Here is a 284,536-nt window from a genome sequence, read left to right on the forward strand (position 1 = left end):
TCGTGTCTCGAACCTGGAACCCTAGGCCCACCTCTAACGTGTGTCAGTGCCCCCAGGATTCTGTCCCTGCCTCCTTCTATTCCAGACACTCTCCACGTGAGAGCTCAGACTCCAATAGCTCCAATGAGACAACTCTGCCGAAGACTCCTGACTCTGTATTTCCCACCCCATCCAGATCCTGGGCTACAGAACTGTATCAGCAGCCTTCTCTATACTTCCACCCAGTGCCCCCCACACAATACTGAAGCCACCTGCTCTCCTATGGTTCACAGCTCAGTGACCAGCACATCACTCGAGCCAGGAACTCGGCAGCCATAAGACTCCTGATTTTCCTCACCTGGGATATTCCTCCAGGACACTTCCTGACCATCTTACCTCCTTCGGTGTATCTAATGCCCATTTCTCTTTATCCTCACTCCCCATCCCTTAGTTCAGGCCTCACAAACTGAACTGCCTCAGTTATGCCACATTTGATGCTGGGAACCCCAGGAGATGTTTTGGGATTTGGGGATGGTAACTCCAGGGGACCTGGGATTGAGGTCTGGCTCTGCTACAGATTAGTCACATGACCATTGGACAAGTCTCCTGACATGGCGAATCTGTCTCATAGGTTGGACAAATGAGAGTGGGGATTAAAATGACAGGGCACAATATAATTTTCTGAAAGGACATAGAAGAATATAACTGCAATTAACACTGAGGTTAAGATAAGGAAGAAAACACAACAATGTGAATACACTTAACACTATCGAACCGTACACTTAAAAGTAAGTGAGATGGTAATTTTTTTTAACATCTTTATTGGAGTATAATTGCTTTACAATGGTGTGTTAGTTTCTGCTTTATAACAAAGTGAATCAGCTATACATATACATATATCCCCATATCTCCTCCCTCTTGTATCTCCCTCCCACCCTCCCTATCCCACCCCTCTAGGTGGTCACAAAGCACCGAGCTGATCTCCCTTTGCTATGTGATTGCTTCCCACGAGCTGTCTAGTTTACATTTGGTAGCGTATATATGTCAATGCTACTCTCTCACTTTGTCCCAGCTTACCCTTCCCACTCCCCGTGTCCTCAAGTCCATTCTCTACGTCTGCGTCTTTATTCCTGTCCTGCCCCTAGTTCCTTCGGAACCCTTTTTTTTTTTTTTTTAGATTCCATATATATGTGCTAGCATACAGTATTTGTTTTTCTTTCTGACTTACTTCACTCTGTATGACAGATTCTAGGTCCATCCACCTCACTACAAATAACTCAATTTCGTTTCTTTTTATGGCTGAGTAGTATTCCATTGTATATATGTGCCACATCTTCTTTATCCATTCATCTGTCAATGGACACTTAGGTTGCTTCTGTGTCCTGGCTATTGTAAATAGAGCTGCAATGAACATTGTGGTATGTGACTCTTTTTGAATTATGTTTTTCTCATGGTATATGCCCAGTAGTGGGATTGCTGGGTCGTATGGTAGTTATTTTAGTTTTTTAAGGAACCTCCATACTGTTCTCCATAGTGGCTGTATCAATTTACATTCCCACCAACAGTACAAGAGGGTTCCCTTTTCTCCACACCCTCTCCAGCATTTGTTATTTGTAGATTTTTTAATGATGGCCATTCAGACTGGTGTGAGGTGATACCTCATTGTAGTTTTGATTTGTATTTCTCTAATGATTAGTGATGATGAGCATCCTTTCATGTGTTTGTTGGCCGTCTGTATATCTTCTTTGGAGAAAAGTCTATTAAGTTTTCTGCCCATTTTTGGATTGGGTTGTTTGTTTTTTTGATATTGAGCTGCATGAGCTGCTTATAAATTTTGGAGATTAATCCTTTGTCAGTTGCTTCATTTGCAAATATTTTCTCCCATTCGGAGGGTTGTCTTTTTGTCCTGTTTATGTTTTCCTTTGCTGTGCAAAAGCTTTTAGGTTTCATTAGGTCTCATTTCTTTTTGTTTTTATTTCCATTTCCCTAGGAGATGGGTCAAAAAGGATCTTGCTGTAATTTATGTCACAGAGTGTTCTGCCTATGTTTTCCTCTAAGAGTTTTAAAGTGGTTGATCTTACATTTAGGTCTTTAATCCATTTTGAGTTTATTTTTGTGTATGGTTTTAGGGAGTGTTCTAAGTTCATTCTTTTACATGTAGCTCTCCAGTTTTCCCAGCACCACTTATTGAAGAGGCTGTCTTTTCTCCATTGTATATTCTTGCCTCCTTTATCAACAATAAGGTGACCATATGTGCATGGGTTTATCTCTGGGCTTTCTATCTTGGTCCATTGATCTATATTTGTTTTTGTGCCAGTACCATACTGTCTTGATTACTGTAGCTTTGTAGTATAGTCTGAAGTCTAGAAGCCTGATTCCTCCAGCTCCATTTTTCTTTCTCAAGATTGCTTTGGCTATTGGGGGTATTTTGTTTTTCCATATAAATTGTGAAATTTTTTGTTCTAGTTCTGTGGAAAATGCCATTGGTAGTTTGATAGGGATTGCATTCGATCTGTAGATTGCTTTGGGGAGTATAGGCATTTTCACAATGTTGATTCTTCCAATCCAAGAACATGGTATATCTCTCCATCTGTTGGTATCATCTTTAATTTCTTTCATCAGTGTCTTATAGTTTTCTGCATACAGGTCTTTTGTCTCCTTAGGTAGGTTTATTCCTAGGTATTTTATTGTTTTCGTTACAATGGTAAATGGGAGTGTTTCCTTAATTTCTTTTTCAGATTTTTCATCATTAGTGTATAGGAATGTAAGAGATTTCTGTTCATTAATTTTGTATCCTGCTACTTTACCAAATTCATTGATTAGCTCTAGTAGTTTTCTGGTAGCATCTTTAGGATTCTCTATGTGTAGTATCATCATGTCATCTGCAAACAGTGACAGCTTTACTTCTTCTTTTCCGATTTGGATTCCTTTTATTTCTTTTTCTTCTCTGATTGCTGTGGCTAAAACTTCCAAAACTATGTTTAATAATAGTGGTGAGAGTGGACAACCTTGTCTTATTCCTGATCTTAGAGGAAATGCTTTCAGTTTTTCACCATTGAGAACAATGTTGGCTTGAGTTTGTCATATATGGCCTTTATTATGTTGAGGTAAGTTCCCTCTATGCCTACTTTCTGGAGGGTTTTTATCATAAAAATCGGTGTTGAATTTTCTCAAAAGGTTTTTCTGCATCTATTGATACGATCATATGGTTTTTATTCTTCAATTTGTTAATATGGTTTATCACATTGATTGATTTCATATATTTAAGAATGCTTGCATTCCTGCGATAAACCCCACTTGATCATGGTGTATGATCCTTTTAATGTGCTGTAAGATTCTGTTTGCTAGTTGTTGAGGATTTTTGCATCTATGTTTATCAGTGATATTGGCCTGTAGTTTTCTTTCTTTCTTACATTCTTGTCTGGTTTTGGTATCAGGATGATGGTGACCTCATAGAATGAGTTTGGGAGTGTTCCTCCCTCTGTTATATTTTGGAAGAGTTTGAGAAGGATAGGTGTTAGCTCTTCTCTAAATGTTTGATAGAATTCACCTGTGAAGCCATCTGGTCCTGGGCTTTTGTATGTTGGAAGATTTTAAATCACAGTTTCAATTTCAGTGCTTGTGATTGATCTGTTTATATTTTCTATTTCTTCCACGTTCAGTCTCGGAAGGCTGTGCTTTTCTAAGTGTTTGTCCATTTCTTCCAGGTTGTCCATTTTATTGGCATATAGTTGCTTGTACTAGTCTCTCATGATCCTTTGTATTTCTGCAATGGCACTTGTTACTTCTTTTTCATTTCTAATTCTGTGGATTTGAGTCTTCTCCCTTTTTTCTTGAAGAGTCTGGTTAATGGTTTATCAATTTTGTTTACCTTTTCAGAGAACCAGCTTTTAGTTTTATTGATCTTTGCTATCATTTCCTTCATTTCTTTTTCATTTATTTCTGATCTGATCTTTATGATTTCTTTTCTTCTGCTAACTTTGGGGTTTTTTTGTTCTTCTTTCTCTAATTGCTTTAGGTGTAAGGTTAGGTTGTTTATTTGAGATGTTTCTTGTTTCTTGAGGTAGGATTGTATTGCTATAAACTTCCCTCTTAGAACTGCTTTTGCTGCATCCCATAGGTTTTGGGTCGTCATGTTTTCATTGTCATTTGTTTCTAGGTATTTTTTATTTCTTCAGTGATCTCTTCGTTATTTAGTAGTGTATTATTTAGCCTCCATGTGTTTGTATTTTTTACACATTTTTTCCTGTAATTGATATCTAGTCTCATAGCATTGTGGTCGGAAACGATACTTGATACGATTTCAATTTTCTTAAATCTACCAAGGCTTAATTTGTGACCCAAGATGTGATCCTGGAGAATGTTCCATGAGCACTTGAGAAGAAAGTGTATTCTGTTGTTTTTGGATGGAATGTCCTATAAATATCAATTAAGTCCATCTTGTTTAATGTACCATTTAAAGCTTGTGTTTCCTCATTTATTTTCATTCTGGATGATCTGTCCATTGGTGAAAGTGGGGTGTTAAAGTCCCCTACTATGATTGTGTTACTGTCCATTCCCCTTTTATGGCTGTTAGCATTTGCCTTATATATTGAAGTGCTCCTATGTTGGGTGCATAAATATCAATCTTCTTGGATTGATCCCTTGATCATTATGTAGTGTCCTTCTTTGTCTCTTGTAATAGTCTTTATTTTAAAGTCTACTTTGTCTGATATGAGAATTGCTACTCCAGCTTTCCTTTGATTTCCATTTGCATGGAATATCTTTTTCCATCTGCTCACTTTCAGTCTGTGTGTGTCCCTAGGTGTGAAGTGGGTCTCTTGTAGACAGCATATACACGGGCCTTGTTTTTGTATCCATTCAACCGGTCTGTGTCTTTTGGTTTGAGCATTTAATCCATTTACACCTAAGGTAGTTATCGATATGTATGTTCCTATTACAATTTTCTTAATTGTTTTGGGTTTGTTATTGTAGGTCTTTTCCTTCTCTTGTGTTTCCTACCTAGTGGAGTTCCTTTAGCATTTGTTGTAAAGCTGGTTTGGTGGTGCTGAAGTCTTGCTTGTCTGTAAAGGTTTTAATTTCTCCTTCGAATCTGAATGAGACCCCTGCTGGGTAATCTTTGTTGTAGGTTTGTCTCTTTCATCACTTTAAATATGTCCTGCCACTCTCTTCTCGCTTGCAGAGTTTCTCTGAAAGATCAGCTGTTAAGCTTATGGGGATTCCTTTGTATGTTATTTGTTGTTTTTCCTTTGCTGCTTTTAATATTTTTTGTTTGTATTTAATTTTTGATAGTTTGATTAATATGTGTATTGGCGTTTTTTTTCCATGGATTTATCCTGTATGGGACTCTCTGTGCCTCCCGGACTTGATTATTTCCTTTCCCATAGGGAATTTTTCAACTATAATCTCTTCAAATATTTCCTAGTCCCTTTCTTTTTCTCTTCTTCTTCTGGGACCCCTATAATTTGAATGTTGGTGCATTTAATGTTGTCCCAGGCGATTGTAATTTTTATGTTATGTGTATTTTTACCACAATAAAAATAAAAAATACGATTAACGGAGAAGGGAAAAACAAGGGGCATGGTGGAATGCTTTGTAAATAAACAAGGGAGGATTCACACACTAAACCTATTTATTGATGGATCCTCTTAGTCCGTTGCTGAGATAAAAGGGGAAGCAAAAGAGCGGGAATATTTTGAGCCCCCCAGTACATGCCATGCCCTGTAGGGGTCGCCATTCACGCACCACATCCTTGGATCCTTGGGGCTCCAAGTTGCCAGCTTTCCAGAAGGTAGGGGAGGATCCCAGACCCGTATCTCCAGAGGACGACTGAAATGGAGTCTGACTACCCAGACCCTCCAACCTGTTTCCATGTGCCTCTTCATTCCTCCTGGGCCCAGTGTCCCCAGACTGTCTGTCTCTGAAATACATTATGCAAATCCCAGCTAGCCCAGTATCCATAGAAACCAAAACCTCCCATCTTCCTCGGCCTGTTCCCCAGCGAAAGAAACCCACCCAAGAGACACCCACAAAAGAGGACTGACAGGGCCCATAGGAGCACTTCCCCTGTGCTGAGGAATCAGGCTTTCACAGCCAGTGATCCATCTTGCTCAGTCCACCAGTCGTGGCTGGGGAAGGAATGGGTGACACAGGCGCATGTGAGAAGATGCAGTTTCTTTTTGAAAACTGAAGTGACCTGCTTCAGTCCCCACCACGAATAATCAACAGTCATCTTCTGCCCAATCCAACAGTTCTGCCGCCACAGAGATCATATTCACAGTGCATGCGAGTCAATAAATGATATCATTTTATTTTATTATTTTTGGCTGCACAGCATGTGGGATCTTAGTTCCCCAACCAGGGATCCAACCTGTGCCCCCTGCATTGGAAGCGTGGAGTCTTAACCACTGGACTGCCAGGGAAGTCCACTGACATCATCTTTAACCTCCCACAAACAAGCACATGAGCCATCTGTGGAACATGACAGTACAATTTTATTGTGCATGATTGACTACTAATCTTAGGAACAAAGTTTCAAGACCTGCTGCTCTCTGGAATAGCTTTTCTATCCTTCACACATTACGACTCATTCGTTTTCTTTTTCTCCAGACTCAAACATGAGGCAAGCCTTCTGGTACCACTTGCAGGGTCTTGGATACTGGTTGACAGCAGCACCCTAAATCAGCAGCCCCTACTGCGTGCAGGATCCCAGCCTTCGCTAGGGACACAAATTATGAATCACAGGACATTAGAACTGGAAAAGACCTTGAAAAAATCATGCCCGCGTCTTCGTTTCCCCGTTTACAGAAGAGAAGTCGAATGGCTTTATCTGAAGCCACAGAGCTATGGAGTAGCAGAGCCAGGGGAAACAACGGTAAACTATCAACGGCAAAGTACATGCCAGACCCTATCCTAAGTGCTTTACACATTTGCTCACTTAATCTCATAACCACCTTATGAAGTAGGTTATTATCTCCATTAATCTTAAGATATCATCTCCATCCTTTCACATGATGAAACTAAGGCACTGAGAAGTTAAATAACTCTCCCAAGGTGACACAGTGGCTGAGGCAGAGTTTGAATCCAGGCTGCCCATCCCATAGCCCAGCCTCTTAACCACTAGCTATGTAGGTCACTGGACACCTTGGTGAGGATTGAGATTTTAAAAACATACGTTGAGGTCTCAAGTGTAAGTGTTGTCTTCCAATGTCAGGAGCAACTAAATTCCACTTTGTTTTTCCCTGTTTTAAAACCCTAGGGTGAAGTAAACAATGAAAAGCTGAATCCACCAGTGAACTGACTGCATGAAAACATCCGTAACAAACCTCCCCCTGGAGGGGAGGAAATTATTTGAATAACATCCTTTATTTTGAGTGTTCTCCTCTTGTTGGGTTGCTTAGAGATACAGATCTAGAGTATCTGCTTTTAAATTACAGTGTATTGGGGGAACCAGAACATACTCATAAAACAAGCGTATTGCTGTACATGGAATCTCTCTGGAAGGATTTTTCAATGGTAATGACTGCCCACAAGGAAGGGAGCTGAGTGTTTGGGCAGAAGCGGGAGACTGTTCAGAACCTTTTGTACCTTCGGATTTTACAGCCACATAAATGGATGATCTAATCAAACAACACACACCAATTAGAGACAAATTGTCTTTCTGTGTGTGTTGCATGTCTATACATATAAATCCTAGTCTTCTCGGTCATCACAACATAACCATTTTCCCATGTTACTGAAATCTGTCATAAACATAAGTTTTGTGTATACAATCTTGTTACAAGTCTCAAGAAATCTGAGCGCTCCCAATATTGGATAACTTACATTTCTCAGGTTCCTTTGGGATTTTTCATTAACATGATTCGTAAGGTCAACATTCAAAACCTCCCATTTTCTGAAGAATTAGCCAACAGGTATTACATCTATACTATGTTTAGGATATACCACATGGCATTTGTACACCGAAATCCCCACAACAGCCTGAGGTAGGTATCCTAATCCTCATTTAGATGAGGGAGCAGAGGCTCAAAAGGCTCAGGTAGCTCATGAATCATTAAGTCAACCTCCAGCCTGGATGTCACATTGAGCAGGAGAGTGAAATGGGGCCTAGTGAGAGAGGGAGGCGGCAGTAGGAGGGCTCAAGGGAAGAAGGAACGGGCTCTTGGACTAGGGCTCCTTGTCAGCAGGACAAATGCCCAAGCTGGAGCCAAAATCCAGAATCTGGAGTCTCTGAGCTTAAGGGCAGTGTCAAAGGTAAGAGATCTAGGATACACAAGCAACGAAAGGAAAAATAAACTGGACATCATCAAAATTAAAACTTTTGTGTTTCAAAGGACATCTTCCAGCAAGTGAAAAGACAGCCCACAGAGTGGCAGAAAATTTTTGCAAATCATGTATGTGATAAGGGACCTGTATCTAGAACGTATATAAAGAAGTCTTGCAACTCAACAGTAAAAAGACAAAAAGCTCAGTTAAAAATGGGCAAAGGATCTGAAGTCAGTTCTCCTAAGAAGATAAACAAATGGAGAATAAGCACATGAAAAGAGGCCATTAAGCATTAAGCATCAGGGAAATCCAAGTCAAAACTACAATGAGATACCACTTCACACCCACTAGGATGGCTAAGTTAAAATACAGACAATAACAAGTGTTGATGAGGATACAGAGCAATTGGAACCCCCATACCCTGCTGGTAAGACTATAAAATAGTGCAGCCACACTGGAAAGTCCCTGGCAGTCCCTCAGAAGGTTAAACAGAGTTACCACATGATCCAGCAAGTCTACACCTAGATACATACCCAAGAGAACGAAAAACCTATGTCCACACAAAATCTTGTACTCAAGTGTTCACAGTAGCGTTATTCATAACGGCAAAAAGTGGAAACAGTCGAAATGTTTCCACCAACTGAAGAATAAATAAAATGTAGAATATCCATATAATAGGTTATCCAATAATAAAAAAAAAGAAGGTGGAATACAAGGTGAATGAACTTTTGTTTACAACAACACTGAAAGGAAAATGTCAAAAGACAAAGTGGGCTTTAGCTCAAATATCATTTTTCATTTTGGTAAAAAGGGCCCTAGGCTATGCAAATTATCCTCTAAGAAAACCTCTTCCAACACCTAAGGTGGAAAGGAAAAACATTTTTTATAAGTTTATTACAACTAACAAAATAATTTCAGGTCAAGATTATTATGTAGAAATTATATTTGATGGGCTAGATAAATACTTTATGGTAGAAAGTGCACACAGGACTCAGATGTGTTGGCTGCAAAGTGCCTTGAGCTTTGCTGAGTCTGAGAGCCTTTAGCAGGGCCCTGCTCAGCTCACACCTGTTTGCCAACATCCTCACCCCCTCGCCCACGCCTGCTCTTCCTTCACTCAGTGGCATATCCTACCACGTCCCTCCCCATGGCTGTCAATGGTGTACACATCCCATTTATAACCAATATTTAGTTCTGAATCATCTTTTCTGCTTAAAATGTCCATTTCTGTGAACTAGGGCACACAAGCAGGAGAAAGTTTGTGAGCCCTTGGTCAGGAAAGCGCCCCATTAGAACACTGCTCCAGTGGGAAAACATTTCCTTTTACAGTACTGTCCCAGGACACAGTGAGTTGACAATTAAAAACTCTCTGCAGGCAGGTATGAGGAAGAAAAGGTGGAGGTAGGAGTCTGTAGGCATGGCAGAGGGAGAAGAAATCAGGATGAGAACACAAAAGCCAGGAGAACAAGAACGAGCAGGCTGAGGTCAGCAAAGACAAGAGCCCTGGAGCTCCCTCCCTCCTTGTACTTCCCCTGGACCACGTCCCCTTCCTTCCTTCCTAACCGAAAGGGCCCCTCTTTCCCTCCCTTCTGTACCTTTGTGAGAAGAATCAGAGGAAGATGCTCCACACAATTACAGAAGGGCACCACCTTCCAGGCCTACAATCTCATTGCAGATGAGGAAAGTGAGGCCCACAGAGGGAACCATGGTTTTTAAATTGTGTGTTTTTAAGTGCTCTGGAACCTCTGTTCACAGGAAATCATCCAAGAAGTGTAAATCAATAAATCAGAGCCGAGCTGATGGGCAGTCTTGCCCCCAACCTCACCCTGAAGGGCCCCAGGGAGGCCCCTGGAGCAGTTTTAAATACTGGTATAAAGTGACAGACAAGCCTAGCCATGGGTCCTCCCCAAAGCCATGGCAATGGTCCTGTATTAACTATATTTTCTTCTTTTCTGTAATCTTGACACTTTGGCATCTGGGGCTTCTCCGGCTAGCAAATTCCTAGATACAGCAAACAACTCCCCTATGAGCACGCCTTTCAAATGCAGCCAACCTTCTACACGCAGAGCTATACCCCCCAACCACCTCCTGTATCAGGCTCTCACAGGGCTCCTCCACTCCAGGCCAATATCCCCCTGTCCTAATCATCTCAGGGCCAGGTATCAGACAACTAGGGGCCCCTGCGCCCTAGCACTGGTCAAAAGTATTCCAACTTGCCAATCATAAACCCACTTACCCTGCCTGGCCTGTTCCTTCCCTTGAAAAGCACAATAAGTCTCCCACCCAAGCTTTCCCCTCACGCCCCCTGCCTCCTAAGGACCCTGGTGCTTCCCAAACCCCACCCCACCCCCACCATGGCAGGACTCTCCTCCCGGAGACTGTGAGTAACAAACTCTTCTCAACAGCAGTCCTCTTCCAGTCTGCTGGCCTCACCACTCTTGGAAAATGATGAAACTTACATTTTTAAACAGACCCATTCTTAGAAGCAAACATTATCCCCAGCAATCTTAGAATGTGAATCAGAAAATTCACATCCAGAGGATGCCACAACTTTGGAAAAAGCCTAATCAGGGAGGTGTCTCCTGGATAACTTTCAAAGGTGGGTAGAGAAGGGACCAAAAATGAGGGAGGAGGTACATGGCCTGGCGCCACAGAAAAGGACAGGATGGCCAGTAGGAAGATCCTGGCAAGAAGGCAGGAGGCAGAGAGGTACCAAGGCAAGTGTGCCTTTGGGAAGAGACAGAAAGAAAACGGGACTGGGGCGTGAGACCCGGCGGCATCAGGCAGGGCAGGCTTCAGCCATCCAGCTCCTCCTTGACGGTGATGCGCAGGGGGCAGATGCGCAGCGGCTCGGGGGGCCCGTCCCCCCGTGAGCCGCCCAGGTAGAAGTAGGGCCGTACCTCCCCGAAGCGGGCGTGGAAGGTGTACAGGTGGCAGTGGCGCTCCGCGTCATAGAAGGACAGCTCACCCTCCTCGCACTCCAACTCCACGCGCAGGCGGCGCGGGATGGCGGGGACCAGGGGCGATGTGGCGGGGTCCGAGGTCACGCAGTGGTCGCCGTCCACGCCCTGTGTGCGGCACACGTACCAGAAGCCCGAGCGCGTGTCGTGGTAGCAGCTGTGCGAGTGGCCCTCGGCGCCCGCGTCCTGGCGCATCCGCACCACGCCCACGCGCCAGCTCGGCAGTGCCCCCAGGTCCACCTCCCAGGCATGCGAGCCCTGCGACAAGACGCAGGAGCCCAGCAGGCAGGGTGCCGATGAGAAGCGCTCCGGATTCTCCACCTGGACCCGGTAGCCGTGGTTGGTGACACTGGTGAGGTCGTCTGACACGGACAGCCAGCCAGCCGCAGTGTTGGGATCAAAGCTGAAAGGCACTGGGTGGGCCATGGGAAGAGAGTGGGTGAAATCAGCAAACCTGACAGCCCGCCCTGCTGTCAGGCCAGCCTGATGCCTCCGGTCCCCCTAAACTGAGAGACTGTGTCCCACGGGGCCCAGTGCATGGAGGCGGCTGCCCTGGGCTGAGGGGTGGTGTTATGGGTTGAAATGTGCCCTGCCAGAAAGCTATGTTCAAGTCTTAACCCCCAGTATCTCAGGAGGTGACCTTACTTGAGAATGGGGTTGTTGCAGATGTAAGTATTTAAGATGAGCTCAGACTGGAGTAGAGGGGGCCTTTAATCCAATATGAATGTTGTCCTTATAAAAGAGAAGAGACATAGACACATAATGGGGAAAAGCCCTGTGATATTGGAGGCACAGGTCAAAGTGCTGCAGCCACCAGCCAAGGTCTGATAGCAAATACCAAAAGGTAGGAAGGGGCAGAGAAGGATCCTCCCCTGCAGGTTTCAGAGGGAGCACGGCCCTGCTGACACCTTGGCTTTGGACTTCAAGTCTCCAGAAGAATAAATTTCTGCCATTTTAAAGCATCTAGTCTTTGTCCCTTGTTCGGACAGCCACAGGAAGCCAATGAAGGCAGGGATCCTGACCCTGACACAATGCCTGTGACATCTAACAAAAGCACGTAACATGCCCCTGGGTTACTGACATTTCTCCCTGTAAAATCATGTTCAGACTGCTACTCCAAAAGTATCAAGAGACTGGGTGGCTTAAACAACAGAACTGTATTTCTCACAGTTCTGGAGGCTGGAATTCAGAGACCAGGGTACCAGCATGCTCAGTTGCTGGTGAGGGCCCTCTTTGGTTTATAGATGGCTATCTCCTTGCTGTGTCCTTACACAGGGGAGGGAGAGAGAGAGAGGAAGCCAACTCTCTTGTGTCTCTTCTTAAAAGGGCACTAACCCCATCACAGGGCCCCACCCTCATGACCTCTTCTAACCCTAATCACCTCCCAAAGGCCCTGTTTGCAAATTCCATCACATGGAGGTTAGGGCTTCAACATATGAATTTGGAGGGCGGGGGGACATATAAACATTCAGTCCACAGCACATGATATAGTGACTCATGTGGGCTGGAATCACCTTGGAGAGGCACCCCTGAACTGAGGAACTCTTTCATTATATTATATATACAATACGTTTCGGAATAGAAAGGGAAGTCAGTTGCTCTTTCTGAAGAGGTGGCCAAGAGTCAGGACCTAAAAAGGAAGGGTTCGGCCAGGAGGGGTTTGAGCAGTGGGGCAAGAAGGGGAGTAGGGCACAGGGGCTTGAATGAAAGAGGCTAGAGAAGGGACCAGTTAGGGGAGGAGGAAGAGGGGTGGGAAGCTGGAAGGAGTGAGTTCAGCTGGCTCTCTGCCTTGCATGACTTCCCTGCTCTTACACCCGCCTGGGCCCCTCTCACCAGATTCGACACACACGAGCATCTTCCTCCAGACTCGGTACTGCAGGGAGTCCAGGTACTTGCAAACGTCGATGAGCATACCAGGCTGGACAGGCTCTGGCTCCATCGTGCAGAAGAGGCTGGGAAAGGAAAATTGGGCCTGGTGTGCTGGGCCAGGGCCATGCATCCTGGGACCTAACTGGGTCAGCTGGAAATAGGATCCCTTGCCTCAGGCCTAGACTCCCTGGCCATCTTACTCAATACAAGAGGAGCCAACTGGGCAGCTCACACCCCTTCAGGACTCAGTACTTGAGCCCATCCTGCCCCCACTGGGATAAATATAAATAGGAGGTTCTCAGACACGCATGTGGGCAGAAATCACACGAACACATCAGCTCACAAGGTACATGAATTGGAAGGCAGCTTAAGGGCCCTCTAGTCCCACATTTTGAAAGTGTCACTGGCCTTTGCTTCAACATCTCCAGTGACAGGGAACTCACTACTGCCCAAAGCACTTTCTTCCATCTTTGTATAGCTCTGACAGGGACACAGTTCTTCCATATTCATCCCTGTGAACTCTACAACCATCAACACAAACCAGCATGTCCTGAGGCTCTCAGAGGCAGGGGGCCGGCCCCCAGAGAACTACAGTCCCCGCGCACGACGGCACTCTCTCCCCACACAGGGAATGGTCACGTTCCACACTCAGGAAAACAACACTGCACCAGTGCAAATCAGAAGTGGGTGCCTTGAAAGAGGGCTCTCCACCTGGTCAGTCCCCCTGCTCCCTCTGTATTGCACCCAGCCAGCCTCATTACATGCCTGGCCCTGGAGCCATGGGAGTTTGCACCCCTGGTATTTCTGCTGACTCCTCCCCTCCCCTCTACCAGCCTTGTCAACTTACCGGCGTTTTCGGCTCTTGTGTTTCTGAAAAAGAAAAAAACAGAGACACAAACAGAAACACAGAGAAAACATGAGTTTCTGACCTCAAAAGGAGCCATACATCTCATGTTCATGGATCAGAAGACTTAATATTGTTAAGATGGCAATACCCCCCCCAAACTGATCTACAGATTCAATGCAATTCCTAGCAAAATAACAGCTGGCTTCTTTGCAGAAACTGATAAGCTGATACTAAAATTGATATGAAATTCAAGGGACTCAGAAGAGCCAAAACAATCTTGGAAAAGAAGGACAAAGTTGGTGGCTCACACTTTCTGGTTTCAAAACTTATTAAAAGTTACTACTCGGCCATAAAAAAAGAATAAAATTTTGGCATTTGCAACAACAATATTATGCTAAGTGAAATAAGTCAGGGAAAGACAAATACTGTATGTTACCACTTACATGTGGACTCTAAAAAAAAAAATTAAACAAACAAATGAATATAATAAAACAGAAACAGACTCACAGATATAGAGAACAAGCTAGTGGTTATCAGTAGGGAAGGGGAAGAGGGGAGGGGCAAGATAAGGAGAGGGGATGAAGAGACACAAACTCCTATGTACAAAATAAATAGGCTACAAGGATATATTTACAGCACAGGGAATATAGCCGATATTTTATAATAACTTTAAATGGAATATAAATCTATAAAAATTTTGAATCACTATGCTGAACACCTGAAATTGATATAATATTGTAAATCAACTATACCTCAATTTAAAAAAAACCTCATTAGAAGCAACACTAAACAAGATGGTGTGGTACTAACATAAGGACATAGAGATCAATGGACACTGAAAGTCTAGAAATAAACTCTCATATTTACTGTTGGCTGGTTATCAACAAGGGTGCCAAGACCATTCAATGAGAAAAGAAAGGTCTTTAACAAATGGTGCTGGGACAATTGGGTATCCACATGCAAAAGGCTGGATTCCCACCTTGTACCATATACAAAAATTAACTCAAAATGGATCAGACTTAAATGTAGAGACAAGACTATAAAACTCATGACCTTGGATCAGGGTATGGTTTCTTAGATATGACACCAAAAGCGCAAACAGCACAAGAAAACAGATAAATAGGACTTCAGCAAAATGGAAAACTTTTGTGCTTCAAAGGATGTCATCAAGAAAGTGAAAAGATAACCTACAGAATGGAGACTTTCCATAAATCTAGAGAAGTGGCGCATAAAAAATTATTTAAAAAGTACTCTGCTGTATCAAGAAGGAGTCAAGAGAGAAGAAACAAAAAATGAGAGAGGAAGAATAAGTGCAAGAGAGGAAGGGAGAGGGAGGAGGAGGGAAGGAGAGAGGCAGAGAGGAGTGGAGAGGCCCTCAAGGTCTTGATTAAAAGCTCCTATGAAAAAAAAAAAAGCTCCTACGCCTCCTGACACAAGCCAAGCACCTCATCTGGAAGCTCCTCCAACCTGGGGTCCGGAAGCTACGGGAAGGCTGGGTCGGCCAGGGCCACTGGCCTCAGGCTCCCCGCTGGCCCCTGAACGTCTGGTCCCTGTCACTGACTCTGGACGTTGAGCTCCTCACCATGAGAAAGGAAACGTCATCCTCCTTCATCTCCATCTGCAGCCGCTCAATCTCATGGGCCAGGGCCTCCGTGTCTTCCGCCAGCCGCTTCATCTTCTCCTCGGCCAGAAGCTGCTTCTGCCTGGCCTCCTCGGCCATGGCATCCAGGATGGCCTGCTCCTCCACTCTCAAGAACTCTCGAAGCTTGTCAAACTCCTGCCGGATTCGCCCTTCCAGCCAGGAAGCCTCCACCTGCAGCAGAGGGCGGGAGGGGGCCTCAGCCACCACATCTGGCTCCCAGATGTTTAGCAAAGGAACTCCATTTTTCAGGAGAAATCACATGCAAAACCTCGAAAGACAAAATATACATGCAGCTTTCTTAGCACGAATTTATAAGTTTAAAATAAGTCAAACAGCCTAATGAGGTTGTTTTGATACATGAAAAATAAAATCAAATCACTGCTTATAGATGACAACTGTAGTCCTATAAATTCCTCAGCAATACTCTGTACCTGTATAGGTTGTGCAATAGTGAGGGAAGCCCTGAATCACAGACGTGAACTGTTGCAAACAGCAAAGATTTTAAAAAATTATTTGCCTTCCAGGGAGTTCCCTGGATGTCCAGTGGTTAAGACTCCGCACTTCCACTGCAGAGGGCAGGGGTTCAATCCCTGGTCAGGGAACTAAGATCCTGCATGCAGCACTGCATGGCCAAAATAAGTAAATAAATAAAATAAAATCCAATGTCTAATCGTTTAAAACAAATTATTTGCCTTCCAATATTAGGACCTCAAATTTGATAGAGAGGCTTACCAAAAAAATAGTAGGAAGTTTTTATTTTAAAACTGAATCATTAATAATATGCACACTCCTAATCATAACTACGAAAAGCATTTAAAATAAGTTAAAACAAAACCATAAACATACTCAAAGAAAAAGCAGAGAACTATTTCTCATCTTGGAATGAGAAAGACCTTTCTTATCATGATATGAAATTGAGAAGCCTCAAAGAAAGAATGAGATAATTGGATACATGTAAAAATAAGAAGTTTTACATGGCAAGAGACTAAATACATAAGTACAATTCCATGACAAATTCTGGAAAAACAACTCGAATTGTGAGCTCTAGCAATGGCAGGTTAGTAACCCACATCTTTGAACTGAAAATTCAATATATGTTTATGGCTCTGATAATACGATGACAAAATGATTCATTGAAAAAGGGAAAATGACCAAAAAAGGGGGGGAAATGAGTTTTTGAAAAAGGACGTACTAGGAAAAATACTTCCAACCTATATGGTAGATTATTATTATTCTTCATAATAGTGTTCTTATGAACGCGCAAGGAGAAAAGACAAACATTCCAAGAAAAAGAATGTGAACTTCACAGAAGAAATGCAAATGGCTGTTATACTTGTGAAAGGATGTACACACTTATTAATAAACAAAGAAATGCATATGAGGAGAGATGGCGCTGTTGAAATATCAGGTAAAAAGACTGATAACGTATAGAGGGAGAGAGTGAAATCCGGGATGATTCTTATCACACCAGAAGATAAAAAACAGAGTAGACAGGAAACACCAGCCAGTGTAAATTCAGCTCCAGCCACTCCCATGCTGGCAGTGGCAGCCCCTCAATAAACAGGGAAACACAAAACTTTCATTTTTCATCCACCTGGACTGACTGGCTTTAGAGGAAAAGCATTAATGAAGCTGGAATCCTGGACTTTTCACACCTGACCTCCTGAGAATTCCACAGCACCTGGGATGGACAGACAGCAGCTGTCACTTGGACACATGGACACTCCCTAGGTGTCCCCACCGCATCCTGCACCAGGCCAGCCAGGCACACGGCACAGGCAGAGCTTGGGAGGAGATGAAGCTGAGGGGCAGACGGAGGCTGGATGAGGCCCTTGGATGGTGAGGAGTCTGGACTGTGCCACGGGTGCCATGGAAACCACTGGACAGTTTTAAGCAGAGGAGTGACACAATCGATCTATCTTTAGAAAAGATCAGCCCACTCCAGGGAGCGTGGACTGCAGGACAAGAGTGGAAGTACGGGGCCCGGGTAGGAGGCCAGGGAAAAAACAATGGGGACCTGGACCAGGATGGTGGCGGTGCAGCGCGACTGTCAACGGACGGATGCATTCTGGAGACCATGGACGTGGGGAGTGAGAACGAGGGTGCCGCTGGCTTGAGCGGCCGGGCAAGCGGTGCAGCGTGGCACGTGCTGTCAGCCTGAAACCACAGGGCAGGTGGTGCAGGGGGCTGTTGAAGCTGCTCCATGGCTGCTGGCATGGTGCCTAAAGAGGCCACGCAGCCACAACCGGCATCCGAGGGCAAGGCTGTGCGAGGCCATCAGGGCTGGCAAAGGCCGACCCTGTGGGCAGCAGCATGGCCAGGGCCGGCCCACCTGCACCTCTCCCCGCAGCAACCCCGGGTGTCCCCGTCGCCCCGTTCAGCCCCAGCGTCGCTCACCTGATTGTGCTTGGCGATGGCCTCGTAGGAGCGCCGCATGGCCCAGAAGGCCTTGGCTTTCTCCCGCAGCGCGTGTTCCATGTTCCTGCACTTGGCCTGCCGTGAGGGGCGAGAAGGAGGCAAGGATGCAGGTTAGGGTGGAGGCCGGGCAGGGATGCAGCACGCCACATCACAGCGGGAGTTGCACATCACCGTGGGTACCACTCGACCACATTTACTGAACCCGGTCCGGCCACGTGCTGTGGGACACAGCTGGAAAAGCACAGCCCTGACATTGAACTGGATGGGGTACAGCATAAAGGGCCTCAGATAGCCTCTAACCCAGCCCCTTCGTTTATACCTGATACAGATGGAGAGACAGGGTGAGGAGGTAAAGGGACCTGTTCCCTCCCACACTGGTCACGGGACAGCACAGAAGGCATCCCGCTTGGCCTAAAGCTGGTGAAGGCTGGGCCATGAACCCGAGCTGTGGGCCTGACGGTAAAGACAATGTACTCCCAGGCTCCCTTGGTGACTTTCTGAACTGGACTGGTCTGTAGTCACGAAAGAATAGGCCTGATAGTGGGGATGACCCAGTTCTTCCCACAGGGCCTTATCTAAACTGCAGTCTTCCCTTGGTATCCATAGGGGATTGGTTCCAGGATCCCCACGGATACTGAAATCCAAGGGTGTTCAAGTCCCTTATATAAAAATGGTGCCGTATTTGTATAAAATGCTATGTAAGTAGTTGTAAGTACAATGTAAATGCTATGTAAATAGTTGACAGAGAGGCAAATTCAAGTTGTTTTTTGGAACTTTCTGGATTTTCCCCCCCGAATATCTTTGATCTCCCATTGGTTGAATCCACAGATGTGGAACCTGTAACTACAGAGGGGCTACTGTACACGTCTCCCCGCATCCCTGCCTTATCCTGATATTCTAGTAGTGCTTGGATCGTGTGAAAGACTTTAATCAGCAGATTCAAATACTTCTTGCTTAGTTTTTGTTTTATAAATTTAACCTCTGCTCTGATCTCCCTGGGCTCCTAGAGGAACCACTGCTGGTTTTAGGTTGGATTCTGACCTTTTGTATCCCAGGCCTAGCATTTTCTCTCCATCTTTATCCTTTTCCCTCTACATTCTGAAAAAGCCTCACAAGTTTTCTCTTTGGAAAAATAACAATTCTAACAACATTAATTATAAATGACTACCATTTATTGAACTTTGCTAATTACTTTACACATTACGTCACTTAATCATCACATTATTCCTATTAGTAATTTTATCAGCCCGCTTTTACCGATGAAAAAACTGAAGCACAGAAAGGGGAAGTGACTAGCCCAAGGGCACACGGCTAGTTCATGGCAGAGCAAGGATGAGAACCTAAACAGTGGTGGCAGGCAGCCTCTAAGATCGTTCCCAGTGATCCCTCCTGTGAGATAAGAAAGTTTGTTGTTTTAAGATGCCAAATTTGAGGCTAATTTGTTATGAGTGATAAATACAGATTTGTCCTCGAAAGCCTCATCCCCACCTGGGCCTGATGTAGATGGCGAGATTCTGGACTTCAAGCTGATGCTGTAATGGGACAAGATGCTTGGGAATCTTGGGAGGGGGTGAACATACTCTGCATGTGGGAGGGACATCCATCATTGGAGCCAGAGCACAGATTGAAGGAGACAGCCTCTAAAATGGCCCCAATGATCCCACCTCCCTGTACTCATGCCCTGGTGGAATCCCCTCCCTGTGGGCTGGATCTAGTGACTTGCTTCTAACCAACAGAATATGGCAAAAGTGATGGGACATGAACTGAGGTGACAAAAAGTCTGCACACACACCCCTTTCTTGCCCTCCCGTGCTTGCTCCCTTGCATGGAAGTGATCCACCCTCTGGAGCAGCCCATGGGGCTAGGAACTGAGGGTATCCAACCAACAGCCGCAAGGACCCGAATCCTGCCACCAACCACACAAGTGAGCCTGAGTGGGGATCCTGGCTTTCTTGGGCCTTCAGATGAGATTGTAGCCCCGACCAACACTGCAGCATCATGAGACCCTGAGGTAGAAACAACCAGTCAGGTCATGTCAGATTCCTGACCTACAGAAACCATGACATAATAGACATTTTTGTTTTAAGCCACTATGATTGGGGTAATTTGTTACACAGCACTAGATAACTAGCCCATCTGTCCTGCTCCACAGTCCATTCTTTTAACCACTCTTCTACAGAAAATAAACAATGATTTCTTTTTCTGCAGCTTTTGTTTTCTATTCATTCTAGTCATGTTTATGTTCTTCTTGACAATATTGAACAGATTTTTTAAAAATACTGCTTTCCGTAGTATATCACCTCTAAGGTGTGTCTCGTCAACAGCAAAATAACATTAGCATGAGCGTCCCACAAAACCACTGAAATATCATCCCAATGTGTTATTTTGTGGGACGAGATGTATTGTTGCAAAGTTATGTAATAGGGTCCCCAAAGACAATTCCACGATTTGCCAAAGAAGTGTGAATGACAGGAGTGAAGAAAGTCACATTACCCAGGGGCATGCTGGCCCCAAACAACATGGCCCAACCTTCTGCCCTTCAACCTTCAGTCCGGGATTTACGGGGTAATGAAGATGGGAAGGGGGTGACAGTCCCTTGTCCTTCCCAAACTTTTCAATCACTTGGAGAGTTTTGCTTTAATTCAGCAAATCCCAACCCTAAATAAAATGTGCCCTTCTCTGAGATGCTAGCTGGTGAGACCCACCAATGATTATATTACCACCAGCAAGCAGTTATTATTGAGCATGTACTATGCACAAGGCACTAAATTAGGTACTTTACAAACATCATTCTATTGAATTCTTACATTTCTGCAAGGTAGGCGCTCTATTGCTAATATATAGAAGAGAAAAGAAGGCCCAGGAAAGTTAAGTACATTGCCAAAATTATAGTTAGCAGCAGAACCACGATCTGTCTGCAGAACTGACCAAGAATAAAGGCCACAGTCTTAACCACAAGACTACCCACCCTATTTCATCCAGGGAGCTACTACTATGTTGTCTAGTTGTCTTTTGTGTTTCCAAATGTGTCATCTTATTTCCAAATCTGTTGACATCAAACATGTCAATTTCTTTAGTTCTGGAGAATAAAAGCTTATAGTCCTGGCCATACTTTGCCCAATTCCTTAAACAACCTAGCATGTGAATGAAATTTTCCTCCCATAAATGTCAAATTAAACAACGCATCTTTAAAACTTATGGAAAATCAAAAACTGGAAATGACCCAAATGTCCATCAGCAAGAGATGGGTGAGTAAATTATGGTATATTCATACAATGGAAAGCTACTTAGCAGTAAAAAAAGGAGCAAACTACTGATACACATAACATAGGTGAACCAAAAGGTATATGTATATACTACTCTGGAGGAGAGTACACAGTATCATTCCATTTATGTGAAGTTGAAGATCAGGCAACACTAATCCAAGGTGATAAATCAGAAAGTGGTTGCCTCTTGGTGGAAGACTGACTGGGAAGGAGGAGGGACCCCTCCACGGTGATGGAGATGTTCTCTACTTCGTTTGCAGTGGTAGGTATAGGGTGTGTGTAATAGAACTCATCCAACTGAACATTTAAGATCTATGCATCTAACTGTATATAAGTTATACCTCAAATTTTTAAAAGCCTATAAAATGAAAACTTTAGAAGTTTTAACTTTTTCTTATAAATTACCAAGAGCTTAACGAGAGGAAATTCCTTCCTTTTCACTCCAATTTTTTTTTTTTTTTTTGGCCCTGCTGTGTAGCTTGCGGGATCTTAGTTCCCCTACCAGGGATGGAACCCTGACCCACAGCAGTGAAAGCGCCGAGTCCTAACCCCTGGACTGCCAGGGAATTAAGTCCCTTTTCTCTCCAATTTAATGAGTTACTTTGTACCTTTCAATCTCCTTTGTTGTTGTCACCAATTTATTTTCTTTGCATAAGACATAAACGTGCTATCTCTTAAATAATTATAAACTGAACACCCCTGTAACCACCACCCAGGACATGTCCCTTCTGAACCTTAATCCCTTTTTTCTGTCAGAGGAAACTCCTAATTTCTATGGTACTTCCTTGCTTTTCTTTAGAGTTATAGCTGCTATGTATGATCCCTAACCTAAATTACACACTTTAGTTTTGCCTGGTTTTGAGCTTTATATTAATGGAATAAAACTACATATATTCTTTTGTGTCTTGCTTCCTCTACATAACATAAAGTTTGTAGGATTCAAATACATAATTGTATGTAAGTTTACCCGTTCATCGTTGCATTGTAATTTATTTTATGAATACAACCACAATCAGGTATCCATTCTGTTGTCAATGGATAGCTGGGTCATTTACAACTTCGAGTAATACAAATAGGATGAACATTCTTGTATAGGTCTCCTAGGGCACAGGTACACTGGTTCTTCTACAGAATATTTCCTGGGGGTAGAACTGCTGGGCCACTGGTACGTGTATCTTCAACTTTCGTAGATAAATGCTAAACGTTTTTCCAAAGCAGGTGTACCAATTTATACCACATGAGCAATGTGAATGAAAAACGTTTATTAACCATTTGGATCTTTATTTTTAAATAACTGTTATTAAAATCTTTGACCCTTTTTCTATTGAGTTGCCTGCCATTTTCCTACTGGCATGTAAGAATTTATTATAAATACACAGTGTATGTCTTTTATGGGTTAAATGCATAACTAGTATCTCCTATTGTACCACTTATATTTCTTAATTTCAGTGTGATCCAATGTATCAGTGTTTTCCTCTGGAATTACTGCTCGTTGGTTTTAAGAAATACCTCCCTACTCTGAGGTCATAAAGATAATCTCCTATATTATTTAAAGTTATAGCGTTCCTTTCACATTTGGGTCTAATGTGGATACCTCAAGTTTATTTTGTGAATGGTGTGACCCAGTAGCTTGTTTGCTCCAAAAGCATTATTTAAGAATAAACTGGAAGCTAATACAACATTGTAAATCAACTATATTTCAATAAATTTTTTTTTTTATTTAAAAAAGAATACTACCATTCCCCTACTGGTCTGAAGGCCACCTCTGTCACACACCACACACAGATCTGTTTCTAGGTTCCCCAGTCTGTTTCCCTGGCCATCTGTTTATCCTTGCGCCAGTACCACAATCTTAACTTCTACAGCTACAATATAAACTGACATCTAATAAATATTTCCTAAGAATGCTTTGGCAATTCTTGGCCCTTTGAGCTTGCATGTGAATTTTAAAATCAGCTTGTCAAAATCCACAAAATAATCATGTTGGGATTTTGATTGGGATAGAATTGGCTCTACAGATCAGTTTGAGAATAACTGACATCTTTAAATACTGTCTTCTAATCTATGAATATGGTATATCTTCCCACTTAGCCTTCTTTGATGTCCCTCAACAAAGTTTTCTGTTTTTCCCTGCCAGAGTTCTGCACACTTCTCGTTACATTTATTCCCAGATATCTGATTTTTTTTAAATACTACTGTAAATGGTTTTTAAAATTTTCTATTTGCTACTGATATAAATACAACTGTTAATCTTTATTTTACAAACCAGCATTCTGTCTAAACTCATTTACATATTTATAATTTATCTATAGCACCTTTTTATTTTCTATGCAACAGAAATTTCTATGCAGATTCAATCATATTATCTGCATATAATGCCAGTGTTGTTTCCCTCTTTCCAAACTTTATGCCTTTATTCCTGACTTTATTTGCTAGGCTCTCCAATACAAACTTGGATAAAATTGGTCATAATAGGCATTCCTGCCTTCTTCTTGTTCTCAGTAAGAAAACTCTAAGTGTTTCACCATTAAATATGATATTTGCTATAAGTTTTTTGGTATTCTTAAGCAGTTTAATAAAGTTCCTTCTATTCCTAGTTTGCTAATTTTTTTTCAATCACAAAAGGATACTGAATTTAAGCAAATGCAATTTTTTCATTTAATGACTTCATCATATTTAAGTGGCCCAGAATTGGATTTTGTTTTCTTATCCAGTCAGACAGCTTTTGTCATTTAACTGGAGTACTTAACATAATTACCAATATAATTGCATTTAAGTCCTGACTTCTCGTTCTGTGCTATCTGTCCTGCTTGCTCGATACGTCTTTTTCTTCTCTTCCTTGTCTTTTTTTAGACGGTAGATTTTTTATTCCACTTTTTTCCCCTATATACATTTAGTGGTTAACCTACAAAATACTACAGGGAGAAAGTGAGATTTCAAATGAATCTAAACAATACACTTTTCATGTTTGCTTCTGATATTCTGATTTTAACACTAAACACACTTGGATCACAACTGGACCCACCATTCAGGGACCCGCATGTAGTCCAAGGAGTGCCTGAAATGACAGAGACTAGTGGGGGCTCTGGTGCAAAGGCTGGTCAGGACCAATAAGGGTCATCACTGCCCTGCGTGGAGTTAAGTGGCCCATGACACATCTGGAACATCACCCAGGGCCCAAGCCCAGCAAAAGCTCTGATTTTGGCTTCAATTATAACATTCAAGATGACTTAAATTATAAATACACACAAAATAGGAAGGTTTTATTTACACTAAAGGATTCAGAATGTGATTATATAGTCTACAAGGTGTTTTTAAAAATTACAATTTGATACCTTAAGCAGCAAATTTCAACTGCATATTTAATATCCTAAGGATTTTACAATATTGTTTTACCCAAAATATCCATTAACACAGGTGCTGTGTGATAGAAAAGAAAAGGGGAAGGGTGCCAGTAAGAGAATATTATTTCCTGTCACAGCACCCTTTCAAGTACTTATCAAAGTGCTAGAGCTATGTGTGCAGCCAGCGTTGTCCAGCACAAGCCAGGTTCTCTGTCCTCTGAGGCCCTACATATACTGCTGCTTCTGACCGATTCCCACCTGCTTCACCCAACTATCCCAACGTGGCCTTGAAAACTAAGCTCAGGCCCTCTTCATTTCCTCCAGAAAGCCACCTTGGCCTCCCCAGTAGAGTTTAGTTGCCTCTCTGTGGACACCTCTGCCACTGAACTTCCTATTCAGCATCACCACTTCACTTTCCTGTAAAGGCTGCAGGCTTCCTGGGGGCAGGTCCTCTTGCCTGGTCCTCTCACCGAGCACAGTAGCGCTCCATAAACTGCAGACGGAAAATGAAGGCTTGCTCTGAAAAGGTAGAGACTGTTTCAACCACTGCACATCTCCAGGTCTCAGCACAAACTAGATGCTCAACTAACCACTTGCCCAGTTGACAAATACACTCGGCATTGACGTTCTCTCCACTACACCCCATGGCCTCCTGGATCGAGAGCTCAGAGGCCTGATCTGTACCTTGTCCTTTTCACTGACCACTGGTGAGAACTTTGGCAAAAGCTCTTTCTCGGGCAGTCAGGCTCCAACGCTGAAAGATAAAGGCAAGAAAGTGCCCATGGTCTCTCAAATGCCACCATAAAAATGAAGAATGCAGTTTTCTCTGTACATGCTCACCTAGCCCATCACCAGGATTTTCTGGCATCTGTCTCCAGGTAGTGTCATTTTTCCTATGTATTTCAAACATTTGTTTTTCAGGCAGATTGAAATAGCAGCTAAGAGCTCTGGCCCTTGGCCACCCAGGTTCAAATCCCAGCTCCTCCACTTAGTAGCGGGTGATCTTCAGCACGTTCCTTAACTTCTCGGCGCCTCAGTTTCCTCATCCGGATAGGAGGGATGAGAACACTACCTAGCTCAGAGGATGGCTGTGAGGATCCACGTTCAGTACTTATAAGAGTGCACCAGGCATGTGTTAGCTCGTTACTACTGAGTGTCACTTGGTCCCAGGTAACTTAACTCTCCTCCTGGTTTATTTTCCGGGTTTCTTAAATGGACTGCAGAGATGCATCTGGGACAACTTGATCTCATTCAGATGCCCTTCTTCTCCAACTCCAATCCAGGCTCCCATTCTTCCTTTCCCCTTGGTGGTCAGTCCTCCTGAAGAAGCAGGTGTCTACCATGGCAACTAGAGCTAGGCCCCCTAACTCAGGAGCCTCAATGGGCGGTGCTCAGTAAGACCCCATCCTGCCCCTGGTCACAGGCCTTGCCAGGAGGCAATTAAACATCCTCCAGTACAACCTGGATCTGGGAAGGCCTGGCCCATAAGGAGAGATCCAGGATGAGGCTGAGCAGTTGGGAAAAGGGGAAAGGATTGGAAGGGGGAAGACTTAAGAGGTGCCTGGAATAAACCTCGATTAGGCTTGGCTAGACTGATTCTAAGACGGTAACCCCAGAAGGGGAAGAGGCTGGGTCTGGGGCAGGAAGAAGCTGGAGGGCAGAGAATGGCCGTCATATCAGTCCGGTGAGATGGAGAAGAAAGGGGTCTAGACAAGGAAGTTCTGAGGCCTGGGACCTGGTGGAGGTTCAGGGCTGGTTTGCTCTGAAGATGCAAGCCGGGCCAAACGTCAGACTGGGAGTCAGGAGACCTGCGTCCTAATGCTAGAGGTACCGCTTTCACTGCCCGTGACTGACCATTGGTGTGATTAGTATTCGATCATGCCCACCTGACTCCAAGAAGGCAGGGGCTTGAACCACCCTGTCCTTTCCTGCACACACTGTGCCTGGCACAGAGCAGGCACTCAGTCCACACCTGTCGGCCCACTGACGATGGTTCTCATCCACACAAGCCTCTAAGGACCCACAACACAGAGGCAGCTGCCCTCACGGCTCCGGAACAGAGGGCCAGCAGGGACCAGAGAAGCTTCTATCAAAGTCCATGACCAGGGCTTCCCTGGTGGCGCAGTGGTTGAGAGTCCGCCTGCCGATGCAGGGGACGCGGGTTCGTGCCCCGGTCCGGGAAGATCCCACATGCCGCGGAGCGGCTGGGCCCGTGAGCCGTGGCCGCTGAGCCTGCGCGTCCGGAGCCTGTGCTCCGCAACGGGAGAGGCCACAACAGTGAGAGGCCCACGTACCGCAAAAAAAAAAAAAAGTCCATGACCAGAGTAAGAGCAGAGCAAGGCCCCAGGTGAACTGTACAGTAAATGCTCTAACTCTGGCCAAGTTGCTTAACCTCTGTGAGACTCAGTGTCATTGCCTGTAAAATGGGGAGAACAGTACCCACCTGTAGTAAGCTGAATAACAGCCCCTCCAAAGATGTCCACATCCTAATCCCCAGAACCTGGGAACGTGTTACCTTACACGGCAAAAGGGATTCCACAGAAGTGATTAAAATATGGATTTTAAGATGGGGAGATTATCCTGGATTGTCTGCGGGGGCCCCCTGTAATCACAAGAGTCCTTATGATAGGGTGGCAGGGGGGTTAGAGAAGACAATGGGACAACAGAAGCAAAAGTTGGAATGAGGCACTTCAGAGATGAAGGAAGGGGCCTCCAAAAGCTGGACAAGGTAATGAAATAAATCCTCTCCCAGCCTCCAAAAGGCATGGAGCCAACACCTTGATGTCGGGACTTCTGACCTCCAGAGCCGTAAGCTAATAAATCTGTGCTGTGTTAAACCACAAAGTATGAGGCAGTTTATTACAACAGCGAGAGGAAACTAATACACAACCTCATGGGGTTTTTGTGAGGATTAAGTGTGTTGACAAGTAAACACTTAAGAGCACATGGTACCTAGTTTAGTGGTCAAAAAGTGTTGGCTGGTATGATTATTTTTGCTGGAGTCCCTCATACGGTTGCCAAGTAATCTTTCGAATGTACACATCTCATCGCAAAGCCCCTGTGCAACAGCTTTCAGGGCTCCCCATCAGCCCCTTCTCACCTGTCCAGCCTTCCCACGCTGTCCCCACCACCACCGCCTATCCACCCATGCAGAACGACAACTTGTCTATTTGCTGGCTGACGTCCCCACACTACAGTGCGAGCTCCATGGGGCAGGGGCTCTGGCTTACTGACTTCTGCAGCCTCAGCACCCAGGATAGGTCCTGGCGCACAGCTGTCTAACGCATGAGTGATGCCACCCAGCACCAGGCTGAGCACACTCCTCAGATCTTTCCGGACAGGACTCCTCACCCCTTCAGACATAGCCCTGAGTGCCCACCGGTCTGTCAGCATCATTCCTCTGTTTAAAACCCTCCAACTGCTCCCTACAGCCTTTAGAACAAAGGCCAAGACTGGGGCCTCCTGGCTCCTTCTGCAACTCCATCCTCATTCTCTCAGTGTCTGGAAAGTCACTGCTTCTGGACCCTTACACATGCTGCTGCCTCTGCCTGAAATACCCTCCCTGACCCCCCTTCACCTGGCTAACACTTCCTAACCCCTCAGTCTCTGCTTGAAGCTCCTTGAAGGTATGAATTACTGTTTAGCTCGTGTCCTGCAGTATCCCCAGGGCCTAGCAGTACGAGGCATCTGCTGAATAAACAGAAAGATGTCATTAGACCATATGCACTTTGGGGCACCTGGCTCACTGATCTTGAATCCTGGCTTAGCTCAGCCCTGGGTTCTGCCTTAGTGCTCTTGGCCTTGACCCCTGCCCATCTTCCTGATCTATACTTCTGGCGGTCCCATGGTGATTCGTCATGACTCGATCCCTGGTGGCCCCCTACCTCAACCCCAGCCCCCAGAATGCCCAGCACTTACTTCAGCTATCCCAAATCAGGACCTGGCACTTCTACCAAGGGAAATGAAGGAGAAAAAGCACTGCTGTGGACCACTGTGACAGCAGTTACAGGCTTATCCCATTGCCGAGCTAGTGTAGGGTTCAAACAAGCATATTGATGACATTCCCCTTCACTTGAACTTTGTCAAAATGTGTATGGAACTGTCAACTTTTGATATTTCTTAAGAAAGGCATTAAAGCAAACAAACTAAAACAGTGTCTGGAGACAGGCATTCTTATAGTGCCTCCTTTTCAATACACTCAGCTTCAGACTAGCAGAGCTGGGTTCTCCAAACTGTGGGTCTGACCTATGTATTAGTAGGTTTTAGTTGGTGATGAAATAAATTAATATTTTACACCCTGTGCAGTTTTTAAAATAAAACGACAGAAAATACCTGAGTACAATAGACATTTTCACAGAACTTTTGTTTCAGCTGATACAGACACCATACATGCATGTGGCAGTTCTGGGTCTCAATGGAAAAAACATGTCTTACCATGTGCTAGCTGAGGTCAAAAAATCTGAAAACCCCTGAGATGGCTACTCCTTATTTCCTGATCATTCTTCCTTCCTCTGCCAAAAACTTCTCCATGTTAGTTTGCCCTAAAGTTGTTCCTTACCTTATTTATAGCCACTGGAACTCTAGGGGGATGCTGAGAGAGTGATCCAGAAGGGACCAGGTGGCCAGGGCCAGGGCCAGAGGCCTCCCCACAGCTACACAATACAGGGATCCAGCCCGGGAAGGAGGGGAAAGATGTGGGGAGATCTAAAAGGTTCCACATCTTTGGCCAGGTCTTGGGGTCCTGCACCTCCACTTTGAGTGTGCCAAGTTCCAGGGTTGTGGGCTTACCCACACCTGTGCTTCTAAAAGTGGCATGGGCCACACACCTGTGGTAGAAAGGGTGCACGGCCTCAGCCCTTCAGAGGTGGTGGGGCAGGGGAGCTGTCTTGAGAACATCCTGTAACCCTAGTTCTCACACTTCCTGTTGACATTCTCTCTCCTTCCATCTCAGGCCCCTGGGCCGGCCTTGATGAAGAAGGCAGCCTCTGTATGTTACCAGCGGCAGGGAGTGGAGGTCCCGAGGAGGCACCAGCAAGCTGGCAGGGGGAAGAGGGGCGGGACCGGGCACACCAGCTCTGGCAGGCTGGAGTGCAGGAGCAGCGGGGTCAGGGTGCTGGGTTCCAGTCCACGTGCGCGCTCAGCCACCTCCAGCACGCGGCCGCGCTTACCCGAAAGTCGTGGGCAGTGTCCTTCACCGGCTGCACGCGGTGCCCCTGGTGCCGGGGGTCGGTCTGGCACGAGCAGCACAGCAGCTCCTTGTCGTCGAGACAGAAGAGGTTGAACTGGCCGCGGTGCAGGCGGCAGAGGCGCGGAGAGCGGTGGCCGGTCCAGCGCGCGCCCTCGGCCTCCTCGCGCAGCAGCTTCTCCACGAGGTTATTGAGGGTGTGGTTGGTGCGCAGGTCGGCGGGGGCCGCGCGGTCCTTGCACACCGGGCAGGTGGGTGCCACCTGCACCTCCCAGCAGCGGGTCACGCACCCGCGGCAGAAGTTGTGGCCGCAGCGCAGAGTCACGGCGTCACGGAAGGGGTCGTAGCAGACGGCGCAGAGCAGCTCCTCCTTGAAGGAGCGGGAAGGCCCGGGGGACAAGGCGGGCCCCGCTTCCATTGCCCCGGATCCCGGATCCCGCGCCCGCAACTTTCGCTCCAGCCCCTCCCATCCGCCGCGCGGCTCCCGCGACCCTGCGGAGGCCGGCGGTCAGCCCCTTCCACTCGGAGCACTGAGCGACAGCGGTGCCGGCCAATCGCGCTGGGCGCGCTCGGGAGGCTCCGCCCAAGTTCCGGTCGGCTCGGGAAACCCCGGAAGAGCGAGGTGGGCCCCGTATGCTCCGCAATCCCGGTCAGTCCTAGGCGAGCAAGTTTAGCCGGGAAAAAACACCCCAGCAGTGTTCTAGGGCTTCCGTGTCACTGCAACCTACTTCCGATTTCAAATGGGAAATGAAGTCTAGGAGCCTCTTCCTTAAGTGGTCCCCGGAAATATCAGGCCCGTGAGGTGGGAGAAGCCAGAGCTCCTTACTTCGTGGTTCCGAAGTGAAGTCTGATCTTAACGGCGTCGTTAGCTTTTTCACCGCTTAAGAGTTTGCAGTGCCCTTTCAAAGATCTGTGCCCGCTCTTGCATTAGTTGCTTACTTATTTTGGGCAGTCTTGTGCCTGCCCCCTGGGGTAAGGCGGGAACAAATGAGAGAAAGGGGCAGTGGAAGACCTCTGAGAAGATCCGATTCTTGTCCCGTGGTTGAATAGGCGGGCAAGTCACCATCTTTCCAGAATCTATTTCCTCGTGAGTGAAACAGAGATCAAGGACGTCTGCAAAGTTAGCTGTGGGAACTGAAATCCAGGCTAAATTCCTGCCAGGTACAGCAGGCCTGAGTCTCTCCAACCTGCGTCACGTTGATCACTTTACAACGTTCAGATGTGGGATTCCTTTCCCCTGGAACACTTTCATTTCCGGCTTCCGTTGGAAGACAAGTCTCCACAGGTCTCATGTTTCTGTATGCCACCCAGAGACACTGCCTTTTTGGTACTGTCTTTTCAAGGACGTTTCTATGATGAACAGCCTCAGAAGGCAGAGATAATGTCTCCCTCCAGGCAAAGATCTGGCAATCTTACTCTTCATTATAAAAGATTTGGGTTCCCTAAGCTTCCTCCTGTGGCCCACATCATGTAGGCTTTTGGGAATTAAGGCTCAGGAAACTGGCCCAAATGACTATAATCTGACTATTGCCATTGCTGTTAGTAATAAACTGTCCGTTGACTCAAGAGTTTCATCTACCAGCATTCCTGAAACTGTGGCATGCTAACATGTGTTGACTAGAGAAAAAAAAAAAAAAAAGCACAACTTAAAAGTTGAGAATTACATCTTACTTGGCGGACAAAACAGAGGACTTAAGCCCTGAGGGACTGCTTGCTCCAAAGAGGTAGGAGAGGATCCAGGATACATAGTTTTTGCAACAAAGACCAGGTAGTCGGAACTTGAAAAGATTACTGTTAATTAAAGAAAACCAGATATCTCAAGTTAGGGAATTTAGCACTTTTCTATGTATGGGAAGATGCAAGAGTCTGGGCTCACTAATTGATGTGCACCTCGGCTATCTGAGGTCAGTATCCTGTGCTTTCTCATCCTGAGTCTCTTCGGGGTGCATCACTGGGGGGAAGGGGGCAGTGGCTGCAGCAGTTGACTGCTAGGTGGGGGTAGCGTTAATGTGATGGCTTGATGGCCGCAACATCCTTTGTTTACCGATACGGCAGGCAGCATTTTTCCATTGATACTTGTTAGCTTGCAAGTAGGCTAAAATCTAGACAATTTCCTTCCAAACTTTTACTCAGAATAGGCCTTTCCCCACAATGCCAAGCCGATGGATGCCACTAGAGTGTTATTGCTTTCTGGAGTGTTTCTTATACATGATCAGTGGTCCTCCTGCAGTTACCGGGGGAGCTTTCTAAATAAAAGCACAGATTCTTGAGTCCAGATTCTTTGATCTACTTGCCTCTTTGGGAGGAAAGGCCCAGGAATCTGCGTTTTTCACACGCTCTCCAGGTGATTCTCAGGTACAGTAAAGTTTGAGGCCCATTGTGCTAGGTCTACTCACCCAGCAAGTAGGTCTCCAGTTAGGCTTACTGGTTCAAAAATTAACCTTCGAGACAATATCTGAAAAGGCCACAAGATGGGGCTAATAACCCCACATGCCAGGCACCTCCCTGGAAAATCTTGTCTCTTCTAGTCTCACTTTCTTTCACTGTTATATCTATGTGTCCCAGTTGCCCTGCGAATCTGTTTTGCTGTATGGGTGTTTCATTCTGTTCTTATGATGTCCCGTGTTTGTTTTGTTGTTGGTTCTTTTCTCAACTCTCTGAGTAGGGCCGCAAATCAAAACAAGGGTAAAGAGTAGAAATTAACAGATGGATCTTTTTTTTCCTTTAAGGAGAATACAAAGGTTAACATTAAACCAGTAAGGTCCTCCAGTCTTTCTGGAAATCTGGAAAGGACTTGGTCCTATTCCAAGCACCACCATTAGCCAGGGGCAAGACCTGGGGCATAATATTTCACTTTCCTTACTTCCTTTTTCTCAACTGTAAAAGGAAAGATTGGACTAATTGTTCCAAATTCTTACCAGCTCAGACACTCTGAACTTTTTTTATTCTTTGCATAATTTCAGGAAAGAGGGTGATTAAGATACAGAGACCAGGAAAGAGAAGTCTTGGTGATTGTAACTAATGTGTCACCAGCTCCTGTTTCTTCTTCCAGTAGAAAGGACCTTCTTCAGAGGCCCTGAAGTTCAGGTCCTCTGTATACCAGCTAAACTATTACAAAACTCAACTGGCTGTTCTCACTACTATAACTTGCCCCATCCCATCCCATCCCCAGGCATCTTTGCCAGGCACTGCCACATTTCCAACCCCCCTGCTATCACCATGTACATTTATGTAAGGAATGACAACTCTTTATTAAATGTCGTGTTAGGAAAAAAACTATTCCTAGGTGCAGAAAGAAGAACAGCTTTTTTTTTCCTTTTTAAAGCAGATGACTAGAAAGTGACTACTGCAAATAAAAAGCAGAGATTGTTAGATTAGATAAAAAAGCAAGACCCAACTATATGCAACCTAAAAGGAACCCACTTAAATATAAGCCTACAAGTAAGTTAAAAGTAAAAGGATGGAAAAAGATATGCCATGCTAACACGAATCAAAGAAAGTTGGTGTGGCCCTATTAATATCAGAAAAAGCAGATTTAATATCAAAGAATATTATAGGGAGAAGGAGGATGACTACTGTATTTGACAGTCACAGGACTGGCAGTAGCAAGAACCATTTTCAGAAACGGGCAACCAGAGATGCAGATGTACTTGAACTTGTTCAGCAACGTTACCAAGGACATCTTAGAGGAAATCACTGTAGTCTGATGCTTGATATTGGACACAGTGATGGCTTAGGCCTTCTCTGAGGCCTCTGCCATAGAGAAAGGAGGGTAGGGGCTCTGAGTTTGACTTGCAGGGGGAACTCCCATAAGAATTAGTGCTTAATGCAAGTGACTAGGGAAACACCTGGGGTAGTAAATCGCCTGCCTCTGGATCAGATTCAGTCTCAGACTTCTTTTATTTGATCCATATGCTTTTTTTCCTCTGTATCACTTATGGTCTTCTAAGCTGCAACTTGTAAATTGCAACTCACAATGATTAAACAATAAGGGCATGGAAGATCTCACATAACAGAAAGTCCGGAGGCAAGAAGGCTGTGTCCAGCCCTGTGACACTGAGACCCCAGATTCTTTCCATCTTTCTGGTCTGCCTATGGCTGCCTTTGGGTTAGAAAATTACCGCAACTGCTCCAGATATCTTATGCTGATGTAAATCAATGTCCAGAAATGGAATAGGACCATTTCTCCCTAGTATGCTTCATTTTCAGAGCCACGAAACCTTTCCTACAAACCTCCAGAAGATTTCCCCTCACACCTTATCAGTCAGAACTGGGTCACATGCCCACCTCTAATTCCATCACCAGCAAGGAGGATGAGACTGCTATGACTGACTTAAACCAATTAGGCTTTACCTGAGTCATGTGCTGGAGGGCTGGTCACTGAGATACCTTTGGGGCTCAGCTATTTGTTAGAAAGATGGGGAAATCGCCATAAGATAGGCAACTACAGGATCAAAACAGTTGCCAACATATGCAAATTGGGAGATTTACCATAAAAAATTTTTTTTTACCTCTGCTTTTTTGTTGTTTAAAAAAAATTAATTGTGCTAAAATGAGCATAAAACTGACCATCCTAGGCGTTTTTAAGTGTACAGTTCAGTAGTATTGAGCATATTCCCATTATTGTGCAACAAATATGCAGAACTTTTGATCTTGTAGAACTGACACTCTGAACCCTTTAAACAAATGCCCTCTTCCTCCTTTCCCCAGGCCCTAGCAACCACCCGTCTACTTTATGTCTCTAAGAGTTTGACTATGCTAGGTACCACAAATAAGTGGAATCACTTGTTTGTGACTGTCTTATTTCACTAAGCATAATGTCCTCAAAGTTCATCCATGTTGTAGCATATTTTAGAGTTTCCTTCCTTTTTTTTAAAGCTGAGTAATATTCCGTTGTGTGTGTATACCACATTTTTGTTTACCGATTCATCCATTGATGGACATTTGGATTGCTCCCACCCCATGGCTATCGTGAATGATGCTGCTGTGAACATGAGTGTACAAATATCTCTTCGGGACCCTGCTTTCAATTCTTTCGAGTATTGAATATATGCCCAGAAGTGGAATCTCTGGATTTATTTTTACTTTTTTGAGGAACTGGCATACTGTTTTCTACAACAGATCCACCATCTTACATTCCCACCAACAGTGCACAAGGATTCCAATTTCTTCACATCCTGACCAACATTCATTATTTTCTTTCTTTTCTTTAATAGTAGGCATCCTAAGGGATATGAGGTGATATCTCCATGTGGTTTTGATCTGCATTTCCCTAATGATTAGTGATGTTGAATATCGTCTCATGCTTTTTGGCCATCTGGATATCATCTTTAGAGAAATGTCTATTTAAGTCCTTTGCCCCGTTTTTAATCGGGTTATTTTTTGTTGTTGTTGAGTTGTACGAGTTCTTTATATATTCTGGATATTAGCCCCTTACCAGATATATAATTTGCAAATATTTTCTCCCACTCTGTAGGTTGCATTTTCATTTTGTTGCCATTCATTTTCATTTTGCTGCACAAAATTTTTTTTATTTTAATGTAGTCCTTCTCTCTTTTTACTTTTGTTGCCTGTGTTTTGATGTCATATCCAAGAAATTATTGCCAATGTCATGGTTTTAGGTCATATGTGTAGGTCTTCAGTCTATTTTGAATTAATTTTTATATATGGTGCAATGGAAGGATCCAACTTCATCCTTTGCATGTGGATATCCAGTTTTCCCACCACCATTTGTTGGAGAAACTGTCCTTTCCCCATTGAGTGGTCTCAGCACCCTTGTTGAAGATCAAATAACAAGAGTTCATTTCTGGATGCTCTATTGCATTGCTCTATATGTCTGTCTTTATGCCAGTACCACACTGTTTTGATTACTGCAGCTTTGTAATAAGTTTTGAAATCTGGAAGTGTGAGACCTTCAACTCTGTTTTTCTTTTTAAAGATTATTTTGACCGTTGGGATTTGTTGAGATTCCATATCAATTTTAGGATGGGTTTTTTTTCTATTTCTGCATTAAATGGTGTTCGGATTTTCATAGGGATTGCATTAAATCTGTAGATCGCTCGGATTTTCATAGGGATTGCATTAAATCTGTAGATTTAATGGGGTAGTACTGCCATTTTAACAATACTGTCTTCCAATCCATGAATGCAGGCTAGCTTTCCATTTATTTGTGTCCTATTATCTCTTTCAGCAATGTTTTACAGTTTTCGGTGTACAAGTCTTTCACCTCCATTTTATTCTTTTTGATACTATTGTAAATGGAAATATTTTCTTAATTTCCTTTTCAGATAGTCATTGTCTGCCTTTGCTTTTTTTTTTAAGATTTTTTTTTGATGTGGACAAATTTTAAAGTCTTTATTGAAATTGTTACAACATTGCTTCTCTTTTATGTTTTGGTTTTTTGGCCCTGAGGCATGTGGGATCTTAGCTCCTTGACCAGGGATCAAACCCGCACCCTCTGCATTGGAAGGCAAAGTCCAAACCACTGGACCGCCATGGAAGTTGCTGTCTGCCTTTGCTTTTTTTTTTTTTTTTTTTTTTGCGGTACGTGGGCCTCTCACTGTTGTGGCCTCTCCCATTGCGGAGCACAGGCTCCGGACGCGCAGGCTCAGCGGCCATGGATCATGGGCCCAGCTGCTCCGGGGCATGTGGGATCCTCCTGGACCGGGGCACGAACCCGCATCCCCTGCATCAACCACTGCGCCACCAGGGAAGCCCTGCCTTTGCTTTTAAAGAAAGAAAGATCTGCCTACATTGCTACATTAAGCTCCCTCTCCTGTGTGGCAAGAGACTTGAGCTGAATAGCAGCTGCTCCCTGTAGGAGGGACATTTGTTCCTGTTTGCCACAGTCCCTATCCAGCCAGCTTCCCTCACACTCTCTACCCTGTCTCTGTCAGCATTTGGGGTTTTGACCCCTTGTTCGGAGGTCCCCAGTGAAGCCTACACACTGCTGCTACTCATTGTGAAGGATCGAGGGTGGTAAAGTACTCTGGTACAGACTGGCAGCTTGACCACTTGACAAAATGAAATCTAAACTGCTGTTCCATGTTCCTGAAATGTAAGCCCCCAATTATTTGATGGCAAACATTTTTAACAGAAAAATTTCTGAAATACATCGTGTGCTTTTTTCTCTCTAAAATAGAGGATGCAGAACAGAATTTAAGCTTTTCTTCACGACTTACCAAAATAGACAATAATTACTGGGCTGGGCTGGGTAATAACGGGGTGCCCTCAGGAGTTAATGAAGTGTGTGGGGTTCTTTGTCTCTGTCCGTTAAATGGCCACAGATGCCTGTGATCTGTGGGTTCTTGCATTGGCTAGGCATTTGTTCTTTCTTGCTTAGAGGTTCTTCTTGCTACTAACAATGAATCTGCCTGCAGCAACCTGCTCTCCCTTCCTAGTTGATGCTTCTAGCATAGTGTGGGCTGGGACCTGATAGCCACGTGTGTTAGAATCGCTGGCATCAACAATGGCAAGAGTCATGCAGTCACTCTGTTGCTTCAGAGGTTTTCCATAGGCAGTGGGGGACCTGGTGAGCTCACTCACAGGTGGCGGTAAAGGTCTGAGAACCAAGAAGGTCAAAGTCACAGGAGTCATGGAGCTGACCCGGAGTGAGCAGGGCGGGCTGGGCTCCATCCGCTTCCATGCAGTCACTTTCCAAGAACGTCCCACAGCCCACTGTCCTGCGGCCACTTTGGGGAGCTACAGAAGGGCTGGCAGCAGTGCCCTGGGCTGTGGAAACTGCTGAAAATGAAAACACTCTTCGGCCTGATCCATCCGCCCTCCCTCTTGGGTACCCAAATTAATTTCTCACTACATTTAATATGGTTTCATTTTTCCCAAGGAGACACTTTGGATTATGTCCAGGAATTCCTTTTCTTTTCTCTGTAGAATGATTTTATTTATTTTAACCTTTTCACTATGAATATTTTCAAACACAGTATTAGAGAGAACAGTGTAATTAACCCCCACATACCCATCTTTCATCTTACATCAGTTCTCAATTTTGTTGTTTTTGTTCCTCCTCTCCCCTACACTATTGGGGGGGTGGCGTGTGTGGAATATTTTAAAGCAACCATGACTTTTATTTCAGGAATGCATCTTTTAAAGTTACAACAGGTTATAATATTGTTGTATGATATTATTGTCCACTGTGAACCACAGCACTAGCAAGAAAACTTACATGTAATTATCTCTAGTCTTCCCGAAACCCTGTCAATTATTCCCATTTTTATAGATGGGGATGTTGAGGTTCTGCCTTAATTTGTATATAAAAGAAAATGGGCTAAATGATGGTATATTAGTTAGAACTCAGTTTAGGCTTTGGTTTTCTACAGAAAAGCCTCAAGTTCAGTAACGTGAACAACTGAAGTGTTTCTTTCTCTCTTGTATAAAAGTTCTCCCAGGTCCAGACCATCTCTGGGGCTAGCATGGTGGCTTGATGGTGCTCATTAGGGACCCAGGCTTCATCTCTGCTCTGCTCTTCAATGTTGCTCTGCTATTCTCAACGCCACAGACCAAGATGACTGTTCCAGGTCCCATCATCAGGTGGTAGTGGAAGAGGGACTAGCGGAGGGCATACCCATTCCCTTGAAGGACTTGGTCCCGAAGCTGCACACATAACGTCTACTCGCCAGCCACTGCCCAGAATTTAATCACACAGTCACACCTGCAAGGGAGACTGGGAAGGGTAGTCTTTATTTTGGGCAGCCTCTGGCCAACTAAAATTCAGGGATTCTCTATAAGTGAAGAAAGGGGGACAACCAGTAATGCTTTCATGGATAGAATAAAGGGTTCTTTAGAAGTCAAGGGTGTGGCTTTGAGTCCTCCATTTTGGCCTCAACTGTGGTCCATTTAGTATGCCTAGTGGTGCCTGGTTAAATTAGAGATAGATGTCCTTTGGTCGTGAGCAACTTCAATTATTTAGTCCTTGTGCCCATAAGTTTTTTCTTTGTTAATTTTTTTTTGTTCTGAACACTTATAACCATACTGTCCTTTTAAAATGAAATTTATTGAAATAGTAAATTTATATTATGTGATTTAATTCCATTGTCCATAATGGAGAGACTCTAATTACATACCATCACGGCCCTGCTATTAATGAGTCTGGATTCAGCTTCGCTCTTTACCACCTGGGTGGTGGACAAATTCTTTGTTTACCTTCTCCAAGCCTCCTTTTCCTTTCTATAAAATAGGAATATTATTATCAACCTCAACTGTTGTGAAGATTAGATGATGGATGAAAGTTCTGGTCACAGTGAACACTTGACAAACTACCTATATAACAGATACATATGTACTATCTCCCCACTAATCCTATCCTATTTAATTCCTATCACTTCTAAAAATAATAACTATAGCATTTTATAGCATCTTCATACTTATTAATTTGGGCATCACAAAACCTTGTGAAATAGGCAGAGCGGGTAGTCCTTAGTCTTCTATTCTAGATTAGGAGATATGAGCTCAGAGAGAGGGATTCACCTGCCCAAGGTCATGTATTCCCTCTAGACTGGATCCTTCCCATGTGCATTTAAACCTGCATCTTAAACAAATGATTAAACAGCCCTCTTTCAACCCACAGCCCCCTCAATCACCCGCATCTCTCAAGTCCTCCTTCAGCCAAGACATGCTGCCTCCGTGATTTCACTTCCAATTCACTCATCAGCCCGCCCCATCCAACTTTTGCCTCTTCATTAAGTTTGCTCCTGGCAAGAGCCTGACCTTAAGATCTCTGCTCCCTCTTACTCCACCCCAGACCATCTCATCCATTCCTGTGGTTTCAGATGCCAACCAGAAGCTCATCACCAGCTCAGACAACTTTACCGAGCTCCAGTCCCAGCTCCTTTTGGGATGGGAGTGGGGGTCAGGTTAGGAGAACCCTTTTCACAAGTCTGGGCATAAGACAAACAGACCATGAACCATGGTAGGGGCAATAGGACTTGAAAGAAAATGATGAATAGGAAAAATGATTGGAAGAATTCCCAGAACCTAGAGATAGAATGGCTGTGGAGTAATAAAGGAGAGTCAAAGGTGATTCGGGATTTAACACTTGGTTCCTGGGATAATGTTACTGACACTCATGGGGAAAACTGGAAAGGACTGTGTTGGGGGAGCCATGTGATGCAGGGTTGAAGACTTGAAACTGGGGTGAGGGTGGAACATTTAAAAGGAAAATTCAAAGTGTTTTTTTCTTATAGTTTCCTTCTCCTGCTGAACCAGCCCCACATTTTTCCCCCCACCTCCAACCAGGGCTTCCCACAATTGCACTGTCTTGGCTTGAGACAGACAGAAGTAGATAGAAGGGAAATTTTTTCTTCTTCACTGGCATAGGTCACTATCCCAACCCACAAAGAGCCATGGGTAGAATTTTTAAGAGCTTTTATATAGAGTTCTAGGCTCCTGAAAGTGTTTCTGATAGGTTTTCCTTAGAGGCAAGTAAGTTTGACCCTGTCACCTTAGCCTTTCACGCGCACCGCTGGACAGAGCATAAGAAGACCTGAAGATGGAGTCATCCACTGCAGGGAGTTTCTCAAGCTTCTTTCATAAATAAAACCTATGATGCTACGATTCTAGGAGCTAGATATTTGGAGCTTCAAAAAGATTGCTGAAGACTTCAACAACCTCAAAATTTTGAATATCTGAAAACTTTTCTTTCCCTGAATTAGGACCCAGTGAGAGTATAGTTCATGGATTTGGCCACATGAAGGCAGCATACACAAACTCACCTTTCCTTAAACCAGTCTGGAGTCGCCTTGCTCTTGAGTTCCCACTGTCATCACGGGGCACCAGACTCTCCACAATTCACGCAGGTCCCCAACCTTCCCACTGCTGGACCTTCATCACCTCATTCCCATGCACAGGAAGACGGATGGGCCACCTGCTTGCTGACACCCTCTGACAATCTTCCTCACAGAGTGGTCGGTTGGTGCCTCATCTTCCCCCATATGTCCCCTGCTAACTCCAGTTCACCCCATCTGACTTGCCTTGTCGCCCAAGCCCTAGCCAGGGTCTCCCTCGATACCTACTTGTATGTCTTCTCACTGCTTTGCAGACCCTGGCATTACCTGGTGCTGAGAACACGGCTGATCGGTGGACGGGATGAACAAGTCAGAGCTCCAGCAGTCCGTGAGCTCCGTCAGGTGGGTTGTAAGTTACCCTGAGTGAGTGAGTGGGCCCCAGGCACAGAGATTCTGATTTTCAGTAGACCTGGAGTGGCATCCAGGTATCTGCTTTTTTTTTTTTTTTTTGGCCGCGTTGCTTGTGGGATTTTACCACTGGACTGCCAGGGAAGTCCCAGGTATCTGCATTTTAAAAGCTACAGGTAGTCCACTGATCATACTTGGATGAACACTGATTTTCTGATTTTGTGGCCTTGGACATGTTCATCTTTTAATCTCGGTTTTCTTTTCAGAAAATGGGAAGAATTAAAGGAAACGTAAACATAGATGAAATGTAAACTGAGTGCTTCCTTAGCGCAGTGGTTGGCGTTTAGACATGCTCACCAAATGCTGGCTTTTCTCCTGGGGTGACCCGTCTGCTGAGTTTGGGGTGGGGGTGAGAGTCTGGGGGTGAGTATAGTGTATGCAGGGCTGTCACATGTGGCTGCACAACGCCAGGGGGCACCACCGTCAGAGACGTCTTTGTGAATAGCATCCTCTAGAACTGTGGGAGATCCCAACCCTTCACAGGATACAGAATGAAGAAGTTTGGGGTGAGGGCTCTGGAGAGGAGCCCTGAGGGTGTGGGGCAACACTGTGACACACCAGCTTTTTGACCTTATGCTAAGCCCGGTTCACCTCCTCCTACTCAGGAGAAAGTCTGGAATCTTTCTAGTGATAGGGAAAGGGGTTGCTAAGTGCCTTGACTCTCACTGCCCTGCTGGCCTGAGTGAAGAGGTAAACCAGCCTCTTGATTTAGGCAACAAACCAAGTGGCCTGATGTAGAGATGGGGTGAGAAAGGCTGCCCAGTTTCTATGCCTATTCTTGTGCCTCTTGTCCTGGCTGGTACAGCGCAGGGACCTGGTCCGTGGTAAGTTCAGGCCCCTCGACCAGTTCTGCTAAAGCTCCTGGTGATATTCACCTGATTTCTGGCGCCCCCAAAAGGGCCTGGGCACTTTAGGGCTTGAAGAGACCGGGAGGGACACTGATGCTGAGAGCGCGACAGGCAGGTGAGTCTCCAGCTCTGAAACATACCTGGGGGCTAAGAGGAAACGCCAGCCTCTAAGTGTGGCCTCCCAAAGTTTCCAAGTGGACAGGAAGAAAGAGGGAGGGGTGGTAGGAATGGGGGCTCAACTGCTCACGGGGGGCGGGGGCGGGCACAGAACAGCAGAAGACCCCACCTAGGGTCGGGGCGTGGCAGAGATGGCCCCCCATCTCTGGGCACATGCAGCTCCGGAAACTGGCGGCGGCGTCTATTTCAGAGTTTATGGTAAGAGGCTGGAGCGGCACACGCTGGGCACCGCAGACAACACACCCCACCCCTTAAGGAAGTGGGGAGGAGAGCAGCAGGGGTGTGGTTAAGTCGGAGAAGGAGAGGGGAAAACACAAACCTGTCAGCGCTGTTTCTCAGCGGAGGCCTCCGGAGCCGCCGCGCACCCCTTAAGAAGAGCCCCTCACCTGCCGCCGCCCCGCCGCACCTGGCCGAGCCGAGGAGCCGCCGCCGGAGTCGGCGCTTCGCTCCGTGTGAGTCCCCTCCCGCGATCGCAATCGGGGCTGAGCGCCCAGCCAGAAGGTGGAGGCTGGACGAGGCGGGAGGGTCGGGGTGACTCTGGGATTGCGGGGACCCGGACGGGACCGGGAGCCGCGGACCCAGAAGTGGGCGCTGCGGCGTGGGGCGCTCCCGGGGCCGGCGAGCCCTCCGCGAAGGGAGAGGGATTCCATTTTTGGAGTTAATTTGAGACGAAAGGGTGTTTTTCCCTCTTAGTTCTCTTATCAGACAGGGGAGGATGGGTGGGGGGAGCGGCTGATGGGAGGGCACAGAAAGGCCGCCTGCCTCTAAAGGTCAAGCCAGAGAGCTTTCAGAATCCAACTCTTCAACTGCTGCCTTAGAGCCTCTGCCGCTTCCTCCTTTGCCCCCTGCCGTGCCCTTCAGCTCGCCCACCCTGCTCACATTCCCACGCACACCCCACTGCGCTCCCCGCCCCCCAGAGGGCATCTTCTGAATCAAGCGCCGACTGGAAGCAAGCAGGGCTCTGCAGGGGGGTAGAAGCAGAACTCTGTGCGTGCGTGTGTGCGCGTGCGTGTGTGTGTGAGTGCCTGTGTGTTGTGGGGACTAAAGTTAACGCTCGCTGCCACCCCGGGTCTTTGTGACATTACTTCGGAATGCCCCTAAAGGGTTAAGTTCTGTGCCGCCTTCTCCTGTCAGGCTGTGCGTGGGCAAAGCCTTGGGTGGGTGAACAGGCAACATATGGGTGCTGTTCTGAGCCCACCGAGCCCCACCACCTGCCCTAAACGTCAGCCATCTGACACTTGCGTCTCCCCACACGCCAAGCTTGGAGCTCAATCCAATTAGGCTTCTCCAAGGGGTCAGGGCGGGGAGAAGGAGAGCCGAATTTTGGACACACAGGGGGCATTCGCCAGGGGCGCTCAGAAACCAGAAGAGGAAGAGCTTTCCCCCGACCCACAGCTGGACGTGAGCCCTCGGGGCAGTTGGTTCGAAAAGATCAGGGGAGGGACACAAGGAGGCTCCTCCCTTGAGGGCAAGGAATGCAGGTGTGGACCTAACCCCAGCCTTTCACAACTCCTCTGGGGGAGGGCGAAGAGGAAGCAGAGACAAAAAAGTGTGTGAAAATGGAAGGAGGGAGGGAAGTAGTCACATGGAGAGAGCAGCTCTGGCATGACACTCTGCTCTCATTCCTTCATTCAATAAGCATTGGCTGACTTCCTACCTGAGGCCAGGTGCTGGCGCTGGGCATGGGAGACCAGGGTGCGTGGGACCCAGCCCTGCGCCCCGAGCAGTGCCCTGGGGAGGGAGGGAACAGGTGCTGACCAGCCCAGTGCTGGGGGCTGTGGGTGGAGCCGGTCAGTGTGTCCAGGAAGGCTTCCTGGCAGAAGTGACTCTAAGTGGAGACCTGAAGGATTGGTAGAATTAGCCTGGGAGGGAAAGAGGGGCATAAACGGCATAGGGCACAGCAAGTACTGAGACCTGAGGCCAGAAGCAGCGGGATGAACCCAGGAAACTGAAAGTAGCTCTGGGTGTTCAGCACGTGGAGAGTGCAGGGGTGAGTTGAAGCTGGAGAGGTGGGAGAGACAGCTCCAGAAGGGCCTGCTCTGGCTGCCATGGCAACTCCTGTCACTTGGGCCCTAGAGCCAGCAGCCTCCGACTTGACTCAAGGGTGCGGGGCCGCCAGATTTAGCAAATGACAAAGTGAGAGAGTGGCATGGACAAGTATACACTACCAAACGTAAAATAGATAGCTAGTGGGAAGCAGCCGCATAGCACAGGGAGATCAGCTCGGTGCTTTGTGACCACCTAGAGGGGTGGGATAGGGAGGGTGGGAAGGAGGGAGATGCAAGAGGGAAGAGATATAGGAACATATGTATATGTATAACTGATTCACTTTGTTATAAAGCAGAAACTAACACACCATTGTAAAGCAATTATACTCCAATAAAGATGTAAAAAAAAAGAAAATACAGGACACTCAGATTTGAATTTCAGATAAGCAATGAATATTTGTCAAGTATAACTATGTCCCGTGCAATCTTTGGGGCATACTTATACCAAGACATTATTCACTGTTTATCTGAAATTCAAATTCAGCTGGACATCTGGTATTTTATCTGGCACCTGTCCTCTAGGGGGAAGCTGAGGATGCTACAGTGCTGGGAAGTGAAGGGTAGGTAGTGCCCAGGCACCAAGGGAACAGTCTCAGGACATATTATCTTTTTTTATTATTTTTAAAAATTTATTAATTTTTAATTAATTTTTATTGGAGTATAGTTGCTTTACAATGTTGTGTTAGTTTCTGCTGTACAGCAAAGTGAATCAGCTATACATATACTTATATCCCCTCTTTTTTGGATTTCCTTCCCACTTAGGTCACCACAGAGCACTGAGTAGAGTTCCCTGGGCTATACAGTAGGTTCTCATTAGTTATCCATTTTATGCATAGTATCAATAGTGTATATATGTGAATCCCAATCTCCCACTTCATCCCACGCCCGCCGCCCAGGACATATTATCTTGTAACCAATCCTTCTAGATTCCACGTTGGGGCTCCTTCACTGATTGAGCATGTTATTTCTTAAAATCAAAAGAAAGACAGTTCCTTGCCTTTGGAGCCCCGTGAACCTGGATTCAAATGCCAGCTTTGCCACTTGCCTGCTGTGAGGCCTTACGTAAACCACTTCACTCCTTGGAACCCCAGAATCTCTTTTCAGAAATGAGGATAAGAGTATCTGTTCATTCAGGTTGTGGGGTGGATCCGTGGTAACGTATGTAAATTGCCCAGGGAGTGCTGAAGAAAAAGTGGTAGATATTAATCTTCCTAGCGCTTTCACAGGGGTAACCAAAGTAGCATCCCTGAAGTGCTTGGGGCTTGTTTATTTGTTTATATTTATTGAGCACTCAGAGGTTGCAGGGGAAGTACGTGGCGGAGGTCCTTCTCCTAGTGAGACAGTGGGTTGGCTCCTGAGCAGAGAGGGAGAGCTTGGGTCAGTTTTTCAGCTTTGTCAATGACTTCCTTCCCAGATGCCCTGGAAGACGCTGGGGAAGGGGTGGCCATAACTCAAAGTTGAATTAACTGAAAGGAAATGTGAATGAATTAGAAGGGAGAATCCAGGTAACACACTAAGCACGACGGACACAGACAAATGCACCATAAAATTTAGCTGTCAATATTCCCATTTTTATAAGGAGTACCTTATTAGAAAAATAGAGCTCAGGGGTAGAAGAAGTAAGGATGCCTTGTTTTCACTTTAATGGGGGGCATTTATAAGAGCGAATTAGGGGGCCTCCTAGAAGGGAACCTGGAGGGAGTTAAGAATTTGTTAAGAGAAAGAGGAAATGGAAAGTGTGTTTCCCTTGTGGAAACCACTGGGTTACAAATGGTCCCTCTTTCCAGTGGCTAAATCTCCCCACCCCCCTGCCCAGTGGTAAGCATTTTGTCCCCAGTTCTTTAGAGCAGCATTTGCCACACAGTGTTCGGAGAAACTCTCTGCCATGAGGTAGTTACAGGTGTTGCACTGGTGAAACGCTCCAATGAGCCCACTCTCGGAGATTCGTCCTGCGTATTTGTATGATCAAGGCTATGGTCAGTTCCTCAGAAAAGACACCTGTATCGCTGGACTTACTAGCATCCCCTAAATTTGACTGTAGACCCCTTGTAGTGGGTTTGGGGGAGACCTGCTACCGTCTCAATGGAAATGGCACTCCACTCCTACTGACTGTTGATGTAGGTGCAGTTCTGGAACCAAAAAGATCTTTCTGCGGACATTACTCATCCCATAACTCTAGCCTGGACTTAGTAGTGTCCAATTTACAGAAGATCTTCAGGGACCGAAGCCCCTGTCCCAGCATCGCTCATCCCTCACAGACACAAACCCCCACTTGTGTCAGCCTAAATCTTCCTACCACAGTTCACACCCATTTCCCATTGTTCGGAGGACCCTGGAAGAGTATGTCCCTCAGCATGTAGCCCTCCAGGGTATGGCAGTCATTCCATGTGTTCTTAATATTGTTAAGGAAAGTACAATTGAGGCAGGCGAGGGGAGGAAGCGTCCCTTGGGTGAACCCCGAGTGGTAGGTGTTCTATTCCTACTTTTCTCCCTGCCCAGAAGGCTCATAGGCTCGGGACTCTGTGGCCCTGGCCTCCCAGATGAATGGATCTCTGAGGTGGCCGGAATAAAGATGGACAATTGCTGAGGTCCTTGGGCAGAAAGGGTGGTATTAACAGAAGTTCTTGCTGGCTCCCCGATCAAGAATTTCTCTTAGACTCTGGGCCAGTTCTAGGGTAAAGGGGGAAGAGCAGGGAGAGTGGTGAGAGTCTCCAAAACATTAGCGTGGTTGGTGGTCCAGTGGTCCAGCGCCCGGACTCGGTCAGTCAGCCTGGGTTCCAGCTCTGGCTCTGGGTCTCATCGTATGACCTTGGCTAAGTCGTGTAGCCCTCTCTTCCTCGTCTCTGAGATGATGACAGGGCTTTTTGTGAAGGTATACCAGGAGTAATATTCCAAATATCAACAGCCACTAAGGCGTGGGCAGGGATCTAACAGAACTGAGCCTGCTGTGCCGGTGGTCACAGGGAACCTAGGAGGTGGACGAGGCAGGCAGGCAGTCAGGGCCCTGGCGGCGGGGGTGGGGGGGTGACATTTACAAGCTTGGGTGGACTAGTCCAGTATTTTAATGTCCCAGATGGCCCTATGCACCGCTTAATGACCTTGGCTGTGCATAACACATCCAGTCCTCTTTCAGGCACACAGTAGGCACGCAATGAATGTAGCTCTCCTTGTCATTCTGTTTCATACTTTGAGTTGCTCTGAGCTGGTGGGGAAGGGCCATTTTTCCCCCCCTGGGGAAAAAGGCCGTGTTTTGAGGGGCAGAAGTAGGCTTCTCCTGTGCATCAGGTACAAGACAGAATTTGCTTCTTGCCCCCAACCTGCATCCCCACGCCCCACCCGCAGTGCACTGTGTCTGTGACAGCCGGGCCTGATGAGCTCTGTAGCCAGCAAAGAGCCTTTCTACTGCTGCCCACCAGACACTGGAGTCCGCACGGCCACTGAAGGCGCTCGGAGGGCTGACAGGCAGGGGGAAATGGTGGCTTCGGCTTCCGGGGTTCTAGGCACCCAGCACGAAGCTCTGAGCCATGCGAGGGGGCGGCAGTGGGGCAGGGCGCAGCTCTTTTGAGTCACTCTGCCATTTCCCAAGGTATAATTATTACTCACGATGACGGTTTGATTAAGAGAGCAGGCTGGAGACTGCGTATTCCGATGCACTTTTTACCTAGACACGAGGCGTGGGTTGATAGGAGTGCAGGATTTTGTCTCCAGGTGACCCTCTAGGTGGGCTGCAGATGGGCCGTAGACCCCACCCAGCTCTTACCTTGCCCAGCACTAAAGGCAGTGGTCAACGTGATTAGAGCTAAGCAACCACCACCAAGGCCATGGAAGGGGAGCCTTCCCCTTTTCTATCCTGGTGACAGTTCACTAACATTTTCCTCCTCTCCCGTCACCTTCTTCCCTTTTTACATCCTGAAATCCACCCATGCAGAACCTGGCACCATCGCTCACTGGACAGGAGCTCAAAGGAATGTTCTCGCCCGGAGTTCAGTGCTTGCTGCTGGGTTTAGTTCTTGACTCGTGGACTAGTGTCCCCTTCAATAGGCCAATTGTCCCAACAACTTTGAGGGCCCCAGGACCGCAGTCCCCCTGTTTCATGCCCTTTCCTTCTCTAAGGGTCTTCCAGCTGCCTCTCAGACTCCCCAGTTGTTGCAGTCCCACTGGGACACATGTGGGCCCATTGGGAATTCTGCCCTGAGTTCGGGTTTTGCTCTTCTGGGGGAGGGGTACCACTTCCCACTGGTGAGGGAACCGTCCTTCCTCTGGTCCCTGCCACTGGGAGCATCACGTGTTTTCCTGGTTTCTAAATAAGTGTCAACTGTCTCGTCCTCCCCCGCACCTAGCCTCAAGCACTCTCTTTGTTCTTCCGGAGCTTTGGGGGTGAGAACCCAGCTCCTCTCCCTGGCTCAGGTGTACACTCTCCCCACCCCCAGTTCCAGCTCCAGGCAGGTTACCAGAGATCTGATACTCCAGCACCTTCGAAGATGCTCTTACCGGCATCGGTTTACCTTTGGTCTGCTATATACGTAGATGCTGGGCACGGAAACATGGCCATGTCCATTTAGGCAGCTGTGAGTGGCTGTCCCGAGCTGAAGTTCTCAAGCCCCCAGCTCAGTGCTGGCAGATTGGCAGGCTGGGTGAGTGGACAGACGGTCAGGGGTCAGGAGACACGGCTTTGGTCTAGATTCTTCCAGTTGCTAACTGTGTGACTTTGGGTAAGTCGCTTCACTTTTCTCATTTGAAAATGAAGAAATAGTACCGCATCCCTGATAGGGTCGTTGAGAGAAACACTTGGCTTATGTGAAAATGCCTCTTAAAGCACTGCCGGGCAGGATCCCTGGAAGGATGAAGAGTTTGGGTCAGAATGACGTGGTTTGAGTCTTGACCTGTCACTTTCTCCTTGGTTGACATTGCCTAGTTATGTAACCCCTCGGAGCCTGAGTTTTCTCACCTGTGACTCATTCTGGGCATTTGTTCAATATTTCTCCCCTCCTTCAGCCCCCTCGTCGCTCAGAGTATATAACCTTTCCCCGCGTTTGAGGGACTGTATCTGTCCTCAATGAGTTTACAGTCTGCTTGGGGATGTAATACATAAAGATAAATAATGGTAAGACAAGATGGGGACTTTTGGTGCCATAAAAGAGGCACCAATAAAGTGCTATATGAGGTCAGAAAACAGAGAGAGTTCTTCTTTCTGGGTTGTCTTGGAATGCTTCTTGGAGGAAGGGGCATTTGGAAAAGCTCCCAAAGGATATCTAGCGTATGGCCACGGAAACTTGGAACAGTGGTTGTGGTCAAAGAGTAAATAGAAGGGAGGTGGCGAGGCATGATTTGAATGACTCATTTTGGCTGGAGCCAAGAGTACCAAAGGGCGATTAAGTTAAGGGTGGAAACTTACATAAGCCTCAAACATGGTGGCTGAAGGGATTGGACATCATTCTGAAGGCTGTAGGGAGCCACTGGACTTTATTCTAAAGGCTGCAGAGAGCTCTTGAGATATGAACTTGGGTGAAGGGGGCATGATCAGATTTGGGCAGCAGTGTATAAAGTGGATCAGAGAGTAAAGAGCTTGACCTCAAAGGAGGGGCATGTGGGAGTCTCAAGAGTCTGGATAACTTCTGTAATCTGGGATGATTTGTGGGTCCTGGAGAATATCTGCTGGTCAATCAGAGGCTTCTATGTTCTCTGAGTTGAAATTGGTCCTTACATGGATTTAAAAGATGTAGGGTTTATGGGAGCATCAAATTGTTTAGGTTATGTAAGTAATTTGTCATTGCCCTTAATCTTCTCCTTCCTCTGTGTTCTCAGTTCATAGGTAAGCCCTTTCCCATGGACCTCATCTTTGGTAGCAATGCACTAAGTGTCAGCCTGTCTAGAGGTCTCATGGCAGCCTCTGTATAGCAGCCTCCTGGAGAGTCATGCACTTCAGTCTGCCGCCCCCTTATCCACCGTCGTCAGTTCAGACAACTCCTGGTCTCCCCCTCCTGTCTGACCCTCCTCCCTTGCTTCAGCTCTCCACTTCCAAGAATCTGTAAGAGTAACTCTAAGAGTTTCCACTTGAGTAACTCATCTTCAATGTTACAAGTTGAAAACTAAACTCATCGTTTTCTTACACCAAACTGTCTCCTTCTGGCATCCCTCCTGTTCATGAAGTTGTAGTTCTCCCAGACACTCAGGTCAAAAACCTTGGAATTATCTTCCCTTTCTCCTCTGCTTTTATCTTACCCATCACTAATCCTGCAAATTCTTTCTTCATGCCTCTCATTCCTTCCCTCCCTTTTCCATGCCCCTACCCTAGTCTGACCCATATTACCCAATATCACCTGATGTTACCTAAGAGCCTCTCCTTATTTCTAGTTCCCTCAGAAGCTCCTGTGCCTCTAGGCAAATCCAGATCCCTTGCATTTACTGTTTAACGCCCTCTGTAGTCTGACCTTCATTTACCTTCTCTTCTTACTTCCCCATACTTTCCAAACTAAGCCCTTCACCCCAGCTAGCCTGGTCTGCCCACTGGTCTTCATCAAACCTCTGCCTAAGTCCTCTGTCCTGCCTGGACCACCTAGCCCCTTCTACCTTCTTCAATCAGACTCCTCCCCCAGGCTCAGATCAAGCCCCTCCCACTCTTTTGTTCTTCTTCCAAACTCCCTCAGATTCCAAGGATTGGGGATTCCTTGTGCCTCCTTCTTTACATGCTCGTGCCTGGCTCCCCAGGGCCAGATGTGATCTTCCTCATTCCCTGTGCCGGGCTTCACAACAGCCAGTTGCCACAGAGCAGGACCGCATTCTCCCCCAGGTTCGGGATGCTATCCTGGCCTCTTGGGGCGTGTGGAGGTTTCCTAGAGCCCAGAGAGAGGGAGTGGGCGATTTAGAGCGGGAGCTTGATACTCCCTTTGCTGAGCTACTCCTGTGTCTAACCCATTGGATCCTTGCCTTCTTCTCCCCCCTCATCCTCCTGCTTCTGGAGCCCCTTCTGGCCAGGCTGAATGACAGGAGAAAAACAGGGAGTAGGAAAAAAGGCAGGGAGCCTTGGTAGAGGGTGAAGTCGCTTTTGGGATACAGGAGAGAGATTTGCAAGGCAGAGGTTGGCAGTTTTTAGTGACCTGGACTTCCACCCACCTGTGCACAGGCCTGGGGCTTGCCGTGGTGGCTGCACTCTGAGCTGTCCAGAGGGTGGCCCTCCGTTGTCCCCAGAGTGGCCTCTGAACCTTCTCCCTCTTTCTTTACCTGATTCTCTGTCTAGTAAAACCCTTCCTGTACCTGTTTGCTAAACGCTTAGCTGCCAACCTGTGTTCACTCCCAGGGAGAGGTGTGGCGACAGAGAGAGCGCTACCCAGGGAGCAGACCCAGGAAGTCACTGCTCTGTCACCTTCCTGCCATGCAACCTTGGGTGAGTCACCTGGGTGGGCCAGTTCAAGCCTCAGGGTTTTCATTTGTACTTAGCATAACGGGGTTTGGGACTTCTTAACTAGAGGAGAACTTTCTTCGACATGGATCTTAGGTTAAAGCCCAGTGTGTAAACCAGGTTAAAGTAGATCTTGCCAGGGTTGAAGCGGGGAGGGCAGGTGCCTGCCAGGCCCTCTGTCCTTTACACAGTGACCCCTGGACCCTCCTGCCTCGTGGGGGGACCAGATCATCTGGGATCCTCTCCAGGCCTCCAATTCTTGAAGCCCTCATTGTTTATGAGTCTAAACACACATACACTGGAGAATGGGTCTAGATGCAAGTAGATTCAGTAAAGAATGATATCAAAATAAGGAATACAACCTGGGGCATGGCGTGTGTATGTGCCAGGGGTGAGGGGGGATTGCATACATGAGTGCCCTGGGAGAAGATGCATAATTTTCACCTCTGAGCAAATGCACATGTTTACGGGAAGAAAGTCCAAAGCTTTCATCTGAGCTCCAAGGAACTTACGGCCCCACCAAATATTAAGAACGACCCACAGGTTTCGTAATCAATTTTACAAACCTTTCATAGAAATGACCTCAAACTTAAGCTCCGTTTTAACTCGGTTGAACTAGGCTGTAAGCTCTGTTGAGGTCAGAACTGTGTCTGTACTTAGAGTCAGAGGGACAGATGGTGCCTGACAGTTGACATCTGATATATACACGTGTGCCTCCTGGTAAGGAGGATTGTGTAAAAAACAGCTAATGTAAATCTGTAAACATTTCAAAATATTTAATATGATTTTAGCGACGCATGTTTTAAATCACATACTATATAAAATAATACATTACATTTAAAATATGGCTTTTCCCCAACTCTCCCTGTTTATGAAACAGCCAGCGCCTGACTCACATCTTGACATCAGTGCCCTTCTCATCGCTAGAACCCCTTTTTGAATCATCTGTGTTCTGGCTTATATCATTGTCCCTACAGTCTAAAGAGAGTTTGCTATTTCTTATTAACCCAGCAAGTGTTTATTTATATTTTTTAATAACAGTTTTTTGGAGATAGAATTCACATACCATAAAATTCATCCTTTAAAATTGTACGATCCTGTGAATTTTGGTATCTTCACAGAGTTGTGCAACCATCACCACTATCTAATTGCAGGATTTTTTTTTAAATCACTCCGTCACTCCTCATTCTCCCCTCCCCCCAGTCCCTGGCAACCACTAATCTACTTTCTGTTTTTTGGATTTGTTTATTCTAGACATTTCATATAAATGGAATCACGCAACATTGTGGGTCTTTTTGTGACTGGCTTTTTAATGCAATGTTGTTAAAGTTTACCCATGTCGTAGCATGTACTGGTCCTTCATTCCTTTATATTGCCAATTAATATTCCATTGTATGTATATTCCACATTTTGTTTAACCATTCATTAGTTGACGAACACTTGAGTTGTTTCTACTTTTTGACCATTATGAGTAATGCTGCTAGGAATATTCACGTACAAGTTTTTGCACAGGCATATGTTTTCATTTCTTAGTTACATACCTAGCAGTAGAATTGCTGGCTCATGTGATAACTATGTTTACCATTTTGAGTAATGGCCAAACTCCTTTCCATAGCAGCTGCACCACTTTACACTCCCGTCAGCAATGTGTGATTGTTCCCATTCTCGTTAACACTTGTTATTGTCTGTAATTTTGAGTTTAGCCATCCTAGTGGCCATGAAGTGGTACCTTGTCTTGGTTTTCACTTGTATTTCCCTAATGACTGATGATATTGAGCATCTTTTCATGTACTTATTGGCCATTCATATGTCACTTTGGAAAAATGTTTAATCAAATCCTTTAGAAGGTATTTCCTTTTGATGTCTACAGTATAACTCCTTAATGCATTGCTTTTTGAAAAATGATCTTTTACAAAATTCAGCACTTATAATTGTGAGGCCATGCCCCCAAGCAAAGTTACTGAATCTATATTATAGTACCGTGCTTCCTTTCTTAAAAAAACAATTCTATCAGGTGACGTTTGTAAGCAGCCCAAACTAGCATTTATTATAGTGACGTCGGGCTAATATTTTTTCCCAGGCCGTATATTTTTGTTCAAAGTAGGGTAATCATGAGAGCAGCCCATAAAATGAAAGATTCTAAAAGGGCTAGCATATAAACTTCCTGTTTTTGTGACAGATAATTTGGGGAGGGGAAGAGCATACATGATATTGAAAATAGATGGATGGACGAATAACTTTAGGAATAAATGAATGAATGCATGAACAAAGGAAGGAGTGCAAGCTGGTGAGACAGTCAATCAAGCAACCACACCAATCTGTCCCTTTTTATTTCGTCTTTATTCCCATGGAGAAAACCAGCTAATAAAGACTAATAAAGACTCTTTATTAGTCTTCTCTAAAATGGGAGAACCAGAGTCTGCCCAGTTTCTGGAAGTGGTTGAGAAACGCAAAGACCACATAACGTGACTGAGTGGTTGAGGGTTACAAATTGCTGGAGCAGGACCTTTAGGGATATGATGTGGTACAAGGCTTTTCTTGGGTTTGCCCCATTCAGGCCTCGAGTCCACTGCTGCCCTTCCCACTAGCGTGAGGACTCGGGGTATCCGGCGCTGGAGGCCTTTCCCCCTCCCTTCTCGGGAGTGGGACAGTCTGACCACCTCAGAAATCACACTCCCTAGGGATTCACCAGCAGATTCCTCCGAGAGGGACTGCCCTGTCCATACTTCCCCTCCAGTCTTCTCTTAAGAAGACACATGTGAGCTGGAGAACTCTTACCCCTGAGTTTGGGGTAAGAGTGAGGAAAGGAAAGATGAAGATTGGCGGGCAAGAGGACCAGAGTGGAAGCTGTGGCCAGACGTGTGAAGAAGTGACAGGCATGGACAAAAGCTCGAGAGGTGGCTTTTCGAGGCCCAGACCCTGGAGGGGGCATAAGTGACGGGTGAGACTGCTCTTCAGAAAGACCTTCACCGCAGTCACAGAGGGGGGAGCCACACTGTGGCCTGTTTGGGAAGCTGTGAACAGCTCAGGGAGGCTGGACCCAGCACGATCATCCCGGTTCCGCTGGAGCGTGTATGTTTGGAGTTGGGGGTCGGGGAGCGAGGGACGGTGAAGGGAAGCCTTGGTGGGGGCCGGACCCCTTCCTTCATGGGTGGTGGTCCGTAAGGGAAGTAGGGGGGCACGTCTGGTATATCAGGCAAAGTCTGAGTCCCTTCCTACCACTCGAGTGCGTTCCTAGGCGGGGTCCCGGCGTTCTCCAGTGACAGTAACAGCTAGTCCTTCCTCCTGTGCCATGACGGCACTGAGTCTAAGCTGTCCCCATCACCACTCATGCGAATGTTTCTCTTGGTATTAAACCTCTTCAGGGAAGAAGAGTCTGTATTCTTCCTCTTTGAAGTGTTGTTTCCTTCTTTAAGGATGTCGGAGCAGGGGCTGTGACGTGTGAATCTGAAGTCCAGCTCTGCATCATTTAGCACCTCCCTTGGGCCAGGTGCTGGGCGAGGTGCTGGGGATACTAAAGTGAACAAGAGACCATCCTCAAGATGAAAGAGCCGCAGTAAAACCAGATGGGCTGCGAGAGGATGGCCAAACACCGTACAGGCGCAAAGCCCAGAGCTACCAACATTACCAGGGGGAGGCTGACAAGGCTTTACTGACGAGCTGATGCTGGGAAGGGTTTTGAAGAATGGGTAGGAGTGTGCTGTGCAGAGAAAGGGCAGGGAGGTGCCCTGCCAGGCGCAGAGCACAGCATATTTAAAGATAAGGCATCAGAGAGTGTGGCCTGTTTGGGAAGTTGTGAACAGCTCAGGGAGGCTGGATCTGGCCGCACGGTTGTGGGAATAAAGCTGGAAGGATGCAGAGAGGCCCTTCATCATGGTCGCTTGGCACTGGACTTTGTTCTCTACCAACGGGAAGTGATGACAGGATAGATAAGAGAGCATATCTATAGGATGTGTAGCTATAGGAGTATTTAAGCAGGGAAGCGAGTCAGATTTTTGTTTTGGAAAAGAGAACTCTGGCCCCGGGTCAGAGCAGCTTTTGTGCCAAGCACAGAGAGGGGTTTGGCTTGGAGACCCCGTAGACAGGTGTTTCTGGGGTGTGGCCAAGGGCTGCCAGCATTGTCATGCCAAAGGCCCGGAGTTTCTGTCGTCAGCTTGGGTGTCGCAGCTACCCACACTGCTGGCTGGCCAGAGAGGGGTGTGGCGAGGGCTGGCCCCGAGGAACAGCCTACTTCCTGTTTCCTTCCTCTGGACATCCACGTGCAGTGAGGAGGGGGCAGAGAGGACAGAGAGGGGCTTGGCCAGCAACGAGAACTGGCCTGCCTTCAGTGGGGAAGTACGGTGGGGGAGACAGCATTCAAGCTACAGGAACGGGGAATCTAGGGAGAGGACGCCTGCTGCAAAGCAGGGGGCCAGCCAGGCATCCTTTTTTGCCCCACCAGTTGGAATAGGGTATCCCACAGGTATTACGGGGTGTATAAGACATTCAGGACCAGAAGACTCTGGTGGAGGGAAAGGGACTTGGTGCAGGACAGAAGCTCACACCCCGCCTTCCCCAAGCCCCCCTCCTCCCAGAGCTCTTGGCTGTACCATCCGCTTATGCCAAGCACGTGTTATCGTGAGATAAATTTATTTTTCACAAGTACATGCCTTGCTCAATGGACTGGGGTGAGGCGGGGACCTTGTCTCATGCACCTATGTCTCCCGATCCTATTCCAGCAAATGTCAGGATATGAAACTTCTGCTCAGTAGACATTTGTTCGGATGGAGGAGGTTTTGGGGAAAAGAGCTGAGGAAAAAGTGCAAATTTAGAGATGGTCTCCAATGCCTGTGAAAATGAGGGGCACCGGAAGTATTCAAATAAAACAAGATATAAAAATCTCATCAGCTGCTGAAAGAGACGAGTGGGCAGAGGACTTCCTGACCCCAGGACGCATGCACTTTGGAGAACTTTCCGGGCAGAAGCAATCTAGATCCTCCAGCATAGCTGACAGTGGTGCTTCTTCACTGTCAGTGCCATCAGAATCAGCTGGACAGCTTTCGAAAGCACAGATTACTGGACTCCAACTTCCTTTGCACTTCTGACAGGTTTACAGGTGATGGCAATGCAGGCGGTCCAAGGACCACACTTTGTGTAGCACCGATTCCATTACTTGGGGTGTGTATTAGAGACCCTAGGAGCTCCTGTGTCTGTCTGCAGTCAGACCCAGGCAGGCATCTCTTCCTTTTCTGCCTTTGCTCTGTTTTGTCCTTAACGCTCCCAGAACGGTTCTGATGCCCACCCTGGTTGAAATACCCGCCGTGTCTCCATGGACTTTGACATGGAGCCCTTCCCCTCCGCACCCTCAGGCTGGCTTCATCTCACCATCCTCTCTGTCCCCAAAGCTGTCTTCCTGACCCTGATAGCACTTTCCTCCTGCCTTATTTTGTCATTTATTATGTGTGTGCCCTCTGAGTCAGCACAGGCTGCCATAACAAAGTTGACTGGGTGGCTTAAACAGCAGTCATTTATTTTCTCACACGTCTGGAGGCTGGGAATCTGAAGTCAGGCTGCCAGCACGGTCAGTTTCTGGTGAGGGCTCTCTTCCTGGCTTGGAGACGGTCACCTTCTTGCCGTGTCCTCTCACGCCTTTTCTTTGGTGGATGGGGAGAGATGGGGAGAGAGAGAGAGAGAGAGAAGGGGGGGTGGGGAGAGGGAGAGAGGGAGCACGCTCTGGTTTCTCTTCCTCTTCTTATAAGGACATTGACTCTATCCAATCAGGGCCCACACTTATGACCTCATTTAACCTTAATTACTTCCTTAAAAGCCTTATTTCCACGTATAGTCCCATTAGTGATTAGGGCTTCCACATATGGATGGGGGAGGCACAAAAACATTGAGACCATAACATCATCTCTCCCAATTAGCCTATAAACCTTGGAGGTCACAGGCGTGGTGCCCGTGTCCCCTTCAATGGGTCTGTGGAGGACCAGTTCAGTCCATGTCTGCTGAATCACAATGAGTGTCTGAAAGAAACCAAAACAAACCAAGACCTGTTTACTTTGGCCCTCGCTGGCCCCCGGTTCTTGAAATGTATCCACAAAGGCTGAGGCGATGGAGAAGAGAAGGCGTTTGCCGAACCCCGTCCGTGAGATGATGGGGCCGAGTGCCAGCATTGTCGATGGGCTTATCAGCCTCAAAAATAATTTGATTACTAATCTGTATCACTCAGGGAACTACCATCCCCAGAGCTGTATTAAGAATGTTTTCCTTGGGCAAAAAAATGTGCCATCTTTGGCATCCAAGTCAGCCTCAGGAATTTCATTTTATGATTGATCCTTCTCTCTCTTTCTCTCTCTCTCTCTCTCTCTTTTTTTTTTCCGGCTCTTTCCTATACTTCCTCCAGATCTCTCACTTGACATATAGCCAACCCTCACTCTGTCCTCTCAACACTCAGAAAACTTGCAAACATAATTGCTTTCCCCCAACACTGTCTTGCAGTTCTTGCTAAGAGAACTCATTCCTCTCAAATGAGGCCACTGAGGTTCCCCAGGCCGATGGTCTCCCTGACCTGAGGACCCCACGAGAATCAGAAGCCCCAGGTGACCCAGATACATCTCTGATGACCACTGCCCTTCGCTGTTTATTTACAATTGTCTGATGACAAGGCGAGCAGGAGGAGACCGCAGTCTGCAGGACGCGCTCTCGGTAACCGCTTCCCAAGCTCAGTTTTCATCAACCTCGTCCCCTGCCTTCTGGCCTCCTCTCCTCTTTTTTTTTTTTTTTTTTTTTTGTTCCTCTGAGTGCCGTGACTAAGGGAAAATGTCCTAAGGTTGGAGAATGAGCTCCTGGACCCTGTTCTCGACCCAGTCTTTCCCTTCTCAGGAAGATGGCAAGCGCATCAGCTGCCTTGTTTGTGTGCCATCCCGCCCCCCGCCCCACAGTTCCACATCCTCCCCTCCCCGGTACAAGCTTGGGCCTGACATTATTGCTTCTTAAACATGGAGCAATCGAGTCTCCCGGAGGAGGCAGCAGTACAGCCAGCTCGCACACAAACAATGACAGTCCATCAGCCGGCAGCAAGGTCAGCGGGGAGAAGCAGTGCTTAGGATCCTGCGCCCAAGCTGTGGCTCCTTATTCCCCAGCCACGTGACCTCAAGCACTTTCTCAATCCAGTAATCCTCAGCTTTCCTACCAGCCAAACAGTGATAATGGTAGTGCTTTCCTTAAAGAGATACTGCAGAGACTAAAGAGAGATAACATGTCTCTGTATGTAAAGCATTTAACATGGGAGCAGTGCACAAAATAAGTACTCGATTCATTCAGCAGTTACTCTTATCAATGGCATCTATTATTAGAAGACAGAAGTATGTGTAACTGAAGTGTCGCCCGGGGCCCCTTCCCCTCATCTGTGTGGTCACGCTTGGCAGAAATCCCAGCTCCGTGGCTTATGGCAGCTGCATGCTCTGCCCTGTGATCTCTGCCAGTTCTAGACTCACTTCCTTGTGCTTCTGGTCACATCTGTGCTGTCAGGTCTCGTTCTGTCACATCACCCCAAGGCACAGAACTCAGCCTCTTCCCCAGTTCCCTACACACAGATCCTACAGCATTCTGTTCATTCTCTGGTCTACCCCCACCCCCACCCCTTGCTTTCCTTTTCTCCCTCCTTTCCCAGGGCAATGAACAAATTGTACCTGCCCAATTTCCTTGAGCCTCATCTCCTAGCTGCTTTGATTTAGTGGAGTGTTATGTTCGTCCATTTGGGCCGCTATAACAAAGTACCGTAGATTGGCTTATCAACAGCAGAGATTTATTTCTTACAGTTCTGTTGGCTGGAAGTCCAAGGTCAATGCACCAGCAGATTCTGTGTCTCGTGAGGACCTGCTTTCTGGTTCATAAACAAACTTCTCACTGTGTCCTCACATGGTGGAAGGGGCAAGGGATCTCTCTGGGGTTTTTTTAATGAGGGCACTAACCCCATTCATGAAGGCCCCACCTTCATAAGCTAATCACCTCCCACCTCCTCCTAATACCATCATCTTGGGTGTTAGGATTTCAACATATGAATTTGGGAGGACACAAACATTCAGACCATAGCAGGCATCTTTCTAAATAACTACAGTTTTATTCCTGGAGGAATTCTGTTACCCTCTCCTAAGGGAGTGGAGACCTCATCATTCTTTACACGTGTTTAAACAAAGATACTGCTACATCCTGGGGGCAGAACCGCCCAAGTTAGCATCTGGGGAGCCCGAATGGTGAACAAGGCCAAGGTGGGGCAGCTGCCCACAACTGGGAGCAAAGCAGCTGGAGAACAGAGATTGTGGGAACAGTTTGCCCCTGTGAAGGCAAACTGAGCCAGGTTGGGGTTTTTACTACTCGTGAATGGAAGCAGCTGCTTTCCTCAGACTGCAGACCCGACGTTCTGGTGATGGGACTTGTTAACCACTACAGTGACTTCCTGATCAAGCAAGTTGTCGAGAGATAAACTCTATTATATATGGTTGAGTCAGACATGAAAGAAAACCAAAACCTAAGACAGGGTTGATGCATCCATGGGTAGGTGAGTCAAATGAAAGTGTACAAACAGCTATCATGGAGGGTCCAGGAGCTCATGACCCTGGAGACCTCAGCGAGTGTTCTGGGCTGTGTGGTGTGGAAGTTTGAGAAGCAGAAGAAGCTCAGACCACTGGCTCCCGAGGGTCTGAGCCTGTCCCCCTCACCCTGCCAGGGTGGGTCCAAACTCCTAGTCCCCCAAAGTGCTATTCGCTTCTCACACCTTTGCCAGAAGCATTGTTTCATCTACCCAGAAGCCCCTCACCCTCTCTTACCTCATCACCCTTCTTCTTCTTCTTCTTCTTTTTTAATGGCATATTTATTTTATTTATTTATTTTTCAGGTTTTAAAAAAGTATTTATTTATTTAACTTATTTATTTTATTGGCTGCGTTGTGTCTTAGTTGCAGCACGCGGGATCTTTTTGTTGTGGCACGGGCTCTTCGTCGTGGCGCTTGGGCTTCTCTCTAGTTGTGGCATGTGGGCTCCAGGGCGCGTGGGCTCTGTAGTTTGCAGCATGCGGGCTCTCTAGTTGAGGCTCCCGCGGGCTCAGTTGCCCTGCGGCATGTGGATCTTAGTTCCCTGACCAGGGATCGAACCCGTGTTCCCTGCATTGCAAGGCAGATTCTTTACCACTGGACCACCAGGGAAGTCCCACCTCATCACTCTTCTTATTTGCCCTTTAAAATCCTCCTCAGCTTTCTACACTACCAACCCCGAGAGGCCTTCCTGATTTCCTCTTGCCTGTAGTCAGAGTGAGCAGCCCTGTTCTTGCTGGCCTCCCAGCTCATGGCCTTGGGTGACAATGGTCAACCCCTTCCTTCCGACTCTCAGCGAACCCTGTAAAACAGTCTCACCTGTTTTCAAATCCACTCTCTGCCCTGTCTAGTGGCTTCAAGTGTCTGGAACACAGTAAGTTCTCCACATATCTTTTAGAAATCCATTCAGTGTGATTCTGAAATTCAGGAGGACCTGCTCCAGCTGCAAGTCTGGTCACTCAAGACCATGGTTTGTATCACAGGTAGTTTGCCCTCTTGGAGTTTCCATTTCCCATTCATGGATGGGGAAGAAAGAGCTCAAGAAGGAGATTCTGTGGATCGTTATTTTTACTCTACTCTTACAGCACTGCTTGCTTTGCAATCACCATGCTGCTATGAGTGATGGGGAAAGTGGCAGAAAAGTGGAGCATCCTAAAGACCGGAGATGGCCCCACTGAACAGAGCATTATTTCGGGAAGGAGCGGGTAGAGTGCTGAAGTCTTGTCAGCAAAACTCGTGGAGAAAGCTCTTCTTTCCTTGAGCACCTGTGGGAAATGCCTCACCCAGAGAACTCATCATTGTTGGAAAACTCTTATTGCTAGAAGGTTCTTCCTTTCATTGAGCTGAACTCTCTGAAACTCACCCCCACCAGTGCTCGAACTGCTCTCTGCAACAGCCGCAAATAATGACTGTTTTTCCATATGACAGCCCTGAAAGATAGGGGCCGCCCATCCCATGATTCTCTGATCTAGGCTTCACATAAAGAACTGTTTCCCCTCTTCATCTCGTGCCCTGCCTTTCTGGCTCTCCACTTCTGCATAAATGATTTTGTTGCCATCTTGAAACGTCGAGGCCAGCAGTAGACGCTAACACTCCACAAGAAACAAGACCTTTCAGCTGATTCCAGCCTCTTCATCACTGTGGGCTGCTGTCCTTCCCCTCTCCAAGTGGGCCTTCTGTTTTGAAATATCCTAATTAAAGTTATTAAGTAAAACCTATCTACAATCCCATTAAGTTTGAATTTCTCAGCCTGGCTTTCCCAGAACTCCTGTCAGTTTGCCTCTGGTCCACTCTCACAGCCTTGCTTCTCATCATCCTTATATTAGTCAGCTCAGCTGCTGTAACAAACACCACTGACTGGGTACTCTCTCACAGTTCTGGAGGCTGGAAGTCTAAGATCAAGTGTTGGCAAGATTGGTTTCTTCTGAGGCCTCCCTCCTTGACTTATAGATGACCACCTTCTCCTGTATCCTCACATGGTCCTCCCTCTGTTCATGTCCTTGTCCTAATTTTCTCTTCTTATAAGGGACACCAGTCATATTGATGAGGGCCCACCCCGATGACCTCATTTTACCTTAATTACCTCTTTAAAGGTCCTCGCTCCAAATACAGTCACATTCTGAAGTACTAGGGGTTAGGACAGTAACATGTGAATTTGGGGGGGGGACACAATTCAACCCATAACATTCCATCTTACTGTCTTCTAGTTAAGCTGGTTTGACCCAGTCTTCTCAGAACACATCCTTTATTTTCATCTCTCCTGCCTTTGTTCCTACTGCCTCTTGCCCTGCCTCCCCTGCTTCTCTTTCAAGGCCACTTTTCCAAGAAGCTCTCACGCCAAGTGGTTGTTCAGTCTGTGTAGACACCCCCAGAGATGGAGAATTCCCTTTCTCCCCTGAGCCAGCCCATTCTGCTCGCTTCAGCAGCTTTCCACACTAGCAACGTGGACCTAGAGAGGCCTCAAGCTTCACAAATGGAAGGTGCTTTTCCTTCCAATTCAGAAAAAATATTCTCCAACTGAGTAGCATATGGGGAAAAAGGCTGAAATATTCCAGGAGTTGGAAACTATTGAGACTAGATGCCTAAGAGCTGTCTACTCTGAGATACTGTCCTTGAGGTAAGACTTAAACAGAATTCGGTCCTCTTCCTATGTGGTGAGTACTCAAGTCTCTTAATTAGTTCCCCACAATTCAGAATCTTGCAGCCTCTCGCATGTTTCCTCTGCAAGACAGGGCTCTCCCAAACTTCACCTGCCAAGATGCCTCAGTCAAAGCAAAATCCACAGAGCCTGCTCCTCTTTCCACTCCACTCCTCAGCTCTTCCCCAGCATGTACACCCTCCAACACACACCTCCTAGAGCTTCAGCCTTGCACATCGTCTTAATGCTGTTGCTTAGCAACCAGTAGGGGAAGTGTGATCACACCTCCCAGCACTGTCCACGGAGCACTGCAGACAATACAAACAGTTCCCTGGTTTCTCCCTGCAACTAGAGGAAGGTAACTGTCAGGGGTGGCCAGCATCATGCTCCAGAGATATTGGCTCATCCCCCGGGGGCCCAAATTGGTTGCTACTTCGCTCTTACTTGGCATTGGGTAATGTCTCTGTGGGGGCGGCTGGGTAGGTGGTTCTTGAAGGGCCGGATCTCTCTGCTTGCACTTGTTCTCAGGATGCCTGTGATGCAGTTAGGGCAGCTTGCAGAATCCTCTCTGTTCCCACGCAACCCTGCCCTGCACCAAGCCTGCGTCCTCCCGCCCCCAGCCTCTGCGTTCCCCTCACTCTCTTCCTTTTGGAGGTTGTTCTTTAATGTTCTGGCACTGCCCTGTCCCCACCCCACCCCCTTGCAGCCCTCTTATTCCTCTAATCCCTGGTCCCTCTGCCTCTCAGATGCTCCTCCTTGTGACTGGACAGCCCCCAGGTCCTCAGGTCAGCCATGCCCCTCCCCTTCCTGACGTTCTTTACATCCCAGCCTCAGGCCACTGGGCCAGACACCACACAGTGGACTGAGGTCCACCTCCTGCCCTCTATTGGTGTCCCGATCAGAAACCAGATCGTTGTGACTTGGAATTCCCAGGTGTCGTGTAGCATGAAAGAGTAGAGAAGGCAAGAGAGTCTGGAGTCTGAAGACGTATATTCCAATGCCAGATTCCTTTTTTCCCCCTTGATGCTATGATTTAGGTCAAGTTTCTTTAGCCACTCTAAGCTTTTGTTTTCTAAGGGGATTGGAATCTTTGCCTCACTGGGCTATGATGCCAATCCTATGAAGTAACATAGGAAGAGCGCAGCAAGGTACATCGCATACAGCTGGAGAACTCTGACTACTTCCTTCCTCTCCTTCCATCTCTACCTGTTTATTCATCTTTTGGAAGCTGCTCTTCCTCAAGTGAAAACCGGTTTTCTGGTTGGGTTCTCAAGAGGTGGTGCTATGCAATGACAAGGACACGGGACTGGGAGGGACAGGACCAACTCCAGGGCTCCCAGGCAGTTCCTCTGATCGTGGGTCTTGCACTAGACAGCCCTGAGGTTCCTTCTGTTCACTTGCAAAATGGAGCCGAGGACACCTGTGTTGTCGAACGCACAGAGCTGCTGTTAAGCTCAAGGAAATCATATGTGTCATTGGCCTCCACACATTTCAAAGTCTTTTACAAATTTTAGAGATAAGAATTATCTTGGACAACCTTGGTCCCATTTCCCTCCCTGTAGAATGAAAGAGTTAGATTCAAAAATGTCTAAAGCCCCCCTGAAGTGCGAAAATTGTAGCAAACTGAGAGATGACAGTCACTTGCCCTCCAAAGGCCTCTGTGGAGAGAACCGAATCCTTCTTCAGAGAGTGTATTTGTCTTGTGGCCCGAAGAATAGATTCCACTCCCTCATCCCTGGGCCCCATGGCCAAGATGGCTGGTTATTGTCTAGTACCAGAGGCTTTTTCTAGTTCTGGTTTGGAAGTGTATAGAGCTCTGTCCTTTCAATAAGGAAAACAAATGAGTCAGAACGTGCCTGACCACTGGGGAAGTGATCACTGGTAGAGGTGTTTGGATGGATGTAATGGAGATGTCTGTGGTGGTCCTGTGTTTCATAGTGGACTGAAAAAGTGGAATTTGCAAATGGAGTATACCTGAAGCCAGAGATACTAGAGTAGTCTAATATCAGTAGTTTACAGTAAGTTAAATAAATAGAAGTGTGACCAACCAATAGAATTTGGATGTTATTGAAATCTTGAAGCTTGGGAGTCTGGCCTAGGATGAACGAACATTCCAGAGCATTTGTATTCTCTTCCTTGAGACTTCCCCCCAGGCAGGTACAGAGACTCCATATAAGGAGGATCCCAACAGGAAATATGGACACTGTGGGCAGCTCTCAAAGCTCTGGCTTTGCTTGGAAGATCTACTTCCAAGCCCTTCACTCAGGGCCTTTACTGCTACCCATCCTCCAATCCCATGGCTTCAGGGGAGAGATGAATAAATACATTAAAAAGTTGGGAACTCCTGCTTCGTAATAAAGTTGCAAGGGGTTGGATACAGCACAAGTGTCAATGGTTAATCACATTACCACTAACTTTTCAAAAACATAGGTATTTGGTGGGGGAGTTTCAGGGGGACACTTAATCTTTGTTATGACTGGACGCATGGAATAATTAGTCATAGAATCAGAGAATGTTAATCTGGAAGGCACCTTGGCCATCACCCAGTGCAACCCTTTTGTTAGTAAATGAGACGAGTCTCCAACGTGTAAACAGTGCTTAACTTGGAAATGTGGAAATGGGGGTGACTGCCATTTTCTAGTTTTTTACTTTTCAAATAAAAATATTAAAATGAGAAAACAGGAAAGTGACTTGCCTAAGGCCCCGTAGCAGTGTAGGGACCTAAGCTGCCGAGCCCCCAGATCTGTTGACTTTGTTCCTCTGCTTGTCCCTGGGGGATTCCATCCGGGTCTAGACTTGGGTTTGCAAAAAGATCTTTTACGATAAGAGTGGAATCATGCCGCCAATGAGTCTTCACAGTTTAAAACTTTAAATTACCAGCATTTTCCAATTTCTAGGTGAATCTCATAAACATTTTCTTTTGAATACAACGGGGCCTTACTGTAGGGGGAATATTAAAAGTAACATGTCAGTTTTAAGCAAATCTCTCGAAACACACCTGGTTTTTTTGTTTTTTTTTTTTATTAGAGTATAGTTGCTTTACAATGTTGTGTCCGTTTCTGCTGTACAGCAAAGTGAATCAGCTATATGTTTACATATATCCCATCTTTTTGGATTTCCTTCCCATCTAGGTCACCACAGAGCACTGAGTAGAGTTCCCTGTGCTATACAGTAGGTTCTCACTAGTTATCTATTTTATACATAGTATCAATAGTGTGTATATGTCAGTCCCAATCTCCCAATTCCTCCCACCCTCCCCCCTGTTTCCCCCTTCGTGTCCATATGTTTGTTCTCTAGGTCTGAGTTTCTATTCCTGCCCCGGATATAGGATCACCTGTACCGTCTTTCTAGATTCCACATACACGCGTTAATATACGATATTTGCTTTTCTCTTTCTGACTTACTTCACAAACACACCTGGTTCTACAGGGTTAAACCTGCCCGCTGAAGGATGATGTGCAAAATGGAACCTGTGTTTGATGTTCTTAACCCACATCCCACGTCGCCCATGCACTTGAGGAAAGAGAACCGCTGCGAATGGGTGGTAAAAGCAGTGTGAATGCTGGCCCCCGCACAGGCTCCTGACTACAGCTTTTGTTCCCATGGTCTCTTCAATAAGTATGACTCAGTCTGCTGTTCGGGCCCCACTTCCCCTGGGCAGGGAGCTGACTGCAGCGCGTGCTGTGCTGGGCCCGTCGTGCGTAACTCAGGGGGCACGCTCCCTCCCACCCCCGGCCCTGGCCTCCCCTCACCCCTTCTGCTCTTCTGAGCACTGAGATCCCCACCCTCCCCAGCTTCCAAAACGCTCACCAATTAATACAAATGGGGTCGCCCCACCACCCCCTTTAAAAAAAAAAGAATGCGCTGTGCAGGTACCTTGACAAACTGCCAAGGTGCTTTTTCTCACCCACCTACTCATCCACAGAATTTGTTGTCTCCAGCATATGCATGATACCCACAAGGCCAAGTAAAGGTCAAAATGCGTTCCTGTGAACAATGAAAACAAAAGACAGGAAAAGCCTCCTTACCAGCTCACCTCTTGTAAACGCTTGTTAGAGCAAAAGAACATTCTATCCTCACTGTGTAGAGGGGACGTGTCATCTGGGCCAGCCCACACTTGTGAACTTGTTTTGGCTACATGAGTCAAAAGAGGAACTTTAATTAATTGGGAGGCACCGTGATTTTGAACCCAAGGGGATGGTACCGTGTCCCAGCATTTTCTATCCCAAGAACAGCAAAAAGCATGGGATGAGAAGCATGTCTCCTTCCCCTAAGCCAGCTGAGGCCGCAACCCCCTCAAGGATACAGAGAGGCAGAGAACTACATGCTCATGCGACTGCCTGTCTAGTCTCAGTATTGAAGGGGATTCATTCCAAACATATTGAGTTAGCACCCACTCCAAAAGAGGCCCAGAAAGTTTAGAGCACAGATTTGCAGTGAGCTACACATGGATGGAGCTGGTAATGTTGAGGCTTATTCTATCAGATGCTCAAGATAAAGGCAGTGGGGTAGATGGAGAGCCACCAGGCCGAGCCAGTGGGTCACCCTTAGTCTGGGGGACGGCCTGCCTGTCCAAGAAAGTGCTGTTGTTTGCCCGGACAACTCCGCGGCAGTGCCCGTTACTTGCTAATCCGCTGTTGAGATTTTCCACCTCTTTATTCTCTCTTCTCACGGGATAGGAAGGGCCCAGCCTGGCCTACTTGTACAGGTTGACCTATGAGTATGAGTAAGTAAAGTCCCTAATGCATTCATTCACACATTAACACACACACACACACACACTCTCTCTCTCTCTCTCTCTCTCTCACACACACACATACACACACAGACACACACACACACACACACACAGACACACACACACACACACACACAGTCATGCTTTGGTTTCTACAACACAATCCCCATATGTTCCCTGTAATGGCAGCGCAGACCAAGACCAATGCTTAAATAAATGAGGCACTTTGGCGATAGGATTATTCTAAGGCAATGCTGCTTTGGGGATGTGATCTCCCACTGTTCCTCTGCTTGAGGATGAATAGTCTGGGAGTGCCAACTCATTAAACCTTATCCGTCACTTAGACCTCACCAAGGGTGGCTTTGGAATACGTTTCCCAAGAGTAGGAAAAATAAAAGCATCCACAGAAAAGAACCTACTATTGAGGATAAAGCAAGAAAAGGATCACACACCTGCCATCGTCACAGTCAATAGCCTTGTAGATGCAGATGACACAAACCCCAAAGACGGGATTCGCTGCATACCCAAACTAAGGGAAGATTCGGGAAGCAGCTGAACTTGGCGATGACTGGAACCAGGCGCTTAGACACAGCCAGGGGCCCCGGGGTCTGCGCTTCTGCCTCTTTGGCTCTCATTGCATGTTGGCTTCATTCTTTCAGAACAATTTCTGCAAAAGGCAGGGGGCATCATTGCTAATTGAGTCCATGCTCTCGTCTACAGCCTTCTCACCCACAGCGGAAAATCTCTTTCCCTAAGCCAAAGTTTGACAAATGCCAAAGAAGAACTCCAGTTTGCTTAAGATCAGGTGTCCATTTCTGGACCAGATCCCCTGGCCCGGAAGGTGGGTGCCACGTTTGCCCCAGCTTGGGTAATGCATCCCATCCTGTGGTCCAGACCGGGGGAGGAGATAGAAGAGATGGTCTCCCATGACAGGAGGCCTCCACTAGAACTACTTGGTTGCCACGGAAGGAGGACTAGCTCCCCACAAAGAAAGTGAGAGAAATTCTCTGAAGAAGGGGAAGGAGGCGTGGCAGGCAGACAAGATCAAGGTCCCCTGCAGTAAATTTGCAAGCTTTGGTCCTGTAGGAAATTCACATCTGCTGGCAGGTATGTCTGTTGGGAGGACCATTCAACTTGAGAAATGGAAAGAAATGGTGACATTGAAAGTGCTTGGGAATTGGCAATGTAGAATTATGTTATAGCTAAGAACTAAATACAACTTTGCAGAAAGGATGGACGGCAAGTTCATAAATTATACGTCAATCAATCATGTACATACTGCTGAACTGTTTGACAACAGTTGTTATATGAAAGAGATAACTGTGTTTGACTTCCTGGTCATGTCGCTGTGCTTGTAGGACTTAACAGACCAAGTCACGTGCTCACTGGTTGGTCTTTCTTTCCTGGGCTTGAACGTGATGTCACTATTAGTGACGGTTCTCCAACAGAATCATCCCTGATTTTCAAGAATGATATTTTTATTGTACTGCCTGTGACTGAAATTGAAAAACCAGTGTGCCCTCCAGTCTCAAGTGAAAGGCATTCTTAGAGTAAATGACTATTTTTTTTTTTTTTTTTTGGTGGTACGCAGGCCTCTCACTGTTGTGGCCTCTCCCGTTGCGGAGCACAGGCTCCGGACGCGCAGGCTCAGCGGCCATGGCTCACGGGCCCAGCCACTCCGCAGCATGTGGGATCTTCCCAGACCGGGGCACGAACCCGTGTCCCCTGCATCGGCAGGCGGACTCTCAACCACTGCGCCACCAGGGAAGCCCAAATGACTATTTTTGATTCTGCCTCTTCTGTCTCCAGATTATACTTCACTCTTGTTCAAAAGGAGTCTTAATGCTTTAATATTCTGTAGCTGAGGTAGAATCAGGACCTCCCAAAAATGGCCAGGTCCTAATCTGAAAACCTGTGAATAAGTTAATGTACACAGCAAAGGAGACACCGCAGATGTGATTAGGTTAAGGACCTTGTGATGGGGGCATTATCCTGGGTTACCTGGGTGCACATCACCTTTTAGGGGCCTTTTAAGAGGGGGATAGGAGGATCCGAGTCAGAGAAGGTGATGTGACGACAGAAAGAAATGTGACAACAGAAGCACAGGTCACAGGGAGAGAGAGTTGAAGACGCTGTTCTGCGGGCTTTGTAGATGAAGGAAGGGACCAGTGAGCCAGCAAATGCACGCAGTTTCTAGAAGCTGGAAAAGATAAGGAAAGGACTTCTCCCTAGAGCTTCCAGAAAGAATGCAGCCCTGCTGGCACCTTAATTTTAGGACTTCTGACTTCCTGAACCATATGATAAATTTGTGTTGCTTTAAGCCACAAAATGTGTGGTGATTTGTTATAGTAGAAAACGAATACAACTACCTTTCTGGAAAGCAACTTGGCAACAAGTTCTAAGAGATGCAAAAGAGTGTAGGCCTTCTGACTCAGTCATTCTACCTCCAGGACTCTCTCCTAATGAAACAGTCAGATATGCAGAAATGTACTTCTTATATACTAAGATGTTCATTATGGTATTATCTATAATAGCCAAACCTTCTGAGGGCCCTGCTGGTTTTCTTTATTACAGTTACAATTTGACAAGTAAGAAAACATGACCCATGGGGTGATGGCCATCATGTTGCTTCAAGAACGTGTCGTGATCACGGGTGGGAATGGCCTTGTGGTAGCATTGCTGTCAGTCTTGTGATTCAACAAATGCTCTTTGAGCATGTGGGGTCCTGCGCCAGAGCCAGGGGTACAGAGGCAGAGGACACGTAGATTCTGGGGAGCTACAGGAGCCCGGCCAGGGAGATGGTCATTAACACAAAGACTTCTCAGAAAAGGCGATGTGCCACTTGAAACCTGAGGGATCGCTAGGAGTGAGCCTCAGCTGAAGAGCCAATTCATGGCATGCAATGCTTTCCCCACTCTGTGGGTGCATAGTAACTGAGAGTGGAGAGAGATCCTGGCTGCTCATCAGGAAATCTGGTGGCTCTGCAGCCTGAGGCAGGACTAGCCACCCTTCAGTCAAAGAGAGGCAATCAATAGCCCCAAACTGGACATGACCCAGATGTCCTTCCGTGGGTGACTGGTATATCCACACCATAAAATACTACTCAGCAATAAAAAGGAATGGACTGTTGATACACACAACAACCTGGATGGATCTCAAGGGCATTATACACAGTGAAAAAAAAGAGTCAGTGCCAAAAGCTTTCATGTATGATCCCAATAGGTAACATTCTTAAAAAAAACAAAACTATAGAGCTGGAGAACAAAGTAATAGTTGAAGAGTTGGAGGGTAACACAAGGAAGTTCTTTCTTGATGGTGGAACAATTCTGTATCTTGATTGAGGAGATAGTTACACAATCATACACATAGGATGAGAGTGCATAGAACTACACGCACAAATCCACGTGGAAAGAGCTTCCCTGGTGGCGCAGTGGTTGAGAGTCCGCCTGCCGATGCAGGGGACACGGGTTCGTGCCCCGGTCCGGGAGGATCCCACGTGCCGTGGAGCGGCTGGGCCCGTGAGCCATGGCCGCTGAGCCTGCGCGTCCGGAGCCTGTGCTCCGCAACGGGAGAGGCCACAACAGTGAGAGGCCTGCGTACCGCAAAAGAAAAAAAAAAATCCACGTGGAAAAAAGTGAAAATGGAATTAGGTCTGTTGTCTCATCATAGTAGTATACAAATGACAGATTTTTGGTTTTGATATTATACTACAAGATGTCAGCATTAGGGGAAGATGGATCAAGGGTACACGGAACTCTGTACTACTTTTGCAACTTCCTATGAGTCTATAATTATTTCAAAATAAAACGATTTTTAAAAGCTACAGACTAAAATTCATCTGTCTGCTGATAATATTTCTTCTGTCCCCAAGAACTTTCTCACCACTAGATAGTTCCAGATCCATTTCAATTGGTGTTTAAACACCTCATGTTTCCCGCATCACTTCTAGACGTCCGCTCAGGGCCAAATAGGGTGGGGAGATGATGTTAGCAACTGACAGCAGAGGAGAATGGAAAACTCACCTCCTCCCAAACTTCCAGTGCACTGGACCACCCTGTGCCTGCCCTTCTCTCAACAGCCATCAGGAGCATCATTTCCCAGCCACCAGCCTGTAAGGAGACTGGCTGTGTTTGTGAGACACCCTGGACATATGAGAGCCTGGCTTTCTTCTCTTTCCTTTGCCAAGTCTGGATGAGGGAGGGGAAATGGCCAGTAAACAGACTGGAGAGAGGAGAAGCCTTTGTTGCGGGGGAGATTTGGGGTGAAGTGAAGAGACAGAAAACTAAGATTAAAAGAGATACAATAGGTGCTCTGGCTTAATAGAAAAAGCACGGGTTTGGAGTATTATCTGAATTCATTCATTTATTCAGCAGGCATCCTTGTCTGTTCAGGCTGCTGTAACAAAAGTACCATACACTGGGTGGCTTAAACATCAAACATTTATTTCTCACAGCTGTGGAGGTTGGGAAGTCTGAGATCAAGGCGCTGGCAGATTCGGTGTCTGGTTAGAGCCTGCTACGTGGTTCACAGCTGTCTTCTCGCTGTGTCCGCACATGGTGAAGGAGCAAGGAATTCCTCGAAGGTCTCTTTTATAAGGTCACTAATCCCATTACTGGGGGCTCCATCTTCATGACCTAATCACCTCCCAGAGGACTCAGCTTCTAATAGCATCACCTTGGGAGTTAGGATTTAACATATGCATTTGGGGGGCATACAGACATTGAGTCTAGAGCAACATGTATTTATCAAGTGCCTAATCTGTGTTAGGCATAGTTTTCTGCACCGGGGATACAGGGTAAAAACAGTCCCTGGCCTCATAGAGCTTATATTGAATAGTCTGAACTCAAGCTGTATTGCTCACCAGTCTTGTGACTTCTGGAAAGTTACTCAATATCCTTGAATTTCAGTTTCTTCACTGTAAATTGAGGTTACTAATCCAACCTCATTAGATTTCCATGAGGTTGCATCAGATGGTATGTAAGTGCTTAGCACAATCTCGTCAATGTAGTAGGGGTTCCACTTTTTCCCATTAGTTCTCACTGTCCTTTCTCTTGGCTCCCCTTCTGTAGAGATTGCTGATAATCATCTGAGTTCCATCGGGGGAGCACAGGGCTGTAGACAGAGCTCAGTATTGGAGGTTCTGCTGGATAGGATGCAGGGCATCTGCACAGTTCTGTAGAGCTCAGGCCAAATGAAGTGCAGAAGGAGAAATTTCTTTATGTATTTCTGTTATTTTTTGCTTTATATTTTTACTTCTTTGTGTTTGGATGTGTTCATTATTGTATCTTCTTGGTGATTTTTTTCTTTCCAAAATCACTCTTCCTCATAATCACATTTTTAATTTTTTCTTCAAATCGAGCTAGTTTATTTTTATATATCTGTATCAACTTTCGTTCATTAAGTAATGGTCTGATTTATAGTTTTCCCCTTATTTTGAACTTTTCTAATGTCTTAACGTTTTAGGTTTCTTTCTTGTAAACTGCATACAGCTGGATTTTTAAAAGATTGAATCTAAAGGTCTTTGTCTTTTAACTGGGAATTAAGCTTTTTTTTTTTTTTTTTTTTTTGCGGTACGCGGGCCTCTCACTGCTGGGCCTCTCCCGTTGCGGAGCACAGGCTCCGGTCGCACAGGCCCAGCAGCCATGGCTCACGGGCCCAGCCACTAAGCGGCATGTGGGATCTTCCCGGACCGGGGCACGAACCCGTGTCCCCTGCATCGGCAGGCGGACTCTCAACCACTGCGCCACCAGGGAAGCCCGGGAATTAAGCTTTTTAAAAAAATTATTAAGCTTTCTAACATATTCAGTACATTTCTACTGTCAATATATTATTTTATACTTGCAAGTGCAGCTTTCCCTTTGCCTTTCTCCTGCTTATTGCCTTTCATTGGATTATGTTTCTTTAATTCCTTCCTTTTTCACCCTCCTGGGTTAGAAGTTATATATTACAATTCTCATATTTTAATGGCTTTGCTCATCTTTAACACGTTACTTGACTTGGAAGTCTAACATTAGCCAATATCATCATCCTCCTCCCCAAAGTGGAAGGATACAGCACTTCAGCTCCAGTCTTTGGACTCCCAACTTCCAAGCTAGTACAGACAAGTATTTTAATGTTACCTTGTTTTTAAAATTCTCCCTCCCAAATTTAGCCATCAGGATTATCATCTTGGATTTCTCATGCCTTTCTTTCCCCCTCCATTTAAATATTTCAAAAGACTCTTTATGGTCCTGGACTTCTTCTATTAACTCCAGGCCTTGATTTTCTAATCGATGATTTTTGTCTGCTGAGCCTTCTTCACGGTGGGTTGTTAGTCTGCATGGTTTGTAATTTTGAATGGTGTGTTTGTGTATGTGAGGGGTGGGGATTCCCGGTTCATTTGCGATTGTGGAACTGGCCCCCTGAGTTTTGCTTTTTCCTCTGCCTGAATCAGTTGTCACCATTTCTGGATATTGATTGATTGTTTGATTGATTGATTGCCATGCCACAGTGGCATGTGAGATCTTAATTCCCCTGACCAGGGATCGAACCCACCCCCCTGCAGTGAAAGCTCGGAGTCCTAACCACTGGACTGCCAGGGAAATCCCTGGATTTGTTTTTGTTTTAATTACTTGGATTAGGATTCAGGTGCACATATGTAGAATTGCACAGGCTTTGGTTTCTAAATTCTTCCTTCCTTCCTTCCTTCCTTCCTTCCTTCCTTCCTTCCTTCCTTCCTTCCTTCCTTCCTTCCTCTCTCTCTCTCTCTCTCTCTCTCTCTCTCTCTCTTTCTTTCTTTCTTTCTTTCCCCTAGGCAGAGGTCAAGCTTCCTCACCTCCGTGGGCTGGTGAACAGTGTTTATTCTCTGTGCTCCATCCCTGCCTCACAAGGATCTGAACCCGGATGACACCCTGCTGCGTGAACATTAACCCCCAGCCCCTGGGGTCTCCACAGTGTCAGCCCCCACTCACTGCTCTGGCTGTGAGTCCCTTTGTTTCTGATACCTGAGAATTTTCTCTTTCCAGCTTGGCTGTGATAAGATTTTTCTGTTGTTATGTTTTGTCCAGCATTTCTACATATTTGAAGGGGGCGGGCCTCTTCTACACTAGGTCAGCCTCTCAGGATGATTGTAAATCATCCGACTTCATGTTCTTACATTGGCAGAAGCTCACTTTCATTTTTTTCAGTGAGCAAACATAACTGAGTCAACTAGATCCGAGGGCTACAGTGTGGAATGAAGAGACTCTGCCTGCCCTGCCCTGCCCTCCCAGAAGGTGACACCCAAAGAGGGAGACAGCCTTGAGTCAGGTAGCCTGAGGAATACATGTAAACTTGCAGCCCTAGCTAAGGAAAGGCACATTATTCGGAGGCCGTGGTTGTTCCAAGTGTGGCCTGACTCAGCCAGCGGTCAGGAAAGAAGCAGCCCAGATGTCACAAAGGCCAGAGGACAGCCTAAGGCGTCGGAGTCGTCCCCAGGGCCCTCCCTCATGCCCGCCCTCCCCCTTCACCGTGTGAGCTCGGCTGACCTGGGAGCTAACTTTCTCCCCACCAGGTAGCAGGCTCCCTGGGTGTTGAAACCCTACAGATGTGAGGGTGGGTGGCAGGGGCAGGATTTCCCCCGGCACGATGCCCTACAGTGCTGCGCGATACCCCCAAGTATGAGGCCATACCTGCTGTGAACGAGACAAAAAAGGGATGTGAAAGACCTGTCTGGAACATTGCACCTGGTATATTTTGACTAGCAGCATGGAGAAAAAAAAAGCCAGAACTGTATTTCTTTTGTCCTCTGGGTCTAGAGTTGGGGATCTCTTCTCCTTCCAGAAGATGACCAGAAATAAAAGGGTCCTTGATTATCCTCTAAGTAAAACTTTCTGGTCATCCAAGTAGCCCGTGGGGTGATGAAGGAAGGATACGGGGAGGATCTGGCTTTTTAAAGGAAGGGCCCTGGGAGAACCACGGCCCAGCTCTCCCTGATTTCTTGGTGGGACCGCCGGTCAGGGGCGCCTGGAGCCAGGCCCCTTCCCTGTAAGGTGAGGAGGCTGCCCTGGGGCCGGAAGGACCCTTCTGCCTCTGCTATTCAAGATGCCTCCCCAGGGGAAGTGCTGGTGAGGCCCAGCTGCCCCGCACCCCCACGGTCCCCAGTGAGCTGTGGTCCCTGGGGCCTCTGTACCCATACCCACGGGGCTGTGGAGCAGCCTCCCTGCTCACCTCCACGGGCCCCCCACTTCCATCACTCATAGCCCCGTGATCCAGCACCCTCCCTCAGGAATTTTTCTCCTCCTCAAACCCATCTTGGCAGCCAGCGAAGTCCCGTTGTGCCATGGAAATGCAATCTCTGCCGCATGAGTGTGAGTGTGCGTCTCCTCTGTGTTTATTAACCTGCCTGGGTCAGGTGGTGGGAAGCGAGAGCCGGGTCTCCCTGCGGAAGCTTCCTTTTATGGACACAGATTGCTGACCAGTCCCTCGCAGGCCTGTGCTAATCTGTTGCTGACCCAGTTTATAACCTGAAGGCAGGGCCGAGTTGAAAAGTTAGAGCCTGAGGCAGGGCAGGAGCCCGAGCTTCCCAGGGCCTCATTCCCCTCCCCTTTCCCCCACCCTGCGCTCCTCTGGGCCAATGTTTTCTCCCCGTTCCACATCCTGGGCGTGATTCACCCAGTGACTCCCTCTCAGCATGGCAGCTACGTATCATTTCCTTACGCTGGTGAGACCCAGGCTATGAGTGTGTCCCCCCCTTCCCTGCCCCCCTGTCTCCTCTAATCTGATTGAATAGGGCTGAAAGGGTTGGACCCTCAAGCCCAGGGCAGCATCCTGGTAGGGATTGATCATTGCAGTGAATTTATCTATCACCTGTGGGAGGCTGTCTGTGTTTCTCACTGGGAGGTGTTTGGGAGACGCAGGGGCCTGGGACAGTCAGCTTCATCCTGTTCTCTGCCAGCCGCCCCTCCATCCCCACCCAGGCCCCAGAACTGGTGCTTTCACCTCACCTTCCCCCCAGCAATGCATCCTTTGGGCTTGCGCGCAACCCCCTGTGCAGCAGCCTGCTGCTCCCTGGAGAGGCCAATGGGGTGATTGGGAAGGAGGGGCCCAGCCTCACAAGTCCATCCCCGGCCGTCCCCAGTTAGTGCTCCTCTATCAGACCAGGGAGAGACCAGCCCCCAGGCAGAGAGCCATTCCCGTGTGAAGCCTAGAACCGCTAGCTGGAAATGAGGTTCAGGAATGCGGGCGTGTAGCTGCTCTGTAGGCACTGTCCCACTGCTCTGTGACAAGGGACAGCCGTGATCCCCACACAGCTCGAGTCAGCTGGGAATTCTTGTGATATGGGTTCCCGAGTCAGGTCTTCCAAGGAGAGCATCCAGCCTGTTGCTCAGGGTGGGAAGCGGGGAAAAGCGCATGCTTCCCCCTGACCCCGGGAAAGTCTCCCTGTTGGGGGAGGGACCAGGATAGGGCCAGCTCAGTCTAGAAGGCCATGGTACTTCTGTGGTCTTGGACCCAGTTCGGAGGGCCCCATCTTGAACTAGCGGTAAAGAGCTTGCTGGAAGGATCTAGGGAGACGAAGGATCGGAAAGTCTTATCTCGTGAGAACTATTTGAAGGGCCGCAGACAGCCTGGAGGAGCAGATGAGCTGTTTTCTGCTGTTGAAAGGCTGTTTGGTGAAAGTGAGATGTGCTTTGCTACGTGCATGTCCAGGACACAGACTCTGAAGGTTACAGAAAAGCATGTCCAGGCTGAATAGAAACGACGGCTTGCCTCTAATGAGAGCTCTGAACAATGGAACAGGCCGCTAACATTTTGAGATAGTGAGTTTCTTATCACTACAAGAATTCCAGCAGAAGCTGGCCAAGATGGAACTTCTGCACAGGGCTGAAGCTCGGGCTGGCCTGTGCCCGGGCCTGGGGTGGGCCGTGTGATGGCTCTCGGCCTAGGCCCCAGAAAAGTCTGCCATGTGCTGAGCTGGTCCAGTCACCGAGCGTTTCTGTGACGCGTTTCTGTGAATTCTTACTGCTCATCTTACCCACCCCCAGTCCTGTGGGGCAAGATTACTCTCCCTCGGGAGGCAGATGACGAAGTAAGGAAATACCCAGGCCACTGCAGGGCTAAGATTAGGCCCGGAGCCTGCCCTGCTGTTTCTGATGCCGTTCGGGGAGGGCTGTGTGCTCTACATACATCCTACACACAGCCTCGAGTTAAATCCTTAAGGCAACTCTGAAACAGCTGCGTTATCATCCCATTGTACAGAGGAAGAAAGCAAGGCTCAGAATAGTTGGGACTGTGTCTGGGACACAACTAGTAAGGGACAGAGCTGTGCTACAGCACCTCCACCAGGAGCTGTGAGGGGCATCCCGTGGACGTGCAGGAGGGAGCTCCGTGCAGCTGCCTGCATGTACCCCAGGGGACTGGGCCAGAGCCGTTCAATTCCAAACTCCTGGGGGATATGACCTACTCCGTATCCTGTGCTAAATACAATGGGGAGAAAGTGCACAAGGTCCTATTCCCAACTTATGAGAAACCTGTGGTCCCAAAGAGTGAACATAGCGTGTTCACAGTAAGCCAGGTGTCCCTCATCAGGCACAAGAGGTCAACTTATTGAAGGACAGGAGGGAAAGCTTCATAACAGAGATGGAGCTTGAAATGGCCTTTGCGAACAGGAGCCTCAGGTAACAGAATCATGCCCATGAAGTCTCGAGCAGTTGTCAGGCAAGCGTAACTGACCCTCCCATTTTCTCTACCCACCCGTGGGTGGCCCCAGCCCCCAAGAGAACTGTCCAACCCAAGCTTCTCGTCCTCTGACTTGATGAAGAGCCTCACCAGGCTCCCAGCAACTGGAGAAGCTTGTGGGCGACATCACCTCCTCCTCCAATCCGCTCCCAATTCCTGTGGCTTCTACCATGGACATCTCCCTCTACCTACCCCTTACTGCTACCTCCCATCCTGGGTAAGACTCTCATGCTTCTTGCCTAAATCAATGCATCCGGCACCAGTTGCTGCCCCCAGGGTCTTTCCTTATGCATAGCTGTGGGTAGAGTCACCTTTATAAACCTTGGCGCTTGGACCGAATCCTCAGCAAGCCCTTCCCTTTCCTGCCGTCTCGCCCACATTCGTTCTAACCTTTGCTGACGGCCTTCCCCACCCACCTCCTTTGTTTACAAACCTGTCCATCCTTGAAGTCCCCTCTCAACCCCCCCTCCGCCCCCGCCCCACATGCTGCCATGCCCCATCAGGTGAAGTTAACTCCTCTTTCCTTGCTCCCGGGTATGATTTGATTTATGCCTCTCTGGTAGCACATTCCACACTTTGCCACGGGAAGTTAATTTGTGGACACATCTGTCTGCCCAGCTTGGCTGTACGTTCCCACATCACGCTTTGCTTGCCTTTGTCGTCCCTGTCCTGTCCGCCCTCTGGGTGGCTGCTCAGTGATGTTTATGGAGTTGATTGTAATCACAGCGCCTGCGGTCCGGCCCCAGGCTGAGGGGGCGCAGACGGAGACCCTGGGAAATCGGCTGCGCGCAGGACTTAACCTTGACCCAGCGCAACGCAGGCTTTCTATGGAAAAAGAAACAATTTAGCAAGAACAGGTACCTGCCAAAGCCCTGGTTGTTTTCCTCCACAATGTGACAAAGTCCTAAATGTTTCCCTAAGAGACGTGTGATGTACTGGTGAAGGAAATAGGAGCCTGATTTGCCGTTTCCAAGCTCCGTGACCCTGGGAAAGTTCATTTAATCTCTCTATACCTCACGTGTAACATGGCAGGAGAATAACAGTACCAACCTTTTTGCTTTGTTTTTGAGAATTAAGTTAATATTAGTAACTGGCAAAATATACGTTAAAAATACCCAATATACATCATTATTTTAAGGTTATTATACTAACTTTATAATCATAGTTCTACTATAACCAAAATCATATAATAATAATATGTTGCTAATAACCTGGCCTCCTCCTAGCAGGCAAGACGAGCACATCTGAAAACTAGGGAGCTGTGAGGGGCCCCAAGTGATGAGGACTGTTGAGGGTAGTTGTTTGAAATGTACCGTCCTGTCCAAGGCCACAAAACAGACCCTCGGAGGGTCCAGACGTGCAATGAGGTGATGAGGGACTGCAGACTGAGCAGTCCTGAGAGAAGGATTCCGAACAACTCCACTCAGACCTTACATTTTCACAGTGTTCCCCGTTGACGCTACCTCAGAAATAAGAGACCTCTGGCTGTCAGCTCTGGCAACACCCTATCATCTCTTCTTTGCTCAGCTTCTTTTTCAAATAGGACAATAACCTACCTAATATTCCACTTCCTGTGCTCAACAGGAAATCTGAAACCCAAACAGGCCAATCATGGTTAGGAACTTAAGTCTCAGGGTGACCAAGCACATTCTAGAAAATCTCAGGGGGTGCTATCCTATCCCCGACCCCAGAATCAATTCAATGTCCCTGAGGACAGGTGCCCCCTGAGCACTCCCACCTCCTCAATCTCTCCATCTGTTGGGATCTGAAGGTATGTCCCTCCCCCACCCCCCCCCACCCCCCCACCACCCACACAAATTCATGTGTTGAAATCTACCCCCACCCCAGGTGATGGTATCAGGAGGTGGGGCCTTTGGGAGGTGATTAGGTCTTGAGGGTGGAGCCCTCATGAATGGGATTAGTGCCCTTATAAATGAGACGCCTCAGAGTTCCCTAGCTTCTTCCACCATATGCGGGCACAATGAGAAATCTGTCACCCCAACCGGAAGAGGACAGTGGCACCCTGATCTCAGACTCCCAGCCTCCAGAACTGTGAGAAATAAATGTCTGTCATGTATAAGTCACCCAGCCTGTTGTGTCCTGTGATAGCAGCCCTAACAGGCAAAGATAGCATCTCAGGGGTTCTGCTAGTACACAGTCACCCTCCCCCGACCCAGGAGGCTGTGGACTTATTTCGGGGCTTTGGACTAACTCCGAAGTTAGTCCCCTCCCCCTTTCCCACGCCATAGGTTTTCCAATAACCCAGTTTGTTTCCTATGTAAACGGCACAGTCTGTCCGAGCAAAACCAGCTTCTAGTTGAGGGTGCCCAGGGTCTCGTGGAGGTGGGCAGCCTTCGCCTCGCTCAGTTCAGGAGGTCTTTCAGCTGCCCAATCATCATCTGCCCAAAATCCTGCAGAGACTGTCCCAGGCCAAGATCAGAGTGCCATCTGGGGATGGCAGAGACCTCCGGCCTCCTTCTTCTCCCCCTTGCTTCCTAACCTCCGCCTCTCGGGCGGGAGGCAGTGCCCCGAGCAGGGCTCCTGTGTTGGTCGGACTGCACAATATACAAATTGCTTGTGAAGGAGGCCCGAGAGGGGCAGGAAGCCCCGTTAGAAACTTCTGAGCCTGTAGAGCAGAAGCTGGGAGAGGACAGCTCAGGGGCTCCAGCTCACGTTTGTCAGGGGTGTTTGTGATTGTGGGTCTGTGTGTGGGGCGAGGAGAGGGTGCTGCGGGGCGGGGGTGGGGTGGGCGCTGGGCAGAGGGGAGTGGGGAGCAGCAGCCTAGGAAACAGCACTGGGTGGGGGCGGTGAGGAGGGGTGAGGAGGGGGAGGGAGGGAGCGGGAGGCTGTACTCTGGCTTAGCTGGTATTTGAATCTTCGATTTGAAGAAGTAGAAGTTCTCTGAAATTGGGGTCTCTCAGGTTCTAGAGAGATCTGAACCTCTTCCATTTTTGGAGACTCTCTGTATTAAAAAAGAAGAAGAAATACCAAAAGAGGACAACAAATATCACGATGTATTTTAAATGTTTACTTTCACCAACCAGTAGTTTTAAACACACACACACACACACACACACACACACACAGAGAGATACATGGTGACTTTACGGAGGGACTCACTGAGTAATAATGTCCTGTGAGCCTGAGCCAGCAGCCCTCTTAGGCTCTGGGGCAGCCCAGCCCTTCCTGAGAGACCCTCTTGGGGGCTTCAGGAGGAAGATGGAGGCCTTGGCATTCTGGGCAGTTAAATAAAAAGTCCAGAACGTGTGTCCCGGAAGAGACCTGGTTGCACTTGGTCCTGCTGGAGGTGGTGAGGGGCTGAACACGCCAGGCATGTGAGTGTCTGGACCTGTCCATTCTCAGCCAAGTGTCCAGCTAGGCAGGGAAGCAGACCATGGGCTGCTGGGGGGGGGGGACCAAGAAATTCTCCTCTCCCCCTCATATCCGTGCTCTGCGAGGGTAGTAGGCGTCAATGGGAAACTCCTGTCAGGCCCCTTTGACACCTCATCCGGAGCCGGGGGACAAGGAGAGCTCCATGGATCAGAACGTGGTGGGCTCAGGCCTAGACTGGGCCTGCTCTTTCAGGGAGGATGGTCCTTCTGTGGGTCCAAACCCACACCGCCTGTGTGAGCAGTTCCAGGTAGCCGAGGGCCATCCTTTCACTCTGCCATGGGGTGAGTGGGTGACCGTCTGGTGGCCCTTATCAGAGCTGATGTTCATATTGGGTTGTTTCTGAGGAAGCCATTGCCTTCCACGAGGGGAGGCAATGGGTCTCTCCTCAAACTACTCATCTCTCTGCTTCCCTTCTGCTGGCAAGGACCCTCTTCTTGACCACACTTTAGTCAGGAGCGCTCTTCTCAACTAGGCCCCATCCGGGGCCTAACAAGCTCAGTTCAGCAGGAATACCGCCACCCTTGATACCTAACCAAGTTCCTCCTAGTACTTTTCCATCCTCTGATTCCCTCGACTGCCTGTTTGCTGTAAACCCCCAGCTGCCCCTGTTGTATCTGGAGATGAGCTCAGTCTCTCTCCCCTGTTGCAGTGATCTCGAATACAGTCCTCCTTGCCTCTTGAACTCCCTCTGGTGCAGTTTTCCTCTGTGCCTGTATGTGTATCCACACAAGCTCTGAACAAACTCTCTGGTTCTGTTGCGTTGTCTCATTATCTGTCCTGAGCTCCGAAAAGCTGCTGGGAAAGGATATTCAGGTCTGGGGAGAGGAAAGCCATCTGTCACACCTGGCCATGGGACCCCTATCAGGGAAGAGTTGATCACTGTCACCAGGGCCTGCAAGCAGAGGCAGGGCCATCTCAGCTCCATGCCCTGGAGACTCTGGAAAGAACCACTACTGCCTTGGACCAGAGGGGGGAGGAGGGAGCCGTCAGGGCACCCAGGAGTGTCCCCTTCTAGGCTCTCCCGCTTGAAAAGAGCTGTTCTAACCTTGCTTCCCTCAGAAGCACTCTGTCAGTAGAGGCGTTTCTCGGCATATCTATTTTGGAGCTGCAGCTGGTCGCTTCTTAGAATGAATAGAGCTGTGATACTGGGATAAAAGAAGAAAGGAATATCATCTCCTCTTTATGCCCTCCCTCCTCCCAATGTTTTCCAAACTCCACTGTCCTCTTTTTGAAGGCTTTCCCCTGAACCCCTTCCACCTGCCTCCCTGCCCTGTAGCTCTCCTTCAACCATCTGATAATCACAGAATCCCCTCCCAGACACGTATGGCCCCCTGCTATATAGCCAGCCTGTGCTAGGCTTGGAGGCTCCAGGGCCTGCAAGGAACTCAGTCAAGTGACACAAGAGTTCATATAATAAGGACTGAAGCCAAAGAATGGTAGAGGCGGCCCAGCCTCTCCTGCTTAGATGAAGCAACCAAGGTCCTGCTGGGGATGTGCTATGCACAGGGCCTCAGTGCTCCCGGGAGTTAAGGTAGGAGCTGTAACACCCTGACCTGCAATTGTCCTCAGACCTTCCTGTGTCGTTACCAGAATGGCCATGCTGTACTGAAATCATTGAAATGGAACATGGTGCTTCCGGGGACAAAAAGAGAAATCAGACCGTTGTTTGTTCTAGACAAAACAGATGTGGGGTACCCAGTGTATTTGTGGACTGAAATGGCTTTCCTGAGGGATCAAGGCTTTCCAGATACAAGGGGGTGGGAGGGGCTGGTCATTAAGGAGCAAATGAAGAGACCTATGTATGTGGCCACATTTGAGATCAAGTTATTAACCACCCTTTTAACCTGCTTCTCCAAGTGGGTCCGACAGCGCACCCATGATGGTGCAGACTTCCCACCTCCCTGTGGTCCACCTGGAGCCCCTCCTTCATTTCCCTCTCCTGCCTCTTTCCCGTGCTTGCTGTGTTTCCCCTTTCATGAGCTTTACCTAACTCCACTCATCATCCGCTCTTTATCTGCTGGCCAGCTGTGTGGCTCGACCCACATGGGGTCAGAGGCAGAAAGTAAGGAGGTGGTAGTTTCTAGAAATTGTGCACAATTTCCTCAAAACCTTCTTCCTACCCAGGGCCAAGAGTGGCCAGCCTCTCCTCAGTCGCCCTATGGTCTGGCCTGTCAGCCTGGGCGTCTGCCTGCTCCGTCTCCTCTGTTCCCTGAGGCAGCTCTGAGAAAAGAGGGTGAGCCCTTTTCTCACCCAAGACCTCTGTGGCAAGTTTTCTCTCTTGCTTTTGTCTTATTTTTAAAGATGAAACTGTGGTTAGACTCTCAAATTAGTCTTTAGAAACCTCAGTGGATGGCTTGGTAACAGAGCTATCTATTTGGGGGTGGGTGAGGGGTGCTGAGCTGTGAAGGAGCTCACTCTGGGCATCCCCGTTGGCCGGGAGGGTTGTAGGCATGAATGTCAAGGTCTGGCACTGGAGAGGGGCCTGACTCTTCCATGTGCACCGGGAGGGGGCAGAGGGTCAGGAATGTGGGATCCTAACTCAAGTGAACTCGGGGTTGTGTCTCAGCTCCACCATTCCTTAGTCTTGTGACCTTAGTTATTTAGTGTCTCTGAGATGCCATTTCCTCATCTGTAATATGGGGATATTAATCGTATCTATTTTTAAAAACATTTAAATCAACGCATAATTTATTGAGCACCTCCTCCTTGCCAAGTGCTTGCCGGGCATGAGCATCAGTGGTGGGAAGGACTGATATGGCTCCTGTCCTCATGATACTCATGTGTTCTGATAAGGGGAACAGGTGGTGTTCAGATTAAATAATAAGGTATATGTATATGTATGTATGCATATATATGTGTGTGTATGTTACCTAACACCATGCCTGATGCACAAGAAGTGCTTGATAAGTGATGGTTGTTACCGTTATTTTATATATATATATATATATATATATATATTTTAAATTAATTTATTTTTGGCTGCATTCGGTCTTCATTGCTGAGCACGGTCTTTCTCCAGTTGCAGCGAGTGGGGGCTACTCTTTGTTGCGGTGCGCGGGCTTCTCACTGCGGTGGCTTCTCTTTGTTGCAGAGCACGGGCTTTAGGTGCGCGGGCTTCAGTAGTTGTGGCACGTGGGCTCAGTAGTTGTGGCCCGTGGGTTCTAGAGCACAGGCTCAGTAGTTGTGGCACACGGGCTTAGTTGCTCCGCGGCATGTGGGATCTTCAAGGACCAGGGCTCCAACCCGTGTCCCCTGCATTGTCAGGCAGATTCTTAACCACTGCGCCACCAGGGAAGTCCCACTGTTATTATACTTAACACTAAAAATATGGTAAAAGTGGTCAGGCAGAGACCCAGAAAGGGTGTTTTCATTCCATAAAATGTTTAGCTTTTTCAGATTTATAGATCTCTTTGGTTAAGGAGAGAGTGTATTAGTCAGAGTTTCCCAGAGAAACAGAACCAATAGGAGATGGATATATATATATATCTCATACATATGATGCATATATATGTGTGTGTGTGTGTATATATGTATATGTAAATGTATAAAGAGCTTTTTTGTAAGGAATTGGCTTATGTGATTATGGAGGTTGACAAGTCCCAAGATCTGCAGTAGGCAGCCTGGAAACCCAGGAGAGACAATGGTGTAGTTGGAGCCGGCAGCCTCAAGACTCAGGAAGAGCCAGTGTTTCAGTTCAAGTTCAAAAGACAGGAAAAATCCAATGTCCTACTTCAAAGGCCATCAGGCAGGACGAATTCTCTCTTATTCAGGGGAAATTCAGCCTTTTTTTTTTTTTTTTTTAAACAGTAGGACTTCACCTGATTGGATGAGGCCCACCCACATTAAGGAGGGCAATCTGCTTTACTCAGTTTACCAATTCAAACTAACCTCAATCTAAAACACCCTTACAGAAATACCCAGAATTATCTTTGACGAAATATCTAGGCACCCTGTGGCCCATTCAAATTGGCACATAAAATCAGCCAGCAAAGGGACCCATGGCTGGAGGATGTTGTAGCTGAGAAAGCCCTTGGGGAATTACTGAGCGACCACCCAGTCCTGAAGGGGAGGGTAACCCTGGCTGAGATCAGGACAGGATGCAAACTAGTTTTCCTGGGGCTTTGTGAAGATGTGTTGTTGATAGTTTACACTGTGTTTTGTAAGTTTTTGCCAATATTTTAAAGAGTTCACATTAAAAGTCTGAATTTCTAGCTTCTCATGAAAAAATAGAAGTGGTCACGTATAGGTTAGGCAACTGAGCCAGGGCTGCCCCCCAGCCTGCTGGCTTAGCCTCCACCACCCGCATCTGACCCGCTGCACTCATTATCTGTTACTACCACTCCTACTGTAGGAGAAAAGACACCTGACCTGAACATCAGGGCTCCCCCGCTGCCCCCAGCAGAGAGCCCGTGCCGACAGCATGCTATGTCATCTCCTTGTGAGAGCAGAGGGGGAGGCAAAGCACATGCCCGAGATCTTGCTCTGTTCCCTCACAAGCTTCTCTCCAAAGTGTCCCTGTGACCACAGACCTTCCATAGCTGTTTGACTGGGAGGGGCCTTAGGTGGCAGTGGGAAAACTCAAGATCCCCTTCAACCAGGGAGTAGCCAAGCCATCCAGAGGGAATTGGCCTTGAGCGAGTGTCTGGGAGAGGACCAGCAGCTCCACGCTGCTGCCATGTTTTATAAGTTTGTATCAACATTTAAAAATTAGACTTCACATTCAAAATCTTGTGAAAAACTAGAAGAAGTGGTCACAGGGAGGTCAGGCATCTTTAAGGTCAGGGTATCTTTTCTTCTCCTTCAAGCTTGATGCTCAGAGATGGGCCCTAGGATGGAATCTTCTAGAGTCACAGAATCATGAAAAACATGACTTTCCACTAATGAGGCACAAGGAAGGAATCGGGGGTGTTTAGCTGGAAGAAGAAATGCCTCTAGGGGAACCGGGAGCTGCTTTTAAGAAGCTGAAGGGATGTTATACGGAAGCAGATGGCACCAACTCTCTACATCCCCAGAGGGCAGAAATCCAACCAGGGGCCAACAGCCATGAGAAGGCAGGTTTATGGCGAGCATAATACAGACTTTTCTAGCAAGGAGGGCTCCTTAGAAGTAGAAAGGCCTAGTGCATAAGGCAGTAAGGCCCCATGGCTGAGGGGGCAGTGGAGGCTACAGAGGGGATTTGATGGTTAGACTGGAGGTTGGCTGGATCAGTGGTCCCAAACCTCCTTCGTGGGTGGTACATGTAGACAGTGAAAAGATTTGTGTGACACGTGGGAGATTAACTAGTGGGGATTTTAACCCCAAAAGGGGTTGCATACAGACCTAGAGTTCCAGGCCATGGCAGTTTTGAGGAGACCAGGGATTAATTTTAGGCAGGTCTGGAAAGACATGCAGACACGGAGGTGACTGTCCTGCAGGAAGAAGTTGACACTCACGGGTCCCTAAAATAAGAGGCAGAGAATGCCATGTGGGGGGTTCACATGGGGAAGCACCAGGGAGCGTCAGGAGGCAGAGGGAGTGAGGGAAAAACGTGGGCAAAAGCCTTCCATGTTACGGACTTCCCTGCTGGTCCAGTGGTTAAGACTTCGCTTTCCAATGCAGGGGTTGCAGGTTCGATCCCTGGTCAGGGAGCTAAGATTTCACATGCCTCGCAGCCAAAGTACCAAAACATAAAACAGAAACAATATTGTAACAAATTCAATAAAGACTTTAAAAATGGTCCACATCAAAAAAAAAAAAATCTTAAACAAATCCTTCCATGTGATTTCCCTGGAAAGGAACAAGTAAAACCGGGTAAGCAAGTTTAGGATTAGCTATTTTGAATAATTTCAGCAGGCCCTGGGACATGGGGAGTGTCCCTGGTTGTCTGGTACCTGGCTCTGGGGTGATTAGGGCAGGAGGGTAGTGACCAGATCGTGAGAGACCAGTAAATGAGGTGATTACGGGGTGATTAGGGGCTCTGGATTGGTTGGTTTGTACAGGAAAGGCACCTTCTCAAGAATTTGCTAACAGAGGGAGGAGCAGCCCCTCCAGGGTCAGCAAGGCCCCAGGGCTCAGAGCACCAAATACAGAAACCTGGAAGCACAGTTATTAACAAGGCTCTGCCCATGTGCCCGAGGGCTGAGGAGACGGGTTTCTCCAGGTGCACCAGGAGGGGAGTGCCAGGCGAGGTGCTGCCTGTTCCTTCCAGCCCAGAGGTGCTGGCTATCAGATAGCACCTCCGTGCAAGAAGTGACCCAAGAGTCCAGCCTTAGTCTCTTTGTTCAGAGGGGACCCTGGACCCAAAGAGGTGAATGGACTTGGTCAAAGTCTCAGGTTCATTGCAGAGCAGGGTCCGGAACCCAGTGCTCTTTGGGCCACTCTCTGAGGTTGGAAGGGGCTGGAGGGAGCGGGCACAGAGTCCTCATCCATGAGAGTCCACGACAGGAGAACACGGACCTGGAAACGCCTCCAGCCTGCAGCACCTGGGGTCCCCAGGGCAGGTCAGAAGTGCGGTTCCTGCCAGTACAGCAAACATCCTGACTCCCCCTCCTCTGCCCTGGATGCACGAGGAAGACCTAGGACCGGGATCTCAGCAGATGCAGCCTGGGATGGGGAGCCCCTACACAAGTCCCAGCTTTGTTGGCCCTGCTCTGAGTGTCTGACTTGGGCAGCTTTTCTCCCTCCCTGGTATCAGGCTTATCAACTGTGATCCAGTCATTCCCAACCTGCTGTATGTCATTCTTCCTGTTAAAATAAAGGTTCCTCTTCCTTTGCCCCACCCGCTCATTCTACCCTATAGATCTAGAGTGAGCCAACTGTATGTGTAACAGTCTCCGCCTGAGGAGCATCCGGACTGGGGAATCTTAGAGAGCGTCTCTGATGCTAAATTCCACAGTGTTCTGGTCTGTCCAGGCTGGTCCATGTGGGGAGGGGAGGGGTGGGAACCAGAACCCACATTTCCTGCCTGTGTTAGTCTGCTCGAGCCGCCAGAAATAGACACCACAGACTGGGGGGGCTTACCTTTATTCCTCAGAGCTCTGGAGGCTGGAAGTCCAAGATCAAGGTATCAGCAGTGCGGGTTTCTTCTGAGGCCTCTTTTTTGGCTTAGAGACGGCTGCCTTCTCTCGTAGGCTTGTTTCTCTGCATGCAGCTGTATCTCTTTGTATGCCCAAATTTCTTCTTTTTATAAGGACACCAATCAGATTGGATTAGGGCCCACCATAATGGCTTCATTTTACCTTAATTTCTTCTTTAACGGCCCTAAGTCCAAATGCAGTCACATTCTGAGGTCCTGGGTGTCAGCTAAGGTTTCAGCATGGGAAGCGCATGGCCCTGCCTCCTGGGGCTCAGTTCTTTCCTCTGCCCCACATGTCTCACCCATAGTGAGCCTCTCCCCACCCCCGCCCCACCCCCAGTTATGCACTTAGCCCTGCTCCCCACTTTTGGTGAGCCCAGAGTATATAACAAGTGCACCGTGTCCATCCACATCTGCTGCAGCTTCTGCCCTTACGACCTGTTTGCTCTCAGAAGGGCCGTGGGCTGCAGCAGCATGCAGGGCAGCCCGTGCTCTGGGTCCTTTATTCCCCTCACCTGGCACACAGCCACGTGCAATCAGACACTTGACAGACGATGGCGATGGCGATGGCGATGTTGACAGCCGAGAATAGAACCCGCGAGTGGGAGGTTGTTTGCTCAGCCAGTGCTGTGGGGACGAAGGAGGGTGTGGTTGTCACCTCAGCACGAGGATGAGCAGGGACCAGTGTTCACAGTGGACTGAGTGTTCCCAGGAGCCCCATCGGTGACTGCAAGGCCGTGGGAGAAGGTCCGGGCGTGTATGGTCTTCAAAGCCCATATGCAGCTCTAAAATCCTAAGAACCTAAGTCTAGACCCAGAGAGCTGGGAGCTGGGGCAGGCTCAAGCCACGCACGTCTGGGCAGGCCCTGGGGGCCTTGACTGCTGGAGGTTGAGTGACCTCAGCAAGCAGCCGGTTACCATCACTGGTGTTGGCATAGCTCATCCAAACGATTTCTACGGGCTTCTCGAGGTTGGCATTAAAGTGTGTACGCGCAGCGGGTGGTCCTGGTGTAGAATGACCTGTGAGTCCCCCAAACCCGCATGTTTCTCTGCAGCCTTGTGTTTAGACCAGGACTGGCTGTGCGAAGCAGGGGTGAGGGGGCAGGGATTATGCCTGGCAGCTCCTGAGGCAGACCTAGCACCTACTGGTCGAAGCTGCAGAAAAACTCCTTTAGCACAGCATAGGAAAGACCCCTCCAGTACTGAAAATGGCCCCCAAATGGGACAAATGAGTTTCTTTGACAGGAATGAGTGCCTGTCATGGAAATGTCTGCGTAAACACTTGAAGGAACCAGAGGATCACGGATGAGGTGTGATTATGACTGATGCTTGATGTTGAGGATTTGGACTTTACCAAGTGTTTTTATATTCATTGTTTTCATTCATCTTCACAACAGTTCAGGGAAGATAGTATTAACATACCCAACTCCTGTGGGTGAGAACAGTGAGCTTCAGGGAGGTGATAGGATTTGTCTCAGCTGAATTGCCTGGGCGGGGACAGACCTCCAAATACATGCTTCTTCTGTGCCCAGTATGATGTGAAACTTCCCTCTCCCGGAAAGCCTCCTTTGGCTGCTGGTTGGGAGGCCTCAGTTCTGGCCCCTCTTCTGCCTCCTGCTGAGCGTGGGCCTTACCCTTTCTGAGCCAGTCTCCCCTCCCTTGTAAAGGGGCCCGTACCACCTCCAGAGAGAGGAGGAAGGAGAAGGACAGGTGGTCTGTGGACTGTCGCTTGCTACTACACCTGTGAGGGGAGAGGACTTCTACCTTAGGCCGCCATTAAAATGTAGACTCCCTTTCTGGGCAGGAAGAAACCTCTCGCAAGAGGGCAGTCCACCATGGGCAGGGTGAGGTAAAGACCTCCGAAGTGTTGGATGCAGATGCAGAAAGTTCTAGAAGGCAGAAGTCTCCTCTGTTTAACTCTGTGCCCGACTGGCATCACCTGAGTAGTCAGTCCATATGGGGTCACCAGGACTCCAGCACCCACAGGGGATTTCGTTTGGGTGAGGTGGACCTCCTGACAAAAACTCAGGTCCTCCAGTCCTGTGGTTGATGCATCAAAGGGTCCCTGCTCTGCTCCCCGCATCAAGATTTCAGCTCTGTGTCTTTGGGAAAGTGACTTGACATCTCTGACCTCAGTTTCCTCACCTATAAGGCAAAGGAGGTAAAAATACATCATTTGTGAGTCCCTTCAGCTCTGGTTCTCACCACCAATGAATTTATAATTGGAGTTGTTATGTTTTCTCCCTCATCAATATCCCAGATTGTTCCTTTTCTTTTTGTCCTAATGACTTACCCCTCCCTGCTCCTGTTTCAATGACCCAGGGTCTCTCCTTGGGGCTAATGGTCTTAGCTCCAAGACTTTTATATCCAAGAGGGCATTTTGGGAAGCATCTAATCTGGTCCAGCAGCTTGCCTGGAATTCAGGGCCACTGAAAGGTGTTTTGGGGGGTTTATAAACATGGAAGCATTTCAGCCAAACAATGAATTAAGCCACTGCAGGAACCACTTGTAGAGTTTGAAACATTTGTGCTCAAGAGTTTGTTGGAAAAAACATTCCTCTCACTCAATCCCCTCACTTTTTAGATGAGAAAATTGAGGTCTCAGGAGGCGAGGTGACTTGACTGAGTTATCTAAGTATCTTTCTGGCATTTAGGTTAGATGTCATTCAAAAGATTTTAAATGCTGTAGCTTTTGTGGGTGTACGTGAGGTAACCGGAAAATTCTCAGCGTCTGTGTCTCTATTTCTGCGTAGAGAGCAAACGTATGGATGTCAAGATGGCAAGGGGGGTGTGTGGGATGAATCAGGAGGTTGGGATTGACATATACACACTACTATGTATAAAACAGAAAACTAATGAGAACGTCCTGTACAGCACAGGGCACTCTATTCAATGCTCTGTGGTGACCTAAATGGGGAAGGAAATCCAAAAAAGAGGGGGTATATGAATACGTATGGCTGATTCACTTTGCTACACAGCAGAAGCTCACACAACATTGTGAAGCAACTATACTCCAATAAAAAATTAATTAAAAAAAGAGAAAATTCTCAGTCAACAGAAGGAGAGAAGTACTAGAACTGGGTTCCTCTGGGGACTCTGGAAGGCCCGGTTGTGAACATGACCCTCACCGCCCTCCCTCCCATTTCTGCCGGCTCCCACCCCTGCCCTGTGGTGTGAGGAGAGCCCACCGATGGCTCTTGGCACCCGCCCCCCAGCCCCTTCTCTGACGCAGGGCCCTTTCTGGGTTCTGCTGTGCCCTGTCCCTCCAGGTCTGTGGTGAAGCTGTGGAGAAGTGGGTTGGCTGTTGTTTTTTCTGACTTCCTGTGTGCTTCGGAAACCTCAAAGAAAGAACAGCTAAAGGAAGAAAGGGCTGAGGACCGTTATGCCAAACATAGACTTACATCCGACCTGGGGGGGAGCTAGGTTCATGATGGCTATGGAACGAGAGCCCAGGATTCTGACTGCCCCCTGCCATTTCCTACCTGGGGCTGGAAGTAGGTAGGGGGGTCCTGGATATTTTCAGGTTTGGATCAACTGTACCTTGGGAGGTAGCCTCAGTGATTCTTGAGAAGCATTTATCACTGAAACCAGACCCATTAAAATGGAATGCTTAATTACCTCTCTACCACAACTGTTTTAATTTCTCTGTCTCCTTTTCTGCATACACCTAGCTATAACCATGGGCACATATTTATGTAGCAAATACGCATAGAATCTCTGGAGTTTTTTATTTTACTTTAATTGTGTATGCCTAAGTAGTCTCCTAACCCTAACCCTAACCTTTTAGAACACGACAGGAATTAATTTATGAGTGAAGCTGTGTACCTGGGTGAGAAAGACAGAACTATGGGGAAATGCCAGGCTCGCTCTCTTTCTTCCTCCCTCCCTTCTTTCCTTCCTTCTCTTTTTCTTTTTTCCTGATGGCACATTGTGAGCTACCTGCCCATAAACCCCCATTCTCAGGGCCTCCTACTCAAATTGTGACCCACAGATGGGTCCCTAAGGGTCATTTCTTCCCCAGCCTAGCCTAGCCACCTGGCCCCAAGTTTGTATGCCTGCCTTTGGGTCCGTGAGATCTTTTTCTTCCATAGCTCTTGTAAAAGGATAACAGCAATTTTGCTACCGTTCGGGCTCAGAAAATTTTGGCTTGGGATTTCCCTTTGTATTTTATTTTGTTTTTCTAACCAGGGGAGAAAAAATTCCTACCACACTTTGAGAAGTGCTTGAGAACATTGTGAGAGGAGAGCTACAAGCTGGGGGATTTCTTGCCACCGTACTCAGGTTTTCCCTCCCTTGGAACTACTGTGGCTAGAGTTTTAAAAGGCCAGAGTTCCCCCCAATTTTTTGATTTTTCCGAGCTCTGAATAATTAAAGCCACCTATTTCTGCTCTTTCTGTCCATTTCTCAATAATAGGCTTGGGTAACAGTAAGAAACTAAAACAGAAACCACCACTGTGCTCTGGACTCAGTCTCAGAGACAGCCAGGAATGTCCCACACTTAAGAATCGTAACTCACTGAGGTCTGTCACTGCACCAAGTGTTTGTCAGACTCCACCCTGCCAGTGGGAGCCTGCAGCCTGGGAATGGGGAGACCTGGGTTCCAGCCGAGAGTCCTTGCGTTTTAGTCTCTCTGAAACTCAGTGCTCACCAGCAAGACAAGGGCCAAACCAGCTGTTCTGCACCCTCACTGGTATGTATCAGAATCACCTGGGATGTGATTAAAAAATACAGATGACTGGGCCTCAGCCCAGAGGTCTCCATTCATGGAGACGAAGACAGGGCTAAGGATTGGGATATATATACGTATACATATGTATATATTGTTAAAGCAAAATTATTCAGATACTTGCTAAAGAATGGTAAGGCAGGCTTTATTCAGGGAAACTACTATAGTGGAGTTTTGCAGTAGGGGAAAGAAATTGAAATAAAACAAGGAAAAGTGGAAACGATTGCCAAGGACCAGGGTGGTGGTGCTGGTGGGGTGGCCAGTGGATGGACAGGGTGAGAGGGCAGGGTTTTCCTTTTCTAAGTTCACCTAGCAGGATTCTTGCTGAAGACAGGCTACAGTGACCAGATGTTACCTGGGGGGTGGGGATGGGCAGCAATAGAAGGTGGGGAATTCTGGCTAAACACACTTAGTGGGATTCTTGCTAAAGCTGGGACTCTACAAAGACAGAGATGGAAGCCGACGTCCAGGCCTAGTAGAGCAGAGGGCTCAGAGGAGCCTGACTGAAGTTTGGTCATGGAGAGGATCTTTGTCTATATGTGTATTAACACGTGTACCCCCAGCCAGGTGAGGAAGGCTGGGTCCAAGTGCTGTTAGGGGTGATGTATCAGGTCAAATAGTCCACTGTTCTCACCGTTAGAATCCAGAGCCCTGGGGTTGTCTGTGGGCGGAGGCCTTCTTCTCCTTCTTCTCCGGCAGTCCCGGACCCATTACTGCAGGGTGTGGCAGTAAAGAGCCCACACCCGGAGCCCTCGGGACAACATGGGAATCCCTGCCCTGTGATCTTCAGGAAGTCACTTTGCTCAGCCTCAGCTGCCCCATCCTTGAGATGGGTGATTAACAGTACCTACCATTTCAATTTCTTCTTAGGATTAAACGGGCTCTAGGTTAACCACTGTCAGTTCTCAGAAGTGAGCCTGCTGCAGGCGTGCAGGGGAGGAGAAAGGAAGGGGACACGGGCTCAGGGGCTCAGGGCTGGAGACGGAATCAAGGTCACAGTGTGGCAAAGACCCCCCAGGCCTTGGCAGGTGCTCTGGTCTCTTGGAGGACTGTCTAGGGTTAAGGATAACTTCCTGTAGTCCCAGGTTCTCTTGACAGATTTTATTGAGCTTTCTCTCTGCCTTATTCACCCCAATTCCTATTTTTATTTTTTATTTTTTTCTTCCTGTTTGGCCAGGTGGCCTGTGGGATCTTAGTTCCCTGACCAGGGATCGAAACCATGACCCCTGCAGCGGAAGCGTGGAATCTTAACCACTGGACCGCCAGGGAAGTCCTGACATCTAGATTTGGGGCCTATTTGCTCTCTAGCCTAACTCTGGGGTAAGAGGATTGGCCACTGTGGGCTACATGGAGCGTGCAGAAAGTAAGAAAGTCAGGCTGTCAGAGGAGGAGCTAGAGGTTGAAAGGAGAAAGAGGGCCAGCATCTGGCCTCGTGGAAGCCACTTAATGTTTACATATATTTAACCAACATAACAGCAAAACTTAAGGCCTATTAACTGTATGTAATTCTAAACGTACATGCATTTTTACATAGTTATAGTTATAATCAGTATGTGAACTTCATTCCCTGTCACTTAACATTTTTAATATAAATATTTTCATGAATCACCACTGTTCATGTTTTTAAATGGCGTATATTGTTAATGATATTGCTTAGAATTCCCCCCCTCAGCATTTCCCTGAGCATTTTGTTCTGATTTCACTTTCTCTCTATTATAAATAGTACAGCTATGAACATCTTTGTGCATGTGATCCTTGCTTCCTCTTTAGTTATGTGGGGTGTGCATTTCCCACAGTTGGGTGGCCAAGTCAATACATGTGAGTTATTTGTTTTTTATTGAAGTGTAGTTGATTTACAATGTTGTATTTGTTTCTGGTGTACAGCAAAGTAATTCAGTTATACACATATGTGTGTGTGTGTGAATTTTGTTTTCAGATTCTTTTCCATTATAAGTTATTACTTATAGGATATTGAATATAGTTCCCTGTGCTATACAGTAAATCCTTGTTGTTTATCTATTTTATATATAGTAGCGTGCATCTCTTAATCCCAAACTCCTAATTTATCCCTCCCTCCCCCCCTTTCCCCTTTGGTACCCATAAGTTTGTTTTCTATGTCTGTGAGTCTGTTTCTGTTTTGTAGATAAATTCATTTGCACTGTTTTTTAGATTGTACATATAAGTGATATCATATGATATTTGCCTTTCTCTGTCTGACTTACTTCACTTAGTATGATAATCTCTAGGTCCATGCATGTTGTTGCAGATGGCATTATTTCATTATTTTTTATGGCTGAGTAGTATTCCATTGTATATATATGTACCACATCTTTATCCATTTATCTGTCAATGGACACTTAGGTTGCTTCCACGTCTTGGCTATTGTAAATAGTGTTGCTATGAACATCGGGGTGCATGTGTCTTTTTGAATTACAGTTTTTGTCTTTTCTGGATATATGCCAGGGAGTGGGATTGCTGGATCATATGGTAACTCTATTTTTAGTTTTTTAAGAACCTCCTTACTGTTCTCCATAGTGGCTGTATCAATTTACATTCCCACCAACAGTGTAGGAGGGTTCCCTTTTCTCCACACCCTCTCCAGCAATTACTGTTTGTAGATTTTTTGATGATGGCCATTCTGACCGGTGTGAGGTGATACCTCATTGTAGTTTTGATTTGCATTTCTCTATTAGTGATGCTGAGCATCTTTTCGTGTGCCTGTTGGCCATCCGTGTGTCTTCTTTGGAGGAATGTCTATCTAGGTCTTCTGCCCCATGTGAGTCGTTTTCTATTCAACTAGCTTGCTCTTCAGGAAGCCGGTTCTGAATCAACAGGCAATTGTACCAGTTTCATTTCAAGCCCATAAACATAAGATTTTATTATTTTTCTCCAGGTATCTTGGCTGTTTAAAAGGTTTGTAGTGATACCTCAAAGTGGTTTTTATTAGCATTTTTAACTGCTGAGGATCTTCCCATCTATTTTTAATTTTCCCAAGTCTTTTCACACACAGGTGGCATCCTGTTTGCTGGACGGAGCATCTAAATTTGCACTAAAGTGAAAGCTGATCACTGCAGTGTACAGATTGGGGACACTGTCATACTTAATGGTTTGAGTATCTGTTTACAGAAAGCAAATTTGTAGTGTCTACTGGAGTTGCAAAGAGTAGCAGATTGGGGGTTGGTAGGTGGAGAAGCTTGTTCAGGAGGATGTTTTCGTTGTTTTTAAGGTGGTACTGGATGAGGGGACTATACCTCTACTGTCAGACCTGGCTTTGTACTTTCTGGTTGAAAAAAAAAAGTACTTGAGTTTTCATTTCATTGTCAATTTTTTTTCTGTTTATTAAATGTATCATCAAAGATAACAAAATTCTACATCGTCATGATTATTACACATATTAATATATAAAAGGCCAGTATTCCTTTTAGCGCTGCAGGGCTGGAAACTGATGTTTATGTGTAAGTTTTTGTGTGAGCAGAATTCTGGGCCCGTATCAGAAAAGCAGTGCTCATCTGGAACCACCTTGCTGTGCGGAGACAAAGCCCCTAGTGGTGGGACTTGGGCTGTGGGCTGTGTTTGTTGAGCTAAAATGGGAAATCTGAGTGCTGGTCCTGCCTCTGCCACTTAAGAAAAGTGACCCCAGGCAAAGTGCTTGGTCGCTTTTCCTCATCCTCCAAATGGGAGTGGCGTCTGCCTTGGGAGATAGTAGCAAGATAGCGAGTGTTCAAACACTCTAGAAAGGGGTGCACGGTGGGTGTTTTGAGCATGTAAAGACCACCGCTCTTTTTTTATATCGTTTTTTTAAACTTTTTATTTTATATTGGTGCATAGCCAATTAACAATGTTGTGATAGTTTCAGGTGCACAGCAAAGCGACTCAGTCATACATATACATGTATTCATTCTCCCAGACTCCCCTCCCATCCAGGCTGCCGTATAACATTGAGCAGAGTTCCCCGTGCTATACAGTAGGTCCTTATTGGTTATCCATTTTATTTATTTATTTATTTTTAAAATTTTATTTATTGGCTGCATTGGGTCTTCGTTGCTGCACGCGGGCTTTCTCTAGTTGCAGCGAGCTGAGGCTACTCTTTGTTGTGGTGCACGGCCTTCTCATTGTGGTGGCTTCTCTTGTTGTGGAGCACGGGCTCTAGGCGCACGGACTTCAGTAGTTGTGGCACATGGGCTCAGTAGTTGTGGCTCGCAGGCTCTAGAGTGCAGGCCCAGTAGTTGTGGCGCATGGGCTTAGTTGCTCCGTGACATGTGGGATCTTCCTGGACAATGGCTCGAACCCATGTCCCCTGCATTGGCAGGCAGATTCTTAACCACTGCGCCACCAGGGAAGCTCCTAGTTATCCGTTTTAAATATAGCAGTGTGTACATGTCGATCCCAAACTCCTTGACCATCCCTTCCTTCCACCCTTCCCCCTGGTAACCATAAGTTCGTTCTCTAAGTCTGTGAGTCTGTTTCTGTTTTGTAAATAACTTGATGTGTATCATTTCTTTTTAGATTCCACAAATAAGGGATATCATACGATATTTCTCTTTCTCTGTCTGACTTACTTCACTCAGTATGACAATCTCTAGGTCCATCCATGTTGCTGCAACTGGCATTATTTCATTCTTTTTAATGTCTGAGTAATATTCCATTGTGTATATGTACCACATCTTCTTTATCCATTCCTCTGTCCATGGACATTTAGGTTGCTTCCATGTCTTGGCTGTTGTAAACAGTGCTGCAGTGAATATTAGCGTGCACGTATCCTTTCGAACCATAGCTTTCTCTGGATATATGCCCAGGAGTGGGATGGCAGGGTCATATAGCAGCTCTATTTTTAGTTTTTAAAGGAACTTCCATACTGTTCTCCATAGTAGTTGTACCAGTTTACATTCCCACCAACAGTGTAGGAGGGTGCCCTTCTCTCCACACCCTCTCCAGCATTTATTGTTTGCAGATTTTTCAATGATAGCCATTTTGACTGGTGTGAGGTGATATCTTATTGTAGTTTTGTAAAAAAGTCTGTTGCACTTTTTTAAAAACCTTGACTTGGATGAAGGAGTGGGGTCCATCTCTTGCATGGCAGCCCTGCAGCCATTTGAAACCAACAGTCCCGTCCTCATTTCCCAGGACTCCCATCCCCCTTTAGCCTAAGGGTCTGCCTCCCAGGCTCCCCACGCTCTGAAAGTCCTGGGATGTTCACCATAGAACACAGTCTCTCAAACCTCGGGGCTGTGGGCCACCAGTTCTGTAGATGAAGTTGTCTCCATGCCCCGGGGGGAATCACTGTCCTTATTTTAGGGATTTTCTAGTGACCCCAAAACCACGTTAAAGTTTTCGGCAGCTCTTTCATAGTGACTAACAGTGACTTCACAGCTTAAACCCCATTGTTTAAATCCATGCTGTTGCTAAACCACATCTTCCTCATCCCAGACCGGGGAAGATTTTTTTTTTTAAGTCTACGTAAAGAACTTCACATTTATCCCATTTCACTGGCTGCATTCTGTTCCCCTTGGCGTGTTTTGCCTGCCTGTGCAGATGTCAGGGGCCCTCTGTGGTCTTCAACCAGAGTCACAATCTCCCCCTAATCCTGTGCTCAACATGGTGCTTTTTGTCTAATAACCACAAACTCCTAAATGCCAAATAAAGAGGCGTGAACAAGGACCCATTCAAAAAGCCATCGGTCCTCAGGTTAATACAGACACTTGATCAGCAGTTGTTGGGAAAAACCATTTGGCCAGTTATGAGTTCACCTCCTTGTCACTTGGCCTCCTCATCTTCCTGTCAAGAAAATGGGGAAGAATTCAAAATACTCAACTGTAGCGTTGATTCATTGTGGTACCGAATTTCCCAGCCCAACAACCAATTCTGTATCACATGCAGAGAGGCAAATGGGATTTGCTGGAGCTGCAGGCTGGAAGAGAAGGAAGAGGCTGACATTGGGACTCGAAGCAGAGGAGAATTTAGTTTGAGCTTAACGAGGACAGAATGTGGCTTTGAAAATTACAACTTTTTAGGAAATTGGAAAGTCACAGGAGCTCCTCGGAGGGAGGAGCGCATCTTGAAATTCTGTGCTGCCTGTGCACCTTGTAGATTGCTATCTTGATGTGCTGGGTGGTGATACCACTGCCGGGACCAGACAACATCAAGGGTCAGAGGCAGGCTTGAAGCAAGTGACTATAGAATCTGCCCCCATCCTACTCCCGGGTCACTCACTGTTCAGGCCATGCGGTGCTGGAATCAGCTCTCACAACATGCATTTCTCCCCAAGTCTGCCATCAGTGAGATCATGTTGGTAGCTTGAAATCAGCGATGACGGAAGTATTGACACAAGAGAAATCGGCAAATGCTGCAGACCAGGCCATCTTTGCCCTGGATTACTGGTGAAACTCATGCCAAGGCCTTATGTGAGCCACTCTTCTGCCTCCTAGCTCATGCCTGGCTTCATCCTATGGCCAAAATTATATTTTTTAAGTGAAAATCTGCTTCTCCATGGGGTCTTATATTGTCACCATCTCCTCTTATTTCCCGGCAGCCCTTCAGCACCCTCCTGACCAGCCCTATATCATAGCACGTGATTTCCCGAGCTTGCTGTGTCACCTTTTCCTGAGATCCAGGCGCCCCAGAGGCAAGTCCTCTCCTGTGATCAACTAATACCCAGCAGAGACCCCTATTAGATCCCATACCATATGGTGGCTGCTTTGCTCGAATCCTTTTCCTTTTTACGGTATTGTGAGTCTCTGCTGGACGGGGACCCTCTTCCCACTTTTGCTTATCTTCACACCTCCGGAGTCTGGTGTGTCTCCTGAAACATAGCAAGGCAGAGAGAGAGAGAGAGAGAGAGGGAGAGAGAGAGAGAGAAGTGGAGGGCTGGGGGAAGAGGGAAAGGGGAGAAGAGGAAAAAGAAGAAAGGCGGCGATGGGGGGAGAAAAACGGGCCAGTCCGAATCACTCATGAGCTGGCCGACTAGGACCAAGGGGAGTGGGATTTCTTGAAGGGCTGGGGAGCTAGCGGCGCTCAGAAGTCACACAGGAGGTAAGAAAACTCTGCCCAGCTGCAGGGATCAAAGTCCTTGAACCAGTGGGAGAACAGAGGTTCTGTTAACAAGGAAGGACAGGTAATGCGTCTCTCTTGCCCCCCTCCCAGCGCCCTGAGAGCCAGCTACGAGTCAGGTGACCTCTGGGTCGCAAAGTGCTGGCAACAGAATGATCTGGAGTGGGTCGTGTGTGCGGGGGTGACGAGCTGAAAATGTGGGAGACTCTCAATAAAGGTTTTTTGAATTACATTGAATTATAGCTGGTGCTAATCACAACCTTCCTGGCTCATTCCTTTGCAAGGTAATGGGGAGGGACGCTCGGAGAGGAGGGGAAGGGATTAACCAAGTGATGGATTGGGTGGCCCTGGAGCGGGCAGAATGCCGGCCCTCATGGGAACTGGGGTTTGAAAGGGCCCAGGGCTGGGGAGGGAACGCTGTGTGGAGACAGTAGGGCCCAGCTTCCCAGACACGGCAGGCCTGGCTCCCCAAGACGGCAAGGTCATTGCCAATTCGTTAAGTGGCTGCTCTCAGCAGGCCTTTGCAGAGGAAAGGCATGTGTTCCCCATTTTGTTGATGGGGAAACGGCAAGAGGAAGTGACTCAGAGACAGAGTGGAAATAAAATGTGTGTCTCATGACATTCTGGCTTCTGCTAGATCCAAAGGGCTGGCGTTTTGACTGTGTCCTGTGTGGCCTCGGTCCACGCTTCTGTGGGTTCGCAGGACAGACGACGGCCCTCCATGTGAGCAGAGAGTAGGAGGTAGAGGTGTTCTTTTCAGGTGCCCAGGCAGGTGGAGAAGGTGGGTGTTGGAGGAAAGGCAGCCTCAGAGCCCTGGAGACAGGAGGGGCTGCCACCACCCCCTGAGCCTCGACTTACTGGGCCAGTTTAATTTTTTTAAGTGGGCGCTGGTATTGAGTTTTTGGTTCTTTCTTCTGCCAAGTCACAGGCGTTTTAAAAATACATGTGCCAGGGAGTTTACATAGGTAATCTCTGATTTTCTAGAAAGTTCTGCAGGATAGGTAATGTTAGCCTCCTATCCCAAGAGAGGAAACTAAGGTCTAGAGAGGTGACACAATTGGTAAGTGGCAGACACTTAAGGCCACCACGTTGCCTAGCTCTGAAATCCTTCGTGAGTAACGGCCTAGACTTCTGCAGCATGGCAGCCCCGAGGACATGAGTTTTAAACCCAGGTTCGAGTGAGTCAGATGTGTGTGCCTTCTCCCTGACATCGTGCCACCTTCCTGACGAACGGTGCCCTTTCTGTGCTCCCTGAAGTCATGGGCAGAACTTTCAGTCCTCAAGACATTGCCTTTTACCCTTGGAACTCCCAGCGTCACTCTCAAGTCTGGTTCCCGAAGAGGCCAAGCTTCCAGGCCAATTGGTAAAGGCTATCGTTGTCGTTTCATAAATGAATTAACATTGAAAAACCAAAAAAAAAAAAAAAAAACAAAGGTGGAAAGACAAAGTCAGAATAAAAGACTGCCTCTCAAATGGAATACATTCGGCTTTATGATGGATTCTTTACAGTGTTCTTATTTTTCTCATTTTGCCATGGACACGGCGAAACATCACCAAAGACCATCATCCACCTGCCAACTGCTATTTGGGAACTCTGTCCCATCCCAGCTTGACGTCTCAAGGCATCAGAGCCAGACACTAAGTCCTAAGCATGGTGGCAGGACGTGACACCAGCAGCCCTCTCGCCATTGGCAACATGGTGGCCTTAATTCTCTGCCGCTTACCAGTTGTATGCTCTGGACAGTCACCTCGCTAGACCTCCCTCACATTACCGATCCTGCAGAATCCTCCTAGAGAATTAGAGGTTACTTACATAAACTCCCTGGCACACAGTATATGTTCAATAAGACGTAACATTACCTTGCAGTGTCTTCAAGATCAAGAGTGTATTTTTCTGTGATGTTGACCCCTACAACCCTGACATCTTCCCCACACCAGGAGCACAGCCCTGGGGACAGTGACAACCCAGAGGATCTGAAGGGACTTCAATCCTGCTTCAGTCTCCCCTCCCCCTTCAGGCAGGTGAATGTCTTGCCGTTCAGGAAGAGTGTCATTTATTTTCTTCCTGAAGACTTCAGGGACTCAGAGATTGTACCGCTTCCCTTAGTGCCCTTGGCAGGTCTTGGCCAAGACGTTCTTATAGCCAATCAAAACTTTTCCTGTTTTAATTTGAGCCCATTTCCTTGTGTTTGTTATTCTTTGGCTTTGCCTTGGGCAGATCTGGGGGTTGGGAGACAGCCGGAGCCCACAGTGGCTCTGAGCCAGGGGGACGGCCTCTCCTCTGACAGTGCCCATAGTGTCTAGGGCAGGCCAGGATGCAGGGAGGAAGGATTGCCAGGCTGGGGTCCAGGTCTGGACTGCAGGAAGGAGCAGGGGTTTTGGCTCACACACTTAGAGTCAGAGGATTTTGTGATCAACAAAATCCAGAGACAAGCTACTGATGAGAAATTCAAGTAATCAGGCAAAGTCTGGAGGAACAGGCAAGTTCTGTTGTCCAGAAATAGGAGCTAGAGTCAGCAGGTCGTCCTCATGTCTTCCTAACTGCACCCAGTGGCCATATGTTGGTAGCTTGAAATCAGCCGTGGTGGGCCTGGAGAGAAGACTATGCGTGACGTTGAGGGCTGTGTTCTCCAAGACCCCCAAGGCAGGTGACTGAGGCTTTCCTTATATAACACCTTTCAGTTACTCTTCTTCAGAGAGTTTTGGGGGGCCCCTTGGCAGTTCACTGCAGATCTGTACTGACAGTTGGGAGTTTTGGATGCCCTTGAGGGAGTTGCCACGTGTCAGCAGAGACGTGGGCACCACCTTTCTGGGCTGAGGTCTTTCGGCCAAACACCTCCAAGACCTCTCATGACCAAGTCCTAGCTTGGGGAGGGGTGATGCTCTCTAAGCCAGGAGGACTCTGGATTCTTCACAGACTGGGGTGTTCCATGCTGGGTTGACACATTTCTTCTTACATGGAGTTTGTGCCCACGTCTGTGGTATCAAGAGATACTACTTTCTTCAAAGGCAGATGGGAAGGTGGGAAAAACTTTGAACTTGGATTCAAATCTGCTTTGGGATCCGAGTTTGCTACTCAACAAGCATGATCCCTTGACCAGATGGCTTAAAATTTCTTGAGTATGTTTTCTCCTTTGTAAAATGGTCATAATCATCTCTGCACATCTCCCAGGATTGTTGTGCAAAACACAATATGTTTCTTTTAAAGTTTTTAAATTGTAATTGTTTTTGGAATAGATAGCCCAAGGTTACCACTACAAAGGACTAAGGGCAGACCTGAGGGACTAGCATTGGTCTGAAGGCAAAGGTAGATCCCGGGTGACTGAAATAATTTTGCTAAGATATTTCAGTGGGATCCATGTTGACTACTATGAGTGATGGCTCCTGAACCAAAGGCCAGGAAAAAACTGATGACGATAAGAAACCAGTGTCATCCGAGTGTGTTGATGATGGCCAACATATCAGTCTAGGTTGGATGTAGAATATGAACACTGCTCTTTGATCAGGGTCTGGTGGGGGCTGGCTCCTGCGTGGGCCAGGCACTGCCCAGTTAGGCTGGGAAAGGGGAGTCAACGATCAGGCTGTGGTTTCTCATCATCACATTTTTGAACCTACAGTGACGCATTACTGTCACCCAAAGTCCGCAGTTTACATCGGGGTTCAGTGTCGGTGTTGTGCATTCCATGAGTTCCGACAAGTGTATGATGACGTGTATCCATCCCTATCATATCATGGAGAGTATTTTCACTGCCCTCAAAATCCTCCATGCTCCTCCAATTCATCTCTCCTTTCCCCCAAACCCTGGCAACCACTGATCTTTTTACTGTCTCCATAGTTTTGCCTTTTCCAGAATGTCATATAGTTGAAACCATACAGTTTGTAGCCTTTTCAGATTGGCTCCTTTCACTTAGTCATATGCATTTAAGGTTCCTGCATGCCTTTTCATGGCTTGATAGAGCATATCTTTTGGGCATCGAATCATATTCCGTCGTCTGGGCGTACCCATAGTAAGGCAAAATATTAAGAATAGGGGAAACTGAGTGAGGGGTATATGAGAACTCTCTGTATTATCTTTGCAACTTTTCTGTAAATCTAAAACTCGTTTAAAATAAAAAGTTTATTAAACAAACGAAAAAGTATTCCACTGTCTGGATGTACCACAGCTTATTTATCTGTTCGCCTACTGAAGGACATCTTGATTGCTTCTAAGTTTCGGTAATTATGAATAAAGTTGCTATAAACATCCATGTGCAGGTTTTCGTGTGGACATAAGTTTTCAGCCCCTTTGGGTAAATACCAAGGAGCATGACTGATAAATCATGTAAGAGTCTGTTTAGTTTTGTAAGAAACCATACAACTGTCTTCCAAAGTTTGCGCCAGCGATAAATGAGCATTCCTGTTGCCCCACATCCTCGTTACATGTTTACATCCTCTTGGCCCCTCAAGTTTAAAAGTACCGCATCTCATTGCACCACTGGCTGTAACCGCAAGGTTAAAAGCACCGTGGGGGCCTAGCCCCCTCCCCCTACAGACTCTGCCCTGACCTCTGTCCTGGCGAAGCTTTCTGACTTGCTCTGCCTCTGATACTGGGCTCTGCCTTTCAGAGAGGGCTTCTCTCCTTCACTCTTCTCTTCAGCCAATGACACACATCACATGTGAAAGTGGAGCTTCCAAGATCGTAACAGCCAGATCTCTTGTATTTTACTGACATATTATTCCTACTTAACTGTTCTCTTTCAGACTCTCCCCTAGTATTTCAGGGAGTCCCCAGGGTGTCTCTGTGTGCTCACCAGCACCAGTACCCTTTGGGTGGGAATGCTGCCTGGGCTGGGGGGTATCTTCTAAATGGCACCCCGTCCCCTTCACTGTGGGTGTCCAGAAGCCACATGGCGTGACCTGCAGCTGTGGGTATAACAGCCTCCTTCCAGCTCTGAGTCCACGTTCCCACTGGCCAACCTGATGACACTGCTTGCACCCCTATTTTCCAAATGGTCTTTGGGGTGTAGGCCCTTTGGCTTCCATTGGCATGATCTAGTCCCTGGGGACAGACACCTTATGCTACTCCATTTCCTTCCTACCCAGATGCCTGTTTCACAAAACTGTGTCATGAGACCCCTGCCTGGAAATTAGTTTATACAAACAGATGCCCAGGGGTCATGGGGCCCCTGGCTCAGTAGACACAGGAGATCCTGAACCTAGGACCAGATGTGTGTGTGTTATTGATGGTTTATATATATATATATATATATATATATATATATATATATATATATATATATATATATACGGTTTGTCTGTATGACTAGAGTGTACGCTCTTTAGGGGCAAGACATCCTTCCCTCTTTTTCACATCCTATAGCAGATTTGTCATGGTCCCTTCTGATGTCCCCTTGGGCCTTGCCATTTCAGTATGCTGCTTACTTTTACCTGCCAGCATCTGCATCTTTTTGCCTGGGGACTTCCTCTGGCTCTGGGTCCACTCTGCCCTTGTGCAGAACTGGCTGGAAATGCTGGGACAATGGCTGTTAAGAAGTGGTGTGGCTCTGTTGCTCACTGGCTGGAGTGGCTCTACAGCGTGTGTTCTGTCCTCGCTCCCAGGGCTCCCAGCAGGGTTCCTCTGCCGTTGTCCAAGCGATCGCTCCATTGATAACAGGCTGCCTTCCTTTCCCTGTCCCACACGTCCCACTCCCTGGTAGGTTTCCTGGGGTTGCCTCTCAAGCTACTTCCCTGGTTTCCTTACTGAAGGTCTGGGGAAACCGAGACACACACCCAGTACATAGCAGAGGATTGGCACACGGGACAGGTCCAGTAGACATTGAAAAAAGGCATGGATGCTTCTAGAATACACATACTAGTCTCTAAAATAAAGCAGACCGGGTAGTCTTTTCTCCATCTGTCTTGTCCCAAATTCTGCCTGCCCAGGTGGACTCAGGCTGGCGCTCTGCTCCTTGTCTGCCTGCCCTGATGGAAGGGACACATCCTGCTTCTTTCCTTGTCCTCACAGCATCTCTTTCATGTCTTCATAATACACACTGGCTTTTTAAAGGAATGACTTCTTGCAGGTAGTGACTGTCTGTTTCCCTTCTAGTGCCCAGCAGTGTGATTGAATGAACAGACTTTGCTGCCACATCTAAGATATTTGACTCCACATTTGTATTTTTTAATTAATTTTTATTGGAGTCTAGTTGATTTACAATGTTGTGTTAGTTTCTGCTGTACAGCAAAATGAATCAGTTATACATATACATATATCCAGTCTTTTTTAGATTCTTTTCCCATATAGGTCATTACGGAGTATTGAGTAGAGTTCCCTGTGCTATATGGTAGGTCCTTAATAGTTACCTGTTTTATATGTAGTTGTGTGTATATGTCAATCCCAATCTCCCAGTTTATCCCTCCCCCCCATTCCCTCTTGGTAACCATAAGTTTGTTTTCTACATCTGTGACTGTATTTCTGTTTTGTAAATAAGTTCATTTGTCCCATTTGTGTTTTAACTTTGCCAGCTCCGTCCTTCAGCCCCCAACTCCCAGTCTGAGGAAGGTCCGCCTAAAATCACAGTCTCCTGTTAGAAGGGAGAGATTCTTCTGTAAGAGCGGGTTCCATATGAGAGCTAAGCTTAGTCTGGAAGAGGTTCTCAACCCAGCCTGGATGTTAGAAACATCCTTAGAAACTTAAAAATACCAATGCCAGGCCTCCCACGGACAACCTCAGTGGCAATCTCTGGGCACAGGGTCTGCATTTAGACTTTCTTGACAGCTCCCCAGGGGCTCCTAATGTGGAGCCAAAATCGACACCTCCAGTCTGGAGCTAGAACTTCCATTGCTTCCTTTGGGTATTTCTGCTTTAGACCAGTGGGAATAAACCCTACAGAGCTGTTTGTTGTGGGATCCAGAGGCCAGGACCAATCTGGCTGAGATTTGGGGTGATCTAAAGACTCCTAGGATTCTTACAGTCTATACAGATGTCAACCAAACTGTCATCAGAACTGGGCTGGGTCTGGAGGCCCAGCCCCACCTCTTCGCCCTGCAGCAGAAAGACCTCGCAGATTGGGCTGCCGGGGTGCTGTCCCTCTGTGTGCAGTGCGTGATGCTCTGGGAGATGACTTCCTGTGGGACTGAGGCTTCGAGCCCTGAAAGCCCAGGTTGGCGGCTGCAGGTGCGGGTGGGCGGAGCCCTCAGCTACTAGGCTGGCCCCCCAACCTGGGCCCTTGCCTGTCTTTCCCATTCCAGTGCTCTCCAGGCCACCCATTCTCCACTTCGATTCCTTCCCGGCTTCTCTCCCCTTGTCCCTGTTTCTCTCCTGCTATTTTCTACTGTCTCGCTCTTCGCTTTTTCTGCTCAGCTGTGCCTTGGAACCAGGCTGGGGCCGCCTCCTCTCAGAGCTGCGTTTGCAACGTGTGGGCCCCTTGCCTGGGAGCCAGTGTGGGAGGAGAAAAGTGATGGCGAGAGGGGGCTTCTAGCAGAGAGCTCACAGCCTGCGAGCTCTGGGTCCAGGTCGATACCTGGATGTTTAGGCAAACTGCTCCTTTATTTGTGTTTCCGCTTCCCCATCCATGAAGCCGGATGCCTTTAAGGGGAGTTTTCGGGAGTGGGTGGATGTGTGCTTTGCACAGGTCTCAGAGCTTGTTGGGTGCTGTCCCAGGGGGATGAGGCGTGTGGGCCCACACCACTCATTTCAGGGCTGTCCCTCTGCTATCTCCACAGGACTGCGATGTGCCGGTCCTAGCTGCCGTCTGAGAGGATGTCCGGGGTTTCTGAGACCCTGAGCCGAGTGAAGGTGGGCACGTTACGTCGGCCTGAAGGCCCCCCAGAGCCCATGGTGGCAGTGCCAGTAGACGTGGAAAAGGAAGACGTGCGGATCCTCAAGGTCTGCTTCTATAGCAACAGCTTCAACCCCGGGAAGAACTTCAAACTAGTTAAATGCACTGTGCAGACCGAGATCCGGGTGAGTGTGGTGGGTGCTGCCTGCTCCGTCCATTTGTCTGTCTCTCCCTCATCTTCCTGGGCAGCTGAGCATCCCTCCTTCAGCCTAGCAGGCTCTCCTGTATCCACCACCTGGGCTGGGGGCCCTGGAGGGATGTTCTCAGCCCGTGGCTCCAGGCCTCCTCTCCAGGGCTCTGCAGCCTGAGGCACAGATTGTGTAGCCTTTGTTTGAACCCCGGATCGTTTGCTCAAGCTTTGATCTACCTCATTTCAACTCATTCAATATTTATGACATTTGAGGCTCTGCAAGGGATGTAAGCTCCCCCCACCCTCAGAGGGTTTACACTCTCATGGAATTGGAATACACAAGTGATTGCATTGAAAATAGAACAAAAGTGGCTTAGGACATGTGCTGCGTGCTTACAGAAGGGAGCCGTGAGGCGTTTCAAGGATGCTAATGAACTAGAGATGCCCTCGACCAGGGGCATGGTTGCCAGGCCCTTTCTGAGGCAGTACTTCAGCTGGCTCACTTTCACCCAGGGCCTCGGAATCTGTTTTGCAAATCCAGGTACCCACAGTCATCAGGGCACCTAGACACCAAGAAGCCAGTTCTCTTTAGCCAAACGTGTAAGAACTTGTCATCAGAAGCAGAGTCACAATACACTGATTGATTTTAAATGCCTACGTTTATTGAATAATTACGATGTACATGCCTGACTCCATCCCTTTACATTATCTCATTGAATCCGCCCCACAGCGCCATGAGGTAGATACAATGAGGATATCCCTTTCCACTCTCAGAATATTCCTTTCTGATGATGCAAAAGAAAGCCAAATCGATTCTCCAGAGTTTGCTTAGTGGGTTTGTAATTTGAACAAAGGAAGCAGGAGAACCTTGGGAAAACTGCGCAGGTCTGAGAAAGCTGGATGAACCATCTCCAATCCTCTCATCACTAATCCTTCCCTGTCCTGGAAGTCAGCATCCCCCAAACTCAGTCAGCGTCTTTTCTGCCTGGTGCTGGCAGCAGCCTCTCCACGTCTGTCCCTTTGGCTGCCTTCTGTCTGTAACAGCACACACTGTACTTCAGTACACCCGAGCAGGATGTAATTGATTAGGTCACTGTCTTAGCCAGTTGTCACAACTGATGATGGTTTGGTTCTTCCCTCTGTTTCCTATAACTGATTTGATTAGGGCCTTGTTTGCATCTTATCGTTCCAGATCTGTAGGTACAGTTGTGTCCCGAGAGCAAGCCCTGGGCACCTTCCTCCAGGAGGATGTTTTCATGTCTCCTTAACTATCTACTTCTTGAGTCTTCCTTTGGGTGTATCATCTTTGCAGATAGCTGATGCCATCTACCGTGGGGTTTTCGAGTTTAATTTTCAGAAGGCAACCCGATTCCCATGTTCGGAGCACCTCCCTGCTTTTTTGTGCTGAAACCCAAAGAGCATCTGGTTAGACCAGATTAGAGCGTGTTCTGTGGCATTATGGTGCAAAGGAACCCTAAAGGATTGGTAGATTGGAAGAGGCAGTGCTGAGGAGAGCAGGGGGCTTTCCAAGAGGAAGGGACAGCAAGAACAAAGGCAGGGAGGCTGCTCATGGGAGCTTCCAGGGAGGCTGGAGCATGGGTTATATTTAGAAAAGTATCTAAAGTCAAGATCAGAAAGGAAATTTGATGGCCAATAAGGGAGGGCCTAGAATATCAAGCTAAGGAATTTGTACTTGGACAGGTATTAGAAACACACAGCTTTTAAGCAGGGGAGAAGCTTTCCTGGAGCTGTCTGATGTCTTGCTAGGTGTCTAAGGGGAAAAAATACAATAGCCTACAGAACGGGCAGTGAGACCCAAGCTTAAGAAGAATGGCTAGCTCTTGAGGCATTACCTGGAGGCGTGTGAGAACAGAGGTGGAACAAAGAAAGAAGCGATAGCCTTCTAGGTGTTTATGTCCCAGCCTTGTGATTTTGCCTGTTTCCAATCTGTCCTACAGGCAACATGTCACCTGCTTATTGCAAACAGCCATGGCTTTCAAATCACCTAGACTTTGAGCCCGATACTGCTCCACCCTTACTGGTTTTATGGCCTTAGACCCAACACAACTAACCTGGCTCAGTCCCTTCACTTGGGGATTATGCCCACCTGTAACCTTGTTGTAAGGATCAGAGGTGATAGATGGCAAGCATCCAGCATATGGCAGGAGCTCAATCATTGGAAGCTATTGACTGTGTGGGTCATTACCCTGCTCAAGAATCTCCAAGGGTTTCTAATCACCCATAGAATAAAGTTCAAATCATCTTCTTTTAGTGTTTATCCACTTATCTGTCATATTTTCAAATAAAGTAAGATGATCAGATTTGTATTTTGAAACAGTATGTAGTGTCCTGCAAGATGTTAAGACGTGCATGCTGGAGAAGGGTTTTTATGGTCAAAGAAGTTTGGGAAATGCTTGGTTAAACAATCCTGAACCAATTCCTTTGTGACAGGACTTCTCAGAATCTTAAACATGCTGTCATGCATGGCGGGTCACCAAGAAAGAGCCACAGAGGTGATGTTTTCTTAAGTCAGCCATTCCTTATTTGCCTAAGAAACCCTTCTCTTAAAAGTTGGACAACCAGTTCTCTAGGAAATCATTTAGGGATCCGTTTTTCCTAAACTCTGACCAAAGTACAGAAAGGGTAGGAGAGAGGAAAAGCTGGTGAAAGGGAGATGGATTAGGAAGCTGTGGCCGTAGTGTGGGTGGGAAATGACGAACTAGGGAAGTGGCATTGGGAACAAAGACAAGTCAACAGATCTGAGTGCATCTAAAGAGGCAGAGTCAACAGAACTTGATGATTAACTAGACGTAGGGAGGAAGAGAAAGGAGGGAGACAAGGACGACTCAAGCTTTTGCTTGGGCAGCTGAATGGGTGTTGATGCCATTCATTGAGATACCAACAGAGAAAGGAAGGGTGTTCTGAGATTTCAGCTTTACATGTGTTGTGTTTGAAGTGTTTATGAAACACACTCGTAGAGGAATGTGGGCCTGGAGCTGAGGAGGGAGAAAGGACCTAGAGGTGAGGATTTGGGAGTCATTCTGCAATGGATACCATGCGAATAGGTAGGATCACCCATGGAGAATGAGCAGAGCAGGAGAAGGAGTTCCATTTAGGAAACCTTGGGAAACCAACCTCGAAGTGGCTGATAAAGAGGGGCAAATGAAGGGAAAAAGAAGAATCATTCAGAGAAAGGTGAAAAGAACCAAGAGAACAGGAAGGAGACAGAAGCAGAGGAAACTTTGAGGAAAGAGTGGTTAGCAGTCGGACACTCAGAAAGGTCAAATCAGATAAGGCTAAAAATAGGTTCATTGACTTCAGCAACAGGTGCTATGATGATCTTTTACTGGGCAGTTTCAGTGAAGAGATGGGGGCAGAAGCCATCGTGCAGTCAGTTGGAGAATGGAGACAGTGAATGTTACCATTTCAGAGAGGTTTTGCTCATAAAGGGAAGGAAGGAGGAAAAGGCAAGAGGAACAGTGTTACCGGCAGAGGAAATAGCATGTGCTAAGATCCTGAAGTGACCAACACACATGTCAGGTTTGAGGCTAAAGGATGTCCAAAGTTGACTAGTTAGACCATGCTATTGATTTTGGATTTTACCCCGTCTTCCGTGGGAAGCCACTGATATAGTTTAAACATGCGAGTGATATGAGATTGCATTTTTAAAAGGTCACTTGGGTTACATAGTGGAAAATAGACTGGAGAAGGCAAGAATGGATGTGAGGAGATGTTAGGTGGCTATTGGCATGATCCAGATAAGAGATGATGATAGCTTAGATTAGGGTTGTAGCCATGGAGATGATGATGATGATGATGTTTATGGTGATGATGATGATGGTGATGATAATGTTGATGCTGTTGATGGTGGTGGTGATGATGATGATGATGATGGTGGTGGTGGTGATGGTGATGGTGTTACGGTGATGGTGGTGATGATAATGATGACGTTTATGGTGATGATGATGATGGTGATGATAATGTTGATGCTGTTGATGATGGTGGTGATGGTGGCGGTGGTGGTATGGTGTTTATAGTGATGGTAGTGATGATGATGGTGATGGTTATGGTGATGATGATGGTATTGGTGATAGTAAGGATTGATGATGATGATGATAATGTTGATAGTGTTGGTGGTGGTGGTGATGGTGATGGTAGCAATGATGATGATGGTGGAGATGGTGATGATGATGGTGGTAGTGACGATGATGATGGTGGTGCTGCTTATGGTGGTGGTGGTGGTGATAATAGCAGCTACCGTTTTGAAAGCACATCATATGCATTATCTCCTCGACTTCTCAGAAGAACCCTATGAAGCACATACTATTATTATCTCCATTTTATATATAAGGAAACAAGGTTCAGAAGAGTTAAGCAAATTGCTAGTAAGTGGTGGAGACTGTTTTCAGACCAAGGCAATCCACCTCCAGAGCCTGCACTCTTAACCACCGTGGTCTGTGGAGAGAAGTGATTGTAATCTAGAAAATTTAAGAGAGGAAAATGAAAGGTTTTGCTGATGGACCAGAGATGCAGGAATAAAGAAGAGGGAGGTGCCAAGAACAACAGCCCTAGGAATTCCCTGGAAGTCCAGTTGTTAGGACTGCATGCTTTCACTGCCGAGGGCCCGGGTTTGATCCATGGTTGGGGAACTAAGATACTTCAAGCCACATGGCATGGCCAAAAAAAAAAAAAAAAAGGAAGAAAGAACAGCAGCCCTAGTTCAGGTGGAGAAAGTCCCACTCCCCAAGACGAAGAACACTTAGGAGAAACTGGTTGGGGAGTGGGGAACTCATAGGTTCAGTTTCAGACCTGTCAAGTGCAGTTGGGATGCTCTAACATTTTCACGTTACATTAAATATGTGAAAATATTGAGTAGGCTTTTTGATATATCATTCTGGAGGAAAGAACTGGGCTGGAGAGAGACATCTGAACCTTCTCAGCCTCTGGGTGGTGGTTAGAGCCATAGCTATGGGTAAGTTCATTAATGAAGGAATCCTGAATAATTTCACCATCCATTTCACAAGTTTGTGTTGAAAGGGAGAAAGAACGCTCTGGAGAAAGAAAAAGGAAATCATCACGCTCATACTCAAGTGAGAGAAGAGCTAGAGAAAGGGAGAGAGAACGACAGAAGAAGGGATTGCCTCCAGTTAGATCTAAAACATTAAGGGTATGTAGTACTACTCTGTGGGTAGACAAGACGGCAATGCAGCAAGATTTACCCAACCTGTTTAAAGAGTTTGGACAGATTGAATCCATTAATATGATTCCTCCCAGAAGCTGTGCTTATGTATGCATGGTTCATTGACAAGATGCATTTCAGGCTCTTCAGAAACTTAGTTCTGTGTCATATAAAATTGAGTCCAAGGTCATTAAGATAGCTTGGGCTTTAAACAAAGCTGTAAAAACAGAATACAAACAATTCTGGGATGTGGATCTTGGAGTTACATGTATACCATGGGGAAAAGTACCTGACACCAGGCTGCTTATGACCTGGAAGTATCATCAAATCCCAAAACCCAGAGGCACTCCCTGCTTTCAATGGGTTTTGAGTTCAAGGGCTCACACTAATGAATGACATTGACCCCCACTAATGAATAAACCTTTACAAATGGAGGCAAGAGCTCTGACAAGAAGACAGAGATTCTGTGAGAGCATAGAAGACAAAAGAGCTTGGTCCAGACATCAAGGAACTGCTTTGCTATTCTAGGCCTGTTTGTAGACGCTGTGTCCGGTCGTGTAGGTCCAGACCAGCTTCCCTGCCTGAGAATCTCCTGGACCGGCCCGTCCCACCCGCTGCTTCCACAGAGCATTTCTTGCAGTCTCCTTGCCTAGCTGGGTTTGCATCCTCTAATGGATTTTTCTACTTCCAGCTCTCTATCTTCTTTCACCATCTTCTCTGTGTCAAAGTACTGCCATCCCTTTCAAGCTGGCCAAGCACTTGTCCTTCTATAAGAACACTCCTAAAATTCTGACACCTCCGTACAGCTGTGTCTGATCAAATGGAAGCAATGGAGAATCTCCCTGGCACAGTCCATGTGGTAAAACATTTCCAAAACATGGTTACTCCATGCATCCTTGCTGATTTCATGTTTTCCTTTTTATTCTCAGCTTCTTTCTATACAAATATAATCTCCTCAGATGCTTTCTCTGGGTTGTTAAAAGCTATGTAAGTAAGCTCTGGCCCTTATGCTTAGGACCCAACAGAAATTAGACAGGTGTTGGAGGGAAGGGAGCAACGTGCCGAATGAGAAATGGATTTTGTTCTTCTTGATTTTCCATTTCCCCTTTGTTTGATATTCATAGGAAATTGTGTTTGTTTGGGAGCTCTGGAGCTCTGGAGCAAGTGGAGTCTTCTATCATTATGTATTTTTCTAACATGCTAATTTGCTTGTCTGGGAAAGGGGTTAAGATAACACTTTGTAAACAACCAGCAGAGTGCCACGCAGACGTGCCCACACAGGACGTCTCTCTTTGACTCTTACAGCCTCTCCTTCATTTCTCTCTCTCTCTCTCCCTCTCCCTGCTCCTTTTCCCATCTCCACGCTTACTCTCTTCAGGGTAGGTTGACCATATGTCCCGGTTGTATCAGACAGTCCTAGTTTACACACACTGTCCAGGGATGACTATGAACAGTGCCCCTGCCAATCTCAAGAGCATCATGATTCGGAGGATAAATGGTCACCTACTGCTAATTGCCGTTCTCACTCCTCTCTGCCTGGCACACTGACTTGCTGGCTCGTGGTGTTTTTCCCTCCCCTGCTGACCCCAGCTGACCCACTCCCTGCATGGGCCCATCTGTATCCATCAGTGGACCATCTGTGTCTCATACAGGAGGGCCTTGAGCAGAAAATGAGGCAGTTGTGTGTGATATGGTGTGCTTCCAAGGATGCCAGCAGAGCGCCCACGTTCAAAAACCCTCTCCCTCAGCCAGCCTCTATCATGCTGAAAAGCCACGATCAAGACCCACCCTTGTTTTGTCCTGAAGCATCACCCCACTTAGCATCCACATTTACATCCCTGGGAGGGTTAGAGACGGAGCCATCCTGTGCCCTTCCCACTGGTCCAGTGGTGTCCCCTCCCCTCTACAGCAGGGATTCCAGGCCGCGGGATGGCCAGCAGGTGCCGCTCACCTGGTGTGTGAGGAGAGCACAGTCCAGTCCCAAAGGCAGCCTGCTCTACACATGCCTGGACTAACTGCCCTCCCTGTAGATTCAGCGGTCATACAATACATTCCAGAATATTCCCAGAGAAGGAGATTTCAGATACTGCGACCCACTGTCCCTGCACTAGACTCATCAGACATTCATCCCAGTTACTTTCAAGTTTAAACCTATCACTTAACCAGACACAGGGTGTTATGGATTGAATGTGTGTTCCCCCCGATCCCCCGCCCCAAATCCATATGTTGAAGCCCTAACCCCCAATGCAATGATATTAGGAGGTTGGCTTGAGGTCATGACAGTTGGACTCCCACGATGGCTTAATGTCCTGAGAAGAAGGTGAAGAGACGAGAGCTCTCTCCCCTGCCATGTGAGGGCACAGCCAGAGGGTGGCTGTCTGCAAACCAGGAAGAGAGCGCCCACCAAGAACCCAGTCTCCTGGCCCCTTGATCTTGGACTTCTCAGCCTCTAGAACACTGAGGAATAAATTTTGTCATGTAAGCCACCCAGTCTGTGGTCACCTGTTGTAGCAGCCCGAGCAGACACAGGGGCAGCAGCTGCTTGTGGTCAGAGGAGTCTCCAGGCCACAGTTCGTGGACCCACGTCCTTTGTTTCCAGAGCAATCCCCGCTGCCCTCTTCGCATGTCTCCGCGGGCAAGACCATGAGGCTGAGGTGCACGAGGAAGGGAATTCGTGACTCCTCGTCCCAGGAAGCTGCTGTCGCTGAAAGAAAGATTACCCTAAAGCGAATAACGGAGCCACACAAGGCCAGCCCCCCACACATGAGAACAGCCCTGGGAAACCTGAGGCTGTTTTCATCCAGGAAACCACGGACCGACACCACAGAGACACTCACAGTGCTATAAAAAGAGGCACATTCACAAGGACCCCCTCCTTTCTGTACCCCGTCCCCATTTCCTGTATGTGCGCGGCAGGCCCGCCCACCCAGCCCTGACACCTGCAGAGGCAAGCTCGAGGCGGACGTGCAGCATCCTGGGCCCCTTTATTCACTGTGCGCCCAGATTCATTCCGTCCACAAATTAGCAGCCAGGTGCCTGTGCTTACGTTTCTAATTTTAAACAGCAGTAGCATTGCTGAATGTCCTTGTTAGGTACAGGCTCTTTTAGCACATCCAAATGAAAGCTTTCACAGTAAGTTATGTTAACTTTTATTATTTTGCTCTTCAATCATTTTTTTTGAATTCTGTTTTATTTATTTTTTTATACAGCAGGCTCTTATTTGTTATCCATTTTGTACATATTAGTGTATATATAATTTTTTAAAAATTATCCCTTAGGTGTGTGAAGAACTCAGAATTCGTATTGCTGTTGTTATTTGTTTCCTAGGGCTGCTGTAACAAATTACCACGATCCTCATGGCCTAAAACAACAGAAGTGTGTTCTCTCGCAGTGCCAAAGGCCGGACTGTATCAAGGGGTCGCAGGACTGGGCTCCCTCCAAGGCTCTCGGGTGGAATCCTTCCTTGCTTCCTTCAGCTTTTGGTGGCTCCAGGCTTCCTTGGCTTATGGCTGCACCACTCCAATCTCAGCCTCATCTTCGCATTCCTTTCTCTTCCTTTATCTTCCTTCTGTGCATCTCTCCTCTGTGTGTCTTTTATAAGGACACTTGTCATTGGATTTAAGAGCCCCTCAGATAGTCCAGAATGATCTCATCTTGAGGTCCTGAACTTAATGACATCTGCAAAGACTCTTTTTCCAAATGAGTTCACGTTCACAGGTTCCAGGCCTTGGACTCATCTTCTGGGGGCCACCATTCAAGCCACGACAGCCACCAGTTGGGATCACTCTGGCAGTTGCTGCCACCCCCATTCAGGGGCACACAGACACACGTACACAGCACACAGGGGAGTATGAGCATTTTGCACACGTATGCACACCCACAGTGACGCAAGGCTGAGTGTCGGAAAGCGACCACAGGCTGATGAAAGCTTATCACTTTTCCTTGCCCTTTCCTGGGATTCTCAGTTGCCGGCCGGCTGTGGGTTGTCCCCTCCCTGGCCTGATTCCCGTGACACTGACAGGCTGTATGTTGCCACAGGCTGGTCCCTTGTCACTCCTCAGGCAATCTCATCCAGTCACATAGCTTGAAATTCTCATTTTACCCAGTGGTGCCCAAATCTGAAACGCTGGCTCCAGCCTCCTCCCATAACTCCCGGCCACGTGTCCACCTGCCTGCCTGCCATCTCTGCTGGCCGCCCAGCCTCCGTGCGAAGAATCAGCTCAGAATCCTCGCCTGAAACTCTGCTTCTCCTCCAGTCCAGCTCCACTAACTGCAGCTCTGTTCTTTCAGTTATTGTGTCTCAGGCTTTCGACCTAGGAGTCTTCCTTGAATTCTTTCTTCCTCTCACACTCTGTACTTCATCCATCAGGAAATCCTGTCTGCTCTACCAGCAAAACATATCCGGATTCTGACCATTTCCTTCTCGCCACTTCCGTTGCCTCTTCCCTGGTCCAGGCTGTCAGCATCTCTTACCTGGAATGACTCATTCACCTCCAAACTGCCTCTGCCCTTATCCCCCTGTGATCCATTCCACAGGTAGCGGCCATGGTGAATTTTTAAAACACAGGTCAGTTGGAGGGATATATTTAAGGTATAGCTTCGAGCATATCACTGCTCTACTTTAAACTCTCTGATGACTACCTTCCTCGCCCAAAATAAGATCCAGAGTCCTTACCCTGGCCTGCAACAGGGGTCAGCAAGCAAGGCCTGCAGGCCAAATATGGCCCACCACCCATTTTTGTAAATAAAGCTTTATTGGGACAAAACCCCACTCAGTTGTTAACTATTGTTTATGGTGCTTTTGAGCACAAGGGCAGAGTTGAGTAGTTGCAACAGAGACCATCTGGCCCACAAAGCCTAAAATATTTACTACCTGACCGTTTATAGAAAAAGTTTGCCGAGCCCTGGCCTGGCCCTTCTGACCTTTTCCCCCATCACTTTCCTCCGTTCCCTCCCCACTTCAGCCCCACTGGCCTCTTCACAGTCACCCAGATGTGCCAAGCACACAGGGCCTACTAGATGCCCACCTCGGGGTCTCTGTGCAATCTGGTCCCTTTGCCTGGAAGGGTCTTCCCCCACGAGGCCACCCCTCTCTCCCTGACTTCCTTCAGGGATCCATTCAAATGCCGCCATATCAGAGAGGACTTTGCTGGCCACTCCATGTAAAACAGCAACCCCACCCGACCCCTCCCCCGGCATCATTCTTGTGCCCTTACCTGTTTTGTTTGTCTTCCTGGCACTTATCAGAACCTGAGATATTATTATGCTTATTTGTTTATTGTTAACCCCCAAGAGAAAATAAGCTCCATGAGAGAGGGACGTTTTGTTTCCCCAGTTTGCTGAATTAATTAATGAGTAGTTATTTAATGATGGATGGATGGATAGATGGATGGATTCCAGTTATGAAGCCCACAGAGACTGGTTAGAATTCCACGTCTCAACTCCAGATTCCAGTAAGGGAGAGGGAGCTTCAGGCTGACCTGGTGTGTACAGGGGGCGGTGTCTGGGGTCAGTGGCATTACATGTCAAGAGGTGCTGTGAATGGGGTGTGGGCAGAGGGGTTCATGTAACCACTGCTACAGTCTTCCCAGATGAGGCAAGCAATCTGAAGTCACCAGGGGGGTTGAAATGTATCAGTTGTCCAAGTCGCATCCAAATTCACTGAATCAGAAGCTCAGGGGTGCTGGGACTGGCCGCTGCCCTAAGTACCCACTTCTGCCTGCAGGATGCCTACCTGGCTCACATGCCCCCGGGAAGGATTCTCAACCATCCCCCAGGTGGGGCGGAGCCCCAGGGTAAGAAGTCATGGTAGAGGATCTGAGAACTCACAAGATAGAGACTCAGAGTCTTGGAGGGTCTGTGAAAGGATGACAGGAGCAGGCTTGATGGGGCGGAATTGAAGACGAGGAGTGTAGGTGGGCATCAGGGGCTTGGAGGTGGTACACTGTGCTCCCGTTTCCCTCATTCAAGCACTTGACAGGTTGTATCGTAATTGCCTCTTGTCAGTCTCTAAACGGAGGTGGCCTCCTGGAAAGCAGGGATTATATATCGCTCACCATTATCTCCCCAGTGCCTACTTATAGCCTCACACGAAGTAGGTGCTCAGTAGATGTCTGTATAATGAATGAATGAACAAGTGGATGAGCTGAGCCTACAGAGCACAAATGAGACTAGGAATCTCCTACATCACTTGATATAAAGACCAAATAGGAAGCTGACTGGAAGGAAGTTCAGCCTTCATAAATGATAAAGTGTAGGAGGGTTAATCGAATTTCAGCTGGTTTCAAATAGAATTTCCTGTATACTCCTGGGCAAGTCACCTCCTTGGGTCTCAGTATCTTCATTTAAAATCAGAATCAAATTAAGAGATCTCTAAATTTACGTAAGGCTCTAAAATTCTGGTCTAAGTTTTATGAGCTTATTAAAGTCTGAATAGTTGAATATCTGTGGAGTTGTAGATTTTATTCTTATGGCTGCATCAGTGAGGTTTGCTCTCACATATGAGCTTCTAGGATCTAGAAGGCAAAACAGCCATTCAGCTTAACTTCCATCAAGACCTGAGTGAATTCAGGCCATTCTTTTTCTCTCTAGCCCTGTGACATTTACTGTCTAGTCAGCATTTTTATTTTATTTATTTATTGGCCGCACCGTGCAGCACTCGGGATCTTAGTTCCCCGACCAGGGATCGAACCCTTGCCCCCTGCAGTGGAAGGGCGGCGTCCTAACCATGGGACTGCCAGGGAATTCCCAGCATTTTAATTCTAGAGTTTTATATTTTACAAGGAGTTTATTCATCTCTTAAAAGCTGAGCCTATAAGCAGGGGAGGAGGTCTCCACCGGGTAGCACGTGAACCAAGCTCATGGGCATAAGCTATGGCATTTGTCTCAAGTTGGAAGCTTATGTCTTCTCCTGTCATTTAACTGTGGATTTGTTATGCCTAATCTGCTAAACCAAGCCCAATACAATAGCTAAACTTAGACATTTATTTTTGAAGAGATTTTTTTACAAGTATAAAATAAATACATGAGAGACAAACATGAGAGGAAAACTATAAATCGTTATCTCTCATGAATGTATATGCAAAAATCCTCAACAAAATATTAGAAAATTGAATCCAACGATATGTAGAATGAATACATGTTCACTCAATAACAATAATAATAGCATTTTATTTAGCACTATTATGGGCAAGGCATTTTGCTGACCTCTTTACTTGTATCATTTCATTAAATCCTCACAAGAACCCTATGAAACAGGAAAATTTTTACATTTTACAAATGAGGAAACCAAAGCAGAGAAGTTAATTTGCCCAAAGTCACGAAGCAAATCAGAGACTCTGACTCTTGAGGCCATTCTCTGAACCACTACAATATATACAGAAGTTCAAACACAGGAAACCCAGAATAAAAACACATATGTGTATAATTGCACCCCTGCAAGACAACACTGTTAACATTGTGATATGTTTCATTCTGGACTTGTTTATTTCTACTTCTATCCCTATCATGCTTTGTATATGATCTTATATACTACAACTCCCACTAATTGTAACAGGGAGTTAACAAGCTCTTTATACAATTTTACAAACTAGCACATAAACCCTGTGTAGTCCTCCCATCATTTTCATGGTCCTTTTCAAACTATTTGGATTGGTTGTCTATTGTGGGGCTTTTGCTGTTTTTAAAATTGCTACAGTGAGTTTCTTTGTATACAGAGTATTTCTGTATTTTAAATCGTTCCTTCAATTTATGCTTTGGCTGCCATAACAAAATGTCACGGGCCTGGGGGCTTAAACAAGAGAAATTTATTTCTCCCAGTTCTGGAGGCTGGAAGTCCAAGATCAGGGTGCCAGGATGGCTGGGTTCTGGTGAGAGCCCTCTTCCTGGCTTGCAGATGGCTTTTTCTTGCTGTCCTCACATGGCAGAGAGAGAGAGCTCATCACTTTTGTGTCTCTTCTTATAAGGGCACTAATCTTATTCATGAGGGCTCCACTCTCATGACGTAATCACCTCTCAAAGGCTTCACTTCTAGATACCATCACATTGAGTATTAGGGCTTCAGCATATGAATTTGGGGATGACACCAACATTCAGTCCACAGCATGCTTCCAGGCATAGAACTAAGGCCAAGATATAAACACATTTCAGGTTCTTGATACAAAACATCTACTCCTTTGGTATCTGTCCCTGCAGTAGGATGGGAGCTGTCCGGGGCCGGGACTTTGTCTCATTCTCTGCTGTATCCATAGCACCTAGAAGGGGGCCTGATACGGGGAATGTGCCCAGTATGTAATTGTTGAATGCGTAGGTAAGAATCGTTGAGAGGTTTTCTTGTGTAATTCTTGGTATGTGCAGAAGAAAATAGGTACCAAATAGACGAGTCGGCGGTTCTCCCTGGGGGCTGTTCCGCATCTCCTGGAAAGTGGTGTTTGGAAACGTGTACGGGCCTACTTTATTTTGCTTGTCACGTTGTCATCACTGTCAGGATGACCAGGGCCAGGGGCAAGACATTCAGTGGGCCGCAGCCATGGGTGCTGACTAGCACCACACAACAAAGAATCATCGGGCCCCAAATGCCAACGGCGCCCGTTGGGACTCACTGATGTGAGTTACGGAACATTATGGTGAAATGAACACCCCAAACCCATCGCCCTGTGTGAGAATAAAACCTCACTAGTCATGCTGAAGTGACTCGCTCTGAAGCAGACACCACACGCCACACAAACAAATCGGTCATTACTTTAAGAGATATTTTGGTAGGAAGACTTTTTCAAAGAAGTTCCTGAAGTCCTCCTGGTTCTGTCCTAATGGACCTATCACATTCTTCATCCCTTCTAAATCTCAGCTTGGCATCCAGAGCCTTTCCTTGTAGGTTATTAGTAAATCCAAACATTTGACATAATAGTGTCATTTTTAACAGAATATTTTTCAGAGACGCCTCTTATGTTCGGTTCAAGTCACTTAAAAAGAAGGCCTCTTGTTGCCTTTTCCACCTGTTTTTGCACTTTCTCAGACCCTCACTTCCTGTCTGCACGTGTAGCAGAAGGGGAAAGGAAGGAGCCTGCTATCGTGAGCTTTCACCCTAGGAACATAAAGCCCTTCGTGGCTTTCTTGCTCCAAGCAGAAGTCATTTTTCTCTGCATTTTTTCTTCTCCATGGCCACGACCTGACATCCTCCAAGGTTCATTCATCACGCGTCAGCCTCCTGCTGCTGCCAGTACCAGCTTAAGCTTGGAAATGGTCTCAGATCCCTTTTCCAGAGATGGCTTTACTCAGCCACCTGCACCTCTTCTGTGGATCTGAAGGACTGTTGGAAGTTACCAGCAACCATGGCTCCCTCCTTGATCACTGCTCAGCCAGTTACTCTGTGGGAGTGGATCCCGGTCTCAGGGCACCAGCTCCCACTCCGGCTGGGAGAGCCTAAGGAGCCTCTCTGCCCAGGGACCCTTAGACACCATTTCAGGCTCTCAAATATATGTCTCAGTTATAGACTTCTTGAGTTCATTACTCCCCAGGATGGCTTGAGCTTGAGCCATGCTTATCCTTTCTTCTTTGTCCACCCATCATGACCATGGCCAGCATCTATTTAGCACTTACTGTGTGCTACCATTAGGCTAAGCTCTTTACGTGTCTGGAACCCACATAAACCTGGCCAGCTTGCTTTTCCCTTGAAGCCAGTCTCAGTGGTATCACATTTCCAAAAAACTATTAGTCTGTCATGTAAAACTAATTGGAAATCAATTTAAATCTTTACTGAAATCTCTTCGGGGAAAAATATCATTGAGGGATCACTTTCAAGATAAACAGAAAAATTTCTTAAAATTTTTATCACCATTTCTTAATATCCAATAGGGTTGGCTCCCATCCAAAAATATCTTTACTTGCATTTTTAAAAATTCCTGAAATCTAGTCCACGAAGGCTGTTATCTTTCTCCCCTCTATTGCTCATGGCAAAATCCATTCTTTTTTTTTCCCTCAGTCACTTTTTGCTTCTTCCAGTGTGTAAGTCAAGTTCAACTGGATTGGAACCTCTCTGCTTCATGCTCCCCCATTACCAAGTTCACACGACGGAAGTTCAAGAGTTGCGTGGTGCATGGAAACCTCCTTAGATAATGGAGGGGGGCAGTGTCACATGTTTATAATTTTATATCTGCTCCTTTTATTTACATCGCATGTTATCTTATCCAATCCCACCCAAAAATCTCACGATGGAAGAGATATGCTCCCCATTTTACAGGTGAGGAAATGGAGATTAAGTGACACGGCCACGACCACACAGTCTTGGCCAGATCCAGTAGACACCAAAGCCTTGGTGATGTCACTAATCACCACACTCCTGATCTCTTGAACATTTTTGAATGTGGGTCACTGTCCCTCATAACCCCAACCTGTTATCCAGAGAGCTGGCTCCTATTCATTTAATCATTCATTCATTCCTCAGGTATTTGAGGATCTCCTTTGGACCAAGGACTGGGCTCGTAGAGGATAATATTGTATCTAAGGTTTGGCTTTTGACCTTGCATTTGAGAGGTTAAAAAGGCAAACATCAGTAATTGTCTTAGTTCTAATTGGTAAATGTCTGTATTCATTTCTTAGGGCTGCTGTAACAAAGTATCACAAATGGGGTGACTCAGAACAACAAAAATTCATTGTATCACAGACCTGGAGGCTAGAAGTCCAAGATCAAGGTGTCGGCAGGGCCATGGTCCCTCTGAAACCTGTAGGAGAACAATCTTTCCTTGTGTCTTCCTAGCCTCCGGTGGGTTGCTGGCAATCATTAGTGCTCCTGGGCTCATAGAGGTATAACTCAAATCCCCCATCTTTACATGGCATTCTCCCTGTGTACATGTCTCCCTCTGTGTCCGAATTTCCCTTTTTTATAAAGACGTCAGTCATATTGGATTAGGGCCCACCTTAACTACCTCATTTTAACTTGATTAGTCTGTAAAGACCCTGTTTCCAAATAAGGTCACATTCTAAGGTACTGGTGGTTAGGATTTCAACCTACCTTTTGGGGGAGACAGAATTCAACCCATAACAGCATCTTGTAAGATGTGTGTGCAGACTTCTTTGGGAACCCAGGGGCAGAAACAAACCCTGTCTAGGCAAGTCAGGGAGGGCTTCCCAGGGGACCTCACAGTGCTAATGGGCCTTAAAAAGGATAACTTGCAGCTCAGTGAGGGGGAGGACAGGAGGGGAGGGGACCAGGTGTCCTCCAGGTGGGACATGCTGGGCTTGGAGAAGAGAGTAGTCCTGGGAGGCGGGCACTTAGAGTGCATCATGGGTGAACGTGGGAGATGAAGCTGGAAAAAACATACAGAGGAAAATTCCATAGGGCCTTCTATGCCTCACGCTAAAGAGTCTGGATCTTACCACATAGAAATGAGGACCCAGTGACAAAAGTCACCTGTTTAAAGTTGCCTTCCATCTCAAAGGGATATCTTTTTAAAGAGAATTTAAGCAGGACTTTATAAAACTAAGGCTTCAAGTTATTAAAATTTTAAGTTCCATCATTTTTAAAAAGAGGAGCATTTTGCCTTCATAAACCAAAGAGTAAAGAGGGTGAGTCATATCAAGCCTGGAAAACAAATGAAGGCCAGATCCTCAGATGGGCTCCCGCGAAGCAGACCCCGAGATGCCCTCTGCAGGCAGGAAGCAGCAGTAAGCCCCCCGTGAACCTCACCTGCAGGCAATGACAGAGAGAAAAGTTGGGCTGTGATGCGGCCGCATCACAGGGAGCACGGGAGCTGGGATGGCCCAGCAGAGCTGTTCCAAATTAGGATGAAAGGACAGGGCCTTTAAACCCCCAGTGTAACCAGTCAGTGGATGCAGGCTGCCCCCAGTAAGGGGTGTGACCTCAGGCAAGGTGCAGGCACTTCTCGGGGAGGGAGTGGGGGATACAGCTGTCAGGCTGTTCCTAAAAACCCAGCCACTAACATGAAGTACGTTTCATAAGCTTAAGCGAGAAAAACCAAAAAGCTTAGGTATTTTATAAAAAGAAAAATTAGGTGAACCTGAGAAAATCACGAGAATACAGAGATTACTACAGAAGTTATAAAATGTGACCGAGGTACAAGGACTATTAGATCAAAGCAACAGAGAAAGAGGCAAGAAACAGCCCCACACATATAGGCCCTGAATGTTAGATATCCTGCTGAAATCAAACTCATTTGCAGCCATACCTCACGCTATATACAAAAATCAATTTCAGATTTAAAAAATGTGACTCAGGGGCTTCCCTGGTGGCGCAGTGGTTGAGAGTCCGCCTGCCGATGCAGGGGACACGGGTTCGTGCCCCGGTCCGGGAAGATCCCACATGCCGCGGAGCGGCTGGGCCCGTGAGCCATGGCCGCTGAGCCTGCGCGTCCGGAGCCTGTGCTCCGCAACGGGAGAGGCCACAACAGTGAGAGGCCCGCGTACCGCAAAAAAAAAAAAAAAAAAAAATGTGGCTCTGCTCCAACAAAAGAGTGAGAAAGTGGATTGAGTAATTAATTGCTTGGGTGACCTTTTTCTCTTTGGAAATAAATTGTTCTGGGCTTGGGGACAAGCATCTAGTCCTGTTCCTTCTTTGTTTCTGGCCGGCAAGAGGAAATACCAGAGAATAGGGAGAGAGGTGAAGGCAGTTTGGGGTCTTCACGCTCTTTGATAAAGCCAATAAATCAACGTCAGCCAAGCAGGAAGAAAAGCCATAGAAACCCCACTGTGTGCAAGAAAGCCTCAGAAGCTGTGAGCCATGGGCTGTCCCGGGGCCTGCTTTTCAGTAGCCCTCAACGTGGGTGGAAGGAAAGGTTTTTCCTGTAGCAAAATAGAATCCTGGGCTTAGCTAAATAACAATTGATAAAATGAAGACAGCTTTTTCTTTTCTTTTCTGTCATGTTACATATGGCAATTTTGTGAGTAGGTAAATATCTTATACCGTTGTTTTTAAAAGTGATTTATTCATAGAGAAAGAAATATGGAACTCATTAATGACAAATTGTGAGCCGTGGGCGGAGGGCTGGTTTTGCTGCTCCCACCATTTGCGTGAGAAGCTGTGTGACTATGAGAGAAGAGGCAATGAAGGGTGAGGGAAAGCCAGGGCTGATGCAGAAGCCTCCACGGGGAGATCGTGTCAAACCTCAAAGTTTTTTCTTTTACACTGATTTCCCAGCCCACTCTGGGGCCCCCACCCCTTAAGCTGCTTTCCTCCTCTCACCCCCTGAATAGAAGCTTCTTGAGGCGGGGGCTATGTGTGAGCTCTGGGGCTCCTGCTACACTTTGCGGAATGCATACGTCATAGATAGTTGCTGATGGTTGGAATGAGGGAACTGTCTGCAGCTTCGTAGGACAAGGGCAGGGAACAGCAGGAAGGAGACTGCGGCTCGGGGAGCTTGTCATCCTACTAGAAGTACATGTCAGAATGGGGTTCACAGCCTGGGCTTGGGTGACCCCAAAGTTAGTGCTCTTTGTATGTCACCTGTGGTCGTCAACTTTGTCTCTCCCCAGGTGTGCCTGGAGGATGGACACACTTTACAGTGCAGTTCTGACCCAGTGCAGTTGGGGAGCTAGCACAGACTTCACAGGTTGAGGGCACAGTCCTCCACAAGACACCCTTCCTCAGAGTTCCCAGGCCACCCACACTTCTGACCAACTGGCTACAAATTTAGGGGTTCCCGCTACCTCAGTTTCAATAATTTGCTAGAATGACTTACAAAACTCAGGACAATTAAAATTGTATTATAAAGGATACAAATAGGAACCAGCCAAATGAAGAGACACATAGGGTGAGTTCTAGGAGGGTCCCAAACATGAAGTTTCTGTGTTCTTAGGACATGTCACCCTCCAGCTAGCATTACCAACCAGGTAGCTCCCCCCAGCTTCAGTGTCTAGAGTTTTTATTGGGGTTTAATGATGTAGACATAATTGATTGATTGATTGATTGTTGATTGATTGGGTCATCGGCCATGTAATTTGACTCAATCTCCAGCCCTCCTTGTCTCCCTGGAGGCCAGGCTGATATCATGTGACTCAAAGCTCCAAACCTCTAACCACATGGTTGATCTTTCCAACAAGGCCAGCCCCCATCCTGAGACTACCTAAGGGCCCACCATGAGTTACCTCATCACCATAAACCTCAGTGGTGAGGTTTGGTCCAAGGTGCCCATCAGGAACAATAAAGGCACTCTTATCGCTTAGGAAATTCCAAGCATTCGGAGGCTCCCTTCCCAGAAGCAAGGACAAGACCAGCCAAGTTCTTTCCTATGCAACATCCTGTCATCAGTAACCAGCAGGGTGATGGCGATGGTGGGTGGAGTAGCCATTTGGTAAAGCTCCAACTCCCCAGGAACTTCAGGTTTGCTCCTCCAGGAGGAAGCTCCCCTGCAACCCAATAAAAAGTCCGTTCAGTACCAGGCAGCCTCCCAAGAATGCAGTTCATGTTTAGAAAATCCCCAGCTTCTTCCTTACCTGAAACTGAAATCAATCTTCCTTTGAAAATCTGTTGGATGAAGAGTCTCTTAATGCATTTCCACCCCAAGGATCTAGAGTTAACCTTATCCCAACATCCCTACAACAGAAATTGGTTGCTTTTTTGCAGGAAACCTAGAAAAAATTTTGCATAAATTATGCCCTGGAGAGTTTCACAAACCACAGAGCAAAGAGCTGGATTCAGTCAGGCCCCTCTCAGAGGCTCTGAGTGGAAGAGAAGCTGAAAAGCCCCATCTAGCCTGGCAAAAATTACTTCTCATATGGCTGGGAGTTTCCCTCATCAGAATCTCTCTTCATTTTGAAATTATTTCAAACTTATAAAAAAAAGTTGAAAAAACAGTCCAAAGAACTCCCATATCACCTTCACCCAGATTCCCCAATTGTTCAAATGTATCATTTGCCGTATGTAGTAGCTCTATCCCTTGATAAACACACATACAGTATGCCCACTATCACTATTCTCTTTGTGAATTATTTGAAAGCAAGTGGCAGCAATACTGCTCCATCACTGAAAAGACTCCAGTGTTTATTTCCCCACACAAGGACACTCTTCTACAGAGCTATACTGTGACCATCTAAATCAGGAAATCATCATTGCTACAAACAGCTCTACCATCCAAAACATAGAGCCCATTCAGATTTTACTAACTGTATCTACAATGTCTCTTTTTCCTGTCTGGTCCAGGAACACACATTGCATTGCATTGTCATATCTCTTTGGTCTCCTCCAATCTGGAAGAGTTTCTCAGTCTGAAAGAGTACAGGCCTTTTATTCTATCAATCCCTGAGGAGACCCCTCACCCAGGTCTCATGACTAGACTCATCATGAACTCTTAGCAGGGATATCTCAGAAATGATGCTATACCCTTCTCAGTGTATCAAGGTGGGAGGCATGTCCTGTTTACCTTGTTCTAACGCTGGTGATGTTAACTTTGATGACCTGGTCATTTGTGTCTGCCAGGTTTTCCTTTGTATTTGATTAGTGTCTGAAAGGAGATACACTAAGACCATGTCAATGTCCTATTCATCATCAGACCTCCACCCTCCAGTTTTATCATCCATTGATTAACCAACCGACACTGAGTTTGTTGCCAAGTGGTGGTTTTCTATTTCCATCCTTTCTTCTACATTTACTAGTTAGCAATCTCCTGGAAAGAAGAGCATCCTCTTCTCCCCCATTTATTTATCTATCTATCCTAGATGCTGTTTTATTCAGTGGATGCAATCCATTCCTACCATTATAGACTTCAATGCTTAGGTTCTCCCAGACTTGGCCCGTGCCAGCCCCTGTAAGCTGATACTGCTTCCTTGTTATATGTCTCCTACATTCTCTAAACACTTCCTTTTTTCTAGCACAAAAAGATATTCCAGAATCATCTTGTACCTTCTTTGCCCCAGCCCTGGAATCGGCCATTTCTCCAAGGAACCCTAGATCCGTTTAGTGGAGAAGGGTATTTGGAAAGTAAGACTGGGTGCTTGGTATGCATTTGACTATCAGGGTGTCATTGGTCCCAGGCTTTCTCAGTAAACAAACCTCTCTCTCTCTCTCTCTCTCTCTCTCTCTCTCACCAGGAGCCCTCACCAATGCTTTTAATTCCAGTTCCTCACCTAAGGTTCCTCTCTATTCTTCCTTTCTCTATATTTCAAATACTTTCTCCAACAGTAAGAAACCTATTTCCCATTATCCTCAATATATTGACTCCTTTGCTCAATCCACCTGTATGTAACCAATTTCCTAACCACTCCAGACCTCTCCACCCCTGGCCCCACCTCCTCCTTTGATCCGCTCCTGGCTCTGCAGCCACTGCCCACCCCTCAGCCTCACTAATTTGACCCCTGGGCAAACCACCACCTCCAAGGGAAGGAAAAAAGAAAAGGAGATAAAAAGGTAGCAGAAGAGGAAAGCAGAGTTTTGTTTTGTATTTCCACTCTTTCTTTGTTTTTACGAAAGCACCAGAATCTATAAGAGATTGCTGTGTTAAAATAATGCTAAGGTTTTTTGAGTATTTACCTTGTGCCAAGTTCTGTCTTAAGGGGTTTTATCTAATTTAATCCTCGTAAGACCATTCAAAATAGATACTGCTATTTCCTCCATGTCACAGATGAGAAAACTGAATGCAGAGAGCTTAAATATGTTGTCCAAGGAAAACTAGCTACGTGGTGGTGGGTGGATGGAGCACTTGTAGAAGTTTGACACCAGGGCTTGTACTTCTGGCTATTGCTGTGTTGCACGATGGCTGCCTGTGACTTGAAGGGAGCTCTCTGCTCCCCAACCCTCTCCCATCTGCAGAGAAGACAGATTTGTTCATTAACATACCACATAGATTTCAAAACTGGTGTAGCTTGGCTGGACTAATCTTCCCACAGAGAATAATGATAAAATCTGGACAAAATAAAAAATCAAATTCTCTTGAAGATCCTGGAGAGAGACCACAGCAAAGCAGAAGGAAAATCTGCTCTTGAGAGCTGAACTGAAAAGAACGAAATCTGCAAATTTGTGGCTTTTGCCTGATGGCACTTTCCAATCTGGGAGGGGCTAGAGGGGCAGAAAGCAGCAGCCTTACAGGTTTGAGGTGTAAGAGGATAGAACTTGGGGCTGGCAGAGTAGCCAGAAGATTGAGGAAAGTATTGGAAAACAGGGAGCCACAGAGAGGGTGAATACCAAAATAGAAAATTTAATTTAATTTTAATTTACAGAAGTATCAAATAAATTTAACAAAAGAATAAATTAGGAATAAATTTAACAAAAGACCTGTACAACATATACACTAGAAACTACAAATCATTGCTGACAAACATTAAAGACGAGCCAAATAAGTGGAAAGATATACCATGTGTGAGGATTGGAAGACTCAGTGCTGTTAAGATGCCAATTCTCCCTCGCTAAGCTATAGATGTAACACAGTCTCAATCATAATTCAGCAAACATTTTAAATAGAAAGTGACAAACTGATTCAAAAATGTATATGGAAATGCAGAGACCCAGAATAGCACAATAATCTTGGGGAGGAAACGGTGGAAGGCTTACGCTGTTTGACTTCAAGATCTCCTCGAAAGCTACAGTAATGCAGACAGCGTGGTGCTGGCATAGTGCAGACACAGATCAATAGAACAGAACTGAGAGTCCAGAAATAGAGCTAAACTTATATGGCCAATTGATTTTGACAAAGACAACAAAATAATTCAATTGGGAAATGAAGGTCAACAACCAATGTTGAATAACCATAGATCTTTATGAGAAAAAAAATGTATCTTGACCCCTACCTCACACCATACACAAAAGTTAATTCAAGATCAATCTCAGAGCTAAAGGTGAAAGTTAAAACTATGAAGCTTATAAAAGAAAAGAGAATATCTTCATGATTTGGAGGCAGGCAAAGATTTCTTAGACAGGATGCAAAAAGCACTAACCATAAAAGAACATTTTGATAAATGAGACTTTATCAAAAGATGCAGTTAAGGAAATAAATAACAGGCACAGTACAGACCTAGAGAAGATATTCGTAAAACATATACAAAATACTTTTAGCTAGAATGTATGAGGATCTCCTACTTCAATAAACACACACACACACACACACACACACACTCACACCCAAACACAAAGTGGGCAAAGAAGTTAAACAAGTACTTCACAAAGGAAGACATATTGATGGTCAATAAGCAGATGAAAAAGTGCTCAATGTTGTTAGGTACCAGGAAGATGCAAATTAAAAGCTCAGTGAGATTCTATGCATACCCACTAAAATGACTAATTTTAGAAAGACTTGTATAACACCAAATGTTGGTAAGGAGGTGGTGTAATGGAAATCTCATCTATCACAGTGGAAATATAAAATAGAATAATCTTGGCAATTTCTTATAAAGTTAAACACTTATCTACCTTTGACCTAGTCATTCCTCTCCTAGGTATTTGTCCAAAGGAAATGACAACATACATACACAAAAAGACTTGTACATTAATGTTCATAGTAATTTTATTTACAATAGCCAAAAATGAGAGATAGCCCAGGTATTTAGCAACAGGGGAATGAATAATATATACTAAATGATTCCATTTATAGGAAGTTCTACAACAGGCGAAACTAAGTAAAAGTGGGAGGAAAAAATCATTGCCTAGAATTGGAGGTGGGAATGTGCATGAAGTTTGACTGAAAAGGGATATGAAGGAACTTTCTGGGGATCTGGAAATCTCTTAATTGGTATGTGGGTTGCACAGGTGTATTCATGTGTCAAATTGTATAGCTAAAATTTGCACGTTTAAATTAATATAAATTTCACTGTAAAAGAAGAACTGTAAAAATTGATGATAGTTGAGTGATGGTTAGGGAGTAGATGGTGTTGTAGAAGAAGCAAGAATGGCAGAATGTTAGTAATTGTTGAAGCTGGGCGATGTGTACATGGGGGGTTATTATACTATTCTACTGACTTCTGTTTTCTTCATATATATTTGAAACTTTCAATAATCACAGGGGTCCCAGTTCTGGGGAAATTAGACTTCAGTTATATAAGTTTCAACTTGGGTAGGGAAGTCTCTACATTTAAAAACACCAGAGACTGGGACTCCAGTTTGGGAGTCTATATGGAACTGACATAGGGGCTCTGGATGTCCAAGTGGACAGAGAAGTACAGAGGGTGAGTGGCAAGAGACATGGGTGGAAATAATGACAAAATGGTCAACTTCCCAGTCTTGAACTCTTCCTATTGTCTGTGTCCCTCTCACTGTAGGTACCATTGATCACAGCCTTCTTCCTCATTCCAGGACCGAAGTTCTGATCCCTGTGCCGATTTGTTACCGCAGTTAACATCTGCATTTTGTGCCTCACTTTCCATCTCAGAGCAATACTTGACTTCTCTGATGGGCACTGGCTTTCCCAATGGGGAAGGGATTTTTCAAGCTTAGAGTCTTTTAGCTTCACAACTCCATAGAGTTAAAGAGGGCTGACAGGAGGCAGAACTGGACTAAGACATGTGAGTGCACAGGCTGAAGAAGAATTTGGTGTTCTAAATATTAGTTGGACATTTTATTAGTGAAAATAAGAAGAAACTGATTTTCTTCTAAGAAAAATGGTATACCTTTCTTTTTGTTCCAATTAAGGAATTGATTACATTTGATTTACTACATTAGACAACTTCTTGGGAGATGTAACAAAAACATAAAATTTAAGTAATCCGGGGTCACTGTTCTTCCTGATCAGACAGCAACCCACCCTGCATTGTTCTGCCTTCGGGCTGGTTGTATATAGGCTAGGTGGCATGTGTTGCAAAGATACTCAATAGAGATTAGACAGTGCTTGTGAGTTTTTTAATTTGCCTTTGAGGGTACTTTTTGCTCCATCAGGAGTGGGCTTGATTCACCAGTTACGCATGGAACCACATGAGAAACCTGAGTTAAAGTGAAACCAATGTGATTTCAGAACTAGACAGGACCTTATAGATGATGGGTTTCCAGGCAGCTGCCAATGGACCCCCTCTTAATCCAGCTCTGGCGCTAGGCCAGGAAGCTATGGCATCAGGTTGTGGGGCAGGTTGGCTTCTGGTCAAGAAAGCAGGAATAAGGAGAGCACCTAATTTCTTGTCAACACTCTATTTCCAGTGGCCATGCTTCTTGTGTGGGAATTGTGCCATTTAATCCTTAATGCAAGTCCTGTCCTTCTATCTTGCCCAGCCCACCTCCCCATTAAGAAGCTTGGTCTACTACAAGTCCTCAGAGTCCAGTGGCTCAGGGTTCAAACTCCCAGCTTAATTCCATGAGCTGTGTGACCTCCCTCAGTTTCCTCATCTGCCAAATGGGGATATGACACCTGCTCCCCTGTGTTGCACAGATTCAATGAAACAATGCATGCACGGTGCCCAGAAGTGCCTACTGCAGACGTTCAGTAATGCTGGCTGAATTGGGAACCATTCAGATGGTCCTCCTTACACAGAGGATGCTGGGTTTGATTGGTTGGAATGAAATACAGAAGCACAGAATCCATGTTCTTTGCCTCACTGCGTTTTCCCCTTGGCTTCTCCTGTCTCCTCTCAGTTCCTCCATCTCTGTGTCATTTTGCCAACTTGTCCATTCATCACGTAGAGCCTACTGTGTACCACGCCTTGCACTAAGTGCTAGCGAATCAGTGATGAATACAACGTTAAGTCAGAATCCCAGCCTAGAGAATCACACCTCCAGGGCCTGCATGAGGACTGTGGGGGCCCAGCAGGCGCACCCCTGGGTCATGCCCCCTCTCTTCTCTTCTGTAGGAGGTCATCACCTCCATCCTGCTGAGCGGGCGGATCGGGCCCAACATCCAGCTGGCGGACTGCTACGGGCTGAGGCTGAAGCACATGAAGTCGGATGAGATCCACTGGCTGCACCCGCAGATGACGGTGGGCGAGGTGCAGGACAAGTACGAGTGTCTACACATGGAAGCTGAGTGGAGGTAGGAGAGGAGCCCTGTGCTCTCAAATGGGGGGGGGCGGGGCGGTAAGTGCAGAGTGAGAGGAGACCCTGGAAGGTCCTTTCTTGGAGCCCTTTCCCAACCTCTGAGAATATTCTAGAACATCACAGTGGCATTTTAGGTTGGTCCGTCTGCAGCGTCCAATGCATCTGTTTGCTAAGAGCTAATATGGGCTCACAGCACATCCCCATCCCAAGACGGATATCTAGGCACAGCCCTAAACAGGATGCCGTTGGCACTATGGAGAAGGAAGAACAGAAGTGCGGGGAAGAGGGAGAGCCAGGCCAAGGGCTGGTCTGTGAACTGAAGATAAACAGCTATCATCAGAGGGAGAAGATGGAGAGTCAGAACTAGCACTGACCACCGTGTGCTGGTCAGCCACCCCTCTGTCCTTCATGGTCCTCCAGCCAACCACAGAGGAAGGAAAGAGGAACAAGTCCCCAGTGGGAGGCCAGGAGCTCCACAGGCAGCTCCTGGCATGACCAGCTTCCCTGGGTCAACCACAGAGTCTGAATTTCCTGTCCCAGGTATGACCTTCAAATCCGCTACCTGCCAGAGGACTTCATGGAGAGCCTGAAAGAAGACAGGACCACACTGCTTTATTTTTACCAACAGGTAAAAGCATTTTATCTTGTGGTCCCCATGGTCATATGACCATCCTCTGCTGGGGAGATGGAAAGACAAAGCTTAGATTTTGGAGGTCCCATTCCAGGAAACTTCTCTCGGGAACATTCCTTGGTCCCTGGTCAGCTGTCCAACCCTGCTTCCCTCACAGCTAAGGGTTGGCTAACCCCACCCCATGGACACATGGACTTTCCTAGTGGCTTTGGACTAGGACTTTGGACTTTCCTAGTGGCTTTGGACTAGTGCCCAGGAGACCTGGCTGGGGAAGTGGGCAGAGCAGGTCCAAAGAGGAGGCAATGGTCTTAGCAGGCAGGCTCAGCCGTCTGACACACCTGTTATCTACCCAGCTCTACCGCTTCCTAACCTGCTATCCCTCGGGACTTAGTTTACCTGCACGAGGCTGTTTCTTCTTCTGTGAAATTGGGATGATAGTAAGAATACCTACTTTACAGGGTTCATGTGAAGACCTAATGATAGCATTAGCTGGTGCTGGTAAACCAGCTCTCTGATTTGTAGCACTTGCCAATTTCCATGGTGTAAATACTCCCATCGTGGTCTATTTCAAAGTACCAATATTTCAACCAGCTTGCGAAATTTTGGAAAACTTAAATAACTAGCTTCCATGAGCTGATTAGAGCTGCTCACCACACCCCTGGCTATAATGCACGTGCCCAGAACGGAACCCGGCAGGGAGTGAGTGCCGGGTACAGGGAGTTGCCATCGTTGTTTCCTGCCTGGCCTTAACCCCCTCCTACACCTCCCTCCTGGTTCACTAGAGACCAAGCCAGACTTTTCTTCTACAGTGAATGACATCTGTCACCACTTACCAACAAGGCTTTGGATAAATTACTGAGTCCTCCCCAAATTCCCAGCATCCTTATCTCCAAAATGAGGAGTGGGGGAGGGGAGCCTGAACTTCCTGCCTCGTGGATCCATGAAAGAATGTGCCGTTACAGTGCTTCAGAAACTCGAGGGCCTCAGCCTGAACGGGATCACCACTGCCCAGGGCTCTTCCTGAGCCTCCCCTCCTGCCCTTCATCTCCTGCTACGCATTTGTGCATAGCTGCGGGAGGGGGTGAGAGATAGCTCAGGGCGGCAGGATGGTGATCAAAGCACCCACCGTCTCCTGGGGCCCTGCTCATCTCAGGGAAACAGGGAACGGGGGCGGGAATCTGAACTTCGGCCTTTCTCCCTGCCAGCTCCGCAATGACTACATGCAACGCTATGCCAGCAAGGTCAGCGAGGGCATGGCCCTGCAGCTGGGCTGTCTGGAGCTCAGGTATGTGGCCTCAAGGCCTCTCCAGAGTGGGTGCCTGCACCTCCCCTCCTGTACTGGGCACTTGGCCAGCTTGGACTTTCCTCCAGCGTGGGAAGCAAGAGTGGGTATGTGAGAGCTGGAAAGGGACGCGCTGTGGCCGACAGAGGGTAAGCCCCCGAGGTGCTCAGCATCTGGTCCTCGGGAGAGAAATGCCAGCTCCCTCTCTGGTTGGTGCCCCCTATCTTCCTTTGGCTGCCATCCAAGTGATCCAGTAAATGTTTCTCTGAGCACTAGGCAAGTTTCTGGGAGATATTCGAACGCTGGGATTCCAACTGTATTGTTCACTGCTGCACCCCCAGCTCCAGTAGGTGCTAATAGATATGGACAAAGTTAGTAAATCATCCGGGGAGGCCCATAAACTCACAGTGTTTGGGAGGTGACAAGTGTGTCTACAATTGATCATAATGCAGCAGAGTGAAATAAGCACCACATAGACATACATAGAGGAGCCACTAATCCCGCCCGAGGACATCAGGAAGAGGGAATGTGAACTGGTCCAGGAAGCAAGAGAACGATTTCCATCGGTAGATACTGGGGGGAACTGGGAGGTGGGGGAGGGTGCATCCTGGGCTCAGGGACCAGTGGAAGGAAAAGAGCAGACTGGAGGACCGTGGGAGATGAGCTTAGGGAGGTGAGTTGGGGTCCATGGTGGAAGACTTTGAATGACAGTCTAAGAAATAAACCTTATTCTTGGCCGTTGGGAGCACTGTGGACAGAGGAGGAGGATGTTAAGGCCATGCTCTAGCACTTTCTCAGCCAAAGCAGCACCATTCACTTTCACCATCCACCAGGATCCATGACCCATTCTGCCCTCTCATCACCTTTTCTGTACCCCTTGTCTGTCCTAGAACAGTGGTTCTGAAATCTGGTTGCAAATCATAATCACCTGGGAGCTCATTAAATTAGAGATTCCCTAACCCCACCCTTGGAAACTCTGGTTTAGTAGATGTGGATGGGACTTTGGGACATGCTTTTTTTAAAAAATTTATTTATTTATTTATTTATTCATTCATTCATTCATTCATTCATTTGGCTGTGTTGGGTCTTCGTTGCTGTGCGCGGGCTTTTCATTGCGGTGGCTCCTCTTGTTGAGGAACACGGGCTCTAGGCACATGGGCTTCAGTAGTTGTGGCTCGCGGGCTCAGTAGTTGTGGCTAGCAGGCTCTAGAGTGCAGACTCAGTAGTTGTGGCACACGGGCTTAGTTGCTCTGTGGCATGTGGGGTCTTCCAGGAGCAGGGCTCGAACCTGTGTCCCCTGCATTGGCAGGCGGATTCTTAACCACTGCGCCACCAGGGAAGTCCCAGGACATGCATTTTTGACAAGTCTTCCAGATGATTTAGAGACAGTTAGCCTCGTATGAGGTGATGGTTCCAGGGTGAGTCTTGCCCTATCTGTGACCTTAAAGGTATAGAGAATAGGACTCTGCTGCTGCTTCTACTAAGTTGGGGGGCATTGAGGAATTCTGGCTCCCATCCTCGATCTCAGAGAGAGTGCTGGGGGTCCCCCAGGGAGAGCCGTGGGATGGGAAGGGGGGGGCTTCTGAAACTGCTGGCATCTGTGACAGAATAGGTCAAGGACAGCCTCGGAGGGCTCCTCCTTGCTTTCCTACTTGGTGGCTGTCTCAACAAGCCAGGGGACACAAGGGTCCCCTGCACAGAGGAAGTCTGCACCCCTGATGCCAGTTGGAAGACAGACCACCTCGCCGCAGTTGGCAGTGGTCCTGGGAGTTGCGTGCTGCTGGTTCGGGGGCTCTCCGCGAAGTTTACCTTATCACATGTGCCATTTATGCCTTCCAAGACCATCACAGCATTGCAACTTACACACGCCTATCTTCTCCTCTGAAATTAGACAACTCAAAAGAGCCCACCTTTACCTTTTTGTTTGTGGATCTCATACCCAGAACTCCATTGTCACTTTGAGACTCTGATCACTGAAGTCACTATCAAAATACCATCACTTAGTAGTAAAATAGCAACATAGAGAAGACCCATGAGCATCCTAGTTCATGTTCTACTTTCCTCGAATCACTCCCAAACTATCATTGGTTGTAATAATACACTGGAGGACAAAGTGCGCCAACTGACCTGGCTCCATTTATGGTCTTATAAGGAGTGGATGGCCTCTTGGTGTTGGCTGTCTTATCAACTCAGGATTATTCCAAAACCCATGCTTGTTTTACGACAGGGATGTATTATTTCACATCTCCCCTAGCCTGATGAGCAGAGTCAGATGAATGTTCCTATTCTTACGGGCTGACCTTTGAGATACAAAGATATATATTCGGGAAAGGATATGGAAAACACCTATTTTGTAAACTTCATAGATTTCCAAGCCTATAATTTTTAAAGTTGAATACAAAGCTATCCATTATCATGGACTATTTTAAAGTCAAGTTATGACTGTTTCTAACCAAGAGAGACAGATACATTTCTGAAAATCAGGCCGTAATGCAGAATTTTCCAAGGCTGTGACTTTTTTCCTGAAAAGATTCCAGAGTGCAGTCTATCTACAGATTATGGGGAAAAGTCCTGTTAACATTGTTGTGTCACCTGCCTACCGATAATATGGTGTCACCAGAAAAAAGAAAATGTATTCTTTCCTAGCTTAAGAAAGAAGTATGGTATATGCACAAGATATGAGATTGCCAAGATGAAACCTCAATGGACTCAATTCATAGCGAGGAGCCATTGGGCATAATGATGAAGAGCAAAGGGTCTGAAGCTGGGCTGCCTGAATTTGCATCCTGGGTCTTCCACTTACGGGGCAAGTTACTTCATCTCTCTGTGTCTCAGTTCCTTCATCTGTAAAATGGGAAGGATGATAATGGTAGCAACCCTACAGGCTTGTTATGAGGAATAAATGAGTTAACATATTTAAAGTAGTTAGAACAGTGATAGAGACGGAAGTATTCACTAGTTATTCATCATTTGTACCAATTAATTTTTTCTCTTTACCTTTATGTTGTTGTTTATTTACTTTAGTTGACTTTATTTTTTAGAACAGTTTTAGGTTCACAGCAAAATTGAGTGGAGGGTACAGAGATTTCCCATAAGCCCCCGTCCCCATCAACATCCGCCACCCGCATGGTTCATTCATTACAATTGATGAACCTACATTTACACATAGTGATTACTCGAAGCCTAGGGTTTACCTAGGGTTTAGTTTACCCTAGGGTTTACCCTAGGGTTCACTCTTGGTATTGTACATTCTATGGGTTTTGACAAGTGTACAGTGACAATGTATCTACCATTACGGTATCTTAAAGAACAGTTTCACTGCCCTAAAGCTCCCCTGTGCTCCACCTATTCCTCCCTCCCTCCCCTCCCAACCCCTGAAAACCACTCATCTTTTACTGTCGTCATATTTGGCCTTTTCCAGGATGTCATATAGTTGGAATCATACTTAATTAATTTTTTTTGTTGATTTACTGGAAGTGCTTTATTTTTTATTTTTTGCGGTACGCGGGCTTCTCACTGTTGTGGCCTCTCCCGTTGCGGGGCACAGGCTCCGGACGCGCAGGCTCAACGGCCATGGCTCACGGGCCCAGCCGCTCCGCGGCATGTGGGATCTTCCCGGACCGGGGCATGAACCCGTGTTCCCTGCATCGGCAGGCGGACTCTCAACCACTGCGCCACCAGGGAAGCCCCCTTACTGGAAGTGCTTTATAAATGCCAAATATTTTCTCTAAATATCCCCCTATGAATTAAAGTGTGAAATTCATGGCCCACGTGCTGGAGTTCCCTCGCAGTCTGAGGAACCAAATAGCCTCCCCCTCCCCAGAGGCATCCAGGACTATTGTCCACTCCCAGCAGAGCTCCAGAACACTCTGACCTAAAAACTCAGAGCGAATGTGTAACCCAACAGGAGTTAGCGCGTAACGGATAATAAGAAAAGATTAGAGAAAGAACACTCGGCTTGTTTCAAAAGGCATTTTATCTCATAGTTGATGTATAAATGTTCGTGATAAGTTAATACTTGTATTGCTTTTCTTTCCTTTCTGCTGTCCTTACCTGAGTATCAGTCAGGGGCCTGTGCCTGCCCAGAGGCCCTGCTGTCCACCTGGAGTTTGCCAGGCACAGGGGTGGACCAGGCTGCGGAGAACCAGCCAGGCACTTAGAGGGTACTCGGAGCAGGTGCAGCCTCATTCAAGGATGGCAGCCGGGGCAGGTTGGGGATCACTGACAGCAGCTGAGACGGGGCTCAGCACAGAAGATTGGGAAGATGAGTCTCAGGCGAGAGGGTCCATCTGATGAGGGGCGGTGACTACTTCTCCCGGCCATCTCAGTGATGTTCAACCGCTCCAAACATTAGGGACACAGATCACAGCACACTCGAGTGACTGGGCACCTTTGTCAAAAGTTACACAGGGCTTCCCTGGTGGCGCAGTGGTTGAGAGTCCGCCTGCTGATGCAGGGGACACGGGTTCGTGCCCCGGTCCAGGAGGATCCCACATGCCGCGGAGCGGCTGGGCCCGTGAGCCATGGCCGCTGAGCCTGCGCGTCCGGAGCCTGTGCTCCGCAACAGGAGAGGCCACAACAGTGAGAGGCCCGCGTTACACAATACATGATCTTTAGTGCATGAGAGAAGGGCCATCAGTGATATAGGCAGTAAGCTGGATTTCTAGAGGTTGGGATGGTGTAGATGTGTTATCTTCCTTTTTCCTAATAAAAAACTTTTCCACTCACCACCTCCTTAATCATTCTAAAACTGCTGTTATTTTTCATGCTTTTTAATTCCTCAGTGTTCATTTCCAAATTTGTTCACCTTTCCATTTAGCCAACCCCAATTTTTTTTTTTTTTTTACTAAGGCTTATTTAAATACCCCAGTCCTCAGAATTCTTTCATCCATCCCCAGTCTCAAAACTCATTCATTCATTCATTCGTTATCGTAAACCAGGAGTGACATTAACAGACCGCTGTCACCTGGGACTGGGAAGCAGATGTCACTTCCTCAGTGGGTGGTGCATCCCCTCTGCGTGGAATACTCGCCTAGTACCCCTTTTCAGCCTGATAAACTCTTCTTTGTTCTGACAGCTTTAGAAAATGCACTGAGCCAGGGTTGCCTGCTTGCCCTCTACATTCATAGAAAAGCTCAGAGGACACGTGTGAAATGTCGGCAATAAGCAGGGTGGCCCTGGGCTCTTCCTGCTGAGCAGCCTCAAGGGTCTCTCCACCTCGAAACCTTCCCCTTCCCTGTGCCCACCCCGCCCGTCCTACCCTGCAGGGATCTGCCGTACTTACGCGGCAGGCGCCCAGTTGTTCACATCCACTAGTCTGAAATCTATCAGACCTTGGAACTCCGGGCTGGTGCCGCCTTCACCTGGCACACGATGAGAGCACAGCATGTATTTGAATGAAGGGATAACCCTGAAAGATCTCAATTCCTCTTCTCTGCTGGACACGTGCTAACATTTATTCTGTTAGAATCCCATAACTGCGTGCAGCAAGCCAATTCGTTCAGTTACCTGGGAGTACATTTTGCAGCTCACTCAACCCAGGAGGAAATGCGGGTGGCCGTGCTGCCTGCTGTGGAAGCTACGCAGGCGTGCTCTGAGGTCTCCTATGAATGCGGAGAGCCGCAGGGAACACTGGCTCAGAAAACTTTCTAAAGCTGCCATGACTGACTGGACATTTTGGATCTTAACTGCAAGTGCCTTCGGGTGGAAGGAAGAGGAAAACGATCTTCCATCCAGGGAAGATCCCTGGATGAGTTCCTCGTGCCCTATAACTGAATGTCACCCCTGCTCACCTGTTGTCTGATTTCCAGAGTGCAGATCTGCCCTTACTCAGCTAGAACACTCCTCCAGCATCTGCAGTCCCGCTCTGTCAGGCACCCGGTCGCAAGAAGTGGGGTTAGGGAAGAGCCACTCTTTCTAGTTTCCCAAGTTCTCCCCTTGGGTCAGGCTCCCAGCCTCAGCAAGAGGGACATTTGGGGCTGGATAATTCCTTGTTGTAGGGGCCATCCTATGCATTGTAGTATATTTAGCTGCATTCCCGGCTTTTACACATTAGATGCTGGTAGGACCACCCCTCATCCCAACCAGCTGTGACTAAAAAAAATCTCCAGACATTGACAAATGTTTCCAGGCTGGGGAGAGGGTGCAAAATTGGCTCTGGTTGAAAACCACTGAATTAGACCATTGGAAGGTCATACACTCAGACCACATTTAGTCAGGCCCTCCTACTCTCACATTTACTGAATTGTGCTCTAATGTTATACGATTGGTATTTACCAGAATTGCAGCAGGAGGAAAAAACCATGAAATTGGCTTCACATTTTTTTGGTAGAATGAGTGTTACGACTATTAGTTTTCTTTCAATCAGTGGCTTTTCACACTTTTTAATTTAAGAAATGCAGTCCTTGTTTTATGGTTAATATTATCTCCTGATGAGCTAAGCACTTGGTGAGGTATTCTGTCCACTACCCTGGCTGCCAGGACAACCAGCCCAAGCCACAGATTGGCACATTTTTTTTATCTCATTTACCTCATTGCCTGGTTTCTTTCTAACTCTATTTTGTTTAAATATGTTTCAAAACTGTATCTTAGGGACTTCCCTGGTGGTCCAGTGGTTAGGACTCTGGGCTCCCAATGCAGGGAGCACAGGTTCCATCCCTGGTCGGGGAACTGAGATGCTGCATGCCACACAGTGCAGCCAAAAAAAAACCCAAAAAGAACAACAGCAACAAAAAAATGAAAAAAAAAAACTATCCTTGCATCTTTTCTTAGAAGGAGACAGACTAGAAATACATTTCAATATTGTGAAATATAATTCAACAATATTTACTGAGGTGTCATTAAATATTATTACTCCCTGAAACTCATTTTAATGTACTTGTCTTTGATTCTGTAAGAGAAATTTTATATGAAACTTTTTATCTTTTGCTTTCCCTCCATTCCAACTGCTGGCATTTGGAATAACTGGGCCTGCCCCAGCTGGAAAGAACCACTTGTCTTCCTGTGCCCCTCTCACCACAGAGCCAGTTTTTCTTCCTCATTCTTACTTTGCATCACTTTTTGTCATCTGAGTGAAGCAGTTGAAGTAATTGAGGACAATGCCCTGGTGTGTGTGTGTGTGTGTGTGTGTGTGTGTGCGCGCGCACCCGCGTGTGTGCACGTGTGTGTGTGTGCACGTGTGTGTGTGTGCGCGTGTGTGTGTGTGTGTGTGTTGGGGACTATAAGAAGAGAACGGACCATAATGAAGAGAGAAATGATGATAAAAGAATTGCCTTCAAGTATATGGCATCTAGGAAAGGATTAAAGTTAGTCTCCGTAGCTCCAGGGGCCTAATGAGAGGACGGGAAACGAATGAAGAACTTACTACATAGGGGAAACGTGTAGCCATGGAGGAGGCCATCTCAGCAGGGAGTGAACCCAGAAAACTCGTGCATTACGATGGTTTGACTAATCTCACTGCCTTAAATTTTTTTTCAGGTAAAAAGGGTAATACCTGTTCAGTGTGGAGTATTTGGGACATGTAGAAAGGGGGAAAAATGACTAAAATCATTTGAAATTTCATTAACCAGAGATAACGTCCATTGACAGGGTAGATCCAGTCTGGTTTTTTCCAATGCATTTTTTTCTCTAAAATTGAGACCATAATTATTAAAAGATAACTACTTATCTTGATTGACAATATATTCAAAAATACCATTTATTAAAAATTGTTAAGGACATAGCACTACATGTTTTAAGTTTTTATTGGAGATCTCTTCTATGATTTCACGCTTTAGATATTCTTCTCAATCTCATGATTTGGGAATATTTCCCTAGCTTTTCTTCTAGTTTTAAAATAGTTTCATTATTAACATTTTCCCCTTTAATCCGTTTAGAATAAAGTACGAGGTGAGGATCTAACCTTACTCTTTTCTAAACACTGTGAATTATGTAAATTTATTGCTTTTGAATCATAAGTTGCTTGCCCCTCTCTGCTTATGGTATCTGTAGCTTAAAACTATTCCCAGATGTGCACAAGGATACCCGGGTTAAAGTAACACTGAGCTACTCTAATGTACAATCAAGAGTGGGACAATGTCTGCAACAGTTGAAGAAATTACTAGACACAGCGATCCAAGCAGGGAAGGGAGGATAACACAAATGGGGACATTGGCTATTTGATCTCCACTTAATTGTTATAAATACATAATACATAACAAAATCTTCATCAAGACATACATTTTAAGAGAAAATGGGACTTAAAGAATATGTAAAACAAATTAATAGATGTCACCCCTGGTGGTAGGATTATGGATTATTTTTATTTTCATATTCTGTTCCATAAGTTCTAAAGTTTTCCTGTGTACTATTAATACATTTAACAATTATTTACATACGCACATATACAGAGATAGCAAATGAGGGAAAGGGAAATCACAAAGGGAACCCAAAGCCTAAAGGTGGAGGTAGGTGTTCCTTAGCTGATAAGTCAAGTGTTGGCAGCCTTGGGTCATTTATTTTTAGAGGCCACTGGTAGAAGCACCCTCTTCCTCCTCTGCCCAACAACTGTGTTGTCCCAGAGCTGGGCCCCCCAGAGCACAGCTGGAGTCTTTTCTAGGAAGGAAATTTGTGGGTTTTCCTTTTCTTCATGGTTTTCTAAATATCGAATTTTTTGACTCTCCTAACTTTTCCCTCCCAGTGGTTCCCAACGGAACAGGGGAGGGGGCTTCCAGGCCAACGTGTGGGCATTGGGTGACCCGGCTCCGATGGCCCCATTCCCCAGCCATCAGCCTCTCCATGGCTTCTCTCTCTCCAGGCGGTTCTTCAAGGACATGCCCCACAACGCACTGGACAAAAAGTCCAACTTCGAGCTCCTGGAGTAAGTCCTGGGACCGGCCCCAGCCTCTCCTCCCTTCCTTTCCTGCTGCCCAGCTCTTCCTGCCACCCCATACACCCCCTCATCCCCAGACCACAGCCAGGAAGGACCTGTCTCCCTGGTCCTCCTGCCTTTCCCTGATTGGCCAGAAGTCCTGGGTTGGGGATGAAGGGGAGTCAAATGCTGCTTTTCTCCCCCTTCTTTCAGGAAAGAAGTGGGGCTGGACCTGTTTTTCCCAAAGCAGATGCAGGAGAACTTAAAGGTGAGGAAACCAGTGGGTGAGGAGCTCAGAAAGACTCCCTGCGTGTCTCCTTTGTGTCCCCCCTAGGAACAGAGCTAAAGGGATGGGGCTGGGGGTAGTCAGGGAAGCCAGGGGTCTGCACTGCCTTGGGCCATCTGGACACAGGACCACTCCATCCAGCGGGCCCTTTCTGTGGCTGGGAATCAGGAAACACGGCTCTAGTTCCACATCAGAGGCCAGTTAGCTTCGTGGCCTAAGCACCGGGGATGCCATCTCCCCTGCCTCCCTCCCAGGGCCATGGTGAGCTCCCTTGAGACAACAGATGTGCACTTTGGGTAAGACATCACCACTGCCCTCTTGGCAGAGGCCTGAGGACTATCCTACAGCAGCAGGCAGGCTTGCGGTGAGATCGTAAGGGAAGGAATCAGGCCCCGCTCACCCCTGCCCCTCTCCCCCAGCCCAAGCAATTCCGAAAGATGATCCAGCAGACGTTCCAGCAGTATGCCTCGCTCCGGGAGGAGGAGTGCGTCATGAAGTTCTTCAACACCCTCGCGGGCTTTGCCAACATCGACCAGGAGACCTTTCGCTGTGAACTCATTGTAATGCTACGCTCTCTTTATTCTCTCTCTGACCTGAATTCCAGGCCTCTCAGGCAAGGGGGCCATGAAGGCAACTCGGTGGGGGGGGGGGGGTGTGCCGAGAAGAGGCTTTGCTTGCTTGTAAGTTCTGTGGCATCAGGGCCTCCCTAATGTATCCGAAAATGCAGCTAACGCTAAGCCACTTGCCTGACGAAGGGAACTGAAATCTCGGCTCCAACTCTGGGAGGTGGGCAGTGCTGGCAGGGTGCTGGGAGGGGGGTAATCTGTATGGCGGGGTGCGGTTAGGATGGAAGGAGCTGGAGGGCCCGGGAGACAATGGCTCGTGTCCAGCTTAGTGAGCTGTTTTCAGATTTCTGAAATATGGGCGGGCAGAACTGGGGCAACAGCCCATCTCTCCTTTGATTCCAGCAAGGATGGAACATTACTGTGGACCTGGTCATCGGCCCTAAAGGCATCCGCCAGCTGACAAGTCAAGATGCAAAGGTAGAGACAGGTGGGGGGCAGGCCCCACCCAGCCCCAGGCAGAGCCGTCTTCCCCTTTCTGCTGCCTTGTACCCTGGCCGGCCCCATCGGTTCTTCCTCCCCCACTGCTGAGAGCAGAGAGGCCCTTGGTTATCAGTAGCTGTGGAGACGGTGTTTGGGATAACAGCATGGGGCAGATGGTTCTTTACATCCCTGTGACTGTCCCCTGCACAGAGGAGGGGGTCGGGGTGGTTTAGGGGGGGAGGGGAAGAGGGAAGGACACTACTGTCGTTCTTCTGGCTCAGATGAAAGAGTTGCTCTTTCAAGGGCAAAATGGGGTAATCATGCCCCAGGGAGTCAGAAGGCCTGGGTCCAGCCCTGGCTCCACCACCACCCTGGCGTACGACCTTGGGCAAGCCCTGGCTCTCTCCAGGCTAATTGTTTTCTTCTGCAAGGGGCTTGGGCTAGATGATCCTCCTTAATCATCGTTGATTCCCTCTTCATCCCCGTGAGAGACTCCGGTTCTCAGTTCTTTCTTAGGCCCCATCCCCACACCATACTGACCCATCTGCATGGCCTGATCCCAGGAATGGGATGGTCTGAAGGACCCCCTCCTTTCCCACAGCCCACCTGCCTGGCCCAGTTCAAGCACATCAAGTCCATCAGGTGCCTCCCGCTGGAGGAGGGCCAGGCGGTACTGCAGATAGGCATTGAAGGCGCCCCTCAGGTGAGCATCCCTGGGCACCCGGAAGCTTGGAGACATTGGGAACGGCTGCAGGCTGGGAGCTCCTGCTCAGGCCAGCCGGGCCTGAGATCTTGTTAAGAAAATGGCACCTGGTTCTTAGACAAGGTAGCAGGATGATGATAAATTAAAGAAACTATCTCAGGAAGCAACGTTATTGTTAAAAATGTCAAGAAAGAAGCTGTAGGAGATGGGGGGGGCGGGGAGCGGGGGTAAAGTGATCAGAAATCAAGGTATGGGTCAGAGGTCTAACTTTTAACAAGTGACAATGACTCAGAATCAAGACCTTGGGGCCCCAGCGCTTTTTGTGGGTGGGAGAATCAGAGAGACCTCAGGCTGTGAACAGTTCGTCTATCTCTCCTTTCATCCGTCTGTCCCCTGCCCCACTCCCTCCCTCTTCCCTTCTCTCAGTTTCTGCTCTTGCATACTGAGCACCTCCTAGGTACAAGGCATGTGCTATGCCCTGAAGGACCAGAATAAGCCGACCTGGAGCTGCCTTCCTAGAGTGTAGGGTGGTCAGTTGGGAGAGGTGATGAGAGCGCCCTCTGGTGGCGGTGGGAAATGCAAGCTGAGCCCCAGGAGAGGGGCTGATGGCGTCCAGGCCGGGGGTGGGCAACAGAGTCCTGCAGTTTCTTCTCCAGTCCCTTGGGGTAGACTCTAGCCGAGGCTCTGGGGTCTCATCCTTGGCTGGTCTCTTCCCTGCAGTCCTTGTCCATCAAAACCTCCTCTCTGGCAGAGGCCGAGAACATGGCTGACCTCGTAGATGGTTACTGCCGGCTGCAGGGGGAGCACAAAGGCTCTCTCATCATTCGACCCAAGAAAGGTGTGTTTCCACTTGAAGGTAAATTGGACCAACGGGCAGATGGCGGCACAGCTGAGCCAAGCCCCCCCAGAGGCAGAGCGGGAGAAGCTAAACCATTGACTGATATGTGAATGAAGAGGCTTTGGAGGTGTGGGATTGGGGCTCACCCAGCCCTGTTGGTTGTGCCCCGTGGTCCCATCCTGGGTCCTTGGCTACAGCCTTGGCCCCGCTGGCCAAGGGCGGCATGGGGGCGGGCTTCTAGAGGAGAGGATTTGTAGCCCTGGGAAAATCAAAGCTATTGCCGGAACATGGCTGGTCCCTCCTCTTTGGGGATGGAGTCAGAAAGCAGAGGTCAGGCTGGAACACTTGACAGTGGCAGAGGAAGCCTGAGAGTTTCGTCTACTAAAAAGATTCCAGTTCAGGCCAGACGCCTACCCAGCTTCCACTCCGACTTTCAGGGGCCACAGAAAGGCGGGAGGGGTGCTCCTTGTGTTGGCCCCTAGGAGCAGTGCACCCAGGAGGACCCTGTGTCTCTGACTCCAGCTCCCCCTTCTCCTCCCCCTCCCCAGATGGTGAGAAGCGGGACAGCCTGCCCCAGATCCCCACACTGTGAGTACACCCGGAAGGTGGGGAACTGGCCCCGCACTCAGCCTGTGTCTTCCCAGGAAAGGCAGAACAAACAGGGAGCCTCCCCGCCATGGTTTCTGGTTTCTGGACCCCAGGAGAAAATGCTGGAATCCCAGCATTTCACAAGTGGTGATTTTTCACCAGTAAATTTCTCCCAGAAAATTCATGCAGGGATATCCCTGTGACCTAATGCCACCTGGCATCATCTTTAGTGGGGGGAGGGGGTGGTATTATTGCTGTTCCCTCCCTCCTGCCCCCTGGCTGCCTGGGCCATGCTCCCAGGTTACTGCCATAAGGACAGGCTGCTTCTCCAGGCAGGGTGGGTGGGAGAGAGGGGGCTGAGGCTGCCCTGGGGGAGCATTGCCAGGCTCTGAGCTCACTTGGCTTCTGCCCTCCCATCTCCCCCTATAGAAACCTGGAGACTCGGCGACCCCACCTCTCAGAAAGCTGCAGCATAGGTAAGCCTGCCCATCTGCTGTCCTCTGCCTGCGCCCAGGGCCTTTCTTCTCCCTGCTCTTGTGACATCATCAAGTATTCCCTCAAAGTTGCAGAAAAATGAACTTCCCCCATGACTGCTCAATGACAGCTTAAAATGTCATTAATCATTATGGTTAACCTATGTTGGGCAACTAGTATGGGGCACCGTGTTTGTCTTGGTCAGCTCAGTCTCCATAACAAAAACCACAGGCCCAGGGGCTTAAACAACAGATACTGATTTCTCACAGCTCTGGAGGCTGGAAGTCTAAGGTCAAGGTGCCAGCATGGCTGGGTCCTGGTGAGGGCTCTCTTCCTGGCTTGCAGACAGCCACCTTCTGTGTGTCCTCACATGGTGGAGAGATGGAGAGATCCGGTCTCTCTTCCTCTTCTTCTAAGGACACTAATGCCATCATGGGGTCTCCACCCTCATGACCTCATCTAAACCAATCACCCCCCAAAGACCCCAGCTCCAAATACCATCACACGGGATCAGAACTTCAACATTAGCATTTGGAGGCGGGGACACAACATTCAGTTCATGACAGCATTAAATACATAATAGGTATTATTTTATTTAATCTTTGCATTCCCCAGAAACATTCATTTCACAGAAAAGGAAACAGATTAAAGGAGACAAACCAACTTGCCCCAAATAACAGCCGTGAGCAGCAGTGAGCAAAGACTCAGGCCGAGGTCCCTGGGCCCTATGGCCACTCTGAAATGCCGGACAGCAGCCCAGTTCTTGTTTGGCTCCTCCCCACACCCCTCCCGGTGATGTCAGCTTGGTTCCACTGGCCTGCACGGGGGAGCCCCACACCTGGTTCCTGGTGGTGCCCCCAGAAGCATCTTGCCCATGGGGTGTCCTCCTTCTGTCATTCCAGAATCAGACATCTATGCAGAGATTCCCGACGAGACCCTGCGAAGACCAGGAGGTAGATCCCTGACCGCCCCACCCCACCCCTGCACGTCAACCACAGCCAGGGCCCTGGGAAGTGACATTTGGGGACACATGTGACACCAAAGGGGGACTTTCTTTCCTTCCTTTGTCCTCTCCCACATGTGCCTCGGACAAGGACAAAGCTGAGCGAGGCATCTTTGATTTTGAAAGCGGAAATCATTGTTTATATCCCCACACCATCGAACTTTTGTGTGCCCTGGGGAGGGGGGCGGAAGGAACCTAAGCCTGTGGATATGGGACCCAGCCTTCAGAGGGAACAACTCTTCCCCTGTCTGAGACAGTGAAACCTTCTAGATCCCCTTTCCCAGCCCAGCCCCTGGATCCTGGCTGAGGGGTTGGCGGGGTGGGGGTGGGGGGGCGGGTCTGGTAATGCCTGGGCAGGAGGGGGCGGAGCCTGGTGTTAGAGCCTGACGATGCTCAGATGCCCAAGGATGCAGGTGCGCAGATTCCCGGGGATGCAGACACTCGGATTCCCAGGGGTGTCAGCTGGTTTCTGCGCTCCAGGGCTGTCTTGCTTTCTCCACCTGTGCAGGCCCACAGTATGGCATTGCCCGGGAAGATGTGGTCCTGAATCGTATTCTTGGTGAAGGCTTTTTTGGGGAGGTCTATGAAGGTGTCTACACGAGTCACGTGAGTTCCAGCCTCTTCACTGACACTCCTCCTCTGCTTTTCTGTAGAATGAGAAAGGAGCTCGAATACTCTAGAGTTGGAGGTGGCTGCCGTGGTGTGTGGCTCTTCCCCAACTTGGTCTTTGCAGTATTTATGAAATACACAGGGAGTGATGAAAACGAGAGTCATTTCCAAGAAAGGCAGCAATAGCAGGGATCCAAAGAGAGGCAGCACCTGCCGGGGGGTGACTGACTCTTGGTGGGAGAGCTCGACGGGGAGGCGCCATGTAGTGCGGTTGTGAGCAAAGGAAGGGTGGGATCTGAGGCCGCCGAGGGGGCGGGACAAGGTTTGCCTTTGTGGTCGTGCTTCTACCAGGCCTGGGGGAAAAGCCAGAGCAGAGGAAAGGGGCAGCAAAAATGTCAAAACCAATGATAAAGAGAAAGAGACCAGGACGCCATGTCTGACAATGACCTTGCACGTGCCCCAAACAAGCCCGCTGACTTTGGGCAGATCACTTGGCCCCTCAGGCTCCATGTCTTCATCTGGACAGCCCAGGGCTCGAGGGATCTGATCTCGAAAGTTCTTCCAGTCCTGATCAGGAAGAAGGGGGTGGGGAGGGGAGGAGGGGAAGAGACAGAGGAAGAGCAGGCTTCGTGGAGACCCAGACGCCCAGACATCACCTGTTTCCCTGTGGGAAGACCGTGGTAACGCCGGGGAGGGAAGTGCTGGGCGGGACTGAGGGGCCCTGGACACACTCTCGTTGCAGAAAGGGGAGAAAATCAACGTGGCTGTAAAGACCTGCAAGAAAGACTGCACTCTGGACAGCAAGGAGAAGTTCGTGAGTGAGGCAGGTAGGCGTCCCCGAGGAGGCCCCCAGACCAGGAGCTGGAAAAGGCCCCGAGACTATGCAGACTCGGAGACAGGGAGGGCCCAGAGCGAGGGCCGGGAGGCCACGGACGGCACTGGTGCCCACAGGGGAGGAGGGTTGCGCCGCTCTCTCCAGGTTGGACCAGCCAAGCCCGATTCTCACCTTGGACCTTAGAAGGGCTCGGGCCCGTCTCTCTCGCCGCCACTTTCAGTGATCATGAGGAACCTGGATCACCCGCACATCGTGAAGCTGATCGGCATAATTGAAGAGGAGCCCACCTGGATCGTCATGGAACTGTACCCCTACGGGGAGGTGAGCTGGAGGGGCCCGAGGAGGACCCTTGCGATGACAGCTGGGCTGCAGTGGGGGCGGGGGATGCGCTCAGAGCCAGGGGGCCCTTAACTCCCAGCTGAAAGAGCCCAGAGGCCGTTTGCAGAGGAAGTTGCCAGACAGTCCTGCCACCTGGCTGTGCCCTCCCCCTCCCCCAGCTCCATGCCCCGGCCCGGGCAGGGTCCTCAGGGCATCTTCCCCTTCCTGCAGTTGGGCCACTACCTGGAGCGAAACAAGAACTGCCTGAAGGTGCTCACTCTTGTCCTGTACTCGCTGCAGATCTGCAAGGCCATGGCCTACCTGGAGAGCATCAACTGTGTCCACAGGTGGGGCTGGGGTTGGGGGAGCCTGGAGAGGTTGGGGTCAAGCAGGGCTTTGTAGCCGCCCAGAACAGGGGTGAAGGCCTGGCTTTGGTCCTGCCTGTGTGACAATGTGATCACCTTCTCTGAGCCCATCTCCTCCTCTGAAGAGTAGAACGGCAATATGTTCCTCCCAGGATTGCCAGTAAGAGGAGCTCTGAAGTCCGAGGTGTCTGCCTGTAACTCAGTGCTGTCCAGGCCGCCTCCCTGGGGGTCCAGGAGGTCACTTCCCTGCTTGCTCCTCCAGCAGTTCCATCTGGCGGCACCTGGCCAGGCAGGAGAGACTGGGTCCTGGCAGCGCTGGTATGATCTTGGGGTCTGGGCCCTGCCAGCCCAAGTGGCTGGCGCTGCCCTGGTCCCCGGCACCTCCAGGCTGCCAAGACCAATCCTCCATCTGGCTGTGGAGCTGGCCCCTTCTCCACCCGGCTTTGTCCCCATTCCCTGAAAGGAGGTCCCCACCATTGGGAACATGATCCCCTGGACGGGGTGCTCTCAGAGCCCCGGGGTGAGCGGGTGAATTCTTCAATTCAACCCCATCGACCTCAGATATGTGGCCGTATGGATGACACTACACAAAGCTATGTCGGGGGATATGAACATTCATTCACTCACTCATGCAACTAATATTATCGAACTCCTCCCGTGGGCCTCCAGCCACTGTCCTAGGCTCCGGGATGAAGTAATAATCAAAACAGACAAGAATCCCTTTCCTTGTGAAGCTCACGTTCTAGCATCTTCTAGGGTGAATAGTCATGGGGCAAAGGTGGTGGGATACCAGATTTGCAGCTTTGTGTGAAGTTGTCGTGCTTTGAAGTCATCTTTTCAATAATAAAGAAAAACAGTAGGGAGTGGAGCCTGCCTGGGAGAAGCAAGAGACAAGCCAGTTTGGGGCTAGAAGTGATGCTGGGAGCATGAGGTAACTGAGTCAGCGAGGGCTCCTGGGGGTGGTGAGACCTCAGCTCTGGGCTGATGCCTTTCCCAACCAACCAGCTGCTGGGCACGTTCCACCAGCTCTCTGCCCCGGTCTCCTCCTCTGTACCGGGGTTCTGAGGGTCTCTGTGTCATGGCTCGGGTGTGTGTAGTCTTTGGAAGGTCCTGCCTAGCCCAGGGCTCCCTGGAAGTGAGATGTGAGCGGCTGCTGGAATCACAGAACGAGAAGAGGTTGTTAATTGTGACCAGGAGAGCGGTTGGGCTTCTTCCCTGAAGCGTCAGCAGGGTGACGGCATCCCTGGCAGAGGGGACAATACAGGCTGCAGGGCGGTGACTGGAGCAAGTCTGGGGAACCGAGACAGGCTTGGAGGTGGAGACGCGGGAGAAGGGGTCGTGGGGACAGGACTCAGCAACGAGACGGAGGGAGACGACAGGCATGTGTGTGGCAGGGACGGTGGGCCAGCCGAGGCTCCCGCCTGAGCTGGGCTCCAGCCAGACGGCTCGTGGGTCCAGGAAGGACCGACTGACAGAAGCTGCCCGATTCTGCTCCGGAAGCTCTCTTCTCCTTTGCTTCTCTGTCCATCTGTCTGTCTGTCTGTCCCCCTGAAGCATTCTCAGCTGACTCACCTGTGTCTTTGCCTCTTTCCTCCAGGGACATCGCTGTCCGGAACATCCTGGTGGCCTCCCCTGAGTGTGTGAAGCTGGGGGACTTTGGCCTTTCCCGGTACATTGAGGATGAGGAGTATTACAAAGGTGAGGTGCAGGTGGTGTTACGGCTTTGTCCCCTCGAGGGGTCGCTGAAGCCAAAATCCCCTCAAAAGGTGACTGTTAGGCAAGCCCAGGCCAACAGTCTCTGGAGACTAGGCTGCATTTCTGCATAAATCTGGATCTCCTTCTCTAATAACTACTGTAAACCCTCTGTCCACCCAAAGCTTCTGTGACGCGTCTCCCTATCAAATGGATGTCCCCCGAGTCCATTAACTTCCGCCGCTTCACGACGGCCAGTGACGTCTGGATGTTTGGTGAGTGGACCTCCTGGAGGGCGTGGAAAAGTGTTCGATTCTCACCTCTGTGACCAGGTTAAGAGGGGGCACAGGAAGCAGGGGTCTGGACCCCCAGGTTCTGTTTTCCTACAGCCACTGAGAAGTCCCAGAAGTGGGGAGGCCAGTGGTGGGTCAGGGGTGACATGGGCTAAGGGCCAGCCTGGGTTCATCTTCCCAGAAAAGTCTCTTGAGGTGAGCATGTGCTCCACCAACCAGCCCCGGGACTAAGGTGGGCCACCCTGGAGGGGATCCTCAAAGGCAAAGCTGAGGTTTTCTCCGAGATGGAGGTGCAGGGTGAGGTGAAAGCAAAACCAGGTGACAGATGGACAGCCGCTTACAGAGCACACAACTGTGTAGATTCTCCCTCTCAGGTCCCCAGAGCCAGCCCAGTAAAATCTCATTATTATTCTTCCCATTTTCCAGATGAGGAAACTGAGGCTCAGGCGAGTCAGGGGCTTGCCCGTGGTCACATAGGCAGCGTGCATTGGTGCTAGGCTTTGAACACCAGCTTTCTTTCTTTCTTTTTTTTTTTAAATTAATTTCTACTGGAGTCTAATTGCTTTACAATGTTGTGTCCGTTTCTGCTGTACAGCAAAGTGAATCAGTTATACATCTACATCTATCCCCTCTTTTTTAGTTTCCCTTCCCATTTAGGTCACCACAGAGCCCTGAGTAGCGTTCCCTGTGCTATACAGTATGTTCTCATTAGTCATCTATTTTATACATAGTAGTGTATATACGTCCCAACTGACATATATACCAGCTTTCTGTTGGAGGTTCCACCCACTCCTAAGAGAAGGCACCAGTGGTCCCAATGATGTGCCTTTGATGGTCCCCTCCACATCCCACAGACCCTAACAGCTCCGTGTGGAAGGGGCCGGGGGGTGGGGGGATTAGTTCGCTTACGGATGCAGGTGATTGGTCCCTTGGTGGACCGCCATAGTGATCAAGATTCCAGGGATGCTATAGGGGGAACGAGGGAAGGCAGGGCGGTCCCTGTCAGGCGCTGAGTGCGGACTGCCCGGTTGTTCCTGGGGAGGGTGGGCTGCCTCTCTAGGCAAGAGTCCCCTCAGCAGGGGCCCTGAGACGTCTCCTCCCGCCCTCAGCCGTATGCATGTGGGAAATCCTGAGCTTTGGGAAGCAGCCCTTCTTCTGGCTGGAGAACAAGGATGTCATCGGGGTGCTCGAGAAGGGGGACCGGCTGCCCAAGCCTGACCTCTGCCCACCTGTTCTCTACACCCTCATGACCCGCTGCTGGGACTACGACCCCAGTGAGCGGCCCCGCTTCACTGAGCTCGTGTGCAGCCTCAGGTGAGCAAGGAGGCCGGAGGGGGCTACAGGCCCAGGGCCCCTGAAGAGCAGGTCTCCTCTTCAATAGCGCTTACAGGTTTACAACATCCTTCCTTAAACAAGATGCAGCCGGCGTCCTGGTCCCCTCCGAGGGAGGAGGGAATTCAGGCTCAGCTGGTGACTCAGTGCCCTAGGCATGGCAGGTGGGGCTGGGACTTGCCCTGGGACCGCCCCCACCTCATCCCACCCCCTGGCCAGCACAGCGCCACGTGTCCAAGTGGAGTTAGCCCATCCTCCCAGTGGAGGAGGCCTTACAGAGGCTCAGTGCTGTGTCAAAGGCAGGAGGCTGAAGCCGAGTTCACTGTCAGATATATGAACTCAGAGACGCAGAGTGGGGTCAGCCGCACCATCTCTGCATCTCTTAACCGCGAGCACAGGGCGTTGCTCCTAGTATGTGCCCAGAAGATATATTTTAGGTTTGAATTCAAAGGCTGCATCAGACTTTCACTGCAGTGCCTGTGCTCTTTGCTGAGGTTTGGGGTGCATCTTACAGGCAACCAGCCTGGGCACGGGACCTGCTTCCCTGGCAGCACCCCTGTGCCTTTCCTCTGCCTCTGATTGTTCCCCCCAGACAGCAGGGAAAGGAGTGATTTTTGGCTGTGAAGACAGTGACAGGCATCCCCTGTCCCTTCTGAATGAAGCACTGGTGGCCTGAGGGTCTGATCCTTCTCAGGTGCCCAAGAGCCATTACCCCCGGGTGCTGGGAGGTCCTTGGTGAAGGTTGCTGTTGGAGAGCCTTTTAGAGGGTAATCCTGTTGCCTTGGTGGCCCGCCTGCCACCAGTGCCCCCTTGGGTGGTCTGACTTCTTTTGTCATCCTTTAGGGCAAGGGTCAGCAAACTTTTTCTACGAAAGGTCAGACAATAAATATTTGTGGTTGTGCAAGCTATACAGTCTCTGTTGAAACTACTCAACTCTGCCGTAGCTTGGAAGCAACCGAAGATGATGAGTGTAGCTGGGTTTCAGTGACACGTTACTTGTGGACACTGAAATTGGAAGTTCATGTAATTTTGACATGTCCTAAAATATTTTTCTTTTAACTTTTTTGAATCGTTCAAACATGTGAAAACCATACTTAGTTTAAAGCTACACAAAAATAGGTAGGGGACCGTATTTGGCCTTGTGGGCCTAGTTTGCTGGCTCCTACGTTAGGGAACCTAGTGTTTAATTAATGTTAAATACTGCAACTTTAAACACTGTTGTCAACATGTGGGCGTTTTTTTCGGAGAAAGAAAATAGCCCCCAGAAACTGCCTTGTGGGGAGGAGCCCCAGGGGGAGGCTGGGAACCCCAGGTCCAGGCAATGGGAGATATGCTGCATTTGTTTGCAGGCAGGGCTCCAACACAGTCTGCAAGCCCTCCAGCTTAGAAGGCCTCTCTGTCCCTGACTCTCTCTTCATTGACGCTCCTGATTAATTCTAGACTCATCTGTTGGTCCCTTATAAGGGAGATTTGAGAAGCCAAAGGGTTCCGGGGGAAAAGTGTTTGAAAGACGTAACTTGAGGGGGTCAGAAGCTCTGGGGTCACGGGGTCTTCATTCATTCTGGAGGCTTGAGACACATGGGGAGCCTCTCAGATGACCCTGATGACCCCAGGACACCTCCCTCAGGCCCCAGCCTGGTGGTCCTCCACTGGAGCTAAGAAAGGATTTCATGAGGGCTTCCAATCTTTGGGGGTAGGAAGAACCCTCTTAATGTTGAATTTTGAGAACTCTTCCATGTAACATACACTTTTAGAATCCACTGATTGACAGAATGCAGTAAGCCGTATAATGATTTTTTTATTGCACACAATATAATGCATATACATCTGAAAACACAATACCAAATGTTACATATTTAGTAGTACTGTTAAAAATTATTAAAGAAGACAGTTTAAGTGATACAGACAAACTATTTAACACTCCATGAAGTGGCAGTCTCCGTGCCCAAGGGCCAGAGTGCAAAATGGGGTGGAAGTCAGGACCCTTTTATAAGATAAAGAATAAGGAACAAGGAAGAGAAAAATAGAGGATGAATAGAGAACAGGAAGTACGTATAAAGCCCAGAGCTGGTTTGGCATTTGGGTTGGCCAACTGGGTGGTACTTTGTTTCTGGTCAAGCAGAGCATTTAGAGGGACATGAAAGTTATCTGCATTTTGGCTTGCTGGTGTGACCCCCTGGGCAGTAGCGGCTCCATCCTGGGCTTAGACATTTATTTCAAGAGCACATAATACTTGTCTACAGACAGTGCTTGGTACACGTGTGAACATGTGGATTCACGGACCCCCTGTAATTATTCGAGTCCTCTGAGGTCTGTGATTCCCAGGTTGGGAACCACCGGATTGGGTTAAAAAGGCAAGAAGCATGCACTTAGCTAATCTGGGAGGGAATCCACCACCCTTTCCCATTAGCACACACCAGGAATGCATGGGGGGGAGGTTTAATGAAAAATAGGAGACGTAGAGCACGGGCCTCTGTCATGAGGTTGTCTGGGACATCAGAAATCTATACAGGTGATCAGTGCCAGTAGGAGGGACAGGAGGGCAAGAGGCATGGGGACATGGGCAGGAGACACACTCGCACTGTCCGGTTGGGCTAGGACTCGTTCTCCGAGGACCTTTCCCCACCCTGGACCCATTCCGTGATCTTCCCAGCCTCGGTGAGGGGGGCTGCAGCATCCGTACTGCAGCCTGTCTCCGAGGGGTCTCCCCAGTGCATTCTGCAGAGGACATGGGAATGGGATCCAGACTGTGGTGGAGCACAGAGAGGAGCCCCCAGTAGCATTTTTGACCCTGTTTCTCTCTCCTTATCTGACCTGACTCCCCGGCAGTGACATTTATCAGATGGAGAAGGACGTTGCCATAGAGCAGGAGAGGAACGCTCGCTACCGACCTCCCAAAATCTTGGAGCCCACGGCCTTCCAGGAACCCCCACCCAAGGTGAGCCAAGCCCTGGCCTCACTGACCCTGTGAATCACAGCAGAGCTGGGCCCCTGTGCGGCCCCTCCCAGGCCTCGCTGCGTAACTCCCCTCACAGCGTAGGTAGGATCGCACCCTATGGTCCTCTCAGCCCTTCGACCCAACCATCCATCAGCACATCGGCAGGTGGAATCTGAGACAGCAAGGGAGCAGGCACCTTGTGGGACGGCTGCAGCAGGGGATCACCCCGGAAATGTTTCCCTTGAGAGACTGGAGCACTTTTCCTTTTCGTGTTTTTACCCTGAGGGTACATGATGGGGAGCATCCTTGGGCCCCTGAGGTGCAGCCTCCCATGTCCGTGGCATCTCTGGGCACAGGAGCCAGTGCCCCGCTGCCCCGCTCTTAGGTGGGTGGGTTGCGAGGGACCGTGCCTGTAGTAGTCAGCTCGGGGTGCCATACGAAGCACCACAGACTGGGCGGCTTAGAAAACAGACAGCGCGGAGGCTGGGAAGCCCAAGGCCAAGGTGCTGGCGGATTCCCGTCCGGTGAGGGCTCTCTTCCTGCCTGGCAGATGGCCACCTTCTCGCAGGTCCTCACACAGTGAGGAGAGCAAGCTCTGGTGTCTATTATTATCGTTATTGTTGTTATTATTAGGTCACTAATCCCAGCATAGGGGCCCTACCCTTGTTACATCATCTGACCCTGATTACCTCCCAAAGGCCCCACCTCCAAATACCTTCACACTGGGGGTTAGGACTTCAGCATATGAGTGGGGGGGAGGGGCGACACTCGGTCCATAACAAATCCCTATGGATGCAGGGCCTTTTTCACTGTCCCCCTTGCCTGCTGTCAGGCCCAGCTCGGTTTTCATCCCCTCCGTGAAGCTGCTGTGGGTGCCGGAGCCTTCCATGACCTCCCTCTGGGTGTCTGTGGCTCTTGAGTACTCATTTGGCAGGCACTCCCACCTCCGCGGAGGCTACACACAGAGATCGGTAACCCCCCCCAGGAGGGCAGAGAGGCTGGCCTCTTTGTACCCTCCCATCACTCAGTAGTAACAGATGCGCAGTTAGTGGACGCATATGATTTTAATGATAACTTTGTTCCTCATCTTCTTCATCCTGAACGAGCCTGACCTGTTTCCTACCTGATATTCCCCTTGGTGAGCTGTGCTCACTCAAGGAGAGAGACAGGGACTGACTCATTTCTGTGTTCTCTCTCCAGCCCAGCCGGCCCAAGTACAGACCCCCTCCACAAACCAACCTTCTAGCACCCAAGCTGCAATTCCAGGTAAACATGTAACCAGAGGGCTGGGGCGGTTCAGGGCCATTCCTCATCTCGGTCCTTCCTGAAACTCCATCCTCGTGCCTTAGAGGAGCAGTAGTCACCTGTTCGGGCAATGGAGACGGCCTGCATTGGCTCTTCTCGGGTACCCAGAAAAGAATTAACATACCCTTTACGATGTTTAAACATACCCTTTTGCGATGTTTAAAATAGTGGGTTTTTTTTTAAGGTGTGTATTATATATACACATACCTGTGGGTTAATCATATCTGTCAAATTTGTAACATGATGATGGAATATAACTCCTTTCTGAAGAGTCCTGAAGGAGGAGACGTACTCAGTAGGTCAGTAACACACATGGACCCATGGTATGCACCACGTCACAGGGAGGGCTGTTGGATGGAAGAGAGACCACCGTGTCTGTGCTGACTTCTAGCCGAGAGCCGTGTATGTCGCTCCGCCGTGTCTCCCAAACGGGGCCAATGAAATGCCCACACCTTGTTCTTTATTAGCTCCTGGAGAGCGAGTCCTGTTTCCCCCATGGAGCTCTTGTATCGTTTCTTTGTGCTCGTGTTTGTAGCAGCTAATTGTCCACCTTCCTGCCTTGTCCCTGTGCCTGGTGCTTCTTTGCTTCTCCTGAATAGGTCCCCGAGGGTCTGTGTACCAGCTCGCCCACGCTCGCCAGCCCTATGGAGTATCCATCTCCCGTAAACTCTCTGCACACCCCACCTCTCCACCGGCACAATGTCTTCAAGCGCCACAGCATGCGGGTAAGAGGGCTCTGCATGCTGGGTCCCAGCCAGGACCGAAGAGACTGCTAGAGGGAGGTACCTGGAATACCGGGAACTGCACATCCTGGGGCTCAGGAGGTGCCCTCCATGTACCAGTCAGGCCACTGAGGTGCTCTGTGACTCCCTCTCCTCTGCAAGCACATCAGAGTTGAGGGGCCAAGCCCGGGGCTGCTCTTGAGGACACCAGCTGGACCCAGACCTGCCCCATCCCTACTCTGGCACTGTGGCGAAGGATGTAAAATCTACCCCCCCTCCTTCAGCCCTGGCGATAGTGTGAAGGCTCATGGGAAGAGGGCAGTCAGCCTGACGGTGCCAGAAAAGTGAAAGATCCTGGAGGTTCCGCCCTGCTCTGCCCTTCCTGTCTGATTGTTGTGGTTGTTCAATCTCTCCTCAGTCAAAGGAAAGGCTTCCTTGTGGCTGCCACTCCTGCTGCTTTGGAAAAGTTGCTGCTGTAAGAGAAGGAGCTTGGGGGCTAGTGTGGGGCTAAGCCACACCCTCCCCAGTCACCTCTTTCTTTTCAGCTGCCAATGAGGCCCTGAGTATTTTGTGGACTAGCTTCTAATTGTCTTGTTAAAACAGACAAACAAAAAAAAGCACCTCTGCCTGTCCACTTGTAACTTGTCCTCACCCATCTTCTCCTTCAGTACAAATGTTCCCTGTGGTCAGTTGCCATGAACACTTGATATATTTTACTAAACGGAGTCTTGATATGTGACATAACAGACTAAAACCCTTATTATTTTAGCTCTAACTCCATTGCCATGCACGATATTTCAGGCTCACCATATAAGACTCTAAAAATTGAGGGGAAACTACATTTCTATTATAATACATTTACAAAATGTGGGAAAGTATGTTGAGATATCCTATGCCGTTATTCTTAATTTAGTAAAACTTTGAAATGATTAAGATAACTTCGAATTCTAGGCAGTGAGATCTTAGGGGAATCAATATCCCCCTGACCTGACCTAGCTCATTTTTCTCTTTTACATTAATTTAACCAATTTATATCTTAGCATATACTTAACGATAATAAAACTGCATTTTGAAGCATGCACTATCATTTAGGCAGTGTTCAATTCCTCCACTCTCCTGCCCTTGACTCTTTATTCATAATTAATTGCGTTTTAGTGAGATTGGCTTTAAAATGCATCCTTTCAGTAAGAAGGTATTTTGTACATTTGAGGGATGGCACTGCGTTTGTCTAATCCCTGACTCACCGTAAGGACTTTGTTCAGTTCCGTAAAGACAGACTGTGTGGCAGGAAAAAAAGTCCTTTTCTGTCAGGGGTTTAGAAGTACTTGCCACAAGGAAAGTCTGCCTAAAATAACATAATGAGCATTTCTTAAAATAAGCAAAAAAAAAATAAAAGTTAAAAACATAAACTCCATTTCATGGTATACATCAGAAACATCGAGAAAGCCTCTTCCAGGCAGAATGCTGAAAAGGTATAATAGGCTCCCTGCAAAGCATTTGAAAGCATTTAACAAAAATCAGAGATTTCTGTTCCCACAAAAACAATTTTTCTACTGACTAACTCTATTGCCTGACTCATCTGCGAATCTGTGGGATTCCATACCAGCGTCAGGATGGCAGCAATCTCCCCCTTGAAGACCTCACAATTGAGGTTGAAAATAATAATAGAATTCAATAAACAGCACCTTTTTAAAGGGACACTTTGCTGGGCTCTGTCCTAGGTTCTGAAGGGGGAACTGCCTTCAGTGAGCTTACCATCAGCCAGAGGAACGGGGCAGGTGCATACTTGCCTGAAATGCAAACCACAAAGCTGTGAGTGGCACACAGAGGTACAGCGAAAGTGCAGTGGGAGCTCAGAGGGAAAAACAACTCTTTCCGGCTTCTTTTCTGCAGCTGGGCCTCAGTGGATGGGGAAGATTCGGAGGGGAAAATACTGGGACGCAGGGGATGAAAGAGGCAGAGCATTGGTTGGAGCCAAGATTGAGTGATGGGAAACCATAGGATGAGTGCAGGAGCAGTTTTTCTAGAACAAGGCAGGTGCGTGTGGAGGTAGAAATAAGACTGGCAGGATGGGGGGTAGCCAATTTATAAAAGGTGTCAAAGCTTATCAGAGTCATCTTAAAACACCACAAGGACCTGATTTCTCTTAAAAATGACCAGCAATGTAAGCATTCATTGCCTGATAAGAACACCTGAGGTATACCAGTAAGCCCTGAAGAGGTCCAATTTAAAATAATAATAATAATTTGCTCCTTGAGTGTTATGAGACAACTGGAAGACATAGGAACACATCTACCGACGCATGTTAAAATATTTGGTAAGGTGGTGATCAGGCCTGGCGCATGCTAGACATTTGAGCGGTAGGAATCTTCTTCTGGCAATTACAAAACTACATAGTGTTTTCCTGAGTCTGGCAACTCCTTCTACTGGTATTTACTCTAGTCTTCCTCAGTCCGTACATTTTTCTTGTACCTGGAGATTCCTAACTCTATCTTCAGAATGTTTGACACTTAGTTTCTATTTGTCACTATCTGTCACTAGCCTACGGTAGACATGCCATTGTGTTTGCAGGTGTTGGCGTTTAACTGAGGATATTTACAGCCTTAAAATCCCCTCATTTGGGGGCATCAACTGTTGTGAAGTAAATCTTATTTATTTTTATCAATTCTATGGTTATGAAATACTCTTATGTTCTGAAATTTGTTTTACTAAAATAAGATCTAACTCAGTAGCTCTCAACTCCAAGGGGACATTTGGTGACACCTGGAGACATTTTTCTTAAACAACTGGGGAGGTGCTGTAGGCGTCTAGTGGGTGGAGTTGCTGTAAGCATCCTACAGGGTACAGGAAATCTTCCCCCGAGAGTGAATTATCTGTCTCCAATGTTAATTGTGCTGAGGTTGAGAAACCCCGTTCTACTATTGGTTACTTGAACCCATGAGAACAGGGACACTGCATATTTAACCATCACTGCCCTCCCAGCACCCAACTCCATCCCTGCCATATAGTAGCTGCTTAATAAACAGTTACTGAATAGAGTAACAAACAAAGAATATTTCAGCAAGAAAATAAACTTATGATGAGAAGTATTGTTAGAAACTGAGAGCAGTAATTGTAGCCGAACAAGCCTAGGAGAAACATACCAGTGTAACTATTTTCAAACTGTGTGTTATATCCAAGTGTGTTTTAGAGACTTTGGTGGGATAATCTTTTCTAGAGGCTTGGCAGAGACTATGCCTTGCTAAAGTAGAGGGAGAATAATTTTTAGCATTTTATGTAAGTGACTTGTGTGTAAACTGGCCAGTTCAAAGGAAAGGATCTGAGTGGCTTGCCAACCTGAATGTCATAAAAAGGTCACATGCCCCTGGCAAAGGCCGCCCCAGGATATATGCAATCTAAAGAATGCCAATAACACTCCTATGTCCAGGAGACCCAAGTAATCTTGTGCAGCAGAAAAAATGCAAGCCAGTTTAAAGGGACTGAGAAGATATTTATATAAATGAACCCTGGGGAAGATTGAGGGAAGAGAACTAACAGGAAAACATGCAACACCTTCTGTTTAAGAAATAGCAGGTAGAACTATGAATAGATCCAAAGCCCCACAAATGAGTTAAAACAGGGTTAGATTAATAAAGGTACGGAGAGGGCTTCCCTGGTGGCGCAGTGGCTGAGAGTCCGCCTGCCGATGCAGGGGACGCGGGTTCGTGCCCCGGTCCGGGGGGATCCCACGTGCCGCGGAGCGGCTGGGCCCGTGAGCCATGGCCGCTGAGCCTGCGCATCCGGAGCCTGTGCTCCGCAACGGGAGAGGCCACAGCGGTGAGAGGCCCGCGTACCGCAAAATAAATAAATAAAAATAAAATAAAAAATAAAGCTAGGGAGAGGAAGCATTTATTGCGTATCTATAGATCCTTATTTCTTTAAATTGTGTTCTTCACTTTACCTCTTAGCTCATGCATTTGTTTTAACCTTTGGTTAAATAACCCAAGCTACTTTCTTAATAAAGAGTATGTTGTAGTAAAGAGGCATGATCAGATGGGTGCCTGCTGTCGCTCCTCCTCTCGGGTCCCACCCCACTGTGGACAGCTTTGGGGGAAAGCACACCACTGCTCCTCGAAGCTTCCAGACCCGCCATCGCGGTCTTAGGTGGCCATAAGGTCCCAAGGCTTCCCAGAGGGCTGGCTTTGCATTTCCAACTGTACTAAGTGACAGTAGCCATGACAAATGCCAACTGAGAAAATACTATTAGGACAGTTATTTGAAAATAAAATGGTAGTGACAGATCACGTGATCGTTTGAAAACAATGCCTGTTAAACTATGTGCGCTTGGGTTCGGCATTTTACTGACACACAGGCGTGTATGTGCGGCTGACGGACCCACAAATAACTGTCTGCAAAGATGGCTGCAGATTTAAGGACAACTTTACAAGAAAAAAGCAGCCGGTGAGGCCAAGGCGTGTGGCTCCCGCAAAGCTCTCCAGAGGGTTGTCCCTCCTGGGTGTGGGGACTGGACTTACTGTGTCCTCTCCTGTCTCCCTGCTGTCCTCCCAGGAGGAGGACTTCATCCGACCCAGCAGCCGAGAGGAGGCCCAGCAGCTGTGGGAGGCCGAGAGGGTCAGGATGCGGCAGCTCCAGGAGAAGCAGCAGAAGCAGATGGTGGAAGATTACCAGTGGCTGAGGCAGGAGGAGAGATCCCTGGTGAGCGGCCACTGAGCCCCGGGGCGGGAAGGGACGCATTCCCTGCGGTGCTGCTGGGCACGGTCTGATAACCGTGCTCCCCTGGGAGAGATGTCCAGGCTGCCGTGTCACTTTGTGTCCCCTTTCACCTCCCCAGCTGGCTGGGGTGAGCGCTCTCCACGCATCCTTGGGGGTTTTAGTTCTAGAATCCTAAGTCCTCTGCTTTGGTTTCCTCCTCTGCAGGACCCCATGGTTTACATGAATGACAAGTCCCCGTTGGTAAGTCACCGCGAGAGGTCTCTGCCTTAGGGGGAAGGCCTGGGAGGGCCTGGCAGTCAGCGGGGGGACCCTGGCTCCAGGCCTGCCCATCTCTTCCTTTCTGCCTCTCACCTCGGGAGCACGTCTTTCCCCTTCACTCTGATCTCCACAGGCTCCTTCCCTGAGCTCACACTTGAGCTGCACGCTTAGCGCCGCCTTCCTTGGCCACAGGGCCCCCAGGTCACTTGCGGTCAGGAGGTCCCCAGGTCCTCCTAGAGCTAAGATCTCTAAACCTCTAAATGGACACCTGGGGGTGGGGAACAGGCCAAGGAGGGACGTGGGTGGTCCCAGGGCCGCATCAGTGACCTGTTCTCTTTCCTTCCTTCCAGACCCCAGAGAAGGAGGTCGGCTACAGTAAGTGTGAGCGCCCTTCCTCTTGGCGGGAGTTTCCTCTTGACATCTTGTGAGCAGCCGCCACCCCTGCCCAGGGCAGAGAGCGGCCAAGGGAGTGTGTTTGCAATTGGAAGAAACGTCTGCCCTGTCTGAGCTCTGAGTGTGCAGAGAAGCGCGGTTTGGGAGTTGATATCCACCACCTCCCACCCTCCACCCCACCCCATCCCCCTCCGTCTGCCGCCTGTTCCCACCTCTCTGGGTGGCTGCCTTTATTTGGAGGAGTTGGTGATCCTATCTCCCACCCACACCCGTCTCTCCCAGGTGACTGCTCCTCCCCAGGCCCCAGGGACAGAAGAGAGAAAGAGGGCGGGGCCCACTGAGCCCGCAGGGTCTTCCCTGGAGCCTAAAGGCCCTCTGCTGCAGGCTGGCCGGGTGGAGCTGGCAGTGAGCCAGGCTCTTCATCACCATGGGGTGGGGGGACTGATGACTGCGATGATGGTGACAAGCACTGGCCCAAGGTGCTGAAAAATGTCAACTCGATTAATCCCACAGCAGTCCTTCCTATATGACAGGTACAATTTCTTACGATGCCCATTTTACAAAGGACATGAAACAGGCACAGGAAGGTCGAGTGACTTACCCACAGTGATTAGCAGAGCTAACGACTAGTGATTAGCAGAGCTCAGATCTGCTCAGACTTGAGCCCAGGCAGTAGTCTGGCTCCTGCAGGGTCCCTTGTGAGCGAACCGTCCCATTTGATAGAAGACAGTTAAGGGCCTGGGACTGTCAGTAAGTTGCCCCAGGTCACCCAGCTCCCTGGTGGCAGAGGTGAGAGTGGACCCAGGTCTTTTGACGTCTACTTCAGGCAGCTACACAGGGCTTGTGTGTGCCTTTGCTCATCAGAGTGGGGAGGAAATAGCATGCTGCTTCTACCAGTTCACTTCCTTGACCCCACCCACCCCGAATGGTCAAAGCAGACAAGAGGGAAGGCTCGCAAATCTACTGCACAGCAGCCTTTGCACCTGGGCGGGGCTCCACGGACACCTGCTGCCTGCAGAGTGGGCTTCTCCCTCATGGCTGTCAAGGTCAGGGTGTCAGGGCCCAGGGTGCAGCAGCCCCGAGGCTGGAACAGCCCCTGCCATCCCTCCATCTCTGCGTGACTTTGGCTTTTTCTGTCTTTGAAATCCCTGACTACAGAGGACCAGGGAGGCCAGAGGTTCTTTTCCCCGCCATCGTCCTGGGATTCGGGTTTCATTTCCCCGGGTCTCCTCGTAGTAGTGGAGAGGGGCTTTGCTGGGTTAGCAGCAGGTACGAAGGGAGGGGTCGGGGTGCTGAGAACACCCTGCGCTCATTGTCCCCCCTCCCCCCTTGCAGCGGAGTTCACGGGCCCCCCAGAGAAGCCACCGAGGCTGGGCGTGCAGGTAGGTGCTGGCTCTGCTGAAGCTGGCCTTGTCTAAGGCCACACAGCTAATTCATAAAAAAGCAAAGGGAAGGCCAGTGCCCCGGCTCCCGTGGCCCCGCCCTGACCTGGAGGAAAGCTCACTGGTCCAGCCCGAGGAGCAGGGGGTGTGGCCCGCCTCCCTTTCTCCAGCCGCGCTTGGGCTCCCGGCACCCACGTGGCTGTGGGGCCCATGCTGGTTGCTTCACTCTGGAACAGCGGTTCTCAGCCTTGGTTACCCGTTAGAATCCTCTGACAAGCTTTGAAACCACGTGGCCCCCAGGCCCAGGGGATGGTTCAGTTGGTCTGGTGTGAGGCCGGCCAGCAGTATGTTTTTAAGACTCCCCGGCAGACTCTAATGTGAGAACCACTGCCCTGGAAGCAGAAGGGAGGGAGGCACCCCCAGGACAGGGCGCTACTATTTCGGAGAAGAGGCTTCAGCAGTTGGGCTGACGCCTGAGTGGGCAGTGCCTGCCCAGGAAAGAATGGCTCGTGTGCCCCTGACTCGCCGCCCTCCCCTTGGGCCCTCTGCTTCTCCTCCCCCGACCCACACAGTCCATCCAGCCCACAGCCAACCTGGACCGGACCCACGACCTGGTGTACCTCAACGTCATGGAGCTGGTGCGGGCTGTGCTGGACCTCAAGAATGAGCTCTGCCAGCTGCCCCCCGAGGGCTACGTGGTGGTGGTGAAGGTGAGAGGCAGGGCGGAGCCGTGGCCTGGGGAGGCGGGCTGCTCAGCCCTGGAAGGAAGGGGGAGGGGCCGACCATCCCAGGCTGCCGGCTAGGTGCCTCTCCCAGGAAGACCCCCATTAGAGCCAGGTGGTCAAAGGGAATCTAGTCCCAGGTACCCTCGGCAGGCAGGCACCATCCCAGGAGGGCTCTTCCCCAGGGAGACGTGGCTTTCTCAAAAGAAGCCAAGCTGACGGTCGCCCCGCCCCTTTCTCTCCCAGAACGTGGGCCTGACGCTGCGGAAGCTCATCGCGAGTGTGGACGACCTCCTGCCGTCCTTGCCGTCGTCTTCGCGGACAGAGGTGAGTGTCCTTGTGCCAGTCGGTGACATCAGCTGTCACATGCCCCCTTCACCTGCCCCAGCTGTGTTTCACACAGGAGACTCAGAAGGGCCACCTGGGGCAGCCTCCTCTCTGCTGGGAGCCGCCAGCGGATGGCTCTGCACGGCATATCTGGGAAGGCACCACAAGGGGCCCGAGTTGGCACCCGGGGACCCGGCCAGCTTCCTAGGGTGAATTTCCTAGTTTAGGTCTCAGATGGTTGTGATGACTTCTTATTGCGTGAGGACATGCAAAGGATGACACACCCTTCTTTTTACCGCCCCCTGTGATTCTTTGTCTAGTACCCTCCATACTAAGGTCAAGGTGAGTGTGTCACAGAAATAGCCGTTAAGGTTTCTTCAATTGATCATTTAATCGATTTTCTCTATTTAAGTGAGAAACAATCACTGAAAACCAAAATGGGAGTGTTGGTGCTCTAACTTGAGATGGTCCCAGTGGTAGGCAGAGTGATGCCCCCCTAAGATGTCTACATCCGCAGAACCTGTGACTACGTGACCTTACATGACAAAAGAGACTTTGCAGATGGGATTAAGTGAAGGATCTTGAGATTATCCGTGTGGGTCCAATGTAGTCACAAGGGTCCTTGTAAGAGGGAGGTGGAAGCAGAGGTCTTACGAGTCAGAGAAGGAGATTGATGATAGAAGCAGAGGTTGGAATGATGCCACTGCTGGAAGGATCCGCAAGCCAAGGAAGGCAGCAGCCTTTCAAGGCGGCAAAAGGCAGGGAACAGATTCTCCCCTTGAGCCTGCGGAAGGAACGCAGCCCAGCCGTCACCTTGACATTAGCCCCATGGGACCCATTCCCGACTTCTGACCTCCAGAACTGTAAGAGAATAAACCTGCGTTGTTTTAAGCCACGGCGTTTGTGGTAATTTGTTACCGCAGAACTGGAGACTGAGGCTGTGCCTCTGAATGTGTGTTGGTTTTCTGTCTGGAAACCAGCCACAGGCTCCAGCAGAACACCGCACCCCCTGCCAGGCTGTAGCTTTCGATCCACCATCTCCCGGTGGTCAGCAATGTGACACAGGCGACCACTGCAGCCCACTACTGTCCCCACTGTGACCACACATAGGGCAGGAGTGTCTGGGCATTTCCCGCGCCCCCTCTGGGTGGCAGCAAGAACCCAGAGGAGCCCCCGTCCGGCTTGAGAGTGGCAGTCATTCATTTCACTTGGTAAATATCTCTTGAGCGCCAAGTATATGTTCAGCAGTGCACTAGGCATGGGGATATGGTAGTAAATAAAACCCTACAGCCCAAACCGCTGTCGCTGATCTCTTGATTTGATGGTACACAGTTAACCAATGAGTGAATGCACTTGACCCCTGACCATTCACCCACGTCGGGCCAGCACGAGGGTATGAGGGCACAAAGGGAGGGTCTCTGGGGCTGGATCGGAGGGCGCTGGCGTAGGCGGGCTGGGGCCTGGGGTGCCTGCAGTGTCTGTTCTTGCCGACCTGGCCCCCAGCCCGCACTGGCCTTGGATTCAGCCCAAGCCGGGGTCAGACCCACCCCCCAGAGAACGTCCGACTTCCTGGGCCAGCGCCAGGTGGACTCCCGTGTGGCTTCCCCATCCTCCCGGCCTGCACGTCGCGGCCCCTCAGGGTCCCAGCCCCTCCCGTGTGCTCTTCCTACAGATCGAGGGGACCCAGAAACTGCTCAACAAGGACCTGGCGGAGCTCATCAATAAGATGCGACTGGCGCAGCAAAACGCCGTGACCTCCCTGAGTGAGGAGTGCAAACGGCAGATGCTCACCGCCTCCCACACGCTGGCTGTGGATGCCAAGAACCTGCTGGACGCCGTGGACCAGGCCAAGGTTCTGGCCAACCTGGCCCAGCCGCTGGCAGAGTGAAGAGGGCAACGCCTCCCGCCTGCGTCTCCGCCCCCGCCCGCCGTGTCCCTCCCTGCCCCGGCCCCTGCCTGACCTTCGGTCCTATGGGTCCCCCCGGGGGGGGGGCAGGCGAGGAGAGTCCTCCTTCCCCTGCCATTTTGCACGTCCCCTCTCCCCACCCCGCCCCCAGACTGTGCTGCTCAGGCCGCAGCTGGACAGAGGTGACTCAGGGCTGCAGACGGCAGGGGGTGACAAAGAGGGCTCAGAGGGAGCGTGGCTCTGCTGCCTGGCCTGAGGGGGCCACGCTGGGGCCCCTTGCGGCCACGATGGCTTTACGCGTCCCGTGAAGGGCGGGCTGACTGGGGAACCAAGCTCTTCTCTTTCCTCCCCCGCCCACGGAGCCCCGCCCACGGAGCCCCGCCCCACGCCGTGCACAGAGGGAGGGGCCGAGAGGGGCTCTCTCTGGGGAGGCGGGCGGCTGGTGCCAAGAGGGATGGACCTGGCTTTCTTGTACAGTGTATAGTGGAATTTATTTAATGTGAGTTTGGTCTGGACTGACAGCCGTATGTGCCCCTGAGGGGAGACCTGGGACAGTCCAGGGACAAGCTACTGGGAGTCGGGACACGGGAGGCTGTGTTGTCCACACGCCAAGAGGGGAGAAGGGGAGAGACGAGGCCAAACTGGACCCGCATTCCTCGCCCCCTTTCCGTTCTTCCCTCCCTGTCCCCTTCCTTCTCTTTTCTTACTTGTCTTCTCTCCCCCTTTCTCAACCACTCCCTCCCTCCCGTTCTTGTGTTTGTGCAGAACACTCTTTTACCTTCTTTCTATTTGACTTGTGGAGGAATTAAAATTGTACCATTTGCTTTGTGGTTTGATTGTTTTGTTTGTTTGACCTTCGGGGCCGGTAACGATGACCTCGGGCCTCGGCTCTGGAAGGAATCAATTGTGCTTACTTTGGGCGAAGTTCAAAGGCTGAAGCCAGGGCTCAAGCCCCCGGGGCTCGCGGTGATGCCAGGGCCCAGGGCGGAGGGGTCAGGCGCTTGCCCCAGGCCTTTGCCCGCCCCCCCCCCCCCCCGCACCTGAGCCGGGGCGACTTTGCAGTGGGGTCCCAGGCAGCCCCCCCAGGGCCACACAGGGATGCCAGTGGCACTCTCCCAGCAGCCATCAAATAGCCAGGGCTCTGAGGGGGTGCGGTGGTCCCAGGGGTGCTGGGGAGGGGTCCCACAGCTGACTGAGCAGCCCTTCAGCTTTATTTGACCTCGACTCACTTGCCAGTTGGGTGGGAAACGGAATAACAAGAGGGAACATCGCTGCACCAGGAGGTCAAGTCTGGGAGCACCACTGCTCCAGGAGAGCCAGCAGGGAGGACAGAGGAGGTTGCAGCTGCGTCTGCAGAGCAGAAGAACCAGGATGGCCTCTGAGTGGGGGGTCTTGCAGAGAACTGAGGCAGGAGGACTGGGCCCGCTGTGGCAGGGTCCCCCGGGGTCTGTCAGGGAGAGCAAGTGGAGCTTAGAAGGAGGGGACTCAGAAGGTCAAAGAGAACTAGGTGCTTGCCCCGCTTGGCTGCTCGTCCAGAGTCCCCACCCTGTCCCGAGGACCCAGTGCCGCATCTGTTAGGGCCGAGGTTCTGCCCTCGGGCTGGACGGCGCTGGGGCGAGGGACTGCGGGATTCCAGGGGGCAAGACAGGCTGCACAGAGCCGGTCAGAAGACATCGCGGGGCTTCGGGTAAGAAGGGCGGGCAGGCTGGGAAGGGAAGGGGTCCTGCAACGTCTCGGGGTGCAAAGCCATCCAGCTCGTTCCTCTCAGCTCCTCCGAGCAAAAGTCCTGGATGCCTGGGGCTTGACCACCACTCATCCTGTGGGGGGGCGGGGAGGGAGCGCACCGCGGGCCTGAGTTGGGTCAGGAATGGCTGGGGGTGTCCTTCTGGTTTGTCCACGTGCATTGAAGGACAGATAGCGCCCCTGCAGACGGGGACTCTCAGTGCGGCCACACCTCTCGGAGGGCCAGCTGGTGCTGAGCGGGTCTGCACGGGGAAGGCCGGGGCTAAAGGTGGGGGAAGTCTGGGCTGTCACAAGAGCTTCCAGGTGGGTGGGACGGCCCAGCTACCTGCATCTGCCCCACTTGAGGCCCTCCTCCTTCTCTTCCCCTTCCAACCTCCTCCCTCTGTTCCCCATCCTCAAGCCCACCTCAGCCTGGCTGTCCCCCCTGCCTTTTCGGGCTGTTCCTGAATCCCAAATGCTGTTCATAGCCCTTCCACGCCCCCGAGGCGCTCTCTCCCTACGCACCCCTTCTTTGAGGCCTGAGCCTCCTCTCATGGCCCTTCCCCAACCCCTGGGTTCCCCCCACCCGTATCCCTCAGAGTCTGCATCCCGGGAGCATCTTATACGTCTTCACGTTGTCATCACCACGTCGTAACCTTCTGCAGAGCAAGTTCCTTCTGGCCCAGCTCTTCAGCATTCAAACAGGGCTCCGTGCCCGGCAGATTCTCAGCACAAAGTACAATACTGTCAAGTGAATCATCCCAAGCAGCCTTCCGTGTCCGGACGCCATGGAAAGGCACCTGTAGTTGGATGGCGTTGACTCCGAAGGCATACTCCAGAGGCGGCAGCCGTTAAAGACGGTCAGCTATGCCACATCTGGGCCAAAGCAGGCGATGTGGCATCAGAGCATTCCAGCTAGGAACGGAGGGAGAAAGAGTCCGACGGTCCCCAGGAAGCAAACAAGGATAAACAACCAGAGGAATATCCTATCGATGACCATGGCCACATACCTCCAGTCTTCCTTCACCTGCAGGGGAGATGGGCGCACAGTGACCGAGGACTTGGGAAAGGGGAGGTGTCCCGCCCATGCTCAGCCCCTGTAAGAATGGCACTGGGGACAGCGGTGATGCCACTGAGACCTTGGGAGCTAAGGAGCGGGGTGGGAGGGGGGCGGGTAAACAGGGATATCTCAAGACTCAAACAGCCCTCTCCTAGCGATTCCCGTCCTATACCACCCCTGTGATAATAGCCCAGAGCCTTTCCATAGGCTCTCAACTTCCCGGTAGGGGAGGCTGGAGGGACACAGAAGGTTCTAGAGTCACCCAGGGGCATGGACCCTCCCAGGGGGGCTGCAGTGATTTAAATGCAACGCTCAGAAGTTACAAAATGGTGAAGACTTTGTGCCCCTATGTTGCCTCCCGACCCACTCACCCACCCGCTGGGGGGATAGGTGAGGGTAGGTGTGGCCCAGGGAAGGGCTGGGTGGTGTTTGCAGTGGGGTAGGGGCTTTGTGGAATTGGGGCTTACAGCCCAGGCAAGTGGATCTGGAGTCCTAGCTGCTCCCGGATTAGATAACAATTAATTTGTCTTATCTACTCAGCAAGGCCACCCAGTAATAACCTCCTGGCCTTTCATCCTTCCCTGAGTTGATAAGAAGGATTCTGTGACCCTGGGCAGTGGCAGGACACAGCAGGGGGCGGGGGAGGGGAGCCCACAGGCCCACCCAAGCTTCCTCAGTGTTCGTGAGTGAACAGTGAAGTTCACAACATGCCCAGAGCCCAGGACAAGGAGGAGGGGCCCGTCAGGACAAAGGGGGAGGCTGGATTGTTCGGGGTCTCCCGATGAGTTCCCCACCACCCCGCCTACGGGCAATGGTGGGAAATGGCCTGCGTGAGGATGGCGTGGGGAGACCCCCTCCAGCTCTGTCCTGTGTCTCCCAGTTAGGCTGAGCGGGGACATTCTTACTGCTGTTCTGCCTCCTACCCAATAAACATCTTCAGAGCTGCCAGCTAGACGTTCTCCACCACAATTCATTCCAGACTCCAAGGCCATGACTAAGGGATATGGGTCCTCATGGAGGAGCCTGGGTTGACCCAAGCTAACACCCTGGAGGGCTGGCTCCCTACTAGGCAGGTGGAGTCACCCAGCCTGGCCCCTCCCCCAGCCCCACTCACCGAGGAGTCTGCATCCTCGGCCCGCAGGTGGTCGGCAATATAGCACACGCCCTCCAGTGCTTTCTGTATGCGAGGTGACAGCAGGGGCCCACCCTCCGGCAACTGGGCCTCCGCCTTGGGACCCGAGGCCCCTGGGCGCAGACCCCCATGGCTGTAAGGGACGCCTGTGAAGGGGGACGAGTGACCCGCGTGCGCCCATCTGCCTTCCTTCTCCTCGTCCGTCCCCTCCGCATCCACGTTGGTCTCCAGCCAGCGGTAGGCGGGGCAGAGCTTCAGATCTGGGGGGTCGCGGAGCTCCAAGGGTGGCAGGGGCCGGCTTATCAGAAGCCACCGGGACACGCAGCCCAGAAAGGCCACCCGCACCCAGTGGGGCATGTTGTGGGTGCTGGCGGAGCGGTGGTGCACGTTGAGGACAAAGACGGTGATGACGATGGACAGGGTGACGAAGATCATGGTGAAGAGCAGGTACTCGCTGATGAGCGGGATGACCAGCGAGGTGGACGGGATGATCTCGGTGATGAGCAGCATGAAGACGGTGAGCGAGAGCAGCACGGAGATGCAGAGCGTGATCTTCTCGCCGCACTCGGAGGGCAGGTGGAAGACGAGCACCGTGAGGCAGGAGATGAGCAGGCAGGGGGTGATGAGGTTGATGGTGTAGAAGAGCGGCAGGCGCCGGATGACGAAGTAGTAGGTGACGTCGGGGTAGATCTCGGCGCAGCAGTCATACTTCTTGGTGTTGTAGGTGCCCGTGGCGTTGACGATGGCCCACTCGCCGCTCTCCCAGTAGTCCTTGAGGTCTACCGTCTGCTGCATCGGCACCAGGTCGATCTTGGCCTTGTCGTACGACCAGGAGCCGAACTTCATCTTGCAGTTCTGCTGGTCGAAGGGGAAGAAGGTGACGTCAATGCTGCAGGAGCTCTTGTAGATGGCGGGCGGTACCCAGTGCACGGTGCCCGAGGAGAAGAGGTGGGCCTTGGTCATGTGGGTCACCACGAACTCCCCATCTGCACTGCGGAGAGGAGAGGCGTTGGGGGGCACCCTGCGCACCCCAGGCACCCAAGCCAGACTGCTCCAGATAACACTCAGCAGGGGGACCCCAATAACACAGCCGGACCGGGCCAAGTTGTGGGGATTTGTGCAGGTAAGACTCCCCAGCACACAGACATCTAGAGCTGCCTGAGTTGTCTTTCAGACACCATCTTTTTAATTACAAAAGTAGGAATTTTTAAGAATATAGGAAAGTACCAAGAATTTTAAAAATAACCACTATTAACGCTTTGATGTTATAGATCTATACATGAGATATATCTATATCTCATGTATATCTGATTGTCATCTAGATAACACATACAGCATTTTTACGGTTTTGTGATCATGTGGTATATTTGTAGTTTGATGGCCTGTTTGTATTCATTTAACATTTTAGAGTGATTGTTTACATGAGTATTTTTTCTCTCCTCCACCCCCCACCCCTGCAGATGGTGAGTAAGCCCCTCTGCTGGGGGTCATGTCATTTACACCTGAGGTTTTTACTTCCCTCCTCAGAAGACACCTGACATCTTTGCTGGTGAAGGAAGACGCCATCCGTCTTCCTCCAACATACATTTCTGAGCCAGCCGCACCCACTGGGGCCTCTGCAGGAGCTGTTGGTGGAGGGGAGACTCATGCCTGCCCTTAGGGAACCACGAGGAACTGAGAAGCAGGCCTGAACACCTACAACGGCAGGCAGGTGGTTTGGCAACAGCATTATAACTACTGGGGGGAACCCGCGTCCGGTGAGCAGGGTCAACATGCACACTGCCATTTCAGCAAAGCCCTGATGGATGGTAGGATTTGGCAGAAAGCTGGGGGTGGAGAGCGGACCAGCAGAGCATCCGCAGAACAAAGAACAGAGGAGGGAAAGGATAAAACTCACAGTGTGTGCTTGGACTGGAGGAGCTGCTGGGCCGAGCTGGGGGCGGGGCGTGAGTGAGGGCGGGGCCCGAGTGGGCGTTGTGAGGGCCCTTAAGGCATCTAAGGGCCCATGAGGATACAGGGGACACTGGAACAGCGGTGACCACTCGGGCCTGAGTCTGATTTCCCCCTGCGAGGTGGCGCAGTGAGCTCTTAGCCCCCGCCTTCCCTCCCTATCCAGTTCCCACGATCAATCCTAAAGACAGGGGAACCAGAAGAATACACAGGAAGAGGGACTTCCCTCGTGGCGCAGTGGTTAAGAATCCACCTGCCAATGCAAGGGACACAGGTTCAAGCCCTGGTCCGGGAAGATCCCACATGCCAGGGAGCAACTAAGCCTGTGAGCCACATCTACTGAGCCCACGTGCCACGACTACTGAAGCCTGCGTGCCTGGACCCCGTGCTCCCCAACAAGAGAAACCACCGCAATGAGAAGTCCCTGCTCATTGCATCTAGAGAAGGCTCGTGCTCAGCAACGAAGACCCAACGCAGCCAAAAATAAATAAAATTTAAAAAAAAAAAGAATACACAGGAAGAGAGACTTCTTTCCCTTGAAGTAGTTCCAGGATAGAGAGTTAGGCACGTTGGAAACCAGAACTTTGAAAGGGAGTTACAAACAGATCAAGGCAAAAGTTTAAAAAAATGTTTTTAAGGCATTTTTGTCATCATACAGAAGCACCACTAGATGGCAACATGTGCCCCCATTTTGAGTAAGGAGAGAAGCAATTCCCCGGGTCTTCTTAACCTGATGTGGAGTGGGTGGAGGAGATACCCTTCTTTAAATGTCTGCAAGAATTTGGTTTGAACTTTTGTCCTATCAAAAGAATTTCCTGTTATAATCAAGTAACACTGGACAAAGCCTTATTGGCAATCCTAAAACTCTGGGTCCTATCTGATGCTAGGACTTTGTTCCTGCTCTCTGCCAGGTGCACAGGAAGCAGAAACTAGAGGGATCCTGGGTGCAGATACGGGGTGAGGGGTCCATGAGTCCAGTGGCAATGTTAGACCTTGCAGGTAATTCATGCTGAATGTGTGTTTACAGAGATGGCTCAGATGACAGGGCTTTGGGCCTGACCAGGACAGGGCAGTGTAAAGGGATCACTGTCACCCCCCTCTGACCTATCTGGAGACACCTAACTTCAGAAGTGGATCTGTTTCCCTTTATTCTATTGTTTAAAAATAGCTTTTCTAAATGTGGGTCAAATGAATTGGGAAATGCTGGGCTAAAGGGGTTTCTTGTCTGTACAAGTTCTAACAACATTTAAAATGACATTTTCCAAAGGACTGGGGCTGGGGTGCAGAAAGGGTTTTAACGACATACAATGTTATTTAAAATTATTTGACCACAGAACTATTTTTCATACCTATTCATATCCCCAGGAACTAGTGGTCCCTAGAGTCCCACTTCAGAAAATATTTTTAGACAATCATCATGCCAAATATCTTTTAAGCTCTTCATTTCTAAATGAAGAATTACCTGATGCCAAACATGAATGAAATTACAGCTCTTTATATCTTCTATTAAAACAACCCGACTTGGTCCTCTGGGGCTCTCTTTAGATTCCCCTGCCTTTTACTAAGATTCCCCTGCCTTTTACTAAGATTCCCCTGCCTTTTACTTTTTCTAGTCATTATGTTCAAAGATTGGTCCTCTTTGGTTTTGAATACAGGGCAACTATAAATAATACTTTTTAAAACACCCATGCTTGATCCCTTCAAAGCTGTAACCCTGGGATGCTGCTTACCTGTTCCAACAATAATGCCATCCTGCAAATCTCCAACACTCAGGCACTTTTTTCACAGCCTGCACCGATCATATTTTTCAAATAATGCTCAGTGTTGGCACAGCTGTGTCCCAGTAGCACAGCGCAGGCACTGATATCCAGTAGGTGCTCAATAAATTTTGGGTGTATGAGTGAGAGAACAAGATGAAAGAAATAAGGGAATCAAGAGAAAAGGTGGTGCGGCGAGGATGAGCAAAGCAGGAGTTGAAAGGAAGGCCACGCAGCTTGGACACAAGGGGCCGCACTTCCCAAGTCCAACCCAGCTTAGCCTCAAGTTACCCGCCCTTCGCAGGGAACCGCCTGTCTCAGGGGTCCCAAGGGGCCTCCACAACCCCAGCCGTTTCCTACTTGTTGTAGAGGACGATGTCGGGGATCCAGATCATTTCCGAAGGGACCCGGAGGGATGTGATGTTGCCGAAATCGGCCGGGTTCCAGCGCAGCTTGTAGTCGTTCCACTCCTGTGCGTGGGGAGGGGAGTCAGGTCAGCAGCCCTGCCGGGAGAGGGAGCCTCGCGGCAAACCTAGGGCAGTCTGGGGACGCCCAACAGCCGGATTCTGGAGCACCCGGAGCTCCTCACCTAGCCCCACAGAATAGAAAGGGCCGCGATGCCAGGAAAGGGCCCTGAGATGGGAACGGGGAGTCCAGTCTAAAATAATCTAGCCCTCGCTTTGCCCCCACTCTTGTACTCAAAGTCCCGGGCACATCTGGAGGACGGGTCACCCTAGTCCCGCCTCTGTTCTGCCACTCCCTAGCTGGACGACCCCGGCAAGCAGCCTCACTCATTCGTAGTAACATTTTTTAGTGCATCGCAGTTTACAAAGGTTTTTCACACCCTCTGTCTAGGAAGACCCTCAATGGGACAGCCGGGCAACGAGTGCAGAGCAGGTGGAAGTATTTCCCCATCTAACAGATAAGGAAACTGAGGACAGGAGGGGTAAAACAACGCCTTTATCAGAGTTACACAGCTGAGAAAGGGGAGTCACCCAGTGGATTTCCAACTGTGCGCTAGAGCGCCTCCTAGGAGCCCTGTTTCCACCGTCTGGTCCAAGCGAATCTGTTTTCTCAACTGAGGCTTAGAGGGTACGCTGTCAATAAGTGGCAGCACTGGGGCTTGAACCCAGCCTTCCCTGTCTCCAAACTTGCCCTAATTCTAGGGGCCATTTTGCTTTTGTGCATTTGCACTAAAATAGGGCAGTGATGTGCCCTTGAAAAGTCTCCCATGCGTGGTGCCTTTTCCCCTCTAAGGAAAGTCATGTAACATTTACACAAACACATCAACTGGCTAGGGATCCAGGAAGAAGTAAGGGAAACAGGAGTGTTTGCAGGAAGCAGGCACATGAGAGGAAAGCACTGATCCAGCTCAGTGGTTCACAAACTACAAGCACTCAAGTCCCAGCTTCATAATTTTTGCCAATATATTTGCACTGCCTATATTAGCATTTACTTAGTATTTTCCTTTAAATTAGTTCATTATTTTTAAACCTACATAAATTTTTGAATTTTACATCACTGAAATAACTGGAAAACCCACAGCACTTGAAACCATCCACTAAAATATAAATATATGACTATTTAAAAAAAGGGTTTGCAAGCCAACTAAAATCATCTCACAAAACTGCCGTTGGTACCGAAACTACACCTGGGAAGATGCTGGCCCAGCAGTGGTGCTGATTGCTTTTCTGTAGGGGAAGGCTTAGGCAGAGAGAGGGGCCAGACTTGCAAAGTAGGAAAAATAAAAGTGTTGCTAAAATTGTCAGGATTTCTCGGGACATTGAGGAATAATTTTGAAAGGGATTGGTCTTCATAAATGTACCCCCTCCCCCCAGTCCATTGTCTGTTAAGTTTTCAGGTTCAACCAACATTTGGGGGGCATCTACACCAAGTTGTGTTATATTAATCGGCAATAGATTATATTAGCCCCATTTTACAGATGAGCAAAGTGAGGTTCTGAGACTAACTTGCATGGTATCACAGGCTAATCAGAGGTGGTGCTGGTTGGCCTGACTCCTGCTCCAGGGCTCCTTCCTCTCCTCCCTACTCCAGTCCCTGAAACCTAGGTAACTGGCCTATGGGGACAATTATGGCCACCCAGGTTCTAGGTCTGACCCTTGCACTGCTATGGCTTCCCAAGTCCCTTCATGGCTCTGCACCTCATCTGTAAAGAGGAGAGAATATATTCAGGCTGTTATAAAGCCTGTGTCCCCAAGTTCTGCCCCAAGAATGGCACATCAAAGAGGGCTACCCATCCACTGGCCAGGATTGATGCTGAGGCAGTTTCTGGTTAAGAGACAACAACTTCATTTCCTGTCTCTTGGGACCCTCGCTCTGGGGTCCCTGGGCCATCAGGTGAGGAGTCTGAACTCTCCTACTGGAGAGAACAGGCAGAGAGACCCTGAAAGGGCCTGGAGAAGAGCCCAGCTGGGCCTGGCTTACAGAACCTTCCAGAGCCTTCCAGACATCTCTGCTGATAGATGAACCTGTGAGTGAAACCATCTTGGACCCTCCAGAGCAGACCAGCCACCAGCCAAACGCCACCCAGTAACCCCAGGAGTCCCCGTGCAAAGCGGAAAAAACCACTAAAACTCCTAGCCATAAAAACTAAAGATGTAATAAACTGTCCGTTGTTTTAAGCCAGTGAGTTTTGGGGTAGCTTGTTAGGCAGCGTAGACACAGAGCACTCAGCATTCTCCTGCAGAAGGAGCCTGGGGCTCTGAGTGGGGCACACCTGGGCCGCCCTTGTCTAGCCCAGCTGCCCTCTGCTTCTGTTTTCCTCAGCTATAAAATGGCAGAACTAAACCTTGCGTGGCTTTCAGTGATGACTCAGTGAGCTGATCTGCAAACGGTAGCAGGAACGTAGGCAATGCCCAGAAAGGGGACCACGTGGCTCTTGTAGGTGACATTCTCAGGTGCTGGGCAGAGCCTGGCCACGCAAGAGCACAGCCCCTCACGAGAAGCCGTCTGCAGTCGGCTGGCCTTGGGAACATCCCGAGTGGCAACTCAGGCAAAAGGTAAATTCAGAATCATGCTTCTAGTGGAAGAGTCCTGGGAGGCGCTGGGGTCTGTGGGTTCCCACCCCGCTCCTGTCTTGCCCAGGGGAGGGGCCCTCACCTGCTTTAGCCAGACGTTGGTGGTCATCATTTGGTTCTTCTCATCCTGGCCAGTAGCGGGAAAGAAAGCAATGAGAGTGATGAACGAGCCCCAGAAAACAAGGTAGAGTGGGAGGGGCTTATTCAGGCCCTCCACTCACCAGAGAACCTGTTAGGTGACACCGCAAGCCCAGCCAACCCACCACCCCTCCTGACGCTGCCACCCTCACTCAGATTATCTCCACGGGGTCCTCTGGGCTTATGTCAGGCGGAACAAGCAGGGCAGGGCATTTAGGAAACCCACCGCTGCCTGTCAACGCCCTCCCAGGAGGGGTTTCAGGGCTGAGAGCGGGAGGGAGATGCAGTATCCCCAGGCTCCGTGGGGTGATGCTCTGACTGAGGTGGGCTGGGAGGGCTGGGGCTGGGGAGGGACGAGGAGCCCCAGAAAGGGGCCCATGTCTGAGGCCGATCCCAAGGGGGCAAAGGATGGTAGGACAGACGCACCACATCGATGAGCTGGGCGATGGACAGCCCGAAGTGCACGATCACCACGTCCGAGGTGTTGGGCACCGGCCTCGCCCAGCGGTTGTAGCCCCTAAAGAGGTGTTGGAAGAGGCGGTCCTCGGCTTGGGTGGGGGAGGCCTGCTGCACGGATGCTGTGGGACAGGAGGGGAGAGAGGAGTCTCCGGGAGTCCGTGGTGCTGGGCGCTTGGCTCCCTCTCCTGTCCAATCAGAGTCACTTAACCTCACTGAGCCTCAGTTTCCTCATCTGCAAAATGGGCGCACTATTCCAGAACCTATTTCAAAACACTATCGAGGAGGAAATATGATCCTGTGTGTTAGAGCTTACAAAGCAACCAGCACATGGTTGGTGCTCAAGCAATGTCAGTTACTCTGTGACTGATGGATAAGGGGTGAAAACAAGTGCTGAGAGGAGTGCAGAGCAGTGAGAAGAAGTCAGACAGGGGATGAGATCCAGCCTGGAACTGGGGAGCCCCAAGGGACAGCAACGTGGGGGAGAAGCCCAATTGTGTGGGGTGAGCTGCCGGGGGAAGGGCTTCGCGTGTCATCGTGAACCTGGCCCCGGGAACTTTCACTCCCATCCTCTTGTCATGAACCACTAATGCCAGCCATGAAATTCTCTTCCATTTGGAGCATGTCGCCTGTTTATCCTCAAACCACAGGCATTTGCTCCTTCTCATCAGCTGGGCAGAGTGTCCCCAGTTGTCTATCCGCGTCTGATTTCACCGTGTTCTGCAAACAGCTTCACCTCTTTGGGGTTCTCCTGCCTGAGCAGGTCGAGAACCACTGCTCTAAAATTCAGAGCATCGGTGAGAACAGCTGCCGTGTACCAGCGGTATCTCAGGCGCTAGTCACAGGCCCTCATTCCAGGTCACCACACAATAGCCCTGGGAGGGTCACAGTGCAGTTGGCATTCTGCAGATGGGGAGCACTGCGACTCGGGGAGGTTCGGGCGACGCAGCGGTCGCCCCCCCCACCTTCCCGCGGTGGAACAGCTCCATTCCCTGCGGCTCTGGTAGTTGCCACCAGCCCACTTGCAGGCGTTTCCTCCCTGAGGCATGTGTGAGCTCACAGCTGTGACAGGATGCCCTAGGGACCATCCCCACTCACCTGCCGGGACCAGAAGAAGCCACCACAGCCCGAGCTTTGTCGTGGACGGGAGTGCAGGGCGGGAGGGGCCCATGGCTTCAGAGGAGGGGTCCGGCTGCCGCTGGACATCAGAAGGAGGGCAGGCCGGGCCTCGGCTGTGGGTTGAACCTCGGGCCGCTTCCCCAGCAGGGCCTGGGGAGCGGGCACTGCGGAGCTCCCTGGGGATTCCACGTGGTTCCCTCTGACTGCCAAGCCTGAGGGAGCCCAGGAAAGGGTTCTTAGGATGATGCATCTTTGACACAAGTGCCTCTCACCTTTGACCTCATTTGCGCCTCCCATCACCCCTAGGAAGGTATGGGGAAGGGTTATTATTATCTCTTTTATTTAAATTTAAAAAATGCTGCTGTTCACAAAAGTTGACTGATTTGCCCAAGCCACATAGTTAAAAAGCTATGAAGTCGGGGTTCAAGTTCACATCTTCAGCTTCTAAACTATAACATGTTCAAGTGCTACTCAGTGGTGCCAACTAGAAGGATAACTTTGTATGGGCAACTCAGCCAGTACTCGACTGTGTTTTATAGATCTTAGCACCATGATTGTCATTGCTCAGCCACGCTCACGACTGAGGTCTGTGGCAGACAGGTGGCGACAAGGTACAGGTGCCCTACCTCAAAGCCAGGCTCACCTGGATCCGAGGTTCTAAGAGGTTCCTCTGTGTGCAGCTCCACTCACCTCTCCTTCCAGCTGATATCTCGTGCACAAATCCCAAGGTTATAATCTGTTTCACCTTTCAACCAAGCACACTAAATAAAAGCATGTGTTTTTTTCCCCATTAGTGAGAACAGGGGAAAAAGAAATAGAAGTCCAGGCGTGCTGAACTTGCATCGTATAAAGATCCAACCAGAGACATCCTGGACCCTCTGGAAGAATGTGCAAATGAGACTGAATTGACTCCAGCGGACAAATTCCTGCAAAATGCCTCAAATTTGCATCCCTTGTAATTAGCCCACTATGATAATTTCATTAATTTGTCACCGGAAACCAAAGGAGAAATTCTTCCAGGTATTTGACAGTGATTAAACTTCCACCTCTTGTTAGAAGGCTATTGAAAGAGAAAGAGTCCTGGACCCTTTGATCCTCTAAGTGGCCAGATTGGCAGGTTCGGGGGTGGGGGTGGGTGTCTGCGGGCTGATGTCCCTGTTTGTAAAGTGGGTCTGGGTGAATGGAGTTCACAGGGAAACCTGTACAAAAAATATTGCATATGTAAAGGGCTCAGACGCCAATATCCTCACTGTGCTTGTATCGCTGCAATGTACCAGTGTGTCTAGACCATCCTGCGCCCCATACCCCAACTCAAGTCAGCCTCTTTTGCCCACATCCTGAATCCTGGTTCCATTGAAGTCAAGGTGATGTGGGCTGATTTCTTTGTCCATCTTCCTACTGCAGCTGCTTTTCCACTTCTCACCCCCATTTTATTCTTTTCACAAGCCCCACCTTCTCCATAAAACCTGCTTCGATTTCACCCCGCACTTCTCCACCATCTGGCACAACCCCAAGGATGGGAGTCATTGCGCTCCCATAACTGTCAACACCCCAAAGAGAGTCTCTTGATTGAGGAAATGAAAGTGTCTTTTCTTCCAGATCATTTCATCAGAGATGCTTAGGGAAGCGAGAGCCTATTTCTAGCTTTTATATTTGATCTGCTCAATACATCAATTAATCGCAGAAGCTTGCCATCTCAAGGTCGGGTGGAATCTTAAAGGTCATTTGGATTACCACACCAGCTGATCATTTTCCTCCACAAATTCCAGCCTCAGAAAAAAACCCAGCAATGAAGAACTTGCCATCTTCCAAGTCAGTGAATAACACTGATGTCTGTTAGCCTTTGTTAAAGCATACAGAGTATTTACTGAGTGAATAAATAAATGACCAAAGAGGAATAGTGGTAATAAAGACATAGAAGCAGATTCAACAAAGTAAAGCCAATAAGTCCTGAGACGGAGCCACCCTCACCAGTGGGAGGGGGTGACTGTCACTGGGCTCTGAACGGCCCCAGCAGGGACAACCAAAAGACTAAAATTTTTCTAGAAGCAGGCAACTTCCAGCATTCTGACATACCTCCCTCCTAAGTGCCCAGAAGCTGCTGATCTGCTCATATCACTTTGAATCGCCCTCACAATGTCCCCAACACAAGCTCGGGGGGACCTTTCTTACCTGTGACCACAGAAGAAAAGCCATTCAAAGAACAGAGTACCAGCCTGGCTTGGAGGTCCTGGTCAGCTGGCCAAAGTCCCCCCAGAATGGAAAGGCAGGTGCAGGGCACAGCTGGGTGTCTTCATTTCCCTGTCAAAAAGATGCTGGGACAGGACATGCCTTGGCGGATGAGGGAGACCTGACACTGAGAGTCAGATTGGCTTCCTGGGGAGGGCTGGACAAGTTCTGAAGACAGGCTGCTGTGCCCAGGCTCCCAGCTCTGGTGACCAGAGAAGCCGCATGCAGGTCCTGCTGAGGAGGACAGCACGGAGAGCCTGGCACGGATGCTTCTGCAGGTAAGAGCCAGGCGGGTCCACGGGAGGGACCGCCAGCTTGGCAGGCACACAGACGCATGCTCATTCCCTCTCTCTCTCTCTCTCTCTCTCACACACACACACACACACACACACACACACACACACACACACACCCTCTCTGGAGGGAAGGGGGAGGAGCCTGTGACTATCTAGTCCTTGTCCAGTGGGGACCGACAGCAGATTACTTGCTGTCTGGTTACGAAGATGCTTCGTTCTTTGCTCTGAAGGATCCTGCGCTCCAGGATCACTTCCTGGGGTCCCCCAACCTCACCCATAGATGGGCAATCTCCTGGGTCTGTCTGTCAATAGAGCAGTACAGCTCTGAGTAAAATAGGACCAAGGACAGAGCCGCCAGTCAGCAGCCTGCGGTTCTCTCCTTCCCCTTCTCCCCTGCAGGACCCCGGCTCCCTCGTGCTGCCACCTGGTTTGGGGGCAGCTTGCCTGTTTCCTCCTCGGCCTCCTTGCTGGTGACCTTGCCTTCACTTTCCCAGATAAGGAAGTTCACCTTCCTTCAAACCATAAATTGACCCTTTGCCTCCTTCTCCCCCGCATCAGCTCAGGAGTCCTTTTCCTTCTGCTGTGTGTGGCGAAGCGTGGCCCTGTGATCCTGATGGTGGCCCCATCTATCAAATGTCGCCCGGCTCTCTCGTATCTCCCTCTCCCTCTCGCTTGTTCCTTCCCCTCAGCCCATAAGGAAGCTCATTCTCCATCCTAAAAACACTCTGGGGTCTGCACCTTGCTATCTCATCTCCCACGTATTGTTAAAAGCCAAGGACGCAGGACATGACTGCCAGGGTTTAACTTCCGGCTCTGCTCCTTTAAAGTTGTGCGGTTTGGGACAGGTCTCTAGAGCCTTCTGTGCCTCAGTCTCCTCATATGTAAAAGGAGGATATGAATACTGGCTCCACTTCATAAGCTTGTAATGAGGAGTAAATGAGTTAGTATAAATAAAGGGCTTAGAAAACTGAAATAATACATGATATATATGTGTACGTATGTAAATATCGGTTGGCCAAAAAGATCGTCCGGGTTTTTGTAAGATCTTCAGAAAACCCAAACGCACTTTTTGGCCAACCCGATATATATGTGATATATACAAATATGATATATACATGCATATATTTACACATGTGTCTATGATTGCTAGCATTATCTTTTGAGAATATTAGAACACATAAAAGTAACCACCAACATTCCCACTATCCAGAATTAACAAATGTTAATATTTTACCATAAGTACTTTCATATTGATATATATGTATATCTGTGTGTATATAAAGTTATGCAAGTATTAAATGCATAGAGAGAGAAAGCTAGGAGGAAGGAAGGAAGGAAGGAAGGAAAGAGGGGACGAAAAGGGAAAATAATAGATTGTATCAGTCAGGGTCTTTGGTTTGAGCAATAAAAATCTATTGATTAATATAAGCAGAAAATGATTTTATTAAAGGGCAATGGGAAGTTCACAGGTGTACTTACAAAGCTGGAGAACCCCCCCCGCCCGGAGCACAGGTGAGAGCGAGGGAAACACCAGCCAGACTAAAGCCCAAATCACAAGCTATTACCAGCATAGTGGGCCCTGCTGCTGCAGAAATGGATGCAAAACCTTGCACCATCTGTCACTGGTGCTGCTGTCACTGCTGTCCCTGGAAACCAGCCAGTCTTGCTGCCGCCAGAATTAATCCTCCTCTATTCCTACTTCATTGTGTCACTGGCTCCCAATACAAAGGTCAGGATAAACGCATCTGATTAATCATGGGCTCGTGAACGAAATGCATGGAAGGCTGAGGAAGCAGGAATCTGGTGTTTGGAACTATGTGAAAGGTGGCTTCTGCCACATTCAAGGTGGGAACTTTCCCAGAATATTTGAAAGGAGTTTAAATGCTGGGAAACTCCCACAAATTTGCTCTTTGGCTCCTCCCACCAATGCACACCCAACTTTCCATAATTACACTTTGAAAAAAATGCTCACACCTACCCATTCCGTTCTAAAATGTGTACCCAGGATTTGTTTCAATCAGGTATGGTAAGACATGCAGACATGGGAATGATTGTCACAGAGGAAGAAGTTTATACTCACAGATCCCCAGAGGCAGGAATCATGGCATGTCACATAGGGCCACACGGGGAAGCACATGGGCCAGACAGAGGGCAGGAAGGGCAAAGGAGAAAGCATGGCCCAGAGAATGTATTGGAGTTTCTGTAGGGAAGGGAAGGCAGGACAGGGTCAGCAGCCTAGGACTGGATAGCTTGAATCATTTTTGTGGGCTGTGGGTATAGGGGTGGTCTCCGGTGGTTCAGTACCTGGCCCTGGGGTGATTCACTGCAGGGGAAATATTGGCCCGGTGTGAGAGAGAGGTAAAGGAGATGGCCGGGGGTGTGGACTTGAGATTGGCTGGAGGGTTTGTAATATGATGTCTGTACTTTCCTGAAGGCTGGATCACTGGGAAGATGTAGACAACTTTGGCCATTAGTTGCCTTGTTTGTAATGCATACCAAACGGACCAATAGTGAATCTAAGAGAACACAGTTAGAACACTAACACAAGACAGCCATTCCTCACAGACACAAAAGAGCTCATCGTAACCCCAAAGGGACAAAGTCTTACATCTCGTCAGTTACTCCAGTCAGCTCCAAGTCTTGCCTCTCTAGTCAATGCACTTTCTTGCTCTCATCCTGACACAAGGTCATCTTGAAATTCTGTTTCTTATGGAATAAACCATAAAGTCCATCAAAAGCATACTGCATATAAAGTAATGGAGTGGGCAGAAAATAAAATAGATTAACAAATTAAGGAAGAAAAGGCAGGCACCGCCTTCGTCATTGTAAAAGTTAGCGTTGGACCCTATTGCTGAAGTGCTCGCGCTATGAGTGTCAACTATAGCGCTCAAACTATTGCCGCCGAAAGCAGAGGGTCACAGGGCCTGCTTCGTCCCTGCCAGCTGGGGACCCCGGCTGCTGCTGCCACCCCGAAACTGCCAACCAAAACGTTTCTCGTCTTGCCCTGCTCACCTCACCAGCTCCTGCTGTAAAGTCTGGACTGGGTACGTCTGATTTGCTGAGCTAAGCTCACAGGCCTTCACCTGAGAACGTGAGCCCTTAGCATTTTTGGATTCTATGGTCAGAGTGGCTCTTCCTTCTAAGATTCATAAGGTGGCTACGTCTTACAGGGTTCTTCTTTGCAACCACAGACATTTCTCTCAGTCTTATAAGCAGAAAGGGTCTCATTAGAGGATACTGATATCTCACAGCATCTCAGGGAGGACAAGAGAAGCAGGTGTGGAAACCACACAGCCAAGAACAATGCAGTGACAGCAAACCACGCCAGGTACAATTTTAACAAAGCCATCACCGTGTCACCCCATTGGCACCATGCACAGCCAGAGCTAGACTGGAGAAGCTCTGTCTCAGCCTCCCCAGAGAATCTGAGAGAGGAGATAGATGGTCCCCTGGGCTGGACAGCTGGTGTTTGTCAAGGGCAGTAAAATTGAAGCTTTGTTCTCACCCAGACACTCCAGGGACAAAGCTAGTGGCAGAAGCTGAGCTCCGCTGAAATAAAGAGACAAGATGGCCACTCCTGAGGTCAGGAAAACTTCCCTGACTGCACATGCGCAGGAAGGCTCCTTGTGGGTCAGAAAGGGAGGGGATGCCACCGCATAATAGTGTGGACATGCACCCACAGGCCTCTGCAGTGGGATCCACCTTAACAAAAAGTTGCGCATGCATGTTGGGGAGTGTCCTGGGACCAGTCAAGTGTGAAAAAAGAAACAAGATAATTGGCCAAGTGTAAACAAAGACCTGGAAGGACTGCCCTAAGTAAGTGATTTAAATCACCTCCTTACTGCCTCCTCATTCAGGACTCCAGGACTGTTCTCTGGGTGTGTATTTCTGCCTTGCTTCTGTCTTAAATAAACAAACTGCTTCTCTGTGGGCTCTCCCACAGGTTATGCCGTGTCTCTAATAATAAACTTCGTACCTGTTTTTACAGTTTTTGCCTCCTGGAAACATTCTAGCTTTCAAACGGGGAAAAGAGTCAGGGCCACTTTGCCTATGACCTCTAGCCCCTGCTGTCTCTCCGAGATCAAAACTAGATGCTTCTGCTACTGCTGTGGCTGGAAGGAAGTTCCAGCTCACATAGCTGTTGCTTCAGTTTGCTCATTCCCATACCCAACTCTCACGTGACTGGCAGAGCCCCTGTCACGTGATCAGTGTTAAGGGAGCCCAGCTAACGTGGTGTTTGCGGAGGCTACCTTAAGAAGGTAAAACTCAAAATGTGAGATATTAAATTAGAGCGATGTTTGAAGGACATTGTGCATCTCTGAATGATAGATGTCCACTACGGGGCAGAATTTTCCAAATGTAGCAAGAGGTTATAGGTGTTGGCAGCCAAAACAATGACAAAGAAGAAACACGACGAGTAGCCACTATCAATATTCCCTGTCTCATTTTTCTCATTGTCCCACAAACAACTGGCAACTCCTTGAATTCATCATTCCACTAAAATGGAAACTTCTTGGTCATCTCTATTTTTTGTCTGTTTTATTTACCAATGAACCCCAATTGCCGAGAAAGCACGTGGCACATAGCAGGTGCTCCCTACATATTTGTTGAATGAATAAAAGAAATTCATTTGCTGCACGAAAGAAAGACAAAGCTTCAGGTGGAATGTGGGTTTAGAAAACAGCTTGAGACAACTTTAAGCTTGATTCAAACACCTACAGCAGGAGAAGCAGCAGTGTGAACCTCTCTCTCAACCCCTAGGACTTAAACAGAGTGTTAAAGTAGCGTTGGAAAACCAAGGCCTAGCAGGAGGTGGGAAAGGGGTAGCAGGGGCAGGAAATCCAACACGAAATCTAATGAGTTCAGTGTAATGAGTTCAATACAAATTTAGTGACTGACAGCAGATGTAACTTCTGAATTTTCACGACTACATTAGCCATGTTTTATGAATCCGTGCTATCACCTAAAACAAATTTTATAAATATTCAAATTAGCAAACATAAGGGTTAGGATGTACATTTCAAAAAGATATCCCTTTTCCATAGCCCAGCTGCGTGAGCTCTCATCTTCCGGTACCTTGGGTGGCAGAAAGCACAGCGGGACGATGACCCATGACAAAGAGCAGAGCACAATAAAATGCGATCGAGACCTCTAATCTTTGCCTCAGCAATTCATCCAGGAAGCTCCGTAACTCACCAGGTGCTATAGTTTACAGCCCAGGAATAAACAAAGGTCCATAAGACAGCTCCATAATTTCCTCTTCACCAAAGATGATTTCCATCTAAAGTGGAGTCTCATATTCTAAGTTTCTTTTTTTTTTTAAGGGGGATTTATAAAATCCAGTTCGGTCAGTGTGACCTTTCTCTTCACTTTGCTACATTTTACAAACACATACATGTATTCCTAAACAGTACTGCCCCAGTCAGGCAACAGAAATCACTCTAGTTAATTTAAATAGGGAGAGATTGAATACAGGAAATTAGGAACCTGCAAAATCTTTGAAAAGAATGGCGTAGTGAGCCTCAGACTGGGCCTTTATGAAAGTCTCCCAGAAAAACACCACCACGGATGTGGAAGCTGTCACCTCTGCCCCAATCAGCTGGCCACCACTGGGACTGAGTTCAAGGACACAGGGGCTAGCTGGAAACCAGGGGTCCAAGTTCTTTGAATTGAGCAACTGGAAGGGACGGCCCTTTAGTAAGACCAGGAGCAGGCTTGGGAGGTGGGAATGCAGCCAGAGTTCTGTTTCAGTCATGAAAAATTCGAGATAACCTATGAGATATTCATGAGGAGGTGCTGAATAAGAAATTGCATATGCAAGTGTGGAGGTAAAGGGAAGCCTAAACTGGAGATTTCAATTTAAGTGGTTTCATACTACATAAGCAGGCTGTCATTTGCTTTCTTTTTTTTAACTCAATTTTACTTTTGAGATCACCAACTTCTTGAGTGACTACTGTATGTATTCACTTTAACCCTGACTCAGTCTTCAAATCTAGGGTAATCTAGCATCTATCTCCAAAAACTCCACTGAAAGTGTTCTGAAACAGGTCACCCAGTGTCGTCCAAGTGCAATATCGAATTTTTTTTTCAGTTATTTCTACAACATTTGGGGTGGTTAATTATTTCCTGCTTCTCAGGAGCTGATCTCAGAAAACACTGTCTCAGGCACAATCCCAGAAGAGGTTATAAAGCAAGAGAAGCAGGTGTGGTCCTGGTTCACTAGAACAAGACACCCCAAGGCAGACTCATTTCTCTTGTCGATCAGACTGATGGTTGGTAGATCAAGTCTTTCTTGATTTCAGCAGGTATCTATCTCTTCTAGCTAAAGGGGGGAAATATCTTGGGTAAATTCACAGATATCACTGTGAAGGAGGGAGGGAGGTCTTCGGCACCTATGTCCTGAGCTGTGCTCATGGCAAGTTGGAACATCAGGCCAGGAGTATGTTTTAATTCATGGAGCTGACTACAAAGGCACAAAGAGTCCAACAACCCATTTGCAAGCACAGCTCGGACACTCCTAAGGCTTAGGTTTTCCAGAAACACAAATGAGCCAAGAGTGTGGTTTAAAACAAGGCTCAAACCTTTTTAGGCAGCATTAGTACAAGAAGGCTGTACAAAGGGGTAATCATAGTTCACATTTATTCCTTCTAAACTTCATTTCACAAGAGACTGGGATGGACGTATTCTGGGTTGGCATACAATACCTGGAGCATGATATTTTATTCTAGAAATACATTTTGCTTTGACAAAGAAGAGTGTGACTAGAGGCTCATGGTCAGGATAGTGACAGACCTGTAACTATATGTACAGAATCTAGAAAAGAAGGGCAACAAAGCTATTACTTTACTAGATATGACAACCAAAACGAATATAGAGGATCCAAATATTTAATGAAGAAACTTTTGGCCTCTCTCTCTCTCTCAAGGGTCTGTGGCCTCTGGCTCTTTCTCAGGCCCGCTTTCTCTCCGGGCCGAAGTGAGATTCTAGCCCCAGCTCCAGGCGCCGGGGAGGCGGTGGAGATGGAGCCCGGGCCGCGGTGGGTGCGGGTACATCAAGTGAAGCCCGGTGGGACGAAACGCCGGCGGCACCAAGACGAGGGGTTGGGGCGGCTGTGGGGCGTGGTCAAGTCCGGGACAGGGGGCGAGGCGGAGGCCAGGGCAAGGGGGTTGGGGGCGCCGGGGCCAGAACAGAGGGCGGGGCGGAAGCCGGGGCAGGGGCGGAGCCGGGGCCAGGACAGGGGGCTTGGGCGGGGCCGAACTCGACTTGGGAGGCCCGGTCGGCTTGCCGCTTTGGTCCCGCGCCGCGGCCTTCGTCCATCTCCTCGCAGCGGTCTGTACCTGGGTGGAAGGCTGAGGTGCAGGCAGTCATGGCGCTGCGTGCTGCCGTGTTCGACCTGGACGGGGTCCTGGCGCTGCCCTCGCTCGCCAGCTCCTGGGACCGTGCGGAGGAGGAGCTGGCGCTGCCCAGGTAAGGGGACCCGGGCCGCTGCCCGCACTCAGAAGCCTGCGCGGGTGTGTCCGGGCGGCAGGAGCGCGAGCCCTGGGAGAAGTTGCGTTTCGGGACTCCCAGCCCTGGTTTCAGATTGCTGTAGGGCGAGAGCGCTAGGTGAAAGGTTAAAACAATTACTCGACCCTAAAGTACCAGTGTGTGTAACTAGATCCACTGTCTTTCTGAATGCTGATTATTTAAATCTCTCTAAGGACTCCAAAATTGACCTTTATATTGAAAGCTTTTCTTTTTTTGTGTGTGGTACGTGGGCCTCTCACTGTTGTAGCCTCTCCCGTTGCGGAGCACAGGCTCCGGACGCGCAGGCTCCCGACGCGCAGGCTCCGGACGCGCAGGCTCGGCGGCCATGGCTCACAGGCCCAGCCGCTCCGCGGCATGTGGGATCTTCCCGGACCGGGTGCCCTGCATCGGCAGGCGGACTCTCAACCACTGCGCCACCAGGGAAGCCCCTGAAAGCTTTTCTTAAAGTAAGAGAAATTGCTCCGCGAGCTGACTGCTGCCCGCTTACTTCTCTGTAATGGAATGGATCTTAAAGACCTAAGCTGAGGTTTCTAGAGAAAAAAGTCCTGTGCCCTGCACATTATAACAGCAAACCAGAAACGGCCCCAAAGCCTAAGCACTGGAAAATGGTAGACAAGGAAGCATCACCAGTAAACGTGACGTTCAGGAAGAGATTTCAGTGACATCAGAAAATATCTGTTATAATAAGTGCAAAAAAACTAACCCACCAGAGTGTACAACTGTTTATACAACATGGAAACTATGGAAAAACTATTTTTCAACTATGGAAAAAAGTTACATGTTGAAAATGCCTGGAAGAAATATACCAAAATATCCCTCTGGCTGCACCAATTTACATTCCAGTCAGCGCTGTACAAAGGTTTCCCTTTCTCCACATCCTTGCCAACACACATTATTGCTTGTCTTTTTGATAATAGCCATTCTAACAGATATGAAGTGATATCTCACTATGGTTTTGATTGCATTTCCTGGAAGCTCTTTTAACCACGGTGTTGTTTCACTTTATTTTTTCTTGGCCCATAAATTTTATTTTTTTTAAAAGACATAAAAAGAGAGTAAGCTACAATATGAGATATGTTTGTACCTGTGACCTCGTCAATGTGGGAGTGAACATGACTTGTGAATATATAAGTCACAAGTATACTTGTGAGTATACCAGTGAATATACTTGAGAGTATATTTGTGAGTACACAGGTCACAAGTGTACAAGTTTACAGATGTGGGGAATTTCAAAGAGCACTGGTGTCTGAGTCAGACCCAGGTTAAAATCTCAATTCTAACACTTAGCGTTGGGTGACCTTGCTTAACCTGACTTAGTCAACTCAACTGAGACCTTAGTGTTAGTCTTAAAATAAGAAAACTCCTCCCCCAGAAATTTTTGTGCTAGTTAGATTAGATGATGTGTAAGGTGGGTGGGTAACTGTGTTCCTGATACATCTTTTTATTTATTAAAGTCTCATGCACATTCAGAGTGATTTTGGGGCATATTTAGTTCATCTAGTGTGACACTGACTCACACATTCTCCCTGTGACCATGGTCACGATTGTTCCCAGAAGCCATAAACAGGTTATAGCAAACCTAGCTGACCCCAGGAGGTCAGAGTCTGTGACTTTGACCTTATTAGCCTATGGAGTCTGTGAACTAACCATGAAGGTGTGAATTCAGACAGTGAGCCTCAAGGGCCTACCTTGCACCGGGCATTTCCAACTTGCCTGCTATCTGGTATAAAAACTCAGACATCCACAGGTGCCATAGTTCAAAATGAAGGCAGTGCCATGAGAGGTACAGAGTTCTTAGTTGCTTCAAAGGAGGGAGAGATTAGGTCTGATCAGGGGGAATCAGGAACCAGAGGCAGACCCTGAGAAGACTGATAGGATGCTGATGAGGAGAGATGTGAAGGGAGAACTTTCCAGGTGAGCAGAGGCTGGGAGGTGGAAAGCAAGGAGAGTTCACAAAACACTGAATATTCCAGCCTAGCCAGACAGGAGGGAAGGCATGAGAGGGAAGTGAGGAAGTTGGCTGGGCCTGCATTGTAGCACCACGCGAAGGTCAGGCTGATCACGTACCTAATTTGATAGCAGTTGACTCTGAGTTGAGCTGGGGTGGAGATGTAGTAAAATAATTGTTGCTCACAATCAGCTGCGGTGATGGATCAAGGACATTGGCAAGAGGAAAGAGGCCACCGCTCCCAGCTTAAGATTTGAGAGTTTGGCAGCTGGAGGGGGGGAACAGTGTGGAGAGATGGTGAAGCCCGGTGGAGACTGGAACAGAAGCAGACGAGACCTTCTTGAGCTAGGAGTTTGCAGGGTCACTGGCATGGAAGACGAAGATGAAGATGAAGAATCCAGGCTGCAGGGCCCAGAGGAAGCCTGTGAGGCTGGTGTTGAAGCTGAGAGTGGATTAGGGGGTGAGGGCCCAGACATCTGTCAATACCTGCCTGAGGACAAGGTGGTGCGGGGGCCAGTGGCTGTGCTGAACTCCAGCAGTGGAGAGATTGTTGAATACCTGGGGTGAAACAGAGGGATGCAGATTCCTCCAGCATCATACAGGGGAAGCAGGGAGAGGGAGCTCCAGTCTCATCTGTGGTCCTCCAGAGCAGAGGCCGCGGAGGGTGTGCTTGTTGGAGATGGTGTTGCCTTGGCAACGGAGGCTGACATGATCTGGAGGAACCAGGATGGTTCCCTGAGATCCAGATCTGACCTGTAGACAGTCATCGTGTGCTTCATTTAATACCTTCTCACCCAGCCTCGTGGACGGTCTGCCTGGCACCACTGGACTGCCTGAACCCTTGGAACGATTAAAGTGTCAGTTTCTTTCAAAAATGTTGACCCTAGAACTTGAGGTGCTTGCCATATGCAATGCTCAGTGAACGTTTTCTGAGCACGAGAAACGAGTGACCAGCCAATACAGAAAGAGTATTTGAGAACCAGAACTTCCTACTCATATCCTGTGTGCTGTTTCAGGAAATATTTATTGAATGTTTCCAGGAGCTTCTGGGGCAGTTCCCAGATTTGGGGTTGCTCTTTGCACCTCTGGGCTTCTCTGTACTCTCTGAAGCATCTTTCCTCATTTTTAATTTTACATATGGGTTTTAATTTGACAACTGATAACAGAAATGCATTCTTATTATGAATATATTCAAATGAACAGAATAATGTAGAACAGGAAATGTCAGTGCCTCTTCGCCTTTCCTTGTTCCTTTCCCCATCCCAGATATCATCTTAGTTGACACATAGTTCATTTATCCAAAACCAAGGGTTTCGTTTGTTTGTTTTCATAATTTTGGGGCAGTAAAATCCGACCTGTCTTCATGTGGTAGCAAGTCTGATCTGGACAAGCATGAGGCTTACCATTATCTATCCTACTACTGTAAATAATGACACATCTCACTGTAAACATATTAATGAGTTTGATGATGAAGGCTGCTGCAGGCTCTCCTGGAGAGGTTACTTAATGTGTGGTATATCCCCCATTTTACCTTAACAATCGGAAAGATTCTGACTTTTGAAACTCACGTAGTTCTGAGGTTTCTAATAAGGGATCGTCAGCCTGTCACTTATTTATATGAATTTACAGACACATTTACGCATAGATTGGTAGGTAGGTAGATTGGTAGACGGGTAGGTTAAAAAAAAACAATAGAATCATAGAACATATATTGTTCTAGGTTTTCATTTTTTTTACGTAATTTTAACTTTTATTTCATTCGACAGTTGGATATCTTTTGTGTCCATTTACATAGATCTACCTTGCTCTTTTTAACCACTCCTTAGTATTCCACAATACGGAAGTGCCGTAATTTATTTAACCATTTTTCCCTGTTGGTGGACATTTATTTATTTGTTAGTTGTCACTGTTACAAATAATGTCACTAATGTTTCTGTAGGGTAGTTTTCTAAAAGTGGAGTTGCCAAGTAAAAGTGTATGTATTTACATTTAAAATATTGACAGATCCTGCCAAGCTGTTCAAAAAATGCTGTACCTGTCCTGACATTGCATGAGAAGGCCAGCCCAGATCCTCCCTGCAGAGGAGATGGTTCTCTTAAACCTTTTTTTTTTTAAATAAATTTATTTCTTTATTTATTTTTGGCTGTGTTGGGTCTTAATTGCTGCGCACAGCCTTTCTCTAGTTGCAGCAGGCGGGGGCTATTCTTCATTGCGGTGCAGAGGGTTCTCATTGCGGTGGCTTCTCTTGTTGCAGAGCACGGGCTCTAGGTGCAGTTGTGGCATGCGGGTTTCAGTAGTTGTGGCTTGCAGGCTCTGGAGTGCAGGCTTAGTAGTTGTGGCTCACCAGCTTAGTTGCACCACGGCATGTAGGATCTTCCCGAACCAGGGCTCAAACCTGTGTCCCCTGCATTGGCAGGCAGATTCTTAACCACTGTGCCACCAGGGAAGTCCCAACCCTTTTAAACTTTGGCCAGTCAGATGAAGGAAAAACATTACCTTGTATCAGTCTGCATTTTCCTCTCCACTGTTCATTTTTGTTGGCCATTTGTATTTTTTCCTTTGGTGTTTACCTATTTATACCGTTTGCCCATTTTTGTACTGGGTTGTCACTTTCTTCTTGATTTCTAGGAATTTGTGATTTCTACCATGATGTTTTATGTTTTCCACTTACCATCTCTTCTGCTACTTCTTTTTTTCTCCCTTCTTTTTCCCATCTTTAGTTGGGTTGATCAAGTTCTTTTCTTCCAGCTTCCCTTGGGGAAACATCTTGTTTCTAGTCTTCTTACTGATACATTTTGTTTCTCATTCTCCTTAAGATTACTTTTGTTTTTTTAATATGCATATATAGTAACTCCTCCTATTAACATAATCTTTTCTGTCTTCAGACATGTTCATTGCTACCTGTGTTTTTCCTATCAATATAATGATGAATTTGTCTGGTGTTTGTCCTGGGTTCCTAGTACAGAGCTTCTAAAAACCCTTGGGATTTCCTGAGCGATCAGTGTGTCTTTGTTGTGCTAATGAGGTTACTCACTTGGGAGGGGAGAACCCTGGGGATTTAGTTCAGACATGTAGCCAATGAGTTAATCAATCATGCCTAATGAAGGCCCAATAAAATCTCTGTACACTGAGGCTCAGTGGAGCTTCCTGGTTGGTGACCGCATCAATTTGCCAGGAGGATGATGTGCCCTGATTTCATGGCGAGAGGGCCCCGATGCCCTGTGCGCCCTCGCAGACCTTGCCTTCTGTGTATTCTTTAAAATAAAACTTAATAGTAAAACTTAAAAGTAAGTAACACTTTTCAGTGTTCTGTAAGTTGTTCTAGTGAATTATCAGAACTGGAGGGTTGTGGGAACCCCCAAATTTGTAGCCAGATGGTCAGAAGTATGGGTGGCCTGGAGAACCCCTGAGACTGCAGCTGGTGTCTGACGTGAGGGCAGGTCTGTGGAAGACTTGCCTTCAACCTGTGGGGTCTGTGCTAACTCTGGACAGGTAGTGTCAGGATTGAATTGCAGTACACCCATCTGCTATTGGCCAGTTGGGGTGGAAACAATAATAACATTCTGCCCCACACTGCCACAGCCAGGTTACTTAACCATCCTTCCTTCCAGCCTCTCGTGCTCACTCTCACCAGAACTTTCCCCAGGCAGGTAGATTACTTTGCTTCCAGTTTTATCATGAGACAAATCTGCTGCTTCCAGCTCCTTTGCCTAATACAGTTGACCCTTGAACAACACAAGTTTGAACTGCGCAGGTCCACTAGTACATTGGTTTCTTTGTTTGTTTTCAGTAGTGAATACTACAGTACCACACTATCTGAGGTTGGTCAAATCCAAGGATTTTGAGGAACCACGTAGTCAGAGGGCCAACTATGGGTTATACAGGGATTTTTGCAGAGGGTCAGTGCCCTAAACCCCAGTGTTGTTCAAGGGTCAGCTGTACATTATTAGCTATGAATGTATGTATTCAGTAGGTGAAGATTCCCTTTGGGGAACAACGATTGAATTCTAGATATAATGGTTGAGTCTCAAGAGTTCAGTTGTGCAAAAATCACTAGTAACGATGATAGTAAACAGTGTAAGATTAAATTTCATATACAACTAATGTTTTCTGGATGATTGAGGAGGATACAAAATGTATGCAATATAATCTGATTTAAAATGATGGCTGGGAGGGAGAAAGAGGAGTATTGTTTAATGGGTACAAAATTTTAGGTTGTAAAGATAGGAAGATGAAGAAGTTCTGGAGATGGATAGTGGTGATGGTTGCACAACAGTGTACTTAATGGCGCTGATCTGTACACTTAAAAGTGGTTAAAATGGTCAGTTTTAGGTCCATATTGTTTAATGTATCATTTAAAGCTTGAGTTTCCTTCTTTATTTTCATTTTGGTTGATCTGTCCATAGGTGAAAGTGGGGTGTTAAAGTCCCCTACTATGATTGTGTTACTGTCGATTTCCCCTTTTATGGCTGTTAGTATTTGCCTTATGTATTGAGGTGCTCCTATGTTGGGTGCATATATATTTGCAATTGTTATATCTTCTTCTAGGACTGATCCCTTGATCATTACGTAGTGTCCTTTTTTGTCTCTTGTAATAGTCTTTATTTTAAAGTCTATTTTGTCTGATACGAGAATTGCTACTCCAGCTTTCTTTTGATTTCCATTTGCATAGAATATCTTTTTCCATCCCCTCACTTTCGGTCTGTATGTGTCCCTAGGTCTGAAGTGGGTCTCTTGTAGACAGCACATATATGGGTCTTGATTTTGTGTCCATTCAGCCAGTCTATGTCTTTTGGTTGGAACATTTAAACCATTTACATTTAAGGTAGTTATCAACATGTATGTTCCTATTACCATTTTCTTAATTGTTCTGGATTTGTTATTGTAGGTCTTTTCCTTCTCTTGTGTTTCCTGCCTAGAGAAGTTCCTTTAGCCTTTGTTGTAAAGCTGGTTTGGTGGTACTGAATTCTCTTAGCTTTTGGTTGTCTGTAAAGCTTTTAATTTCTCTGTCGAATCTGAATGAGATCCTTGCTGGGTTGTAGGTTTTTCCCTTTTATCACTTTAAATATGTCCTGCCACTCCCTTCTGGCTTGCAGAGTTTCTGCTGAAAGATCAGCTGTTAACCTTATGGGGATTCCCTTGTATGTTATTTGTTGTTTTTCCCTTGCTGCTTTTAATACTTTTTCTTTGTATTTAATTTTTGATAGTTTGATTAATATGTCTTGGTGTGTTTCTCCTTGGATTTATCCTGTATGGGACTCTCTGCGCTTCCTGGACTTGGCTATTTCCTTTCCCATATTAGGGAAGTTTTCAACTATAATCTCTTCAAATATTTTCTCAGTCCCTTTTTTTTTCTCCTCTTCTTCTGGGACCCCTATAATTCGAATGTTGGTGCGTTTAATGTTGTCCCAGAGGTCTCTGAGACTGTCCTCAATTCTTTACATTCTTTTTTCTTTATTCTGCTCTGTGGTAGTTATTTCCACAATTTTATCCTCCAGGTCACTTATCCGTTCTTCTGCCTCAGTTCTTCTGCTATTGATTCCTTCTAGAGAATTTTTAATTTCATTTATTGTATCGTTCATCATTGTTTGTTTGCTCTTTAGTTCTTCTAGGTCCTTGTTAAACGTTTCTTGTATTTTCTCCATTCTATTTACAAGATGTTGGATTATCTTTACTATCATTACTCTGAATTCTTTTTCAGGTAGACTGCCTATTTCCTCTTCATTTGTTAGGTCTGATGGGTTTTTACCTTGCTCCTTTGTCTGCTGTGTGTTTCTCTGTCTTCTCATTTTGCTTAACTTACTGTATTTGGGGTCTCCTATTCACAGGCTGCAGGTTCATAGTTCCCGTTGTTTTTGGTGTCTGTCCCCAGTGGCTAAGGTTGGTTCAGTGGGTTGTGTCGGCTTCCTGGTAGAGGGGCCTGGTGCCTGTGTTCTGGTGGATGAGGCTGGATCTTGTCTTTCTGGTGAGCAGGACCATGTCCAGGTGTTTTTTGGGGGTGTGTTTTGGGGTGTCTGTGACCTTATGATTTTAGGCAGCCTATGTGCTAATGGGTGGGGTTGTGTTCCTGTCTTGCTAGTTGTGTGACATAGGGTGTCCAGCACTGTAGCTTGCTGGTCATTGAGTGGAGCTTGGTCTTAGCGTTGAGATGGAGATCTCTGGGAGAGCTTTCACTGTTTGATATTACATGGGCCAGGAGGTTTCTGGTGGAGCAATGTCCTGAACTAGGCTCTCCCACCTCAGAGGCTCAGGCCTGACACCCAGCCGGAGCACCAAGACCCTGTCAGCCACATGGTTCAGAAGAAAAGGGAGGAAAAAAAAAAAAAAAAAGACAGACAGACAGAAGGAAAAATAAAATAAAGTTATTGAAAAAGAAAAAAGTATTAAAAAGAAAAAAGTATTAAAAAAATAGAAACAAGAGAGCAACCAAACCAAAAAAACAAATCCACCAGTGATAACAAGTGCTAAAAACAATACAAAAAAAAAAAAATGGACAGACAGAACCCTAGGACAAATGGTAAAAGCAAAGCTATACAGACAAACTCTATACAGCTATACATACACACTCACAAAAAGAGAAAAAGGAGGAAAAATATATATTTATAAAATTTTAAAAAAAGAGAGCAACCAAATCAATAAACAAATCTACCAATGATAATAAACTCTAAGTACTAAACTAAGATAAACATAAAACCAGAAACAAATTAGATGCAGAAAGCAAACCCCAAGTCTACAGTTGCTCCCAAAGTCCACCTCCTCGATTTGGGATGATCCGTTGTCTATTCATGTATTCCACAGACGCAGGGTACATCAAGTTGATTGTGGAGCTTTAATCCGCTGCTTCTGAGGCTGCTGGGAGAGATTTCCCTTTCTCTTCTTTGTTCTCACAGCTCCCGGGTCTCAGCTTTGGATTTGGCCCCGCCTCTGCGTGTACGTCACCTGAGGGCATCTGTTCTGCACTCAGACAGGACGGGGTTAAAGGAGCAGCTGATTCGGGGGCTCTGGCTCACTCAGGCCGTGGGGAGGGAGGGGTATGGATGCGGGGCGAGCCTGTGGCGTCAGAGGCCAGCGTGACGTTGCCCCAGCCTGAGGCGCGCCGCACGTTCTCCCGGGGAAGTTGTCCCTGGATCCCGGGACCCTGGCAGTGGCGGGCTGCACAGGCTCCCAGGAGGGGCAGCGTGGATAGTGACCTGTGCTTGCACACAGGCTTCTTGGTGGCGGCAGCAGCAGCCTTAGCATCTCATGCCCGTCTCTGGGGTCTGCGCTTTTAGCCGTGGTTCGCGCGTCTCTGGAGCTCATTTAGGCCGTGCTCTGAATCCCCTCTCCTCACACACCCCGAAACAATGGTCTCTTGCCCCTTTGGCAGGTCCAGACTTTTCCCCGGACTCCCTCCCGGCCAGCCGTGGTGCACTAACCCCCTGCAGGCTGTGTTCACGCCGCCAACCCCAGTCCTCTCCCGGCGCTCCGACCGAAGCCCGAGCCTCAGCTTCCAGCCCCGCCCGCCCCGGCGGGTGAGCAGACAAGCCTCTTGGGCTGGTGAGTGCCGGTCGGCCCCGATCCTCTGTGCGGGAATCTCTCCGCTTTGCCCTCCGCACGCCTGTTGCTGTCCTCTCCTCCATGGCTCTGAAGCTACCCCACTCCGCCACCCGCAGTCTCCGCCCACGAAGGGGCTTCCTTGTGTGTGGAAACCTTTCCTCCTTCACAGCTCCCTCCCACTGGTGCAGGTCCCGTCCCTATTCTTTTGTCTCTGTTTTTTCTTTATCTTTTCTCTACCCAGGTACGTGGGGACTTTCTTGCCTTTTGGGAGGTCTGAGGTCTTCTGCCAGCATTCAGTAGGTGTTCTGTAGGAGTTGTTCCACGTGCAGATGTATTTCTGATGTATTTGTGGGGAGGAAGGTGATCTCCGTGTCTTACTCCTCCACCATCTTGAAGGTCCCCTGCTAATCTCTTTCAAGGGTTTTAATTTCTCTTAATTTTGTAGTTTTTAGTGTAGAGGTCTTAAACGTCTTTCATTAGATTTTTTTTGTTTGTTTTTTAATTTTAAGGTAAATGATATTTTTAAAAAATTTCATTTCCAATTGTTTGTTATCATTTCTTTTAAACCATCTCTTTCCTGTCCTCAAGATTTTTATTTTGATCTATCTTTAAGTTGACTAGAAGTCTTTCTTGAATTTTTTTTCCAGGAAAGGCGTGATAGCAAACAATTGTATTAGTTTTACCTGTCTGAAAGTGGTTTGTGTGGTTCTCAGCTTATGAATAATCAATGTTGTGGTCGGACCAGCCCTTGTGGTTCTTACTGTGACTGCAAGACGCCCTTCAGGAGTAGTCATCAGGGAAAAAAGTAAAGGTTTGTTACTTACAAGACCTGGAAATTACACAGCACTCCTAGGGCCACACAGTGAGGACGTGAGGAGAAAGAGAGCGAGCACATGGGCCCGAATTCTGCTTTTACTGGGGATCATGGTGGGGGCCACTGTGGTTTTGTGGGCTCACTCTTTATTGGTGAATTTAAAACCAGAGCAGGAGTTTAAAGCATGGGAAGAGAAAAAACCAAATGACCCAACTGGTCAGTTATTGAAATCAACCAAGATCTCTAAAACAAAGGACCTCACTGGACATAAAGTAAGTTGTCTGTGGATGGATTTGGGGGGTATTGTTTCTTATCTTTTTATCTCAGTGTCTCCTGAGTATTACTCCACAATCTTCTTACATTTAAAGTTGCAGAATAGAAGGCTGTTATCAGTCTGAATTGTTTTTCTTTTGTGTATAATCTGTTTTTCTACACAAAATGTTGTCTGTTATACTTTCTTATCCCAGGAATTTGAAACATTTCCCTACCCTATACCTGCTGTGGTTCTTTTTTCATTAATTTAGCCTTGTGTTTGGCGAACACTTTTGATTTGAGAGCTCAGAGTTTTCTTCAACCCAGAGACATCTTCTCCCATTATTCCTTTGACTGTTGCTTCTCTGATCATTCCTTCTGTGATTTTTCTTGTTTATTGAAGGAATTTGGCTTCCATAGGTCTTATCTTTTTGCACATTAGTTTTAATTGCTTCATCATTTTACTCTTTGTTCTTGGAAAATTTGGTGGGTCTTTTGATTCACTAATTTCATTTTCTGTAATAGCCATTTCACTGTTCACTGCTTTTATTAACCTTAAAATTTGAAAGTCATGCTTTCCAATGCCAACAACTTATCTCAAATTGCTTCTTTTTAAAAAAAGACTGCCTGCTTTTGTCCTATAGAGTCATTGACATCTCCTTCCTCTAGAGCTGTATTCTTCCTTCACTTCCCTTCTTTTATCAGCCCCTAATCTTCAGGCAGAAAAAACAATTTTCCCTTTGCTTTTCCATCTCACTCATCCACTGTGTAATAGTTATTTGTTTATCTGTTGCCTCCCTTGTTCTCCTGTGAGTTCCCTAAGAATAGATCCACATTTTTCCATCTTTATATCACTGCATCTGGCACAATGCCTTGATGCCTTCGGTCCTCAGTGCAAGATTGTTGAGTTGAACTGTATGTTGCTCTTTGAAATTGGACGGCAGCTGGGGAAGGGCACGAGGGATCTTTTCGAGGTGATGGAAATGCTCTAAAACTGCAACGTGGTGATATTTGCACACCTCTATAAAATTACTACAAGTCATTGAATCGTACACTGAGAACATGTGAATTGGGTGTTATGTAAGTATAATTTAACAATGCTGTTTTTTTAAAAAAGACAACTGATGGCAAAGATGTGCCAAAGCCACTGCTGATGCTGGAAAATGGAGCAAGGGTACAGATAGTAGGGATATATATATATTTTTTTGTTTTGTTTTGTTTTGTTTTTTGCGGTACGCGGGCCTCTCACTGCTGTGGCCTCTCCCGTTGCGGAGCACAGGCTCCGGACGCACAGGCTCAGCAGCCATGGCTCACGGGCCCAGCCACTCCGCGGCACGTGGGATCTTCCCGGACCGGGGCACGAACCCGTGTCCCCTGCATCAGCAGGCGGACTCTCAACCACTGCGCCACCAGGGAAGCCCGGGATATATATTTTTTAATGTTTTGTCTAAAGTTGATTATTGTTACCTGCAAGAGGGTTAGTCAGGTAAAAGGTTGTTGACTGTTATCAGATACGAAACTCCCAGATATTTGTTCTCTTAACATGGGAATGGTAAATACTTTTAACTGGGTTGCCGATTCCAGTCCATTGTAAATATTTGCCTGGGACACTGGACTAAGAAGGATCATAAATCAGTGTCTGGATGCAGTGGTATAGGCTGTGGCGATGGGTTATTAAAGTCGGCCAGGGATTCAGAGTTGTGCGTGCATGCCAGGTACGTGCCATCCATTATATGGCTGGTGTCACCCAGCCAGCCATGCTGGGGTAGCTCAGCCACCACTGGGTGTGGGAAATGATCAAGAAAGTGGAATGGGACCTTATGTTTTGTAATGTAGGGAAGCGAGAAGGCAATGAGCTGCTCTCTCTATGTCTGCTACTCCTCAGGACCACATATAAGAGATGGATATGAATTGAGGCGTATTAATCACCTAGGGTTACCAGAACGAAGGACCACAGACTGGGTGGCTTCAACAACAGTTCCGGAGGCTAGAAGTCCAAAATCAAGGTGTCTGTCCCCTACCTGCCGTTGTGATGAAGTCATCTGAACGTTCCTGATGCTTCTTTGTGTCTTGCAGTGGCTTTCTGAATGGAGCTTTCGTGAAAGGAGGCCCAGATGGTTCCAGCGCCCGCATGATGAAGGGAGAGATCACATTTTCCCAGGTGTGGCGACCCCTCATAGACCCCCTTGAGAAGGTGTTCTGTAACTACACACCCATCTCCCCTGCTGACCGTAAGCTCCGTGAGGGCAGGGCCATGTCTGCCTCACCCGTTTACCCCTTATAACGCTTAACTCACAAGACTGGGCTGGAGACATTTCAGATTGTTTATTGTCTCTTTGATCCAAGCAGAGGGCCACACCCCAGTGATTAGGAAATTTCCAAGCCCTTGAAGATCTATGCCAGGGAATTACAGCAGCCAGAGTAGCTTTTTTTTTTTTTCCCCCTTAAGCTGTGGTTAAATACACATCACATAAAATTTACCACCTTGATCATTTTTAAGTATACAATTCGGTAGCATTAAGTATATTCACGCCGGGTAACCAACACCACCGTCCATCTCCAGAGCTCTTTTCATCTTGCAAAACGGAAACTCTATACCCATTAAACAACGCTGCCCATTCCTCCTTTCCCCAACCCCTGGCAACCACTACTGAACTTTCTGCCTCTATTTAGCTACTATACATTTCTTATATAACTGGAATCATGCAATATTTGTCCTCCAGTGACTGACTTATTTTGCTTAGCATGATGTCTTCAAGGTTCATCCATATTGTAGCATGTGTCACAATTTCCTTCTTTCTTAAGGATGAGTGATATTCCATTGTATGGATAGACTGCGTTCTGTTTATCCATTCATCTATCGATGGACATTTAGGTTACTTCCTCCTCTTGGTCACCATGTCTAATGCTGCTAGGAACATGGGTGTACAAATATAAGTTTGAAATCTTGCTTTCAGTTTTTCTGGATATATATCCAGAAGTGGGATTGCTGGATCATAGGGTAGTTTTCCATTTTTAATTTTTTGAGGAACCACCATAGTGTTTTCCATAGCGGCTGCACCATTTTACATTTTCCTCCCAACAGTGCACAAGGTTTCCGGTGTTTCCACATCCTTGCCCACCTGTTATTTTCTGTTTTCCTGATAGTAGTCATCCTTAGAGTACTTATTTTCAGACAAGGGCCACTGGGTCAGGGGAAGTTTTGTTAATTACTGACTATAAGATGGGTGGACTTTGGAATCTGATGTCGGGATTTGAATCATAGCTCCCACTTACAGACGTGTGAGCACAGCAAGTCACAGAACCTCTCAGAGTCTCAGTTTTGCCACCTGTAAAATGAGATCGATAAGATGCTCCATCTCCTAGGTTGTTATGAAGCTTGAAAAGTGCTTAGCACAGTGCCTGGCACATAATCAGTGCTCAATAGATAGTAGTTATTGTTGTTACTACAACCTCGATTTTTTAAAATTGAAGTATAGTTGGAGATTATTTTTAAATAAAGTAATCAGGATCTAAAACCACTTGAATTCTCAATTAGTGCCTCGGAGAAGAAAGGCTATTGAGAATCTACTCTATGAGCACACAGATAAAGCAGTCTGGTTTTTTTTTTAAATTTATGAGTTACAGCCACCTATCAGTCTAACAGGGAACTTGGGGCCCATCATAATAGAAAGCAAAGCCCACCTTTCCAGTGAAGACAAGTGTGGTCTTAGCATGGGGAGTGTAGTGAATTGTGGTCACTTTAAAACTCTCTGTCTTTCACACACACACGCATACGCACACACACACACACACACACACATATTTTGGCAACTCGTGAATGAAAACTGTAATGATACCATTGGGGATAAACATTACTGAAGCGTGAATCAATAAAAAAAAAGCTGCAGTAATATTGTTGGAAGGTAAGGAAAGGGAGAAGTGGTATGAATTTCATTCATTTACATGTGACTATACAGTTTTCCCAACACCATTTATTGAAGAGACTGTTCTTTCCTCATCGTGTACTCTTGGCTCCTTTGTCATAAATTAATTGACACGTGGGTTTTTTTTCTGGGCTCTCTATCATTCTGCTATTGATGGGTATTTGGGTAATTTTTAGTTCGGGACTATTATATACGAGACAAGAGTGCTACTATGATAGTGTATAAATCAACCATCCATTCTGCTATTAATGGGTGTATTCGTTTGCTAGGGCTACCATAACAAAATACCACAGACTGGGTGGCTTAAACGACAAAATTTATTTTCTCATAGCTCTGGAGGCTAGAAGCCCAAGACCAAGGTGTTGGCAGGGTTGGTTTCTTCTGAGGCCTCTCTCCTTGGCTTCTAGGTGGCCGACTTCTCCCTGTGTCCTCACATTCTTTCTTCTGTGTGTGTCTGTGTCCTAATCGCCTGTTCTTATAAGGACACCAGTCAGGTTGGATTAGGGCCCCCTGACGTCATTTTTGTCGTGGTCCGAATGCAGGTTGGAAAAGAATTTCCAGACACAAAGGCAGAATGTAAAGATGATAGAATTTATTAGAGGGGGGGTGGCTGCCTGAACAGTGGGCCGGCTGACTTCCTAGTAGTCTGGGAGAGTCGAGCCCAAACATGTGCTATTGATCAGTTTTTATAGCCAGAAAACAAAGGAACGGTCTGAGGTGAAAATTTCATTTACGGATTGGTCGAGGCATATATACCTTCCTTCTATAGGGTGGAGTGGGACAGGCAAGATGCCTTTCCTTGTTTGGGCCAGGTTCCGTTGCCCAGGTGGGCGTTGCCCAGGTGGGCTCAGGGAATTTCGTAACCATCACAACACGGTAAGGGGAGCGAGTACGAGTCCTGTTGGGGGTGTAACGCTGCAACTTTTACAGGCAGGGTCGTCCTTTGTCCTTGAAGCACCATTGTCCTTGGAGAACCACAATTTTACCTTAATGATCTCTTTAAAGACCCTCTTTCCAAAGGACAATCACATTCTGAGGTCCTGGGGGTTAGGACTTCAACATGAATTTGTAGGGGACCCAGTTCAGCCCTAACAGGGGGATTTGAGTAGTTTCTAGTTTGCAGTTCTTAGGAAAAGTACTGCTATGAACATTTTTGTACATGTCTTTTGGTGAACATATGTGGACATTTCCACTGGGTATGTGTCCAGGAGTGGAATTGCTGGATCACAGGGAATGCATGTGTTCAGATTTAGTAAATGCTGCCCAAAGCTTTTCCAAGTGGTTTCACCAATTGACAATCCCTCATCAATTCACTTTCACAGTGGATGCCATTCATGGAAGAAAACTGCAGGAAATGTTCTGAGGACTCTGGAATCTGCCTCCCTGAGAATTTCTCTATAAATCAGATCTTTGGCAAGGCGCTTGCAGCAAGAAAGGTCAACGACCCCATGCTTAAGGCAGCTCTCACTCTCAAAAAGAAGGGTAAGGATCTGAGACTGGCCATTCTCTGACCCAACCACACGAGAACCCTTGGGAGGGTCAGGTCAAAATACATCTAAATGTGCATTGAATTCAATGACAGGCACATTTATACTCATATGTATTAGTAATTCCTTCACTTGATTTTCCTTGAAGAGACATTTATTTAGTGGCAGAGCCCAGCTCTTCGTCACAGGCATGTTTGAGGTCACCCTCCCCACGTATCAGTAGCCTTACCTGGTTGTGTCTGAGACATATTTCCCACTCATATTACATGGAAAGGGTCTGTCCATTGACTTATCCTTGTCTTGTTTCCAGCATCTCCCGGTTCTTGTCCTGTGTGGTTAGGCAGGGGATAATGCTGTCTCTGTTTACATTCCTCTGGTTTTGAAGTGGGAGCACCGTCTCTGCCAAGGCAGGTGTTTTGAAGCGTGGTCCAGCAGAGTTTGCAGTAACGTAGACTGAGAGGAGGGTTGGAGTGGCAGTCCAAAGGTGGGATTCTGGGCCGGCCTCAGCTCTGCCTGCACTCTGCGGCTCTGGGCAGCTTAAAATGTGTCTGAGCTTCCATTTTCCCGTTGGTAAAAGTGGGGTGGTAAGATCTGCCCTGCCTGCCCCAAAGGTGTGAGGATCGAATGGGCTGATGAATGTCAAAACTCTGATCCAATGAGCTGACGAATATCACAACTTCTTGCTCTACGATTGCAAGAAATGAAGGGATGTAGTGTTTCCATCTGAAAGCCCTTGGTGCACACCGTTAGAGGCTCTAGCGTCTGTGCCGGGAGGGGCTTATGGGTAACGATGGTGCTTTTCTAACTTGTCAGTTTAGAAGCCAGACATCAGGAGATTGATGTAAGTGAGCAGAACCCCGCCTGGCCCCGTCTTGGGGGCCCCCTGTGGGATACCCGGAGCTTCTCAGAGCAAAGTTCTATAGCTGGTCTATTCACTGGTACCTTCTCACTCAGGATTTACAACCTGCATCCTCACCAACATCTGGCTGGATGACAGCACCCAGAGAGGCAGCCTGGCCCAGACGATGTGTGAGCTCAGGCCGCACTTCGATTTCCTGATTGAGTCATGCAGGATCGGAATGGCCAAGCCTGACCCTCAGATCTACAAGTTCGTGCTGGACGTCTTGAAGGCCAGCCCCAATGAGGTACCTAGACACTGCCTTTCAGTCGAAAAGAATGTTCTAGAGATATTGCAATCAAGAAAAATTGAGGAGTCGTGAAGAGATGGGGGACACCTGGGACCTGGCAGGGTGGTCCTATGTCCAGTGGCAGGTGCCACTTCTCCCAGGCCAGGACTTCTGAAGGGCTTTTACCCACCACTTCAACCTAGAAAGTTCTACCGGAGGTGGGCATCTGGCTCCTCTCCGTGGCTCTTACAGGACCTTGGTTAAAACAGGTATTGTCAAAAGCTGCCAGACCAGCTGCCTCAGTTTACCTAAAAGAAACATAGACCCTGGGAGACTTTCCCAAGACACAGGCTGGTCAGGGTCACCCCACCAAAGGCTGGGCAGGAATGGGCTCCAGTACTGCAGAACTCTCCTTGTAGGGGTATCCCCGCACCCCTAAATTCTGTCTTCATGCCGTCTCTGGATTATCTAGTCTAAAATGTTGTTTTTGTTGTGTTTCCCTACTCCAATCTCCAAAAAGGCCTTTGGACCAAGATGAAATTCCTTCCTCTGGCATTTCTGACCCTTTCTTGTTAACCCTGCTTCACCCACAAGCTGATCAGAGGGAAATCCTTACCTGTTCAATCCCAGAACTCTTCCCTTCTCCTCTCAAACTTTGCTTCTGCTCTTCTCAGACCCCTGATTAAGCATTATAACAGTGCTCTGAATTTTAGTATGCATATAAATAAATGTCTTTTCATTGATGGCTTTTAGGTTGGATGAGCTGCTTAGACAACCAGGCCTGCCCTAATCCAAGATTATAAATAACTGCCCCATGCTTTCTTCTACAACTTTAAGGATTTTCTTTTTTTTTTTAAGGATCATTTCTTTTGACATTTAAATCTTTGATCTATTCAGAATTTATTTGGGGAATAAGTGAAGGAAGGACCCACTTTTTCCCCCAAACTGTTGAAATAATTTAATAATCTTTTAAATAATCTTTTTCCTCACCAATTGGGCATGACACTTTTATTAGAAACTAAAATTTGGATATGAGTCTATTCCTCGACTCTCTGTTTTATTATCTGACTTTATTATAGTTCTTTTCCAGACATTTTTGGGGGGTCTATTCATACATTTTCCTAGATGAATTTTAATGTCATCCTGATAAGTTTATATTCTTCTTTAATCCTTTTACAGTTTCAGAATTCAGTGACCATGTATATCCATCTGTGTGTTTATGTTTATGGAATTAAATGTTTTTAATTTTAAGAGTAAAGAGTTACATGGAGAGAAGAAAATAATTCTTAATCTCTGATCAATCAACCTTATTGTGAGATTATTAATTCTTAATCTCAACCGCTGTTCTCACTTTAACGTGTTTCTGGCCAGTGGCCCTTGTACATGAGTTTTGCTTTGGTAGAAGTGATGCTAGTATCCATGCTCTTTGCATTCAGGTGGTTTTCTTGGATGACTTCGAAGTTAATCTGAAGCCGGCCCGTGACCTGGGGATGGTCACCATCCTCGTGCGTGACACTGACACTGCCCTGAGGGAGCTGGAGAAAGTAACCGGGGTGCAGGTAACTTTCTGTCCGCTCTGAGTCAGATTTCCTGTCGCTCATCTGTGTTTAGGTACGCAAGCGACAAAACAAGTGAGGGCGTTCACTGCTCCCGGTGTGGTTCCCAGTAGGGAGCTCCTCGGTGGGAGACCGTTACCCTTAGTGCAATCAGCATGATGTCCATGAAGAACTTCCTGTTTCCTTCTCTGCAGTCAGTGGACAGGAAAAGGACACTCTGAGAGCAAGAATCTATACTGGTCAGACTCAGAGGACCAAGACTAGAGTGGGGCCTTCAAAGCCACCCATTCAGAGTAAATACTGAGAATGTAGCTGCTGGGTTTGCCCCTGGGGTGTGGAGGGGGGCCCCAGTGCTTCTCTGCTCTGCCTGGTCATGCTGCTTGCACTCAGCTGTAGTGGTTTAGCTCCACCTGGGTCACACCCTCTTGGCAGTCAGAGGGAAGGCTCCTGAGTAAACCTGTCCCGAGCCCGGCAGGCTGGGCTGCCCGTAATAATGCCCCTGGGGGCTGATGGGATTAGCCTGCTGTGCCAGAGCTCTTGTTCTTGTAATGTTACCTAAGATCACTGATCCCACTGAGTCTGGGAGTGACAGTTTCGTAGGCTTTTGTAGGCCATGCTTTGCTCGTGTCAGTATGATGGGAAAGGAGGTGCGGGAGCCCATACACTTGATTGACGTAAAAGGCGTCACACTGTTTTTCCAAAGGGAACTATATTAGCTTCCTACGGCTGCCAGAAAGTAGCACAGACCTGGTGGCTGAGACAGCAATCTCTCTAGGAGTCCAGAAGTCTAAGAGCAAGTTGTTAAGGGTTGGTTTCTTCTGAAGGCTTCTCGCTGTGTCTTCACACGGTCTTCCCCTGTATGTGTCTCTTCTTGTAAACACACCAGTCAGATTGGATTCTGTCTCCAGTAGGTCCACTACAGGGGCGTCATTTAAGGTTCATCACCTCTTTAAAGACCTTATCTCCAGATATTAGTCACATTCTGAGGTCCTGGGGGTTAGGACTTCAGCAGACGCATTTGGAGGGCACACAGTTTTGCCCCCATAACAGGAACAGCTGACTTTTCGTCTTTAACAAATAAATTAAAACATATATCTAATGACTCTACAACCTTAGAGCATCTCACCGAAGCTTGATTTGTCCGTCTGCAAGCCTGGAGGTCTTGTGCAGCAGAGAAGAAAGCATCCAAACTTAGAATTGGAGCATCCTTTTGCCGGTTCCACTTACCAGGTTCCTCCCCTCGTTACCTCTGAGCCACAGACACCTGTCCTGTAAAATTGGGAAAGTGAGCCATTGTCCCACCTACCTTTTCCTCAGGGATATGGGGAAGGTATAAGGAAAAATGATAATCATTTCTTTTTAAACAGAGGAGAAGTGCCTCTTGTCTCTCAGGAAGGCTGTGGGAATCAGTCATAAATGGGCTTTATAAACTGGACAAACACATGGCAGAATCATTAGAGTAGGAAACCCGCACCCTCCCCACCCCTGGAACCAATGGGACATCCCCTGGTGTGTGACCTAGGAAGTCGGGGACACATCAGATAAAGGACCCCAGGGTACGCTGGCCCTGGTGGGTGTCTGGGCTCCCCTACTGCCGTCAGAGGCACCCAGCTGCCCATCCCCATGGGCCACACCCTGGATCCTCTCCAGACGCCACAGAGGTGGGCGCCCACCTATCTCAACCTCTGAGGATGCCCAGGAAGACTCTTCCGTGTTTCGAAGTAGGTGAATTCCATAGCCTACTCCTCCGCATTTTAGAGGGCAGAAAACTGGGTAGCGGAAGAGAACGGCTTCTTCCTTAGGTCTCACCTTTAGGACTAAAGATGAGAAGTCAAACGGTGGGAGTCACCAACATGATGCTGTTCACAAAAGGCCCACTTATATGTGCTCAGCATCCTGTCCTTTGTCATTTCTGTCTCAAGGAAACTGACACCAATACATTACGGAAGCTTCTTAAGGATCCTTTGCTCAGGAATTTTCCTGTTTACCAAGATGGACAAAGATGGGTAACCTGACCCCCCTGGGTCTCCAGAGGACAGAACTGGGGCCGGCAGGCAGAAGGCTTTCATCAGCTGAATTGCATCTCCCCCACCAAATTCATATGCTGAAGCCCTAACGCCCAGGACCTCACAATGTGACTGTATTTGGAGATTGGATCTTTAAAGAGGTATTTAAGGTAAAATGAGGTCATAAGGATGGGCCCTAATCCATTAAGACTGGTGTCCCTATAAGAAGAGGAGATTAAGACACAGACACACACAGAGGGAAGGCCATGTGAAGATACGGGGAGAAGATGGCCGTCTACAAGTCAAGGAGAGAGGCCTCAGGAAGAACCAACCCTGGCAGCACCTTCTTGGACTTCCAGCTTCCAGAAGTGTGAGAAAATAAATGTCTGTTGTTTAAGCACCCCAGTCTGCGGCACAGTGTTGTGGCCGCCCGAGCTGACCCATACAAGGCCCGGAGAGTTCGATTTTGGCCGACTTGAAGAAGAAACCCTTCAACAGAGTCATGTAATGATGGGATGACTGCTCTGTGAACTTGGCATTCCTGGCTGTGTCCAGCATGAGCCTGGGTGACCACTTGAGGAACTGCCCTAGAGAAGAATTATATTCATTAAAGTCCAAAATCTCAGTGTTTGGGAGCAAGTGGTGTTTATTCCTCGCAGATGTGAAATTCAGTGGGTGGTGGCCAGGGGCTTGCCTCACAGCCATTCTAGGACCCAGGTTGATGGAGAACCCCCATCTTCTATTGGTGGTTTCCGAGGTCACGCTGAACACCAGATGAAAAGGGGGAAAAGAATATAGAGAATCATGTAGGGATTTTCACAGCTCTGGTGGTCAGGCCATGCTCTTCTTTTTTTAAATTTTATTTTAATGCATTTTTTATATTCTTTACCATTATGGTTTATCACAGGATATTGAATATCATTCCCTGTGCTGTACAGTAGGACCTTGTTGTTTATCCATTCTCAATGTAATAGTTTGCATCCACTAACCCCAAATCCCCAATCCATTCCTCTCCCTCCCCACCTCCCCCGTGGCAACCACAAGGTTGTTCTCTATGTCTGTGAGTATGTTTCTGTTTTGTAGGTAGGTTCATTTGTGCCATATGTTAGATTCCACATATAAGTGATATCACACATATGGTATTTGTCTTTCCCTTTCTGACTTACTTCACTTAGTATGATCATCTCTAATGGCATAGGCCATGCTCTTTGTCTGCATCCTGTTGGCCAGAACTCAGTCACCGGACTCCACTGACCCTAGAGGAGAGGGGGCTGGGTTGGTCAGTCACCCATAGGACTCAGGAAGCCATGGCAAAGGTGACCCAGGGCCTGTCTTACGGAGTTTTGTGAACTCACTCTGAGGCCTTCTCGTGGAAGGAAGCAGAGCCATCTGCCTCACTGTGTCTCTCTTACTTTCAGCTTCTCCAAACTGCAGCCCCCCGACCAATCCCCTGCGATCCAAGCACCGTGAGCCATGGGTACGTGCCCATAAAGGTGAGTCAGTGCTCTCTCACCAGCATCTGAGTCTCTCTAACCAGCCCCCCTAAAACGATTTGTGAGACGTTTGTGAAATCTCAAGGGTAGCTACACATCCATCATGTATATGGAAATGGTATTTCCCACAAGTATGATTCCTCAAAAATCAATAGCAGGGCTTCCCTGGTGGCGCAGTGGTTGAGAGTCCGCCTGCCAGTGCAGGGGACATGGGTTCGAGCCCTGGTCTGGGAAGATCCCACATGCCGCGGAGCGGCTGGGCCCGTGAGCCATGGCCACTGAGCCTGCGCGTCTGGAGCTTGTGCTCCGCAACAAGAGAGGCCGCGACAGTGAGAGGCCCGCGCATCGCGATGAAACGTGGCCCCCGCTCGCCACAACTAGAGAAAGCCCTCGCACAGAAACGGAGACCCAACACAGCCAAAAATAAAATAAATAAATAAAAATTTAAGAAGCTAAAAAAAAAAAAAAATCAATAGCAGACGCGGACCAATGTGGTCAGACTCCCACGGAACAACAGGCCACGTGGGGCCTTGCTCTGTCCCCACAGCCTGCATGTCTGGCACTTTATTTCATTATTTCATCCAGCGGGTGTTATTGGCCCTTCCTTTGTGTCAGGCACGGGCCAGATAGGGATGCAGGGAGGCACCAGATACAGAGAGGGAAATGCCCAGTCATTAGCCCAGGGGTCAGGGCTGCAGCAAGACCAAGGCCATGTGCAGAGGGGCCCTGACTCCTGACCCAGCCGGGATACAGAGCAGGGCTTTAAAACATCTTCTCAGGTTCACTTTGGGATCTTTCTTCATTTGTCACTGTGGCCATCTAACTAAGACAGGACCTAAAGCTACGGGTTAGCTCACAAGCAAAACAAAACTCAGCAGTTGCTTTGGAGCCGGGTGGAACCAGTTTGAATCCTGGCTTTGGCACTTACTAAGTTGGCAAACGTGGGCACATTTCTTATCATTCTGGACCCCAGTGTATACACAGCTTCATAATGAGCTGGCGATAATACCTCCCCTCAATGTTCTTGTAAGGATTAATTGAAATACCCCGTGTTGATCACGGGGGGTAGTACCTCGTGCTTCATAACGAAGAGAGCTGGTGTCCTGAGCTGTGCAGGTCTGGGACCTGGGGAGGACCTGATGCCCCGGAGGAGAGCCCCATGGATGTTCAGTGAGCATCTGCTATTTGCTAGGCACAGAGAGAAATACCTAGATGAATGGAGGTCTTCTGTGACCTCAAGGATTGTACGGCCTGCATTCTGCCAAGGTAACATTCCCTGCAGTTACATCACAGGATGCGGCCCTAACGGCAGTGGCTCAAGCGCTCAGAATGGGCTCTGAAGGGGGTGGAGAAAGTGACTGTAATTGCGGGGGATGAGATTCAGTGGTGAGGTGAGCATCAGAGGATGAGTGGGATTTGGATAGCGAGAAAGGGCTTTTCTGGTCAACGTGGCTGCGCTTAGAACCCTGGGTGCTCCTGGACCAGTTTCATAAGGTTTCATAAGCCCCCTTCAGACCTCGTCTCTAATGTTGATGCCGAGTAAGGGGCTCTTTGCCTGGGGCTGGGGTCTGTCTGGGCTGTGACCCTGCCTCTCCAATCCTACAGACAGGGTTACTCTCATAATCCTGATGCTTGCGTATCCAGCCAGTTTCAGTAGATTCCCCATTTGACCTTGAAGGAGTGTGATCAGAGCTGCCTAACCACTTCCTCTGCCCTCACCCCAAAACTATAGGGCTGGGGCAGTGGCCTCTGGGGAGCCCAGGCTCTGGGAGTGCTATTGCCTTGATGCTAATGCAACTCCAAGTGCGTTGATAATAGGTCTTTTCAGTTTTCTGGCTTAACGGCAATTTTAGAGCACACTGTTCAAAGGATGGGAAAGTGCATGCATTTGCTGAGCTACTCAGCTGAATCAAATACCTAGCAGCAAGAACGAGCCTTCTAGTTAAGATCCATTGAGGACAGAGGCGGAGTAGGATCATTTGATTGGACATCAGAACTATAACATTTTTCAGTATAAAGGAGCATAGAATTTAATGTTCAAGTCCCTCCTTTTGCCAAGTACTAAAGGGAAGACTAGAGAACATATTCTGATTAAAAAAAAAGACTGTAGTCCAAGAAAGGGTTTGTGAAATGTCAGCCCGATGTTTTCTTGAGCGAAATAGCTTGTTGGGAATTGTGAATGAAACTTCCGGTTTGGAACGCCAGCTTGGAGTAGTGTGAGATGCAGTGAAATAGAGTTGTTCCAAGTGGATTTCTATAAAGTGAAGCTTATTTTTCTCATTTGTTTCCACTAGAAAGTTAGAGATAAAGTACTTTGGGGGAAAAATAGGGTACTTTGACTATATATTGCTTTAGTTCTTTTGCTTAGACCCCCCTGTAATAGTCAGAGTAGGCTCAGTGCTGTAACAAACAGCCCCACACTTTCAGTGGCTTGACTCCAAGTTTGTTTCTGGCTTGCAGCACAATCCCATGTGGGTTGGGAGAAGGCTCTCTCCTCGCAGTCATTCAAGTACCCAGGCTCCTTCTTTCTGCAGGTTCTTCCTTCCTCAAGGCCCAGTCCATTCAGGTGCAGATAGGAAAAGAGAGGGAGAACCAGGTGCGTGGGAGGTTTACGGCCCAGATGGGGCACACATTTCTTCTGCTCATATGCCACTGGCCAGTCACGCGGCCACTGCAGGAAGGTTGGGGGAGGCCTGGAAAATACCAGCAGGAGGCAAGGAGAAGAGAAGAAGGTGGATATTGGGCCCCGGCAGTCTTGGCCATACCCACGTAGCCCACAAAGGACTGGAAGTATAGCAAAGCTGGAAAAAATGTTCATATTCAAGAGCTAAACAGCTTTTAATGAAATAATCATGGTATTCTGCACCTTCATGTGAATACCATGCCCTGTACAAAATCAGCCTCCAGTTTAAAGTGTGGAAAACATGTCAAATGACAGCAGAAACTCTGACAGGATGAGGGCCTTTTAGGGAGGAAGGCCAAGTTGTTTTGTTTTCCAACATTATGATCTTCTTTTCAGGCTCTTGTTCCAGTAAAACTGCCTGTTTTTATTGCACAGTTCGATCACGTGTCTCTTCTCAGACATTTTCTTCTAACATTGGTGGGTTTTTAGCTGAGAAAGCTGGGTCAGGCACGATCTGGCAACGTATTGAAATGGCCCGGGGCGATCTGCGGAAGAGGTGCCTGGTTACCCCCGGCCTGCACTGAGGTCACTCCCCGCTCACCTGTCTCTTCTACAGCCTGGGATGTGTCTGCATTTTGTGGAGCTGGGCTCTGGCCCTGCCGTATGCCTCTGCCACGGATTTCCGGAGAGCTGGTTCTCTTGGAGGTACCAGGTAAGGGAAACTGGGGGAAGTACGCCCCAGTCCGGGTGAGGGGAGAGAAGTGTCTAGATGGTGTGAGCCAGCCTGCAATATCATTAAGAAACTGACACCTTACTGTGGAGCATCATCTCCCAAGTATGACCACGATATCTCTGAAATGTTGGGGCCGGAGATTGCTCCAGAGCTCAGATCTGTGCTAGCTTATATGCCACCTTTGCAGATTAAAAAAAGCGTACTTCCTCAAGATGCTTTATGCCACCTGCTGGGAAATCTCTGTAATGAATATAGAAATCTGCAAGGTCTTTGCTAGGAAAGGTGCTCTGTCAGGTGTGGCATTAGGTGCAGGGCACAAACCCTACGACCATCCATGGCAGCCGGGTGGGCTCATTCCAGCCCCATGGTGAGGACACCAGGTAGTGCCACGTGGCACTTTGAATTGAACCATTTACAATAACAGGGAGATAGAAGGAAGCAAAGAGGTGACGTCAGCAAAACACTGATGAGCCCACACTGGAGAGGGTCTGAATTGTTTCTTTTCCAGATCCCTGCTCTGGCCCAGGCGGGCTTCCGGGTACTAGCGGTGGACATGAAAGGCTACGGAGAGTCATCTGCTCCTTCTGGTGGGTTAGCTGTTTTACAGCTGTCGGTGTTGGTCATGCCTTCTGACTGTCTGAGTTCTCCAACTGCACTGTCTTCCCCTGGTCCCAGGTCAGAGCAGGCAGCCCTTCTAGGGGGTCTGACTTCCCCCTCCCTTCCCAGCTCCTGCAGTGTCTGTGTCTGTGCACTTTGGGCCCCAGAGGTCTCTCCTCCTCATACTCTGAATGAATTCAAGAAACCCAACGGCCTGTGCCCCAAGGGGGTCTCCTGCTAGTCATTGAGGATATAGGATGTAGGAGGTACCATCCCACTCCAGAACTATTTTCATCTTGGAGAACTGAAACTCTGTACCCATTAAACAATAACTCCCCATTCTCCCTCCCCTCAGCCCCCAGCAAGCACCCTTCTGCTCTCTCACTCTATAAATTTGACTAGTCTAGGTACCTCATCTAAGTGGATCATACAGTATTTATCCTTTTGTGACTGACTGACTTCACTTAGCAAAACGTCTTCAAGGTTCATCCACGTTGTAGCATATGTCACAATTTCCTTCCTTTTTAAGGATGAATCATATTCCGTTGTATGTATAGACCGCGGTTTGTTTATCCATTCATCCATCGATGGATACTTGGGTTGCTACTGTGAATACTGCTGCTATGAACATGGGTGTACAAATATCTCTTTGAGTCCCTCCTGTCAGTTCTTTGGGGTATATACCCAGAAGTGGAACCGCTAGATCATATGGTAATTCATAGGCCAGATTCTTAACCCAGCGTCTGCGGATCCCAGTGGGAGTCTATCCAAGGATGGGTGTCAGGGACCCGTGAACCCTTGAGAACATGTGTGGGTCTATGAGCATTTTCCTTGGGGAGGGGGGAGTCCGTTGTTTTTTATCCGTTTCAGAGGGATCCTCAGCCCCAAACCTTTAAGAACCCTGGGTGGAGGCAGGAATGGGAAGCAGCCAGGTGTGCAGCAGAGTCGCTGGCCCTTCCGTGGTCAGTGATGCTCTTAGCAGCTTAGCAAGCCAAGCAGCAGCTCACCACCCCTTTTCTGAGCTGCTTCAGCTGCGTGCACGTCAGACCTGTTGCGTTGAGTTTGAAGCCCGCTGACGTGGGCTGGGGCTCTCAGTCACTCAGGAGGCCACCACCAGGTCATGACAGAGATGTGCTTCCATGGTTGTTCCCTAAATGTCATGGTGTCGACTCAGCTGCTCCTTACTGCCTCTTGAACAATGCAGAAGCATTTTAGACAAAAGGAAGGACTTCAGTCCAAATATTCAGGAAAGACATCTAAGGTTTTTTTTTTTTAAATTTCATTATTTAAATGTTTATTTTTATTTATCTATACTGCAATCTTCCCTGAATCCCCTGGGCATTACTTAGTAATATCATTTATCATTCAAACTACAACACTATTAAAAGAGAAACTGTTAATAATAACACATAAACTAAAACTGTCCTGGACAAACTGGGACTTATGGTCATACCCTAATTATGACTCTTTTTTTAAAATAAAAACATAATTTACATGTTAACTGTTGTCAAAGATTATACATAACATTAATTCTAAAGCCAAGTGCAATGATTTGGAACGCATATATGTACATTTCAGATCATTTGTATATAAATTTCAGATCATTTGGCAGTAGATTTTAAGTAACAAATTATTTTCCCTTAAAATTATGAAGCCTTTGTCCTAGTATTTTCTAGCTTGCCTTGTTGCTATATAGCATTCCAGTGCCATGGTACCTTTTTTCCTTACCCTTGAGACTTTTAGGATCTTTATCTGTTGTGTTCTAAAATGTTATGATATTGTGCTATGATATGGGTCTTTTTTCATCTACTTTTCTGGGTACATTTAACTTTCAGTTCTTGGAAATTTTCTTGAATTATTTCTTTGAAAATTTTTTTCTCCTGTTTTCTCTGTTTTTCTTTCTTTTTCTTTTCTGGAATTGCTATTATTGGTAAAATGTCCATACTGCCCAAAGCAATCTACAGAGTCCATGCAATCCCTATCAAAATCCCAATGACATTTTTTACAAAAATAGAAAAAACAATTCTACAATTCATATGGATCCACAAAAGACTACAAATAGTCAAATCAATCTTAAGAAAGAACAAAGCTGGAGGACTCATACTTCCTGATTTCAAAATACATTACAAGGCTACAGTAATCAATACAGTATGGTATTGGTATAAAGACAGACATACACGCCAATGGAATAGAGAGTCCAGAAATGAACCCTTGTGTATCTGGTCAGATAACCTTCAACAAGGGTGCCAAGGCCACTCAATGGGGAAAGGACAGTCTGTTCAACAAATAGTGTTGTAAAAACTGAATATCCATATGCAAAATAATGAAATTGTACCCTTATCTTACACCATCCACAAAAAACAACTCAAAGTGGATTACAGGCTTAAACTGAAGACCTGACACTAAAATTCCTAAATGAACACATAGTGGAAAAGCTTCATGATGTTGGTATTAGCAATGGTTTCATGGATATGACACCAAAAGCACAGGCAACAACAACAAAAATAAACAAGCAGACTATATCAACCTAAGAATTTAATAAGATATTTTTTTTTTGCCAAAGGGGCTCTTTTAGTTTTCTGGTAATTTTTAAACATGCAAATTAAGTGTATTTCTTTTATTTTTAATTGCAGAAATAGAAGAATATTCCATGGAAGTGTTATGCAACGTAAGAAGGATTTTTGGGTAACATCTGTAACTTCTTCTCCATCCTTGTGTTTTCATTGATATAAGACAGAAGTGTGTGTGTTCATTTAAATCCTAGGAAAGCAGCATTTCACAACATTTGGGTACAAATTCTTTCTGAAAGTCGAAGTATTTTGAAATAATAGCCAACGTTGACTGTATATCAAGTACTTTTCTAAGTGTTTGATGGAAGAGGAAACTGAGTCATGGGGAGGTTAAGTAATTGCCTGAGGTCAACAGCTTGTAGAGCCAGGTTTAAACCCTGTAGTAGCTCCCATGCTCCTGCTCTTAGCTACCCCACCATATCACCTTTCCCTTCTGAGAATTTAAAAAAATCACTTTATTCTGGTAAACACATTGTTGGCCAGACCTAGGGAGTTAGTGTGTGGGCTGGGGACTGCAGAGGCATTCCTGTTCTAAGATAGGCATACGCACCATCGGGGAGAGGGACCCTCATCTTAGAGCTTGCAGGGGAAGGCCAAGGCTGAGGTGAGGAGAGACTGTCACCCAAACCTCCATCAGCCCTGGAGCAAAAGCAAAGGCTGGAGGGACCGAGAGGAAGAAACACGCTCCCGCTTGGCCAGAAAACTGGTGATGCCAGTGATTTTGCTAAAATTACAGAAAGCCTTCATCTAGGAGGGTCACACCTCTGCCTGGAGCACCCCATCAGGCCCCACGTGCAGGCTTAATGTCTCATAAGGGGAGCTTGTCCGTGCTCGGACAAGTCTGAGGAGCCAGTCTGAGAACCCCAAAGTTAAAGGAATAGTGAAGAAAGAAGAAAGCAGAGAGATGCTATGAATCAAACTGTAGTGCTGAGGGAGTGGTTTGGACAACATCAGCTGGGGGTCCTAGAAGGAGAAGGTAAAGACGTCCCTGCACCTATTTAATTTCCCCCATTCCTCCTTAATCGCTTCTCTCACTGATGGGGGTCCCAGCTCACCTCAACCACTGTAGCTGGACCACAATTCTGCACCCTTCATCCCTTAGAGACCCTCTTACATCAGACAGTCTGTTGGTTCCTCATCGGGAACCTCACTTTGCACCTTATAGGATTTCTGGGAAACCCTCAGCTAAATTCCCCATTAGTGTGTACATTAGTCAGCTTGGGCTGACATAACAAGACACCACAGACCAGGTGGTTTAAACAACAGAAATGTGTTTCTCACAGTTCTGAGATCTGGGTGCCAGCAGGGTCAGGTTCTGGTGAGCACCCTCTCCTGGCCTGCGGGTGACCACCTTCTCACTGTCTTCACATGGCAGGGAGAGAGAGCCGGCTCTCTGGGACTCTCCTTAAAAGAACGCTAATCTTATCAGCTCAGGGCCACACCCTCATGACCTCATTTAACTGTAATTACTTCTGTAAAGACCCTGTCTTCAAATACAGTCACACTGGGAATTAGGGCTTCAACATAGGAATTTTGAGGGGACACAGACATTCAGTCCATATAACAGAGGGTTCAAAAGACCTCCTGACACCATTCAATAATTGTTCCCCTCTCTTTGGGGGGGAAGATGAAAATAAATGATTGAAGTGAATTATACCAATACTGTGAGCCTCCTCCTAAAAAAATATGTGTGTAATTTCACCAATGGAACCTGTCATCTGTGCTTGCTTTTTTTTTCCCCTTAGTTTATTATAAAAGAGAAACATGGAAATTATTTACCTGATGAAAAGATTTCAGAACTTCAGTGGAACGGGCAGCCTCGGTGATGCCATTTCAATAGTGACTTATTTCAGTCTATGTATTTTCCAAGAATGTCACCATCTCTAAATAAGAAGTAATCCTTGTCATCTAGAACTGCTTTGGTGCCTCCATATTCTGGGAAAAGAACTTCATCTCCAACTTTCATGCTAACTAGTTGAATCTCTCCAACCTTTCCTTTAGAGCCCGATCCAACAGCAACTACTGTTGCTTGCAATACTTTTCCTTGAGTATTTTCTGGAAGCATAATGCTTCCTTTGGATACAGGTTTGGCTGCACTTCTTTCAACTAATACTTGGCCAAAGAAGGGAAGAAACTTTCTAAATCCCTGTCCTGCCATGACTCCAGCCACTGCAGTTCGTACTCTGCTCTCATGCCACTGCTGCCAGGAGGGGCGTGCAGTCTGGCCCTCTGGACATATCTGTTGTTGCCTTTTTTTTTTAATTAATTAATTAGTTGATTTATTTATTTTTGGCTGAGTTGGGTCTTTGTTGCTGCTTGCCAGCTTCCTCTAGTTGTGGCGAGCAGGGGCTACTCTTCGTTGCGGTGCACAGGCTTCTCATTGTGGTGGCTTCTCTTGTTGTTCTTGTCTTTCCCCTGTATGCGTCTGTGTCCAAATCTTCTGTCTTATATTGGATCAGGACCCGCCCTAATGACCCCATTTAACTTAATCACGTCTTTACTTAAGATCCTATCTCCAAATAGAGTCACATTCTGAAGTACCAGGGGTTAGGGTTTGGGCTTCAGCATATGAATTTTGCGGGGGGTGGGGTGGGGTGGGGAAGGTGGGGGACACAATTCAGACTGTAACCAAGGCAAACACAGTAATTCTAACCTCGAAGCCGCTGAGGTGATGGATACAGTTCTGATTTTGTGTGTGTGTTTTCTTTCTTAGGACATGGTCACCTTCCTGGATAAGTTGGTAAGTAATTATCTTGAACTCATCTCTCTGGAGAATTCTGTTTGGAAGTGGGCAATTAAAGAAAAGCTGTGACCTTTGAAGGTGTCAGCTGTTAGAGCCCTGAAGGGAGTGGTATGGGAGGGGGAAGGTGGGGTGGTGGGTCGGAAGGGATTATAAAGACAGGTTTGGAGAATATAGAGGTGAGATTGGTTTGGTTCTTGTTTCATGAAAAGCATCTTCCAGGGGATAGAATGTCTCTGTTGGCTTTAAGCCAGATGAAGAGCCTTAGTGCCAATTGAAGAAGGTTGGGAAACATCCGATAGGCTAATACTTCCCAGCTTCTTAAAACTTCCATCCCTTTTGACATATTTAAAATCGAATGTCTTCGTTTAACATGGTTTGGAATGTCAGACTCAATGAAAACGATCAACAGTGGTCATCTGAGAATACACTGCCGCAGAGCACACACACTCTTCTGAGACTCAGGTACACCCTCTGCCACCTTCAGTCAGGTCACGTGGCAGAAGGGAGACACCGCAGCATGGCTGAGGGGGCAGAGGGCCCAGCCAGGACAGTGACGGTACAGGGGGGCTGAGATGACGAAGGAGTTCCAGATCTACAGCAGGGCCTGGTGTAGGACGTGCGGTAACAATGTCATGTCCCATCCTCTGCAGATTCTCAGTCCTGTGGAACTGGCTTCGGAACTTTTGAGTGTGATGGGGATAGCTAAGGCCCAGTGTGGCCGCCCCACTCCTGACTTTTTCTAGAAGATTTCCAACTGGCTGGGAACGTCTCTTATTCTGATGGTTGAGCGGGAGTCTCTGTGGTTGCTGGCCAGCTGGGTCAGGTGTCCGTCCCCGGCCCAGTCATGACTAGGATATGTGGGAAGGAGACTGGGCCAACCTGGATGACCTGGGTGACCAGATGAGGTGGTCATTTGCCACCTGGAGGTGGTGCCTGAAGCCTTTGGAGGAGATGAGCTCCCCCACGACAGGCCTGAAGGCTGAGCCATGGAATAGTCCCAAGTGAGAGGTAGAGAGGGAGTCGTAGACTCAGGGAAGTAGGAAGAGTCTGGAAGGCAGAGTTTCACAGAAGCCCAGGGAAGAATGTTTCAAAGGAAATGCCTCATGCTGCTGTTGACTAAAAAAAAAAGCACAACCTAAAGGTTGAGAATTGTGTTTTATTTGGTGGACAAACTGAGGACGTAAGCCCGATACAGCATCTCAGATAGCTCTGAGACTGCTTCCAGAGAGGTAAGAGAGGAGGCAGGATATATAGTAGTTTCTGCAACAAAGTCTAGGTAGTCGGGACATCAAAAGATTACTCTTAATTAAAGAAAACCACGTATCTCAAGTCAAGGAATTTAGCATTTTTCTCTGTATTGGAAGGTGCAAGAGTCTGGGCTCATAGAAATCATTCCTTCGACATGCACCTCTGCTAGCTGGGGCCGGTATCCTGCTTTTCTCCATCCTGAATCCCCTCCGGGTGCCCCATTGAGGGTGGCTGCAGTGACTGAGGGCTTGGCAGTGGGCAGCCTGTTTGTCTCCATCCTGAGTTCCCTGAGGGTTCACCAGCGGGGTGACTGCAGTGACTTGGTGGCTGCAACATCCTTTGTTTACTGATACGCCAGGCAGCATTTTTTTCACTCACGCTGCAGAACAGTCGGAAGAATGGGAACCAAGAGGGGAACAAAATTATTAATGATTAGTAGCCTTAAAGAGAGAAGTTTCAGTGGACTTGGGCGTAGCAGGGAAGAAGCCACTGGAGGGACTTAGGAAGGTCGTTAGGGAGGCACCTGATATAAACCATTGTGAAAAGCGGGAGAACACAGGAGACGGAGTGTGGCAGAGAGCTGAGGCAAGGAACCGCCTTTCCAGCTCCTTTCCAGCTGGTGGTGGGGCCGGGGCGGATCGGAGGCCCTAAAGCGCCCAGCGGGTGGCATAGAGGAGGGAGCCCTAGTTTAGGTTAGGAGACCTGGGTCTGAATGGCGGTTCCCCCATTTACCATCCGTGCAGCCTGGGCAAGTCACCCGCCCCCTGTGAGCCATCTTTTCATTTGTAAAATGTGAGTTCGAAGGTTACTGGGAGGATTCCAGGTAAAGGGCCTGTGACACAGAAGATCCTGCATGAAGGGAGCTGTGGTCGCTCGGGTTACAGCAGCAGAGGAGGGGAAGGTGCAGGGAGAAATTGGGAGGTGAAGGATGCTTCTGAGGCATGTAGAAAAGATCCGAAAGAATGGGGGACAGAATAATAACCACTCAGTGAAAGATGAGCACGGAGGGGCGGGGCGGTGTCATTCTAACGTGAATACAAAAGGGAGGAAAGGAGGTGAAACAAAGTTTGATTTGTGGGAAGGTAGAGAGGGAATTCATGGCCAATGGCCTCAGTCTTCTGAGAAGATTTAAGAGGCCAGCCATTTGTGTGCAGGGCCGGCGGGGCCCGTGCATGGGACCAGAGGCTTCAAGAGGGCGGGTGTTGGGCGTTGCTGCTGCGGTTAGGCCTAAGGGGAGCCCCAGGCCTCCGGCTCTCAGCATCCCATCTCCTGTTCCGGAAAGCTACTCACACTCAGCCCCCTTCTTTGTCCTTCTAGGGCATCGCTCAAGCTGTGTTCATTGGCCACGACTGGGGTGGCATGCTGGTGTGGAATATGGCTCTTTTCTACCCCAAGAGAGTGAGGTAATTAGGCCTCGGGCATCAAGAATTTGGGTCAGACTGGACTTGAATTCCCTAGACTCCTTCCTCAGGTCTTGAATTCCAGAAAACTTCTTGAAAACATTAGGTTATTACCTGGGAAGGTGACACCGTAGCTCCTTAGCTCATTGGTGTGTAAGTAGGGAGGGTTTAATGAGCTAATGTCTTGGGCACAAGGCCTGTCCCAATCGCCAGTAATGCAACGAATAATTCAGGGCCTGCGTAGCCAGTGGGAATGCAGGAGAATGAGGGTGGACTTTGAGGGGAGGAAGTGAGACAGCAGGGGATGTCAGAGTCATAGAACTGAGTGCCAGGAGACACTTTAGCCCTGGTCAGAGTCAGAAAATGTGGCTTTCACTTTTACCCTGAACTGGCTACGTGACAAATCACTTCACCCGTTAGGCCCTGGTATCTTCAACCACAAAGTGGTAATGGTCACTCCTACCCGACTCTTCAACCTGCAGAATACAGTAAAACAGATGTCAGGTTGGAATGATATGTCATGATCGCCATCACATCACTCATAATCATTCTCAGAATGACATTTCAGGGCACAAGTGGGAGCTTTTAGGTGATGGGTTTTGAACCTGGAGTCAGGTGGTCTTTGTGGCCACACCCCATTTGAGCTGGTAACTGCAGTTAAAGCCTGTCTGACCTCCCATTTCAGCCTCGGATCTTAGCAAATTAATTAAAACAACATCCTTAGCAGCCATCTGTGTTTCCCTAACTAATCCAGTTACTTTTTATTTGGCTGAGTTTATAGGAATGGAAACGCTGGAGAAAATTTGTTCAGCTCAAGCCCAGCTCAAATGGTTGGATGATCTCAAAGACCAGAAAGAATCACACATTTCCTAAAGTATTTTTAAAGGTTTTGCACGCTGTTTTGATCTCTTAAGCTTCTCTCTCTGTCCTCTCTGTCATTCAAAAGTGAGATAAGAAAGCTCTTAAGAATCAAGTTCACCAAAAAGTTACCCTGCAGGCTGTGTTAGATGCTCCTTGAAGGGAACAGAAAGAAATAGAGCAACAACATATGGTCTCCACTTGTTGTTGTTTTATTAAACTTAATCTAGTTCTCCTGTGAGAATTTTAAAAGATTTAACGTGAGCCAAATGAGGTTTTGTGCAGAGTAACGTCAGATCCGAGATGTGGGCGTGCTCTGGTTTCCCGTTCCTCTTCTCCTATGCTGTTTCCACCCTGCCTGCTGTTGATTCTGGAGTAGTTGCTCATTCTACGTCTGCTCTCATCAAAGCAGCCCTGTTACCTCCTTTCTGGGAGGGCGGGAGGGAGCTGAGACCCTCTCGCAGGGCTGTCCAGGATGGGACCCCGCATCTCTGGGTCTGGGAGCATGTTTTATTTAAGGATATTGCTAACAGCACAAATCTCTGCCTTTCTAGCCAGACAATGAATGAAAGAAAAAAAAAGCCCACATTTAATGTGGAATATTTCTTTGAATCCTTGGTTTCGCCTTTCTACTGAAATAAGCTTTGGGAACCTATTTAAAATCAGGGTCTATTCACTTGTTTGTTTTATATCCTTTCTTTAACAATCACCTGGAGACGCTGCTGCCAGAAGGAGGCTGTGGTTCAGCTTTTTCTTCATCTTAATGCAGTTGGCAGCAGCATTTATATATTATCATCTCGTTTAGTGATGATTTTTTTATATATGGGATAAATGATATGTCAAAGCGATTAAAAAGAAAACCCCATTCTGTTCAGAATATTTAGTAAAAGCTAGAATTTCTTGACTTGTGATTTAAGTAATGCTTAAAATAGGTTCCCTGTGGTAGCATTAGGAACTTACAGACATCAGTATAACTTATTTTATACCCTAACCTGCACTGTCTAATCGTGGCTGTTGAACTTTTGAAATGTGGCCAGTTTGAATTGAGATTACTGTAAGTAGAAAATACCTTCCAGATTCCAAAGACTTAGTATGAAAGAAAGAATGTAAAATATCTTATTAGGAATTCTTAATATTGATTACATGTTGAAATTATTAATACTTTAGATATATTGGATTAAATATTAAATTAACATTAAATTTAAAATTAATATTAAGTTAATTAATATTAAATAATATTTAAAATTAATCTCAAATGTTCCTTTTTACTGGTTTTAATTTGGCTACTGGAAAAATTTTAATTATATATATGGCTTGCATTTTATATATACATATATATATATATATTTATTTTGCATTATATTTCTATTGGTTGGTGCTGGTTAAGCCTCACCAGTCCTTCCACTGATTGTTTTATTTGCCCTAATTATCCCATTGCTCCTATTTTATATATCTGTTTCTTTTCTGGGAACAAGTTTCCACAGGGTAAGCATGGGATACGGAATTCTTTGCCGACCAGCCAGGCTCAATGTAGTCCTGGCTAACTTCTATCAGTTCTGCCTTCGTGTGGTCTCTCCAATTCACCCTCTCTTCTATTCCTTTTGCTGCCATCCTCTTCCCCTCAGGATGACTAGTCGTCTGCTGGCTTCTCCCCCTCTGTGCATCCACGTGATGGATCGCTGCTTGATACATCACTTCCTGACTGCAGCTTCCATCCACTCTCACCTCTTCCCAGAAGCCCTCATGGCTTTCTTGGTTTTCTGCAGCTTCAAGTCCAGACTCAGGGCCCTTCATGTTCCCGGTCCCACGAGCCTTTCTGGCTTCATTTCCCAAGATGCCCCATTAACCACTTGGCTTCTGGCCCTGTAGACTCCTCGCTCCATCAAACTCAACCCCAGGCTTTGCCTCATTCTAGAACTGGCTCAGGCGACCTCATGATGTTTCCCTTGCAGGTATTGGTTCCCCTCCCCACCTCTCCCCCACCTGTAAAAGTCAAGTTCAAATGCTATCTCTTCCATAAGGTCTTCCATGATGCCCAAACCTAGAAATCCTTTATCTCCTTGAATTCCTGTGGTATTTTGTAGGAATTCCTATGCCTTATTTTGCAGTCTATCTCATAATATAGTCATGGGTGTATTTGACTAGCCTTCCTTATTAGACTATAAGCTCTTGGAGTATTGGTTTTATATTTTCTCTCCCCTAGTATGTGGCGTGGAATTACACTCAACACAGAGGAAACAGTGAGTGAAAGAAGGAAGAAATGACTGTGTTTTTACAAACCAGAGAAAGATTGTACTGTTCACGTATTGTAATCAAGGTGGATATACTGCACGTAACGTGCGTGTGTCTTTGTTGAAGGCAAGTAGGTGAGAAATACTGCAGTTTAGTGGCAAAAAAAACCAAAACAAAACACACACACTGGGCTGGAGAGTCAAGAAGTATGGTTTCAGGTCCCGTTCTCCCTGCACTGCTGGTGTGAGATCTTGTGTGTAGCGCTCTCCCACTCTGAGCTTGGGTTCTGACACATGAGGTCCTTTCTGGTCCTTACAGACTGTCTTCTTATGGGGTCTGTGTCTTGACACCTCTTCTTTCCACAGGGCAGTGGCCAGCTTGAATACTCCCTTCATACCGGCAAATCCCAAAGTGTCCCCAATGGAGAGAATCAAAGCCAATCCTGCCTTTGATTACCAGCTCTACTTCCAGGAACCAGTAAGTCTGGGGCCCTGTGAGCAATGATCCCAGCAAGGTTTTTGTTCTTCTTTTGCCTTCCTCGTTCCTTCTTCCCATTGATCGGACTTATCTCTGTCGCCTTGAATATTCTGTGGCTTTAATGAGAAGTGAGTTCAGCGATGGGTTCAGGTGAAGCTGGTGCCAGAGAGAGGCTGGTCCTTCCCGGCTGACGGTGCATTTCTCTGTGTGTGTATTTGGGGTGATAAGGGGATTGGGGGGTGGGGATGGCGCATGGGGCTCCCCTGCTTCTCTGAAATTGGGAAATGGGGCGGAACTCTATTTTGGAGCCGCTTCTTCTCAATTCTCTGGCTGAGAGGCTGGTGAAACCCACCTCTTGGTGGTGACAGCTCCTGGCCTCCTGCCAGGGATTTGATATCTCTGCTGAGGAGTGACGTCTGTGATTACAGAGAGTGGCAGAGCCTAAAAGCCCTGCATCAGGCCCCAAGCATCCTTTGAGAGGCGTGAAAGGTTTCTAGGTGTCACCCATGTGCCACAGCTCAAGATGCCTTTCAAAGATGCCCACTGGGGTTTGGATGATGTGTGATGGGTGTGGCTGCCTCCTTTCACTGGATTCACTGAAACAGCAGCATCTGGCCTGGCTGCACCCCCCATAGCTGCCCTCATCTGTGGAGGGTACCTGCTCCTCTGTTCGTGGGCCCTGGACCCCGATGCCCAGCTATGTCTGGGTAATTCCAAAGAGGATAAAAGATGTTTCCTAACACTCCAAAGAGAGAAGAATAGATCAGATTAATTGACAAAGAGCACGAGAGCATCTCATCACATCCCTCCTCCAGCCCTAGCCCGTCTGCGGCTCATAGGAGGTACCATTGCCAGCGAGGGTCACAGCCATCCCAGTTTTGATTTGGCGAGTAACTCTTCTCCAAGAATGATTTTAATTAGTAAGATGGTGCCTTGGAAGAGGAACTTCTTGATTCAAGCAATAATCTGACTCATTGAGTAAGACACCAGGCGCCTCCGGCAACGTCATGACAAGATGCTTGGGTATCACACCCTCCACTGAGGCCAGAGCCCCACTGCCACAGCCCAGAGGGTGGACAGCTAAAGAGCTTCCTCTGGCTTGGATTGAATCACAGTGTCTTGAATTAGTTTGAAGTAACCTTGATCTTGAGAGATAAAGATGATTTAGATGGTACATTAGTCAGCTAGGGCTGCCATAACCGAGTGCCTCAGCCTGGGGGGCTTAAACAGCAAAATGTATTATCTCACTGTTCTAGGGGCCAGAAATCCGAGATCGAGGTGTCTACACAGTTGGTTTCTTCTAAAGCGGTTCTCCTTGCTTTGTACATGGCCCTCTTCTTGCTGTGTCTTCACCATGGCATTTCCTCTGTATGTGTGTGTCCCTGTCCAGATTTCCTCTTCTTATCAGGACACCAGTCACATTGGATCAGGCCCACCCTAATTACCTCATTTTACTTTAATTACCTCTTTAAAGACCTTACCTCCAAATACAGTCACGTTCTGAGGTACTAGGAGTTAAGACTTCATAGGAATTTGGGGGAGACACAGTTCAGCTTGGAACAGATGGGGACCATGAGGGTGAAGGGTGGGGACTGTGAGAAACTGACTTATTTGGAAGGAGACCCGGGCTCATGGGACAGGAAGGAGGACGTGTCCCTGTGCAAGGCCCGGCAAGCAGCCCCAAGTTTGTCGTCGATGTCGGAATTAGTAAAGAGTTGTTGTAGGTTTAATGCTTATCGTAGGGGGCCCCCATCTAATTCTTTCGGCTGGACTAGAAGTCAGCATCCCAGACCAAGGTGCGATGCACTGCCTGTCACCCTTTCCCAGGTGTCTGAATCACCCAGGTGCATCTCAGACTGGTGAGAGAGACTGGTGGTGGGAGAGAAATCACCCAGGTGCATCTCAGACTGGTGGTGGGAGAGAAATGAAGTGCTGGTTCTAGCTTCTTGACTGGCAGCTGCCTCAGCCTTTAGGGACTGGGAAGGAAACAGCCCCAAATAAAACTGTGAAGCTGGCGTTTGGGTCCCTGTCACCTCTTAGCTGACCCTTTCTCAATCTCTGGCTCTGCTTGGTCCCCAGCCCCCAAAACCCAACCCCCTCCCACTGCCCTCTGTGTGCCCAGAGGACGCGACCCCGCCCAGCTGTGCCATCACCTCGAGCGCCCCATGCGTCAGAGTTGCTCTCACCTGTCTGCCTCCTCCCCTGGCCCAGCCCCCAGGCCCTGTGGATAGGTTACGACGGGCCCTTGACACCCTGGCTCCCACCGCTGTGGTACCACACATGCAGCAGAGGGAGAGGGAGGGCGTGGAGTTGTGTGCCCGTTTCTTTCTCTTCCACCTCTTTTTTCCATTTTCTTTCTTATCTTTCTGAATTGGACATTCGTAAGAAGACTCCCAACTGCTGCAAAACACAGGTGGCCCGCAACTGGGGGGAGGGCTGGAGCCTGACAGATCTGTTGAAATGTCAGAAATGTTTCGACCAGTGTCAATTGTAAAGCACTGGTTCATCCAGCAGGTAGCTGTGCACCATCTGCGTGTGCTAGTTTCGGGGGCATCTAGAGATGAGTGAGGGCTTTCGAGGGCTCAAACAGCTCTTGGGGAGACAGGCGCGTAAGAGCCACCCAGGGAATAAGGCAGCGGAAAGGACTGTAACGGAGGTCCAGCTTCCTCTGGGAGCCCACAAGAAAACACAGTTAACTTTCAGCAAAGGAAGGAGCATTTGAACTGGACCCAGGGAGGTGAGCAGGATTTGGGTGGGGGGATCTGAGAGAGAAGGGGCTGCCAGCCTGAGGGGACGAGTGACTGAAGATGCTTATGAAACCCCTTAACTCAGGGATAAATGTCATGAGATGAGAAAGAGAGGGTAACCAAAGAGTCAGTGATCCTTTAGGTGAACTTCAGAAGGTCTGGAACATCTGGAAACTGCTCCCAGAGTTTAACAGGTGCACGCAGTTTTCCAGGAAGAGTCCCTAACTTTCATCAGAACCTTAGCAGTTCGGTAAAGGCTAAGAGCTGCTGAACTGGATGGCCCTGGGCTTTCAGGTGAGGTGCGGAGTCGGGGAGGGGGCGGGCAGCAGCATCAGTGTCACCTGGGAGTTTGCTAGAAATGCGAACCCGCCGGCCCCCTTTGTGATCTGCCCAATGAGAATATGCGTTTTTAACCAGGTCCCCCAGGTGACCCCCGTGCGCATAACCTCCCAGCTCTGACAGCTGTCTTCTGTGATTCTCAGTCAATTTCTGTGACCGTCTAGTCCGATGAACCTCAAATGTCAGTGTGCCTCAGAATCACCTGGAAGGCTAATTGTGACATAGATCCCCGGGCGCCCCCTGCAGAGTTCAGAGTCAGTAGGTTTTGATGGGGCCAAAGGAGTCACAGTTCTTTGGTGAGGTCCTGGAGCCACACCTCGAGAACCGTAGCCCCGAGGAGGGGGGTGATCCAGCCACTTCCCAGGTAGTGATGGGCCGGCAGCCGTCCTTCTCGGTGAATTAGAGACCTCTGGGCAGCTGGCTCCACTCAAGGGTGGCTGGAGGGGATCGCGCAGGGCATTGACTATCTCGCTCAGGTTCCCTTTTAACAGTGATTCTGCGATTTTCTGATCCCAGGCCCCCTCTGCACTCTTACAAATTATTAGGGACCTCAAAGAGCTTTAGTTCACGTGGGTTATATCTACTGGTATTTACCATACGAGATATTGAAATTTAAAACTGTCGATTCGTTAAAAAAGGATAATGTGCCCATGTTGCTATAAATAACATCATTTTTTTAATCTTTATTTTCCTTAAAATGTTTTTTTATTTCCTATTTTTTCCTTAAATATTTTTTTATTTCCTATTTTTTCCTTAAAATATATTTTTTTTAATCTTTATTTTCCTTAAAAATGTAGTGAGAAGTATAGCATTGTTTTACAGTTTTCGAACCTCTTTTATGTCTGGCTTAATAGAGACAGATGGATTCTCCTACCTGCTTCTGCGTTCGGTCTGTTGGGATGTCACATGTTATTGGAGCCTCTGGAAAACTCCACTGTACGCTTATGAGAATAAAGAGGATATAGAACATGTTAGTATTGTTACAAAAGTTTTTCGTCATGGATTCCCTGAAAGGGCCTCAGGGCCCCCCAAAGGTCTCCAGACAATATACTTTGAGAATTACTGCTTTTTATTTCTTTTGGGCTGTATTAGTTATAGGAGATAGAAAAAGGGAAGTAGTGGTTTCACTGTGTATTACCTTTGATCAAACTACATTTAGGGTATGTATCAACAGAATTCAGCTCATTAAAAATTATTTTTCTTTATTATTTTTTAAGTTACGGTAAACTACACATCACACAAAACGTACCATCTTAACCATTTTTAAGTGTACAGTTCAGTGGCATTAAGTACATTCACACTGCTGGACAGCCATCACCCCGTCCATCTCTAGAACTCTTTTCATCCTGCAGAGCTGAAACTCTATTCATTAAACACTAACGCCCCATCCTCCCCTCCCTCAGCCCCTGGCACCCACCCACCTACTTTCTGTCTCTGTGAATCTGACTACTGCAGGTACCTCATATAAGTGGAATCATATAGTATTTTTTTCTTTTGTGGCTAGCTTATTTCAGTCAGCAGGACGTCCTCAGATTCATCCATGTTGGGGCATGTATCAATTTCCTTTTTTTTTTTTTTTAAGGCTGAATAATATCCCATTGTGTGAGTTTTTAGTTCATCCATTCTCCCCTTGATGGACACTTGGGTTGCAACTCCTGCTTTTTGAGTGCCTGTTGGGCCAGGTGGTTCTGTTCGCAACAGTATGTGGCGTTCTTTCCCATCTTTTCAGCTGAGCGGGCCGAGGCTCTGGGAGCCTCCCTCACTCGCCTGAGATCAGGTACGTGACTGGGTCAGGATGTTGACCTCGCCTTGTTTGACTTCAAAGCCCACACACCTCCTCTTAAGCCACACTTTGGAGGGAGTTTGGACTTTCTTTGTGTGCTCTGTGCATCGAAGCAGAGAGGGGAGGAGCAAACCAGGATAAGCTCAAGGTCTTGATGGAAGGAGGGACCTCAGGGGAAAGACGCTTACTTAATTGCAGTCCTAGTAGAGCAAGGATTTTCATTTCAAAGGTTGTTACAGTCTTTGTGGAAAAATCGGTACCTTTATTGGTCTGTGGTAGCTGTTGGCGGATGGCTTTGTTCTTAGAACAAAGCCTCTTGGCAGGGAAATGTTCGATATTCAAATTAGTCATCTGGCCACTAAAAGGCTCCCAGGAAGCGGTTGGGGGAATCCAGCAACTGGGGCTGGTCCGGATGGGCATCAAGCTGTGTCTTAAGGAGAAACCATGGCTGGGGGGGGGGGGGGGGGGGCGGGGCCCGTCCCGCCAGCCTGTCTGCTCCCTCTTGGTGAGGAAACGGACTGGCCAAGTCCCTTCCTATCTATGGCCCTCAGTTTCCTCATCAGAAAAAGGATGGTCTCGTTGGATGGTTTTCACATGGATGATAGCTTTAAACGTTAGCTGAATTCAAGCCAATGAATAAAACATAACATAGAGCAACTCTTTGATCAGGGCTGGGGCCTGGGAGCCCCTCCTTCCCGTCCCTCCTCCCACCCCACCCCGTCTTCCGCACCGCTCTCCAGCCTGGAAGCCGTGTCCAGGAACACTCAGGGGTCCAGACGCCCGCCCCCAGCCCTTCCACCTGTTGCTCAAGTTTGCTGAGCACCTCAAGGTGCGGCTTAGACAAACTGCAGGTTAAGATCCAGCTCCTTGAGCTCTTTGAACTCTTGGCCAACGTTTACTCTCCTGTCCTGTGAATTTGCCGAGTCTGGTGGAAACTCAGATCAAAAGCTGTGTTTTTCTTCTCAGAGAAGGGATCATGGCCTTTGCATTTGTGTAGTAAGAAAGGGAAGAGGAGGCAGCTCTGGGCAGCAAAGACAAATAGAATCAGCTGGGTAATTTCAGCACCACCTGCTCCATTTTTTTTTGCCGTACGCGAGCCTCTCACTGTTGTGGCCTCTCCTGTTGCGGAGCACAGGCTCCGGATGCGCAGGCTCAGCGGCCATGGCTCACGTGGGATCTTCCCGGACCGGGGCACGAACCCGCGTCCCCTGCATCGGCAGGCGTACTCTCAACCACTGCACCACCAGGGAAGCTCCAAGGTTGGTTTCTTGTACTTCAAATCCTTCATGAGCTCTGTGTTGACTCTTAGGAAGCCTTTCTCCTTAAACAGCCCCAGAGTCTTCTGAGACAAAGCTCCAGGATTCATGGAATTCCAAAGGCTTTGTTCTAGGAGTTTTTCCTTAGAACCTAGAGCTGCCTGCCCAGGTGATAGCTTTGGGGTAACAGTAGAGCAGACTCGTTCATTTTTTTTTTAACTTTTTATTTTATATTGGCGTGTAGCCCATTAACAATGTTGTGATAGTTTCAGGTGCACAGCAAAGCTACTCAGCCATACATATACGTGTATCTCTTCTCCCCCAGACTCCCCTCCCAGGCAGGCTGCCACATAACATTGAGCAGAGTTCTGTAGGCTTACTGCTCCCCTCCACCTCAAGCTGGAGGAGAATTACCTTTGCGACAAAAAACTTAATCCATCGATGTAAGACAGAAATGGAAAATTTTGTTCAAGCCGAATTGAGGGCTATAACCCGGGGACAGCCTCTCAGAAGGTTCTGAGAGCTGTTCTGCCTGTTCGAGGTCAAAACGCAGTTACATGTTTTGAGACAGAGGACTGTGTATTAAATGATGTATTATTGACAGTTTACACAATCTGGCAAGTAGTGGGTCATGGCTCATCGTGGTCCCTTACGACATCAGGAAGGAACGTTATCTTTTAAGGAGTTGCCTTGTCGATGCTGGGAGAATATTGCTCTTTATGGTTGAGCAGGTATTTCTGCTGATGGGGGAGGTTTGGTCGATGCATAATGCAGGTACGCAGTGCGCAGTGGAGGGGAGAGAGGAGGCCAAAGGGCAGAGAAGATTTTTTTTATGTTTAAATTTTTCTTGTCCTGCCACAAAATATGGATTTTATTTCACACCCTCTTTGATGAGCGTGAGCTTGCAATGGAGGGCAAGAAAATAAAAGCCACAATCCACGTGATCGTTTAGAAGTCACCCCCACCAAAGTCTTTATCTCACATTCTTTCCTTTTTTCCCCTCTCTTCTTCCCAACCTTCTAGCCTGTGTTGGGTACCTGCTATTACCATGCTATCACAGTGGGAATAAAAATATGCGTAAGATACAGTGTGTGTCCCTAAGAAATTCACAGGCTCGTGAGGGGACCAGATCCCAAAATAGACAGTTCTCATGCAACTAGATAACTTTAACGATGGAGATAATAATAATAACAATGATCACCATTTATTGGCCTCCCTCCTATGTATCTACCAGGCATGGTCAGAAACAGGCATTATCTCCTATCATCCTTACAAAACTCCCATTTTATAGATGAGGAAACTGAGGCTCTGGAAGCTTAAGTTGCCCAGTTAATAAGTAGTAGTGGTGGGGCTTGGAGCCTTGTTTGTTGGATTCCAAAGTTCATCCTTTAATTCCTGTGATCAGGAGCACAAAGGGAGGAACCCTATCCAGCTGGACTGGCGGGAGGCTTGTCATTGGTCTGTGGGACTTAAAAATAGGGTATCACCTTTTATGAATTACAGAGCGTCTGATATGGTATCGGCAGGGCACACAACCAGAGTACAAATGCTCTTATCTTCTCCCCTTTCTGGCCTCACCTTTGTCCTCTTCATCCCTGTTGATCTGACATGCTTTCACGTGGGGAGAGAGACTTATTTACCTTTGGGCTCTCTTTGATTTTTTACTGACCCTTTTGACATTCATTTGCTCTTCTAAGTACTATTTGAGCTCTGCAGCCAGTCCAGACCTCTGGACTCATGGAGATTCCTCCACACACTGAGACACAGCACAAGCTCATGAACAGCAGCTAGGGAGTGCTCTCAATAAATAAGAATGATGACCCGTGGCAACGTGCAGGGCGTTTATTGAGCGCATAAAAGGCACTGCCTTCCATGGCTATTTCTCACCTCGACATGCATCACGTAACTGAGGGCCACGATTGATTCTCTGTCATAATGGAATCTTACACATGTGAGGGGATTGTAATTCACATGCCAGCATTGCTTGCTTCAGAAAATCTCGAACTGCAGACCCGGCACTGCTTGATGATAAATGTTTCCTTGCCTACAGTGCTGCTGTCTCGTAGATCCAGAGCTCTCATGACGTGCCATATGCAGAACAAATGAGTGCAGGGTAGCAGGACCTCTTAAAGTGTGCAGGGTCTGAGGGCCGCTGGCCACCAGAACACTTTGCTGACCTGGCTTACAGGACCCTTCTCTGCGGGAACATTCCTCGGAGGAAAGGAACAAACATACATTCAGCCTCTGCTCCATCCAGGACCAGTCACAGATGCCCTGGGGAAGAAGATGAGTAGGAGCTTACCTGCTCTCAGGGTGGACCATGGAGAGGACATGAAAGGCTCTGTGAGATCCAGGAAGAGCTGAGACTGTTTCACTGTGATGGGGGAGGGGAGGGCTTCTTGGAGAAGGCAGTGTTTGGCACAGGTGTTGAAGGCTTCTTGAAGGCCAAGCTGAGGGAAGTAGGTGCTCTTGGTGGAAGTTACAATACGTTAAACCACAGAGCTGAGAAAGTAGGGCGCCCCTTCAGAAAACATCCTGCAACTCAGTTTAGCTGGTTCAGGTGAGCAGTTGGAAAGGAGGAGAAGAAAGTAGGCCAGCACTGTGCTCTAGACTGAGTGTTTGTGAGCCCCCCAAATTCGTGTGTTGAAATCCTAACCCTGATGTGATGGTATTAGGAGGTGGGCCCTCGAGGAGATGATTAGTTCTTGAGGGTGGAGCCCTCATGAATGGGATTAGTGCCCTTTAGAAGAAACTCCAGAGAGCTCTCCTCCATGTGCTTTCCTCCATGTGAGGACACAGTGAGAAGATGACCATCTATGAACCAAGAAACAAACTGTCGCTAGATACTGAATCTGCTGATGCCTTGATCTTGGACTGCCCAGCCTACAGAACTGTGAGAGATAAATGTCTGAGTTTATAACCCACCCGATCTATGGTATTGTGTTATAGCAGCCAGAATGGACCACCATACACTGCCATACTCTTACTATTATAGGCTCCCCAGCCTATAATAATAAAGTGATTATTATAAGTAATACATTCCCACTGTAGGGATTTAGATAAACAGAAAAGAAAGCAGCAGCCGTAAACCCACCTCCCCGGTGTGGGGTGGGGTGGACGGGACCACTGTGAGCATCTCATGTTTTATTCAAACCTTTTAAAAAAAACAAAACAAACGTGTTTCAATATGAAAATTCAAATTCATGCACTTCTAATGAAACTTGGGCTGGATGGGACAGAGGTTGGGAGCTTCTGGCTTTGGGTCAGATCAGTTTCCAAGATCTCTGCTGAGTCCTTCATTTTGCTTTCTTGGTTGTTCTAGGGAGTGGCGGAGGTTGAACTGGAACAGAACCTGAATCGGACTTTCAGAAGCTTCTTCAGAGCAAGTGATGAGGTGAGGGGTGTGGGAGGCAGGGTAGAGGGTAAGCAGGAAGGGGGAGCTGCAGGGGTGCAGATCCCCAGATGGCTTCCCTGGGAGGAGGGGGGGATAGGGGATGTCAGGGTCTGGGAATAAGCAACTTGCCTTCTTTTCTTTGACTTCTGTAGTTAGGGCAGTTAGGGTCCTCACTCCACGGGTCCCTTCATTAATGAGGAAAGGTCCTGTCCTCTCTGTCACACACCAGTAGGGCTATGAAACCCAGATCAAAGAAGGATTATAATGGTGACAGTTTAGAAATTCTGCTGTTATTACCATTTTCATATGGATAATTGCTTATCAAAGTGCAGAATTAATTGATGCTTCTAACCCTTTTCTTGAACAACCGCAGGAGCCTAGAATGCTTTAACGCGGTAACCCCACCCTCCTGTCTTACGTGTTAGGAGTCACTGTTGCTGTTGCTGTATCTGGTCAGTGCCTACTTAGCTGGCCTGATTTTTGCCAGTTTCTTTGCTGACCACTTCTGTCACCTCACTCTTTTATACTAAGTTCAAATTTCTTTCTTACTGAAGTACCTTCTTTTATAGTTTTCTCAGTAAGAGTCTGTTAGCAGTAAACTCGTAATTTTTTGGCCTGAAAATATCTTTATTTTGCTTTCAATCCCAAAGAACAGTTTATCTGAGTATAGCATTCTAGGTTGACAATTATTTTCTTCTAGAAGCTTCTGTCATTGCTTGTAAGAAATTGGTCTCAGGTCTACCTTCTGGTGTATTATGTGTCTTTTAGTCATGTCTCATCTGCAGTTCAGCCCATCTTTAATTTTGAAAGTTGCATTTGGTTCTTTTCCAAAGCCTTCTGATCTCTTTCAATAGAGTCTTGTTCTATTCTTGTTGTTCAGTTCCTTCTTTGGTCTTTAATCATTTGAAGCATCCTCATTTTTCATTCTCTCTCTGTGCAAGTTCTATTATTTGGTCTTCCTGGAGAGTCTCGTTTTACTGTTTGCTGTGTTTGCTGTCTCCTGCAATGGGGCTTTAGTGTATATGTGCAGCGGGTGGGGCAGGGTAGGGAGCGAGCTCTGTAATTTGGGTTTGTGAGCTCCTCTTTAGCAGAGCTTACTCTGCTCCAACCTGCTCCAGCTGAGATGGAGGAAATGGCCCTCCTGGGTGGTTTAGCTTTTGCTTCTCCTGCCAGGCCTTCTGGTGGCATTGCCAGCCCAAGCTCACTTTTGCTGTTGTTTACTTCACTTAGTGGGGGTTTCCAGATCTCGTAGTGTGGATTCAAACAGAAACACGTGTGAAGGCAGGCTTGTGGCTGTGAATCCCCAGGGGAGCTTTTTTTTGGTTTCCTCTTAGTACCAAACTGAATGGACCAACTCCTTTGACATCCCTCTGTCATGGTGGGTGGGTTCTCTCTGGTCCACCCTTTAACTGAGGACCCCAGATTGAGCGGATTCACCATGGAGGGGTGGGGAGGATCTCACTTTTACCTTCGCATCTGACCAGAGGTCTCATCTCCTGTTCCCACTGGTTGATACACCCAAGTCCTTACGTTCCCAAGACCCGCCAGCACCCAGGAGCAGTCTTGGCCTTGGAGCTGGGCTGTGAGCTGCCTCTGCTCTGACCACTCAGGACCCGCCTAGCTCTCTTGGGCGTTTAGCATGTTCGTATCGTCTGCTGGCACTGGTAGGGTTTTTAGATGTCCCGTTCCTGCATGTTTCCTTTGCTTGACCCATGACATCCCTTCTACCTTTTCTCCCTCCAGACTTTTCTCACCACGAACAGAGTCTGTGAAATGGGTAAGAGACATTCTCAGGAGGGAATGGAGACAGGAGGGCCATGACGGGAAGCAGCCGAACGTTAAATGAGTGTTTCTCCATCTGCCAGCTGTGGGCAGAAGCAGCCACCTGCCCGCCCTGAACTAGTTAAGCCCTGACTTGCTTAACGTAGGTCCCCGCTGGCGAATCGCACTCACCCTAACCCTGGGCTGACCACACAGCCTTGGCTTCCTCTCCCCCATGACGTTTTGGATTCAAGATCTTAAACAGTCAGAGCCTGGAGGACTCTCAGAGCTCTTCAGGGCAGATCCACCCTCTACTGATTAGGACAGAGACCCAGGAGAGGAACTGACCTCTGCAGGGTCACCTGGTGCAGGCAGAGTGGAAATCAGGCCAGACCCCCAGCCAGGTCTCCTCTGTCTTAGTGCCCTGGCCTCCCCTCCATCAGGCTCAGTTCCATCCCGTGAAGACAGCCCCTGTTCTCCCTCCCAGTTTGGATATAAGTGAGGAGCCAGAGCCGGGAGCAGACTGGCGCTCATCCCCTTGACTCCTGGATCCGGCACTGTTCCCACAGAACCTTGCTTGACCCCAAGCCTGTGACTTTGCCATCATTCCCTTGTATTTTTATTAATAATGATGATTGCTATCACTTGTTTGAGCACCTACTGTGTGCATCAGACACTGGGTTAGCCCCCTTTAGTAATATTGTTTATATTTCTTGTGACATCCGTAAGAACTCTCACTATTATCTCTATTCTACAGATGAGGAAAATGGGTCTCAGAAGAGTTACAGAATTTGGCCAGAGTGGCCAGGCTGGAGTTAAACTCCTCCAAGCCTAAAGACCACACTCCTCTCACTGGTCAGGAACACCTCTCCCTTCCCTCCTTCCACCTCTTTACTTATTCACGTAGTCAATCGTTCAGTCCTTCATTCCTCAAAAGTTTTGAGTGCACACTTGGTGTGAGGCAGGGGCAGGTATCCACAAGCACGAGTCAGAGTCATTGCCCTTGGGGAGCCCAAGTCTCTTGGGGAGACAGAGAGCAGTAATAAAAGAAGCAGAGGTGGTGAAGGGTCTCAGGTGTTGGAACTTGGACACCTGACCCAGAGGGTGGGAGAGGAAACAAGTGGCTTTTTGTAGGAGGACTCTTTGTGAGTACGCCAGGGGAGCCCAGCCTCAGCAAGATGGTCACCGAGGAGGACATCCAGTTCTACGTTCAGCAGTTCAAGAAGTCTGGTTTCAGGTAAAGAGAACAGCACCCCAGGAGAACACAGGAGAGAGAAGGTGGGCAGACAGGGGCTCTTCTGCTCTCGCAGTGCAGGGTGAGGCCCAGTGCCAGCTCAGTCCCAGTGAAAGCCTGGCCAGCCTCTGCTTGAATGCCTCCAGTGCCGGGAGGCTCACTATCTGACGATGGTCAGCCTGCTCTAGTTTGGAGAGTTCAACTTGTTGTCCCTTATGCTTAGGGGCCCCTTCAGAGCAGATGTTTTCAACTTTTCTTCAGTGGTGACCTCTGTGAGGATCAGATGACAGCTCTGAGTTCTTACTTCAGAAAAACACAAAAACCCCACGTCACCTCAAAAACTGCATACATATTCGGTGGGGGGGCGGTGGTTATAGGCTCAGCTTTACTGAGCTCTAACTCACATACCGTAGAATTCGCCCTCTGAGAGTGTACAGTTCAATGGTTTTTAGTCATTTCACGGAGCTGCGCCGTCACGACACATTTTATGGATCGCCACGATCCGTTTTAAAGTGTTTTCATCTCCCAGAAAGCAGCTCTGTTCCCTTTCGCGGTCACTCCCACTTCCCCGGGGCCCCCAGGTCTGATCACTCAACCATCTGCTCTCCGTCCCCCTGGAGCTGCCTATTCCAGATGTTTCATGCGAACGGAGTCGTACGCTGTGTGGTCCTTCGTGTGTGGCTCCTTTCACTCTGGTCCGCCCGTGTTGTAGTCCCTGGCAGACTTCGCTCCTTTTTCTCAGGTCTGTTTCTATGCTGCGGTTCAGGGCCCTGCCCTGAGATCCCTGAGAGTCCCTCTTAACAGCCCCTTTTCTGCGTGTCCCTTCACGTATTTGGCTATTGCAAATCCTCGAAGCTCGGGAGTCCTTCAGGGGCGCTGCAGGTCACCGCGTTTCCATCTTCCTCCTCTCTCCTCACGCCCCCATCCCTCACTCAGACCCAGGGGCGCAGAAGGAGCCCAACAGCAGGACCGCCTTCGTCAGCCCAGCCCACAAGTTCACAGTGTGGCGACCTTGGCCGTGAACACCCGTGGTGGCCTTTAGACCCCAGTGTCTCCATCTCCTTTCTTCCCCCCTCCCCACCCGAAGTGGGGGACAATTTAAGAGTCTTAGACTGGGGGACAGAGGTTCTCTGGAAGGGAACGTATAGGCAATCCGATCCGACCCCTCCTTGCACAGGAGGGAAAATCAGAAGTCCCCAAAGGGCACGTGACGTGTCCAAGGTCTCTCCGGGCCCTCCCTTTCACAGGAAGCCTCAAGGGCTGGACAGCACCACCCCATTCCACACCTGAGGATTGGGACAGTGCTCCGGGTACAGCCCTGGAGCCACCCTACCTGTCCGGAGGAGACACCTCGGCATCACTTCCCGATGTCACATTAGGAGGAAGCACCTCCCGGTGGCCCTTTTCTGCGGGCTCCCTGGGACAGGGGAGTGGCCCGGGTTGGTGAGGGCACTAAACCAGGCTCCCCCACCCCCGTCTTCCGAGACAGTCCCGGGAGAAAATGGAGAGTCCTGTGGGGCCGATTTCTGTGTGTCCCCGGATGCCCACTTCAGAGAACATCAGCCCTCGGCCCAGCGCTGTGCCTGAGCCAGGCCGTGCTCGATAAAGCCCGGCAGGCACGCAGGGCACCGGCGTGTGAATCCTGGGCTCTGTTCTCTTCGCCCTGCAGGAGCCTTTGCTCTTCCTGGGAAGACTGGCTCTATGCCGAGCGGGTTGCTGGTGGGGTCTGTAGCACAAGCGTCTACTAAAAGCTTTCCTCCTTTTACTCCTTCGCCCGCCCCTCCCAGGGGACCTCTAAACTGGTACCGAAACATGGAAAGGAACTGGCAGTGGGGCTGCAAAGGCTTGGGAAGGAAGGTGAGTTCAGCGCTGTTCTCCTCCCCGACGAGTCACCCTTCGGGCATCCATGGACCCAACGGATAGGCCGCTGGGTCAGAACCAGGGGTGGACAGACCGGCCGGCTGCTTTGGGAGGTGCCTGCGCTGCAGGGTTTCCTCTTAGGACCTCTTTTGCTGCTGCTTCTCCTGGAACGGCAGAGGGTGGGGAGAGGGCGGGGACAGGGGTCTGCCAGGTGACTGCAGCAGCGGTCTGGACCGCCTAGGTCTCCCGGCGGTGCCCTGGCTCCGGGCGCAGGTGGTCCAGTTAACTCCCAGAGGTAACAAGGATGAAGCTCCTGGCTCACAGAGGAACATTACGTGCTCTCAGAGAGACGGGGCTGTAACCTCTGTTTCACCTCAACCGAGTCAGTCCAAGTCTCAGTTTCCTTGTTTGTCAAGCAGAAGACAGGTTTCCAACCCCTGGGTCTGCAAAGGGAGTCATGGGGTCCCTGGTTTACATTCAGAACATTAAAAACCTAAGGGAAATTGCACTTTCACGTTCCTCAGCTCACTCGGTAGCCCTGGCCATCTTCTTGATTCAGTCAAAAATGATCGGCCCTCTATATGCCAGGAACGGTGCAGATGACACAGGCGAGGTCCTGACCTCACAGGGTTAGGTCTTGAGGCAGTAGAGCATAAAAACAGTGGTTCAGAGCAGGCTGGGCAGAGAGTCGGCCTGGGATGTGGGACCTGTGCCCTGTGTGACCTTGGGCAAGGCACTTAACCACTCTGTTCTCCGTGGCCGCTAATATGGAAGTGACAAGAATGGTGCCTACCTCAGGCAGGAGCTGTGTAAGGTTAAAGTGGGTTGACGCACATCAGATGCTGAGTTAGAACAGTGCCTAGTACGTAGTAATGGTTTAATTAATGCTCTTCAGCCTGTCATCACTCTCATCTGTGATGGACAAAAATGACAAAACTGCAGTTTGATTGGCAGACTCTCTCAAAGCATGAGGGACGAGATTGAGGTCTTCGGAGAGGTGAACCCCGATGGCAGTAGGTTTGGGGACCCCCCTCTTCTGCAGTTTCCTTCCAGATCTTCCTCCTCCCCCACCTCCTCCCATTGCCTCTGCCACCGCTTTACGTTTTCACCTGCAACATTCTAGAGTGTCCATCCCACCCCCACAGCAGCCTCAGGATTCATTTCAGCCACAAAACCACCACTGGGTCTTCACTCCTTGGTGAACGGGGCGCAGTGAGAAGCGCACAGTGCTGTGTTGTAGGTAAAAAACGGTGAGCATTCCTTACCCAGGGACAGTGAACACCATTTGGAAATTGTCATGGTAGCTTGAGAACACAGAGTAAAAGGAGGTTCTCTCGACCTTGCGGCGCCCCATGCATCAGTAGACAAAAAGTGAAGTCCCTTTCCTGCCTGTAATGTCAGGCTGGCCCAGTCACACTCTGGCTGCCCCTGTGAAGGGCAGAGTGTGAATATTCTATTCAATTGAATATTCTATTCAGTTCATAGAAAAGGAATATTGATCTCCATCTAAGGGCATCTTTCCTCCTTCCCAGTGCCACCTGTTTGGTGTCAGGAATATCAGTCACACAGAGTGGACCACACGCGTGTTCTTACTTACACACACACACACACACACCCCCACACACACAACCTGTGTGGTCAATACGTGGCTGAATCCATCCGTATGAGAAAAACCCATTTTTTTCCTCCTGTGTGTCTCCTTTACTTTCACACAAATCGCTTTCTTTCTGGCACTTCTGGTCTCCAAGTGTGTGGGCGTTTTCCCCACACCAAGCAGTTCTCTGCAACACCAGCTGGGGGGCCTGCAGTTTAACTCAGTTTTGGCACCAGCTACCTGGAGACGGCGTCAGAGCCCACAGGTTAGGGGCTCAGTCCCACAAGACTGCTCCCCGCTTCAGACGCCAACCCCAAGTCCAGGTTGTTACCTGTGCTTCCAACTGATTGGCCGTAAATTGGAGGCTCCCAGGACCTCCTCCTTGGGTCTATTAATTTTCTAGAGTGGCTCACAGAACTCTGGGAAACACTTACTCACGTTTACTAGTTTATTAAAGGATTTGGTAAAGGACACAGATGAACCGCCAGACGAAGGAATCCACAGGGTGAGGTCTGGGAGGCTCCCAAGCCCAGGAGCCTCTGACCCTGTGGAGCTGAGGTGTGTCATCCTTTTGGTGTGGATTTCACCAACCGAGAAGCTCTCCGAACTCCTTGCTACTGGGGTCATGTGGATGTTTATGGAGACTTCCTCACGTAGACGCGATCAATTATTAACTCCATTTCATCCCTTTCGCCTTCCAGACGTGGGGGGAAGGAGGGAGCTGAAAATCCCAAGTGTCTAATCATGGCTTTGTCTTCCTGGTGACCAGCCCCCATCCAGGAGCCCAGCCAGAGTCACCTCATTGGAACAGGAGTGCTCTCATCACTTAGGAATTTACAAGGGTTTCAGGGGCTCTATGCCGGGAACCAGGGGCAGAGAGCAAGATACACATTTTCTAATCTCGCACACCATCCTTTCAGATCTTTAGTAATACTGGTGCCTCCTTCACGCAAAGCACGTGGCGGAAACAAAGCCAGACCACAGTGGTGCTGAGGGGTCTTCTGCGGGGGAGTTGATAGTGGAGGAGGCCCCGCGGTGTGAAAATAACATCTCCTCGCCCGGGTGAGGGAGGGCCTGAGCGTGGAGGCTGCTTCTCCTTCCCGTTATCCCTCCCCAGATCCTGGTGCCGGCCCTGATGGTCACCGCGGAGAAGGACTTCGTGCTCGTTCCTGAGATGTCCAAGCATATGGAGGACTGGGTAAGGCGATGGTCCTGCTCGGGGCCATCGGGGCTTCTTGGAGGAGGGCGCAGGCGTCCCAGAGGATGAAGAGTGGGATGTTCGGGGGAACCGCTCGCTTGACGAGGGCTTCCTCAGCAGCATCACTGTCGCCTTTTGGGAGCAGCGATTAAGACTGCTCCTCGGGGGCTTCCCTGGTGGCGCAGTGGTTGAGAGTCCACCTGCTGATGCGGGGGACGTGGGTTCGTGCCCCGGTCCGGGAAGATCCCACATGCCGCGGACCGGCTGGGCCCGTGAGCCATGGCCACTGAGCCTGCACGTCCGGAGCCTGTGCTCTGCAACGGGAGAGGCCACAGCAGTGAGAGGCCCGCGTACTGCAAAAAAAAAAAAAAAAAGACCACTCCTTCCTGGACTTCCCTGGTGGTCCAGTGGTTAAGACTCCACACTTCAGGGAACTAAGATCCCACATGCCATGCGGTGTGGCCAAAAGAAAACGAAAAAAGACTGCTGCTTCCTTTCCCCTTCACTGATGCAATCTCTCATCACTCACTCATTCTTTCATTTCATGGGCTTTTCCTGTGCACTTAGATGAGTTGGGACAGTGCTAGATACCAGGGCGGTAAAGATGAATGAGGTGCAGACCCCACCCCACAGGAGGTCATGTCCAGCAGTGTACCCCATATGCAGGAGGCTTGTGTGGACAAGGGCCCAGCTGGGAGCGAGGGCTTCACAGAGGTGCTGACCACTGCCTCTGGCCTTGAGGAACTCCTAAGCCTTGCCCAGCAGAGAGAGAACGGGAGAGGAGACAGGGTGTTGAGAGGTGAGGATGGATGAGAGAGGTCAGAGGGTGCGGCTGGGAGGTTATCCTGAGCCCACTGGGCCAGGCTGAGCTGTGTGGACCTATGGGTGAGGGGACCGTTGAGGTGGAGAGATGGGTATCAAGCCTGTGTTTTGGAAGCACGCTCTGCTGAAAGCGTAGGGCTTGGTAGGGATTGGGAGGCCTGCAGGTGGGGTCCCCGTGACGGCTCGTGTATCCTGGCTGGATGCTGAGAGCGTTTGCCTGCACTTGGCAGTGTCTTTGTTAGTTAGCATCATCCAGTGCGGTGGAGAGAGCGTGATTCAAGGCATGTTGCCAAGGACGCCCTTTGTGGGTGGTGGAGCCAGTCCGGGGAGGGCTGTGACCCACTTTGGGGATTCAGGCGCCGAAAGGGAGACTGAACAGCCCTGCGTGCAGACCACCAGGGAGGAGGGAGGCGACATGGGAAGGGGACGCAGTCATGGCTACAGGGCAAGAGCCAAGCTCGACCCGCCATTTTCCAGGCAGTGAACGGGCCAAGTCCTAATGGTTCTGGAGGGAGACAGTCTGTTGTGATGAGTATGGGTCAGCCTGAATTTGAATCTTAGCTCAGCCACTGTCTGTGTGGCCTTGGGCCAGTTACCTAACCTCTCTGAGCCTTCATATTACCCAAAGGATCATGGTCAAAGATAAATAAGGCAGGGCTTCCCTGGTGGCGCAGTGGTTAAGAATCCGCCTGCCAGTGCAGGGGACATGGGTTCGAGCCCTAGTCCAGGAAGACTCCACATGCTGCAGGGCAACTAAGCCCGTGCGCCACAACTACTGAGCCTGCGCTCTGGAGCCCGCGAGCCAGAACGACTGAAGCCCACGTGCCTAGAGCCCGTGCTCCGCAACAAGAGAAGCCCCCGCAATGAGAAGCCCGCGCACCGCAGCGAAGAGTAGCCCCCGCTCGCCACAACTAGAGAAAGCCCGCACGCAGCAACGAAGACCCAATGCAGCCAAAAATAAATAAATGAAATAAATAAATGTATATAATGAAAAGATAAATAAGGCAGTGCATGTGGAGCACCTAGTAGGAGCTTGATCAGTGGTCATTCCCTTCCTAAATCACGCGGGGTTTTCAGGGGGGTGGCCCACCGGGAGCAGAGAACTTGCCTTCTGCCATTTACTTTTCCGGGTGGGGTTTTCTTCCAGATCCCTCACCTGAAAAGGGGTCACATTAAGGACTGTGGACACTGGACACAGATGGAGAAGTAAGGAGATGGCGGTCCCTGGGTGGGGGACGTCAGGGCTCCCTGTTCGCCTCCAATAAGCCGCTTGCTTTACCACCCCTGCCTTGGCCTGAGTGAGGGAGTGCGTCCAGACAGATGCGAATTGCCTTCTGTTCCCGTTCCAGGCCCACAGAGTTGAATCAGATCCTCATTGAGTGGCTGGAGACCGACGCCAGCGACCCACCGGGGGTGTCGAAGCTTTAGGGTGTGACGTGTGTCAGCCGCCAGCAGGCAGTCCAACCGCTCCATCTGCTGGGGCGCTTCTCTGGTACCCGGATGGGGCCTTACCCGCATCTCTCAAAACCAGCAGCGTCGTTCTCAAGGGGTTTGCAGCAAAGAGTGATTTTCTCTAAATGAAATGAGTCAGATTTGACACAATTTTAGATATAGGAAAAATCACGTGTGATTAATCCTCTGGGTATAAACGTATCACTTTATGTCTAAGGATGGTTAGTGTTCTGTGGAGGACAGAACGGGATGGCCAGGGGGTGATTTCTCTTTGATAATCAAGTCAGCGTTTTGATGATGCAAAATCAGCAATTTAGAAGCTTTTCAGCAGAGATGGGAACTCCCTTATTCAATAAAATGAAGACAACTGGCTTAGTGCTGTTTGAGTTCTTGGGAGAAAAGCAGATTGATTGTTCTAAGAAAGTATCGCGTTTGGGTGAACACTGTTTCCTCTGCTCTGACTCTACAAGTCTCTGCATGATCTGGAACAGTGCTCTCTGGTAGAACGTTCTTTATTTATTAATTTATTTTATTGAAGTGTAGTTGATTTACAATGTCGTGTTAATTTCTGCTGTAGAGCAAAGTGATTCAGGTACATATGTGTATCCATTCTTTTTCATATTCTTTTCCGTGATGGTTTATCACGGGATATTGAATATAGTTCTCTGTGCTATACAGTAAGACTTTGTTGTTTATACATTCTGTATGTAGTAGTTCGCATCTGCTAATCCCAAACTACTAATCCATCCCTCCCCCACCCCCTCCCCCTTGGCAACCACAAGCCTGTTCTCTATGTCTGCAAGTCTGTTTCTGTTTTGTAGATAAGTTCATTTGTATCATATTTCGGATTCCACATGTAAGTGATATCATATGGTTTTTGTCTTTCTCTGACTTACTTCACTTAGTATGACAACTTCTAGGTCCATCCATGTTGCTGCAAATGGCAGTATTTCATTCTTTTTTATGGCTAATATTCCACATCTTCGTTACCCATTCATCTGTTGATGGACACTTAGGTTGCTTCCATGTCTTGGCTATTGTAAATAGTGTCGGAACAAACATAGGGTGCATGTATCTTTTCAAACTATAGTTTTCTCCAGATATATGCCCAGAAGTGGGATAACAGGCTCAGATGGCAACTCTATTTTTAGCTTTTTGGGGAACCTCCATACTGTTTTCATAGTGGCTGCACCAATTTATATTCGCGTGCAACTTTCTGACACGATTGAAATGGTCGGTTCTGTGCTACCAGATAGAGTGGCCACCAGCCACGCGTAGCCATGTGCCCTGTCTCCCTGCTCTGTTGGCATGGTGTGCTCACCAATCTATGTTCACCTCCCTCGCTGCTCTTTCTGCAGGGCAAGCTTGTGGACAAGGTGGTGTCTCCAGGCTGAATTCTGAATTAGGATGAATGTAAATTAACCAGGCAGAAAAGGGTACGTATGTCCAGGTGTGTGCAGAAAGCAAGGGGCAGATTAGAAATGTTACCAGCGATCATTCTTAAATACCCCTGTGTGCCTGGAGCCCTTCACTGACCAACTCTTACCCTTCCCATTTAACAGATGGGAAAACTGAGGTTCACATAATTTGCCCAAGGTCACTTGGCTACTGCGGGGCAGAGCCTAGATTCAGATGCATGCTGTCTGGTTCTGCAGGCTGAGCTCCTTCTACCAAAAGCTCTTTTCTTTTCTAAATCTGTGGTGAGACTACCCAGATCAAATCCCTGCTCGGACACTGACCACAGAGTGACCTCGAGAAAGAGGTCACTGTGCTTCAGTTTCCTCTATTAGAAAAGGACGTTAATAGCACCAAACTCATAGGTGGTCATGAGTATTAAATGAGTGAATACATACAGGGCCCTAGAACGGTGCCTGGCACACAGGAAGTGCTACTGAAGTATTAGCCATAAAATTTCCGGTTTATCCCAGGATGAGGCTTCTGAGGGCTTTAAACTTCCAGCCAGCCCACCACCACCTCCTCCCTTTTGGATCAGAGAATTAAAGGACTCATTTAAAAAGCAAATGTGTGCTCTGGGGGAATGACTACAGGAGCCGGCTAACATTATTTCACTAACTGCGTGTGTCCAGGCTTACTTGTCCAGAATTGGTTGGAGGAAACAAGAATCTTAGAACATCTCTCATCTGAAGAAGCACAAGTAGGCAAACCTATTCGGCCTGTCTCCATTTCCAGTATTCTACCCAGTAATCCCTGTAAACCATTCAAAATGTTCAGAAATTCTACTCTTTCGGCAAATAAGGGCCGGACGAATCTAGTTCGTAGCATTGCAACACAAATATCACCAGTCATACAAGATTAAGGGTCATAAAAAAAACGCTCCTTTGGAAAAGGTCTTTAGGTCATTCCCGAAAATACTTTTCAGATGCCTTGTTAACTACAAGTTGTTTGAAGTATGTTCACATTGATTTGATTTAAAAATGTTATTTTTATTTCAGACTACAAAGGGCATAAATAACAAGTGTATTTACCTCTGCAGAGGGAAATAGCTTTTTAAAAGAGGCATGGAAGACCCCACCCACATATCAGTGAGATCATAGAGCTCCCTCCAGGGAGCTGAGATCACTCCCAGGTTCTGTCCTCACACTCGGTGGCTGTCAACTAGCAGGGTCCAAGGTTTCCAGGAGAAATATCTTCTAAAACTGCATCTATTTAGAACATGCGACAAAAAGCTATTCCTGTCTCTCTTGGGGTATAACGAACCCACGGTTTTAGGCCTGGAAGTGACTCTAAGGCCCACTGTTCACACTGACATTTCCATGAGCACAAATTAAAACTAAACAATGGTTAAAATATGTAGGCCAGAAGCTCAAAGGTTTTGGCAACAAGAATTGGGTGGGAAATGTCATGCCTCGCAGTTCAAAGGAATCCATCTGGCCACACATAAAATACTTTCTTGGCACTTGTGGAAGTTTCTCCCCAGTGTTGGCCGCTGCACCCAATTGTTAATTGTTTCTTCTGCCAGACTGTCAGCTTCTTGGGATTGGAGCCTGCCTGTCTAGGTGATTCATCCTTGACCCTAGCCCAGCGCATGCCTGGTGTTTTGAATGGGTAAATGAGTTAGTTTCAAATGCTTGGTATTTGATGTCCTTCTTCATGAGATGGATGACCAATGGTCTGAGTATTTTCACCGTCCCAAGCCTTGGTAGATCTCTTACTGTTGGCATGTGTGCCGATAGCACTGAATTCAGGAGAAGACATCCAGATGCTAGACATCTACACATCTTCCCTAGGATCCGTCGGATAAACCACGAGGGTATGTCACTGAGCTTCTGCTTCATGAGACAAATGCGATAATTATTCTAATAACACAGTTGAAGCATTTAAAGATACTGTAGGTTTTTACAGCTTTCATTTGATAAGGTATGGGTAGTCATTTTGGCAGTTTACCTAAATACATTTTGTCTTATTTCCATACATATTTCCTGGGTTTTGAGGCTGGTACCTGCTTTAGAAAGAATACCAGTGATACCCCTATTCCTGTAAATTCACTTTTTAAAAATTGTGGTCAAACTTGCGTAACATAAAATTTACCATTTTTCAGTGCACAGCTCGGTGGCATTAAGTACGTTCACATGGCTGTGTAGCCGTCACCACCATCCATCTCCACAACCTTTTCATCTTCCCAAGCAACCCTGTCCCCATTAAACACTAACTCTCTTTTCTCCATCCCCCAGTTCCTGGAAACCCCCCTTCTAGTTTCCGTCTCTGTAAATCTGACTCCTCTAGTTACTTCATATAATTGGATTCATAGCGTATTTGTCTTCTTGTAACTGGCTTTATTTCACTTAGTATAAGATCCTGTCAGGGAGGAAGAAAACTTTCCTCTACCCTTCTATGTTCTTCTGGCTGGTCCAAGAATTAAATTGACATGAGATAGATTAACAGGAAAGATCAAATTTAATTTTGCACATAACGGGAACCCTACATACGTGAGAGGGTCAGAGAGAGAAAAGTAAAATGAGGTATATGTGCCACCCTGAGCTAAGGAATGGGATAGGAGCCTGGGGCTTCCTAGGACAGGAGGGTCATTCACAGGATGATAAAAGGAAGAGCAGATGCTGGGTACTTAGGTATTTGCCCTGCCATATACGTGGTGCCACTCAGACAGAATTTATCTCCGGTAAAAACTCTTTTCTGGGAAAAATCCCCAATTTAACTTCTTGTAGGTAGTTGAGGAAGGAGCAGTAGTTTCTCTTGAACCCACAGGAGCTCTATTGCCTTTAGCTCCTCGTGCAAAAGTAACACACTCTGGGGAGGCTCGTTCTGAGCCCCTGAAATCCTCAAGGCTCGTCCGTGTTGTGGCCTGTGTCAGAATTTCCTTCCTTTTTAAGGCTGAATAATATTGCGTTGTATGTATATTCCACATTTTGTTGATCCAATCATACAACAGTTGAGACTTGGGTGTACAAGTAAGTATCACTTAAAGGCCCTGCTTTCAGTTCTTCTGTGTACGTACCCAGAGGTGGGATTGCTGGATCCTACGGGAATTCTCTCCATGGTAGTGTTTTCCACACGGACTCTTCGCATTTTACATTCCCATCAGCAATGCCGAGGGTTTCAGTTTCTCCACATCATCATTGTCACTCGTTGTTTTCTGAGTTTGGGGTAATAGCCATCCTAATGGGTTTGAAGGGGCATCTCTTTGTGGTTTGGATTTGCATTTCCCTAGTACTAAGTGAGGAGCATCTTTTCATGTGCTGTTCACCATTTGTATATCTTCTTTGGAGAAATGGGCATTCTTTGCCCGTTTTTAAATCAGGGTTGGGTTTTGGTTGTTGTAGGAGTTCGTTATACACTCTGGCTATTAATCCATTATATGATTTGCAAATATTTTCTCCCATTCTGCAGGTCATAAACTCACTTTTTAATCAAGTAGAAATTTACTTCCCATTTTAAAAGGACCTGGGTTAGGACCTAACCTCTGTTTTGTATGTAGTTCCTTACTGTGCATAAAGTTGCTGCCAAGATGGATGGGCAGAACGCCTCAGCACTGGGGAGCTTGTGTGACTGTTTGGCTTGTATCAGAATTTGGAAGACAAAAGCAAGTCTTTGTTTATGCAAATCAAGGTAAGAAGAATCCAGAGAAAGCCCCAAACAGTGGTCTTGGTTGCCATTGGAATAGATTGAGGAGATGTATTATTTGGTCAGTGTCTCCATCAGTTATCCTGGATTGAGATGGAAGGGAACGCTAAGAAGCAGGGGATGCTTTAAACCTTGCCATCCAGCTTTGTCATTTGTTGAATGACAACAAATGAACTTTATGCCTTACAGAAGCCTTTTTATTTATTTATTTTTAATAGATCTTTATTGGAGTATAATTGCTTCACAATACTGTGTTAGTTTCTGTTGCCCGACAGAGCGAATCAGCCATCTGCATACACATGTCCCCATATCCCCTCCCTCTTGAGCCTCCCTCCCTCCCCCCCCATCCCCCCCTCTAGGTCATCGCAAAGCACTGAGTAGCTCTCCCGGTTCTGTGCTGCTGCTTCCCACCAGCCAGCTATTTTACATTCAGTACAGCAGCCTTTTTATTTTTATTTTTTATTTATTTATTTTTACATCTTTATTAGAGTATAATTGCTTTACACAATGGTGTGTTAGTTTCTGCTTCATAACAAAGTGAATCAGTTATACATATACATATGTCCCCATATCTCCTCCCTCTTGCGTCTCCCTCCCTCCCACCCTCCCTGTCCCACCCCTCCAAGTGGTCACAAAGCACCGAGCTGATCTCCCTGTGCTATGTGGCTGCTTCCCACTAGCTACCTTAAGTTTGGTAGTGTATATATGTCCATCAGCCTTTTTTTAAAATTTAATTAATTTAATTAATTTATTTATGGCTGCGTTGGGTCTTCGTTTCTGTGCGAGGGCTTTCTCTAGTTGTGGCAAGCGGGGGCCACTCTTCATCGCGGTGCGCGGGCCTCTCACTATCGCGGCCTCTCGTTGCAGAGCACAGGCTCCAGACACGCAGGCTCAGTAATTGTGGCTCACGGGGCTAGTTGCTCTGCGGCATGTGGGATCTTCCCGGACCAGGGCTTGAACCCGTGTCCCCTGCATTGGCAGGCAGATTCTCAACCACTGCGCCACCAGGGAAGCCCCATCAGCCTTTTTAAAGAGAACGAGCTGGCTGAGTGGGACTAGGAAGTATATCTACTGATCAGAAAACATTAAACACTCTTCTAAATGTTCACAGTGTTTCAGGTAACTTAACTGTGTTAAGTTACCATGTACGAATTGTATATTAAGGACTCGTTTTCACTGATTAATAAGCACAGGAGGGGAAATGATTTTTAAAAGAAGCTTCAGCGGCCATCGAGATGGTAACATTAATTTCCCTTGCCAACAAATGTTTGAAAAAGTTAAGACTCAGCAAGTATAGAACAAGCTGAGTCCTTCAGACAAGAAGAAATGAGCAATATACCATTGACCTCAACCACGAGGTGGTGGCGAGGCAGATTCAATTAACTGATAGACATCATTTTTGCTGATCTTTATATTTCTTTTCATGTCATTTTATTTTTTTTTTCCATAAAGGCGATTCATAAAAGTGATGCGACTGGCTTGGGGGGGAGGGAGGAAGCATTCCATGCAAGGGTGGTAGCACAGGGTGAAGAAAGCAAGCCTGCTGGGTGACTCCAGGCTTCAGGAAATCTCAGCAGAGGAGGGAAGGGAGCCTGCAGGCAGGCTGGGGGCACAGTCCAGGCCCACCGACACCCATGGCATCCAGCTTCTGGAATGTCCTGCCTCAGAATGCATTCACCCAAAGGAGAAAAACTGGCTTCCACTGTAGTTGCAGAGGAACATCTGTGGGTGGGCGCGGGGTACATTTCGCCTGAAGCTGTGGGACAGGGCTTGAGGGTGAGCGGGAAGCAAGCTATTTATTTGGGGTGGCATCGGGCTGTCCCCTCCCCTCCTTGACAGGGGCCTCTTTGCCCTCCTGGCATGATGCGTACCCCACCCCATCTGGTGGCCACAGCCCCTGGACCCCCTTCCAACTCGGAGGAGGGACAGTAGCCAACCCGATAGGTGCTTTCTCCATCCCTCAGCCCTTGGGCCTCCCCACTGCACCCCTACCAAGGCCTGCCTCTCCCAGGCAGGGAGTCTGTGGGGAGGTGCCCTCGGGTAATGGAGCTGGCAGCCTTGGAGCGCCCTGGCCCTGACTTCCACCAGGGACAGCCCGAGGGAAACAGCGCAGAGGCGAGAGGGCTTGTTCTTCTCCCGCATGAAGTCCTTGGTGGAGACCCTAGCACAGGGGCTTGCAGGCAGCCACAGCAGAGAACCACAGACTGAGTGGCTTCAACAACGGACACTCGTGGTCTCACGGCTCTGGAGGCTGGAAGTGTAAGGCCAAGCAGTCGGCAGGGCTGGTTCCTCCTGAGGCCTCTCTCCTTGGCGTGTGGACAGCCGTCTTCTCCCTGCGTCCTCACTTGGCCTTCCGTTTGTGTCTGTGTCCTAACCTCCTCTTATTTAGACACAGTCATATTGGATCAGGGCCCATTCCAATGACCTCATTTTAACTTTACCTCTAAAAATCCCATCTCCAAATACAGTCACATTCTGAGGTCCTGGGGGTTAAGGCTTCAACCTAGGAACTTGGTGGGGGGAACACGATTCAGCCCATAACACAGGTCCCAGCTCTTGTGCCACATCGGCTCCTTTCTGTGGCCCTGAGCTCTGCAGATTCCTCACCCGTACCTGGGACTTCCCTCTCTGCTGTTGAGCTGCTGCTAAGCGATCATAAACAACAGCATCTCCACTAGTTGGGATCTCCCTGTGGGGAGCACATGGCTACCACTCCCCCTCAGCACACAACCTTGCAGTTGGGGAGTGTGATCACACACACACACGCATGCACACGCACACACATATGCACCCGGCAGCTGGAGAAGATCCTGGTTTGGGGGACACAGGTGTCCCCCAACCCCCATTCCAGAACTTCTTCTGTGTATATCTGACCCCAAGCTCCGATCCTCCAGCCCGGCCTCGCCTCCAAAACCCTGGAGCTGTTGCTCACGCTTCCCGCTAGACCCCAGCTCTTGGCTTGGAGAGATCGAATGCCAAGATGCTCAGTGACTGATTAATCTGTTCATTGCACAAACGTGCCTCGGAGGCTGGTGCGGTGCCAGGCACTGAGCCAAGGGCTGGTGACGTGGACAGGGACGTCCCAAGGAGCCTGCCACCGAAAGCTCAACACTGGGGGCAGATGCAAGAGCTTGAAACCTTTTCCAGCGCTGATGGTGTCCCGGGGCTCCTCAGACGTCTGCTCTAACCTTTATGTCCACCCAGAGGATTAGGCAAAAGTGCCACCACTTTATTGGAGAGAAAACCGAGCTTCACAGAGGTCAACCGGCAAGGCATGGAAGAGGAACCCAGGTCTGCCTGCCTTAAGGCCTGGGGAAGGAAGACCTCAGCTAGAAGACTGCCTGGTCCGAGTGTCACTCGTCCGCCCCCCCCATACCCCGTCCCCCGCGCCCCCGTGCTACAGCCACCAGCATCCCGTTCTGTCTCCCTATAGCGATGGGCAGCCTGGTGCATCCCTCCCCCAGCTCTGACAAATGAACTAACACGCGGGCCCCCATGTCACAGCCTCCCCTGACCTGCGGCATTAAGGACCCAGTTTCGAGGCCGGGGGTCCTCCGGCTCTAGAATGCCTGTACTTGGTGTCAGAGCTCAACAGCTTTCGGGGAGAGAGCAGCCGCCTTGTAAATGCTGCCTGCCCACCCTGCGGCCTGAGAGGAGCCCCGGGGCAGGGGGCAGGCCAAACTGCTGTTTGTCTGGGTGGAGCCTGTCGTCACACTGTTTATCCACCTCTGCCGGGGCCCCAAGCCCCTCTGTGTGCTGCAGCTGCAGAGTCGGCCCTGAGCTCCCGCGGTCACCGTCACCGCGCTGCTGGTTCCAGCCCCCCGCTCCGCCTGGCCTCCGCACCCCGCTGCCCTGTGCTCTGCTCCACGAGGAGGCCGGAGTCCGCCAAGGCCACTGACCCACGCTGGAGCCATGGTAGGTCCACGTGGCCAGCCCTTCAGCCCTGCCGGTCCGCATCCAGGCTGGGCCTGTGAACCCGGCTTGGGAGGGCAAAATGAGGGCAGGTGTGGGGCTACTGGGAGGCCACGGGGAAGCTCTTGAATGGACTCGCGGCTCTGGGGAGCCACTGGGGTGCTGGGGAAGGGCTGGAAGAGGAAGGCCAGGGTTGGACTCCTTTGTCTTTCCTTGGTTGCTCTGTGAGCTTGGGGAGGTTACTCTACCTCTCTGGGCCTCAGTTTCTGCTCCTGAAAATGAGAGTAATATTACCTATTTCGTGGCTTTATTGTAAGGCCTAAATAAGGTGTGACATGCGGAGCGATATGACATGTGGAGGACCCCGGAACAGTGCCCAGCACACAGCGGGGATCCCACAAACGGGAGCCTTTTCCCCAAGGCTCTCTGCTGTGGCCTCCAGGCCAGGAAAGGCTGCTGTGCTGTCTCCCAGGGCTGCACCCCTGATCTCACGTAGCCCCCTTCTCCGAAGGAGGGGCCGAGTTTTCTGCGTGATCTGCTGCGCTGACCATGGGGGTCAAGGGAGATCGTAGCAGGAAGCCCGCACGTGGCTGCACGGCTTTAGAGCTTCCACTGTGTGTTTGAGCTTCCCAGTGGCTCAGCGCCATGGCCCCAGCCTCCCATCTCTACAATGTTGGGACAGGGGGATGGGGGTCAGGGCAGCCCTAGACCACTTACTGGTGGTGACCCGGGTTTTGTCCTATCACAGGTCCATGGGTACAAAGGAGTCAAATTCCAAAACTGGGCGAGGACCTATGGCTGTTACCCGGAGATGTACTACCAGCCCACGTCCGTGGAGGAGATCAGAGAGGTGAGTGTCCTTCTCAGCACGGCGCACAGCGGTCCAGCCGCTGGACCTCCAGCTCCATCTGGGCCCTGCGGACCAGGCCAGCCCCAGAGAGGAGGTGGGCTTCCCAGCTAAGACCCTCATCCCCAGCCCAGAACTGCCGGTGGGGTGACAGCTCCACGGGGTCGGCGGCAGCTGAACGCTGCTGCTGCGTGACCACTTGTGCTGTCTGCCCATGACCGCCAGATTTTTATTTCCGGCTCAGGTCTCTTCTCTGAACTTCAGATTCGTTTTGACTTCTTTCATCAAAGACATCACAAACTTACATGCCCCAAGTGATGTTTTTGATGTTTGCTTTCAACCTGTCCTCGTGTAGTCTTCCCTGACTCTATACCAACCACGGGATTGCTCAGACTAGAAGCCAGGAAGTAGGGCACTGTCCCTTATCGGACCTCAGCAAGTCCTGCCTCAGAAGTTTCTAGAACCCACCTCCCTCTCTCCAGCACTGTTGTCACTAAGCCCAGGCCACCATCCCTTCCTCACGTGCCGTGGCCTGTGATGGCCTCACCCCTGATCTCCCAGCTTCAGTTCTTACCTCCCTCAAATGCACTTTCCACAATCAGCAAAAGTAATTTTCTTAAAATCTAAGTTGAATTGGGGTACTTCCTTGCTCTTCAGAGGCTTTCATTGTTTGTGGAATAAAACCCCAACTCCTGACCCCAAGGCCATGCATCCTCTGGGCCTGTCTCTCTGGCCTCCCTAAGGTCCCTCTCTCCCTGGCTCGCTGCCTCCGTACCTTAGTACTTGCTGTTCCCACTGCCTGGGATGCCTGTCCCATCCCTTTTAATGAGACTGACTCCTTTTCATCCTTTAGGTCTCAAAGTAAATCACCTCCTCAGAGGCTTCCCAGACCATCTTATCTGAGTATTTCCCCATCTTCTGTATCTCAGCTCCTTGCTTATTTCTTTCATTGCATGTTCAAAACCTGCGGTGATTTCATTGACATGAACATTTGCATGCTTTTGTCTCTCTCCCTCATAAGGATTTAAGACCATGCTTGTCTTCTTTTCCATTTTATCCTCAGCACCCAGCCCTGTGACCTGTACACAGGAAGCACTTACTGAATATTTGTTGAATGAGTGAATGAATGAATGAATGAATGGACATGACCCGACTTCTGCCCTTACAAGACTTGCCCCTAAGACAGGCTGCATGTGACTAACCCCAGAGGATGCAGACGTTTCACTAGCACCAGCAGAGAACAGAGAAGGGAGAAATTCATGCTGTGTGTGTGTGCATGGGTGTGAGTCTATGCACAGGTGTGTGTGAGGGCACTTGGAGGAGAGTGGTGGGAACGGCACTATCACCACTAAGTGATCAGCACCACTGCTTCATATCTGTGGTCTCATCCATCCCCACAACCCCCTGTGAGGTAGTGATTATTACCCCCATTTTCCAGATGAGCAAACTGAGGCTCAGAGAGGCTTTGTAATTTTCCCATATTAGTAAGTGTCAGAGCCAGGATCCAAACCAGGATTCAAAACCCCCAGCCTCTCATGCATGAGAATGAAGGAAGGTGGTCACTGAGCCGGGCCCTGGAGGATGCATAGGAGCTACACAGGGAGCTGGGCAAGGGCAGTGTGAGGTGAAGGAAGGTGAGGAGGACACCTGGAGACTCGTCAGACATGGCTGCCGAAGGGTGCATGGGGGAAGGGGAGGGCAGAAGAGGAAGGCTGGGAGGCAAAGTGGCTTTGAACAGATCTGAGGGCCTTGAATGCCGAGGCAATATGCTTCATTCTGAGCTGAGGGGAGAGGGTGGAGGGGTGCTGATGTCCTGCATGTGAAGGCTGTTTCTAGCCATGCTAGCCTGCACGACTGTGAATTACAAATAGGAGGCGGCTACTGCAGGCCTGTGTTTCCCTGGAGAGCTGTTAGGGTTGGGGGGGGCGGGGGGGAAATAAAAATAGTTGTGTGGTCAAGGGAGTGCGAGGGAGATGGTGTTAAACAGATGTCTTCATTGTATTGACCTTCAGTAGAACCTGCAGCCTTAAACGTGCTTCGCGCGTGGGAGTGGGCGTGGAAGACAAGTGCTATGGGGCAGTTCCCAATCTTCCTTGACCCTGGAACCCCTCGAGGTATAAATCCTGAGACTGGTGTTCCACGCCCAGACACAAGGGTCAAAGAGTATGGATTCCTTTGAGTGACACCATGCATTCATTTCTTTATTCATTCAAGATCACTAGAGACGGCCTATTCCCATCAGGCCCGGGGTAGACACGGGGGAGGGGGGGCGGGGGGGGGGCTACGGTGTCAAATTAAGACACCGCCCCTGCCCCCGGGAGCCTTCATCCACCCTGGGAGGCAGCTGAGGCCCATGTGGGCCAACACGAGGAGACGGGCCTTCTTCTGAAGGTGCCGGGTGACTTTGAAAGGTTTTGCCCAGGAGAAGAATGTGATCAGGTTTGCCAGATGCCTCGGGGAGCACGCCCAGGAGCCCCACTTTGGGGTGCTTCCTTGGTTCTCCCTCCCACTCGCTCTCCGGCCCGTCTCTCTGGCTCTTTCCCGGAGTGGCCTGCACAGCGGCCTCCAGCCAGGCAGGGCCTTGGGGGGCTGGGGGCCCAGAGCCTGGGTGGCCCCGCGGCCTCACAGGGAAAGGCCTGGGCCGGGGCTGACGCAGGCGTTGCCTCAGCAGGTGCTGGCCCTGGCCAGGCAGCAGAACAAGCGGGTGAAGGTGGTGGGCGGTGGCCACTCACCTTCAGACATCGCCTGCACCGACGGCTTCATGATCCACATGGGCAAGATGAACCGCGTCCTCAAGGTACCAGGAGCCCTGGGCTCCCCACCTCTGCTGGGCCCCATGCCGGGCAGCCGTGGTCTCCGTCTCAGAGTCCAGGCAGAGACTCCTTAGCCTTTTCCCTTGGGCCTTATCCCCTCCCCACCTCTGAGTCCCAAGGTGACCCCCCAATTCCTGGTCCCCAGTGATCGCCCCTCCCCGGGGTCCTGCCTGGGCTTGCTCAGGCCTCTCGTCTGGTCTATGCGCCCCCTTGCGGCCACGGAGAGGATGTCCTTCCTCCCCTCCGGCCAGAGCCTCCTCTCCACTTCTCTAGAACAAGAATGGCAAGTCAGGCCCCCAGAGGTGGACTCACAATGACAAATCCAGAAGGCTTTGCACTTAACTTGTTTTACGTATGGGGAAACTGAAGATCAGAGAGGGAGAGTGATTTGCCTAAGGTCACACAGCCGATCAGCAGCTGAGCGGGCCGCAAACTCAGGGGTCTGACATCAGCCCTGTGCTGGGATACTGTCCATGCAATTCAGCCATGAATTCAGGCCCCACCACCACCACCTCAGGTGCCTGCCTGGGAGTGAGAGTACTGGCAGGCGTGCCGCCCGTTAGGAGGGCTCCTGTTCTCACCTGACCTGACGGGGCCAGCTCCCCCGAGCTGTAATTTTTGCCAGGTACCCTCCCCTCCAGCCGTGCTAGCAGAGGTTCTGGGTTTCTCTCTACTATTTATTTCCTGATTTGCTCAGGCTGACGGTCACCACCCCGTAGAAAATGTTCCAGTCAAGACATCAGTCATGGCAGAAATTAACTCTGATCGCTAATTAGTGAGGACTGCGCTCCAGTAATTGATTTTGCCAGGCTCTGCGCCCGGGGTCAATGGAACGTGTGTTTTGGAGTCACACAGATGGGATTCTCATCTCCGTTCCGCCACCGATGTTTGTGTGACCTTGGGCAAGTGACTTCAAGTCCCTGAACTTGAGTCTCCTCGCTGTGAAATGGAGGGAGACTTCTCCTCCCCCAGCCCCCGGGGCAGCCATGGTTGGGGGCGGTGGGTCTCAGGACACAGCACAGTTCTCCCAGTCCCGCAGTGACCTGGGCAAATCCCTTCTCTTCCCTGCTTCTTATTTCTTTCCCCTGGGAAAAGAAGGGTTACGCAGAGTAGTCCCAAAGCCCCAGCACTCTAGGGCTCTGCCTGCACCCCTTTGGCTGCCTGTAGCGGGAGACACGCTTGTACTCACAGCCCTGCGGGACTGCAGGACAAGGACTGAGCGACGGCCTAGCTCATCCCAATCTCTGCTGGTCTCTTGCAGGTGGACATGGAGAAGAAGCAGGTGACCGTGGAGGCCGGCATCCTCCTGGCTGACCTGCACCCACAGCTGGACAAGCACGGCCTGGCCTTGTCCAAGTAAGAGCCACCTCCCTGATTCCCAGGTGGGCCAGTGATGGCCCCTGATCCCTGCCCTGGCCTTGGCTGGACCCTCAAGCATCTGTCAGGAGCCTGAGAGAAGCACTTCTTAGGATGCACCTGTTTCTCTGGACCCCTGTTCCTCCCCCACAGAGTACCCATCTCCCCATCCCCTGTGTTCAGGGGCTATTGTGTGAGAGTAGAAAGAAACAGGCTAGCATTTAAAAAAGTCTAGTACAGGGATGGGAAAACCATGCATTAAGCCTTTCTTAAAACTTGAAATAAAACTATATGAACCCAAAGCGAAAGATATACAAAGTAAGCACTCAGAGAAGCAGAAGAGCATATGCTGATTGAGACACAGGGCTTCCTGGTTTACCTATATGTGGCTTCACTTGTTTTTCCTTCCAAACATGGTATCAGTGAATGCTCAAGTTTAATATCAGGAGGTTTCCACTGAAATAGGAAATGAATTTGGCTGAATGCAGCCAAAGGAGTGAATGTCTAACTGTGGGGCTTCAACCACTAGAAACAAGTGACAGAATTATTTTGGATATTGGGGTAGCAGTCTCTTCACAGCTGGAAATTGCCACCATAGAAGCCTGTGGTTGGTCTTCAAGTGTGGGTGGTCCATTCACCTAGCTTTCTCATTGCAGGCCCTGAGGCATCACTATACTTTTTCACTCTGAAAACCATTCTGTTTCTGCCTCTCCAAGGGTCATGGCAACTCAAACATTTATGGAGTGTCTACCATGTGCAGGCTTTGTTCAGGCCCAGAAGAGGCCAGGATGAATAAAACCCAGACCCACTCACAAGGAGCTCCCTGCAAGGGGGGGAGACAAACCCACGAAGTGACAAGCGTGACACAAAGCAAGAGGCTCAATGCCAGAGAAGTGTTCAGGGCACCGTGGTGTTCTTGGGGGCCCGTGTTCAGCCTTGGCAGGCAGGGGAATGTGTGAATGGATGGGAATCAGGGCAGGCTTCCTGCAGGAGGGGCCCCTTGGTTGAGCCCTAAAGGATGACCTGATGTGAACCAGAAAAACGAGAGGAGAGAAGGGATTCAGGCAGAGAGAGCAGCGTGAGTGAAAGCCCAGGAGAGGGAAGGTGTGGGAGTGTGCAGGGGTCTGTACGCAGCTAGCGGACACATCTCCGGGACCAGCAGGAGATACGTTCTGTTAATCACAGGCTTTAGCTTCTGGGCCCTGGAGCATCTCTGTGCCCTGTTCATGATATATCTCTGTCTTCCCTGGGGACCCAGTCCTCCTCAAGTACCTGCCTGCACAGGGCTCATCTGCCTCTCAAAGGGAGTTTGGATGTCCTGTCCTGTGTATCCCAGGGGCCACCTAGGTCTGCAGCTCCAAGGATGCTGTGGGGACCTCAGGAGTGGCTGGGGGCTTGGGGGGAAGCACAGAGCTGTGTCAGGCCGCATGCCGGTGGCTTGACGCCCTCTCTCGTCATATCATCATGCCTGGGAGGAAGGCCCCATTTAAGGATGCAGAAAGCAGGGTCTTGAGGCAAAGGTGCTTCTCAAAGTCACGCAGCTGGAAAGCTCTGGAGCTTCCACTGTGTGATGAGCCAGAGGGAGCAGGACACAGGCGCTGTTCCTAAGAGGGAGGACAGCAGCTTGGTGAAGACCCCAGCTCCAGAAGCAGGCCTGGGTGCAATCCTGCTTCTACCTCGTACCAGCTGTCACTCAAGTTCCTTGACCCTTCTGGGCCTCAGAGTTCTCATCTAGAAAATGGGGCTGTGAAATAGGGGCGCTCAGAGGCCTGCGTGAGTCAAAGTTGCCCCGCATAGTAATTACTAAGTAAGTGTCGGTTCCCCCTTCATTTTCCTGGCTCTGTCTCGCTCCACAGACTCTGGAAGTGACCTTTCCCCTTGTTCTCTCCACCCCTCGGGGGACTAAAGTCTAATCCTTCCTTCCTAGTTCTTCCTCCCTGAGGGCCTCACGTTTATCCAGCTTATTTCTTTTACTTATTTATTTTTATTGAAGCATAGTTGATTTACAGTCACGTGTTAGTTTCAGGTATACAGGAAAGTGATTCAGTTTCACATATGTGTGTGCGTGTATTCTTTTTCAGATTCTTTTCCATTATAGGTTATTCCACGATATTGAATATAGTTCCCTGTGCTATACAGTAGGTCCTTGTTGGTTATCTATATTATATATAGTAGTGTGTATCTGTTAATCCCAAACTCCTAACTTATCCCTCTCTTTCCCCTTTGGTAACCGTAAGTTTGTTTTCTATGTCTGTGAGTCCACTTGTGGTCTGTAAATAAGTTCATTTGTGTTGTATTTTAGATTCCACATATAAGTGATAGCATATGGTATTAGTCTTTCTCTGTCTGACTTACTTCACTTAGTATGATAATCTTGCGGTCCATCCATGTTGTTGCAAATGGCATTATTTCATTCTTTTTTATGGCTGAGTAATATTCCATTGTATATACGTACCACATCCTTATCCATTTATCTGTCAATGGACACTTAGATCAGCTCTTTCTTTTAACGTGGTCCCAAGCCCATTTCCATGTTGCTTGTTAGTCTCTGTGAGCTTCATGGACAAAGGTAGACTTACTGCAGGTTGGTGAACCATCCCCTCCCCTGTCATGGGCACGCTGTCGTCCTCAGTTCTTCACTATCGTTCATGACGCTGTGATGAACATCTTCGCGCATCTGCCTGTCCACACGCTGGGGCATTCCCTGCGACAGGATTTCTGTGGTCTTCTTTTGACGTTCTGGTATTTTCACAAGGGGTGATATCACCAAGTCACCCAACTAATGTGGACAAAAAGGTAAGAGTGACACAAGGGTGAGGGCAGAGGAAGGAAGAGGCTTCGGTTCCTTTCCTCCTCTTCCTGTTTCACCAGGGCCGCCCCAGGTCCCATTGCAGGAGGGTACGAGGCTAGATTTTCTCATCCTTGTCAATCTGCCTCTTTGGAAGCCAGGGCCCTCCTGCCTCTGGGGCCCTGGGTCTGCGCTGAGGGCCAGGTTGGGTCCGATCCCTGCCCTGCCGGCCGGACCCATTTCTCAAGTGTGAACCAAGGCAACTGGGCTATCGTGAAGCTGTCGTGTAGCGTGCAAGGCTCCAATCTCCTTGGCTCCCAGTGGGCCTTCTGTAAACACTGGTTCCTTTCTCCTTTCAGACGGGGCTGGGATGTCTCAGAGAAAGCTCCTGAGAAGTAAGATTTCTGAAAAACTCCTGACCCGCTGTCTTTCCTGGACCCTGAGATCTGAGCACATCTTGCTAATTCCTGTCCTCAGAGCCCACGCCGGTGGAGGCATCTTAGTCCCCTTTGGGAATCTGGTCCTCGTGCACACAGCACCCTCTTATTATTTGTTCCAGGGCCTGGAACACCAGGCTGAGGGGTGCGGGCTTGATCCTGGAGGCCCCGGGGGACCCTGGAGGTTTCTGAGCAGGGGGTGACATGGTCTCCTTCTCCTGCGTCCTCCTACCATCCTGGGATGGCTGTGTGTGCAGTTCTGACATGGGGACTCTACAGGCCTCAACAGGCTGGGTCTGGAGAAGTCTTAGTAGGAGCGTTTGGCCTGTGGTTGGTGGAGAAGATATTGCTGGCAGATGGGGGTCGGAGGAAAGGGATGTTCTAGGCCGCAGAAAGCCCGAGGCAGGCAGGCAGGCCTCCCCTCGGAGCTGAGCCGTATCCCCACTAGCTCATCTGACAGGCCACGCGGCTCACAGACAAGGGCTGGCTTGAGTCAGACGATCTAAGATGTGGTAAGTTGGGGACGAGATTCCCAGGCAGGAGATGGATCAACTATTCTGCTCTGAGGGGTCTCACACCGAAACCCTAGGGGGCATTGTCACAGGAAGCCTAACTGGTCCCTTCGTCCCTCCCCCTCCCTCCAGCCTGGGAGCCGTGTCAGACGTGACTGCAGCTGGCGTCATCGGATCCGGAACACACAACACGGGGATCAAGCACGGCATCCTAGCCACCCAGGTGAGCCTATCTGCTTCGCCACTGACTGCCAGGGAGAGGGGAGGTTGGGACGGAGCCCCTTTCACCCTTTGCACCGTGGCTGCTGGACAAGCAGGTACTCCAGGGCAGTGTCGGCACAGCTCCACGAGGGCCTCAAACCCACCCGGTCTCACCTCTGACGGAGACTCGGCAGGGGTCCTTCAGAAACATCGTCTCCCCTAACCCTCATCCGTTCCCAGCAGACAAAAGTGACGAAGGCGCCCTCATGCATGTTGACGCAGCCCTGCCTCTCAGGAGCCTCCTGGCCACCCTGGGGAAAAGGGCAAGCAGAGCAAAGGGTTCCATCCCCATTGAAAGGTCTTAGGCAGGAGCCAGGCAAAGCGAGGGGACTTTCCAGATTAGCAAGTCGGGGAGGAGCCAGGAAGGAGCCCAGCGCAGGCGGGCCTGGGATCCGCACCTGACCTTCGCCAAAAAGCATTTCTTAAACTTCACGAGAGCCCAGTTTGGGGCACAAGTTTGGGGCTCACACCTGCGCCCCAGACCTAAGCCCGATGTGTGCTGTGTGCGGCACGTAGGCAGATTTTTAACTCCTCTGGACATCCCTGTTTTCAGCTGTCACCTGGGGAGAATACTCCTCAACCCAGGGAGGGTGTTCGATGAGACAGCATGTGTCAATGCCCGGGGGCTGGATGACAGTTCACGACGCCTGCGTCAGGAGCCACCCCTTTGGGGGGCAAACTCCTTTAACTTTCAGTTTTAGGAGGAGCTTCTAACAGGCCAGGCTATGGCTCCGTGAAGCAGGCTGCTGGGGGGTACCCGTGGAGGCTGGCCGCTCACCCTCGGGGGAGAGAGAGAGACCCTCATGCTGGCCGTAACTCACCGCGTGCCTCCCTGCCAAAGTCCACCTACACGCTGGGCCATGTGGCCTCTGGCCATCGGAACATCACTGCTAAGTGCTGGGGTTTGGCTTTTGCCTCTCAGCTCTTTGACTACTGTCTGTGTGACCAGGGAGGGGACAGGTCTCTTCCCCTCTGGCTGCCTCAGTTTGCTCCCCTGGAGAATGGGGATGATCGCAACAGCAGTGCGTGCAGGTGCTTAGCTGAGTGTACACAGTTAGTGCTCAATACATGTTTGTGATGGGTTTGTATGTAGGACAAGGCCCTTTCCAGAGCCCACACTACGCTGTCAAAGAAATTTCAGCATTGTGGCGGCACTGACCGCACTGATGGCTCACGTGTTCCCCAGTCAACCAGCCAGGAGCACGGCTCCTCTGTTCTAAGGAAGACGGACACCCCGGCAGGTGCTGTCTGACTGTGGCTTCTGGGAGCTGGTCCCACGTGCTCCAGTCCAGAGCTGCATGGGGTGGAAAGAAAATGGCCAACAGCACTTTCCAAGGCTTCACTTTGTTTTCTCACACACCACGAGGGGGAGCCACTTCAGAGTTACTGTCCCTTAAATCCGCACTTTGCTTTCTCATCAACCTTATGCACTCACACTGGTGGCCCTTGTCCTTTTCCTCCCCCCTCTTTCAAGCACAAAAGCCTCAGAGAATCACCAGGCAAGGGAGAGGCATCCTGAGGGGATGCCGTGAGCCAGGGAAGGGGAAAGGCCCAGGGCATTCGACCACGAAGCAAAGCAAGGTAGGTTTTGTGGGACCTGATTCCCAGGCACTCAGAGCCCTCCATAGACTTGTCGTTACCCCCTCAGAGGGGGTTCACTGTCCAGGAGAGCCCAGTGGTAACTGGGGCTGAAGGATAATAAACCACCCCTCCCAAGATTTGGCCACAGTCCTAGTCTGCTCTCCAGGGCTGAGGTCAAGCTGGTTGCCTCAGTTTCTACAAAATGATCAGCAGAGTATGGAAAAGAATTCTGAGTGGCCAGAAATCAAAATGCACATGAGATTTACTGGCCACTTCCCTGAGGAGGCTCAGCTGAGCAGCATGGGCCCCTGCACGCAGGAGACGGGAGGGGACTGGCGTATTTAATATCCACTGTATCCCAGGCAGTTAGCTGGGTGCGTCACATACTCTCTCTGAGTTGGTTATTCTCCTCATTTCACAGATGAGGGAACAGAGAGGTTAAGTCACATGCCCAAGGTCACACAGCTGGTGAACCACTGTCCACCTTTATTGTGACTGGACCCGGCTGCAGTGTTTCACTGGCAGCTCTCATGCTCTGCCCTGGATCTCAGACAAAGTCTGATTTTTTTTTTTTTTTTTTGCGGTACACGGGCCTCTCACTGTTGTGGCCTCTCCCGTTGTGGAGCACAGGCTCCGGACGCACAGGCTCAGTGGCCATGGCTCACGGGCCCAGCCGCTCCGCGGCATGTGGGATCTTCCCGGACCGGGGCACGAACCTGCGTCCCCTGCATTGGCAGGCAGACTCTCAACCACTGCGCCACCAGGGAAGCCCCAAAGTCTGATTTTTATAAAAATCATTCTGACGCCCTCACTCCCACAGAGGGCCACCGTGCCCCATTTCTGCCAATGTCTCCTCTTTCGTCTTGGTTGCTGTTAATTAGAATTAGTTCAGCTGTATCTGTTCTCTCACTCTGAGCACCCAGCCACCAACTGCACACGTCGAAAGCAATTTGCATCCAAACGAGCAGGTAGCAGAGTGTGGAAAAGTACTTCCACAGGCAATGCAAGAGGATTCCTCTGGAAATGGGGGCCAAGGGCAAGGACACTGACGATAACCGCCTGTCTTCAACTGCGCAGCCCACTCTTTGCAGAGACCAGAGGTTTCCAGTTGTGTGTGGCCAAGTAGGGGAATCTAGTTCCTGAGGCAAGTGAGAGGTCCCCGAAAGAGAAGATGGACTCGAGTCGGTGCCCAGGGGGGCAGCAGAGCCTGCAGGGGACCCTGGTCCCCGGGCTGCGTGTTGGGACAGCAGGGCCGGCTCTCCCCCGGATGCACACACATCCTCCCTTTGCCTTCACAAGCCCCCTGTACCCAGGGCCTCAGGGCTCTTTGGAGCCTGTGTCATCTTAGACTTCTTCCGGGCAGAGGACAAGCTCGCTGCATCCCGAGTGTGAAGTCCACAGAATGACCAAGGCAGTGGTGGGAGGACAAGCCACTGGGGTCCCGCGGAACCACATCGGCTGAGGGCCGATGCCACCCAGACACAGCCTCCTTCTCCCCATTTCCCCTTCCTCCCTCCCCCAAGACTGAGGCTCCCTCAGGCTGTGACTGGAGACCCAGCTGGGAAAGTTCCCTGTGACCAGATGACGGCGGGCTTCTGGGACTAGGAGAAACCTGGCCTCACTTCCAAGGACAAACGGGGAAGTGAGGGCATCACGCAAAGTCTAGGGGTTCTGAAATGTGGCTCTTCTCCCACTTCCAGGTGGTGGCGCTGACCCTCCTGACGGCCGACGGGACCATTCTCTTGTGCTCTGAGTCCAGCAACGCAGAGGTGTTCCAGGCGGCACGGGTGCACCTGGGCAGCCTTGGAGTCGTCCTCACCATCACCCTGCAGTGCGTGCCCCAGTTCTACTTGCAGGAGACTTCCTTTCCCTCAACCTTGACAGAGGTACTGTCTCTCCTTCATCACCGCTCAGCCTCAGAAAATAAATGGAGGGCATTAGTAAGTCATGCACCACTGAGAGCCCCCGCGGCTCTGTAGGCCCCCTGCATGGGGCAGTGGGCTGACCTCACCAGACCTTCATTGGCCCTAGGTTACTGTAGCAGTATCCCTTTGTGAGCAGGTCAGGGGAGCTCAGAGGAACTGGATGATGGGGGGCAGAAAGGATAGCTTCTGATTGATAGCAGTGTTTTTTTGAATGAATGAAAACCCATGTTGGTTAGCTGGCTGGCTGGCTGGATGAATGGATACATGGATGGATGATGGATGGATGGATGGATGACGGATGGATGAATGAATGGATACATGGATGGATGATGGATGGATGGATGCATGAATGAATGGATGGATAAATGGATACATGGATGGATGATGGATGGATGGATGCATGAATGAATGGATGGATAAATGGATACATGGATGGATGCATGAATGAATGGATGGATAAATGGATACATGGATGGATGCATGAATGAATGGATGAATGAATGGATACATGGATGGATGATGAATGAATGGATACATGGATGGATGATGTATGGATGGATGCATGAATGAATGGATGAATGAATGGATACATGGATGGATGATGAATGAATGGGTACATGGATGGATGATGGATGGATGGATGCATGAATGAATGGATGCATGAATGGATGGATGGATGAATGGATTATGGATGGATGGATGGATGACGGATGGATGGATGAATGAGATGAATGACTGGATGGATGGATGGGTAGCATGGAGTAGGCCTGAAATGCCTGGCAAGCATGGACCTATCCCTGGTAATCACTAAGCTATAGGACTCAAATCTATGGTTCCAAGTTCCTTGGCATTTGAGTTCCTCTATAATCACCTCACCATTCAATACAGGTAGACCCTCTGTGCAGATGGAGTCGGCAGTGATGCAAGCACTACTGGCCCCACATGGTTATGGTGGGATTGGGGACCACACTGACCTGGCCTTGAATGCTGGCAGTACCACTTCCACGCTGTGACCCTGAGCCAGCCACTGAACCTTGCTGAGCCTCAGTTTCCTCATCTAAAAGCACAGTAAATCATGTCTACCTTAGAGTATTGAGTCTGAGGATTAAATCAGATAACACCTGCAAAGTGTCTGGTTCAGTATTAAAACATGTTCCCCATGGTACCTAGTCAGTGACAAATGGAAAATATTGTTACCTAGAATCTGGTCTAAAAATCCTTACCATTGGAATTTCTAATGCATTAAACCTCAAGGCAAAGGATTTAGATCCACAAGGCGCTTTACTCAGAGGCATGGTGTTTGGTGAAACTTTAACCCCAGAAACTTTAATCCCAGTTGGTGGCTGAGAAAGTGATTCTGGGGATGCCTGTAGGGGACGCAGCATTGATCCCTAGAATATCAATGCTGAGCCTGCATGGACCAGTATTGGCAAATGAGCTGCCTGATGCTTTGGCCCCAGAAGGAATTGCTTGGCAGTGACGATGCATGGCTAAGCCAGGGAGCCCCATGCGGGTGGGGCTGGTCCATGGGACTGCCTGGAACCACCCCGGGCTCTGAGCTCTTGGGGGCCACCTCCAGTATGCCTCCCCAGACCAGCGTTAAGGGACAGATCTAGGCCTCTTTTTCACTCCAAGCAGGCCCTAGCTTCAAATATAGTCCCATTCTGAGGATGAGGGCTTCAATATATGAATTTGGGGTAGATGCGTTTCAGCCCAAAGCAGAGATCAGCAGCCCCCTGGGCGGTTGACCATGGCAGTGGATGCGATCACCCACGGAGAGAGGGTCTGGGGGAGGAGAGAAGGGAGCCTTAGTACTTAGTGTCCGGGACAGAGCAGCCAGGAGTCCAACGCTGTGGGGAATCAGGGATCAACACGAGGGTCTGGTCATCAGGAGCCGTTGCTGACCTCGGTGAGAATGGTCTCAGTGGAGCAGTGGACAGGTTAAAGCGTGGGTGGGCATCTCAGGCAAAGAAGGGAGCTGGGCAGAGACCCATTCAACCAGAAAGGGGCTCTAACGTGCTTAGTTGTTGAATCTATTTTCCTGCCTCTCACTTAGGTCAGAACTTGTTCATTTCGAAGCTGAATACTTTGACCCAGAGATAAAGAGATTGCTTCTTTTTTGCAAGTAGGACTGGCCCCTGGGTGCACGCGCATGCGCGCGCGCGCACACACACACACACACACACACACACACACACACACACACACAGTTACACAACAATAACACTCAACGAGTATATTGTAAGGGCTCTGGGGAAGCAGGCAGGGCCCCAAGCCTGACTGTGCAGCTCACTCTGTGTGACCTTGACCAAGTCCTTCAAACTTCTAGAGCCCCGGTTTCTTTGTCTTTTAAAAGTGGGGTCAGATTAGGTGAACCCCGAGGTCCTTTTCAGTGCGGACGTTCTGTAAACCAGTGCGACACTTCGATACAAAACTGTGCCCGCACCTCGTCACCCAGCCCTGCAGACAGAGGGTCCTTTCTTACGTTATTCTTTCTTTCCCCTGGAGCATCTGGTGACGTTCTCGGCCCTTATCCCCAAGGAGGGGCGTGAACCCTGGTGGGAAGGCCCCGTCCTTCCCCTGGGACCCCAGCCCATCCTGCAAGGCCTCCCGGGGCTAGACCCTGCTCTTCCCCCTCTTCCACGAGTCAGCAGATCCCCCGTGGATTCTCTCCCTACCCACTAGCGGCTCCTGCTGCTATGCCGCCCCGCGCCCTACACCCAGCTTAGGTCTCTGTCGGGCCCGGCATCAGCATATGCAGGACGCCCACGGACAGCCTTCCCTGCCCCCAGTCGCCGGCCACAGATAAGGACTGCACAGAGGGTGGGTGGCATTTACAGCCCTGGCATTTACTGCCGGCAGTATGTACAGTCAATCGGCCCACATTCAGTTCACTTTTGCCCTCTCTCCACTCAGAGCAGCCTTTAAGGGGCCCCTTCAAGGGGCTGGGAATGCTTGGGAAGAAGTGTAAGATGGAGGTGGGATCCAAGACCCAGGCTGCTTCCCTATAGGAGGAAACAGCCCATAGAGGAAGGAAGGAGGACCGATCGGAGAACCGTCACTAGACCAGTTGTTCCTCACTCTTGAGTTGCATGGAGGTTTTCCTTCTAATCCAAAAGGAAAAATAACGGGGCCTCACTTCCAGGAGCACTCAGGTTCCTGAGAACCGATAGGAAGACAGTAAACCTTCCTGGGTTCATACGTTGACATCGGCTCCCAGTTTCTTGCCATTCAGGTGTCTAGGAAGCTGTCCCACCTCCCCTGGGGCTGCAGACCATGCTGCCCCGAGCGTTTGCCTCTAAGTAGCAGCTGCTCCGAGATGCACACAGCCCCCCAGCCTCATGTCCCCTCTAGACAAGGGTGGGCTCCCTGATGGCCAAGCACTCCAGGTGGGCTGGCCATGAGCCACAGGAGGGCATTGGAGGAGAGGACTGGAAGCCAGGACAAAGGACTGTGACGATGGCTTCCTGCATGTAAAGGCGGGTTTGAAGATTCAGCTTCTCGGCCACTTTTCCTTCCCTTGTGTGTCTTTCCTTTCCTATTTCCTTCCTCCCATCCAGCACGTGTATCTATCCTGGGGCTTCCAGCCTGAGCTCTGGAAGAGTCCCAGGAAAGCCACCACGAGGGTGCAGTGTATAGCCTGTGACACCTCTCTGAGTCAGACCGCCCTCTCCACTGACCGCTGTGACTTTGCACAGTTCCTCCCTCCCCCAGCCCCAGCTTGGATTCCTCACCGATACAGTAGGGATAGGAGCACCACTGTCCCCACGGGGTTGCTGTCAGGACTCAAGGACACACAGCCCTTGAGTCCACTGCCCTTTATAGCCTCCGAGAGAGGGACCCTCAGTCCGTCCTCTCTCTGGCTTTATTGGAAGAGAACACTACCTACTGATCCCTGCTCTGTGGGTAGATTCTAGACTCTGAATCCAACACTGCACTTCCCAGGCCACACATGCTGGTTGCCCTGATTTGCTCAGGAGCTTCTTAACATTTGTTTTCCCTCCTCCTTCCTGCTTGGTGGTCAGTTTCTGGAGAGCAGGGATGTTATCTGAGGTCTTTTTGCCTCCCCAGGGTCCACAAAATACAGACCTCAATACCAGGTAACTCAAGGTCAGTGGGTCAAGAATTTATTGAAAATCCATCCCTTTCTGGGATTTTCCGCATCTCCTCCCACCCATGCTGTGTGTGGTCCATCTCAGGTGCAATTCGTGCTTCCGTGACTGATGTGCTTAATTACATCCCAACACGGTTTCTGAAGTTTGCTCAAAGCCATATGAGGGGAAGGGGGAGTTCGGAATCAGTGCTTCTGGGCAGTGAGGCCAAGAAAAGGGCAGCCTTCATGGCTTTTTGTGACAGTCTCAGCATTTCTGACTCTTTGCAGTCTGATTGGTATGAAATCACAGCCCGTGAGAAGACATGAGAATTTTGGAAATAGCTGTCAGCCTTTTGCCCTTTATGCCATGCAAACCATAATGAGATGTGAGGGGTACTGCTGGCTGCCTGCATCACCCGCTCCCGCTACGCTCTGGGAAGCAGGTTTGGTCCCAGGGACACACCAGCCTTGTCAGCAGCATCCCAATGCCTGCCACTGATGACTGGGTAACCCCCAGCCATGGGACATGGAGCTCTCAGCTTCTGCTCTTGAGCCTGGTAACCAGGTCCCAAGAACCAACTCAGTAGTGGCACTAATTTGGGGGGAATGAATCCTCTAGAGCCCTTCATGCCAATAACATGCCAAGGAAGACTTCTCTGGGGCCCAAACCCCTTTGATGGTGCTCTCAGGGACCACAAGTCAGACCGAGGAAATCCATGACCCTAGGGACCCTCCTCCTCCAGATAGGATTGTTTGTAGGCCCTGAAGGGAGAGAGTTAAGCTCACAATGGGATGGGCCTTGGATGGGCTCCAGCCTTCAGCCACCACTCCATGCTAAGTTAGGGAGCACCGAGGGTACAGAGCTGGAGCGTGCGTGGTGCATGCCTCCAGGAACTTAGAGTTTAGTGTCAGGGAAAAAGATATGCCTTGTCCCTCTAATTCAGGGAGGAAAAGAAATGACAGAGGTCAGGAGAGAGGCACAAAATGTGATGTGACAGTGGCTCTCATCACTCCATTCGGGGTGGAAATCTGGGCACGCATCTCTCAGTCACCAGAGCTGAGAAAGGGGCACCATTACATTTACTGCTAAGATTCTGGGCAATATAGGATGGCCTTGGATGCTGGTACACGAGGAAATGGGGGATTTTCTGCTCTCTCGTGTCCTAGCCCCATCCTCCATCCAAGCCCCAGACTGTGTCCCCTGCTCTCCCAGGAGAAAATCAGCTCTGCCCGGAGGTGATGGGTCATGGGTCCACCCAGTCAGGAGGGAAATGATAGTAACAGGGTTCTGGAGTTTCTTCCTGAACTTTCCCCAGGTCTATAGCCCAGCAGAAAAGGCCCTCCTCTTCAAATAAGGAATCATAGGGCCCTCCCACATTTATTGTGTCCAAGGGGCTACGCTAGCAGCTCTAGGGCAAGGGGTTGGGAAACTACTGCCCGCAGAGAAGAGCTGGCTTACTGCCTGCTTTTGTAAATAAAGTTTTATTGGCACATGGCCACGCTCCTTGTTAATGTATCCTCTGTGGCTGCTTTCACGCTACCATGGTAGAGTTGTGTAGCTGGAACAGAGACGATAAAGCCTAAAATATTTACTATCTGGCCCTTTACAGAAAGAAAATGTGCTGATCTCTGCCCTCGGGGAGAAACTAAATATGAATGAAATCGTCATTGACCTATAGGAGATGCTTGATGAATTTCAGAGACAGATGTATGCTTCAATACCTGTAATATACTTCTGGGATGGATGTGATATAAATAGAAACTGCTTAGAATGGAAGGAGAGAGCTTTGGGGCGGGGGGGGGGGGGGGCGGGGATTTACATGGACCTTTAAAATTACAATACATCTCAGTTCAGATCCCACACTTTGCAGGTGCTCCACTGTCTCTCGTGGCCAGTGGTGAAGGTACCGGACAGTGTCTGTAGAAGGAGGCTTCTTAGTCCTGAACTGTTTGGGCTCGATTCCGTAGGAAATGGAGCACTGCTGGGGATTTTTGAGCTGTGTTTTGGGATGCTTCCCTGTGACATTGTCTGGAGAGATGAAAAATGGAGCAAATTATGAGGCTAGTGCGAGAGGGCCGGTGAGAGCGAAGAAGGCAGCTAAGTCAGCCACCGTCCTTGGCAGCAGGAGCGGATTATAGGGAAGACTGGAGAGACACGTGCGGAGATGCAATAGGGTGACCGGCAGCCTGGGCCTGGCATGGGCCGGGGGAGGTTTAGCATGGCAGCCGGGTCACTGGAAGGCAACCCATTCCTGTATCCCCCAGGCCCCATCAAGCATCGGTTAACAAGTTAGGGGGCCTCCCTGAAGTGATGACAAGGATCCAGAATTCTAAAGTTCCCCCACTGCTCCCAGATGCTCCAAACTGAAGTTTTAGGTGGGCTCACCTCAGCGCTTCACCTTGGCTTCACCTCCCTTCCTGATCAGATGTGGAAATCACAAGCTGTGTTTAACGGCTTATAAATTGCTTTCACATCCATCAACTCCCTTGGTCCTCACAACAGTCAAGGAAGGAAGGGAGGGAGGGAGGAAGGGAGGGAGGGAGGGAGGGAGGAAGGAAGGAAGGAAGGAAGGAAGGAAGGGAGGAAGGGAGGAAGGAAGGAAGGAAGGAAGGAAAACTATTAAGGTCTTGTTTCTACAGATGAAGACACGCTGCCCAGAGGCCTCAGAGGGCTTCCTGAGACTCACAGCTGAGAACTCGGGGGGTGGGGAATAGGGCCGGGGCCCTAAATGTGTGGCAGCATTGCTCACATTCAGAAACAAGACTCTCCACTGGGCACAGGCCACGTGGCAGGCACTCGACTCGGAAGCTTCAGCATAGGTTATTTCATTTCATCTGCACAAGTGCCCACATGTTATTGGTGGGAAAACCAAGGCTCAGGGGATGGGGTTCCTGCAAGGTCGTGCAGCTGCGGAGCCAGGACTTGAATCCAGAACTTATTCCAGGACCACTGCTCCTCCCCTCCCTCCCGGCTGCCTGTCAAACCCCAAATCCGTCTCTGCTTTGGCTCAGAACTTGTCCTGTATCAGCTTGATGGATGTCAAGGAGACATGATTTGCTCTGCGACGTTATTTCCACGTGTGCAAATGATGAGCCGTATTCGAGCAAGGCTCTCCCGTCCATTTCATTGAGGGCCCCCGACATGTCAGGCCTTGTGGGGATGAGCGATGATGACAATGACAATGTAACAGTAGCAGCAGCAGGCTGTACCTGTACAGGGCTCACCAAGCTTGTGACACCGTTTTAAGCACTTTCTAAGCATGAATGCATTTAAATCTTCATAACAATCCTGACATAGGTACTGTTATTAATCCCACTTTACAGATGAGGAAACTGAGGCACTTGCCCAAACTTACATAGATAGTAATTATTCAAGCCAGAACAAATGAGAGGTCATTTTTGTCCTCTAAGTTACTAAAGGAAGTCCACCTGTAAGTGGATATTGTTAACGTCCAGCATCTTATAAGACACATTCTGTGCTATTTGGCAATGTTAGGACAAGTTCAGGTATTTTCTTTTGATGGTGGGCTCTGGCTCCCAGCATCCCCACCATCATCCTGTGACCAATACAATCTCTGCTTCTCCCTCCTGCCTCGGACAGGTTCTTGACAACCTGGACAGCCACCTGAAAAAATCCGAATACTTCCGCTTCCTCTGGTTCCCGCACAGCGAGAACGTCAGCGTCATCTACCAGGACCACACCAACAAGGTAGCCGGGGCATCTTCCGCTCCTCACACACAGCCCACCATTCCCACACGTCCCCACCCCCCACCCCCGCCAGCTCCCAGGGCGCCTGACGCCTGTTATCGTGCTGATGTGTCGTGAGAAGTGAGAGGAAAAGCAAGGGTGAGCATCACTGAGCCTGAGGAGAGAAGCACAAAAGGCCAGAGGGTGGAAGGAAGAAGGAAGGTGGGCCCAGTAAGGGTCCATGTGTCTGCGGGGAGGGATGCGTAGGGGTGAGGTCAAGAGACAATCTAGATGTGGGGCAGGGGAACGGGGGACAGAGGTGTGGGCAGGACAGGATAGGCTGAGTCCTAGGAAGCTGGGCTAGACCTCAGAAGCCAGCTAATACATCCCACCTTCCCTCCAGCACCCCCATCTTTCCCACCCCCAACCGTACAGGTGAAGAAACCCTTGGTTTTGTCTCCCCACCGTGACCTTCTCAGCAGAAGAAAACAAAACCATCACTTAGGATGATGTTGATTGAACAAGTCAGGCAAAAGCCAGGACACCTACTGTGTGTAAGGGGCTGGCATAGGGTTCATAAAGGATGATTGCTGGACACCCGGCCCGTGGGCTCTGAAGAGGAGGGACAGATGCACAGTTTTGTCTTGTGCAAAATACATGAATACCTGAACATATAAAAAAGCATGAAACCGAGGGGATAGGCCATGGGAATCAGCGGTAGGAAGTGAGGCTTTCAATCATCCTGGCAGGTGGGTCACCCTTCCCCCAGGACACACACACAGCCTCTCCTGGGACCCATCTCCCTCTAAGGAGACACTCAGCTCTGGCCCCAAACTGACCACACATTCTGCTTCCCAGCCTCCCTCCTCTTCGGCCAACTGGTTTTGGGACTATGCTGTTGGATTCTATTTACTGGAGTTCCTGCTCTGGATCAGGTAGGAATGCAAGTGTCTCTTTTCCCAGCACCTGCCATATACTGTTGCAGATGTGGTCCATCAGAACAACATCCTACCTAGTTGTGCAAACTGGGTCTGTCTCCTGGGTCCAGAACAGGGGTTTTCAACCCTGGGGAGCTTTTTAAAAAATACCAGTGCCCAAGCCTCACTCCCTGGCTCACAGGTGTCGTGAAGCTTCGTATTGTCCTGTTTCTTACCTCCTTCCCAGCCTTAAGTCTGTGCTCAGGCTCAGGCCCCATGTCTGCCACCAAACACGCAACTATGAGTGATGGGGAAGGTTTTATGGGGCCTTGAGTGGTGACTCTGTATCCAGCCAAGACGTGGAATGGCATCAGATAAAGATTTTTGAAATGTTTCATACATGGAAATAATATAGGCAACACAAATTTAAAATATAAAGACTAATAGAGTAAGCACCCACATCTTGTTGTTGCTACCGTATTAAGAAGTGAGACAACAGTAGTAAAATTGGAGTCCTCTTGGTGGAACTCCCAGATCACAGTATCTCCCCCAAAAGGTAAACCACCCCCCCCAACTTTATGCTTATCATTCTCTTGCTTTTATTGATACTGTAGTTTTCTGAATCCTGAAAGAAAAAATTGGTAATTCAGCTTTGATAGTGATATTTTTCCACGTTGATATGAATAGCTGTAATTATTCATTTTTCACCGTACGCGTTTACCACAATGTATGTATCCATGCTCTTGTTGATGGATATTTGGGTTGTCTCCAGGAATTTTTTTGTCCATTACAAACAACGTTCCTGTGAGCATTCTGGAAATTTGCTTCTGATGTCTTGAGTATATAATCATGAGTGGAATTCCTGGGTCACCAAGTATAAGCATCTTCAGTTTTATAAGATCAAGTTGTTCTCCTAAGTAGTAATACCAAGTTAACTGCCAAGCACTGTAAGATTCTCTGTCCTCCATAAGCTGGACAAAATTGGACCTGTCAGGCTTTTAAATTTTTGTGTGCTATGTGTTAAATGGTACCTCATTATGGTTTTTAATTCTTTTTTCCCTGATTATTAATAAGGCTGCCCAGCTTTTCAGTTTATTGATCTTCCAGATTTCTCTTCTGTGAGGTGCCCATTTACGCACTTTGTTCTTTTAAAAAATTGGCTTGTTTTTTTCTTAGTGTTTTGTACAGCTTTAGTTACATGTATCTTGAGCACCAGTCCTTTGCTGGTTACGTGTGTTGCATCACCTTCTCCCTGTTGGTGTCTTATCTTTCACTTTCATGGTGTTTTATGATGTGTAGATGTATTTAATTCTATCAAATGTAGCCATCTAGTCTTTTATCTTGAGGACTTTGGTGTCTTTTTAAAGACGGCGAGTCCAACCTAGAGGCCATCACTCCATCAGATAACGGATCGGGGGTGAGAGTGGAAAATGCCCAGCCAGCTTCTCTCTCCTTCCATCACAGCAGCCTGGCAGCTTTATGTGCTTGTGTCTGTGGAGTCCGGGCCCAGGGAGCATCTAAATAAATTGGGCTGTAAATCACAGTTGGCACATCCCAGCCAGGGCGGATGCTCTGAGGGAGCTCCGTGACCTCTGAGCACAGCCCATGTGGCCCCCCTTTTCATGTCTTCTGGAAACTGCATCCACTCAGCCTCATCCCTGCAGCTCTGGGCCTCTCGCTGAACTATGTGCCCAAGGATGCGGGAATGAAAACTAACATAATGGATTGGGTACCTGGTGACTTAATGGCTGCTTTGCGATCAGACTCACTGTAGCCCCATGAGGGCAGGGATGCTGTCTGTCCTGTCACTGTCAATCCTCAGAGCCCCAGAGAACGCCTGGCACCTAGGGGAGGCTCATAGTATTTGTGTAGGAAATGCTAACGAAAAGCTTGGTCTCTGTCCTTGAGGTGTTCAGTAGCGGTCAACTGTAGGGGTGATGGTGTTGGCCCTGGCTGACCAGGACAGAGAGACAGGCTTTCTTGGGAACAGATCCCTGGAGGGTCAGCCAGGACCAGGGCCAAGCTCAGCTCCTGTGCTGAGAACAGCCTGGTGCCCTGGGGCCGGTGGGAGCTGCCCCATGGCCATGCTGGCCTGGGACACTAGAGAGCATCTGCCTTGAGAGAGACAGCATTCTCCTCCTCTTCCAACCCCTGCAGTGTGTACCCTTCACCCTCCCAACCCCTGCAGGAGAAGGAGAAGCAAGGAGAAGGCTGATTTTGCTTTCTTGGCTTCCCAACACATCTACAGTGAAAATGGATTTCTTTTATAAAGACAAAAAAAATGAACTTTAGTCTGTGTGTGTGTGTGTGTAAGTATACATTTGGAAGAATGTGACTTGGTGAATGAGTTTCCCAGAGCAGAAAGCCAGGTGACAGCTCCTTCGTGGCCCAAGAAGCGCAGAGCCTTCCCTTTGCAATTCCTTGGGCAGCTCATTTCCAAACACAAGAATCCATAAGCCCAGCCCCCATGCTAGGCCCCTGGCCCCCACTGGCCGCTTACAACAATCAGCTCCTCCCAGGATGGCCAGGTGTGGAAGGAGGGTGAATTACTACAGTCCTGATGGAAATTAAACTGGCAGCAACCTGCTGAAATCAAAACTCTGCCTGCCCTTTGCCCCAACAACCTGGTAAGGATATAAGTACAAAGACCTTTGTTATGGTGTGGCATGTGGTGGTACTACACCAAAAATGACAGGTTTTGGCGAGGATGTGGAGAAATTGGACCCTTTTGCGCTGTTGGTGGGAATGTAAAATGGTGCAACCGCTGGGGAAAACAGTATGGAGGTTTCTCAAAAACTTAAAAATAGAATTTCCATATGACCCAGCAATTCCACTTCTGAGGATATATCAGAAAGAACTGAAAGCACGATTTCAAAGAGATATTTGCACACTTGTGCTCACAGCAGCATGATTGCAACAGCCAAAGGGTGGAAGCAACACAGGTTGGGGTATGTCCGTACACCGGAATACGATCCAGCCTTAAAAAGGAAGGAAATCCTGACACATGCTACAATGTGAATGAATCTTGAAAACATTATGCTAAGTGAAATAAGCCAGACACATAAAAGGACAAATATTGTGTGATTCCACTTTTATGAGGCACCCAGAGTAGTCGAATTCATCGAGACAGGAAGTAGAATGGGGGTTGCCAGGGGCTGGAGGGAGGGCGCAATGGGGAGCTGCTGTTTAGTGGGGACAGAGCTTCAGTTATGCAAGATTCTGGAGATGCACCACACAGCGATGTGAATATACTTAACACTACTGAACTGTACACTTAAACAATGGTTAAGGTGGTAAATTTTATGTTACGTGTTTTTTTTTTTTTTAATCACAGTTTGGGTTTTTCACCAAACCCAAACCCTGAAAATAACCTAGTCATTAAAGGGGAAGAGAGGGATAAAATGTGAGATAAAATCCATAACTGGATCACAGGGCAGCCATGGAGAGAGTGATGGAGGGGCGATATTCACATCCCCTGGAGGGATTTCCAGGCTGTAGGTAAGCGTACGTGGCAGAGTATGTGGAGAATGAAGTCCTGGTTTGTAAAGGACTTAGCCCGGCGCCCAGCAAACAGCCGGCACTCACTCACTGCTGGATAATACGATGATCCCAGGCCCCTCTGCCCTGCGCCCCCAGCACCTTCCTCCCAGGCCTCGTGGGCTGGATCAACCGCTTTTTCTTCTGGCTCCTGTTCAATGGGAAGAAGGAAAACTGCAACCGCAGCCACAAGATCTTCACCTATGAGTGCCGCTTCAAGCAACACGTGCAGGACTGGGCCATCCCCAGGTAGGGGCTGTGTGGGCCAGCCTGCGGGTGGGTCGGCAACAAACAGATTCCCTTGGGATCTGCCCTAGCACGTACACTGCCAACCAGGCTCCCCGTTCTACCTGTTATTAGTGGGGGGCAAACTGGAGGCTCTGAATCCCCATCCGGTGCCCTTGCACCATTGTGACTCTCAGGGAGACCAGCCAGGGGATCCCCTCCGCTTTCCCCATCAGCTCCTCTCCAGCCATGCGGCCGGGTAACAGCAGGCTGGCCAGCATCTGGTCCCTCGGTCGGCAGAGTCCATGGAGCAGGCTGGGGGCTGGTACTCTGCATCTCAGTCCCGAGGGACACACCCCCCTCGGGACTGAGGCAAGGTCTGTAGCCCAGATCACTGCAGCTTTCTCTCTGAATTGCCCCCTCTTTGTCCTTCTCCAAGAAAAGGTGGTGGGGGGGGTTGGTGCCCAGGGCTTAAGGGATGCCTCTGTTACCATGTTCAGGGGCTGAAACCACCACACTCTTGGGGTAGGACTATTAGAAAAAGTAGAAGTCTTGGAATCAGAGTGACCTGACTGTCTGAAGAAGAGGAGGCCGGGGCATGGGACAGCTGTGGTCAGAGACCCAAGGGGAGCCCCCGATTGGGCGGGGGCCCTGGGATCTGAGCTGGGAGCAGTTGGTAGGTCTCCTCTTCTGTGAGGAGGACTTTGAGAGCAGCCATGAGGAAGGGGCCTCCTGGGGACCGGGATCCCCAAGGCCCCCAAGGCTGGGAAGCCGTGCAGAGCCTCATGGGAGCTCAGGAGGCCCCTTCTTGAGGTCTGGGTCCCATCCCCCTGGGCCGAGTGCAGAGAGAAGACCAGGGAGGCCCTGCTGGAGCTGAAGGCCATGCTGGAGGCGCACCCCAAGGTGGT

At 48.5% G+C, this 284,536-nt stretch overlaps 6 protein-coding genes across 27 annotated transcripts in view; 3 read left to right on the top strand and 3 right to left on the bottom strand.

Moving 5' to 3' along the window:
• Positions 1-5,593: 5,593 nt before the first annotated feature.
• On the bottom strand, positions 5,594-30,311 carry TRIM35 (tripartite motif containing 35). Of its 2 annotated transcripts, XM_060155750.1 has the most exons (7): positions 29,759-30,310; positions 17,960-18,055; positions 15,503-15,733; positions 13,921-13,943; positions 13,038-13,156; positions 11,145-11,617; positions 5,594-5,899 (listed from the first exon to the last, which is right to left on the bottom strand). In XM_060155750.1, the coding sequence occupies exons 1-7, from the start codon at positions 30,191-30,193 to the stop codon at positions 5,861-5,863; spliced, it is 1,416 nt and encodes a 471-aa protein (XP_060011733.1). In that variant the 5' UTR covers positions 30,194-30,310; the 3' UTR covers positions 5,594-5,860. The 2 variants fall into 2 exon arrangements, with proteins under 2 accessions (XP_060011733.1, XP_060011732.1); XM_060155749.1 differs by lacking the exon at positions 5,594-5,899 and having other exon boundaries at positions 10,607-11,617; positions 29,759-30,311.
• Positions 30,312-40,882: 10,571 nt separating this feature from the next.
• On the top strand, positions 40,883-170,970 carry PTK2B (protein tyrosine kinase 2 beta). Of its 9 annotated transcripts, none has more exons than XM_060155740.1 (32): positions 40,883-40,916; positions 108,020-108,260; positions 134,154-134,332; positions 134,878-134,965; positions 136,174-136,253; positions 145,045-145,107; positions 145,312-145,366; positions 145,804-145,944; positions 146,353-146,427; positions 147,032-147,133; positions 147,854-147,989; positions 148,520-148,559; positions 148,989-149,035; positions 149,936-149,986; positions 150,545-150,642; positions 151,388-151,472; positions 151,701-151,801; positions 152,030-152,145; positions 153,761-153,861; positions 154,041-154,130; positions 155,258-155,462; positions 158,310-158,418; positions 159,619-159,684; positions 160,323-160,457; positions 164,820-164,885; positions 164,994-165,140; positions 165,363-165,398; positions 165,767-165,791; positions 167,145-167,191; positions 167,764-167,901; positions 168,160-168,240; positions 169,913-170,970. In XM_060155740.1, exons 2-32 carry the CDS (start codon positions 108,057-108,059, stop codon positions 170,126-170,128), a joined length of 3,123 nt encoding a protein of 1,040 aa, XP_060011723.1. In that variant the 5' UTR covers positions 40,883-40,916; positions 108,020-108,056; the 3' UTR covers positions 170,129-170,970. The 9 variants fall into 9 exon arrangements, with proteins under 9 accessions (XP_060011723.1, XP_060011730.1, XP_060011722.1 ...); XM_060155739.1 differs by lacking the exon at positions 40,883-40,916 and adding an exon at positions 42,301-42,459; XM_060155741.1 differs by lacking the exon at positions 40,883-40,916 and adding an exon at positions 42,301-42,459 and having other exon boundaries at positions 167,773-167,901.
• Positions 170,971-172,482: 1,512 nt separating this feature from the next.
• On the bottom strand, positions 172,483-182,585 carry CHRNA2 (cholinergic receptor nicotinic alpha 2 subunit). The gene is made up of 6 exons (XM_060153600.1): positions 182,498-182,585; positions 181,370-181,521; positions 180,888-180,932; positions 178,128-178,237; positions 174,043-175,051; positions 172,483-172,895 (listed from the first exon to the last, which is right to left on the bottom strand). Exons 1-6 carry the CDS (start codon positions 182,568-182,570, stop codon positions 172,770-172,772), a joined length of 1,515 nt encoding a protein of 504 aa, XP_060009583.1. The 5' UTR covers positions 182,571-182,585; the 3' UTR covers positions 172,483-172,769.
• A 9,693-nt stretch (positions 182,586-192,278) lies between these two features.
• On the top strand, positions 192,279-258,609 carry EPHX2 (epoxide hydrolase 2). 11 transcript variants are annotated; one of them, XM_060155725.1, is made up of 19 exons: positions 192,283-192,510; positions 205,197-205,281; positions 208,369-208,528; positions 209,488-209,678; positions 211,097-211,219; positions 214,641-214,715; positions 217,955-218,050; positions 218,580-218,658; positions 221,302-221,336; positions 223,952-223,978; positions 226,547-226,632; positions 230,085-230,196; positions 239,644-239,715; positions 241,459-241,492; positions 242,611-242,713; positions 244,498-244,567; positions 247,282-247,362; positions 249,332-249,390; positions 249,534-250,006. In XM_060155725.1, the coding sequence occupies exons 1-19, from the start codon at positions 192,410-192,412 to the stop codon at positions 249,610-249,612; spliced, it is 1,668 nt and encodes a 555-aa protein (XP_060011708.1). In that variant the 5' UTR covers positions 192,283-192,409; the 3' UTR covers positions 249,613-250,006. The 11 variants fall into 11 exon arrangements, 4 of the variants coding, with proteins under 4 accessions (XP_060011709.1, XP_060011711.1, XP_060011712.1 ...); XR_009541687.1 differs by lacking the exons at positions 249,332-249,390; positions 249,534-250,006 and adding an exon at positions 242,972-244,343 and having other exon boundaries at positions 192,281-192,510; positions 247,282-247,346; XR_009541688.1 differs by lacking the exons at positions 249,332-249,390; positions 249,534-250,006 and adding an exon at positions 242,972-244,153 and having other exon boundaries at positions 192,281-192,510; positions 247,282-247,338.
• LOC132523031 (10 kDa heat shock protein, mitochondrial-like) lies at positions 223,067-223,396 on the bottom strand. The gene has a single exon (XM_060153601.1). The coding sequence runs from the start codon at positions 223,394-223,396 to the stop codon at positions 223,088-223,090; it is 309 nt and encodes a 102-aa protein (XP_060009584.1). The 3' UTR covers positions 223,067-223,087.
• The window catches only part of LOC132523888 (L-gulonolactone oxidase), a 29,119-nt gene continuing 3,104 nt past the window's right edge, over positions 258,522-284,536 (top strand). The window contains exons 1-10 of one of the 3 annotated variants that reach the window (XM_060155730.1): positions 258,522-258,651; positions 259,397-259,498; positions 262,164-262,292; positions 263,570-263,664; positions 267,534-267,624; positions 270,944-271,129; positions 278,863-278,970; positions 279,808-279,884; positions 283,503-283,652; positions 284,474-284,536. The exon at positions 284,474-284,536 is cut by the window's right edge and continues 102 nt beyond it. In XM_060155730.1, coding sequence (XP_060011713.1) covers positions 258,649-258,651; positions 259,397-259,498; positions 262,164-262,292; positions 263,570-263,664; positions 267,534-267,624; positions 270,944-271,129; positions 278,863-278,970; positions 279,808-279,884; positions 283,503-283,652; positions 284,474-284,536 — 1,004 coding nt within the window. In that variant the 5' untranslated portion in view covers positions 258,522-258,648. Of the gene's footprint in view, positions 258,652-259,396; positions 259,499-260,348; positions 260,399-262,163; positions 262,293-263,569; positions 263,665-267,533; positions 267,625-270,943; positions 271,130-278,862; positions 278,971-279,807; positions 279,885-283,502; positions 283,653-284,473 lie in introns of those variants that run through there. The other 2 variants (XM_060155731.1, XM_060155732.1) reach the window with 2 other exon arrangements.

This window comes from Lagenorhynchus albirostris, chromosome 7 (genome assembly GCF_949774975.1).
Source record: "Lagenorhynchus albirostris chromosome 7, mLagAlb1.1, whole genome shotgun sequence".
Taxonomy (NCBI): Eukaryota; Metazoa; Chordata; class Mammalia; order Artiodactyla; family Delphinidae; genus Lagenorhynchus; species Lagenorhynchus albirostris.

Excerpts from the sequence above, each read along its gene's own strand:
- PTK2B (XM_060155740.1), top strand. The coding sequence starts at position 108,057 with ATGTCCGGGGTTTCTGAGACCCTGAGCCGAGTGAAGGTGGGCACGTTA. Across the intron at positions 145,367-145,803 it reads AGATGCAGGAGAACTTAAAG|CCCAAGCAATTCCGAAAGAT; the intron begins GTGAGGAAACCA and ends CCTCTCCCCCAG. Across the intron at positions 147,990-148,519 it reads AGGTGTGTTTCCACTTGAAG|ATGGTGAGAAGCGGGACAGC; the intron begins GTAAATTGGACC and ends CCCCCTCCCCAG.
- TRIM35 (XM_060155749.1), bottom strand. The coding sequence starts at position 30,193 with ATGGAAGCGGGGCCCGCCTTGTCCCCCGGGCCTTCCCGCTCCTTCAAG. Across the intron at positions 13,944-15,502 it reads ATGACGTTTCCTTTCTCATG|AAACACAAGAGCCGAAAACG; the intron begins GTGAGGAGCTCA and ends TTTCTTTTTCAG. Across the intron at positions 11,618-13,037 it reads GCTCGTGTGTGTCGAATCTG|TGCCTTTCAGCTTTGATCCC; the intron begins GTGAGAGGGGCC and ends TGGCCCACCCAG.
- LOC132523031 (XM_060153601.1), bottom strand. The coding sequence starts at position 223,396 with ATGGCAGGACAGGGATTTAGAAAGTTTCTTCCCTTCTTTGGCCAAGTA.
- CHRNA2 (XM_060153600.1), bottom strand. The coding sequence starts at position 182,570 with ATGGGCCCCTCCCGCCCTGCACTCCCGTCCACGACAAAGCTCGGGCTG. Across the intron at positions 181,522-182,497 it reads GCTTCTTCTGGTCCCGGCAG|CATCCGTGCAGCAGGCCTCC; the intron begins GTGAGTGGGGAT and ends CCTGTCCCACAG. Across the intron at positions 178,238-180,887 it reads CCAACGTCTGGCTAAAGCAG|GAGTGGAACGACTACAAGCT; the intron begins GTGAGGGCCCCT and ends CCCCACGCACAG.
- EPHX2 (XM_060155725.1), top strand. The coding sequence starts at position 192,410 with ATGGCGCTGCGTGCTGCCGTGTTCGACCTGGACGGGGTCCTGGCGCTG. Across the intron at positions 209,679-211,096 it reads TGAAGGCCAGCCCCAATGAG|GTGGTTTTCTTGGATGACTT; the intron begins GTACCTAGACAC and ends CTTTGCATTCAG. Across the intron at positions 244,568-247,281 it reads GCAAAGGCTTGGGAAGGAAG|ATCCTGGTGCCGGCCCTGAT; the intron begins GTGAGTTCAGCG and ends ATCCCTCCCCAG.